Source organism: Ambystoma mexicanum, chromosome 2q, assembly GCF_040938575.1.
Source record: "Ambystoma mexicanum isolate Mex_15411 chromosome 2q, UKY_AmexF1_1, whole genome shotgun sequence".
In the NCBI taxonomy this organism is placed as follows: Eukaryota; Metazoa; Chordata; class Amphibia; order Caudata; family Ambystomatidae; genus Ambystoma; species Ambystoma mexicanum.
The window spans coordinates 1,077,615,525-1,077,903,882 of NC_090924.1; positions in this window are offsets into that span (position 1 = coordinate 1,077,615,525).

Below are 288,358 nucleotides of genomic sequence, written 5' to 3' on the forward strand. Positions count from 1 at the left end.
TATTTGTTTTGCTACTAGCCATCAAAGGTTGTTGTCCATAGCCTATGAGAACACTATTTCCCTTGGCCTAAACCCTATCAGTTACTTTAGTTATATGAAGGGTAGATATGGCTCTAAATATTCATGTAGGAGTACAGCGGTGTTCACTGGAACAAGACCGACATAATTGTTTTTTTGTGCCCAGGTTCAGCGAGTCCTGTTCTGAATTCCCTGAAAAATCACTGAAAAAGTCAGTTATGGGTACTGGTCCAACAGGGTGTTGTTTTCCATCTGAAGGTTGCTGTGGTGGGAGGAGTCATTGAAGATATAAGGTCGGGTAAAGGTAGGTGCAAACTATAGAGACCCCATATGGGATATTGGTGTAGCTAGTTTAGTTGAGAGTCGGAAGGAGGTGATATATTCTGGAGGATTGTATCATGGAACATTTCAGGACTGAGTTCCATGATAGGGAATAAGCACTTGAAAGTCTTTGTGGGGAGAACATACATGTTGCTTCCAGGATATCTTTGATGTATACAACCATGGCTTCTTGCCTTATTCTATCCCTGCTATTAAAGTGTTCAGGCGTGAGCTAAGGAGGCCTTATGATTTGGGAGGCAGTGAAGCTAAAGGTTACAGTGATTGAGGTGTATACTGGAAATATGGCTGTACAGATTGTCAGTGCAACCCTTGCGGATGGGTGGGTCATATTCTTCATATCTGTAATACTGATGAGGGATGGAGTCAGCAATGCTTTGGGTGGTTTCTAAATAATTTGAGCAAAAGTGCATATTGCTCACCAGGAGATGGACTGCATTTGAGGTACCAACCGAAAGGGGGTGCAAATCGTCCTGTGTGATGGACAGTGTCCCAAGAAACACTATCACGAAGGAGAATGAAGGGCATTTTTCTGATGTTATTTGATTTAAAAGGTGCCTTGCATGATGCTGAGCAGGGAGCAGGTGGGGATTTAGCAATTGGGAATTAGCTTCATGGCATCTCCTGTGCTAGGTTTAGAGGTAGCAAGTGTAAACAAGTAGGTAAACATTGGAAGATACTGTACAAGGCTGAGGATGTGTGTGCATTGAATTGGAAAACAAGATCTGATCACCATGCCCAACTAACACTTTTGGCAGGATGGGCATACTCTATACTAGAGTGTTTCTTGATCCGTAATTTGAAGTAGTCTGTGGTTGGTGATTTAGGAATATTAGAATGGTTAGAGAGTGTCCACAGCCCCTTGTGGATTACCCTGGGAGGCTGTCCAGCAAGGGGGATGCATTATCCAAATTGGCAGCCTCTTACTGCTTAAGGAGGAACCCAGAGAGTTCCTCTTACATTGCTGAAGTATTCACCAAGACTAAATAGATTTTTCAGGCATAGTCTTCCACAGAGATTATTCTGATGGAGTACGACCAGTTGGTTTTTAAGCCTACTTATATTTTTAGGGTTACTAGTATGCTTGGTTTGACACTGAGAACCTAGAAAAGTAGTCAACGATCAGAATGTATACCCAGGATTGGCAAGGGCCTTAATACAACATTATAAACTCCTTATAGTGGAATGACAGTGTGCAACTAGGTATATAGCTTCTGGGGGTAATTCATAGAATTCAGCACACAAGTGGCGCACGCGGCTGGCGCACAGAGGGAACGTGCGCCAGTCTGCGCCAGCCGTGTGTGCCAAAACCCATTTTAGGCACAGCGTCTTCATGGATACTTACATCCAAAACCAGTCGTGGCGCAGCGTCCCTGCAGCAGCACCAGTTACGCCTCCAACCCCGCCCCGTGCGCCAAAAACATCGCACAAATCCCCTACATGGCGCAAATGCCAGTGGACCAACATACAGCCCCCAACCACAAAAAACGTGTGTAAAACTCCCCGCGCACCCCTCGGAATACGCGTACCCCACTCACGCTAGTGAAAACACATGTAAAAGTCCCCGTGCACCACCTTGGAATACGCGTACCCCGCTCATGCTAGCAAAAATGCATGGGAAAGTCCACGCGCAGCCCCAGAATACACATACACCGGCAAAATCGCATGTGAAAGTCCACGCACACCCCTTGGAATACGTGTACCCCGCTCACGCCAGCGAAAACGTGTGTGAAAGTCCACGCGCACCTCTGTAATACACGTACGCCAGCAAAATCGCATGTGAAGTACACGCACACCCCCGGATTATACGTACCCCGCTCGTGCCAGCGAAAACGCGACCCCACCCATCCCCATTGATGGGCACCTGCCAGCAGGCCCCAACTCATGTCCCCCCACACCCCCACCCACCCCCATTGACGTGCACCTGCCAGCAGGCCCGACTCATGTCCCCCTCACACCCCCACCCATCCCCATTGATGTGCACCTGCCAGCAGGCCCCGACTCATGACCCCCACACCCCCCACCCATCCCATTGACGAGCACCTGCCAGCAGGCCCTGACTCATGTCCCCCCACACCCCCACCCACCCCCATTGACGGGCACCTGCAGGCAGGCCCCAACTCATGTCCCCCAGACCCCCCACCCACCCCCATTGACGGGCACATGCAGCAGACCCCGACACATGGCCCACCAAACAACATGTCCTAACAAAACAGACCCATGGCCCTAATGCCAACCCAAATCCCCCTTGCCCCCCAGTACAAGCGTGCAACCATCCACTTCACCCACTCCCAAATTACCCATGCCATGACAGTCTTAAAAGAACCACCATGCCCATGCATAAATGCACAACAGAGCCACACAGTGGCAGCACATGACTGAGGCACTGTTCATTGAGACATGCACAAAACCAGTGATAGTACACAACAGCAATCATGAAGTTAGAATAAATGTATTAAAAATATAATGAAATAACATAAAGAAAATCAAACTTAAAAATCAATAAACAATGACAGATAATACCAAAAAAAAAAGAAAATCCAATGAAAAACAAAAATCCACGGCATGAAAAAAGAAAAGTTGTCCATCGCCAATGTAAATATGAAAAAAATAATCCTGAAAAAATAAAACCATTGATCCATGAAAAATGTCAAAAAAGAGTCTTCAACTACATACAATCCAAGTCCAAAGGGTCCATGATCCACAAAACAAATGAAACCTACCAAAAAGTCCTATGAATAAAAAACTATATACATGAAGTGGAGCAAAGTCCATTAACTCCAAAAAAAACAAAAAAACAAAGGAAACTTAACACTAAAGAACTATGTAAAAAGGCGGCGGGCAAGTCCAACGGCTCACTTGATGTTCCGGGGCAGGGCATCATCGAACTCCACGTCGACGTCCCAGAGGCGGGCCTCTTCCCTGGCTCAGCCCGCCTCAATGCCCTGCGCATGGAGTTCTCCGCCCTGACCATAGTGAGCCGTGCCTCCTCCGCCCACTGCCACTCCGCATCTATCCGCTGGCCCAAACGCTGCCACACGGAAGACACTACCAATCCAGGGACCTCCTGCCCTACGGCAGATTCCTGCCCCTGTGATGTTGAAGCCCCTGAGCCATCATCGCTCCCACTCTGAGCCTGCGGTTGCCGTGCATGTGCCCTGCTTGTCGATGCCTGCACATCCTCCTCTTGCTGGGGTCCAGTTGTTGGGGTGGCCACCCCTGCTCGACCTCTGACTCCCGACTGTAGCAGGGATGTGTCCTCCACCAGCCTGGCCGCTGGGTCAGGGGCAGCTCCACAGGGTGCCCAGGTGATACTTGGGCAGGAAGATGGCACGGAGGATGACTGGTGCATAGGGGGTTCAGTTGAGAAGGGGGTCACTAGAAGATCCAGCATACGGACGAACCCAGCGCCGGTAACCCATCCCAGTAGGTTGACGTGGTCACTGAGGTATTCAAAATGACCTGCATTGTCCACACGAGAACTCTGCACGTCATCCCGAATACCACGTTGACGCATCGCCACCCCAGCTAGGACAGGCTGAATCCGGTCACAGATTGCCACGCCCGCAGGGAGAGGAAGGTCAGTTGTTCGCGCATCCCCTCCCTGAAAATGGGTCTGGACGAAGGCATCCCTGCTGGTGTGGGATGATGCAGTCACAGGATCGGGGACAGGATTACACACAGGCACCTCTGCGGCGACCTGTGCTGCCTCCTGTCCCTGCCCCTGGACTGCACCACTAGCACCAGTGGAATGCCACCCTCCAGGCCCCATGCATGGGCCTTCCACAGCCTCCTCCTCAACCAAACTCCCCACCAACCTGGATGACTCTGTGCCATCTTCCTCCATAGGCCCATGTGGTCGATCAGCTGCCCCTACTGCTGCCGAGCAGTCCACCTCCAACCTCTGCCTCCTGGACCTTCCCTCGACAGCTGAGGCCATGGACGCGGCACCAGACTCCTCACTCCCGGAAGAGATGACAACGTGGGAGGAGAGCTGGGCCTTGTGTCTCCGGCTGGCGGTGGGATCCCTGCCTCTGTGCTCCACAGCACCGTCTCCGTCCTCTTCATCAGTCGACTCTGCAGACAGGGAGAGACAGAACACAGGCATCAGGGCACTGTACAATGGTCAGATACACACGTGACAGTTGCACATGAGTGGCAGTGTCAAACTTCACAGATGCCATCACACTCCCCAACACTCATATCATTTGAACCTACACACATGCAGAAATTGACAGGAATCATGCAGCAGGCAGCAGCCGCCATACACACACACCAGCATGAACATCCGAAGGTTGGCATGACATCACAAGCAACATGGGGAGTGCCAAAAACATGCACACATGCCAACAGACAGACATGCATCTGTACATCTCAACTACCTGACTCCCACGATGATTTCCATCTTGTCCGGAGGTTGGGGTCATGTGTGTCCACTGTAGCTGTGACTGTGGCACACGTATCTGGGGCAGTTATGACATCTGCTGCCCCAAGTAGCTGGGTGGTGGTAACTGCATGTGCAGATGCAGGCAACACCACCCCGGCAGTGAGTCAGACCCAAGCCAGACCTTCTGTCGTTATACCAACACCCACTGCCTTGGTCCAGTCCACCAGCGCCACTGCCCCCACTGATCAGGGCCACATTGCCCACTCAGGGTCAGTACCACCGCCCAAAAGGAGGAAGCGTGCTCCTGCACGAGAGGCTGTGACCCCAAACATGGTTCCGGCCTCCGGCATGTCAAGGAAGAAGCCTTTCTGCAAGCAGGAACTGGACTTCCTTGTGGACTACGTGTTGGAACACCAACGCGATATGCTTGTGGGCCGACAATGCCATACAATGCATCACCAGCATTGGGTCAACTGGCAGCATGTTGCGGAATGTCTGACATCCATGGGATTCCAGGTGCGCACAGCTCAGGACTGCTACAAGCGCTGGAATGACCTCAGACGAAGTGCTAATCAAAAGCATGCCTCCAATTACTCCATGTCTCTGGTGACTGGTGTGTGGCCACCACCAGAGGCGGATGAACTCACTCAGCATAAGGAGATCACTTCAGAGTTCATCCCGGAAGAACACATCCATGGAGTGGGAGAGAGGATGGATTATGATGCATCATCTGGTGAGTATTGATGCGTGTAACTCAATGACATGTGTGTTTGGCATGTGTGACCCGCCCAGCTACAAGTTGGCTCTTTCCTTTCTTCAATCTCCCTCTCCACCTGTGTTGTTCACCAGGGGCCTGTCCTCTCGGCCTCAATTTACAAAGAGCACCTGGCAGCTCTTGACTACTGCATTATCAGTTTCTTGTACGACTTCCAGTGCTATGCTGATGACAGCCAACTCATTTCCTGGCTGCCCTAGGGCACCTCTTATCCCTCCCTTATTTCTGATAGCCTCATTGCCATTTGCTTTTGGTGTACTACCAACGATCTCTGTCTGAATGCCAGCAAGGTGAACACCCTCCTCATTGATACACCTTCGCCATCCTTTCCCCTCAATCTCTGGCCAGCCCTTGGCCCTCCTCCTTCCTCCACCTGCAAGGCCAACAACCTCATGGTCACCTTTGACTCAACACATTCCTTTTTCACACACATTTCTGACATATCTTGAGATGGATTAACTTCTTGTGTCACCTCCTCAAGGGTACTGTGCCTTTCCTATCATTCACCTACATGCTCACAGTCTCTCAAGCTCTGGTTTACTCAAGGTTGGAGTACTGTGACAGTCTCTTTCAATATTTGACCTACCTGCACACTCTGCCCTCTACCACTAATCCAGTACAGGACTGCAAGACTTGTCCTTGGCCTCAAGCCCTGGGGTCTTTCCAGCTCTGTCATCCCTTCATTGGCTACCAGTGGATGCAAGGATGATACTTCAGACCCTCTGCAAATGTGCACAAGGATTATTTGGGACTGGGTACAAAATACCTTCAACAATCCCTCTACCAATTCTTCCCCTCTTGAGTCCTTTGCTCCTGTACCTCACACTCCCTCCAGGTCAGTCGTTAATTGAATAAATAAGCTAGGAGCAGATCTGTGTGTACGGCTGTGTGCTCCCTTGGAACAGCTGACTGGCCACGTTGAAACTTGAGGAGAAACATCTCTGCTCCCAGAAGCACCTCAACACCTTCCTACTTGCTCCTGCATTAGCCCCTCTTCTCCCCAGCTAAACAGTTTCCTCTGTTGACACTGTGCCCCTGCACACACTCTGTCCATCGTGCCAGGTACCTGCTCACCCTGCCTCCATGCTGCACTGCCTACAGGCCTCCCATATCAATGGGTCAAGTGCGTGTACCCATACAGTCCCCCACTCTTCGTCTGCACTCATCAGATTTGCCCTATCCAAATCATCTTGCACTTGCCACTTACTGGCTGCACTACCACTTTTTGAATGGCTATTCTATCATTGGACTTGATTTTCTTTCTTTGGTCTCCTCTGTATGGCACGTTCCCCTTGTCCCCATTCCTGGGTCTTCAACCCTTTATCCCTTCTCCATGCACTTGAGTGTTCTCAATGTCACTGTGCCCAGTATGATAGTTGTTTTGAATTCCTTTTCTCCCTTGTTCTCCTCCCTTTGCTTGTTTGCGCTCTGAGCCACTTGTGTACAAGTGCAATCTTGATGAGATGTCATATCCTGTCATATACATCCTTTGTCCTTGATGCAGTGTGTCCCACTCTGACTGTGCTAATGGCAGTGACTCCCCATGCACATACGTGCACGAACATGTTCCATGTGCTTTCCATGTATGCCCCTAGGTGTCCTTGACCACCTGCTCATTGTAGTATTTGTCCACGAGGATCCAAGTGTCATCTCATTTGGACAGCCATGTCATGCTCACTGTAGGTCTGTGTGTCATCACGCACGACTTTAGGCTGTGCACATCTGTATCATGCACATGGCTCCCCCTGTTACAGGCCCACTGCCTCTTTTCAACTGGTGTTGTCTTCTACATGCATGGATGTACTATGGATGGTTTCTCACCTCTCCTCCATCATGTCCACTTCTCATCAGCTGTAGTGACATTTGAATGACGAAATGCAATAGACACACGCCTACACTGCCTGGCAATGCACAGTTCTGTGTGGAACATGTCATTGCCATGCAGTGCCTCCCTGCTATTGGCCAGAGGGTGGGTGTTTCACGGAAACCATGCTACATGGTGCATGCCATTTGCACATGATGGCTGCTATTGCCGTTACACTGAATAACAAAAGGGACTGCTCAAGGAGTGCGGAAGGACTTCAGAGCTGCAAACTATTGGAACATTGGTGTGGCGCCCTGCCACACAAATTCACAAATTCTTATGGATATTATTCTGCATTCACATTTACTGCAAAGATTGTACCATTAAACATGCCAAGTATCAACTAAACTGTATACTTATGTTTGATGGAAGTGTGAACAAGAAAACATATATATAGTGACTATTAGCTTGTTTATTTAGCTGATGTCAAATGAACATGGGTTGGGTTTCCCATAGTATTTTATACTTTTTTTGAACACCTGCCGAATATTTGGCAAACATATTGAAAAAAACAAGAGAACAGACAAAGCAAATATAGAAATCAATCAAAATTACTCATAAAACAACACAGGTATGCTGATATATTTACATAAATGCAGGGCAGTTACTCAGCAATGAATGCTAACGGGGTTAACCTCTGTACAAGTCACATCTATATCATGTTTCTATAGAGTAACCCCCGTAGGTGGTACCATGCACCCTTTGGCTGTGTACGACACACTGATGGTGGGAGGGGTCCATCTGCTGAAAATGGTGAATTGGGACAGTTTCCGCACAGTGATTTTGATATGCCACATGAAGGCTGCGTGCTGAGTTACCCATGTCAGCACGCATTTCAACAACCACCCATTGCTTGCTAGCACCACTTTGGCCATCTTGCAGCCCTGGCTGGTGTTTTGATGGTCCATTTGAGGTATGACCGCATTGCTCTTGATATGATTGTCATGTTTATGCCCTGGACCTGCTCCCCCCTCCCATTGGTTGCACTTGGCCCTTGTGACAATACGGCCAACCAGGATGCTTCAGCCTGCCACCACTACCAAAAGCCCAAAAAGGAGGCCCTGTCTAGACCTGTCCACCAGCCTTCTGAGTCACTTGATTGCCCCCCTTCCCCTGCCAGTGTCCCCCTGTCTCCCCCCCTTCATCAACACATCCCCTACTCTTCTGCACCGTCTGGTTTCCCTCTGCCCCCTGTGTGTGCTTTCTTTCCCCATGTTCCCCATTATGCATTTTGACCTTGGCCCCCTACTCCCTTCTCTCCTCCCTCTGCCTCTCCACCACCCTTTACCCTCCTCCTTGTACTCTGTCATTTTCCACCACTACCCCAATTGCCATCAGCCAAGGTGATACGTAGGCGCTTGTTCTTTGCAAACATTTGCCCTTCTGCCTCCGTCCTTCCGCACCTCACCTTCTACTTTTTCAGTATTATTTTGCCAATTACTTTTATCATTAGTCCCTCCACCACTGATTACAGGTCGGCTGTTCCCCCATTCCCTTCTGTGTTTCTCCTCCCCCTCCCCAGCACTATCTAGATTCTTTGTCGACCTACCACAGTTTGTCACTTGTTTTGTTACTCCCCTCACCTCTTCTCTCCTCTTCCCTCATTCACCTCCTTATGTGACTCCTGCACTGCGACTATTGCCGTCAGGCATAGGAATGTTGATGCTAGTTTTGTCATCCAACATTCCCTCCCTACACTCTCCCTTATTGTTCCAGGCACTTGTAATATGTACTTTGATTTTACAGTTCATTATCACATTGTAGACTGTTTGAAGGACATGTAGGAATGTACTGTTCTTTTTCCTTGTTACCTCCCTCATTGATGCGCTATTATGAACTTTGTGTGTAGGTCGTATTATGAATTTCTATGATTCAGTGATGGGTCACTGTCTGCCATTGTCGATATGGGGTACTCTATACATGATATGTTCTGCTGGTCAATGGCTGATGCAATGTTGTGCTTTATGTTTAGGTGTCAGGGGATGGGTGTGGTTTAACACACAGGGGGCTCCTTGAGTGCAATGTTCACATGTGCTGTGTACGGGACATTGGCACTCACTTCATTTCACATGCATGTATTCGATGCATGTCCCTACTGACAAATACACTTAGGCAATGCCCCCCAATTACATTGACACCCTGCACACACGTGCACCCAGATTGCCTTCTCAGGCATGCTGTGTCATGACAATCCATGTTCACTTCTGAGTCATTGATCATGTACATGCATGACAGGGTACTATTTGGTTGAATGCCATTTTTTCAGATGATGCTGAAGGGTTTTCCCTAATGCAATGCACACTCACTGTGCTGTTCAGTGAGCGGTGTTTGAAATGCCAATTTGCAATTGTCCAATGTGCATGGCAACAGGTATTCTGACTTTTGTTGGTTGCACCACTGGTGGCATGCATTTGTGCCACCGTTTTCATGTTGTGAGGTTTTGGTCAGTCATTTCTTCAGATTCCATGTCAGGTGTAATTGTCTGGTGCATATTTACATTTCTCAAATTGCACTTCATGACTATTGTGTAATGTGTTGTGCATATGGTTTCATGTTTTGCCGTTGCATACCATGGTATGGTGTGGCAGATGGGTTCAGGGGTGTTGGGAGGTTTTGGGTGGCATACTAGTACTTTCATGCCCTGTTTAGCAAGGGGGGGGGAGCACCTTGCATGTGTTCACTTTGGTCACATGGGATTGATTGTGTGTAATTAGCCAGGGATGCACACAATGTGGCACATTCTCAGAGTGGTAAAGTAGTGACAGTTAACTGTCTCTTTCTCATCATCGATTGTGACCTGGTATGTGCCAGGCCTGTGTGCACTCTGCAGGGGTTGGAGTTTAGGTGAAAAATGTGGCCACAAGCTGGGTACTGGCTGCCTCGCCACATGTCCTTTCCCCTCCCATGCGCAGCGGCTGTGTGTGTGGTTGGGGATGTAGGGGCAACACCATGTCCACCGGTATGCCATGCCGTGTTGCAACGTTATGCAGGACACATGCTGCCACAATGATCCTGCATACTACAGGGGGTACATATAGTAGCTGCCCGCTCGATTGGTCAAGGGAGCGGAAGCGTGACTTGAGCACTCCGAATGTGCGCTCCACTATGGCCCTGGTTGCAATATGGGCTGCATTGTATCTTACCTGGGGTGGTGTGGTGGGGTTCTGTATGGGCGTCATCATGTAGGTGCTCAGAGGGTAGGCACTGTCCCCTGGTAAGGTGATAATGGTTGTCATTAGTTGGGCCAGTGTATTTGTCTGTGTGTGACATGCATGCATGTGCATCATTTGTACTCACCTAGGGGCCATGTGTCGCCATGCTTCCCAGATTCCAGGGCCCGGCTCAGGGCGGACATTCTGAATATGAAACTGTCATGGGTGGACCCAGGATAGTTTGCATAGACAGAGGTGATGATTCCCTTGGCATTGCATACCACCTGCACGTTGATGGGATGCCAGTGCTTCCGGTTTGGATAGATGTGCTCAGTGGCCCTAGGTGGACATGGGTGCAATCTATGGCACTGAGCACTTTGGGGAAGTGTGCCACCCTGTAAAAGTCCAGGACAACAGCCTGTCTTTCTGCAGGTGTTCTGGGCATGTATATGTGCCTGTGGACTGAGGGATGTACAGTGTTGATTGCCAACACCTGGTTTAGGCAGCGTGACTGTGTGGGCTATAAGACACCCCCCACTATGGCAGTTGTCTGCTGAAATGACCCAGTGGCCAAAAAATGCAGTACATTGAGCACCTTATCCAAGGGGCTCAATGCTTGGGAGCACAGGGTGGGTGATGTGAGTTCATCCTCCCACTCCCTGAGCAGCTCTGGGATGATATGAGGTGGAAACCTATACCTGCCATTGACCTGGTCATCAGGCATCCCAAAAAGGCTGGTCCCGGACAAGAAAATGCGGGGCCTGGCTATTCTCCTCCTCCTACGGTGTCCCACGATCACTGCTGCGAGGAACGGGACATTCATTGTAGCTGTATATGCTTCTTTGTTGTTTGAGTGCACATTTATGCTGCTCAGGGGTGCTTCTGCCTGCTTTCGCAATTGTGCGTGTGTGTGTGTTTTGACGTACGCGTGTTTTCCCTATTCAAATCCATGAATACGTGTAGTTTGCATGTGTGTGGGTGTTCCGTGTACTTCCCAGCAGTATTTCCCCAGTTACGCCCTTATTTTCATGCGTTGTTCCCCATTCCGCGTGTTCCGCCCCGTGTTCTGCCCCCTTTTTGATGTGTGCGCTGACGTTGTGCGCTTTCGCTGTGCACATCGCGCATGGCGTTCAGGATGTGGAAGTGACGAGTGTGCCGGTGTGCACCATGCACTGATTGGGCGCACATCCCAGGAAATACACGCGCAGGGTCTTCCATGAATCGCACGCATGTCATTCGCACGCGTGCACCGGCTTTTTCACGCTTGCGCCACAAATTTCGGCGCACATTTGTTCCATGAATTACCCCCTCTGAGTCCTTAAGGACAGACATTGTTATGTGAGAACTTGTTGATCCCTAGTTGTGTGATGCATTGGGGCATATCTCCCTTAAGCAGACTAATCGATTCTAAGGAACTTTTTGCTAATGATAACAAGTAGAAGATAGGCCCAGTGCAGGGCAACCTTCGACTGTACAAGAGTGTTGCAGTAGATGTCAATGGCCTGTAAACCCCTGTAAGTAGTTGACTAACTCCTTCAGTCTCAGCAGAAAAGAAAGACTTCGAGGCCAGACTCAATCCTGATAGACATCTATAAGCACAATTTGAGGCTTTGGGATCCAGTACTCCCCAAAGCTTTAAATATGATCATCAGTCAATAAAAGATAATATTTTTCTTAAAAGAGGCTGAAGTGGCCCCCTCTTTAATAAGTGTTATCTTAATTATTAATTTAGTTTTATATGGGACTTTAACCAAAGCGCTGAGCAGAAAATTCACAGTACAATATGAATGAATGAATAAGTCAAAAAAACACCATGAAGTTAAATTTACCTTCAAGAATTAGGGAGAAGATTCACTTTTAGAAAAAAGCAAAAACATGAAAGAGGCAGAAAATATAGAGAAAGGGGAGATATTCCAGAATTTAGGAGCAAGCAGCAGAAATGAACAGAAATAAGATTACACACAAGGAGGAGTATGAATAGCAAGAAGGGAAATGGAGTAAGATTCAGGAGTACGAGTGGCAGGATAGACAGATGGCCACAAATCAAATAAACATGAGGCAGCACGACCAGGGAAACACTTGAAGACAGTACATAAAAGATGAAAATGGAACCAGGCAGGTTAAAAAGCCATCAAAGTTCAGCAAGACAGGACGAGATGTGGGAAAAGGGATTAAAAAGTAAAACTAGATGCATTGTAGAATCAGAAATTGATTGATGAGGAGCGAGAGTACAGACAAGAAGTCCCACAAGAAGGGAAGAACAGTAATGAAGTTGGTAAAGAAGCAAAGCAAGGATAAGGGTTTTAATTGCAGAACCATTAAACATAAATGTATCTAGTGAATAAACACTGATACTCACACGGTAGAGAACAGATCTGATTAGTAAAAGGCGAATGTGTAATATAAAAAATAATGCAAAGATAAGAAAAAGAGTTGGAATAGACAGATAAGAAACAAGAGGGCAGTCACAAGAATATAAAACAGGAAAGAAGGGAATCTCAGTTTTGGAAGGATTAAGATGAAGGGAACGACAAAGCATTTATAGCTGCCAGCACAGGGACAATTGGACAGAGAAGAATGAAATTGAAAATAACAGAAAGTAAAGGCGAAAAGATTTGTGAGTCATCCGCATAAAAATGGCAATGCATCCAAAAGACTGACTTATGTCAGACAAAGAATAGTGTACAGAAAATCCTAACATTGCAAATATAAAGAACGAACAGTTAACTGCCCAAGAAACTGAATACATGCCATCAGATAGATAGGATGGTAGTGCAGATCCAGAACAGCCAAGAAAGATAATAGAAGAGAAAATAATAAAATGCTCCACTATGGTGAAAGGTGCAGAAAGGTCAAGATGAATTAGAAGAAAAGATTGGTTTAGATGATGAGATACTGTGACATGCAAGCAACCGGTTTCTGGAGAGTGAGCAGGAGGAAGAGAGAGAGATGCCATTTATGTAGATAGCTGGGAGTAGAGATCATGTTCCAAAACTTTAGAATGAAAAGGAATAAGAGAGATAGTATGAAAATTAGAAAGTAGAAATGAAAGGGTTTTTTAAGAATTAGAAGAATTATAACATGCTTGAAGGAATGAGATGAAAGGGAAGTCAAATACGAACAAAAAAGAGGCTCAATGCCAGGAATGAGAGTAGAATAAAGGGGATGGATCAGATGGAGTGGCAGTGGGATAAGCCTGTTGCAACGAAAGAAAAACAAAACTTTCAGAGAAAGTAATAAAACAAGAAAAGAAAAAGAAACTGATGAACTAGGAGAAGAGGGAGATGGAAGGGTTAAGGAAAAAATAAGCAAAGGAAATCCATTTCAGAGGTGAGGAATGAAGCTAAATCAGAATAGAAAAAGAAGAGTTAATCAAAAGAAGCGGCAGGTCAGAAGACGGAAGCCTGTTAAATTGACATAATTAACAATGGGGATTAGGCAAAAAAGTAGAAATAAGAGCTTGCTTATAAATGCATTTAGTACGAAATGGGTCAAGATCATAAGAAGCATAAAGAGAGGAAAGAGCAGCAATATCAGAGGGAGAATTAGATTATTTTAACACTTTTATGACATGCGTAAGTCTCTGAGAAGGTTCCCAAGAGAGCCGTGCTTTAGGAGTGAGCCATGGAAGAGGATAACGATAATCCAACATAGGGAACATGGCTAAGGAATCATAAGAAGAGGAATAATCAGGCTTGATGGATGTAAAATCATCATGGGGATGGAAGAAAAGAACTCTAGTGCAACATTATAGACGGTCTGAATGCAGATAAGACACTGAAGTCTCAGTCATATCTCGTTGCAGGGAAAGGTTTGCCATCTCAGAGGGATTCCACCCACCTTAGTATTAATCAAGAGATGCAGAATCTGGCAGAGGTGGTGGAGAATCTGCCGGGCCCCAGCTGATCCAAAACATAAGGTGTTACTGGTGGCACTCGGTTAGTGAAACTGCAGCCTTCAAGCCTTTATTATCCGTGCTCTGGTTGTGGAGAAACCCTCATCCCAGCTTTTCCTGGTCCATAAACTGGCAGTAAGAATGCTAGTTTTTCCAGGGCCATACTTGATTTGTGAATATGCAAATCCGGGTTGGAACACTACATTTAGAGCATACATGGTCCTCTCCAGAAGGTATAGAATGTAGAAAGTAGAAATGTTCCAAAATGATTTTTTGGAACAAATAAACATACCCAAATTGGACAATATGAGGAGCACCACACATAGGGCATTCTACCTAAATTCTAAATTCATTTCCCAATGGTCTGAAGCTACTTTCATAGGATGTTCCTGTTAAAATGCAAAGATTGTTATTGCAGCTTCACATTGGATTGTCTCCATTTTACGTCTACAACAATCATTAGAGTAAGCTGCCTGGTTAGCTGTTCTCTCTCATTGTTCATGCGACAAACTATCTCAGCGTTTTCTTTCTCTGCCCTATTTATGCCAATCTTAGAAGAGCAAGCTTGATTCCGGCACTTTGTCTGACCAGATCAGTCATGATCAGTCAAGATTGCTTACCTAGCAAGCCAAGTATTGGAAGATGTGGTATTGTAAGACAAGGTTGCCTTAAAGCTGATGTAGTCTTTGAAGTACTAGATGAGACTAGACCATGGAGGTTGTCCAACAGACACAAATTGCCAGACCCTGTCACCCTAGAAACTGATTGTGGCAGATTTGAGTATCTGGTGCAGGAACAAGAGAAGGGTTAAAAGAGAAAACAGAAGATGATGGGAGAATAAACACTTCCCCACAAAGAACAAGGACAGCTGAACTTGATAGACAATACGAGAGGGAGACAAATAGATCTGTAAAGAATCTCTGAGGACAACCCACACATGTTATGTTATATTATGTTGAAAAACAAGTCCCCTGAGTCTTGGAGACAACAGAGAGCAACAACGCTTATGAAAATTGGAGGAGAAATCACTTGTGCTAGAATGACACTCAAGACAATACCAAAGGTTTACAAATGTCACCTCCCTACTCCTTCCATGCATGCATTGCTAAAGCCTTAGGTGGAGTTTTTACAAAGTGTTAAATGGTTTAGTCCATCCAGTCTGTGACACTTCCTTGAGTCTCTTGTCACATGTCTTAACAAAGTATTTACTGCACTGCTAAGGAAATACACTGAGAAATTATGATGGTCCGTAGAGGAAAGGTATTTCTGATCCCAACCATATTAGGTATGTGCTTCCCTGCACAGAGTGCACAAATAATGAAGAGCTCTAGAGTTGCTGGCATGCAAAAAAAGAAACTACAAGGAGAAAAGCCACAAGGAAAAATCTATATGGGAGATGTGTGGTATATTACGTTATGTTAATCACAAAATAGATAAGCGGTGCTTTCACTACAGTACAATCTTAGCTATAAAATATAATATATTGTTCATTAATTTCTTGTTGCAGGAGGGAGCAATCATCTTAACTTTGAACCTAAAATTCCAAATTAAAATACAAAAAGTCTAGGTATACCCTGCTGGTGGCCTCCTGCTCTCTTATAGGGGAATTACCTCTTCCCAAAAATCTATTCAATCACAAATTGGTACTGTGACAAATCTGAGGATGTTATCCGTTCTTCTCTAGGGGTGGAACTTTGCCATGGGGTCTGGGCGGTGCAACTACAGTACAATAGTCCCCCTGTGGTTAGTGTACTGGGTGAGGATCGCATAGGGGAGGCAAACCCTTATGGGATTAGGGGTGACCATTCCCAGAGAACATGGTATCCCTGCCAATCACCTGGCCCTGGACCCGCTTCCTACAACCATAAAAACAACCACTTCCATAATAGGCTCATGAGTTGTTGTTACCATACCCTTCTCCTAGAAATTACTGGGATGAGGAAGAATAGGACTTACCTAAATGAAGATCCCTTCCCCAGTACTGTGATGAAGAAGAACCTCAATGACTCAAAAGGGAGTCATAGGATCAGTACTGTGACTAGACAGAAGTGTGGAGACATGAGGATTACCTGTAAGAACTGCATTCAGCAGTGTAGTGTTTCCAAATGTCCTATTGTCCAGAACCAGTATAAAATGGAAGACAAACTGAGGAAGTTGTCAAGCCTTCCCTAGAAGAACAGGGAGCATTCACTTGGTGGCAAGCCGGGTAGTCCTCTCCTGGTGGACCACCTTCAAGTTCTCCCTCTCCTCTCTCTCCGGGTTCCCTTGCGGCTTGCGTCACTGCCTTCCTGCACTACCCTTGTTGTTTCACTTCAGAATGCTGATCTCTCTCATCCTCTGCACACTGCTAGCTCTCAAGGGTTTCCCCCCTAACTGGGAGACAGACTGGTCTTCTTGGTTTCTATGGTACCGGTAAGCTTGCCAGTACCGTAGTTCCCGGACCGGCAAATTACGAGTTGTGCTCGCAGGCAGAGTGGCACCCACGAGCACAGCATGTTGTTTATAACGGTGCTGGTGCATCCAACTTCCCTATTCCCATTGAGCCCTATGGGGCTCAATGGGAATGGGGAAGAATATTTTCCGGCGCCCAGAAATGGACAATAACCGGGTCATTACGGCATTGTTGGAAAAAAAAATATTGGCGGCAACCGTGCCAGTATTACAGGCACGGCTACCGCCAGCCTCCTAATGAGGCAAAATATCTCCTTCCATTCTGCTGTAAGGATTCAATGCCCTCTTTGGTAATACTTCCTGGGACCAGGCTATCGTCCTCCTCTTCACTTTGGACACCAGCAGGCATAAAGGGCATTTTGCCTTTGGGCTTTTTCCCTTTGGTTTGATCATCTCGAGCTGGGCCCTATTGCCTTGGCTGTGGGCTCTCCAGGCATAGTGGCTTCCTCTTGAGGTCGTCCTCATCTCTTCAAGGATCGACAATCTACATGCAACAAGGGAAGCACCCCATCACCAGACGACAGCCCTTTCAAGCAAGAAGGATTCAAGTAAGGACATTCAGCCTATTGGTGACAGATACTCGTAACCCCCAAAATCCAGCTCATTGCTTCTTATGCCAATCGCTCCTTTGTGTTGACAATAGTTTGGGGGTGCTTCCTTCTTAGTTCTGCCCCACCCCTAATTATGGGACTCCCTTTTCTATCCATTCTCTGTCTGGTCTTATCTATTTTCGACAAGCCATTAAAACCTTACTCTTTTATGTTTTCAACAGATTTCCCTTTTTTGCCTTTTTTTCCTTTGGGGTATGTGCACTCAAGAAAGCCCTAAACGCAACATAACATCACATAACATATGACATCGCACAAAAGAACATAATAAAATGGATCTCATTAGGCATGACAAAAATAGGCCAATTAGAATTGTTTTACATTAGAGGATATGAGATACGCATTGTTCAGTCTGTCAGTCTGGAAACGTTGCACTGCTGCTGCCCTTCGCGTGTCCATACTATGTGTGAAGTGATCTTACAGTGCTACAGTCACTGTTGCATCTGATCTGTGTGTGCGTGTGTGTTTGAGTGTTTGGTGGAAGGCTGAATTGTTGTTTTTCATGTTGGTTTTGCTTTTCAGGTGAGGGAAGAATGAGGAGGAAGCTCATTTGTGATTGTCTGGCTCTGTGCTCTTGAACTTCATAATGCCACGGTGGGATTATCCAGTTCCCACTGTTGCAAAAGGGGAGCATGTTTCTCTTGCTTGGTCTCCCAGAGGGCCGAGCCCAAGACATCTCTATTGCTCCGAGCTTTACTTTCTTACACCTCCAGGTCTACTTCTACTTGCTCCAGAGAGGCCATCACAGTGGTTTTGATGACCTTCTCCCTGCGCTTGTAACTTTTATTCCGAAACTGTCACTGGTATGCATGGCTGTCCCTCATCAAGTGGAGGTGTCACGTGTGTGCAATTCATGTTGTAACATTTGCAAACCACATGCAGCAGGGTTGAACAATGCCTCGTTTTCCAATGTTTGATAAATCTGGGATTCCAATTAGCAATGTGCAAAATGGTGGAATATTTTTCGAGAGTCTATTACTCAGATGCTCAGGGAATAAGGAACTGTTATATCCAGTGTACAATATGTATTCACTCTGCAAATAGTGTTTGTCAATTCTCTCTGGGATATTGAGTTGGTATCCCAGCACGGAGTGGTTTCACTCAAGAAATAGGTTTTCTAACTTCACTGTGGGAGTTCACCTTACTCTCCTAGCACAAATCAGTGTTTTATCAATTTGATAGGGGAGTTAGGACTTAATTGTCCAGCCTAAAACGAATTAATGGTACTAAGCCTCAGTTTGCAGGCATTCAGCATTGTCACACAATTAACATTTTCTCTTTTCACATTAGGATTTAGCCCAACATCCAAAGCTGACACAGAATGAATGCTTTCTCATTTTGCTCTGGGAGTTAGAACTATGTTTCCCAGCATTTATGTTTTCTCAGTTCCATCTGGGAGGTAGGACTCAATTTCCTGGCATGCATTATTGTCGCACATTTCATGTTTCCTCCGTTTGCTCTGGTAGAAGGAGTGCAGTTTACCACCATGCAGCATTGTCACACAGTGCAGCATTCTTTCAAACATGTCCTAGCCAAGGTGTGTCTGGTCCCTTAGTACAGATCATAATTTGCCACTTTTACTTCTTGGACTCTGCTTGCTCCTATATGACTTCTTGGCTTTGCTTCCTCCTCTCACCTTGGCTTAGGGTGCATACTCGTGGGCAACGCCCTTTTTTAAAATTATTGAAGGGTACTTCTTTCTTGTTGCACTCTAGCTCCTTGCTCTATATGGCTGTTCGGTTTTCTCTGGAGTACTTTGCTTGGCTTCCAAGGTTCATCTTTCCCTCTGAATGAAAATGTACCAGCTGTCAATATCTCTTCTCATCCAACTGTGATTCTCTCTGCATCCTCTTCAGTGCATATGTTTCAAGAATCAGACATATCTCTTTGCTCCTTGGATTTTCATTTGTAGGTTAGACAGCAAAACAACATTCGTCAGCGTGCCCACCTGTCAATAATACTGCAACTGGGGTCTCCCGCGTACAGTGCACACCTTCTCCACAGCAGGTTTATGACCGCTCCAATTCCTCCTTTTGTATTTATTTATCTGGCTGCATGCACTTCATGGTCCATGTTATGTGACCCTGAAATGGAATACAATGCTCATAATTCACGTTTTTCCTTCTCTGACATAACAGTCACTTCATGACAGCGAATAACTATGTGTTTACATTTTTGCCTTCAGATCCCAGAAATCTAAACATAGAATCTTCCACTTGATCCCTAAAACTTCTCAGGGTTCAGGTAATAACACCTTGTTAACACATTTAAGCGTTCAAATGCCTTCTCATTCTTCCTGCCCCTCAAGACATAAGTTGTTTCAGCTTTAAATGCCTCTTTGGGTTAAAGTGTTTTTGTGCTTTAATAACCTTTCTTCTTCTCAGTTCAAGGTACTTAGCACCTTCCACGGTCATGTGTACTCATGTTCCGGGCACCTTTCAGGTGCATGTGCTCACAGGCTCTCAGCAGCTCTACGGGTAAAGTTCTCTCAGGTGATCAGCATCTCTGTTCCACATGCTCTCAGGTTCTCGGTAACTGAATAGTTGAAGCAGCCACAACAATTCTTCAAACCTCATGCTCCCCAGTCCAGACAATGACTGTGGGCTTGCTAAGACCATTTGTTATGTATTTGCCACCCATCCTGTTCTTTGGGCAAGGTTGTATATTTGTCTTTATATTTGCAGGGATTGGTTAGTTTTAAATCTAGTCTGTGCTCCTGCAATCTTGACTGGTGCATTGCTCCCGGACAAAAAAAGGTGCAACTATAGCCTGCTGGAGGCCTCTTTTACTCTGATCGAGGAAGTGCCTCTTCCCACAAAACAATTCAATGAGTATTGTAAGGGTATTGTAAGGGTGCAGAAGTAAGCCTCAGACACAATGGTGGCATGTTTTTGGGTATTACCTTTTATTTGATAATAAAAGGCTGGAAAATGCCTCTCTATCCCTAAAGCCTCTTTGAAAACTAAATCCAAATCTAAAAGGTCGGTCACTGTCGTGTCTCAAGCCTACCTCGTTCCCTACCAACAACAATTTAAGATAGCTGTGCAAGGATGATCTCTTCTCAAAATAGAAAGTGTCCTTTGTGCTTTCAACCAACAGAAAATGTCCCAGTCTCTCTGGTATAAAAAAGTGACACAAAATAAAGTTCCAAAAATACAAGATTCCAATGCTAGGGTTGTGCTCCTTTCCCCTAGATTTCTTATTTTATGTTCATTCCGTTAAGGCACCTGAACCCCTTTCCTCTGAAAAATAATGTCACTGTTTAATTCACACGGTAAGGTGCCTTATGTTGCTGTTTCTTTATCATAGCAACTTGGCACAGTTCACTATCAACCATAGGATTCCTTTTTGTCAGTTCCAGTGCTCTTTACCCTCTTCCTTTCAATCACTCATATGGCTGTGAGTCCCAGACTCACAATACTTTACACAGCTCGGTTTACTCTCCTGCCAAGCCAGTGTTTTCTCATATTTTGTTTGTGTTCTTCTCACAAGGACCAGACCATCTTTCTCTCATATAAGTGTGTGGTTCCTGACTTGCACTCCTGTGTTGCATCCACTTGTTTCACTCTTCAGCCAAGTACACAACTCCTTCTGGATCCCAGTCTATCTTATTCTGTTATTTTGGTGTGGGTCCAAGACACGCACAGGTGCATTATATTCACTTGGTTCACTCTCCTGCCATGTATACAACTCACTCAGGGTCCCAGACCCTCTTCCCTTTGTACTCTCTTACTTGGGTGCAAGTGCAAGACCCGCACAGCTTTGTTGTATGTGCTTGGTCCACTCTCCTGCCAAGTATACAACTCATTCAGTGTCCCAGACTCTCTACTTCCAGCTTTCTGTGGCCTCCCCATACCTCCTGCAGCTCAAGGACACACGGCATACTTGTTTCCTTCCTTCTTACCGGTATCTGTGGTTCCCGGGCATCTGCATCCCTCTGGTAGGCTCCGGTAATGTTCAGGCTTCCAGTGGGGTCTGCAGCAGCTCAGCATTCTTCTGACGCTTCCCAGCTGTGTGTTCTCCTTCTTGTGCACTTTAACAGGCCCTGGGGCAACTAGAGGATTCACTTGGTGGCAAGCCGAGCAGTCCTCTCCTGGTGGACCACCTTCTGGTTCTCCCTCTCCTCTCTATCTGGATTCCCTTGAGGCTTGCGTCGGCTGCCTTCCTGCACTACCCTGTTGTTCCTCCTCAGAGGGCTGATCTCTCTCATCCCCTGCACACTGCTAGCTCTCAAGGGTTTCCCCCTATCAGGGAGGCAGAGTGGTCTTCTTGGTTCCACCAGTGAGAGAGACTCCAGCTCTCCTAAATTCCCCACAAGCTGCTGGAGTTTAAGGGCTCCTCTTCTGTCTGGGTAGTACAATGGTCCACAGCCCCTTTGTTTGCAGCACATAATTCCTGCTCCATGTTCTTCCAGGGAAGGCTTGACAACTTCCTGAGTCTGTCTTCCATTTTTATAATGAGGCCCATTGTTTACCAAGTTGATGTATGGCAGTCCCAAAATGCAGTGTCTCAGCAGGTATGCAGGGAAAACAGATACAGTTTACAGAACACGTAGACTGCATGCAGGGAGGCGGAAGAGCAGTGGCTCCCAGCAGTGCAAGTGAGGCAAGAGGCAGAAAAAATTAGGGACAGGAACGCTGTAGCATAGATGACATTACCATCTGCACAATCCCATGGCAACCTGGAGAAACAATCAGCCACCAGATTTAGTTTGCCCGGAGTATAACATATGCAGAAGGACCTATGTGGCTTCACTTGTAAAATTCCACAGCCGCAGCAGGGCCTTCCTTCTCAGTGTCATTGTGCTTGTACCAGCACATTTTTGACATTGACTTTGACTCTGGCTACTGTATCCCGTATCTCTACCTCTCCTCGAGTTAGCTCTACAATTGTTGGTTGACATTCTCCTTACCATTGCCACCAAAGATTCATCAGTGTCTTCTCTTCCTTCTTCCTGAACCATCCTGATTTCTTTATCCTCAGTCTTGTCAAACCTTTCTCTCATGCAGCGATCACCAAGTTCCATAGTTCTCGCAATCTCTACTGCCTGCTCTACTGATGGATCTTTGGCCTGCCACAATCTCTGTTGTATGCGTGGATCGGCCACATTCAGCACTAATTGATCCCTTAAATATTGTTCACCAACCCCAGTAAACTTGCATGTGGACATGAGTCCTCTCAGGGCTGCAATATAAGCATCTATTGATTCTCCCTTCAGTTGGCGTCTTGAAAAAAATGTGTACCTTTCTAGTACAACATTGGTTTTGTTTCCAAAGTGTTTAGCAAGTTTCCCTAATGCACACTCAAACTTGCGATTGTTATCACCGGCCCCACTCTCTGCCCCTTCTAGGTCAGGAAGTGCCATAAAAATTCTTAAGGCTTCTGCTCCAATGCAGTTTAGTAGCGTAGCTTCTTTGAGTCATCGTTATATTTGCTGCCCCCACAGCCCTCAAGTATACTTGGAATCTGTCCACCCATTGTTCCCATGGGCATGTGGGGTTGCCAGGCAATGGTAAAAACTGTAATGGTGCTGTAATATGCTGCATAATGATGGCAGATAAGTTTATTTAACCAATAAATTCTCAGTGACTTTGTTACTGCTTAACTGTAGTGTTAGTATTCGTTTATTGGGCCTCATTCCGAGTACGGCGCTAACCAATGGCGCTATTAACGCCTTGGTTGACGCCGTACCCGGACCGGCAGCGCCTTGGTGGATGGCGGAATTACCGCCCCATTCCAAGGTTGGCGGGGCGGTAATTCCCCATTCACCAAGGCTCTTCCCCATTCCCAAATGAGCCCCCATAGGGCTCAATGGGAATGGGGAAGATGCAAATAACGGTGACCGTTCATTATGGTCACCGTTATTGGCTTGGAGGCCCCTTTGCGCCCTCGACTTTAACACCTGCTCAAAGCAGGCGTTAAGGGCGAGGGCGCAAAGGGAACTCGGAGTATGGCGGTAAGGGATCACCGCCACCGGTCTCGTTACCAGTGGGCGCTATCCCTTACCGCCATACTCGGAATGAGGCCCATTGTCTTTTTGAACAGTCAAATGCAACAACGACTGTTGGCATAAGTTCCATTTATTAGTGTCCCTTGGTGAGGTTAACTCCTTTGGCAGGCTGCCTAACTCACAAAATTTCTGTATGTGGTGAATGTGTACATTCAGTTTATGCACTTGGCTGATCAGTGTACTTTCAATGTTTACAGTTCCCCACTTTCATTGTAAGGCATGGGTATTTGTTTTATACATGTTTTCCACCACTTGTCTTGCTCTGTAGTACGGTTGGTATGGTTACCTTGTATTGAAATTACTTTGTGTGGGAAAATGGCTCTCACGTTATGACACGCCTTTAGGTCCTTTCCTTGAATGTAATGTCCGTTGCCAGAGTGTGCAGAAGTTCAAAAGATGCTGTTGCAATAGCGGAGCATTTGGGCTGATTATCACGACCTTTCTCTAATTTTCCTCACTGACAAGCGAAGGCCCTATGGGGGCTCAAATGGGAATGGGGACGTACCGGGTCTGGGTCCCGCGAATGGGAATTACCAGGCCCTCCAAGGTCTGAATGGCCCAGTAAGTCCCCCTTTGCGGGACCCGGACCTGAGTTTGGAAGTACCCATGCCCTTATTAAGGGCATGGCTACCTCCAAACTCGTAATGAGGCCCATAGTGTTATGTGGCGGAAATATAATACTGCATCCAGTACAGAGTGGAAACACAAACTCTCACTCCACCAAGAGCCCAGCACAGTAGCAAGTGCTTGAGAGCATCATACACGGTAGTTAAGTTTAAAGGCTCAAAGCTGCCCTGCTGCTGCCATAAGCCACCAGTCACTGATTAAATAGAACAGAGACAAGAAATGACTATGTTCCCCTCCATGTATCGTACTTATTATGCCTTCAACATTAAAAGATTAATTCCTAGTTCTGAGGGTTGTTATCTGAGGAGTAACACACTTTGCTCCAACTAGACGATTTTTACTAGAGTTACTTCTCTTAGAAATAATCAGATCAATGGCAGTTGATGTCCAGGTGGTAATTTGTCTTTTGAACGGGAAGGGATAATCAACTTGAATGGGCTTGGTGCATTGCAGGGCTTCAATAAACAAAGATCTATCAAGTGGGGTGAGGAATAACTCAGTCTGGAATATTTGGGAATAATCAGTCCAAGAAAGGGTACATGAGAAGGATTTTAGTAAGATAAGTGGAAGAAAAAGGTAAGGTAAGGTATGACTCTGGATGAGTGAGATCAATGTTTGTGAAGACCCATACGTGCTCAGAATATTATAAGTGGGCAGAATAGGAGAATCATCAGCACAGACAGATACGTTTCGCAATATAAAAAAAGCGCCTAGAGAAGGGCGAGATGTGAGCAATGAAACTGAAAGGCAACCTCTGGATCTGAGCCAGGAGGGTGATAAACTAAGAAAGTAACTGGGGGTCAAACTAATCTTTGGTAAAGGACATTCAGCCTTAAAGATACAAATCTAAGAGATTTTAAGACAGAAAAAAGTGTATTTCATAATAATCGACAGGTAATTCATAACCGTTGAGGGGCAGCCTTCAGCACCTCAAAGAAGGGTAAATAGAGTCTGACTTGAGTTTTCTGAATCATCTCATCCTTCCTATTTTGGGCAATTAGTTGCAATAATTTGAATTTCAATTACGGTTTTGATATATTATTCAGATTTTCTGGTTGGTGTAGTTGTGAGCTAATATCTGCAATCTAGCCTATTTAGGTGCAGCTTGTTAAAAACATAATGTCTAACTAGGACACTCGTCAGTTCTCCTTCATGATCTGTCAATAACGCAGGCCAAAAGAGAATGCGCCTGGAGAAATAAAAAACAAATGAGACAGATAGAAGCCGTTTCCAGATTTGTCAAAAACAATACAGTGGACGAAAGGACAGCCAATAAATGGGTAAGAAAGACATTTGTTGCCTTTTGTGTAGGGCGGAAGCTCATGTAAAACCAGATCTCACTTGCACACGACACAGCAGAAATTGCCTTGCCCCTGTAAATTGATAACAAACAAGCTTCTGGCTAATGATGCAGAGTATTGGCAAATCTAAACATGCCATCTGTTTCCGGCCTTATTTTGATAGCAGTGATATGAATATGACTATTCCACGTCGGATAATGGTTAAATTTGACTCCCAAATAATCAAAATATTCACAAGATGCAAAACAATGGCCATCCAATACAATTGGTGGGAAACTCCTTTTGGTGCCAGAAGCACACACATAACTTAGCACTTATTCGGGTTGATGAATAGACCCCTAAATGTCACATAGGCTGAGTGCTTGTCAAACAATAATTGTAATGATTTTGACGTTTTGGCTAGGCGCCCTGCATCATCAGCATAACTGATTGTCTGGCACTCTCCTATTCCTGGCAGACTTCTATGCCCATTAATAGCTTCTTAACCTCTTGCAACAAAATTAACATACCGGTTGGAAAGGAGTGGGCAAGCATTGTAAGTGGTTTCAACCCAGCACTCCAGCTAAGTCAATGCCCGGCGTGAGATGCCCAGCTGGAACCCTTAATTATATATTTTTATGTCTAAAGTTCTTTTATTTCTGAATGATGTGCCCTTATATCACGCCCCTCTCTTTGAATCGCCCCGGTCTCACTGAACCAAGAAGTAGGTTGTTTTGCAAAGTTAAAATATTTATTTGATGGATTTGAACAAAATATATATCACACTTTTATTAATTATGAACAATATCTGGATATCACACTATTAATATGTATACATTGAGCAGCGTTGGGTGATATTACAGTCAACAATCTTCTTAATCAATAGGAGTATGGATGAAAAGAATAATGTAGCATAGAATAAACAGGGTGTGGGTTCAATGAAATGCAATGATAGGAAATTAATGCAGCACAGAAATAAAACTTGATATGAATTCAATCAAATGCAATGTAATCAATCTTTCACCCTGATACTACTCAATCCCCCCTAATATGGAATATAGAGATGGAAGGAGAGAAAACAGATTTCAGGAATACACACGCTTAAATGCAGTTTCAATCCCAGTTCCCCCAGCAAGCTTAGAGAGAAACCGGAATGATTTTAAAACAGGTCAGGTGCTTTTGAATGCGGCTTGTAATGGATGGGAAAAACACTGAAAATTACTTTAATTAGCTAAATAGGATTCAGAACTAGAGGGAGCTGCTTTGGATAGCTTCAGGTAGACACCAGCAATGATGGTGGGATAACTGGCAAATAGAAGATGAATTCAGAGGTTAAATGCAAAGAAATAGCTGTTTTAAATGTGTTGAAATTTAGCCAAATGCAGATTTGCAGCAACTTTTACTGTGCGCGTTAAGCGCGATTGTGACAAAACTTTAAGGAGTTATGCAGTTCTGGATTCTTTTGAAAGCCGAGGATGTTAGCTTCAATCTGACACTTACATTTAGTTTCTAGCATGTATGGTTCAAAAGTTACAGAGGTTTTACTAAAGGTCGATTTTTCTCAAAAAGTGTCAAGATTTCAAATGAGAGATGCGCTGTTGAAGATTACAAACAAGGATTTCTTAACACTAAGGGAGGCTATGAAGATGCGAGATACCAATGGTACAGCCACCAGTCCAGAGGCGCCTCTGGCTGATCTTTGCCCGCTGCAACACTTGCCTTTCTTCAGCAAATATATATTAGTGCAAAGATGATTTATCACTACAATAGATTTGACTCTTAAACAACTGGAAAGCTCATAGTTCATGAGCATTATTGGCTATGTTGTGATTACAATGAAGTGGTGGGGCTACATTAGAAGTTCAGAGATTCTCTCTATTAGGAACATATACTCTAAATGGGAAAGGTTATGATTATCCACCATTTGCATGGACAAAAAGAAAACATTGCTTGGTGGTCTAAATACCCCTTGACTGGGAACATAAGGCTGCAATGGAATGACTACAAAGAGGACTTCTTAAAAAGGGGATGGAGATTTCAAACCACAACTGGAAAGACCTGTGTTTAGCAGCAGAGATGAAGGATGCTAGATCCTTATGGAGTATTGTGGCCAGGAATAATAATGAGTACAATCCATGGTTTTTTAAAGTCTTGACTTGACTAAAAGCATGACTTGATTAACCACTTTGAGGTTCTCTTTGCAGTAAATTATAAAGGCCCATTCAGAGGAAATGAAGCATCTTGTTCGGGGTAGGGTGATTTTGCCCAATTATACAGAAGGGAGTGATATACCTCATAGGCAGGTAAATACCTTGTGAATCACCTGGAAATTATAGGGTCCTCAATGTCATCTTTTACTTTCAGACAGAGTTGTGGATTTCATGTTTTGTAAGTACTTAATGCAATTATTTTAACAAATTATATTCTGTAGAGTTGGAAAATAGGGACCACACCGTCAATGTACAAGAAGGGTATCAAATACAACCGATCTTCATATCGCCTGGTTACCTTATTGGACCATTCCTCCCATTTACAGCCTTAAACCCTGTTTCCATCAAAATGTGCCATTGGTGTATAGCGTTATCCGAAGTTGCAGGGCCTACCAGGTGAGACATTGGTATATCTAAGACCAACTCCTCCTCATTTTCCACAAGCAAGTAATGCCGATGCCTGATCTGAGATTGAAGTCTCCCCACAAAATCAATGGATATTCACACAGGTCAGAATTATGGTGATTTGCCATACTATCCTTCAACGTATATGCCGCACGGCCAGAGATCCTTTGAGCGTGGGGAAGAGCAAATTGATATTAAAGATGAGAAATGCAGTGGGGTGAGACCATGTATGCATTTGAATGTGAAAGAAAGTGAAAAACAATATGCTTGTCAATGGGAAGAAATGATATAGATGGAAAAGAAGACATGATAGAGGAACGATAGGGGAGTGAGAATATAAGACAGATGAGTTGAAGATGGAACGCAGAGGCTCAATATAGGGTGAAGCAAGTCTGAGATAAATGGCAGAACAGTAGTTGATATGGGAAACAACAAGAGAGGCAATATGCAGTTTCATAGCAAGGAAGGATAAATAAGGACGATAAACAAGGACAAGCACAGCAAATGTTGAATAAGTAGAACCGGCAAGATCTGGCAGTGTTTGAAATATGGAGAGAGAAAGAAAGAGAGGAATCAAATATAACACCAAGATTCAAGCACAGTTACAGATGTTAAGTGAGAAAGAAGGGAAAGATAGAGAGGGAGGAGAGATGTGGGGTAGGGTGGTGGTGGGCAAAAAGTGGACTTAGTCTTAATGGTGTTTAGGTGAAGAATGTGAAAAGACAGCCAGAGCTATATATCAGAAAGGCAGTTGGAGACTGTAGAGTTGTGTGAGTCAGTGAATGAAGAGACAGAGAATATTTGCTTGTTGTCAACGCAGAAGTGATAGGATAGGTTGTAAGAGGATATATGAGTGGAGAGAGGAATAGTGTAGAAAGATAAATGGTGAGGCCCAAACGCAGAGCCTTGTGGGACACTGCACAGAGGGGGATAAGGTGGTGAAGAGTGGCCTAAGTGGCAGAAGCAGAGTGGTTAGAAAGATAAGTGTTTAACCCTTTATGAGCATAATCAGAGAATCCAAGTGAGGAGAGAGAGGACAGGAACATAGAGTGGTCAACAGTATCAAAAGCAATGAAAAAGGTCCGGAAGAATGATAACAGAAGATAACTTAGGGTGGCAAGCATAGAGAAGAGTGCTTGACACATGAACGCAGGCACTCTCAGTATAATGAGAAGAACAGAAACCAGACTGTAGAGGAGGAAAAAGAGAATGGAGATTTAGATAGGATGACACCTGAGAATAATCAGCGCCCTCCAGAAGCTTAGAAATAAATGGGAGAAGAGAAATAGGGTGAAAGTTAGTGTGGATGGAAGGGTAATGGGAAGGATTTTTTAGAATGAGTATGATTAAGGCAAGTTTGAAGGTGGATAGAACGCAGGAGTCGGAAAAATAGTTATTTATAAGAAAAGTGAGATGGGGTTGACTGCAGAAATATTCTTTAGGCCAAGAGAACGTCAGTTGCTAAATAATGTCTGTTATGTTCTAGTGCCTTTTGCGGCCACCTAGTTTGTTATCCAGCAAAGTGCATCACACACTGGGGTATTGACACTGATTTACCTGTTAGAGTGGGTTTGGCTGGCAAGGTGGATTGAGAAGTAGGTGAGGGATGTGTGCTGAACCTTGTGTGTGGATCCAACCATAACCTCAATGTGAAATAATGAAGACTGCCTCCTGGCCCACAATGTTTTGATCCACAATTCAAGATAGCAAGTTGCTTTACAGCTGCATGAAAACTCTGGGAACACAGAACAATGAGTCACAGTTCAGACGTGCAAAGATGCACTGACTCTGTGGGTTGAAATGAAAGTGAGCACACAAACCAATTCAGAAAAAATGTAACGACCACTGTATTCAGCACATCTCCACCATAGATGTCAAGCCATTGCCTTTTCCATCATCAGGAAGCATATACACTACGCCATCACCATTTTCAAAAGCGGGGATTGCAGAGTTCTCTTGTATTGCAGTGAATAAAATGTGTTTACACACCATTAGGTAACAAGAAAGAGACATTTGTATAGTGTAAGAATGTTATGCAGAGCTTTCTGTAGTATCGGGTCTTGAAACACAGAGAGAGCCAGAGGTATAGCTTATGCTCCTTTATTCATCTAGCCAACGACCCTGCACTCCCTCTACCATCTACCATCAATCGTCTTTGTCACAAGCCCACTCTACACTCATTCCATCACGTCACACACCAACATTCCTTATCACACGCACTCTACATTCAAACACAAACACTCACACCGGAGCGGAGCACAGGTAATTGTTAAAGAACACTACACACCGCTCCCCTCTCAACCTAACAATAACAAACAACAAAACTTGTAAGACAAAATGAATAAACAATTCAATAAAACTTGTAAATAACTCTTAACCTATTGAGAGTCAATTTGTCACCATTACTTCATGAAATAGTCTCTTGACCAAACCGGGGATCTCCTGATTCTTTTCTCCCAAGACACCTAGCTCACTGGTAGTGTTATTTCCTTCTTGTTCACTGGAACTATTACAATTATCCCCTCTCCTACAGCACTCTTCTATAACATCCCCATAAAACAACTCATTACCATTGTGCTCTCTTTCCTCACCATTCTCAACACCCATACTCACTCCTTGCCATCTCCATCTACTCACTCCATCTAAATTCCATATGGATCCATCTTGAATCCTATCAGCATTTATGAAAACCTCTGTAACTCTAACAGGTTTGGTGTACTTCCATTCCCCCTTTCTCACCACTTTTCCCTTCTTTATGCTAACAAAATCACCAGGTGCCACCCGTACTTGCAACGGATGAGTATACCTCATATGCTCTAACTTCCTACCACACTCATCCCTTGGTTTCCTCTTATTCACCCATACAAGATTTAACACTGTTTTGGGCTCTCTGTCTCTCATCAACTCAAACAGATACATGCCCAAATCAGCTCTAACAGATGTCCTGCAACTCCACAAATTTTCCTCTAAAGCTTTTTCAACAGACATATCGTTACTAATGGCATGTTCAACAGATTCTACAACTACCCTCTTACACCTTTTCACAAACCCATTGGTTTGTGGATGATAATTATCTGAAAATCTCCACTCAATACCAACCGACCTGACATACTTCATCATCTCATTACTCCTAAACTTCACCCCATTGTCACTAATGATCAACTTGGGATAACCTTCCTTTCTAAAAACCTTTCGTATAAACCTGATGACCTCATTACTCCCTACATTATGCACCATTTTAATCCAAGTCACCTCGAACAATAATCCACCATAACAATCAAAAACCGATTTCCATCGCACAAACTACCATATGGACCCAAAATGTCAATTCCAATTTGTTCCCATGGTTGTTCTGGTTTCTGCATAACAATGGGTTCAGATCCATCCACCATAAAACTTCTGTCCGAATTCTGAAAAGGCCAACACCATCTCAAAAATCTTTCCACCTTAAGATCCACACCAGGCCACCAATATTTAGTTTGGTGCCGATGGATCCTGGATGCCCCTGATGTGCCCTCTCAATCAACCGTTCCCTAAGACTCTGGGGCGGTATCAACTTGTTTCCCCTCAGCAACAACTCATCCTCAATAGAACACTCATCCTTAACCTCCCAAAACAGAAGACATATTTCATCTACCAATTTCTTGCTAGGCCAACCTTTCACTGTATAGTCTATGATTTGCACAAAACCTCATCTTCCTGCAACTCCTGAATCAATATTTCCCTAGGAATCACCTCCAAAACGACTGCAACAGCCTCCATTTCTTCAACCTGCCCAACTTCCTCAACACTAAGAGGCAATCTTGAAATAAGATCAGCCACTAGATATCTTCTTCTCAGGCACACTCTAAACTTCAAAATGATAATCTTGTAAATTTAGACTCAACCTAGCAAGTTTGGGTGTTGCTATGCACATACCTCGCATAGACAAAACCTCTACCAGGGTTTTATGATTGGTACAGACCGTAAACTTATTTCCTCACACATATTTCCTGAAATAGATTATTGCTCAAACACAAACCAACAATTCCCTCTCAATTACAGAGTATCTACTCTCTACTTCCGTCACTACCGTAGACGCATGGCAGAAGCTTCTTTCACTCCCATTCTCCACTACCTGGGAAAACACTGCTCCCAATCCAACCACACTTGCATCAACAGTGAGTTTGGTTTGGTTTCCAAAAACAAATCCTCCCAGATTCATTTGCTCACACAAACTATTCCTTATGCATTCTGCTGACTTTATGCAATCTCAATCAAATCTAACCTCCCGTTTGAGTAACTTCCTCATGGGTTCTGCTAGGCTTGCAAAATTCTGCACGCATTTGTTATAAAATTCACAAAGTCACAAACATGATCTAAGCTCCTTTTTACTCGTGGGATCTGGTGCATTTTTGATGGCTTTCATGGCATTAACCTTGGGTCCATAACCCTTCCCACTGACCACATGGCCTAAGTACTCCACTTCAAGCTCCCTAACCTTACACTTACTCTTTTCCACCTTCAAGCCCTTCTCGTTCAATCTAAACAACACTTTCTGCAACCTTTCATCATGCTCACACTTCCCTTTTCCAAACACAATCATATCATCCTGATAAACTAATGTACCCTTTAGTCCTTTCAGCACTTGAGTCATGACCCTCTGGAATACCTCAGCAGCAGAAGCTAAACTGAACAGCATTCTCTTATAGCGGTAAAAAAATCAAATGTCGTAATGAAGGCAGTTAAATCTCTGCAATCTTCAGTGAGACTGATTGACAAATCTAGCATGGTTAATACGTCCGCTCCCTCAATAAAGTTCAACATCTCTGATATTATAGGTAACAGATATTTGTCCACCAGTATATTCTTATTTAAATCGATGAGAGCTACACACATTCTCAGCTTCCCGTTCATCTTTACAGCAACAACAATGGGGCTCACCCATTCAGATGATTCTATCCTTTCTATGACTACTTCTTTCTCAAGTCTATTCAGTTCTTGTTCTACTTTTTCCACCAAGGTGAACCGAATTGGTCTGGCCTTGGTATGCACAACTGAATTTGCTCCAGCTTTCAAAACTATCTTATGAGCATAATTCTTCAACAACCCAAACTCTTGCTGAAACACATCACCGGGTTCCTTTTCTAAACTCTTTTCCATACATGGACTATTGATCCTCACATGGACTATTGATCCAGCAGCACCGGCTCTTCTTCGTACAGATCCAATCTAATCTTCAATGCAGCTTGATCTCTCCAGCCAAGAACTTTCACACCCTTTCTTGTGACGTAAATTTTGATTTCTGCTTGACGACCCTTGAACTGTACAATACTTTTGAACCAGCCAGTGATGTGAATCCTGGAACCCTCGAATCCTCCAGGGTTCCTAATATCTGGTGGATGAACCTTTGCTGTCTTAATTTCTCCCATGTCTTGGTTGTAATTATGGTGTATGAGGAGCAACTATCCATCATGACTGATAGCTTCCAATTCTCTATTAAAATGTCACATCTGGGGAATTTTAATTCTCCACCAGCTGGTTCACGAACCACTACTAAGCGTTCCTCTTCTGAATCCTTGTCTTCCTGGACAACCAACACTTTTTTCTTAATCCTACAGGCCACTGCATAATTCTCTCTCATCCTACAAATTGCATACATCTGATTGATGGCCAGACAATTCCTTGAATTGGCATAATGTCCTGCTTTGCCACACTTAAAGCACTTATCTTTATCTCTACTCTCATTCTTGAACTAAGTTTTCTTCATGCCCCTCTTGTTTTCTCTATGATCCAGATCTTTCAACTTATAAAGTCTTCCACTCGCTTCATCAGCCTCTTGTTTATTTCTTTTATTCCTCACAACATTCATGGTAGAATGTTCTCCAGACTCTTGTGCTGGCTTGGTTTGACTCTGACTAACAGTTTGGGCTTGTTTAACTTCCATCTTCTTTTTCTTAATCTTCTTCAAACAAAGGTACATGTGTTCAACCCTTTTGGCAATTGTCACCGCCTCTGACAATGAGGAGTTAACCACCATCTACAACCTGTCCTGAACCAAAGGGTCTTTGGTGTGGATGATAATCTTATCTCTAATCAGTTCATCCAGCATGATGCCTGCACCAAAATGGTGAGCTAGCTTCTTTAGGGCTGATACATACTCCTTTACCATTTCATTCTCTTTTTGCAACCTAGAGAAGAAGTTTTATCTATTAATTTCAGCGTTCACCTCTGTGGCATATTTTTATCCAATTGCCTTAAAGCCCGCTCATATTCATCTATGTCACCAGCTATATCCCCTGTCAATTCAGAACATTTCCCCATATTTGCGCTGGCCTTTAAGCCGTAATGCATGCAATAACAGTAGCTTCTTCTTCTGTGGAGACAATCCATTCTGTTCAACAGTCTTTATATAGTTTTTCCAATAGTCCCTCTATTCTGGCCACAAAACACTAGGCTGACCAGGATTCAGAAAAAACTTTCTGGAGGATGCAGGTATTCCTTGCATTTTTTGTACTATATGTTCCTTAAGAAAATTGCCTCATGAAATTTGAAACAGAAAAGAAAAAAATGTTGGTGACACTTTCCTCTAGCACTGTGTTTTTTGTAATAAAACATGAATGTCTTCTTTTTTCTACCCAACACAAAGTTTTTTTTTCATGTACTGTAAAGAAGAAGAACTTTAGGATGAATGCTGATCCCTGCCTGGCCTCTGCCTTTAATATATTCAAAATGGCAACACGATTTCTGATGTTTTTAGGTCTTTAGGCTGTGCTTCAATAATAGGACACTTTGCCTGCACCCCGGCGATAATTCATAAACTAATAATAGCTGCTGCTCTAAGTCGCATAACGCTGCACCTTAATTGTGCTCCACTTTGCTACAGCCTGATCAGCCGGGATAGAGCTACATAGAACACCTGTCTGGTGAGCCTGTTCTGCGGTTCCAGTGACGTCATTGGCTTCCCCGCCAAAATATAGTATCGGGTCCTGAAGCACACTCAGAGCCAGAGGTATAGTTTATGCTCCTTGAGTCATCTATCCAACGACCCTGTGATCCCTCCGCCATCCACCATCAAACATCCTTCTCACAAGCCCACTCTACACTCATTCCATCACGTCACACAGCAACATTCCTTAACACATGCACTCTACATTCTAACACAAACACTCACACCGGAGCGGAGCACAGGTAATTGTTGAAGGACACTACACAAACTATGGCTGTTCTTAATTTACTTCACTGCAAAAATACACCCTGGGCCTCATTACGAGGTGGGCGGTAAGGGTTAACGGGCACGGAAAGGAGACCGGTGCCGGTAAACCCTTACCACCCTATTCTGAGGTCCCTTAGTGGGTCCCGCTATGGGCACCTTATTAGCTCCATCCCCATTCCCATTGAGCCCTATGGGGGCTCGAATGGGAATGGGGAATGGTTCTCAGAATGGGGACTTACCGGGTCCTCCAAGGTTGGAATGACCCAGTAAATACCTATTTCAAGAACCTGGACCCGGAATGCGGTAAGAGGGTAGCCATGGTGCTAATAGAACCATTGCTACCTCCTACCTCGTAATGAGGCCCACTGTCTTTACTTACTAGTGCCTGTTTTCCATTTACTTCACACCAAATATGGACACATTTACGGTTTATCCTGTGCCTTGATGAATGACAGTATTAGGTGCTGACAATCCTGATGTGGTTGGGGCATAAAGCAATGTCCCACTTGCCAAAACATGTCAGTCTAATTGTCATGGGGCCTCATTACACGGATGGCGGTAAGAGTTTACCGGTACCGGTATTTTACCGGTACCGGTAAATCCTTACCGCCTTACTACGAGGTCCCTTTGCGGGTTGGGGAATTTAATGCCTGCTTTTTGCAGGCATTAAAAACCAACCCGCAAAGGGACCAGGGAGCTAATTACGGTACCGCAATTTGCGGTACCGTAATTAGCGCCTTCCCTATTCCCATAGAGCCCTATGGTGCAAAAATGGGAATGGAGAAGGGCAATGGTGGAAGGGGGAATTACCGCCCCGCCAACCTTGGAATAGGGCGGTAATTCCCCTTTCCACCAAGGCGGTGCCGGTATTTTACCGCCATGAACCATGGCGCTAATAGCACCATGGTTCACCGCCATCCGTGTAATGAGGCCCATGATGTATAGACTTGCAAGAAAACTTTGTCCCAAAAACTGTTTCAGCGATTACTGTTTCAGTAATGGGAAACTAAGAACCCATTCACGTTTGTGTTGAAATGTAAAACGAATGCATTGTTAGAGTTATATGTCTGTTTTATATTATGTGTACAGTTTTCAGTATGCTAAAACGTTCCTAGTGTGAATGAGATATGAATGTCATAGCTTAAATGGTGTTCCCCATAGCACTATCAATGGCGAGTGTACTATTATGAATATGCATATGTTTACTGGAATGCTTCACTATATGGAGTTTTCATTCGTGTTACATTATAGATTGCAATGCTATGAATTTCACTGCAATACATAAAGACACTGCATTTCATTTTCGTTTTGTTTTTGGTGCATTTGGTGGTACAAAGTTCCATCCTAAGGACAAAACCGTTGTTAAAGATAAGAGAGAGAGGGGAAACAGAACACAGAATACGTGGTTGGCATAGCAACTGGCAATGCATAATGCAAACTGTTCCCTAGGCACTGTTATTTTTTTTGTTGTCTCCACCAATATGAACAAATTGGCGGCTTCTTTAATACTGTTTGCTCCAATCGGTAGCTTTGTCCGATGAATTCCAGGAGATTCATTTCCCAGACGTGGACTGACTTGCTTTCTTCCTCGTCAAGCCATCATTCTCGCCGTGCGCCCTATCTGGCATTGTTTCTGCTCACTCTCATCCTACTGCTTCTCACTAAGGTTCACCTAATAACCCCAAGCCCCACCTTTGAAGCTCATGCGCTTCATGGGTAGGGAAAGCTTGTAAAGTGGCTCAGTTTACTGAACTCTTCCCGGGTATACCTGAGATCTGCATTTCAAATGCTAGCAGCGCTGACCCACTTTCTGCTGGAATTTTACCATGAACGTTTGTGGTGGTGAGTCTGTGACTGGCATGGCAGGCAGTGGTGTAGATAGACTGTGACCTGAGGGCCATACTTAATTACCCAGTGCCCAAAATGCCACCAGGAGGCCGGCAGAGTTGTGGAGAGCATCCCGTAACTATACATTAGTGGGCGTACAGTATATTTCCAAAACTGCCAACAGAAATGAAATGTGACTTTCTTTGCCTTCCATTGTTTTGTTTTCCTGGCTCTGGAGCTGATGTCGTCTACTGGATAGAAAGACTGATGCGAAAACTAATCACAAGGAAGGCACCTCAAACCAGGGATCGTAAGCCACGGCAACATCTCAAGTGCATGTTTTGGATAGGGGCGTCTTCCATCGCTTTAGCTGTGAGCCTGCCAGAGAACGCAGTGCAGCAGGGGCCAGATTACAGAAAGTTGCACGGTATTAGCACTAGGACAAAGTGTGCCCTATTTGTAAAAACACTGGGACATATAAGCGCATTATTTCACTATTAGAAGTGCAGTTTGGCATGGTATAAGCACCAGGGCAAAAATTGCCATAGTGCAAAAAATAAAAAAACATTCCAAATTGTTTTTTCCCAAGGGAAAAGTTTGCTCTAGTGCTATTAGCACCATGGGCAAACGTCCTGTTGAAATAATGCAGTATAAATGTATATTTTATGCACGAGGGCAATTTGTGCCCTGGTGCTTATTCCATGCCGAACTGCACTTGTCATTTTGTAATCGTTTTCTATTAAGTGCCAGTGTTTTTAAAAATAGGGTAAACTTTGCCCTAGTGCTAATACCGCGCAACTTTACACCTGCGCCGGTGCAACGTTTCTGTAATGGCCCCAGATCGATTGCTTGTACCTTGCAGTCAGGTAATGATGTGCTCTTTGGGATGCTGTTTTGGCATAGGGGGTCCAGAACACGTGACTATATATGCTTTCAGTTTATAGTGAAGCAGGCACAGCACTCTCCCAATGCACCGCTTCAATGGAGCTCGCACTTAGGTCCACTGTACTCCATTGCAGATTGGGAATGCAGGTTACAAGTTAAACAATTTAAATGCCGTTCTCTTAAATGTGTGGACTCTGCACAGTGAACCTTCGAATAACGGCAGGCCCGACTCACACATGCAACGTTCGGGAATTGCCCGATTCATTATTGTTAAATTGGGTAATAGTGACGCCTATTGTTACTGCACGCAGAAGTGGGAAGAATCCAGAGAGCTATGAGTGCATGTGCAATCGTTAAGCCCCTGTTGAGAAATTCAGCCTGTGCTCCTTTAGCTTAATGCACCTCAACGGTGTGTTGAACCTGAGGTGTTCAAGCACGTCCATCTTTTTGGTAAGATAGCCCAGGAGGCGAAAGCACCTGCTACTTAACTCTGTTTTACCTGCAGGATGACGTTTGAGTCTTGTATGGACCTATTAGTCACTTCATCCTTTTCAGTCAAAGGCTTGAGAAGGCCTCAGAGGGATTAGTTCAAGAGGGTTTGAGAGAAGGGAGTTTGGCAGATGAGTCTGAGAGAAGGGAATTTGGTAGGGAGAGGGATCAGAGAGAAAGTTGCGTTGAGGGTGTCTGAGAATGAAAATTGGGTTAATTGGTTGTTTGACAAAAGCCAAGACTATATGGTGGGGTTTGGAGTAAAAGGAGCTTGCAGAAGATTTGAAGGAATAGAGTTTAGAGAGGCTCTGCCAGTGGAGGATTTTGAAAAGGTTTGTGTAGCTGTGGGTGGCCGCAATGTAGGTGCAGCAGGGAGCAGAGGTACAGCTTGTGCTCCTATACTTCCCCTAACAAAAGAGTTACGCATTACATCCCAATGTCCAAAGCAAACAAAAGAAAACATAGTTTTGGTGTTTACTGCTGTTCTTTGCATTTTGCATTTAAAGGCACCAGGGTGCAAGGAGGAGAGTGTAACGTTTCAAAAGAGGATGCGATAAGGAGTGCAGTTGTGCAATAAAATGAGAGGGGAATAGAGCAAGGGAGAAAGCTATTGATTGAGGGCACCATTGATGATGAGCAATAGGATGAGAGAGGAATAGAGCAAAAGAGGAAGCCATTGATAGAGGGACCCATCAATGATGAGCAAGATAATCAGAAGGGGGATAATGCAAGGGAGGAAGCTATTGATCGAGGGCGCCATTGATGATGAGCAAGAGAATAAGAAGGGGAATAACGCAAGCGAGGAAGCTATTCATAGACGGCCCATTGATAATGAGCAACAGAATGAGATGGGAATAGAGCAAGGGAGGAAGCCATTGATAGAGGGAGCCATTGATAATGAGCAAGAGAATGAGAAGGGGAATAACGCAAGGGAGAAAGCTATTGATGGAGGGCGCACTCGATGATGAGCAAGAGAATGAGAAGGACAATAGAGCAAGGGAGGAAGCTATTGATAGAGGGTCCTATCAATGAGCAAGGGAGGAAACCATTGATAGAGGGTGCACTCGATGGTGAGGAAGAGAATGAGAAAGGGAAAATAGCAAGGTATGAAATGATTGAGAGAGGGTGCCATTGATGATGAGCAAGAGAATGAGAAGGGGAATAGAGTAAGTTGGGAAGCCATTGAGGGTATAGGGAGAGAGGGTAAGATGGGTGGGGGATGTAGGGGGCAAGGTGGGTTGGGGAATAAAGGGTGTTCGGTGGGTGAGGCTAGAGAGAGGGGAGTAAAGTGCGTGATTGGGTAAAACGAGAGGGGGTAGGGTTGAGTAGAGAAAGAGGGGGTAGAATGTGTTGTGGTAGACAGTGGGGCTGGGTAGGTGGTGATAGGGAGAGGTGGAAGGGTGGGTGGGCTTAGAGAGAGAGTGGGAAGGGCAGGTGGATGGAGGAAGAGACGGCATGGGGAGGAAGGGAGGGCATAGGACGATGGGGTTATAGAGGGGTGTGGCATTGGTGGAGTTAGAGAGGGTGAGAAAAGGGTAGGAGTAGAGTGGGTGAGGGTAGGTAAAAAGGGTGAGGTGGGGGTAGGTCGGGTGGTTATAGAGAGAGTTGGGTGGATGGGGTAGAAGCAGTTCTTAAAATGGGAGTGGTTAGAGAATTGGGGTATGGTGCATGGGTGTGGAGAGTGGTTGTTGGTAGAGAGAGTGGATGTACGGCATTGGGTGGGTGTAGAGAGAGTGGATGTATTGTAGAGAGAGTGGATGTAGGGTGGATGGGTGGTGGTAGAGAGAGAGGATGTAGGGTGGGTGGGGGTAGAGAGAGGGGATGTAGGGTGGGTGGGGGTAGAGAGAGAGGATGTGGGATGGGTGGGTGGGGGTAGTGAGAGTGGATGTAGGGTGTGTGGGGGTAGTGTGAGTGGATGTAGGGTGGGTGGATGTGGACAGAGAGAGTGGATTTAGGATGGTTGGCTTTGTGTACAGTGGGTGGGTTTGTGTAGGGACAGTGGATGTAGAGTGAATAGGTGGATGTTGGGGGTAGAGAGAGTGAATGTAGGGTGAGTGGGTTGTGGTAGAGAGAGTGGATGTAGGGTGGGTGGGGGTGAGTTGGTGTAGGATGCGGGGAGGCAGACAAAGTCTGCATAGCTGAACCCACAATGGAGAAGATCTCTGGCTCAAATCATTTCAAAACGAGCTGGGGGGGAGGAGGGGGCTGAAACCTGCATTAATTGGAACTGAGGCAGAATGTAAAACTAAAAGTAAAGGCCGAGCTCAGCCCCACCTTCACAGAACTCCGGGGGGGGGGTACAAAATCCAACACATATGCATGTTCTCCTGGCCTTGCTCTGGTTGCCCCAGGTGACCGGCTACATTAAAATGGTGAGAAAAATAGGGGCTGACACTGGGTCAGGAGTGTCCAGGCAGCTGTGCCAACATCCTTTTGGGGAGGAGGGGTAACTACTGTAGTTCGGTTTATTTTGCAAACAGCCAACAACCCTTTCAGAGGCGGAAATAGAGCTCTCGCGCTGCGTAAACTGGAACAGCAGTGGATTTTTCATCTAGATTCGGTAAAACAAGGCCTCAATGTGTCCATCGAGAGGAATCTCTTCTTTAGATAATATCATCTTCCGGTGACTTAGATTTCAATAATCACTGTAACCTATATGACCATAGGAGACACAGAGCAGTATGATACCATGCATACCATAATTGTATAGGGCCACCATAAAAGGTTTTTTAAAGTCTTTTTTAAAGTCCTTGATCATGCGGAAGTATGAAATTAAGATCATCATCTTTCATAAAAACATTTTACAAAAAGGTGTAAAGGAGACATAACATAACTAAGTGTACCATTTGGCTGTTTAATTGTGATGAAATACTGTTTCTCGTAATGTATGAGTCTGTACAACACTCTATTATGTGATGTATAACAATTCTGCCATTATGTACACCAACGATGAAAACTTTCTCAAAGATATTTTGCTAATTAGGCTTGTTTTGGTATGATGGATGCCACCAATGTATATGGCAATCAAAAAGTTTTTGATCATGCAGAAGCATGAAATTGAGATCATCATATTTGATAAAAACATTTTATAAAAATGTGTAAAGGACACACAACATAATTAAGTACACTATTTGGTTGTTTAATTGTGATGGAATACTGGTTTTTTTTGTAATTTATGAGTTCGTACAACACTCTAATATGTGACGTATAACAATTCTGCCATTATGTGTACCAACAATGAAAACTGTCACAAAGTTATTTTATAATAATTCAATACAATATGCAATATGCCATTATAATGAAACATTAGGCTTCAAGCCAAATGGAGGCTGCATCATTCCTTTTCCATGCCTCGGTTGTCTGGCCACGGTCACACACGGAGACTAATAAAGCACCACACATTCAAATGCCCTTCTTAGACAAGACAACGCAATACGCATCCGCGAAAGTGATACACTAGCGAGAAAGCCGACACAGCTACAGCTCTGCGGTCTCCTGTAGCAGGTAAGCTGCACCAAGCACATTTTCACTCGCGGTGCTCACACCCTCATTGCCAGCACCTTGATCAGCATGCTTCACTTATAGACGTTTGTGCACGTAGCTCTAGGAGACAATCAACATGCCCTTTAGATTTCGTATTGAACGCTGCACTACGTATTACTCAATCTTTCGTCGCGGTCATTTCATTTTTAACTACGCCCACGAAACACTTAATGCATGCAGCCTTATCATGTTAAGTCTCTCGTTATAAACCCATCCACGGCCCGAATATCCTGACCATTCACTAGATTTCGGTAGAATTCCACTAGTATCTTCAGCTAAACCAAAGTAATGATACTTTAGCTTAATTCTACCATAGCTAGACCCAGGATCTTCACTAAGCAACACCATTTGCTTCACTCCACAGGAGTTCCTGCCAATCTGCACTGCATCCAATGCGGAATCTTCATCCAGCTCTTTTTTCGCCTGGTTTCACCTACTTTACCAGGTACTTTTATTTTATACCAACACGCTCCATTGCTATTTGATATATACTACAGACAGCAGAGGTAATCACTTCCCCCCTTTTTTCCTAGACAATAAGGATCCATGCTAATGTTGCCAGTACAAAGCATGGCAGCCGCCCATTCATTTTGAGTCTAAAAGACGACAGATCAAGGTAGGTCCTTGGTTCGCAGCCCCACTTTTAATTATTAACCTCTTGGTCACTCACCACTGACACACAACATGTCATCCATTTTCATAGGTACTCTTCAGTACCGAGTCCTTCAATATCCTCGTCCTGATGACAGTTCGGTCCCTTCAGATAAATTGACGAGATACAGCACCCGCTGAGGGTCATTGATATTCCGAACCAGAAACACCAAATACATAATGTGTCGACAATAATGGCGTACTACTATCATTAAGTAGTACAGAAATCTGCACAATTTTTGTTACTAACTCTCACAACAATGTTTTGCTCAACATATCATTGTGTGTTTTTGCCTTCTTGGGCTCATGTATATTTATTTTAAGGCTTTTTTCAAGCTACAGGCCTACTAACTTTTAGATGTTTGTCCAAAAAATAAATGTTGAATACACTTTGCTCTTTGTTTGACCATGTTTACTGGCTACTAGTTGTTTAACCTAGCTTTCTGCTGCAACTCGGACGCACCCGTAACTGCGTCTAGGCAGGGGTAGCTTCTGACTCCTTTTGTTCTCTTTTATGTAGTGGACAGGAGCAATAGTGCCAGGAAGGGAAGGGTAAAGTTAGACACTGTCTAGGGTCTGTGCGCTATGAGTGAGGGTTTGGGCTGAATGGGTGGAACCAGTGTTCTTTCTGCCCGTCCCCCTCTGCATTCACTAATCTGTCATTCATTCATGGGCCTGCATGGACCAGCTAATGTGGGAAAAGGAGGTGGATACACGTTTGGCCCGTTATGAACAACAGCTTGTTGTTGTACGGTGCTTCAAGCTGTACAGCGATGTAAATGTCAGACGTGGCCGAGAAGTCATTATGGCCTGCTGGGATTTGAAGGTGGGAATGGCTCATACTTGGCTATAAAAAAGGCAACAAGTCACTGGTACATTCAGGCTTACTCATCGGCCACTGTGTCTAGTATAATGCACAGGATGAATCAGGCACCTTGCTCGGATAAAAGTGCAAGCCCAGTGGCCACATCCTTCCCCACCCTGTGCCCATACTTCGGGGGAAATGACGTCTATGGGTGCTCCTCTGTGTGTCACATAAAAGTTAAGAGCCTTCACAGCATGCATGTGTACTAGAATGCTGGCAACACTGCATGTTAATGGGCTTGTCTGTTTCAGAAGGAAAACTGAGGTCTATCCTGAACTTTCCTGGCTTCGCCCCTAACAATGTGAGCGGGCTGGCGGAAGGGTCACTCACCAACTCCTCCAGCACAAGCGTTCCAACAGATAGTGGTCCGCGTTGGGCCAGCATCAGTTATTGAACAAGAGTGATCAAATGCTGAAATAAAATGGCTGCCCTCCGTACAGAAACACAGACTGCAGAACCAATGGCATCCTCCTGACATCATTATATGCACAGCCAATCAGGTCGTGTTTACATCAGAAGACACTAGAAACACCACCCACAAATCAGTTTATTGAGAATGTGAAAGCCATTTTACAAAACATGTATCTTTAACAAAACTTCTTTATTTTGAAAACCCAGTACATCAAAATATGTAACATAGCTTAAACGATGCTGTAAATATTTTGAAAAGCATCAATCAAGTGAAATAACTTTTTTATAACATTAAAACCTGTCGGCTGCCATTTTGGGAGTAAAAATGCATGACAAATTCATCACACAGTAGAAATTCAGCGAAAGAGTGCAAAAAGAGTTGTGCTGTTAAATGGGTGGGACACATAGTCAAACTACCATGTATCCATCCTCATATGCCAACCTGCATTGAAAAGCATTACGACAAACCTGCATCCAAAGCCCCTGTTTCAAGCTCTCATGTTAAAGCTCTTATTATAAGAACAATAGTTTCTGCTTTATAGGTAGCGCTTTCAGCGCCACCTAATAGCCAAATCTAAAAAGGCAATTTCCAGGGCAGTGTGAGGTCAATGTCCTCTTACAGGTTTGTTGCAGCTGCTGCCGACTTGCCTAAATTGTCTAATTATCCCAGCATTCCCCCTTTAGTTTATGGTATCAAAGGGAGAGATGAGAGGTGTGGCCTAATTTGGATGCCAATGAGTACAGCTTTAAGTATTTTAATATTTTATTTTATTGCAGAAAGAAGCAGGCTTCTATTGCAGAATTTGCATTGAGGACTGACTGAATGTGGCCCAGCTCATGAACCATTGTTACTGGGAGAGGATGACTGCTTTAGACTTCCATGTGTTTATGTCATCTCGGTGGCCTTGGTGGTGCATGGTGGTGCTCGGCTTGATTATCCATCTCTCACCAGCTGTCCATAAGAATTATCCACCCTACCAAAGCCACCAGCAGCATGTGGGGAGTTGCACCAGTGCCCAGATATATGAGTGTTTGTCTGTGTGTGTGTGTGCGTGTGTGTGTGTGTGTATGTGTGCGCGTGCGTGCGTGCGTGCGTGCGTGTGTGTGTGTTTATCTCCTACACCTGAACAACTGGTTTGCTATCCTCCCATCAATTCCCTCAGGAACCCCCAATTCAATGATGCCAGTCACTGAGACAGGAGTATGAACATGACTTGCATTCTATTACTAGTAATAGGACATAAACAAAATAGGAGTCTGTGCTCAAGTCTCAGCTACAGGCTCCCCAGGTCACAAAGCAGGAAGAAGGCAAAGGCTGACCGAGTAAAAATCACTGGCCCCCGAACCAAGCTCTCGTCTCAATAATATGGCAATGCACACCTCCTACTGCACCCTCATGCTCCGACTCATAAAACGCCCAAATAAGAAATGAAAACAATTATGTTTAATATTTTTTGTGTGGAAACTTTGACATCTGTAGCACATGTAAGCCACCAAATGTAAATGTCCACTCCCACGACCTAATGTGGAAAGTCCAGGTCCCCCTGTAGTTGAATTCAGCAGTGTAGAAGAAACCAGTGGGAAGAAAAAGAATAATTGGGGGCTGAGCTAAGAGCATAGATAAAGGGGACCATCAAAAGGAGTGGAGGGCACTGTGGGGCCACAGTGTACAGTTAAGGTCTGGAAGCAGCTGAATGCCAAAGCTGGAAAATGGAATGATGAGTGGAACAATGAGGAGATAAATGAAATAATGAGTGGGACAAAGAGAAGACACAAAGATGATCTCACAATATGAAGAAACACTGAGACCATTTGTAGAGCATAGAGGTTGCACAATCTAGGACAATTGGTTTGGGAGTGATGAGAGGGATTACAGGGTGAAGCAGACAGGGAAATAAACAAGATTCAGGGATCTTCCGAAGGATGCAACAAATCAAGGTATATGCAGGTGACTGAAGTAAAACAAGGTGTCGGACGGTGCGGGTGAGTTGGTTTCACAAAACCACTTTAAAGGTGCAGTCAGTATACATGGCACATGAACAAGAGTGCAGAATAAATCGAATACTAAATGGAAACCCATAATTCCCCCCCTCAATGTGTGTGTTTACGTCTATATTGGTCAGAAACTAATGTCATACATCTTCCGAATAACGGGATGGCAGACATCATCTATGTTCTGGGCCCTCTGCGGAGTGTCTTCATGTACTGCAGCCTTGATTTCATTCTTACCATGATAGTTTGTCTGAAACTTGAGACATGCACCTGATCCATTGTCATATAGTGTACAATGATTGTTGATGGTGTTAGGGTATGCCTATGTGACTGCTCTGCAGATCTCCTGCAAAAAAGGCACTGATCTGCACTTGCTCAAGATCTTGAGATGATTCTGGTTGAGAGCCATTGGACGTTAACTGGAAGACACATATCTTCTTTTGCCTAGCCCATTGCAATTAAAAACCTAATCCAGTGACTAATTGTTGTTATTGAAGCCTTCTGCCCTGCCCGTGTAGCCCTAAAGGTGATTAAAAGATTGTATTCCTAAACAATTCCGTCCTCCTCAGAATCTCCAGTACTGAACTCTTTACATGAAGACAATGACATGGCTCCTCCTCAGAGGTGGAAGGATCCTGATAGAAGACTGGTAGCACTATATCCTGAGACCTATGAAACATCAACTCTACCTTGGACAGAAATCCCAGGTCACATTGCAAACTGAGTCCATCAGGTGTTAGATTAAGATAGCTGCACCTATCCCCAACCTCAGAGCTGATTTAATTGCAATGAGGAAGGTTGCATACAGCGTAACATATGTATTGTCAATGAAAGGGTAAGCTTCAACAGAAGGACCTTAAGAGATGCCAATACGAGAGGAAACTCCATGGATGGGTGCCTTCACGAGACAATGGTTTAGAGAAAACAATGCTTCCAAGTAATCTTCCCTTCAGCTCGTCTCTTTCCCTGTTCACCTACAAAAACTCCTATCCACTGCTGCCCACTGGGTTGTAACTGAACAGAATTCCACATTCTAAAGCTGAAAGGTGTGAGGGTTGATAGGTTCTTGCATTTCTGAAAGGACACAGCCAGCTGTTCTGAAAGACCAAGGTTCTTTAGCCTCCTCCTCCCATCTTCCGAGCCACCCAATACCTTTCATTTACAACCAATCCCCCAATGTGACCTTAGGAAAAGAGGCCAGGATAGAATGATCCTCACTGGAGCAATTTCCTATTCCAACCTAAAGGTCTGGAAACCTACTTCACTTGTGCCAGTTGGGAATATCTAGGATGACTTCTGAATGGCCGTCCTTGCTCTTCCTTGGGAACCTGAGGTTTAAGGGAATGAGAGAAAAGTCTTTCTGGAGCTCCTCTGGCCATTCCAAAGCCAGGGCATCCACTCCCGAGATCCCCTGGTATTGAAAGCTGGTTAAGAGGTTTGACAACTGAGCTGTCTCCTAAGACATCGAAAACAGGATTCCCAAACCTGACACATAGCCTCTGAAAGCTGTTTGGGTGGAGAAACAGCTCCAGAGGGCATGGAAAACCCTGCATGAGATGGTTTTCCATGGAGTGTCCAGTCCCCTGGTGTGAGTTTCTTTCAGGGAGGGCAAGTTTTCCCCTGCTCATTTACCAATCTCCTTTGCAATATTTTCTAGTGTCTGAGATCTTGTCAGCCCCAGCTGATTGACATATGCTATTGCAAGGAGTTGTCCGTCCTGACCTCCAGCGCCTAGAAACACTTGTGTACAGGTGTTTTGTGAATGACTTATCATATCATACCAATTGGAAACTAAAGAGAATGGCCACCAATATATGCCAACTGCCTCCAGTTAGATGAGTAATCCATTTAACTTGGATCCCATTTCTCCTAATCAACTAGGTGCCGGGAGGTGTCCCCGGCCCTAGTTGCTTGCATTAGTGGTAATTATGGTCCTCAATGGAGGGTCCACATTCACCCTCTTCAGCAGATTGCTGTTCTGAAACCACAACTATAGTTTCCATATCAAGAGCCCTGACACTGGAATCTGAGCTTCAAAGGTCTAAGATGTCGCGATTCAGGGCCTGTGAATGTGAGAGATGCATGACCTTAGATGAAGCCTAGACCAAGAGACTAGAAATACCTATCATCCTACACATGAGGCCATCTGACCCAGAGCATACAGCAATGTGCAGGCTAAGGCTGAATCTCCCTGGAGAACTGATTCCCAGAGTCTTCTTAAAGGTGAATTGGGACCCTTTAAAGGTCAAGGATTGTGTGGGCTACTGATAGGCCTTCTCCCCATTACCAAGAACCCCATTTACTCAAGGCCTGACAGGTCCTCTGTACCTGAACCTGCGTGTTGGACCTGAAGGCAGACGTTACCAACCAGTCATCCAGGAGAGGGGGCAACCAGATGTCTTTCAGGTGAAGAACTGCTGCTAGGGCAGCCAAGCATTTGGTAAATATATGGTGCTGTGCAGAGGCCAAAGCGGAGGGCCCTGAACTATAAATGGCCATCCCTCTGTGCAAATCTGAGTAATCTTTGCTGTGAGGCCCTGATTGGCACATGGTAGTATGTATCCTGCAAATCTAAGAATGTCAGACAATCATCCCAGGTGATGAAGGATAGGATTGTTTGCAATGTCTCCATCTTGAATGGGACCCTGCCAATGTGTTGGTTCAGGCCCTTCAGATCCATACCCAATCTGAATATGTTCCTGTCCTTTGGAAACATAAGTATGGTAGAGACCTGCCCCCTTTCAGCCACACACTCGTTTATCACTGCTTCCTTGCCTAGTAATTCCTGGATTCCCAGCTACATGTCCTTCCTCCTGGCTTTGCTCATTTGCACTGGTGTGGTTACGGTGCCTGGTGGGAATAGGGGGTCCATAAACTCCATCCTGTATCTCACTTCACTGTGTGGATTGCCCAAGCATTGAAGGTACATTCCTCCCATACAATGGAAAAATATAAATGCCAGTCCACCGTAGGACGCTGGGGGGATTTGCCTTTCTTCTTTTTGAACCTGGTTCTGTCCCTTGTTCCTTGGTTCATTATGCTTCTCGGCATATCACTACCATTAGGCTGCCTCCAAGAGCCCACTGTTTCCAAGCAGTCTGGAACTCTATCCTTTTTTCTGTGCCTATCTGCGTGTTTGTCTGCTTTTAACACCTTCTTCAGCATGACCTCCAAGGTATCTCCAAAGAGTGTACATCCCTCAAAGGGAAGTCTCAGAGAAACACCTTCTGAAACTCATCTATATGTAGGTCCCTGATATGCACATGTCTTCTTACTAAAATGGATGATCCCACACCAGACCCTATCACATAAGAGATTAGAGTACACCTCCACCCGCTTCTGCATCGCTTCTGCATCCCCATGTCCATAGGGGCATATCTGCATCCTCCTCAATGGCTTTATTGAGCTTCCTAAATCCTTTCAGGTACTGGATGGGCCATTTAGGAGCCATAAGAATGAGCTCTTAAGAGCCATATGTATTAGCTCTTTAGTATAACACAGACATTGACCACCACATCTTCTGCTAAAATCGAGGACCATCCGACAGGGCTGAATAGGATAAAATCCATCCCTGCTGACTATGGGAACCTATTCCCCCCCTCCCTGTAATGGAGGTCGTTTAGCCATGCACCTTAAAAGCTGGATGTATTTAGGGCCTTTCAATTAATCAAGGATTGTGTGCCTGATATCCAATATCACAAGACTTCCAATTTTGGAAACGTGCTTTTATTGGTGACTTACAGGTTGCAGGGAGTGGCCTGGCATAGCTGTATCCACAAATCCCTTGGAGTCAGACCCATGTTGGAGCAGCTTTGCCATCTCCTCCCCAGCCAAGTCTTTCACCTTATAAGGATTTTAATCTTCCACTGTGGAGTCGAAGGAAGAGGAGCAAGAGGATGTGACAGAGACACTTGCAGAAGATGATGATGAGGAGGAGGTTGATGGTGGACCCCTCCTACTTCTCCTGTGCCTTGTTACAATATACTTCACTTCTTTCTGAGGCCTCACCCTGTTATTCTAATCCCCTTTACATCTTTATCACTCCCATAACCCCTCATTCTCATATGAGGATGCAGACCCTTTCAGTATCTTCGCCGTACTTCTGTTTCTCTTTCCTTTTGAAGGACCTCATTTTTACTGCTCCTTGTTTCCCTACGCTGTTGAGTACAATGACTCTCAGAGGGATGTCTGACATTTTATATTGCTGGTAAACCTGTGGATGCTCTTTTCCTCACCTCCTCCCCACACGTTGAATGACATTAGATTAATCTATAAGAAGAAGGACAGTTTGGTAGTTTGAGTTTTTTTTGTCCTCGGTGTAGTGTGTTGGAGTGGTAACAAAAAATGAACACAGAATAGTCCCCTTCTTAATTGTCTTGGGGGGATCACTTGAATGTGGGAAGATACAATGTGAGGTTACGTTTACCTCAGAATGGACACATTACAATGAGGTCCTTTAGATAGTTGCTCTATATTGATGTTTTGCTTTTATCTTCCCACCCTACCCCGCATCCCTCCTCTTTCCATCTCTAGGTGGGGTCCCTGTACCAAGCTAGAAGCAGCACTTTGAAATTGTGTAGTAGTAGGCCCATTTCGGCAAAAGAAAATTGAATTTACCAGGAATCTGGCAGAGCTGCGGAAGACTTTATACATACACACGCAAAAAAGAACCCCCCCCAAGACAATTAAGATGGTATCTCGCACCAAATGCTAGAAGCCCAGCAACAATTTTAAGAAGTTTTAAGGTCTGCTTAGTCATAGGAGACAAATAAAGTTATTACTCCACTTGATAAGCAAGACACACATGCTTCATGTCGTATGACATGTGCTTTTAAAGTGTTTTTGCACCCACCTCAATAGCCTAAATCCCTGGGCAAGCCTCACTCTTCATACCCTCACTCTCGAAAGGAAATACCCCAGTGTCGTAAAGAGGAAATAAGACACGAAGTCTAGTCTGAAACTGGGAAGGGAAGATGAGGTATGGGAAGGATGATGAGAGAGTGATCAAAGTATGAAGTATCACATCCATTTGGTGGGGCATGGAGATATTAAGAAGTTTCAAGTCACCTAATACTGCCCTGGGGACCTTTTGTGGAGTATGTCCAGGTGAAAGTTGAGGTCAAACAGAAATTAGTTGAGAGGGTTGGGACATTTGTACATAAGGATGATAGAGAGGGGATGTTGTTGAAAGTTGAATAGTAGTGTAGTTAAATGAGGGTGAGTGAACACAAGATTTAGAAAGTATGGTAGAACGGCTATGTTTGTTAATTGAGATGCTGACACCCCGGCTGCATCTTTTTCTCTGGTTAGATTGGGAGAAATTGGTATCATTTATGTGGAGGGCTACACCTATGGCTGTTACAAAGTGAATGATCCATGTGAGATTCAGAGCAAGTAGAAAGCAGAGTGAGGTAGATTGGGCAGGTGCAGAAAATACTTGATTAAAGTACATTGAGGGCCAGAGAAATAGAGCTAGAGTTGAGCTGTGCATAGTGAGACTGTGAGTTAGGGGTCCTGAAAATCCACATGATTTTAAAATGTTTATAAACCATCTCAAGCCATAGTGACCTCTGTCACAGTTTATTATGCGGTCACACTCAACTCAGGGAGTAACTTTGCCCCAATGAATGTGCCACACAACACATCACTATGATTTATTTCAGGTTCTTTTTGGTAAGGCCTCCCACCCGTCTCGCACACAACCCCAACAAATACCCAGTGCCACAGTGGACTGGGAACCAGGCGAGTGTGTATTAATAATATATGTATTAATTAAATTTGACAAACAGATTATCTTTGCCACCAATACTGTGGCAACACAAGCACAAAATGACTTCTGTATAGCAGACACCACAGAGATATGCAGTCACACTTAATTCCTTTTAAATCACCCACCAATACAGAAAAGAACAATTCAAGACACACAGTGATTTCAAAAAGGGTTATGCATTTCTCCCAGCAACCCTCAACCTCCAAACATCAATTAGACTAGACTCCTTTTGAATGGAAGGCAGTGGCAGTGGAGGGAACACAATGGGAAAATCGGATTTGGGGTCTTACAGAAACAATATGAAAGAAAGAAAAGACATGGCATTTTTTTGCCACACCTAAAAAGAGCAGGCAGGACTTTGGGCTTTTAGTCAGCACACAATAGGAACATCAGTTTTAGGGATATTTGATCACAGAACCAATATGGGAGACAGAAAAGCAATGGGAAAAATATGCAAAGGCACTGCAGGGTTCCCCTTCTGATTTAAAATGAAGGGGATCAATGGGGAATTGTGTTTTGCACCCTGTGTACTCACGTGGAAATAGGGCTTTGGGATTAATTAATTTGGCAAGTCTTTAGCTCTATATCGGTTCACAACACTTTGGGGAAAGTGTGTTGGTTTTGAATGCCAACAATACAGATCCTGTGAATTCAATAGGGTAATTAATTGATTTACAACTATGCTAGAGATCTACACGGACAAACAGGATATTTCCAATGGGGAAATAACTAAAACAATGCTGGAAGAATATAGGGCCTACACAACCTATGGCTTTGGGTTGTCTTACCTACAGGAGAGGTCTGGACTGGGCATCAGAGAACATCAGAGCACAACTGGGACAGCAAGGGGTCAGTCAAGTATCTCCTCTGAGTCCTCCAAGGGGCCCTAAACAGCCTCTCAGCATTATTGGAAGAAGTCCAGCTCTGATGCAAACTGCCTTATTTATAAGGCAAATGGCATAATTAACTTGTCATGATTCCTGTGAAAGGGATTGGTTAAAGTTCACTGCCCACCTCCCACCTGTGTGCTAATAGGACCAGGGGATGGGGGAGTGATTTGGAATAGCTGTGGGAGGAGAAAGCTTCATCATTCCACTTTGACAGATGGGCTCGGTCTGCATTGAGCTCACAAAATATCTCAACATGGCAAGTACCCTGAATTTTCAAATCTTTACATGTTTGAAAACATTTTTGAGAACTATATTTTAAGGTGAATCAGATAAGACTAGTCTGGACTCTGCACGTGCTTCCTGTGCACAGATACAGTTTTTCTTCATTTACTCAGGAACCATATCCATGAAAAATATGCCATTTTACAGTGGTCATATTAATTATTACCGGCCTGCTTTTACCAACTTCTGCATTTCTTGGAGTCCACGGAAGGCCCAAGTCACATTTTCATGAATAACTTTAGTTGTGTTTATCCCACCAACATCGTCTTAGCATGGTTAGAAGGGGTGACTATCACCTTTAATACAAGTCAAGAGTGACCATTGTGACATGTACACTGCCCATGTTATGTGATAAAGTTTATTTCTCCAATTTTAATCAAGCTGGAGTTTCACAAGTTTCACTCAGTGGGCCCCCACTTTTTTAAGTTGAATTTCTCATTAGACATGTGACTAAGCAGAGCCTGGTCTGTGATTAGGTTCCGCCTCCCCTTTCAAAGCCCAAGAGCCACTAATGGATTTTGTTGTGGGACTACAAGTGCTGCAGAACAGACCAGACTTTGGGCCTCATCACGACTTTGGCGGTAACCCTCAAATCCGGCGGTCGCGCATTTACCGCCGGATTTAAGGGTCTGCCAAATCAGGACTTTGGCGAATTAGCGCTGGGGAATTTGGCGGTAGGGCTAATACCACCGGCGGTAATACCACCGGCGTTACCGCCAAAGTTGTGATCAGGCCCTTTATCTGGTCTCCACCGCATTTCTGATCTAAAAAGCATTCCTGCTTGTATTTCTAAGGAAGAGCAATGGTGGATGAAGATAGCCAGGCCTGAGTCTCCAGGGCAACAGAGGGAGATCCTTGAGGTTAGTTTCAAGTTTGGAGAAATGACCGTCCATGTACCCTGCAGCAAACAGCCTGTAAACTCGCACATTAATGCATTTTAAATGACACCTTATAATGCACACAGTTTCAAAAATACATGCATATTACTTTGAAATTGTCCTTATGTTTTATGAGCACACCATGCCCAAACTAGAAAGTGTAGTGGGCATTTTGCTTTGCATACTGTCACTTTTGAGGGAAATATGAAAAAAATGAACTTCTTTTATTTAATTTACATGCAATGCTCTGTTTCACTTCAGCTGCTTGGAGCACAATTCTGTTATCCAGTTGAAGATACTCTGCACTCCGGTTTCTTGATGTGTAAGTGAAGCTCTCCCGGTATTGAAAGAAACATCATTGCAACGTGTCTTTCTTTTCCTTCCCACAAGGCATTGCGCACATCTTTGCATTTTTTAGAGTCAGGCCCACTTTCTCTCCTTAGAATTTAGGCCTGTTTTTTGATTCCTTAGGCCTCAGGTCTGGCATCATTTCTGTGCTGGCCTTATGTTTCGGTGAGCATGCACAAATGACTCTGGCCTCTTTATTTCTGGCATCCAGGGGATATATTTCTCCCCACACCTATGACTAAAATTTAGTGGAACCAATTTCAGCTGAATTGGACATTTATCAACTCAGCTCAATTCAAGCCATCTCTATTAAGGCTCAAATGTCTCAAGCCGGGTTCGAACCTTGTATTAAAAGGATTGAACCGGCATTCGAACCAGTATTTGAGGCAAGCACTTTAAGGCTCTACTAAACCTAAACAAAACTAATTGCAGAGGAAAAGTATGAGACTTCGTTGAGGTAGGATTAGATTATATTCAGTGAGAATAATTTTGTGGCATTTTACAACAGTTGTTAATTGATAAAAATAATTTAGCATCCTTTGGAGGCAGGGAAGTGTATTGCGCTGATGTAACTGAGGGTGCCAGATTTTTGAGGGAAGATAAAAGACTAGTTAACAAGAAAACATCAACATTCTTTGAAGAGGAGTTTATATTCAGTGGCAGTAACTCAGCATGCTATCTTTTAGTAGATGTTTGTGAAGACACATTCTTAAAATTAGTTGGAGGTAGTGAACCCAAAGATCAGGCTGCACTCAGTTAGCACTGTGCATGGATTAAGTTTAGTTATCAGCGGGGTGCTGCTAGGGATGCCGTACCAGGCTAGCCTGAAGTTTGGATAAATTAACAGTAAGTAAAACAATTACACCATATACCATGCACATCTCCCTCTTAATTAAACACTATCAAGAGTGATAAATGAACTTATGTTGATTCCGCAGAGTCTAATGAGACCAGACCAAAAGTGTAATGATTCTACTGAACTCTTATTTATTCATAAGGTTTGTATTGAAAATCACCCTTTCATTAAATCATAGGTTGTATGTCAAATGTTAGCATATACATGCATAACTCTTATTACAGAGTTATTAATACGGTAAATGACACTACTTAGAATTCTTGCCACACCCTTGATACCTAAAATTGATATCACATGATTTGGTACAAAGGTTCCCCTTATTACACTCTTACGTTCTAATACACACATTCCCATGTTCCTCTCACATGAAAAGTGACACAAAATGAGAATCATAAGTCTAACCCTTGGTCAATGAATCTCATTACAACACATTGGTAATAACTTCGCACCATGAGGGGTTGCCCCTATGCCAACACGTGTTTCGACCTCAATTCCGGTCTAGGAAGTGTCATTACTGTATTATTAACTCTGAGTTGAACAAGAGTTATACATGTACATGTTAACATTTGACATAAACCTATGATTTAACAAGAGGGTAATTGTTGATACAAAACTTATGAATAAATAAGAGTTCAATAGAAATATTTGGAGGTAGGACAGTGCATTCATTGGCTGTAACTGAGAATGCCATCTAACTGTGATCTACTGTACGGAGGCTGCATCTGAGTGATCCATCATTTTGTGATAAGAGAATATCAGAGCAGCTTGTGAATTCTACAAATTCTTAGAATACTTTGGGAGCAGTAGATGACATTCAGTGCTGTATCTGTGTGCAACACTGTGTTGTTCCAAGAGAAAATAGTAGTTGAGGAAAAGAAAACACATTAGAATTCTATGGAGGTTACAAGAGATTGTATTTGTAGGCTGTAACACAGTGTGTCATATTTGCATGTCAAGACAAAATAGCATCTGCTTTTCAAATAAAACATGTTATACTACTTGTTATATGACTTTGGAGTGCATTCAGTGTCGGTAATTGAGTGTGGCAAATTTTGTGAAAGAAAACCAATATCGTTTTGGTTATAATTTCTTAGAAACCTTTGGAAATTATATTCAGTGGCTCTAATGAAATGTACAAACCATATGCCCCCTTCATGTGGTTATGTAGAAGTGACACTTTTGAGCAACACCTTGTCTTATATGTGACGACATGGTACTTTACCTCAGTCATAGCCGTTGCTGTGTGCATCAGAGAGGTTTGGAATGTGTGTGATAAATTGCAGTTAGGAACTTCACAGCACCTTTGACAACACATCACAGTGCTGCCGGAGTTGTGTTTTTTTCCGGTAACTCTCCATTCCCATTCGAGTTGACTCAATGGGAATGGGGGAGGATGGTAGCCGGTGCTACCGTCAAAGTCTGCGAGCGGGTGCCATTCCAAGGGCATCCGACCCGCAAACATGTACTCTGCCGGTCTGGTAAAAATGGTGCCGGTACGCATACCGGCACCATTGTTAACGGACCGGCAGGTTCGTAATGAGGCCCACTGTCTCTGTGGCAGAAGGGTGAGAGGTGTTGCAGAGTACATCTACTGTCAAGCTGGTAGAAACTACATTCAGGATAAAGGTGTAGGATATGGGATTCCAGGTCTCACGCTCCGCTACCATTAACACCCATAGCCACTGATGCCAAATTTGAGAATAATTATGATGATAAAAAGAAACCAAAATGTGACACAGGAGACAACACATGGTTTTGGAAACTATAATAAAGTTCAGAACAGGAAGAAGGACAATGCCACAGTTTCAGAGACAGGCACAAAATACTAAGCTATTCTACCTTTTTACCAAGTTGATCGAAAGCAAATTGTTTGATGTGAAATTGCAGAACATCTGCATGCAGAAGCCACACAACCAACTTATTCACATCACCCTTCGTGGCCAGATGAGTATAGGAGGACATGTCTTCTTAGTTTGACAAGAAAGTTCAAAATATGAAAGGTCTTCATACTAAAGAATCACACTGTCTCACCAGGTACATAAACGCTGTGTGTTGTGGAAATTCAGGAACCATGCAGGGTTCCACATCTTTGCAGTGCCATACTATGCAAAACCAGACACAGTGGGAGGAACCCTGCTACTCACGTATCAATTCAGTCAGTCAGTTTGGTCAGTAACCATACCACCCACTCCATAATCTCATCACAGAAAATGTTGCTTCTGTGACACAGCTCTAATGAATGGCTGCGGTCATAACGGACCACAATAGCAGAATATGTCATTAGCATGTATGCTACTACTGTTTTGTTCTTGAGTCATACTCTTGCTATTTAACAACCACAGCAAAGCACAGAGAACCACCTTCCAAAGGGACTGTCTGTACCTCTTGAAATGTGCATTTTCCTGTGAATCCAGAGCAGCAAACATACACAATTTCATGGCTTCTCGATTCCCTGCTACAAAAGCATGCACATGGAAACACGTAAGATTGAGCACCTGGCAAAGATCACCTTCTACTGAAACCCGCACAATGTTTGGGTGGATTCTCTTTCAAGCTTCAGCAAAGAACATGAGTTAGTAATGCATGGGGCCTCATTCCGAGTAGGGCGGTAAGGGATACCGGGCACCGGTAAGGAGACCGGTTTTGGTAATCCCTTACCGCCCTAGAACGAGGTCCCTTAGCGGGTCCCTCCTTTAACGCCTGGTCTGACCAGGCGTTATGGACGGGACCCGTTAAGGGACTTCAGAGCTAATAAGGGTACCGCAATTTGCACTACCGTTATTAGCGTCTTCCCCATTCCCATTGAGCCCTATCGGGGCTAAAATGGGAATGAGGAATGGCTTTTTCAATGGGGATTTACCGGTCCCACAAAGATCGGACTATACCGGTAAGTCCCCATTGAACCATACCGGTGCCGGTACCGTTATTGGAGGCAGTCATGGCGCAAATAGCGCCATGACTACTTCCAATCTCGGAATGAGGCCCATGGTCATTTAATTTTATATGCCAGGTAGTTCCAACTGCAATTATTTAATGTGGTGCATTTTCATGGTCTACTGCATTAACTGCTTTCTTGTCCTTTTCCAGAATTGCAAACATCTAAAGAGTTGCTGCAGAAAACACAGCATAAGCCCCAGGCCATCAATGACAAGATGCACAATTTGCAGAACTACGCAAGTATGATATTCTAGCAGTGTATCTAGACTACCTGGTGTTGTAAACTTTCACCTTACATCCATCTCAAAGTGTTACAGTTTGTTCTTTTTTATTCACAATATGTAATACTGTCATTCGATTCAATGGTGGCATGATGCTATTTCCATAGGCCTCAACCATTTCAAATGCACATTGCACATTCTGCAAGCCATGACAGAAGATTCAGTGTTTCCAGGGGGCATTCCTAGATGGCACAATTGAACATGCCGGTAATAGAAGCAGGTGGAATATAATATATATTCTATTTCTGCCTTCATGTGATAGATATCATAGCAGTATCACAAGTCATAGTTTCACAGTAAGGTGCTATTGCATCCCAACTTTTGGGCCAACAAATTGGTTCTAGATTTTCTCCTTCATCTCACACCATCGCTTTAACTCCTCAACTGCTATGCGGTTTAGTTCCCCAACCGAGGGTCATCTGGCAATACCAGCAGTGCAAGCCAGCATTATGAGTCAGTTCCTCCATGCCTGCCAAATTGTTCCATATAACAAGGTCACCACTAATGACAAAGAGATGTTGTTTTGGCAACCTGGCATTGCTGGTATAGAGTGCCACTGGCACAGTATTTAATGCAAGGCAAATGTGCCAAGGCAGGCTCAGAGGGCCAGATGATGGGGTATGTGTGTGTTAGTCTGCCGGGTCACATGCTGGTGTGTCATCGTATGAGTAACCCTCAGGCACTCCCTCATTGCCACCCCCACTCCTTCAGGGTGCTGTGGAGGAGGAGTCACTGGAAGCTGAAATGCATCCACTGGGTCTACTGAGACAATGCTTCCACTGATTGTGCTTGTGCATAGCTGGGGTGCCCCATGTTGCATTAATGATTGTTATACCTCAATTTACTGGGTTTTTGCATAGGTTGCATATCACAATGGCATTGTCTTCCGTAAGAGACTTTTCCTATGGCAGAGTAGGTCCAGAGCATGATTCCACCCCGGGGAATCGTGTTGGGCTTAACAGAGTTGTGCCCAGCCTCAGACAGCACATAGCTATCCAAGGGGCTAAAGGCGTGAAAAAAAATGCTGTGAAGTATTAGTCCCTCAATCCACATTGATTAACTGTTGAAGGAAAAACAAACAAAGATGTTTTCCTGTTGAAAGGTTTTCAGTGTTTGACTTACATAAATGATGGGGCGACTTGTATTCCTTTGCCAGGCCGTGTTCGGTGGGCTGTGTCTTTTTTCCCAGTGCTATAGGTTTGGAAAGAAAACTGCCACACCTTCAAAGCACACTTGTGCACTATTGAACATTTATTTTATTATGGTTATTAGGAAAAGGGATGTCCATAAACCGGAACAATTGGCATTGAAAGTGAAGATGGACGAGCAGTGAATTTGAGGAAAGACACAGCCTGTGGGTGTTGTTTGGCTTTTCACCCACCCATTGACTGCCCAATGCCCTATTCGACTCTATGGCTATTAAATAGGCCATTGCCAGTGTGATAAATTGACTTCTGCCATACACGAGTACAAGGACGAGTAGAAGCTAAAGCGCCTACTCAGCCCTCAGACTTCTACAAAACAAGAATTAACCCAATCATAAAAGTAAAACATGCACAGTTAAGAGATATACCACCTTCCCTTTTTGTGGTAATGTGGCCTGAGGGAAGCTTCGCTCTCAAAAGTGGGTTGAATGTGAAACAGTAGGAGCCTAGCCAGCAATTTACAACAGTCTAAAATAAGGGAATTTCCAATCTAGATTTCGTAAGAATATATATACTTTTAATTAAACACACCATATAAAATAATAACTAAATAGAAAATGCTACAACCCACCCCTGTAGAATCAACACAGAATATGCAAGATAGCAAGATGCAGCACTCACTGTTTGAGACGGGGAGAAAATGCAATAAAAAGTAATTTTGTTTAAAATAGATATTTTCTTGAATGCAAAAGGGATTAAAGTGACCTAGCCAGTCTGGACAGTCCGCATTTAGACCAATGGGGCAATTATCTTGCAATGCCTTTGCAGTAGTGGTTTGACAACGGCGAACACGGCTTCTCACAGATGCCTGGCAGTTCAGTTCGAGCTTGAATGTGGCAGATGGGCAGTTTGTGGTAGTCCAGGCGGAAAGAGGGTGTAGAGCTGGGGGTCAAACTGAAGGTCACTGCAGTTCGAAGCAATGCTTGAGCGATACGGATCATGGAGATCACCAGGTTCAGTTTGACGATCGAGGTTCATTGGAGGACGGGCTGATGTTAGGATGCGCTGTCACTGCCCCTGTCAGATGGGCACCTGTGACCTCTGAACCTGCACCGTGCCACTGAAGAAAAGGCACTGCAGATTAGGCTAGTGATGCAGCAGGGCACAGTTGTACCCTATGCTTTTGGCTTCAGGCTTATGGAAAGGGAATCTGATTAGTAGAGCTGCAAAAAGCCAGGGCTTTTAGGCCGTTGTCAAATGGAAATTCCTCACAGGCAGACACTTCCATGCACTTCCATAGTATGTCAATTTGGTAAAACTATTTAAGAGCTGTTTCCGTCCTATTGCCAAGTAGTAACATTATGGTAGTGCCGGGAAAATCCCTATCCTATTCCTACACCAAATCCAATATGGTTGGTTTTGCCGAGGCCTGTTTTTCTGGAGTGAATGTGAGGCATGTGTATTGCAGTGTGAAATGACCAGCTACGAGATGACACAGGTAAACCTTGTGTTTGCTATTGGCAGGTGCCTGATCCTGTTTCAATTTGGTGTCACATTCCTCCTGCTTCTGAAGCAGAAGCCTACATAGTTTGGAGAATGAGCACAACAGGAGTATTAATCATGTGTAGACTTGAGTGCCACCTGAAACCATGCTGGCTGGTATCAAGCCTCTCAATCTTCATCTGTAGTCTGAACAAAACAGCTTGCTCCCAAGGAAATGATCTGCACCTGATATTGACTGTCCCCATGAATTTGGAAGACGGTCAGTTACGTTAATTATCAAAGTCGCAAGACTTAATTGTTTGTATAGAAGGTCAGCTGTGAGAAAGTGTGCATTGTTTAGAAGAAGTTGCAACACACTGTTGAGAGACTGTGGTTTCCGCAACAATTAGGACCGGGGGTGGGTACCAGAGTCATCTTGCTCGGATCATATGTTGAATCCCAGGATCTAAGCCCATTTTCCAAGCAATCTGGAACCTGCAGCACTTGTCCCTGCTATCTTCCCCACACCTCCCCTTTCCTCTGGTCTCCGCTCCTTCAGCCTCAACCCCATTTAACTGATTTCTGGTAGCTGCACTGTTGTCTCCTCTCCCGCATTTCGGCGCGCCATGGAAAAGGAAGATATGATATGATATGATATGATAGCTTATTTTTATAGCGCCTATACACAATGTGTTTCAAAGCGCTTCAAGGCAAGAGAGGGAACAAGGGAAAATACAACGACATTCTTACAGGCCATGAACAGTAAGGATGTGAAATTAACTATCGTACTTGGCTTGACGACATTTCATATAGTGCAAGAGCTACGACATAGATAAGGGAGGGCGAGAGTGGGAAGGAAATGGAAACAGACAGGCGACTACCATACTAGCCCTGATGAGATTTTTGGGTAAGGGCCGGAGAAAAACAAAAGGTGAGGGAGAGGGGTGCAGAAAGGGAGATGAGGAACAAAACAAGCGACTATCGTACTTGGCCTGACAACGTTTCAGATAGTGCTGGAGGGAGGGGCGGGGGGCAATAAGGGGTTGGTGGAGCGACAGACGAGGTTGCTATCATACTAGGTCCAGGGACAATTCTGATAGAGTAAGCATTCAAGAAAGTAAGGAGAGGAGATAGGAAAAGGGACAGGGGATGGGGGGAGAGAACAGAGCGTAAGCAGTTAAAAAGAGTGGAGAAGCAAGAGGGGAGGGCGAATACAATTGCAGAAGTCAGTAGTAACACATTATGTTGCAAGCCAGGATACAAGATGAAGATGGGAACAGCATGATTCAGGGCCACCATGAGTACAAGATGTAAAGGAAGTCAAGCATGCGAGTTGAGAAAAGGTGACGCACTGTGAATCAATTAAGTCCATAAAAGTAAAATCCAGCATTGGCCACAAGACGGTGATGGTGAAACCAGAATGTATCAGGAAAGACTCCAGGTGGGCGGGGCTTAGGCCAGGTGACCTAGATCCACTTACAACTGCTCCCCAGCTGCAAAGGAAAAGAGGCTGGAGGACTCCTTAAGTAGGAAAAAGAGCGGCAAGCAGGAAGGCACTAGGTGGGCGGGTCTTGCTAAGTGGTGAAAAAGAGTGGCAACCATGAAGGCACCAGGTGGGCGGAGCTTAGGTCAGGTGACCAAGTTCCACTTACACCTGCTCCCCAGCTGCAAAAGGAAAAGAGGCTGGAGGACTCCTTAAGTAGGGAAAAGAGCGGCAAGCAGGAAGGTACCAGGTGGGCGGGGCTTCCTAAGTGGTGAAAAAGAGCGGCAACCAGGAAGGCACCAGGTGGGTGGGGCTTAGGTCAGGTGACCTAGATCCACTTACACCTGCTCCCAGCTGCCTTCCACTTCCATGATGGCCTTCCATGGCGGCCATCTGAGTTGAGTATTTGTTTGAATGAATGAGACGCCGAGAGTGTGTGGCACATTCATTCAAACAAATATACTGCTGTCAGCACCTCAGGGTGCTAATAGCAATAATACCTGATCTGGCAGGCTGGATGGAGCTGTATCGGCACTGGGGCCCATCGTTACCACCTTATCTAGCCTGTCGGCTCAGGTCTTATTGCTATATTCAAAGAAGCCCATACAAGAACGCTCTATTGAAGGGTAGGTGACTACCGCCTGGGTTAGTGGGCTTGGGCTGAAAGCAAGGGCCCATAATGAGGGTGAAGTTCGCCTAGCACACTGTGGAGTTTGATGGTAAGGCCTTATGCTCTTAGAGCTTGTGCAGGAAGAAAAAGGGATTCATCATCTGGGACTTCCAATGATACAGCTTTGACATCTCTCCTTTCCTATGTGCACATCACAAATGGAAACTTGGAATGCAGCTTTAACAGAGGTTACAGCCTCCATTCCAAGCTTCCTAATTGTTAAGAGGGCAGAAAAGATTACAAAGAATAAAGCAGAAACATGGGATTCAGGATTCTGTTGGTGATTGTATTCTGCTTTCCACACTTTCTAATTGTCTAAAGATAAGATAACATGGTCAATGTTATATAGGGGGCTTATGTCTGCTGCAGAGAAAGATGCTGTGATTGAGTTAGGCCCTGAGTATGGTGATAACAGTAAAAATAGGCCTTATTTGGAAATACTTCCTGTTTTTACACCTGTCTGATTATGGGACCCTGCAATTCCTTATACAGTATTCAATGGGTAAGCCATATGCATTAACTATCACCATCTTATGAGGTCACATACTTCACTTTCTAACTCACATGTTCAGCTCCACCCAGGAGAAGAGTATACAAAATGTCTGGTACTCAAGGGAAGTGAGAAAAAAAGTGTTTTCATCAGAACAATCAGAGAGGCTGACAAAGTGGCCTGATCCAGTACCCATCATGTCCTCACCTTCCAATGCATCCCACAAAGGAGTTACAAATAATAGGTTTGAGTCTTTAATATATAACAATTAAGGGAGTACATTGGATTAAAACCATAAGCATAAATATATATTCACTGAAGGAATTTTGTTAAAGGGACGTTATGGTTACAACTGAAAACCCCCAGAAATTCGCCAGTTATGGAAAGCTAAGCAACAATAACTCGTGCCACCACCATGCACTGTAAGCGATATTCAATCAACACTACAGCTAAGTCAATGCCTAGTCTGGGATGCTGAGGAAAACCCTTATTGATGTATTTGTATATCCAGTTCAGTACTCTGGATGACAATCCTTGTATAACACCCCCCTCTTAGAATCCCCCTGACCCCACTGAGCCAAGAAGTAGGTTTGTTTTGCAAATTAAAAGGTTTATTTGAAAATTTAAACAATATATATATATATCACCCATCACCCTTCTATAAATAAATTGATAATGGATATTACACTTGTGAATATGAGCAGTAGTCCGCAAGAGGTAACTTATGAATAGGAACAGAAGAATAAGGTGGGAAAGAATGCTTTATATGGTTCAAGGAAATGCAAGGTGGAATAAAATGCAGTACAGAAATAACTTGTTATGATTTTAGCAAAAGGTAATATGATCACTTTTTCTTTTGACAATTCACTCCCCCCCTATGCAATACAAGAAATGGAAGGAGAGCACACAGTCTTCAAGAATCCCCACAAATCACACTTTATAATGCAATAAACAATACCAGTTCTCCCAGCAAGCTTAGGGAAAACAGGGATGAGTTTAAACACAGGCAAATTACTTTAATGTGGTTTTGAAGGAAGTGAAAAGGTGCTAAAATTGCTTTTAATTCCCTCTAGAGGTTCAGGGTAGGTGATGGCTACTTTATATTAGTTCAGGCTTTAACAATACTCTATGAATGATTAGCAGATTGCAAACGAATTTTAGCAAAGAGAAGCAAAAAGCTGCCGATTTCTACAGATGAAGAAAAATCGCAAATCGCAAATCGTTCTAGGTTTGTTGGAAAGCCTAGATTATAAGCTTTCAGATGAAAGTTAAATCTCGTTCCTAGCACAAACGGTTCCGGAGATACGGATGATTTAATAAAGGTAGATTTTTGGATTTAAAGTAAAACTCAAAATGACAGGTGACAGCTTGCAGCTGCAGAATTGACAGGTGACAGTTGTGCAGCTTTAAAAATGACAGATGACACGATTTCTAGGAGGCTGTTCTAATTAGGTTAAAATAGTTTGGATTAGATTATTTTAACTAAGAGATTGGGTTCTGCACCGTTCTGGCGGTACTCACAATATATTTTGGGCAGGAATGGACCTCGCCACGGATCTGGTCAGGTTTTGGACTGGACTCCGGTTCTGGTCTTGGCACTTCACAGCGATCTGGGTCAGCTCTCTGGATACAGCGGCCTGTGGTTCTCTGGATCTCTGGTCTGCTTCCGGTCCGGATCAAGTGGATTCTGGATGTAACACTGCTTTCTGGGTACTGGCAAAAGTTCTTGGCACAGAATTCAGACAGCTCACCCGGCTGTGGAATAGTTTGCAAATGATTTTAAGGATGCTGAGGCCTGCTGAGAAGAGTTCTCAGTTTGTGGGTTTAGGCCCTTGCTTTAAGTTCTGAAGTAAAGTTTTGGTCTTTGGAGATTGATGGATGTGAAGTCTGGAGTCTCCCGGCAGAGCGTCCCGCAGAAAATGGAATTGAATCTCCCTACCTGTCCCAGCAGTCTATTTTTATGTGTTTTAAAAAGTGGGTGGAGAGGCTAGCATCCCTAAGCCTGCCCCTCTCTTGATTTGATAGGTCAATAGATTCTTTGGTCCCTGATTTGGGAAGGGATAGTGTGTCAGAGTGATGTCATTTTTATGACCTGCAGAAATGACACTCCCCTGGTCAATGTGCCCACAAATCTATACCTGATCCAAATACATATTTCCCAGGTACACAGTTGTTTGACATCACATACACACATCATATATTACTAAAGATAGTCCCTGTCCTGACTCTGGTGTTTCTAGGAGCTTGCATTCAAAAATGGCAACTTATTTTCGATTTTAGTGGGTTTTGCAAGATGGGTTTTTCATCAAAAATTATACAAAGGTACATTTCCCTTCCACATATATCCCAGTAACTTTCCATGTCTCTAGCTTAAACACATTGTCTACAATAATCATAATTAGCAGGGTTTGGCCCCAGAAAATGGTACAAATTGGAGTTTGGACTCAAATCGTGAGGGCATTTTTCAAACTAAGACTCTCAAAGTTGTACATTCCTGTCATTTGGTTACAATAAATTATCACTGTTTCTATAAAATATATATTTGTTGCAATTCAACTCCCCCAAGTGTTTGGGTCCGCCTCCAGGAGTCTGGGTGGGTCAGTGATCACATGTCTCTCCTTGCTGGCAGAGGGCTGTTGACAGGAAACACTCAAAATTAACATACCCCATTCAACAGAAAGAGCCTTTTGTGTGGGCTCCAGCAGGCTGCCTGGAAGTCTCTCCTCAATCAATCAACAGGGTCATGTGATATCCTGCCTCCTGGTGTGGAATCTCTGAGGTGTTAAGGTTTCCCAGCCTCTTGGCCTCGGGGAACAGCGGGTGGCTAAGATTTCCAATTAACTAACAAGCTTTGAAGTCCCTGCCCCTCTTGCAACTCCTAAATACAGTTTCCCTGTCAGAGTTTAGACCGCTAGCGGCACCTTGGGGAATTTGTCGGTACTGCATCCATTTTTGAGTTGTCTTGAATTACTGCATTTCAATAGAGTGGTCTTTTGCTTGATAGTATAGGACCCTTGCTTAACATTGTTTTGATGGCATCCTTACAGTAGAGTGGTGATGTGGAACCCCCCACAAGAAGGTTGTATCTTTAGAGTGGTCTTGTGCCAACTGCGCAATTCTCCTATTCTGGCGTGAATGTGGGCGCAAATAGCTCATCCCCACATCCACCCAGTCTATTGATTTAGTTTGTTCTGGGATGGAATAATGGGCGGCGACAGCTCATCCCCACATCTACCCAGTCTATTGATTCAACATGGGTCAAAACCCTTGACAGCACTGCTAAGACTAACACCCAGGACATGAAAGATGACATTACAAATGTCATTAATGTTTGACGTCATTGCAGACTATCCGGTCAGTGGCCTGTGACCAGGCGCTTGCATGCAGCATAACAACGTGTTCACAAACGTGTCTGCGCTTCACGAACAGTTCAAAACTGCATTTTCTTCTGATCTAAGAACTTCCTAGCTCAAAATGTACCCTTATTCTTACTCATTATCCATTAACAATAGAGCACAGAGCACATACTTGGAAGAATATTAGCAAAACTGCTATTTATCTTAAAAATTGCATCAGCTATTGCCATACCTTCTCCGCAAGAGCCACCACTACCACCATCTGGAGGACCTACACAACAGGAAAAGCCCAGTACAGACAATGAAGAGGACATAGAAGGTGAGGTAGAGGAAGTGCCTACCTCTAGCACCCAGAGAGAATCCTGGGTGTAGCAGTTCTTTACCACTGTTGGGAATATACTAAAGGCTAAAGCTACCTAAGTGAAATGCACTGAGTCGTGGACTACCTGGACAGTACTGCTACGGGACCACCTCCATGCACCGTCACACCAAATCCAACCACCACAATGCTCTCAGGACAGTTGTTCCTTTCTTAACAAGCCATAAACTGTCTTCATCCACCTCATCTTCCTCAACCAATACTGTAACCACACAGCCTACTTCTTTGAGACACAAAATCCCACCAGCTACCTTGCAAGCGATAAAATAGGCTGTTGATCCATATCTTTCGAAGACAATAGTACTCTGTATATACTGCAACACACCACTATGCAGGGGGGAGCAATTTCGAAGTGCCTTTGAAGCTGTAATCAAGGAGCATGAGAAACACTGCCCCCTACCTTAGATGTAACACACGCGCAACATCTTCCTGTGTCCACCTGCCACACCATATTTTGGGTTGGTGCCTCTTCTCTCATTTCGCTCCCCACCTTACTTTTTGACCTCTCCTGCAAAAAAAAATGTAAACATTTAAAAAAGGTTCCTTTAGAAACTACCTTTCACAGTTAGCAAATAGAACTAAAAGAAATAATTGTATAGACTCCATCGACTTTACATTTCTCAATAAAGAAGAGAAACTCAATAATATTTGTCAACATTTTCATTAGCATTTTGTGTTATGCTAATGGGGATAATATGGCATTCATCCCCCATTCCAAAGGCTGGAGCGAGGGATAACAGCCCATCAGCCCAAGTTATTGGCCCAAGTGAAGTGAGGGTGGATAACAAGGGCTCCGGGCCGTTATCCCTGTTCCAGCTCCTACAATGGGGGATGAAGGCCATTAGCATCCCTGACCACCAAAGTGGTAACCTGGGGTGCTGAAAAAAAAGGATTTTCCTTCCTACGGCATGACACACGTAGCATCCTGCTGTAGGAAGGAAAATCCTTTTCCAAGATGGCCACCATGTAAAAGGAAGGTGAGGCTGTATTTTCATGGCGGACTGCAGGAGGCCAAGTGAAAGAGCAAATGCAAATAAGGTAAGTAGTGGGGTGGAAGGTGGAGAAAAAAATGGGACACAGGGTGCAGGAGAAGATGGCAGCGGGGAGAGCCGGCTGTCAGGCAGCTTGGAACATGGGCTTGCACCGGCAGTTCAAGCACACAGTCCTCGCCACCTTATTTGCTGACTCCCCCACCAAGGGTTCTAATGGACAATTGTATAATGCACAAAATATAAAAGGACAGAAACAATCTTGTGTCCCAAATATTTTTTCTGTAGCATACAATGATGACCATAATCAATGAACTTTTATAACTATCCACAATCTCCACAGTCCCCTTTCCAGGCCGTTGATCATTAAAACACCCGGATGGCACGTGCACACCATCACACTGGGCAGCCCTTCTACCCTTTTAAATTTTGTATTTGTAAAACTCCCTCAGTACCTGCCTTCAAACAGTCACACAACCATCCACCAATCACTTCCAAAAACTGTACATGTAACCCTATGACCATAGTCAGTTTCCACACACCACTTAACAATCTTCTACAAATCTTTTGCATCTGCATTTTGGATGCCAAGATGGGACGCCACCGTCTAACTATTGGCAGAGAGGAGTCCCAAGAGTGGGATGCATCTTAATCGTAACATCCCTTTAACAAAGTTTTTTCAGTCAATTTAATAGGTTTTTATAAGTGAACTTGTTTCATGGTGTTACATCACTGTATATACGTTATTAATAATTCCTCTTTTCACATACATGAAAGAATTATAAACCTCCTTTAAGAAACATATTTTTTGCAACACATACTTATGCCTGTCGTTACCAGCAGCGCATGCTGGAGATGGAAATCATTCTTCAATTGCCTACGGCATAAGGCTCAACCATGACCCCAGCCAAACCAATCCAACCCTATCATTCACTGCAACTACCCTGCATCCCAGCTCAGGGTCCACTCTACTCTAATAATGGAAGCAATGGCCAGTGCTCACGGCTTGCAGCCATGGCCAGTCTCAAATCCATGGGGCATAGGCTTTGGCCATGCCACATTCCCCAATAAGCAAATCAGAGTACACATTTGCGTTTGCCTAGGGCCAGGCCCAATACCCAGACACCAAATACATATCACTAGTTTTTCTACTTACATGCTTACACTTTCGCAAAATAAAACACAAGACTTATTTCCAAAAACATGCATTCAGGTCCTTGCTAACGCTTGTTGTTGTATTCTAGTCCACCACTTCAGGCTGTAACCGCAAGCAGAATATTTGTTCCCATTCATGGCGCAATTGCAGTCAAGAAGAACCATCCGAAAGAGAGTGTCAAGTCCTCACAGAGAGATTTAGAGAAAGGGGTTACCAACCAATGACACTTAAGAAATCACTTGAGAGAATACAAAGGGCTTCATCACGAGTTTGGCAGTAACCCTTAAATGCGCATTTAAAGGTCCACCAAATCACGGCTTTGGTGGATTTCCCCCCAGCTCTGAGCTGGGGGCAAATCCCCCTGCAAATTTTGCAGATTTTCATATGGCATTTCTTATGCTTGGATCCTGATTTGAAACAATACATCACACACAAACTAAGATTAATCTATACTTGAACACCAAAAATCAGGAACAAACTGGGCCCCTCTATTCTTGATGTTAGCACTCAGGATACTAAGAGTGGCAGGACTGGCAGAGAACTCGGACTGGCTATTACAAATGCGGTACTTGCAACATGTGCCAATACACACCCACAGACTGCAATACCTATACATATCCAGATGGCTCCAAGATTGATATGATATGATATGATAGTTTATTTATATAGCACCTATACAAAATGGGCCTCATTACAAGGTTCCCGGTCCGGGAACAATGGTACTGGTAAGCTTGCTGGTACCGTTGTTACTAGACCAGCAAACTACGAGGTCTGCTTGCGGGTGCCTTTTTTCACCCGCCTGGTCTGAACTCCAGACTCCAGCAGAAGTAAGCTGGAGGGCAGAGGGAGAGCAGGGTAGAAGAATCAAGCAAAACAGGCAACACCTGTGTGCGTGAAGGGGGGACACAAGGGAACATCACAGAAGGACCAGAGGGATGGGGATGGCCTGTGGGGACAGAGGGAGTAAACACATGTTGGTGCAATCTTACCTCATGTCTGAGCAGGGGTTCCGGCCCTAGATCCTACTGGTCCGAACAGGTCCAAACAGGAATTGCCCTTTTCTTTGTCTGACCTTCGCTTTGGGCGCCCAGGTGAGGGACGCCCATGATCTAAGAGTTAAGAGCAGGAAGGAATAGCAGGGCTAAGAAGGTGGGTGGTGTTTAGGTCAGGTAACCAAGGTCGACTTTCACCTGCTCCCTATTTCCCTGTCATCAAAGATTATACATAGGCAGTACTATACGCCAAGTGAGAATCAGAATAAGAGAGCATTTTGACAGTTTGAGTAGTCAAGATCCTAAATTACCTATGGCCATACTTTGGCAAGTGTATCATCAGATGCAAGATAGAAAAGACCTATGGTACATAGGACTAATGAAGGCTAAACAAGGCAAAAGAGGGGGAGACCTCAAACTCAGACTCTGGAGCATGGAAGCGAAATGCATTTGTAATTCACAGAGTACTATCATGGGCCTTAATAGAGACCACAGAATGCATGTGTTCCAATGAAGCTATAACATCTTTACTTTAAATAATGTCCTTTTCTTTGCTTTTCCTTTGATTTCTCCATGTCAAGCTCAATGTGTATGTATTATTTCAGATGATGAGCCAGATGTTACACTTTATGATTTGTGCTTGTATGACCTGCATTTCTTTTACCATATTAAGACAGTGCTATATATAAATTGTGTGTATAGATGGAATAGGTGGATCGTTAGAAAATATATATGATGTCAGGACAACAACCCATCCCCGGCATTTGACATGTGCTTATATGTCAAGTATCCTTCTATTTAGTTCCAACTAAATTTTCTTTTCTCTAACAATTACCTTTCAATTATATACTAAATATGCAGCAAACTATTTGCTGGCAATCATGATCAGTAATGTCATAATGCCATCTTTACCAAGGAACTCTATTTCTAACAACATAGGGGATTACAAGTACTTTTTCAGACACTTCTGCATTTGTCAGGTCCTCACGTCCATCGCCATGGTTCCGACGCAGGATAAAATGGCAGCCAGGGATATAAGTACACGCGGACATGGTGCCCACGTGCTAATTTAGTGACAAGTCACCGGGGAACCACTGATGATACTAAAATCCATACCCAATGAAGTAAGATGCTACTGCAATTGACCCTTTTCCCATGAATTCCCTTATCCATCGGCTCCTGAGCAACCACTTTACTGGCATTCGGATTAGCCTTAATTGGGTAATCCAGAACTACAATTTGTACTCATTCAGTACTTTAATCCCTGCGCTCAATGCTTATCGATTGCTAATTCATTTTAAGCAGATATTAAAACATTTGTGACGGAAGGTCAGATATTACATCCAAGTATATTTAGATGATTTGAGGAACAACTCGCACTGATCATTGTGAGTCTTTAATTTTACCACTGATGGAGCCAATGCTAATATGTCTGATATCAGATGCTTGTACTCTGCTTTCGCCCTATATTCCTTAAGAATTTCCAAATTCTCCATTAATGGTGCTAAATGTAATAAACTGTACTCTCTCTGATCCCTATATACATTAAGAATTTCTGAATCCTATATTAGTGCTGCTAACAGTAACACATTTTGCAACCATATTTGATCACACCCTCTCTTCGAGCAATCGTGACTTTGATATTTATATATTTTCCTGCACAGATTTCCGAAACATACCAAGTCTAGGTGAGCTAGCATTTTCCAATATTTTTTCTGACGTAAACAAAACTCACGAATATATCACAGAGATTTCGTATTCTAATGAGGACAACAACACTTTGCAGAGTCTGGTTTTCTTCTTTTTTCATTTCACCCAAACACTTAAATCTCTTATTATCCTGTCAACCGAGCCACATTTTGGGACAGCACCTACCAAGATTCTTTATTGAACGAGATTATGATTGGAGGGATGGTGATGTTTGTAAGGACTACCATGGTGCAACAGCTAGAACAATACTATATAACTTAGAGTATGATAACTCTTTAAACTAGAATGTTACAGGACTTTCATTTGGATTATGCACAACACGATAGTATTATGATCAATATCATGTTATCCACCAGTCTGAAAACGTTTTTTTGTTCCGTGTCTTCTGTTCTACTTGTTTCGCCCACCCGGCTGACCAACATTCCAATGGGTATGTAATGCTTATGCATTTTGGCACCTTCTTTTCTTCTTTTTTGTTGATATATTGTTCTGTTACATTTTTCCCACAAATTCGTGTCAATGCAATATTTATCTCATTTTACTTTACTCTATGTGATTCTGTATTCTGTATCTTGTTTATATTGAGAATGGCAGCCTTGAGTTTGACCGTTGGTCGAAAAATGTGTCAGTCGCAATTGAAAACATATCACAAGACTGGAATAAACTAATCTGTAGGATAGTACAAGTGTTGAATTGTGGATAATTTCTTACTAAAGCATAAGAGATCTAATTACATGTCCTGCGCGACTCACCAACTCTTGATATACTACATACAAAGTTTGACACCCTGCCTCTAATTTTGCCCCCTCTTTACAACATCCCACCAAACATTGCATGCAAACTCATATCTAGGTCTACAATCTTTCTGCAAACCCTTGGGAAGATTCTTCGAATGGTACCAAATGTATAAGCCTTTCAAATATATTAGTACCCCTCCTCTAATTTTGTTCCCTTTTGGCAAAACAGCACCACACTCTGTACAATCATTCAAGGTCATCTCTCAAATGATATCACAAATATTCATACAGGTTCATTGAGTGGCACCAAAGTTATACACCATCCAAAAACCTCTTTCCCCCAACCCTGTAACTCAAAAATATGTATGGATGTCCCCGAACTTCTAGGTTGTTCGCGCACACCTGAGGTCTGTCCCCCGAACTGTTTGCGGACATCAGGGATGAAAAAAAGCCTGTTTTTTGGCTTTTTATGGCCATATCCCACCCCATCCTCATCACCCCGTACCTGCCCATAGATTGATTTACTTGTTTGATAAGTGCAATTTTGTGTTTTTTAATATGTTTTAACCTCGATGTTCGTGGACAACAGGCGCTGTCCACGAATCCAACATGGTGGGCGTTTCCCAAAAATAAAACGCACCTCTCGCTTTTCACCATCCAATCAGTGGCCATATCCAATGTCAGCGGACATCACGCTGCTCTATGGGCCAATTGGAGGCCTGTCTGCGGACCGAACAATGAAGTGAGTCTGCGGACCAAACCCAGATATCACTCATTTGTTTTACCTACTTTTTGGCACTTGAACAAAAAACTACTCTACAGACTTACACCAAATTTACAAAAGCACGCTTTTGGGACCAAGCGGCCACTCCTGGGGGAAATTTGGTGAAAAACCGTCCAGCAGTTTGGGCTGTAGGCATGAGAGAGAGAGAGAGAGAGAGAGAGGGAGAGAGAGAGAGAGAGAGAGAGAGAGAGAGAGAGAGAGAGAGAGAGAACTGTAATTGGCTCAACGTTGTATTCGTACTCTGAGAGCTGCATGAGGGCAGCGGCACATGAATGCCCGACCATAAAGAAATGGTGTCAGGAAGAAGAGACACATCTAACCACTTGTTTTAATGGTTCATTTCCCTTAGAATCCCGCTGGAGAGCTCACAAGTTCAGTGTTTTGCTTTCATATGGGACCAGTCTAGACTTCACAAGATCAAATCCCATGGCAGGGCTGGCTCAGACTTTCACCTTTCCAAGGTTCATTAATGAGTACCATACTACCACTCAGAAGTGGTAGGAATCTTGCATTAAGACTGTAACCAGTGCTCGGAACTGTAGGATTTCTTTTCATCAGTCCTTATAGTAAAATGCATCTAGTTGCCATCAACCTTGGAAGGATGGATGTCTGAATCGATTCTCCCGGGATTCTAACTTACGGCCCATCTCAGAAACAAACCCAGACATAGCATTAGTTCAAACTAGTACACCGACGAATCAGCATTTCAACACATCCAAGTACATGTATTAAAATTCAGATTCACGGTTCATTGCTAAACAGCGCAGACAAAACCAGGTATCAACATATAGAAGCAGAAATGTATCACAATTCAATCAAATTATCTCAGTTATGACTCTTCAAGAACTGATATGTACCTAACTCCTTGGGGAAAATGCAGGAATAAGTCTTCTTTACACAGCAGATGGCACTGCCAGTGCAGCAAGCTCATGGATTGTAAAGGACGAATGAAAAAAAGGAACTTGCATTCTGTTTCTACAAAAACACAAACATTGGCAGAAAGATGTCATAAAACACAAACTGACTTCCCCTATAACCTGAAGAGACCCAACTCCCCCAATCTTAGACTAATCCAAAATAAAACTACAATATCCACCTTATCAGGAGCCCTCATCAATGCAAGGTCCCTCATAGCACACAGCACTGAGATTGCCGACACACTCGCTGTGGACAACTTAGACCTCCTTGCAATCACCGAGACCTGGCTCCATGAAGCCGCAGGTCCTGCACTCATGATTGCCGTACCTGACAATTACAACATTCTAAGAGTCGACCAACCCAACTCTAGGGGAGGAGGCCTAGCCATCATTGCCAAAACTAAACTAGATTTAAGACTTACCCCACACCTAGAAATAACATCTTGCGAACGCCTCTCGGCCAAAATTCCTATCTCTAATAACAGCCCACTAACTGTCCTCCTGGTGTATAGACCACCAGGCCCACTAGGCAACTTCGAAGAAGACTTATCCAGCCTCCTTTCCAACAACATCAAAGATTCCACCCAGCTCCTCCTATTAGGTGACTTTAATCTGGGTTTCAATGATAATGAGGATAAGCAAGCCCACTCTATTCAATAAATCCTAGTTGATCATGGCCTCACCCAGAAAGTTCTTGCCCCTACACACACAAAAGGACGGACATTAGATTGGATAGCCAACCATAATTGTACCACTACCATCTCCAACATTTCTCCACAAATGTGGACTGACCACCACCTCATCTGCTTCTCACTAACTATAGAGCCGCCCAAACCAAACAATCAGGTAATAGCGCCATCTATGCCTACTAGAAGTAAAAAAGAGATCACCTCTGATAAATTGCTCCCACTCCTCCTACCGGCCCTTACAGTTAGCGACATGGACCCTGACCCTAACACGCTAGTGGAGACATTTAACAACGCCATGTTTAAAGCCTTAGATATAATTGCCTCCATCAACCTCCGTAAAAGTAAACAAGAATCTCATCTTAATACATGGTTCACTCCGCACCTCAAAGAGCTACGAATCCAAAAACGCAAACTCCAAGCTATTTGGAGGCACAGACCCTCGGTGGAGAACAAAACCTGTCTTGACAACCTTGCTAAAAATACAAGAAGGAAATTATCCAAACTAAAAAAGACACATTCAAAGAGAGAATTAGCAAAGCCAACTCTAATTCTAAAGAACTCTTCTCCATCCTTCGGGAAATGGAAAACCCTATCGCCCCCATAGACAACATCCCCAAGGATAAACACTGGTGCACCAGCATCCAAAATGCCTTAGTTAACAAAATTGCCACCTTACAGACTAAAATCGCAAAAAAGAAAGCATCCCTAAGCTCTAATAGAACCCACATCACCCACTTGACTAACACACCCAGAACAATACCCCAAAGCAACTGCAAACCTTTCAGTTTTACCAACTTATCCATTTTGGAAACTGAAAAGGTGATCTTATCACTGAAGCCCACTAACTGCCAAGGTGATAGCTGCCCTGCACAGGTCATTAAGGACGCAGCAAGAGATTTAGCACCCTTTATCTCGAAACTAATTAATGCTTCCTTTAGATCCAGTACTGTACCCAGTAACCTCAAAGATTCCTGGGTACTGCCCCTCCCTAAAAAACAGTCCCTTGATACAGCTATCCCCACTATCTATAGGCCTATCACCACAGTCCCATTTCTCCTCAAAATCATCGATAGAGTAGCCTACCTCCAGATCCAAAACTTTCTGGAGATGAACCAATTACTAGGAACTTGCAAATCCGGATTCAGACCACTACATGGCACTGAAATTGCCCTCATCGATCTTAAGACACAAATCGACGAGTTGAAGGATAAAGGTAAAACAGCTATGCTCCTCCTCCTTGACTTATCGGCGGCCTTTGACCTGGTGGACCACGCAGTGTTATGCAACCACCTAGCGTCTGCCGCCCATTTCTCAGGTGAAGCTATAGCCTGGGTACAATCCTTCCTAGCTAACCGTACAATGAGAGTGTTCTCCCCCCTAGCCTCAGCGGACCCAATACATATCACCTGTGGCGTCCCACAAGGTTCATGTGTCTCTCCTACCATGTACAACATCTTCACTAAGCCACTCTTCGACAAACTGGACAGACTGGGGATAACTTATACCAATTACGCGGACGATACGCAGATCCTCATACCACTATCTGGCAACTTTGTCGAAGACACAGCCTTGGTAAACAAGATCTACCTCCTCATTCAGGCATGGATGGCCTCCCACGGCCTCTGCCTGAATGATGACAAAACTGAGATACTGATCCTGGGCTCCGACTCCAACCTCAAAAAACTCAGCCCAGATTACTGTGCCTTCAACATAGACGGCAACATAATTAAAGTGGCAGCCGATGTAAAAACTTTAGGTTTCTACCTCGACTCCACATTATCTCTCAAAAAACAAGTCAATTCCCTAGCGTCCTCTACAGCTTACACCTGCAAATTAATCAGGACCTGTAGACTCTACCTTTCCAAAAATAACTGCATTACACTAGCAAATGCCTTAGTAATGTCTAAACTGGACTATTGTAATGCCCTCTATGCAGGCGCCAGCAAAACTGTCATTAACAAAATGCAAATAATGCAGAACAATGCTCTTAGAGCAGCGTTGGACATACCCCGCAGAGCACACATTTCTAATATCAGGAAAGACCATCACTGGTTAAAAATTAGTGACAGAGTTCTTCTCAAGACGCTATCCCTCACCCATAAAGGCCTGAACAACACTGCGCCCCCCTACATCTCTGCTAGACTGATTAGAAAATCCCCAACTCACCACACTAGAGCCTCTAACCACCTCCTTCTTGAAACGCCCAGATTCAGACTATCCAAAACCAGTGGGGCAAGCTTCCCTGTCAGAGCTGCCCGGGCCTGGAATGCACTCCCCACAGCACTGAGAGCTAACCTACCCTACACCAGATTTAGACGTAACGTGAAAATGTGGCTCTGGACCAATGATGACCTACAACTGCGCTAGGCCCGGATTGTTTATCATACTTAACTACCTGATGCCTCTGATACCCAACATCAGACCATCTCATGTAAGGGACCCGCACTGCTTGGACCGTGCAGCCATAGTCTGCACTCTCTGTATACCAGTCTTTGTCAATGTATCAATAATATACGCACTGTACTTTCCGTATGTATCCTATGTATGTATACCTGTTTTTTTTGCAAACTCATCAATAACACATGTACTGCATTTTATCCTATGTATGTAACCTAAGCTTAAGTATTCTTATAACTGCTGCGCCCGGCTACCCCTGGGTTTTGTGCGCATTATCAAACAATACACTAAACTAAACTAAACATAAAAGGAACTCGTTTTATTTGTCTAGCAGCTGTGCCCAAAAACATCTCGCAAATTGCTGGATTTAATGAGATATGTGTGCCTGTCACTCCAAACTTCCACATGCAGATCAGTAATGGACTTATGTAAATAACATGGCTTTTCTTAATGCGGTAGCAATTATGTTTCTCCGCAGCTGTCTGTATCTGTTTATGGTAGGTGATTAACTACAACAATGCTAATATAATTGTTTTATGGAGCATTCGCCAGATGAATTGTTAAACTGTAGAACGTTAGGGAAAATCATTAGCTTTTATTGAATGGTAAGCGTTGCTGCCAATGCTATTGTGAGTCATTTAACAAAAGGAAATGAACAGCTTATTAATTAAAGAGTTTATGGCAGTGTGAGAGGATACGATTGCATGTTCTGTTCATTATATTTATGTTTTCTGCATAATTGCATTTTAATCAATGAATGGCAGGCTTGAATAGGGTTTAAGACACTCCAGGGTTATTTCATAAAAACGTGGTAATTGCCTGCAGGAGAGCGGTAATGTTAGCACTTATGTGCCATTGGGCTCCTTGCTTGCAATTTTCTACATTCGCAAAACTGATGTAAAATGAAAGAGGAGAAAACATGCCAAATTGCCCTTCAATTCTGCTCTCTGTTTTGGGAAAGATGTCACTTCTGCTTGCAAATTACTCTTTGCCTTCGGTATGTACAATGAATTCCTATGTACGGTCTTATTTTAGATGAGGTGGCACGTTAAGGAGGATGCACAGGCGAGATGCAATTCTTTTACGCATCCATTGAACGTGCCGCTTCATTTTGCAGCACTGATGAGACGGAGTACGGGCAGATAGTAGAGAGTGTGCTTCATTGTCCTTCTCAATGCGATTTCCATGCATACATACAACGAATGGATTCCTATGCGATATTTGCAGGCAGAAAGGTGTCCTTGCTTTTACTCTTTCCTTGTCCACTCTGCCTCGTGGATATCGTACGAGTCGATCAACAGCCTCTGCCCACTTAGCGCTTTACTGGGTTTGGAGGATTGTGAGGGAGCAGCTGCAGGTGAAGGCTTGAGGCCAAATAACCATAAATTAAGTCTACTTAGGCCATGGGTAGTAGGGAACATTGGAAGCTGAACTCGGAAATGTACGTTGTACATGAGTGATGATTGAACTGATCTGCTTACCCATGTCATGATAAAACGCACCAAGCACTTTGATACTTGACGTTTGTAAAATGGGTCATGCCCGACAACAATGTAGATTGTTTTTAATCAATGAAGCTGCTGGATGTCATAGATTCATACTCCGGGTAATATGTTGTGCTGTACTGCACTGTTTTGTTTTGCTTAAACATAATTGGAAATACAGTTTTATATTGTATGTTGTTTGTTTGAAGTAATGTCTATTTATTGTTTGTATTTGTGTAAAGCTCATTTAGCTAAATCACAATAAAGATGATGATCATTATCATTATTATTATTATTATTATTATTATTATTATTACTATATTCAGTCGTAACCCCATCCAGGTACTTCATTTACCTCTTTGATTTGACAACAGTGGAAACTAAGGGCATCACAGGTGTATTTTCACCACAAAAACAGGCTAATTCATGTTACCTCTTCCTGCAGGAACTTTGGCTTCCAGCAGCCATCATGGATAGAAATGTGGCATTTCAACCCATCCTGTGCCACTACAGAGCTGAGGCACACGTGTGCACTATCATTTTTGCACAGAGCATTTAAGAAGGGGGGTCTGATCAGCTGAACTCCCTTTCAGCAACAGAATTATCCTGATCATTTTATGTTAACAATAATCAAAAAAACTCAGGCTATCCTGCCCTCACCAGATGTCCATTCTGTCACAGTAATATTCTGTACAGTTTAGAGCATTGCCTGAGTGTGCAGTGATTGCACAGCTCAGGGCTTCTGTAAAGGAGGCTGTGTGCTACATGACAGCCTCTGCATAGGTTTATGACATACTTTAGCATATGCTGCAATAAGGTCACAACACAGCACTAAGAAAGTGGAGTGAGGGGGGAGTCTTTGGGGTTGCAGGTTATCAAAGTAATCACCAGTGCACTCGGGGGTCTGCATTGAAGAGAGCTGAATTGAAATGAATGTCCAATTCTATAGTGGGAAAAGTGAGTGACTTTGTCTTGCTAGGGTCTGCTCTCCACTGAGAATACAGGCTTCTGCCCAAGCAGTCATCAAGCCCTGCCAGAAAATATAAGAGAATCCCTGGGGCACTGTTGAAACTGGGTGTCTCAAAGTTGGCTGCTCGACTTCTATGGGAATAATCTATACACATCCTCCCTTTTCCAACCACTTCTCTGAGCCTCAGTTGTCTCGGCAGGTAACTAGGTGGCAGTTGGCTGAACCCACATAACTTTGGGGAAGCTGCTCTGTTTACTGGACAATTTTTTCTTTGTACAGCACTGAACTGGACCAAGACAATTACGGAAGGGTGAGAGTGGAAGAGAGAATGAAATGCACTGGTAGATGAAGGAGGCCCAGAATCCACGTGCCCTACTTATTTATCCCCTGCCAGAAAATAGGCAGATCCCCCGGTGTGGTTTTGGTTGATTCCACTGAACCACTTGTAAGTGAATGCTCTGTGTGTGGTGGGATTTCCAAGTAATGTGGTTAGGCATGAGAAACAGGACAGTCTACAGGTCAAACTGGAGAACATTTGTTTGAAACGCAATTGATGTTGCTCCATAAATGCTCACTAACACTTCCCCTTTCCTGCAGGCAAACCATACAGTGATATAGAAAACTGATACACTTAGAGACACTTCATAAACTCTTTAAAAGTACAAGCTGGATTTAATTAAACCAGTGGAAGCACAAACTAGTTTGCTCCAAAAGAATCACACACTAGGCGCTTTTAAAGTACAATATAACAACTTGGAACAATTCACTTTAAAGACAATGGGCCTCATTACACGGAAGGCGGTGATCCAGGGTGCTATTAGCACCCTGGACCATGCCGGTAAATTACCGGCACCGCCTTGGCGGTAAGGGGATTTACCGCCCCATCCCAAGGTCGGTGGGGCGGTAAATCCCCCTTCCGCCATTGCCCTTCCCCATTCCCATTTCTGCCCCATAGGGCTCTATGGGAATGGGGAAGGCGCTAATTACGGCACCGCAATTTTGCGGTGCCGTAATTAGCTCCGAGGTCCCTTAGCGGGTTGGTTTTTAACGCCTGCAAAAAGCAGGCGTTAGAGCACCAACCCGCTAAGGGACCTCGTAGTACGGCGGTAAGGGTTAACGGTCACCGTTGCCATTAACGGTGACCGTTAACCCTTACCGCCGTCCGTGTAATGAGGCCCAATGTCTAACCATGGCCCCGTAGTGGGTCGGGAAACCTGTGAAGAAAAGATAAGCTAAATACTCTACAGAATGTACACTGCTATGTGCTTGTCTGGCAAGAAAAACAAAGTTACTGCCCAGCAGAAGGACATGCTTTACATGCATAGTCTTTTACAAGCTGCATGCCTATTTCAAAAACAGGCAAGGTTGTGGACCCTTTCGGATACTACTCACAAGAGAGTATACTGACATCTCAAGTTTTTCCATGTCAGCACAAATAGCACATCCAGCCCTATCCACTTTCCTTGCATTCTGTAACTGGCATCCATGCATTTACTTTATAAAAGCAACACTGTAAGTAACAAAATGAAGAGATAATATAGTACCGGATGCACCACTAACAACTGAAATGGGGCATAGTTAGAGCTCCTGCGTTATCAAACTGTGTCATGCATGATCATTTTATTGCAAATGTACCAAAATGTCGACCACGTAACTGCGACTAATCAGTTACTGTGACTTTGGTACATTTCCTTTTGCCGACTCCCATTACTGCGCCCAAGCAAAGCAGAGTTGTGGGAGTGTCCCCCGCTCTCCCTGGGCACAGTAATGGGATTCTGGGGTTGCAAGGGTGTCCCCCGCTTACCATTGTGGTAAGCGGGGGACATGAAAGTTTAAAAAAAGAAAAAGCACCATGCAGCGACAGCTCTGACTCATGTGGGAGGAACTGATGCCGCAGGCACAGCAGGGAGTCGACTGCACACACAGAAGTGTGCCACTGTAAAGGTAAGTGAGGGGGGGTTAGTGGGTAGAGGAATGCAGGACGGGGGATGCGGGCAAAGTGATCAATTCATCACTGAGCTGCGGTGTATTTGGCATCAACATTTTCATTGGCGCAGTTACGGGTGGCGCAGTATTGACATAGGGCCTCATTCCGAGTACGGCGCTAACCAATGGCGCTATTAACGCTTTGGTTGACGCCGTACCCGGACCGGCAGCGCCTTGGTGGATGGCGGAATTACCGCCCCATTCCAAGGTTGGCGGGGCGGTAATTCCCCATTCACCAAGGCTCTTCCCCATTCCCAAATGAGCCCCCATAGGGCTCAATGGGAATGGGGAAGATGCAAATAACGGTGACCGTTCATTACGGTCACCGTTATTGGCTTGGAGGCCCCTTTGCGCCCTCGACTTTCACACCTGCTCAAAGCAGGCGTTAAGGGCGAGGGCGCAAAGGGAACTCGGAGTATGGCGGTAAGGGATCACCGCCACCGGTCTCGTTACCGGTGGCCGCTATCTCAAACCGCCATACTCGGAATGAGGCCTATAGATTAATTTTATTTATGCTTGCTCTTCTTAAGAAACCCTCTGCCGACCCTTCCTGCCCGGCTAACTATTGTCCAATCTCCATCATTCCTTTCCTGGGAAAACTCCTGGAAAAACTGGCTATCTCTCAGCTTAATCTTCACTCTGAATCTGTTGGTTGTCTCCATGACCATCAGTCTGGCTTCAGAGCTGCCAGAAGCATGGAAACTGCTGGAAACTGCTCTCCTGAACATCCGTGAAGACCTCTGAAGAGAGGAATGACCCAAGTTGGAGCTGGGAGGGTCGATCGCAGAGGAAAGAGGTCAGCCAAGCCATGGTCTGATCGGCGATACCCAGGTTATCACGGAGACGGTTGAGCAGGATGGCATGGTTGACCGTGTCAAAGGCAGAAGAGAGATCACGTAAGATGAGGACATGGGGGTATTGGAGTCAAGGTTAGAGAGCAGGTCTTTACGGATGTTCAGGAGAGCAGTTTGTGTGACAGATGGTCATGGAGACAACCAACCGATTCAGTGCGAAGATTAAGCTGGTAGATGGGCAGCTTTTCCAGGAGTTTGCCCAGGAAAGGAGTGATGGAGATTGGGCGGTAGTTAGCCAGGCATGGGGGGTCGGCTGAGGGTTTCTTAATAAGACGTGGTGTTCAATGGAGAGCTTCGGGGGGGTGGAAAGACTCCAGTGGTGATGAGTGGTTGCAGAACTCAGCCAGCGCAGGAGTGAGGGTGTCAATGTGGTCCTTGAGGGTTTTAGAGAAATAGGGGAGAACCTGTTTTGCCAAAGTTTCATAGATCGGAATTGTCTAGAAAACTCATCTGGGGAGAACATGGGAAAGGCAGAGATGGAGGGAGGAGAAGTGGCCACAGAAGGGCCAAAAAAAGAGTGTGGAATGGAGGGAAGCAGAGGAAAGGAAGAGAGAGAGGACAGTATGTCCTGAGTTTTAAAGAGGCAATGAGAAGCCAAGGCCATGCAGAGGGGGCCTGGGAGGTGACAGGGGAGGTAGAGACTGCAGCAGGATTGACCAGCTCCCTGAAAATTTTGAAAAGTTCAGCCGAGTTGTTGGAAGCCACAGAGACGCGGGCTTGGATGAGGGCTCTCTTCTTGGTGCGGACAGAGAGCCGGTATTGCCTTTGGAGCAGGCAGCAGGCCAGTTTGTCAGAGAATGTACAGGAAGCACGCCATTTCCTCTCAGCCACCCTGCACTTGCAGGTTCAGATCACCGTGCACAACCACTTCTTGTAGTCCTGCAATTATAGAGGGAAATGTAAACGCCAGTATGATGGTGGGGGCAAAATGACATGAGACTATCAAGCAGGACCAGCAAAACATGTTGAATCTAAAATGGGTCAGCACAGGAGCTCTGATTCTGCATGGCAATTACATGCAAGTCAAGAAGTGATGTTAAATGGCAAAAGAGGAGAGCTTTTTGTCAACATTTCTACTTGTATAGATTTAAATGATTTTACACACTCCAGCTGTTATTGTGCAGCTAAATGGTCCAATACCGCTGCCCCAAATTTCTAGCTTCAAAATCTCATCATAATTACACCCAAGGTTTCTGACTAAGATATGTCCCTGGCAGCAGTTTATGACGCACCGTATGGGGATCTCCATTTCTTTGATTTCCCATGTGGATGGTGCATTGGCTACTAGATGCTAACTTGTGGAAAGTGAACATTTTCCAGTGGTACATTACCAGATGTTGCTCCTAGAATAAAAGAGCCCATTCACTTTCTTGTCTCTGCATGGCATTAATAGATGTTCATACTTGACATAATGGCACAATAGTCGCTTTATTGACACCAAACTAATGTGAACTATGCATAGCATGTATCTCTCCAGCAGTCTGTACTAGCATCATTGCCATGCATGTAAAGGTATAGGTTGTTGCAAATATCTGAATGCAACACATTAATCAATTTCTAAATTCAATATGTAACAGGTTACTCATGCAAAATCATTGGTGATCACTGATTTTCACATATTCATATTTCCCTTCATTGCATTGAACAAATACTAAGGGGCAAGACATGCATGCTTTTTTAATCCAAATACCTTGCAGATTGATGTCCAATAACTTTGCAGATACGCACGCTATGCTGTGCTCTTTTTTTTCAGAGAGTATCATTTGTATGTAGCATAATATATGTCTATGAAGATTTCATATTTTTTGTCAGGTTGACTTGCAATGTGATTTGGTGCATTTCAAGTACGTTTTATTGAACAAAAAGAACTGATTTACATTTTGACAGACAACTATGAACAAATCCTTATACATTGTAAAACCAAAAACAGCAAGCTATGTAGTATACTGCCCACATTGCAAATGGTAGAATCAGGAACCTAGCCTAAAATCCCAGCTTCCCCATTTGGCCAAACTATGTGATCCTGAGCAAATCACTTTGTATTACTCTTCCATATTTTCTTTAGCTGTCAAATCTGGCATTAAGTACACTTGGTTCTTTCAATTGCAAAATGCTAAAAATGTCATACTCATGCATGGCAAAATAGCCTACAGTGATGCTCTGTGTATAATATGTTTTGTTTCCATTTACACAGTGCACATTAGAGGCAGAATTGTCTCTCACTCATGACAATGGCAACTGTGAGCCATTGTTCTCTCCTTGTTGATGAGTGAAAGAAATGCTCCAGCATTTGTGAGCTGGGTATTGGGTGGTCGAGGTGAGCTGGGAAAATGCTATGGAGGATTATAGATAGGAATCGTGTAAGCATGTGATTATGACTGAGAGAAATGGGACAAGCGTAGGTTAAAAACACAATTTAAAGTATGACGTCACACCAGTTTTAGGGATGTTCATTGGAAGCCAGTAAGTGAGCTGTTAAAATAGCTCAGTGGGCTATGTGATTTCTGCTGAGATCTTTCATTCTTCCGAGGTTGATATGTGAGTAGAGCACTTTAGAGAACCTGCCATATAAATAGTAAATTATTAATAAAACTAAACCATGAAGTGACGGTTTCCTGCTCGTCGGGTTATCCCTTTGTGTTTTCAGTCGAGTACACTGCATTATTCTTGGGAATATTCTCAGTAGAAGTCCCCAATATTGCTGACTAAGCTACACTGCTGGTGAACTGCAGCTCTTTGTTAGCGCCTGCCTTCATGCTCATAGGCTCCTGGACAGCAAGTGTGTTCTATTTCTTTGCTTTTCATTGTCACTGACCTTTTGCCTGTATTCGTGTTGCTGCTTTGCTCCAGCCATTGATGTGCCACATCACTATTCACTCTGGCGAGCTGACCTTTTGACTGCGCCATTTATACTGGTGCCCTTTGTATTCGAAGAGTCAGCACCTATGCGCTTTGTATTTAGGGGGGTTAGAACCCATTGTTTTGTTTCTATAAGCGCTTTGAGGTGAAGATGGAGAGCTTGGGGAACACTAACATAGTGGATCTCAACAAGGTGACTCGGGAAATCGCATCTACAGATGTTATAATAAATTATAACAAGTGAAACAAATTAAACGAAATCACTGACATTTTGCAAGTGACATAAATGCAAAATTGCTTCCTGTCTCGATGCAGTTTTACTTTATATTTCTGCCCATTGACAACTGTTGTGTGGCACCATTCACAGTTCTATGTGGCTGCTTTTTGTGTGTAACATACGTATTGTTTGTGCTTTGTTATGTTATGTTATGTTAACTTAATTTATTGAAGCGCACGTCCGCCCAAAGGCATCATGGCGCTGGAGCAGTGACGAGTAGTTAAAGGTATTGCTGTTTCTGGAAGAGCATTGTTTTCAGTTTCCGATGGAAAGCGAAGTGGTCTGTAGTCCCCTGCAGGGCAAGAGGAAGGTTATTCCATGATTTGGCGGCTGCCACCGAAAAGGTGTGCTTTAGATGTTCTTTGGCTTCAGTTTATCAGAATTCTGCCTTAGCTGTTAAATGTGTACGGTCGGGGGCACGTTACTTAATTTTATCTGCAGTCAGATAATTGTACACTGGTGCTGGACACTTGGGTCCTGATTCACGGAAGCGTTTCATAATGGCACAATCCTATTCAAAAACGCTCTTTGAATCAGGCCCTTACATTCTAAAATCTGTACCAATGTTGTGGTGTAACATGACACCCCCATGACCCAAAACGAACATACTCATGATTAGCTTAAAGATGTTGAACATGCAAACTACATAGTGGAACAAATCAAGACAAATGGTGGACAAATACCTGGTGCTGGACACATATTCTGCTCATTATAGCAGCATATGTTTTACATAATATTAGGTCTGCTTTGGACTGTGAAAACAAAGAGAAAATATCAAGGCTGAGTACCCCAAAAGGAAATACAGTGAACACGGGTTACAAAGGAACATACAAAGATCTTTATTTTATACTGAACAGTTTCAAAGGACAAAGCAACAGATAGCTATCGGCCCTCAGTACAACACAGCAAACTCCAGCATGGTTCGGTGTGCTCAGTGTGTTGGACTGTACATTAGAATAGTCACGCCTTATATACCTTTGAAAACATGATGTCCAACCCATTTCCCAGTTAATATTTGTTAATTCATTACGGATCTAGGCTTCGTGCCGAGTTCACACATCTGTACGTTGAGGGTTTACTTTTACTTTTAATGTATTCACCAACAAGCCTCAATAGTGACAGTGTGCTTTAGGATTTCTTAGAGACCTTCTCAAACATCTATACAATGTAGTTTAAAAAGGTGTTCTTAGTTCAGTATTTGGATACATTGTTCTTAACATATGCTCGCGGATTAGCTTCATTGGCACAAGTAATCCTTTACACACAGGTCAACGAAGGTCAACAAAGGACAAGGTCTCAGTTCATGAACCTAACAAGTGGCCTGCAGGAAAGTTACACATTAGTTTATACATAGAGATCAAGGCGGCCATGTTTCATTTTCGCAATGACACTGTCCACCATTTTAACTCACAGGGGGACTTTGCAGAGAGAACCTAAAATGGCGAATTGACCTAAAATGGCAGTTACATTGATTCTAAGGTCTGGACCTTGCAACACGGATTTCTTCGCAAATGGCTTATAAGCAGCTTGGCGTAGGCCAATATACATAAATTCATCAAAATAGGAGGCACAATATAATTTACCGGCCGTTTGACAAACCCTCCTTTTGGCCTATGCCAAGTGTTAAACTACTTCTGATCTTCTTGCAAACAATTCCATGTATCATCATCCATACACCCTGAATCACTGTCAGAAATATCTATTGCCATTAGATCAATTGCTAAAATTTCATTTAACACATATTCTTTGGAGTTTTTATCTGGGGCATGTACCTTATGTCCTATTGTACCTATCGCCTGTGCGCAACATCCCCCTAGCATCGAACATATACTAGGTAAACACTGGATACAACAGCAAAGAAACAACAGAATTCCCAAAATGATCAGTAAGATCGAAAGCACCTTCCAACCCCAAGATCGCAAGAAGTCCCAGAACCAAGCGCTAAGATCCAAGTTTCCTCAGGAACATGCACTTCTGAACTAAGGACGTACAGATTCTGTATTGCCTTGAAGATAGTTGGGGAGGAATCTGGCACGAAAACACAGTAAGCGGACCCCACTAATTTACACACTCCACCACATTCAGCCAGAATGACATCTAATCATCCGGTTCTGAAGTGCTACTAACCTTATTGCTTTCTGTTCTAATGTCATATTATAGAGTATGTCCGTGGTCCGGTTGATGGTTCTCTCCAGTACTCTCGCTAGTCTTCTGATGTCCTCGGAATTCACCCCCAAAATGGCACAAATGATTTTGCTACATCTCCCAATACCTGTGCTGGTGTGTCACCATTCTCGTCCCGCCGTGGACGAGCCTTTGAAACCTCTATAGTACTTGCTATGAATACCCCGGGTAACAGGATCCCTAAATAACAAGTTCCCTGCCAATACCTGGGTAACCATGGAAATGATACATTACCGCAAACAAAGTAGACAGGTTCGCCTACATACAAAAGTCTGTCTTCCCCAGTCAAATTCGCAACGTTGGCACAACCTTTAAAATTTCCCACTGACTGAGTACCATTCCTCTGTATGCAGAAAGAAACTGAATCGGGGCTATGGTTAACAGTGTAGGAAGGAGGCGTGGCATCCTTATTGTCTATCGGAGCCATCTTGAAGGAAATCAAAGATTGAAAGGGACGAGACAGTCTATCAGAGGGCCTAATAGAAGCAAAATTAAGCTTGCTATTATTCGCGAAAAGCGAGCATCCCAGGGGTGTCAGAACACGTTTCTCAAAACTATTCAAATTAGTGCCATCAAAGTTCCCCGACATGCTATCATTCCAAACGGCCAAAGAACAGTGCTCTAAGAGAAGCATAACAAGCAGTTTTTGGAGGTAAAGGATGAATATACCAACCTAGCCCTTTATCCCCATGTTGCGGTAAATGCGAGCAGACCCAACAGTTGGACCTATTAAAAATAGCATGTGTAGCATTCATGATAAGTAACAATGTAATGTTATGATTTCTTTGTCTATGCTGGGAGTCTCTAGGAGACAAAGTATGCAAATGCACAAAAGGAGTAGGGACAGTGGGTACATTTTCAGTAGGTAACAAGGTTTCGAATGGATGCACTTCTTCCAGGTACCAGAGACTTAGCACAGTTACTATTAAAAAACCAATCAACATTATAAAAAGACAGCAATACGTTTTCGGGGCCCAAGAGATTTGTCAATTTTCCCGGCCGGTCACACGATCACTTATCAGTCCAGTACGAGCGGTAGAGGTTGCAGGCATTGCAGTCTTCAAACGAAAAGCCCCAGGGTTATTTACCTGGCAACCTCCCGGCCGCGCGACTTCTTAGTCCTTCCACATCCCTAGCCAACAGAATCCCCTTTTTTCAAACAATTACTTGGGCAAAAAGCAAGCCCTTGATGAATTTCCTTTCCTCTTTGAATGCACAGCCGAACCGTGCCGTAAGTCTATTTCCTTGGACGTAAATTGTATCTTGCTGTTCCCGGTACTGATTGATCCGAGAACAATGTGTCGTCACTTCCCGTTGAAAGCAGCGTATCAAGAGCAAGTGAAGATGCAGGATCCTGAACGACAGTTTCCGGAAACAAAACTTTTGGAGAGTGTGGAGACAAAATGGCAGGTTCCCTAAGCCTCACAGGCTCAGAGAGATTCTCTGATGCACTCTCAATGCTATTTACTGCTTCGGGATCGTTGGTTGCAGCGTTAGTGAGGGGTTCTGTTTCTTCTGTATCGTGTGGCACTGGGTGAGGACATTTCTTGAGATGCGTCGCATGGATCCCGTTTTTTCGGCCTGTGACACGCACCACCATCTGTGTGACCAGCAGGACCTGGAATGGGCCCCGCCAATGGGATGCAAGGCAAGAAGAACGCTCAAATGCCTTGGTGAGCACCCAATCTCCGGGCCAAATACTGTGCCCGGGCACTTGTATCGCACAGGTAAAGCCTCTCGCACCTGGTGACACGCACCACCAACTGTGTGACCAGCAGGACCTGGAATGGGCCCCGCCAATGGGATGCAAGGCAAGAAGAACGCTCAAATGCCTTGGTGAGCACCCAATATCCGGGCCAAATACTGTGCCCGGGCACTTGTATCGCACAGGTAAAGCCTCTCGCACCTGGTGATAAATCAAATACAGGTTTTTAGTCAACTGGTTACAGTAATTTGAAAGAAGTACATTTTCGACATTATTTAAAGATCGACATTTCGGAAGGTTCCAATTATTGGCAGGTCTCCCCATTACCACCCAGCCCAGTCTTAGTTTGAGGGGTTGTACGCATGGCTAGTAACACAATTGGTAAGGCGTCCAGCCATTTTAGTTTGGTGCCAACACACGTCTTAGCGAGCTTGTTCTTGATGATACCATTGTGTCTTTCTACTAGTCCGGCGCTCTGAGCGTGTCTGGCCAAATGGAACCATTTGTCGATCTGTAATGCCGCACATATCTGTAGAATTACAGCAGCGACAAAATGTGGACCATTGTCCGACCAGATGACTCTTGGTAGCCCGAACCTAGGAAAATATTCCTTTAACATAGTTTTTGCAGTAGTCATGGCTGTAGCGTCCTTAACAGGGAAAGCCTCGACCCATTTGCTGAAAGCACAGATGACAACTAACACATATTTCAAATTATTACAATGTTCCATTTCAATAAAATCAAAGTGGATGACCTCAAAGGGGACAGAAGGTGGCCCGAAACTTCCCCTTGGAGGTGATGTTCCCTTTCCCACATTGTGCTGTAAGCAAATCATGCAGCTCTGAACATAACCCTCAGCTAGCTATTTTAGAGATTTTGTCATTTGGCCAAACTTTTCCCAATGTTTTCGTAAACTTCTGGGCACATATATGTGTAGGGCCATGGGCCATGACGACCATCATCATTACATAGGCGTCAGGAAGTAGCCATTTTCCTTCAACCACATCCACCCAACACCCATCATCATCAAGTTTCCCCAAGCCTTCAGCCCATCTCTTGGATTCTTCTAACGTGGCCTTGGCTTGGATATCCCTTACGGACCCAACACCCTGGTCCATTGCATAGGCATTTACAGTCTCCCTTGAAACATACACCTCCATAATGAGATTGGTGGCAGTCTGTTTAGCTATCTGATCAGCGAAAGCATTCCCTCTTCCTATATCATCTATAATCTTTCGATGTGCTGCACATTTCACGACAGCTAACTGAGTAGGGAGCGTAAGCACTGAGAGCAGTTGTACTATTAGGGAGCCATGCTGGATCTTGGTACCATGTGAAGTTAAGAACCCTCTCTCTGACCAAAGTCTCCCAAAGTTGTGAACCACCCCAAAGGCCTACTGACTATCAGTATATTTGTTTACTGTAAGCCCTTTTGAAAGTTCACAAGCTCGGGTCACTGCTATGATCTCTGCGGCCTGCGCAGAGTTATGCGTGATTCTCTTGGTTTCCACGACCGTGCTCAATGTATTGATTGCATAAGCAGCTGTGGATGTACTATCCGGAAGTTTGAAGCAGGAGCCATCACAAAACAGCTCCCCTTGTGGATTGTTCAAAGGAGTGTCTTTCAGATCAATTCTACCCGTTGTCTCTTGTTCGGTAGTATACAGACAGTCATGTGACTCTTCGTCACTGCAAGCAGTACCTTGCGGGAAAGGTAAGAGTTCAGCCGGATTAAGAACACAACGGGCCTCATTCCGAGTATGGCGGTAAGGGATAGCGAGAGCGGTGGCGGTAATCCCTTACCGCCATACTCCGAGTTCCCTTTGCGCCATGGTGGTTTTAACACCTGCTTTTAGCAGGTGTTAAAAACCATGGCGCTAAGGGACCTTGATGTTAATTACGCCACCGTAATTTACGGTGGCGTAATTGACGCCTTCCCCACTCCCATTATGCCCTATGGGGCAAGAATGGGAATGGGGAAGGGTAAATGGGGATTGGGGAATTACCGCCCCGCCAACCTTGGAATGGGGCGGTAATTCCGCCATCCACCAAGGCGCTGCCGGTCCGGGTACGGCGTCAACCAAGGCGTTAATAGCGCCATTGGTTAGCGCCGTACTCGGAATGAGGCCCAACACCTCTTAATTTGTATGTGAGGAGAAAACAAGATCAATTCATATCTTGTCAACCATAGGGAAGTGGGGAGTTGCGTTTGGGTTCTGTTGAGTAGAACATCTGCAGAGTGAGGTACCATCAGGGTTAGATCATGCTTAGGACCATTCCCTCACTCTGTTTTACGGATGCAGCAGCAGCAGCGACAGCTCGCAAACATCTTGGCAAAGCGCATGCTACAGGGTCAAGGGCGGAAGAAAAGTAACCGCATGGCCTATTCTTCCCTCCATGTTCCTGCATTAATACAGCCAAAGCACATCCATCACATTCATGCACAAACAACACAAAGGCCTTTTCATAATTTGGTGTGCCCAAAACCGGTGCCGAGCACAATGCAGTCTTGAGCAGATCAAATGATTGCTGGTGTTCCGCATTCCATGGCAATGGCGAAGAAATGCCCTTCTTCGTCCAAGCCAACATCAGTTTAATCACTAGTGAGAAGTTTGGGATCCAGAACCTACAGTAAGAAGCCATACCTATCAAGGCTCTAACTTCCTTCTGCGTATTTGGGACAGACATGCCAGAAATGTGTTTTATTCGTTCAGGTGTCAATCTTCTTCCCTCCTTTGACATGGGATAGCCTAAATAGGCGACCTCCTGACAACAATATTGAAACTTTTTAAGCGAAGCTTTGTGACCATGTTTAGCCAGATGAATAAGCACAGTGCCCTCCTTACAAGCGCTCTCAGAGTCTGTAGCTAAAGGCAAGTCATCAACATACTGAAGCAATGTACAAGTAGAAGGCAATTCAAGGGTATCAAGCTATTCTTTCAAAGCCCTACTATAAATGCTAGGACTTTCCGTGTAACCTTGTGGTGCACGAGTAAAGGTGAACGAGCATCCCCCTAAGGTAAACACGAACAAGTATCTACTGTCCTTGTGTATAGGAATACTAGAGAAAGCATTCTTCAGATCCACAACACTAAAGTAAGTAGCTGAAGCCAGGATCATGTTTAATATTGTCGTCACATCAGGCACAATTGGAAATTGCGGAGCGACGACCTTATTAATAGCACGCAAATCAATTATGAAACGGAATGGAATTGCATTATCGCCTTTTTCGTACACGGGTAAAATCGGACTATTGCACAAACTACCTGCGATTTCCTCAATCACCCCTCGATGCACAAAATCGGAAACAATGCACTTCAAAGCATGCTCGCCCTTAACTGAAATCTTATATTGTGGAATACGTGGCAGCTTTATTCCATGTTTCAAGACTATTTTAACAGGCTCGATTTATAAAAAACCGACATCATTGTCGTCAATTGCCCATAAACACTCTGATACATCAATGAATTGTGGCGGCAAAGGTCTGGTTAAGAATTGAGAGACAGAAAGTTGCTGTGGTGAAATCGTCAAACGCACTCCATCAGAAGAACAATGAATTACTGCATTTAATTCCTTCAACAGATTCAACCCCAGCAAATTCTCTCCACAATTCAAAGTCAAAAGCAATGGACAGTAGTCCGTAAAGGGACCCAAAGAAATAGCTACTGGTGAAGAAACTGGGCAAACAACTGGTGTGCAAGAAAACCCTACGGAAACATTGCTTTGTCCTGACAGTGGAATGTTTGGAACCCGAGAATGATCAATGGAACACTTCTGTGCCCCTGTATCTACCAAGAATAAATGTTTCCTATTTCCGACTACCGTTTCAACATAGGGACCTTTCTGATTAACGGGAATAGGCGTAGGTTCCAAACCCTGCTTCGGGCAATCCTAACGAAACAGAAGATCGTCAAAAGGAAGCTCTTCAGAGAGGTAAGCAGCAGAAGGATGATCAAATATGTTTCTAGTATCCACACCTGGTACCTGATTATCCTACGAAAAAGGTTACTGTGGATCAATGTGTAAACTGACCTCTATCAGGGCCCCCTGTACCAGGGTGACCTCTGGATCATCTACCCATATTTCCGAAAGTGTTATTCGACCTTTGTCGAAGGACGGGGCATTGTGCATGCAAATGACCCTCTCACCGACAATAGGCACACTGGTTAATGTTCACAGGACCCAAGGGCACATTCCCTTGTGGAACAAACTGACCTCTAATCTGCGAACTACCCCCTCTAGGGCCTCTAACAATTTACTGTAATAATACTTTAGTCTTCAAATCACCTTTGCTCTTCTCTACTCTTTCCTTTTCATTATTGACACGATTCTCGTAGTACTGAGCCATGTGCAGTACTTCTGATTGGGACTTCACCTGCCAAGCGCTCTCAGAAGACATAATTTGTGACTGGATGTCAGGCAGCAATCCACGCACAAATTTGTCCACAAATAATCATTTCCCAGACTCTGTGCCTAAGTCTTGTCCACTGAAATCCGAGAATACCTGTTCGAACCGATTAAAGAACTCGGTAGCACCCTCAGATTTCCCTTGGACACAGGCCGTAAGCTTGTCCCAAATAATTCTGTTTTCGGGAATTATGATTTTTGATTTTGCAATGATTCTATCAGGCAAGGTTAATATCACCTAGGGCGGTCTCTCACCAGCTGGCCTTTCTCCATCGACTCTAATCATGTTAGCCCATGTATCGCCCAACCCTGGTACATCATCTATAGTCCTAACCTGTTTGCACAAATCTACGGGCAGGAGTACAGGAAATAACAGATCAATATCACCCAAGGTGAATACTGAGAACTGCAAGACAGACTCTATTTCTTTATAGAATCCTGTCGGATTTTTCCTAATGTCAGGAATAGATTGTCTATTGGTATTCACTTCCTGTCTCGAGAACGTGACGTGAACAAACTGCGATACATAATGTGCAGGAATGTTCACAGCAACCATATTCATTGCAGGATCAGCCGCAATCTCGACCTTTGGGACAAATGTCGGAGGAACCTCTCTCATAGGCAACTGAGAAGTAGGCAACTCCGAATACTTACTAAGCAACATAGCCAAGTCGAGCGCTAAAGCAGTCGAAGAAGTGTCAAGTGAATAAGCTCTCTTATAAATACTCAATAATTCTGTGGGACAACTAATCTTTCTTTTCACACAATCATCCTCCAGGTACTCTATCATCACCTGTATCACTTTCCTCTGCATTTCTGGCGTATACTGACTATATGTGTCATATACTTCAACTGGAGTTATCGACATATCTGAAATCCATCTAATCGCATCTTCCGTACAAATTCGTGTTTCTTCGGATATCGATTTACGACAAGGAAGGAACTGTTTCTGTACATACATACTACACTCATCGTCATCCTCATTCTGTAACATTCCCAACTCCTTCCTATACTCAAATAACCTCTCGACATGCTTATGTACTTTCTCCACAATATCTCTTGAAAACGCTAAAGTATTTAGATCCCTCAACTCTTGTGGGAGATCTGCATTATTTAATTTGCCCCACATTACACATAAATGAATCCCTAAACCTTCAATAAAAACATTTTTCTCAGGGAAATTGTCCATATTAGAAAGTGTGGCGAAAACATTAGCTCGATCATGTCTCTCTATACAATGCTTAGCCCATGCAATCAAATCACGTTTCTTCTCTGGAGGTACAGTATTGCGAGTAACAACCCTTGACCTCGCACCCTGATCGACTACAAGCTGTACAGGACCACTTGGAAGAGGGGGAGCAGGCAAATTCAATGGAGGTACTGTTACTGGTGCAACAGGTAGAGGCAGAGGAACAGGCGGAGGAACAACGACTGGAGGAAGAGGAACATTAGGAGGAGCAGGAACAACAGGAACAACAGCAGGAAGAGCAGGAATAACAGCAGGAAGAGGCAAAGAGGCAGGAAGAGGAACATACGGAGGTGGCGCAGAGGCACCAGGCCTTCGTTCCTTTAACAATTTATCAATAAATTCATCAGAAACACGAAGGTCTTTAGAAGGATATATTTTTTGAATGCCAAGTGAGAAAGCCCTATCCATATTCCTAGCTGACTCAGAATGTTTATCTTGGTCATATAACAACGCTTTTTCGGCGTTTGTTTTATGTGCATGTTTTTCTCTCCCCTTGAGCTGCTGTAAGGCTTCTTTTTTCCAATTCTGCAAAACATCAAATGCTGCAGGTCTAGCCTTTTTCTTTAACAAAATTGACTCTAAATACTCAATAAGAGGGGTTTCAAAACTACCATTGATTGGCCACTGAAGTTCGGAGGCATGTCTGGTTTGTCTGTGCCAAATATCATTAAACACTATACTTCCAATGCCATGGTTACAGTACGTAGTACAAGCCGGCGACCCCTCCTGTGGTGCCAGATGGCTAAATTCCAAAGATTACCTATCGCTGCGGAATAATGCCCTGAAGCAGGTAGACAATTTCCCAGGCATATCAAAATATTGGTGTTACCTGGTCAATAATTGTATTTGCAGATACAATGCGCCAAATCAAATTATCAGGATACTTAAGAATCGGGTCACGACTCACCTGATCAATCCTAAGGAGGTCTGATCGGATTACAAAGAATCTTACCTAACTAGTCTTGCCTCGTGTTTGGTGATTTCGGCAAATCTGTCTGCCTCGATAAGTGGACCCTCGTCAAGATGCCGTCTCGGACCACAAGCTAATCGTCCAGGGATCGGGTCGTGCAGCGCTGCTGATTTGTTGCGTCTCTTTCAGAAGGGGCCCCTTATTTTGTCACACCGTCCGATCCCAGCCCGATAGCGTGTGTCAACCTTCGACAATCCGGCATCAATCTTGCGGGTCCCTATTCGGGCGCCAACTGTGAAAACAAAGAGGAAATATCGAGGCTGTGTACCCCAAAAGGAAATACACTGAACACGGGTTACAAAGGAACGTACAAATATCTTTATTTTATACTGAACAGTTTCAAAGGACAAAGCAACAGATAGCTATCGGCCCTCAGTACAACACAGCGAACTTGAGCATGGTTCGTGCGCTCAGTGAGTGGGACTGTACATTAGAATATTCACGCCTTATATACCTTTGAAAATATGATGTCCAACCCATTTCCCATTTAATATTTGTTAATTCATTATGGATTTAGGGTTCGTGCCGAGTTCACACATCTGTACGTTCAGGGTTTACTTGTAATGTATTCTCCAACAAGCCTCAATAGTGACAGTGTGCTCTAGGATTTCTTATAGAGACCTTCGCAAACATCTATACAATGTAGTTTAAACAAGTGATCTTAGTTCAGTATTTGGATACATTGTTCTTAACATATGCTCGCGGATTAGCTTCATTGGCACAAGTAATCCTTTACACACAGGTCAACAAAGGACAAGGTCTCAGTTCATGATCCTAACAAGTGGCCTGCAGGCAAGTTACACATTAGTTTATACATAGAGATGAAGACGGCCATGTTACATTTTTGCAATGACACTGTCCACCAGGGTGACTTTGCAGAGAGAACATAAAATGGCGGATTGACCTAAAATGGCGGCTTACATTGATTCTAAGGTCGGGAGCTTGCAACACGGATTTCTTCGCAAGTGGCTTATAAGCAGCTTGGCGTAGGCCAATATACATATATTCATCACAATAGGAGGCACAATATAATTTCCCGTTTGACAGGACAAGCCCTCCCTAGTGGTGGAAGACCTCGAGAAAAAACAATGTTGAACTTAAGGGATAACAATGTCATCTGCCCTGTACAAAAAATACCGAAACAGGTCAACACAAGTTAAATAATGATGAATCAATCTTGTTCTTCCTCTCTATCAATCTGATTTCTGTCCACCTCACTCTACAGCGACTGCCCCAAAGCACTGTAGATCACTGCCAATCTTTATAAGGTGTTCTTCATTTTCTCTTTTCCGATGTTGTCTTAAACAATACTTTCTTTCTTCTTCATTCATATAACTCCCCAAGTTACCGTTGTACCTGATATGTATCATTGCTCATGTGTCAGTGTTTTGGTGAAATCATTTTATAGATCCATTAATTATGAATACAAACAAGCACTAAAGTTCTGTTGTTCACTGGGATATCACAATTAATCTATATGCATACTCCCTTTTAAAAGCAATCAACCAGTTTCTACTGCTGCAATGTAAGCAGTAGTATTCATCAGGCTAAACAAAAAACTATGGCACCGCAGTCCCTGTTTTCATGGGGCCCAGGCTCAGACTGGCATATAGCGCAATAGGCCCATGGCTGAACCAAAAACATAAAATGCTGGTGGGGCCCGTTTTTTGGGTCAAAGTGGGCCACCTTTTTGGCCAATGGGGGCCAGTTTGATGAGTTAATTCACTCTGCGGCTAGGAGGTTTGACCAGTGTTGCTGAATAAATAGTCTTCAAAATGCACAATTTGCATCACACGTTATCACAAATCTCCCCCTTGGTTACATTCCAACAGTGTCACACAAGGAAAGAATAATAATTTTTACAACTTGGTAGTCATCATCTGCAAAAAAAGAGTAATAATGATTACTACTAAAATTCCCTTTCTGGGCATGGCATAATAAATACAACAATTTAACCACTCTTAACTTATACAAAGCCTGGAGCCAAATCCTCGCCTTAGTAGTGGTTAGATTGTGAGTTTATTGCCGTCGTTAGGCACCCTGAAATAGCATGGCTATTATGGACACCTAATCATCCCGAATCACTGCTAGCAAAGGGTCTCGCCTAATAACACTCTTGCTTCACAAGTGGTGCGGCGGGGCCGCACTTTTGCTTGGTTCCAGGTCTGGAACATTAGAGCGGTAATGGAACACCTAATAGGATTGTTCCATCTTTGATGGATCGGCACATCCATGTGCTCACAGGAAGTGCACGCCAATGCATTTTTTGCACTGCTCAGTTCATGAAATGGTGCAACATTGTATGCTACTAGTGAGCTGTATGTGATCCTGACGCAGACTTTCAGGCTGTTACACTTATCGTTGACTCGTGTCGATAGTACTTCTTTTTCAACTTTGCAGTCCTGCCTCATTGCAATAAGATGCCGTAGTCCTGCCACTACATTTGAATTTGTCAATTTAATTTCAGTTGTCGTTCTAAGATTCACTAACCAATTAAACTGCAACATACATGTACACATAAAGCAACAGTGGACTGGTAACAGTGCAAAGAATGTGTAATTATTCTTTTTTTAATGTTTTGTAACACACCAAATTGCAGCAAAGTAGAAGCATAGAAACTGCGTATTGCTGCCGATCTTGCAGTAAGGTAAATAACTTGTTGAAAAACAAGTCCCGGCCTCAGATTACTAAGAGAATGATTCAGTCCCAGCAGCATCTAACATTATAGCCTACGGAAACACAGATATTTCAATAGCATAAAGCTGATCTTCTGAGTAATATTGCAAGCAACTATAATACTACGTGAAATATATATTAGGTAGCTCTACCTGGCATTTCACGCTCTATCTCGCTTTCTATCACTCTAACTCTCGCTCGCTCTGCCTCTCACTGTCCTGATATATCGCTCTTTCTATCTCTTTCTCTGTGGGCGAGATCACATTGCCAGGTGCATGTTTGCTAGAGCTACAACAAGCAGAGAATAACATAGACATCTTCAAGGGGGAAGAGGTGCTCTTTTTTAAGGTTAAAAGTAGAAAAATAATATGAGAGAACAGCAAAGGAGGCATCCCTCAAGCTGGGATCTGACCTGGTATTTGGAGACATACATTTCAATTGATCATATATCCTGCAGTAATAGAAGGATGCCATGTGTGCTCTGTTTAACAGCTGCTGTGACAGCAAAGTCACTGCAATGCAGAAGCTGAATTCAAGTCTACACCTCTGTTACAAAACCACACGAATTATGATAAACCATTGCCTGATGGTAGGATAATTTGGAATTATAAAATATTCCTAGAGTTTGGTATGGTTGCTGATGGTTCACATGATCATTAATATGTCATTTGTAGCATATCAGTGTCAACCCTGTGAGCTCAGATGAGGCAAATGAGATGTGGATACAAGTCGCCACCGTGCATGTCAGTGAATGCCTGACGCTATCTAAACTCTGGGTGATGCACCCTGGCCTGGCCCAAAGACTCCCATCTGGATATCTCCTGTGAACGTGCCTTCAAAAAGGCAATTCCATAGCAAAGTCCTGCCACACAATAGTGGGCTGCACACCAAAGGGCCTTTGAAGTGCAGGGATAGAGAAGGGGACGGGTTTAGGCAGTCAGGCAGAGCAGAGCACATGAGAAGAAGGATTCCTCCATCTTGGTTTTCTGTAGGCCTCTCTTTCCTTTCTGTCTCCTACACTCCCTGCACAGCAAAGCATTTTAGTCAGGATGCAAAAAGGCACAAGTCACTTATAACCTTGACAGGCGATGTACCCCTTAAAACAGACTTTTAAGCAATCCCCTGTGACCTAGTTGCCTTTATAATGAATTGATATTCCCTTCTTTCTTTTATCCATGCCTAGATTCCAAGAACAATTCATTTGGACCTCTTTTGGCAGAGAAGACCTTTCCAAAGTCTTCCACCAGTGAGATCAAGGAGTGTTCCAAGGCAGAGGCAAGTCCCCTCCCTACCCATCCACAGTGAGCATTGGGGGAAAACTGCTGCTGGAGCAATGTCTGCCTCTCTACTAGAACCTCATTGGAATTGAAGGGCTCCTTCAGGTGTTTACTAGCCTCCCCTAGGTCGGGTATGAAGAGAACAAGGACTGATCTTGTTCTCAAGCCTCTGGTTTGGGATTCATAGTGCTAGAAGAAGCAAAGCATCTTTTTTCCTGAATTTTACCGCATCGAACCATGGTCAAACCATCATCAACCACAATCTAATGCATTTGAAGCAGCATGACACATGGTGCTGCCTTTGGCACCTCTTTAAACCTCTCTGAACTGCTGTTGATGCTCCTTGAACCAGTTTGCCGCTGCACCACACCAGATGAGCATATAGCTTGCTCCGGAACAAATAAGCTTGCCACTGTGGAAGTCTTTGAACTGTTACATATCAACCACCAGTCCCAAAGCTCAACCACCGAGCTGACCCTGGTGGGCTAATTGAGTAGCATCCTTTTTAACACAGCATCGAACCGCTGAAACGTTACCTCGAACCCGATTCAACGTCTTCACACCATCTCGATCACTAAAAGTCTCTCCATACTTACCTGGTTTGAACTTTGCACAAAACTTTAAGAAGCCTGGTTCAATGTTGTTGAACCACCAAGAACTGATCAAGGTACTGTGTTAAGGCCACATGCATCTTGGTCCATTTGTTGGGACCTTAAAGACTGTTTACTCCCACTTTTGCACCTTTTTCCCAAATAGATATCCTTTTTGATGACATAACAGTGATGCATTACCTTTTCCTCCCTTCCTAAGTATCCAGAGAGCTTGTAAGATCACATTCTGCATGTTTCTATTTTCCCTTACAAGGAAGGATACACGTTCTATAGCAAAATTTCTATTGTTTATTTAAAGTCTAAATCATTTTATAATAAATTTTGATTGGACATTCCTTTACGTTGGAGTGTTATACTTCGAAATTTGGGTTGCTTTGTCTCACCTCTTAAGAGTATAGCACGACCATGAGCCCGCGTTAACCCAAAAGGCAAAGGTGTATTTTTTATCTGGGACTGTTTTGCCTTTATGATCAAGATCATTGTTGCTTTGTAGAATTGTGAGGGCTGATTTGGTGGTTTAGCTACTACTCTTCCTCCTTGTACTCCTGCAGAGCAGTAGTCATTTCATCACACTCACGCTATCACCCTTCTCTCTCATCCCTTTCCCTTTGGCCACTCTTTCATTCTTTGCGCATCACTTTCAGGCAAATGCTCACTTTATTAATTGCAGCACTCTTTGATGGTTTGTCTTTTTCTGCCTTTTGAATCACTTTTCCCATCATTAGTATATTAGCTTTTTTCATGCACACTGGTCCTCAACCTTCTCTTCCACTCACTCTTCCCTTATGTCTCTTATTCTCTCCTGCCTCCTTGCAGCATCATTCCCTCTATCTCTCTCAACCTCTTTCTATCTGACTCCGTTGTTCTATCTCTACCACGTGTCCCCTCTTTTAGTTTCTTCATCTTTCAATCCACCTCTTCTATCTACCAGTAAGGCTGACTCTATCCCCTATCTTATGATATTATATGATATGGTATGGCATTTATAACGCACCTATGAACAAGTGTTTCAAAGCACGATGAGGCAAGGGAGGGGGAACAGAGGGAAGACAGGGACAGCGATCTTACTAGGCCAGGTGACAATGAGATCGCTTAAGTGCAGGGGTTGGGGGAAGGGGAAAGTGCAATACATAGGATCAACAGTACGAGAAATACATAGAATAAATAAAAACAGTAGGTAAAAGTACGGCCAGCTAGTGGCAAAAGCAGGGGTAAGTGCAGACATCAAGTGTCAAGAGATGGTGGGGACTGTAGGGATACAGCAAACAGCCCTCAAGGGCAGGGGTTGCCTGAGAGGCAAGTGCAGGTGTGCAGCTGGTGTGGGAAGAGACCTGGGCCCGGGAACAGAGGGTAGCCAGGTGACCAGTGCAGTTTCAGTCTGGAGTTGAGCAGGGGAGAGGAGGAGAGAAAGCAGAAGCAACGAGATAGGTCTTGAGGTGCTTCCGGAACTGGAGATGGTTCTCTTAAAATTTCAGGGAGGCTGTTCCAGAGGGAGGCCCCAGCCGAAGAAAGAGATCTACCACCAACTTGTTGCTTGGAGAAGTGGCTGACCCAGAGGGAGTTAGAGGCGGATGGGCAAATAGCTTGAGAAGGAAGATATTTAGAAAGAGAGAGTTGGAGGTATTTGGGCCACAGAATCCCAGAAGGCCTTGTGGACAATGCAGGGTGTGTTGAACTTAATCCTTGCAGGCAGTGGGAGTCAGTGCAGAGATTTCAGTCCTGGAGAAATATGATCCCTGGGCTTGAGAACAAGGACCAGTTTTGCAGTCCTGTTCTGGATGAGTTGCAGAGGGTGCAGAGTAGAAGCAGGTAGATTTAGAAAGAGGCTGTTGCAGTAGTCCAGCCTAGAGATAACCAGAGTCCAGAGACAGTGAGCTTCTGGGGGAAGGAGTGGAAAGAGAGAATACCTCTGAGGAGGTGCAGCTGGTAGTGTGACTTCTTAGAGACATCATAGATGTGAGGAGGGAAGGAGAGAGTGGAGTCGAAGATGACATCGAGGCTTTTAGACTGAGAGGTGTGAGATGGAAGAGGGCCAAGATAGGCCGACCAGAGAGTGACAGGAAAGGAGGGAGCAGATGTGCCGATGAGGAGAATCTCAGTCTTACAGGTATTAAGGCAGAGATCATTGGCGGCACACCACTCCTGGATAGCAGACAGACAGTCAAAGATGAGAGAAGGAGAAGAGTTGGTGGAAGGGAGCCTGAAAATGAGCTTAGTGTCATCTGCATAACGCTGAAAGTTGGGGCAGAGAGCAGCAATGGGGTGGGCAAGAAGTGCCAGGTATTGGTTGAACAGCCAGGGATAGAGGTAAGACCCCTGGGGAACACCACAGGTAGAGATAGAGATGGAGGAGAGGAAGGACCCAAGTTGGACCTGGGATGGTCGATCGGAGAGGAAAGAGGTAAGCCAAGCCCGGGCCTTATCCGTGATACCCAGGTTATGAAGGAGATGGTTGAGCGGGATGGCATAGTTGTGCGTGTCAAAGGCAGAAGAGAGATCAAGTAAGATGAGGACACACGGGGTATTGGAGTGAAGGTTGGAGAGCAGGTCTTCACTGATGTGCAGTAGAGCTGTTTCCGTGCTTCTGGCAGCTCTGAAGCCAGACTGATGGTCATGAAGACAACCAACCACTTCAGTGTGAAGATTGAGCTGGGAGATGGCCAGCTTTTCAAGGAGTTTGCCCAAGAAAGGAGTGTTGGAGATTAGGTGGTAGTTAGCAGGGCAGGAGGGGTCGGCTGAGGGTTTCTTAAGGAGAGGGTGCACAACGGAGTGCTTCAGGGGGGAAGGGAAGACTCCAGTGGCAAAGGAGTGGTTGCAGAAGTCAGCCAAAGCAGGAGCCAGGGTGTCAATGTGGTCCTTGATGGTTTTAGAGGAACAGGGGAGAACCTGTTTTGATGAGACTTTCATGGATCTGACTTGTCTAGAAACCTTGTCTGGGGAGAACAGGGGAAAGGCAGAGAAGGAGGGAGGAGAGGCGGCTACAGAAGGGCCAGAGGAAGAGAGGGGAGTAGAGGTAGGAAGGGGAGAGGAGGAGAGAGAGGACATGATGTCCTGAGTTTTAGAGATGAAATGAGAAGCCAGGGCCATGCAGAGGGCCTGGGAGGGGCCAGGCGAGGTAGAGACTGCAGCAGGATTGGCCATATCCTTGCAGATTTTAAAGAATTCGGTCGAGTTGTTGGATGCCACAGAGACGCAGGCTTGGATGAGGGCTCTCTTCTTGCTGTGGACAGAGAGCCGGTATTGCCTTTGGAGCAGGCGGCAGGCCATCTTGTCAAAAGATGTACAGGAAGCATGTCATCTCCTCTCAGCCACCGTTTAAGGGTGACGAGGTCAGAGTCGTTCCAGGAATTGCACTTGGCTTTGGGCTTCAAGCGGATCCTCATGACCCGGGCAAGAACATCAAGAGTATCAGATATAGCAGAGTGGAGCATAGAAAGGGCTATGTCAGGGTGTAAATCAGCTGAACGGGGAGGAGGGGGTGTAAAAGTGGCAGCGAAAGCCTCAACTGGCACACGCTTCATGGGTCAGATAACCGAGAAAGTTGGCAGTGCTGGAGTTGGCCTGGCCTGAGGGGTGGAGAGAGAGAGCTGGGAGGAAACGAGAACGTGATCACTCCAGGAGAGAGGAGTGGTGAGAGGGATAGAAAGGGGAAGGTCACTAGAGATCAGAACATCCAGAGTGTGCCCTGCAGAGTGAGTCGGGCCAGAGGGGAGGATAGAGATTGAGAGAGAGGCGCAAAAGTCGTGAAAGAATCCAGACGAAGGACATGAAGCATCCAGGTGGATGTTAAAGTCTCCAAGAAGGAGGAGCTGAGTGGTTGAGGTCAGGAGGGAAGAGGAGAGGTCTGCCCACTCAGAGACAAAGGAGGAGATCTGACCAGGTGGCCAATAGATGGTAGCCTAAGTGAGGGAATGGCTAGGAGAGAGAGAGAGAGCCTGCAGACGAGGCATTCGAAAGAGGAGTAGGCCTGCGTAGGAATAACAGAGGCAGGAATCCACTCAGGAAAGATCAGGGCTACACCCCCTCCAGAACGATTGGATCTGGGGACGCAGAAGATCTTGTAGCCATCTGGGAGGAGAGTGTCAAAGCTTGTGACAGAGCTTTCCGTGAACCATGTCTCAGTGAGACCAAGGATATCGAGGTCAAGTTCTTCGAGGAGGCGGCAGATGTCAGAGGAGTGTTTGACAGCTGAGCGAGTTTTGAGAATGGCAATATGGATGAAGGTTGCCGTCCTTAAGAAGCCCGAGGGGGGGGTCAGCAGAGGAAGGAGGAGAGGGTAAGGTAGCCAAGGAGGAGAGAGAGGGGACAGCTGGAGAGGAAAGGAAATTGATGAGGCACAGGAAGCATCTATCAAAGAAGAGAAGGCTGGCCTGAGGGCCTTGGACCAAGATGGTGCCATTCAGGTAAACATTAATGATGACCTTAGAGGAGTAAAAGGAGGCCAGGAGGGCCTCCCACCAGTGCCACCATTAATGGGAGAAGAAGAGAAGGGATAGAGCACAGAGACCATATGAAGAGTCCATAGGTCTGGCGATGAAGCGACAACGAGGATGTCGGTGAAGGTTTGCCTGGAGTATCTTGATTTGCCTTCCCTTCTCCCTCATGCTCCCAGCATCAACCATTGAATATACTTTTTATACAACTCCCTCTTTATTTTCTGTGTTTCTCTTTCTATGTTTGCCCCTCTCAATTTGTGCCACTCTCTACTCGTTTCCCTTTTAATTGCTTCGTTGTCAGTTTCTCTCATGTTTCTCTATATTGTATGCCTTTATTTGTGACCCTCCCTATTATGTGGCAGTCTCTATTTGTCTCCCTCCTAGGTTGGGATGTCCCTCTATGCATGTCCATCTCTATGTTTATCCCTATTGTCTCACAATCTATCTGCATCACTAACAACCTCTATTTGCGTCCCTCCCTATTTGCTGTTTTTCTCCCTCTCTCGCTCTTTTATTCTCTCTTTCTCCGTTTTCTGTTTCAAGCTCTTTCTTTTAGTTTGTCACTTTCTCTGTCACAGTTCCACCCTTTGCTCTCTTTGAGTACGCCTGTCTTTGCACGAGGAGCGAACACTGAAACAATCAGTATCAGTCAGGTACATGAGATGGCGGTGGTGGGGGGCTGAAAACATGCTCACCCTAACTAGCTACATTACAGATTGCCCATCGCAATTATTTTACAAATTCAATTTAAAATTGAAAGTGAATCATCTGAACGGGTCCAGTCCCCTCGTTTAACACAGACAGGACAAAGCTCATGAGCCAGTTTGAAGGGTTCGGGAGTTTGCACACAGGCTTTACATGCAAGAGGATGCGAGCTCCCTTTTTCCATTGCTGGGTGCTTTATTGGGAGTATCAGAAAGTGAGGACTGGAACACTTAGGCTGTGGCGAGGGAAGTTGGAGCATTCCCACATGGAGGTTGCAATAGCTTTATCTGACGTCTTAGTTCACTGGTTTGTTCATTTTTCGCTGCTGACCAAATATTTGAGCATTGGTGGTAGGGTTCTTCAGCTTGGAGAAGTAGCAGGGCGGGATGTTTCCAAAACTGAGAAGTACTGCCACCACATTTAAAGCATGTACTTTAATGCCGAGGTGTTTATCACGTCAATGATAATCTTTCCATTTTGATTGTTCTCTTGTTCACCTTATAATAATTACAACACAGTTCACGAAGTAATCGATTTAAAATCCAGAACCACAAACCACCTTTTACATCTGTTGTACCCTGATGTAAACAATGATAACGTCCCTAATGAGCGTTTTGCGTGTGTGTCAAGGCTCGTCTCTCAGATGTCACTAGGCAGACGCATGAGTGGTTTAGCTTTGAGGCTGAGGCCACTTATAAAGTACGTTTGTGGATACTAGAAACGAGAAAGACCCACATGTCTTTTTGCCTCTTAAACCACAGCCTCTGGCCCTCCCCTCTAGAAATCCCCATGGAACTCTTTATCTGGTACCACAGGAAAGGCGCAATAATATATGCGTTCCCTCTGGAAATAATGTCACTGTTAGAGAGGTTGAGGAAAACAACCACCTAGAATAAGTTAATGATACTTTTATTGTGCATCAATTAATCCTGGAATCACCCTGCTTCTAAGCACTGTAATGAAATGCATTATTTCTCAAGGTAATGACACTTTTTTAATCGAACTCTGAAGAAGGAAGAGAGCGTACAACTTGCTCAGCTATCTGAACTAACAGGTCTAAAATAAGGTTAGACCAGGACAGACTTCGCCTGCTTCTTGTTTAGGTCAAATGTTAGCTATCAAGCAGGGATTTGTGCTGAAACAGTATTATCCTTTTTGAGGGAATGTTCATCCTTAAACGGTATGTTAATAACCAGTGGTACATTCTACCATCAACACGTTCCTACCCAACCTCCATCTCCTCTATTACACAGGCAATAGGTTTATTAGCTCATCAAAATTAAATCAGGGTATATAAACATTGTATTCCACTTCTGGTATTATTACCACCTGCAGTAATGGTCAACTCATCCATTTAACATTCGTATTATTACCAAAACCCAGCAGTAATATGTAATTGCGATTTTGCGGAGTCTACAACCAGTGGTGCAGTATTTTCAGCAGAGTGGGGTTATATATCACTGATATATTTTTTGTGACGTAGCCTGTCATAATACTCACCTCACTCACACTGTGATGAAAGGACCACTGTTCTGCAGAAGCACATGGATGAGTAGTTAACCAGCAGTGATCTCTATCATAAAGGTCAAACAGACACATATGACAGGTATATCTTTCGCCTTTTGTGGTAACTTGAGCCAAGGGCAGGCAATGCTGCCAGGAGGGATGTGAAGTGATAACAATAACAACCCAAACAGCAGCAGTACAAAGACCCCAAAATAAAATAATGCCCATTCAAGGTTCTATAAAAATATAGACATTTAATTAAACAACCCAAGTAACTAACTATAAATGCAAGCACAACCCCACCACTACTGATAGAAAATAGAACATTCAGACCTGGCATAGAATAGCACTATGGGTACTTTAGCCGTGGTGTTCAGGCAAGGAATTACAGCACTGTCAATGTTCAAAAAGGATATCTCTCGCAAGAAAAGGATTGAAAAAGGGGGGTACGAGCCAATATGGTCACAAAAGCGCAGCAGGAGGACAAGGTCTCTTGGCAGTACCGTATTCTTGATCTCAGGTGGTCTGACATCAAGGAACTGGGCTTCTGTGTGCTTTCATTATGTAGGAACCACGTTGAAGATGCAGTGAGTCGCATTGATCCTGTGGTGAGTCGACATTGATTCAGATTTGAGATGGTGCTCCACGTTATTTAAGTTGCTGTACAAGGTGATGCAGTTCAAAGGGTCCAACAGGTGCACGCCAGCAGTCGAGTTGGTTTGCGACAATGTTACCATTGGCCAGAGACAGGATGTCGGTTTGAGTCGATGTTCAAGTCGGGTCAAAACGAGGATCTGTTGACTCAATATAATGTTTAAATATGCTGTGAGTTAAAGGCTTCTGTAGCAACGATCCAGTGTTCCAATTGGTGCAGAAATGTGTGCTACTGGTCTGAAGAAGCCTCACGCCATTTCAATAATGCAGGTGAACAGTTTGAAGGTGCAAAGACTGCCCTGAGCCTCCTTTTGGCTCAAAGGTCATCAAATTCCATTTGAATGCAATTCGAAGCAGTGGGGCCATGATTCCAGCTGCTCTTGGGCTTTCTGGTTTATGGTAGTCCCAATCCAGGGGCTCGATGACAAGGTAAGTCATTTTGTTCTGCATTCCTACTCCAGGTACCTTGGATGGCACCTACAGGGAATCCTGCACCTCCAGTGAGGAGTCTGGTTCCAGTCCAACTGGCAGAGGGGCAGGCTCTGGTTCAAACAGCAGTCCCCTTCACTGCTCCCTAGGGATAGATAAGAGACAGAGCTGAACTCTGCCTTGGATGCATTTTAGCTTCACGTCACTGCTGGAGGACTTTGGACTGGATTGAACTCCCAACAGAGGTTCAATTAATTATTTTAGTCTTCTCAAAATTCCAAAATGAATCAAGGAAAGAGTGGGAGAAATATTTTTTATAAAGGCAAATTGCCTCTGGGGATTTGACAAAAGCACATCCGCTGTAAGGGGTCTGATCCCTTTTGCTGTAACAAGTGACCCTTGCCTTAGTACATCATACCCAGAGTGCAAGGAATAGGACCCCAACAGGAAAGGAAGATGGTGGAACCCTATCTCAGGTAAGCCTTTCCCTCTCTTGCTACTCTAACTTTGACACTTTTCCATGCCTATTGATTTCAAAGGCCCTGTGCAGGGAACCCTGGTGTAAGGCTGGCCTTTGCTAGGTGAGTTCGGTTATTGTGCATTTATTAGGCACTTATTCCACAAGTAAATTGTGTTTCAAAGTGTTGTGTTTCAGCACCCACATGGTATCAGGGAGGGAACATGGGATTGAAAAACAATATATATACCGGAGGATAAAGACAGATCTACTATGCCTTCGACTATTCAGAACGTGCAAATACAGAGAGAGAAGAAGGGGAAGAGGGAGTGGGGGTCGGTGCTGGTGCTGGAGTGTCCGTGCCCGTGGGTGAGCAGCAGATGTAAGTGCCAAGTATAGTAAGTGCTAAGGAGAGTTTGAGCTTCAATTAGCAGGTAAGTGCAGGTCTACAATGGTGTAGGCCAGTGGGTGCTGAGGCAAGTGGTGTGTGTAAGCAGAAGCTGAGGCGATTGGGTGTGGTAGGCAAGGGCCACGAGCACACATAAGGGACCTGGTCATCAATCACAGTGACTGTGAGGTTAGCAGAGGAGGGAAGAAGGAAAGGAGGACATGAAAAGGAAAGTCTTGAGGAGCTTCTGGAATTTGAGGAGGTCTTGCTCAAGAAGAGGAAGGGAGTGCGGTTGTTTCAAAAGAGGAAGCCAGCAGAAGCTTTCCTTGATAATGGAGAGAATGAAGCTAGAATCATTCCAGTTAGCGAGAATTTTCATTTATGTGCTAAAATCCTCCCACCTTAGAGACCCTCAGCTCTTTTGCTGGACTTAGGACGTTTAACTCCTGGGTGAGTGGATCCCTTTTCTCACTCTCTCATGTGTCTTTCCCTGATTTGGATTTTATGTTTTCAATGTTTTGGGAGTCTGACACACTCCGTAGGCTTCTGCTGTTTGTATAGTGACACACAGCACCTTCAGTGCAGTGTCACTGAGAAATCCTTTTCTATTAAGGTTTAAATACCTTTTCTTGGGTGAACTAAAGTTCCCAAGAATAGTAAGATGAAATTAATCTTACGTTTTCTCTTTGTAGGTCCAGCACACACCATCTTATGTGGAGTGTTGGGGGCTTACTTAGTAGCCCCTTAGCCTACTTTCTCATGTAACATATTTTATTACCCTCACTACTTTAAATGGCTGGTGGCAGTGGTTTACTAACATTGTGCTTTTCTACCACAGGCTGAACCCTCAGCTGCAGTACAGCACTCATGGGTGTCCATTTTGTCAAAACGGTCCCTGTCTTCTTTTTTCACAATTTTCTGTTTGTTAGGTCTTTCTCAGCTTTTACTCTGTGTGTTGAGACAGATCTGAGCCCTTTGTGTGTTTTGCCTTTGGCAGGCTTCAGCCCTGAATCCTGCCCCTGGCTCCAGTGTGTCTGGAAGGGATTGGAAGCGAGGGAGGTTCCCGAAACTCCCCTGTCCTTTGTCTCTAGGAGCACCTGAATGAAACCAGTCCTGGCTGGCCGGCTGGCTGTCCTGAAAGTACAGCCACCTAGGCTGTGAATGAATGGGAAAACTTGCTTAAAAAGCAAGGGTTTTGGGACAACAGACAGAGTCGAATGCTCGAAGAGCGATCCAAAGCAGAATTTGTGAAGAGAAGCCTGCTGCAACCTTCTAAACCTCGAAGTACCGGTGAAGCCCTGCTGCTGTCCTGACCTCTATTTTTGAATCGACTGAGAAGCTCTGGAATGGATAAATTCTTCCCTTGTGTTAGTGGGACCCATTAACCCAGAGACAAACTCCACTTTGGCGCAATCCCCGACTTGCTGTGCCTCTCCGTTGTTGCAATACCAGGGGTCGAGTGTCCATAGTCGAGTGCAACGTTTGCCGCAGAACAAATCTGGCCAAAAGCACCAGTGGCCTCCCAAGGGTACTCCAGAAGCAGGAATTCCAAGACCGAGGGAGCAAGGAAAGTCCAACCGGAGATTTGTTCTGCATCAATGTTATTTATGAAGCGCTGAAACCGCAAAGTGCCGCTGAATTGAAAAGACCCTGTAGCTGCCAACGACCTTCGTCAGTACTGACGCAGGAGCCCTCTAGACGTCCTCCCTCTAATCCCCATGACTGAGGCTCAGGAACCAGGGTCTGCATAGCTGTAGCAAGACATAATCCAGCTCGACCACTCTTCTTCTAACCAGAGTTACTGTTTGGGCTTGGGGGTACTTACCTTCTTGCCTTAAGTCATGCTGTCTCACTTGATATTTGGACTTGCTTAACTTTCTGAGTTGAGTTCAACTCCCCTTTGCGCAGGCCTAACAGCTTGTGTGTGTTCAGTGATTTCCTTTTGAACAATCTGACTTTGTTAAAGACTTTGATCCAAGAAGTGCATCAGAACAATTGATTGTCATCCAAATAACTTTGGCTGTCTTGGCTCCCTAGAGGCACTCTTCTTAATCCATTGACTTTGGCATTGCTTGTCCCTCCATAGGCAGTAGCTTGTTGAATATTGTTACTGCTGGGAAAGGCTTACTTAGACTTCATTGGAGGATTCAGATGTCCTTACTTTTTTAAAGAATCTTTTCTAACCTTTTTATTTTTGTTAACCCTTTCTTTCTGTAACCCCGAGTCTACAAAGTATATTGGTGTGATATGTCAATGCAAATACTATCCTTGTAATTCAAGTCACTTCATGGTGCAGGAGAAATGCATTGAGCATATCCAAAGAATATTCACCAGCTTTGTTGATTCTGTAAAGTATTTCCAAAGTTTACTTGAACCCTTACAAATAAATGCCTTTTTAAAGAATGCTTATTTAAAATTGATGTTAAATAAATAAATTATTATTTATAACTGAAACCTTGAGTGTAAGTGTTACATGGCTACTTGTATTGACAGATTCCATCTGTACAGCTCTGCAGTTCACATTTACCCCTCTTCAGATAGGCCTGGCTGCTCAGTCACACTACCAACTTGTGTAGTACAGACCTATAACTTAAAGGTGGGTTACCTAACCAAGCAGATAAGTCTTATGTAGTCTCACACAGTGTGACTGCACCAATTCATACCTAACAATTCCGATTTTGCTTAACACGCTTCTATAATATTTTGCATGAAAAAATGCTCACGTTTTGTAATGTGATTTGTGTACTTTCCAAGTCTGTTTTATAAAATGATATTATTTTAGTTCAGGGTAAGAACTGTAAAAGAAAGTGCTCAAATGCAGGGATTGGCACAATTCCAAGATTCACCCCTTAACCAATAGGTGATCTTGGGCATCTCCTTTAATGTTATATTCCCTAACCTCTGAACATTGCCAGTCCCTAAACCTTTCAAAATTGTCAGCCCTTCAGAGTGATTTCCTTCTCAGGGTATGATCTTCAAAAAGCCTCACTCATGTTTTCACTGGCTGTAGGGTTGCTACCACTATAAAAGTGAACGTCGATACATACTGCACACCACAGGAACTTGTTCCTTTGATCTCTAATGGCAACACTATTTGAAAACCATGTCCCATTTCTAATCTTAGTCTGTCTGGATACAGACACCTTCCTGGTAGCTTCTAATCTACATCCACTAAGCATGCTATGGTATGTGCAGCTTTCTCTTTACTTCCAATTGGTCTCCTCTATTCATGCTTGAACATTTTTGCATTCTGTGATGTAGATAATGTGAGTTCCCTTTCTATACCCGACCTTACCCACAAAGGGACCTTGGTGCTAATTACGCTGCCGCAATTTGCGGCACCGTACTTAGCGCCTTCCCCATTCCCATTGAGCCCTATGGGGCAAAAATGGGAATGGGGAAGGGCCATGGAGGAAGGGGGAATTACCACCCCGCCTACCTTGTAATGGGGTGGTAATTCCCCCTTTCTCCATGGCGGAGTCGGTAACTTCCCGGCATGGACCATGGTGCTAGTAGCACCATGGTCTTCCGCCAGGGTCGTAATGAGGCCCACAGTCCTGCATTAATACTACAGGCTGCATGCCTTCCTGGATGCTATTGATAAAAGGTATCCTGTATCTATACTAGAACAGAAGTAACCTCTTCGTAGACTGCTAATGTTGGCCTTCAACTGTTACTGGTTTATCATTCTGATCTGAGCAAGACAGAGGAGAGTAGGGGGACTTAAAGGGAGGTAACATGCTTTTTTGAATGCTGCAAGGCAGCACATCAACCTATAGGTTGTGATCGTGACAAGGGGGCATGTGACCAGATATGCTTGATCACTTAATTCCTTTGGTTTGGTGGAGGAGGGCCCCAAAGATGTCCATATCCAGGGTCCCAAAAGTGCTTAAGATGGCCCTGGTTAGTACCATTCACCAGTGAGAAAATAGTCCACTCTTCCAAAAGATTCCTTATCATACCCTTGGATGTGTGGTGGATTGTACTTTCACCATTAGTCCATGCCGAGGGTCACACAGATAGATCTAATGTGTTTAAGCCATGGTAGAGATCTATCATTAAGATGGTTTAATATGTCTAATATGGCCTGTGTCAATTTAGTAAGTTCGAGAGAGGACCAAAGTTGCATCCATTAGAAAAGTGGTTGCTGGTATCCGTTCAGAGTTACTTTAACTAATCTCTTTGCATGAGTTTGGTGCTTATTTATTTGCTCATATTAAAAGCATTAATTATTGTTGACATAGCCAAGGCACTTCCCAGAGTTCTATACCACTAAAGATGCAATCATTTCAGGTGCCACTGCTACCTCTTAGGTAGTCAATGGCCAAGGAACTGGCCATGGATTCAGCAACTGCATTAAAATTTGGTATAACGCAGTAGAGCATTCAACGGGTGTTAGCTGCTAACAACGAATTGTGTCCTGAGAAAGTAAATGCTCAACCACTGATCATTATCTTCATACAGTTCTCTGTTGCTTAAACAGGTCTCTGCAACAATAGGGTAAAACAAAACTATTACATTTCACACCTCAACACCTATCCACACAACCATTCCCTTTTAACTAAATTGCCAAAATCTGCACCTCCGGTGAGCTCACTGCGGCAGAAGACTTTGGATGTGTTTTATTTTGGGGACACCTCTACTGCCATCTCACCTGGATTTGATGTTGGCATTGTCTTGAGTATTTTTTTCTGTTGAGAAAACTCAAACTTTAATAAAACAAAACTCAAACATTTCATCATTAAATGTATTTATAAAAAAGGAGAGAAAAGTATTAAACATAAAAAGAGTAATGAATTGGAAAAAGTCAATAATTTACAAAATTCTATACATCTGCCAGTTAATAAAATATGACAATTATAAATGAATTTTCTTTTTAGGGTACAACCTATTACATCCTACAGAACAATCAATTAAAATGTGAACATTACATTTCATATTTTAATTTCTATGTTAATTTATTTTATAGAAATGTTCAAAAGTAGCATACATTTGCCTTCAAATCCCAGGTGTCTCATCAAAACTAAGCACAAGATTAAAGCCAGATATACCTATTACAACAGCTGTAGTTTGACCCGCTAAACATCTGTTCCATAATTAATCTGTGTCTGCTAGTGTAGATGCGCAGATCACTTTATTTAGATAGAGTTCCCGAATAGATCTCAGCTCAGGACAATCCAACACCCAATGTTTAGTGGTTTCACTGATGTCTTCATATTTACAAAACTTGCAGGATCTATCAGTTGGTTAAGCCTTGCCATATCTAATTAGGATTTGTTTGGACTTTAACAGATTCCTTCGAAAGAGAATAAAGTTATTTCGGATCACCTTATCAGGATAAACACAAAGAAATGGAACTAAGACTCCTTTCTTTTTTTAATCTGCTCTCAAATGTACAAAAGAAGGGTAAGCATGAAGTGAATCAATAGTCATGGCCCATTCATAATGATAAAACAGCTTTTTCACCCCCTCAAGGAGAGTTGGTAAGATCTTGGGCTGTACAACTTCTATTTTCTAGTATCATAGAACATACAGTTCTTATCGCTCTCATATGGGAACCAAACTGCAATGTGTAAAAAGGGTTAAAGAATTCAAAAAGAGAATTCTTAGTTGGAATCAAAATTTTCCGCAAGAGAGAAAGAATTTTCTAATAGGCACGCAATTGGAGAAAGGAGATACTCAGTTCATATCGCACAACCACTCCTGGCAGACTAATAGGAAATCTCAATGCAGTTTTCCAAATTCTTACCTCCACAAAAAATCATGGGTCTCAATACCATACAGTAATTTGGGCACAATGTTTGCTTCATAGTACTGAATGAAAGGTTTGAGTGAGAATTTACAAAATTTTGCTTCAATAATTTTCATTTGGGTGATTGACTTTGAGATTAAATTGTTCAACCTCACCAGACTATTACGCAAGGTTGGTCTTGCAAACACTGGGAATCCCAAATAAACTAATGATTCTGTGCAGTGGATCAGTGTTATACCTATGTATCATTTAAAATTACTTTGCTTCCTATTGTTGGAAAATCTGATTATTTTAGACTTAGTAGGATTAGCAGAAAGCCCATGAATGTTCATATAGGCTACAATGATGAAATCAGACGCTGGAAACCTATTGTAGTAACATCAAATAAAAAAAAGTCATCAGCATAGAAGAGCCATTGAAGGCTGTGATTCATATCTTTTGGTGAATCATCATTTAGAGCTTACATAATATCCACCAAGTACAGATTGAATAGACACGGAGCAACCATGCAGCCTTGCCTGACTCCTCTTGCAGTGGGGAACTCTCTTGATAGCATTCCATGGTTATTCAATCAAACTTGAATGGTGGTTTTATGATGAAGAGCAATTAATAGGTTGAGAATCCCTGCTGGGATTCTCCAGTTTGACAATTTCTTCCAGAGTTGCTCTTGATCAAGCGCGTCAAAAGCTGCCGTTAAGTCGAGAAGGTGCCATGGACAGCCGTATACTTTCTGTTCAGTGCAAGATCCTGAATCGTGTTGATCATTATTTCATTGAGTGAAGTCCCCATATTTCGCCTATAGCCAATTTGCCATTTAGAGAATCTCACCTTCTCAACTAGCCATGATTCCAGATGGTAAAGCACAATTGAAGCAAATACTTCACTGTCTGCATCATGCAATGCAATTGGGCGATAATTTGCCGGGTTTGGCTCTATCCCCTCTTTTATATATTGGACCAATTTTGATGTTGACCACGTAGATGGAAATGTTCCTGTAGCAAGTATGTTTCCAAATAAGACAGACAGTACACTGGCCCGTGATTTGCTGTCTGACTTGAGCACAAGATTAGCCAGGCCATTTGTCCTGGGGCCCTTGAGGAACTGATCGAATTAATAACTCTTAGGCTCATGTCTTCACCAAAGTCTAATTTCGAGACCGAATTAGAATCCCACAACGGAAAGTCCTTTTCCTCACTTGAGTTCCCCGACCAAAATAGGAGACCCAATCTGATTCAGAAACTCCATTTATTTGGAGCAGGGATTGTGGAGTTTCACTGGAGTTAATTACTTGCCAAAATCCATGAGCGTTCTTGTCCTTTAGACAGAGGAGCCTAGCTTCTCTGTCCCATTGCTCACAAGAGGCTTTGGATTGCATCATCAATTTCGATACCTTTGACAAATTCTTCTTCTTTCTTCCATAAGTAGGGCAGGACTTTTTGTTTTAAGTTTTTTCAGTTGGTTGAGGTTCTTCCGCATCTCCCTTTTAGGCTCAATCACTTCTCGATTATGGGCATGCGTATGGCTGGTTTTATTTCCCTGTGGGGCCCTCAACAGTGTGGCAGCACTAAATATTTGCAGGAATTTCGCAAAATCCCCAAATCATTGAAGGTTTTAAATTTCCAAGTGAAAACTGTTGACTGGAGATATTCGTCCAGAAGAGAATTAACCCTATCCACTTTACCATTGTTGCAACAAACCTGGGAGCCTGCAATATTGACAGTCAGGTCCGAGGCACATTGAGGTTTTATAGCATTATCCTCCAAATTGTGATGGAAAATTCCTGGGATCGTAAAGATGGCTTCAGTGATAGAATGGTCACTAGAATTGCTGAAAGTGACAAAAAGGTTAGTACAATGGGTGCCAAGGCCATCATCCACAAAGATATAATCCAGTGTTGAGCTGGAAGTGCTGTTACTTCATGTATGGCTAATTGGGGATTTAGAACACAAGGGGGTCATTACAAGGTTGGAGGTAACCATGGCGCTATTAGCGCCATGGCTGCCTCCAAATCCTTACTGACTCCGCCTTGGTGAATGGAGCTATTACCGCCCCATTCCAAGGTTGGCGGGGTGGTAATTCCCCATTCACCAGGGCCCTTCCCCATTCCCATTTGAGCCCCCATAGGGCTCAATGGGAATGGGGAAGGTGCTAATAAGGGTACCGCAAATTGCGGTACCGTTATTAGCACCAAAGTCCCTTTGCGGGTCCCATCCTTAATGACTGCTAAAAGCAGGCGTTAAGGAAGGACACGCAAATGGAACCCGTAGTAGGGCGGTAAGGGATTACTGGTACCGGTGCCCTTACCGGTACCGGTAATCCCTTACCGCCCGGGTCATAATGAGGCCCAAGGCCTCCTTCAGAGTCCATAAACCCAACCCTCTAGGGCCACTAGCCATCGATAACCATTCCTCTTCTTGTTATCATTGATATTTATGGGACACGCCATATCAAGTTCGTTAGAAGTAGATAGGCATTCACAGTTTAAATCCCTTAGTACCACAACATGTCTACTTGGGGCACAAACCTGACAGTTCAACACATAGGCCTGTATCTCATCAAGGACTGTGGTCCTCATTACACGGTAGGCGGAGAACCATGGCGCTATTAGCGCCATGGTTCATGCCGGTAAAATACCGGCACCGCCTTGGTGGAAAGGGGAATTACCGCCCCATTCCAAGGTTGGCGGGGCGGTAATTCCCCCTTCCACCATTGCCCTTCCCCATTCCCATTTTTGCCCCATAGGGCATAATGGGAATGGGGAAGGCGCTAATTACGGTACCGCAAATTGCGGTACCGTAATTAGCTCCCTGGGTCCCTTTGCGGGTTGGTTTTTAACGCCTGCAAAAAGCAGGCATTAAATACCCCAACCCGCAAAGGGACCACGTAGTAAGGCGGTAAGGATTTACCAGTACCGGTAAAATACCGGTACCGGTAAACCCTTACCGCCTACCGTGTAATGAGGCCCTGTGTCCATGATCACCAGCCCTTTGTGCCAATAGGCATTGACAACAAGTAATGTGAGGGGAAGTTATCTCCCTACATTAATATGGGCCGCTAACACATCCCTGGAAATGTCAAAGGAGTCTATTACTGTTATCTCCGAACAGGATAGCAGTCCCCCTGAGGGGCAGCCTCTGAGGCCTGGCACAGCTGGCTGGCAGTCAGTTACACAGCTGTCAAACTGCATCAGCCAGGTTTCTTGGAGAGTAATATGTGTGCAGTAGCAAGTTATTCCCAGAGAGCTGGGTCTGAGAATAAATGCTTATTTCCCTGAGTGTTACAGGTTATGATGCAAAGGTTGGAACCCTCTTCACATCCCAAAGTAAGAGCAGTGAAGGTACTAATATGAGGCTTTAATGAGCCACGCCCAGTTGTCAGTATTTACTGACTGGCGCATTCCTTTCTTCAATTGCTCAATCTCTGCAAGGTATTTTTCCTCTTCAATATTGGGTTGCAGATGGAAACATCAAATCCCAGAATTCTCAAGGTGTCTTGTTCCTTAAGAATTTAATCTAAGACAAATCGTGAATTAAGGGTCACAATTGATCTGTCAGTTTGCCCATGGTGTAGAAGGTCAACCCTATTCATATCAGTAGAGGTAATACCCTTTAATTTAGACACCTCAGAGAATAATTGTAGGTTTGTGATATGCCTCATAATCACCTCCCTTATTCTCAGCAAAGATACTCTCTAATACGATCATGCCTGCTGAATTAATTCCCTTAGATGGTGACATTGCTAGCATCCCCTCTGTAAGATTCATTCCCTTCTGGGCCCGGATTACAGGATCATTCTTAAATATAGGACCTCTTGGGAATCTCTCCCGCTTTTCACATACTGACACGGCATCACCCACCGTGGCTTGATTTTCCGGCGCCTTACTTTTCCTTTGGGGGTTCCCATTACCATTTTCAGTCTGTTCATCTATCAGAGACTTTATAGAAGAGACCATTACCTCGGAGGCGTTTTTCAACAGATCAGCTTCCTGAGTTAGCAATCGCACCCATTACCCAGGCTGCTACCCATCCTGGAGGTATATGATGCTCTAGTCAAGCTTCCTCGATAACACAGCAACCTCCGCTCACTATTCTTGAATGCGGGTTCTATATCGAAGTGTGTAATCGGCTTGCCAGGGATTTGCCTAGCCTTATTCAGATCAGCACCACTTTCATCCATGGGACTTTTGCAATTTAGATGTTTACTGACTCTAGTATTTTTACTGCAGATCTTAGATTCATATGACCTTTTAGTCCCCTTTGTACGTGTTTCCTGAATGGATACATGCTTCAAAGGTCCCTTTTACTCATCGTATTGCAGTAAGTTACCAAAGGGTACTTCTCTCCCTACGGGCTGCTTGAAGAAGTTAGTTAAAAACTGTTTATACTGGTCCAATGTATATTTTACCGAGGGCATCATTTTTTCCCTAGTCATAGTTTTTTTTTATCCTGAACCTGCATACTAATTTTCCTCTTATTAGCTTTACAATGTAGTTACAATCATGGGGAGAACATTGGAATTCATTTGGCTAATTGTTTTTCCCGTTATCTGATTCTCCAGATCAGGAATGTCATGATTCCAATCCTTAATAAAAATGATGTCATCATCACCCTCTTGTACAAGTACCTCTTCTACCTTGATCCCTTACTGCAATAGGGAGGTCCTGTGCATTTGATACAGACATCTCGGGAGGGCAGGGGGGTGGAGGGGGGGGTGTCGGGCAACCACATTTCTGTCCTTTATTTGGGCCGGAGGGGTATTAGGGACACTTTCTGCCAAACGGTTTTTTTACACAATTCATGGTGTGTTTTTCAAGCCCTCTAGTAGTCCTGTAATATTTCAAGTTCTTGTTTTCATTCTCTCTCCAGACATTAAGTGAAATTCATTACAGTACTGCCCTTGGCTGTGAATCAATTGGGCAATTGAATTTACAATCAAGTTTTAAGATCCCTTTCTCCTTTAAAAAAATACATCTTGAAAGTCGTTGTGTTGGGAAGTTGGTGATAGGCACTGTTTGTATGTGTTGCCGTGCACTGTCTCTAAGCTATTTTCACTTTATTCTATTATGTTAGCATGCTCCCCTTATTAAGTGTGGGTCTTTTCCAAACCTAAGTACAATATCATTATTTCTTTTTTTTTTTTAAAGTATTTTATTGGCATTTATATAAATACAACACAACCATCAAACGGTAACATAACAAACAAACTAAATCTAATTAACTAATTAACTACCACATTCTTCGTAGCTCAATGTGTTGTTTGTAATTGTAGTGGGGGGGGGGTTGGTATGCGGCGCACCCAAGGTCACTAGGGCTGAGTTTTCAGGTTGACCATTCTTGGGGGTAAGTCACAGGCAAGTCTCTGGTAAGGGTGAAAGCTCAGGGGGGTTTGTGGTCCGAGGCATATTGGATGTCGCGCACCAGGGCCTTTCATGAGTCTAGGGTGTCGTTGGAGTCGTCATCGTTTGAGTGGATTCCATCCTGCCAGGCCCTGGGCTCTGCCTCCGTCCACTTTTCCAGGTCCTTAAACCAACGTCCGTGCCTTGGGCCCCTTGGTGATTTCCATGCCATTGCTATGGACCTTTTTGCGAGGATGCAGGCTAGGTCCATTAGTTTGACCAGGTGTTTGTATTTGCTGAGTCTGGGATGGGCTCCCAGTAGGCATTTCTTTGGGTTCCACTCATATCTCGTGAGTCCCGCTTCGGTGCAGGTGCGTTCCACCATGGACCAGAATTTCGCTGTTTTGGCGCAGGTCCAAAACATGTGGATCATGTCCGCTTTGTCATTTCCGCACCAGGGGCAGTTCGGCGGTGCACGTTTGTTAAAGGTAGCAACTCTTAGTGGGGTCATGTATGTTCTGTATAGCACGTTCAATTGAACTTGTTTGAATCTAATGTTCCTCGACACCTCTTTGGGGTATAGTAGTATTCGCTCCCATTCACTGTCAGTTAGTGTGGTCCCTAATTCGGATTCCCATTTTTGTCTCAGGGACGCGCTTTTTGGATTGGGTCTATCATTTAGTTTGGTGTACAAGCGGGAGACCGGTTTCCAACCGTCTGCTAAATCGTACATCTCCTGAAGAAGGGGGTCCGGTGGGGGTTCTTCTGGCCAGACAGGCCACTGTGCCCTGGCTGTCCGCTTGAGGCGGTGGTAGCACAGGAACTGGGTGTTCGGGATGCCTTCATTGGTTTGTAGCGATTTGAGTTCTCTGAACGTGCCGTCTTCAAACAGATCTCCCCATGTATAGATTCCGGCTCTCTCCCATTTCCTAGCCGTCGATAAGTCTGCCTGTGTTTTGCATACATCCGCCAGGATGGGAGTATTGGGATTGTAAGGGTGTTTCAGTTGTCGAAGGAAGCCGATTCTGGCCCATATCTGCCTGCCCAGGGTAACAATCATGGGGACTCCAGAAGTTTGTTTCGTCGGGTTCCAAAGCATTTCTTTAGGGAACAGCTTAGGGGTCGGATGTCGCAGGAGCCCCACTTCAGCTGACAGGTCATCAGAGAGCCATTTCGTTGTGTGGCTGAGCTGCGCGGCTAGGTAGTACCTTTGCAGGTCGGGTAGTTGTATCCCACCTTCTTTGTACGGGAGCGTGAGTGTGGGCAAAGAGATCTTGTGTCTGGACGACCCCCATATGAAGTCCTTGATTAGAGAGTCTAGTTTTTTGAAGAAGGGAGGTCTGATGTAGAAGCATACATTCGTGAAGTGGTATAAGAAACGGGGGAGAACTATCATCTTGACTATTGCCGCTCTGCCCATTACTGCCAGTGGTAAGTTCGACCAGAAGTTCATAGATTTGCGGAGGGCTCTTACTGCTTTTTCCGTGTTGTGTTCGTGCGTGAGCGCTGGGGTATGACACACTTCGATTCCCAGGTATTTAAACTGCTCTGGTTGCCATTGTATCCCGACATCTGGGAGTCTGGCCAGTGGGAATGCACACGACTTTAGTTTTGCACACGACTCTGTTATCCCAGAGTATAGGGCATAGTTGTCGAGGATGTCCAACGCGACTTGTGCATTGAGCTTGGGGTTATTCAGATACAGGAGGACGTCATCCGCATACATGGATATTATGGCGTGATCACTGCCCAGCCCAATGCCCGCGTCGAAGTGTTGTTTCCTGAAATAGGCAGCTACTGGCTCCAGGCCCAGTATGTATAACATTGGGGATAGCGGGCATCCTTGCCGCGTGCCCCGCTGTATCGGCCAGGCTTCGGACACCGTCTTACCAGTCTTCACTCTCGCTGTCGGTGTGTTATACAATACCTCGACCCACTTTACAAAGCTCTCGCCAAAGCCGAATTCTTTTAGCGCTTCGATCAGCCACTCCCAGTAGATGGAATCAAAGGCTTTTATAGCATCCAAGGAGAGTACTGCTAGGTCCTCGTCTCGATCATAGGTCTCTGCCATGATGTGTTGGAGCCTCCTCAGGTTCGCGGTGGTGTTGCGTCCTGGCACAAAACCATTGTGGTCCTCATGAATCAGGGTTCCAATCACCCTCGCCAGCCTCTTAGCCAGGATTGTGGTCAGGATCTTGCAGTCATAGTTTAGCATGGCGATTGGGCAGTATGATTCACAGTCGGCGGGTTTGTTGGGTTTGAGTATAGGGATGATAATTGTCTCTTTCATGGAGTTGGGTAAGTTTCCGTTTTCGTATGCCTCCATATACACCTTGTGGAGTGTCGGGGCAAGGGTCGCTTCATACGCTTTGTAGAATTCTGGCGGGAGCCCATCGCTCCCGGGGGTTTTGCAGGTGGTCAGCGATTTAATTGCATCCATCAAGTCCTCTGTAGTGATTTCCGCGTCCAGTAACTCTCTTTGTGCCTCCGTCAGTCTTGGGAGCTCAATCTCGGCTAGTGTGGCCTTTATGTCGTCCACTGGTATTTTGGTGTCGTGTGCGTACAATCTGGAGTAGAAGGCCGCAAAAGCTGAGTTAATGTCTTGCTGCGTCCTGTGAGTTATCCCCCTTTCATTGGTTATTTCAGTTGGGAGGTGTCTTGGGAACTCGCGCTTGCATAGCCAGGCCAACATTCTACCAGGTTTATCTGCTTCTTTGTGCGCTCTGGCTATGTAGGTCGTATAGTCAAATTTGGACAGTCTATTCCAGGCCAAAAGGCACTCCTCCCGGGTGCCCTTCAGTTCTGTTTCAGCGTCCGGCATGATGTTGATTTCGGATTCCAGTTGCGTGATCTTGTTCTCCAGTTCCTCCAGTTCCAGTCTCAGGTGCTTACGGATACCACCAGCACCTGATATAACTTCACCCCTTGTTACAACCTTCATGGCTTCCCATAGTGTGCTCCAGCTTGACACTGAGCCTGTGTTAATGTCTAGGTATTCCTCAAGTTTGGTACCAAGTTCCTCCTTAAATGCGTGGTCTGTGAGTGCTGCGGGTGGCATTCTCCATAGCGGGATTGGCGGTCTGGGTCCTCTAGGAGCCCATTGCATGATCAGCGGTGAGTGATCGGATATGGTTCTGCCTAGGTACAATGTGTCGTCTACTTGTTGAGCCAGCTCACGATCTATGAACAGATAGTCTATTCTCGTGTGGACCTTGTGCGGGGCAGAATAATAGGAATGGCACCTCTCGGTGCGGTGTTGTTCCCTCCATATGTCCACTAGGTCGAGCTGTTCTATTGCAGTGTTTAGCGCGTTAGATGCACGGCTATTTGAGAGACGGGGGGTCTAATCTGTCCACAGCTCTGTTCCTGATGGAGTTGAAGTCACCACCCCATATGAAGGCACTCTCTCTCCGAGGAATCATTTTGGCACTGAGCATTGCGAGGTGTGAGGGTATTCCGTGTTGCGGAAAGTATGAGTTCACCAGGCAGATTGGCGTGGATTCAATGGTACCCCATAATATTAGGTATCTGCCCTCTTTGTCGGTTTCATAGCCCAGTAGGTGGAAGGGCACAGTCGGGCTCACCCACGTAAACACTCCTCTGGCGAATTTGGAGTATGGCGCCCCTTTCCCTATCCCTCCCCATCTTTCGGATAATTTGGCTGTGGTTTCTTCCGTGAGGTGGGTTTCTTGAAGCATCGCTACTGACACCTTTTTCCTGCGCAGGTAGGAATGGATCCGGTTCCTTCTCAGGTACGTGCCCATGCCCCTCACATTCCACGTCATCACCTTAAGTTGGGGTGCCATTGGGCTTGTGTCTTGGTTTCATCTTTCCTGTCGCCCCTGCTTTCACGGGGAGGCCCTTCTCCAGGTGGTGTGGCTTTCCCTCTGGGTTCTGGTGTTTTCTCTTCCGCCGCTCCCAAGGGCCTCCGGTCCCATGTTTCCGCTCCGCTGATAATCTGAGGACTGTGGTGTGAACAAAAACAATTAACAAAACTGTAACTGGTGCGCCCAGCAACGGCAGGGTCCTGCTGGTGCTCAGGCGCTCTCGTACCGTCAGGATCCATCCGGGTGTCGGGCACGAGGGAGGTCGGTCAGGCAACTGGCCTGTCCTGTACTGTTCGTGGGGGATGGGGCTCTGTGCTTGGCGTGGGCCGAGCGAGTGCCGCATCATCATTGCTAACTGTTGGGTGATTTTACCTTCTTTTAGGTCATTTGCCTTACGTCCGAGTTGGGTTTATGAGTCATGGCTTTATCCATGTCTCAGGCGCGGGGGATTCTTCAATTTTCAGTGGGTTGAGGATCCTTATCTGCAGCTAGATTGTTGTCTTCTAGCCACATGTTTGCAGCTGCCAGGGATTCCAAGAAGATCGCCCTCCCCTTGTGGATCACTTTCAGTCTGGAGGGGTATAGCAACATATACTTCAGGTCCAGTTGCCTGAGTCGGGCTTTAATCGGCACAAATGAGTTCCTCTCCCGTTGGACTTTCGGGGTGTAATCAGGGTAGATCGTGATCCTCGAGCTCCCGCGTTCAATGGGACCCTCCTCTTTGGAGTGCCGGAGGATGGTCTCTCTATCCTGGAAGTTGAGAACTCTAGCAATTATAGGGTGAGGGTGTGAGCCCGGCGGGGGTCTCTTCTGTAGTGATCTGTGCGCCCTTTCAATCGAAAATCCTTGCGTCAGCTTTCCAGTGCCCACCTCCTGTTGTATCAGGGATTCTATATAGGCCGTCGGGTTCGGAGCCTCACTTCCCTCCGGTACCTCCAGTATTCTGATGTTGGCGCGTCTGGCCCGGCCCTCGGCCTCCTCAGCCCTGGCCTCGAGTGTGAGCACCTTCCGTTCTAGGTCCGGCACCTTAGCTTTCAGCTCCGCTGTATCTCCCGACGTCTCCTTTATGGTTGATTCGGCGGTGGTTACTCTTTCTGTCAGGTTGCGGGCATCCTGGCACATGAGTTGTAGCTCGGATTTGAACTCCCCGATTCTGGAATCTATAAATGCGCGCAGTGATGCAATTGCCTCCAGCACTTGAGCTTGATTTTCGGGAGAGTCTGCCGGTTTTGCACGGGGAGGTTCGGGGGTGGTAGGGCATGGCTGCGGAGGAGTTTTAACTTTAGCAGACACATACGTGTGCATGGTGCTTGCCTTCGTCTTGTTCCTAGCCGCCATGGTGAGGGACGCCACTCGGTCGTGTGGAGGTGGATGACGGTGGGCGAGGTTGGGGAGCTTATGATTCCGGGAGCAGGGTGGTCCGGTTTACGCAGAGTCAGTGTTCAAGTTCTCGGAGGGATATACAACGGCACATGTTCAATTGGTTTATGCCCTCGCCCAATGCTCTCCTCACCTCCACCTTCTTCTGCTGTCGATGGCAGGGCTCCCCACACCGGGGGTAGGCGCAGCCTCTCTCGGTGCCGTAGTCCAGGGCACGGGCCTGGTCTCCCCGGTCGGGAGCTCCCGGTTAGCTCCCCGGTCGGTAGCTGTCACAGCTGAGTTTCGGACCCGGGTGGAGGGGGAGGCTCCTCTCCCTCGATTCGGTCGCAGCAGCAGTTTATGGCTCGGTTTCGCTGGAAAGGCGGCTAGCGTTCTCCTGCGACATCAGCTTCGAAAGATGGCCGCCATCTTGGGTCCCGCCAGGAGGGGGGGACCTTTATCGGGAAGAATCCGTGGGTTTGGAGGTCCGAATCCAGGGGAAGACCACAGTATCGTGTCTGGGGTCGGCCCCCCTTCCCTCGGAACCGGTTCTTTCCGTCTCAGGTGCAATTTTAGGCAGGCAAAAGGATCAAGATACGGCGTCTCGGCCGGAGCACGGCGACTCAGCTTCCACTCGCCATGAGTTCCAGGCCACGCCCCCCATATCATTATTTCTATATACCTGCTGGGTGCTTCCCCTATGTACATCTCTCTGTTATTTTCCAGCGAGATTTGCACTTTATATATTCATGCATAGAAAAAGGTTAGTTCTTTGGTTCTTTTTTCCCAGTAAATGTGCAGATTGTGTGTCATCAAAAAGGGTAATCAGAGTGTTAAGTGAGTTTAGATAGCATGAAATGATGTCAAAGCATATTTCTTCACTCTGCTTCTCCTGGCTAATCATGTTAATGAGTTCAGTGTGTTCCGTAACAGGACCTGAGGTTAGGTTTGATCCACCCACTGTGCGTACAGGAATTGCTTTGTCTTTAGGAACAAGACACAATTCTAAGGTCTTGATGCATTTGGCACCCATGAATTGTATGGTTTTCCCAGAGTCTATAATTATTATCTCCACATTCTCATAGTTATTGTGGGCTGAGTTTAGTGTCACCAAAGGTTGTCAACACAGAACCGTCAACTAAAGCGTCTTATTAGGTATACTGAACAGGGTGACACATCTCGATACACTCAGCGGAGTGGCCACTCCATCCCTCAAGCCTTCTAGATGTCACTGGGCAATGCAGTGCATTTCTATCCACAGTGCCCTAATTTATGGCAGAAGAGGTAGGTTATTTCGCCTTATTGATTTCCTTATCTTCTTTGCTGAGTGCACCTGTTTGCCCCCTATTTTCGGGAGGACATTTCGTCCACACAAATCAAAACCATGTGGATTGTACTGCAGTTCCACACAAAAAATTCTAAATTTGGTGGTGCGGTAAAACCCAGTTACTACCACCTTTTCACTGCACAACCAATCTCTTACTGTCTAATCCTGATTACCCTGCTGTAAATTAGGGAACTCAGTTTCCAAAGCTAACGAAAATCTCAATCTAAAATGCTTTGCATGACCTTCTTAAAGGAGGCAAAGTCATTTAACAAATGAGCATCCCTCTGTAGAAATGAAATGGACTGTTTCGCTGTGTGGCTAAGTCAGATCATTCAAAAGACACTTTCATTGGGGAATACAGAGGCTAAATATGAAATGTAATGGCTACTATATTCAAATGGCTTGAAACTGCTGAGGATCACCAAAACATTGTTCAGGAGTTGTGTGAAATGAACTGGTTTATGCACAGTCTGAGGTCCTATTTACTGTGTCCTTGTTGGACTCGCTCTCAGTCGACTACTACCCTCAGTAGTGCAGATATGAGGATGGAAACAATGGACTGGTTTGACTTCTTTTTTTTATTTTAATAATTTTTATTGTTCAAGATACAGATATTATTACATGTGTTAGCACATTACAGACTTTGAGTAGATCTGGTAAACATAAAGAATGAACAGAGATAGCAATTTTTAACAAGGAAGGGTTTAACCGTATTGAAGATATATAAAATTTGATGTATTAAATTGAAAATGAATGGGGTAGAAATTGTAGATAGTGCTGATTAAACCTGGATTAACATAATACATATCTGTAATGAGTAACTGATATGGAGATATGAGTAGAGAGATGGGGATACAGCTGGTGGTGCTTTTTCAGTGAGAATAATGCTTGACTAATTGTTTCAGTTTGCCCTGCCAATTCTGCCTTTTCTTGCCAAGATAAAACTAGCTACTGCCTAAACAGGGAATTATTAGTCCGCAGTTCGTTTAGGGCCTTGGTCATTTTGACCAGGACATTTGCAATAGAATCTGGCAGACACATATCGCTCTAGAAGCAGATACTCATGGGATTGGCAACTCTATGTAAGGAAATGACAGAGTGAACAGACACAAAAGTGAAACCGCTGTCTGGTGGTATACCGAGTCAAAGCTCCAGAATGAATTAAGAGAACTCTTTCACTAAGTGAAAATATATTGACTACTGGATATATGTAATCCTTTGCTTTTTAAAATGGGCACTGTGTCCTTAGCGTTTTATAGGGTCAGACGCCACCTCTATGTGGAGAGGCAGGAGATGGGATGCACTCTCTGATGTTGTACTTGGAATCTTTACTTGGATCAGGAGCTGAGCCTAAACTCATCTGTACCACCCATGCATTCCTGTTCAAAACTAGTGACTCCCTCAGGAGTACAAATGAGGGTTGTAGTGACAGACCGCCTCCCCTCCTTGCTGGAATGGACAGATTAAACAAGCATACAAGTGTATCTTCAAAACAAATTCAGCTGGCAGTCAGTGAGAAATCAAATGCTGCAGTTCCACACAAAAGAGTACTGAAAGCCCCTCCCAGGGAGAACCTTTGTATAGATAAATCATGACATAATGCCCCTTACTATTGGCTAGTACACATATAAAACATAACAGGCCAATAATGATTAGCAGAATATTTCTTCTATCCTATCTAAGCAGCCCCAGCCCAATGGCACTTATTTTGCATCACAAATAGTTTGAAATGTTTCTGTTCACAACCCATCCTACAAAGTCACTTACAACTAATAGTAGGTGCATAGTACGAAAATAAAAAAACAAAAATACAAAACATAAAATTGGAAAAACAAAATAAACCCTAGGATGCCCAAACATAAAAAGAATATAGTAAACAAAAAAACAGGGTTATGTGTGTTAACCACCACAACTGATACCGGATGAACAGCTGCACAGACCTGTATAATTCTTCAGCTGTAGACAGAAGTCTGGGAGGGCTGGGGAGCACTGCTCATTTCTTCTGGTCTTGAGACTCTTGTTGACTTCTTCTGCAGTAGACCTCTTAATGCTGTGCTGGAACTTACTTCTAATAGAGGCCAGACTGACTTCCTTCAGTATCAAGATGCAAAGCAAGATAAGACTCTATTTTATGTTGGTTTTCTTTTTCTGTATGGACACGCATAGGGCAGAGGAACTTGGGATGCTGTTTGACTAACGTTCCACTGTACAGACAGCATCTCTCAATGCCCTGTCCCTCGCTAGGAGGCAAGTAGGTGCTGGCTAGATGTAGGTGGAGTACACACATAAACTAACCAGCTCTAGAGGATCTGAGAAGAGAACTGACAACTCTACAAGGGAGCCCCGACCCCCCTTTTTGGGAGAGAGATGATGCCAGCAAAGAACCTAGTTTTCTCAGAGATTACTTACAAACTGTGATATGAGTTCTCCTCTGTTTTCCTCTTGTAGTGGGGAGGTATGGGTGGGAGGCCACACATCTCTTCAGTTATTGAGAGCTCCCCAGGGGGAGTAACACAGGGGTATCTTGCTCTACACCCAGGACTGTGATGAATCATTCTGGGCATTCTATTTGTATTTTTCCCTCGATTTGTTGGGAGTTTTTTTTATCTTTTTTCTTTTTAACTTTCTCCAGCCTGCAAGTGCTCTGAACGATTTAGAGGACTGTGGCACTGCAGAGCAGCAAACAGGTGGAGCGGCTAGACTCAGGAGTGGTGGAGCAGCAAGGCTCACTTACTACCATGAGCTACCATCCTGTGGATCTCTGGGAGCACCTGAGCCCGGGGCACAATGCGGGTTGCACAATTGGCTCCCCTTTCTGGAATATTTACCTCGGTGACAGTGATACCCAACAGCCTAGGAATTAGGCAGGACGGAACTCTGTTCTATTGCAGCACCTGAGTCATTCACTCTCTCTCTCTTTCTCTCTCTCTCTGTTTCTCTCTCTCACTCTACCCATGGAGGTGTGAGTGTGCCGTGGAGGGACAGCGGAGTGCACTACATATCTCATCGGGCACAGTGGAGGTTTCAGAGTTTTCCCCCCATTTCTCCCTATGCCGCCTTGTCGTCTCTTACACATGGCCATTAGATGTAGGCAGAAGACAGGCCCTCCCAGATTTTATAAACCCTACTAAATGTGAACAAGATGTGTGGACCAGGCCTAAAGGGAGCTTAAAGGAATACCAGCGACATCCCGCAGCGCTTCCCTAACATAAACACAGGCTACAACAGAAGGCTGCAACAAACAACACCGTTCCAAGAGGATAGCTTGTAGTCACATATGTACCTCTGGATCCAAGAAAGTGTCCTCCTGCTGGGACACACGAGTACACCATTAGGTGGGTGTCCAAATAGAAGCTTTATACAGACCAATAAAACAGAACAGCATACATTGGAAATGAGGTCATGCATGAAGAGTTACAAGCATCATTGTACAAGGGACGCTTCACACTGTGAAACATTTCAAATGTAGAGCAGCATAAGCAGATGCATTCCATTTACATTATCTACATTTTGCATACAATAAAATGTTGTTATATCGAAAACCTATGTTTGTGTAATTATTCACGTGGGTGGACAAAGGAATGTTGGCGGCCTGAAATAATATATATTAATAATATATGCATTCATGTTTTAATGCTCCCTGATTCCAGGAGAGGTTATGTATGGCAGTGCCCTACTCCTCAACCATCTGAGAGAGAGAAAATTGGCATACTGCATATTGATGTAGGAGTACCACACTCATCAAGCATCTGAGAAAGGACTACTAGAGAAACTGACTACAGGAATGACAAAGTGGTCCCCTAGGCTTAAGGTGTCTGGGTAAAAAAAAACATTTGAATAAATCATTGTAAACTGGTAATTGGTGTCTACAACACATCAAACATTGAATACAAAATGACATTTTGCAAATATGCATGTTGAGTCCAAGTGTCTAAATAACATGTATGTACACAGGGCAACTTCACCGCGAAGGTCAGAGCCAGCTTTGACAGGCAAACACATTTCAAAAACAGTGTTTCTAAAGATGGTCGTTGGAGTCTATGTTTCATGCCTTCAAGCCTCGGAACGCCACTTGGTGATATCAAAAGAACCGCAGCCGAAAAACCAAAAAGACAACATGTGTTCCTCTTCTATAAAAAATGAAAGATTTCTGTCATTTTCCTAAATGTGATCTTGTTCTTAATTTGGACTAAGAGGATTAGCCTATTACAAAGTGGCCCTCATTCCGAGTTTGGAGGTAGCCATGGTGCTATTAGCGCCAAAATCGGTCCGACTCCGGTCTGGTGAAGGGAGCAATTACCGGTCCAGTCTGAGGTTGGCGGGACCAGTAATTCCCCATTCACCAGAGCCATTCCCCATTCCCATGTGAGCCCCCATAGGGCTAAATAGGAAGGGGGAAGGCGGCAATAATGGAACCGCAAATTGCGGTACCGTTATTGACCCCGGTATCCCTTTGCGGGTCCCGTCCTTAACGCCTGGTAAAACCAGATGTTAAGGGAGGGACCCGCTAAGGGACCTCGGAATAGGGCACAAAAGGATTACCAGCACCGGTGTCACAAAAAATATAATTTTCTCAATGAGAACTGGATGACGTCCATTACAGATCGCATTGGTCTGTTGCGGCAATCTATGAAAAACATTATTTTCATCATATTTTGCATTACATAAACATATATTAGCAATTTCAAATACAACACGTATAATTAACCAAACAATATTTATTTATGCATGACGCAACCCCATTGAGTTCCTATCCTGATGTGAGTTGTGCGACCTGTACTAAATGATATTCACTAGAAGATTGATGTATTGAACATGTTTTAAAGAACATTACTAATTGGAGAACAATGCAATACAATGTAAAAAAAGGACAGGGCCACGGTGCCTAGTTTGCAGGTATTCTGCTTTAAGTGACGTGTACTGGGTACATCATTCAGTCTGCGGCTTGTCCTCAAGTAATGCCTATGAAGCCTGGATGTATGGGTGAAGTGGTACGCGGTTCAATGTGCCCTATCTAACCCATGTATTTAGCATGTTCCTTTCAAATGCCCCTGAAACCCTTGATTATGCCCCACAATATTCTCTGATAATCACTGATAATACATCTCGCCCATAAACCATGTTCCTCCACTATATGTCATGCATATAACTTGCAAGGCATTTAAGAACACACCAGAGTCGCTGCTGCCTTCTGGCACCAGTGGTTCTTGTTTTATTAAAGTAATATGCCATAATGTTCCCCAGGCATGATATTACAAACAGAACTCTCATAATGTGATGAGCTGACACTTTCTGTTTTGGTTTAACTTTTTACATTTTGTTCTTTTGTTTTTTGAAGCAATCCCTTATGTGTGCTTGATACACCGTGAAGCTGAGAGCAATTTCCACAATAAAGCTTCTTTCCTTTCCTTGCTCAGGGCCAATGTTGCACCATTTATGAGCCTTCCGCTGAAACATATTCTTTTACTTAGTGCTTTGAAATGAATTCAAATATAGTGCGTCATCAATATTCAATTCATAAAATATCATGTTCGGATTTAGAGTGTGAAAAGCTCCACTAAATCTCAAGTCAAAGACCTACTATTCGCTCACGCAATAAAAAGATTGAAACTAGGAGACAATGTTAGAAACATATACAATATAATTTTCTATATAAAAAAAATCCGTGTGATTGCTGCATTCAGATTAAAATACCAATTTAAGGGTCTGATTTACAAAAGCATTTTACAATGCTGCGGTACCATTGGAAAACGCTTTGTAAATCAGGCCCCAACTCTTTACCCTTGCAAAGATAAAATTGAGCGAAAAGCAGCAAAGCGAAACACAAAGGGCCTCATTACGACCCTGGCGGATGGACCATGGTGCTAATAACTTTCCGACTCCGCCATGGCAGAATGGGGAATTACCACCCCATTCCGAGGTTGGCGCAGTGGTAATTCCCCCTTCCGCCATGGCCCTTCCCCATTCCCATTTTTGCCCCATAGGGCATAATGGGAATGGAGAAGGCGCTAAGTACGGTGCCGCAAATTGCGGCACCGTACTTAGCATCAAGGTCCATTTGCGGCATGGTTTTTAACGCCTGCAAAAAGCAGGCGTTAAAATCACCATCCCGCAAAGGGACCTTGTAATCAGGCGTTAAGGGTCGGCGCCATTTACGACGCCGTAAAACCCTTAACGCCTGACTCATAATGAGGCCCAAAGACGTTGTTTGCAACTGCTGAAATGCACTGCCCTTCACGCCCGTCAAAGAAAGGTGGTTCACAGAGTAAAATAACAATGAGTGGGTCTGTGCCAGTTCTCTTGCTCAGATCCACTGTGGTTACATTGCAGTTGCTGGTTCAGGTACAGCGGTTACGTTGCACTGTTATTGAAGCCTTTGTCTGGCAATCATTTAAGCTTTGCTCCCACTTCCGATATCAGTGCGGGTAGGCCCAAGCTTCCCACACTAACCCATGCAGCGCCACTGTGAGTCGCTTCAATTAACATTGGTTCCTTGTGTATTCAGAGGGAGTGGTTCACAAAAAGGAAAATAAAACAATATATTAACATGATTTATTGTTTTATTTTTCAGTTTACACACCAGCTTAATATCCCCATACAGATCAAATGGTTTCATAGTCTCAGTTAACAGCCTTACATTTTTTTGCAGGATGATTCACCCTCACCATCCTTCTATTGCCATGTTTACATCTTCAGCTGGTGTTGCCCACATAACACTTGCCTGTTCTTGTTTCACCCTCCAAAATAATAACTCTCTACTTACTGTACCTTTGGTTGGTCTTGGTACTTGTTCTTCTTACAGTACTGTTTTTCTGTGCTGGCCTACATCTAGAGTATGCAGTCCCTGGGGTGTAGTCCTTTGTTTGTGTCTGGTCTTTTCCCACTTCCGCCCTTCCCTCTTGCAATTGGTTGGAATAGTCAGGTGTGTCTCTGAATTGCTTCCTGCAGCCAATTTCCACTTGCTTTGTGGACCGCAATATCGAAGGATCTGGTAGGGAAACCACTTTGGAAGCAGCTTTAGGGGTTGGTTGATGCTCAGTGGGTAGTTTTATATTGATTGTAATCCATTTTTGGCCTGTTTCATGTATTCTAGTGGAGGGGTTTGAGTGTTTTTTCAATCATTTTTGTTGATCAGTGTGTGATATTCTGGTGGGGTTCTCTAGTGTTTTTGTGGCTTCTGACCCTGTTGTTCTGTGCTGCCCTACTTATAGAGTGTGCACTCCTTGGGGTATGATATGATATGATATGGCATTTATAATGCTCCTATACACAAGTGGTTCAAGGCATGACGAGGCAAGGGAAGGAGAACAGAGGGAAGACAGACAACAATCTTACTAGGCCAGGTATCATTCAGATCGTCCAAGTGCAGAGGAAGGGGGAAGGGGATAAATGCTGGGGTAAGGGGGAGGGGACAGTGCAGTACATGGGATAGATAGAATAAATAAAAGCAATACATCAATCGTACAGCCAGCTGATGGCAAGTGCAAGGGTAAGTGCAGACATCAGGTCTAAGTGCTGGTGGGGCACTGTAGGGATACAGAAAATAGTCCCCAAGTGCGGGGGTATCCCAGGATGTAGTGCAGGTGTGCATGAGGGTGTCAGAGGGTGGCCAGGTAACCAGTGCAGTTTCAGTTATAGTCAGGAGTTCAGTAGGGGAGAGGCGGAGAGAAAGCAGAAGCAAAGAGGACGGTTTTGAGGTGCTTCCAGACCCGGGGATGGTTCTCCTCAAGTTTTAGGGAGGCAGGGAGACAGGGAGGCTGTTCCAGAGGGAGGCCCCAGCCGAAGAAAGATCTACCACCAACTCGTTGCTTGGAGAAGCGACTGACCCTGATGGAGTTGGAGGCGGATGAGCGAAGAGCTTGAGAAGAAAGATATTTAGGAAGAGAGATTTGAAGGTATTGAGGACCCAGGCCCCAGAAGGTCTAGTGGACAATGCAGAGGGTGTAGTCCTTTGTTTGTGTCTGGCCTTTTCCCAGTCTCGCCCTTCCCTCTTGCAATTGGTTGGAATAGTCAGGTGTGTCTCTGGCTTGATTCCTGCAGCCAATTTCCACTTGCTTTGTGGACTGCATCTTGAAGGATCTGGTAGGGAAACCACTTTGGAAGCCACTTTAGGGGCTGGTTGATGCTCAGAGGGTAGTTGTCCATTGACTGTAATCCGTTTTTGGCCTGTTTCATGTACTGTAGTGGAGGAGTTTGAGTGTTTTTTCAATCATTTTTGTTGATCAGTGTGTGCTATTCTGGTGGGTTTCTCTAGTGTTTTTGTGGCTTCTGACCCTGTTTTACTGTGCTGGCCGACATCTAGAGTGTGCAGTCCCTGGGGTGTAGTCCTTTGTTTGTGTGTGGACTTTTTCCAGTCCCACCCTCCCCCTCCCACCTCCCAGCCCGCTCACCTCCCCTGATTGGTACGTCCACCTGGTCATAACTGACCTTCCAAGGGCAGCCTTCTGCCCGTGCAGCCCCTGTGACTAAGGGCCCCAAGACAAAGAGCGGCTCCCATAGAGGCAACTCCAGATTGTGTCTGCAGGTGTCAGCAGGGGAGGCCAGTGGCCAGCCATCAACCAGCAGCAACCATCAAGGTAGGTGTGACCTGGGTGGGGAGTAGAGCAATCACTCTACTCCAGAAGCCCTGCCACTCTACCTGCCCTCAGACCGTAGCAGACCAGGATATCGCATCTAGATAGGATTGTGAATGTTAGACAGTGCCACACTTAGATAGAATTGTGAATGTTAGCAAGTGCCCCTCTTAGATAGCATTGTGAATGTTAGCAAGTTCCACACTTAGATAGAATTTTGAAGGTTAACAAAAGCTAGAGACCGAGTAGGAATACCAGGTCACACAGCCGCTCTCAAAGGGGCCCAGACAAGGGCTGGTATTCTTTCAAGGTTCAAAAATGTAGTTCTTTTTCAGGTATCAAAAGTACAAAGTAAAAAATAAAAAATTAAAAATAAAAAGGAAGTCTGTTGATTTTTAAATAGTAATTTATCCGAAGAAAAACAAAGCTGTCACTAATATCTTCTTAGTGAGGGAGCAGTTGCCGCAACTCATATGTAATACAGACTAAAGCCAATGCATTTCGGAAATAATTCCTTCTTCAGGGCAACTCTAATGAATTGCACATAAACAACATAATGCACGAATATCAGCATAACAATTTCACATATTTGTGAAAATAATAACGATGTCAACATACCAATCAGTAGAGTTTCCAAAAGGATTCAACGAGAAATAAAATAGAAAGAAACAATAAGTAAATTGTATTGTAGATGACAAAAACGGAAAGATATGTGAGAAGCTGTGGTGACCTTGATAGCGTTGCACAGATGAGAACGTCCGTTGTCAATGCCCACAGCAGCATGGGTCGCAACGATGAGCCGTGAGAACAGCGGCTATGTTGTTAAACACAATCATATTTGTGAATGGAATCTAATGGAGGGAAAGGTCCAGTGTGAGTGAGACAGCGTAACAGAAAGGGATTTCCAAAACAGTAGTTTGCAAATATTGCGATCGCGTCTCGTACCTCTAAGTACATGGAGCGTGTGAGAGCTTCTGCGTGCAGTTGCCAGGCTGAATCTCAGACTGCTATGTTAGGCGGTTGTCAAGACTACGGCTCTTTTATATTGCACGTGACCAACTCGCGTCATTGAGTGACCGATGGTCACGTAACAGGGTGTAAGGCAGGTGCCAGCCTGCATAGTTAAGAGAAGTGTGTCATTTACGGGCATATCAGTATAATGTTCTGTATGAGAAATGTATTTAGCCCAAACTAAAGAAAATCACTGTAAATAATACATGGAAATGGAAAAAATACTCGGGTGTTAAAGGGACTACAATGGGGTCCGTTTTGAACAGAAAGAAAAACAACAGAACATATCAAGTTGCATAAAAGGCAAAAAACAATTAGTGTAGCACAAGACATGTAGATTAACCTGAAACTCGTTTGTGGCACTCCTCTTTATGGATAATTTAGCTCTAGCTAGTGCATTAATTCATATTAGAAAAGAAGATAGTACATGGAATCACATAAAATCAGCAATGGTTGAAAGTACGACACAACCTCGTCACGGGTGTTGTCGCCCATTACAGGCGGCACCTTGGGTCCCAGACCAGGGTCCGGGACTTGCAGTGAGGTTGTTGTCGAGGTAACACAGGATCCAAGGTGGTACAGGATATGGAAAACATGTTGGTCAATTGCAATGGAAACAGAACAGAGTCAACAACAAACTTCACGCTTGAAGTGCATTTACAGGACAATGGGATGAACAAAGATGTTTCAAATCAGACTCAAATGTAACAGTGGTAATTAATCTCTTCATTCAAACCATTCGGGACCAGACTACAAAGTTTATCGATCGAAAATTTTTCCCTTCGGTTTAGGCGCAAGCCTAGATCTTCGTGAGGGTTATTTCTGGTTAAGACCTCCAACACCAGAAACTTAATCTGTGAAAGGTTGTGGTTATTTGAGGCCCAATGTCGGGCCACGGCTGAGTTCGGGTTAGAGTTCCGGATGCAGGACCGATGTTCATTCCACCGTATCTCAGCAGCTCTGGTGGATTGGCCCATGTAGTATTTTCCACAGGGGCATTTAATGCCATATATGATGTTGGTGCTGTCGCAGGTACCAAATGTCTTAAGAAAAATCTTCTTGCCTGTTCGTGGATGGAAAATAACATTCCCTTTTACTATGGAGTTGCAATTGATGCAGTGTAAACAGGGGAATGTGCCAGTACGGTGTGTGATCAATTTTTTGGGGGGTAATCTTGTCTGTGCTAGTTCATCCCTGAGGTTCTTACTTCTCTGGAAAGCAAACACCGGTGGTTCGTTGAACAGATCTTGTACTCTCGTGTCATTTTTTAAAATACTCCAATGTTTTCTGATTGTCTTCTTGATTGTGTTCCTTTGGATGGAGAATTTCAACACGTACACAGGTGATTTCAACTCTCTGACTGGTTTCTTTGAAGCGGATAGTAAAGTATCCCGATCTAGGCTGTTGACTCTTTGAACTGCCGAGTCCAATTCTTCTTGGTGGTAGCCTCGTTGAAGGAATTTTTCATTCATTACAAGTGGTTGTGCTATGCAGTCTTCAGGATCACTAACGATCCTCTTTACCCGTAGAAGTTGGATAAACGGAAGTGAAGTGGGAGAATGGAAGACCAGGCTCCCGCCCTTCCCCTCTCGTGCTTGGCCTAGAGGATCACGGCCCAGACACCCGCCACGAGAGGAGTTTGCCTATCTACCGGACGACCAAATACCCTGGTACAGGAACATACGGATGTGTCCATCTACCTGCCCAGCAGCCCGCCCTGTCCATGCCGACACCTGCGGCACGGATCAACTCGACTAAACCTACACGTCGTTAGAGATGCCATGACGACCTAGCCAACGGTCAGCACACCTGTGCAAATATACACACCGGACACTCCCGCACCAATCTACAGGAAGAATATACTCAGTGCTATGACGTAGGCGACAGACATACTCACGGACGTACATCTTTATTATTTTCCACATAGGCTCTCAAAATGCAGAAACGCAAGACGCATCATGAACTTATATAAAAAGGCTTGCTCACGCTTCTTCTAAGAGCCATGTACCATAATGAAGAATATAACGGGGACACGATACTGAGGATAAAGCAATATGATACCGTAACCTAAAGCGCCCTGCATCAAACGGTTCCACCTATGCACCAGGCCCAAGTAGGCCGCAGGCAAAAGCTTCCATGAACATTGAATGAGCAAGAACTGGGTTGCTGACCCTGCAAAATGAGCCCGGCGAAAGCACACCGCCAAGGGCACGATGTTGCAATCTCGCACGCTGCAAGCCAACGCCAAGGTCGCACCTGCAAGATAAACCAGGCACACAGTAGGAAAAAACAATATTAATTGTGTTGAATTTTGCCTCAAACACGGTCCCACCTCACGTGACAAAGCCAAACCTGACAAGATGCCAAGCACAGGAGGAAGGAGACGCCTGAATCCCACGTTTCAAGACACAGGCAGATACAATTAAAAGACTCATTGGATATCTGCAGCAGTGGGAGTATTCGACCTCCCAACATATGAATAAATCCTCACATTGTTTACAACTACCCATATTAAAACATTGTTGCAAATGACAGGTGCACCGCGAGCTGGGAACAGCGATAGTCCCAGACTGGGAGGCTCGCGAGCGGACCAATTAGAACATGGGGTTCTTATCACTGACGCCATTCACATTGACCAATCCTCAGAGGTCTTCATGTAACAATTTTCATGTATCAAATTGAAGGGACAGCCCAGGTATACCACCTGACTAACCCTCAGCCACTAACACCGTTCTCTATATGTGCGCTATACTAACCCTACCACTCGAGTAACCAATCCAGAGTGGAGATAGGTTTTTTGCTAAACTTTCCAAGTGATGCAAATAGCGCGTCATACTAAGGTAAAAAGGGCCTGCGAGCCCCACGATTGTGTGTGTGTCAGGACGGACGCGTACGCTCCTTGACCCATCCCTGCCGTTTTGTCTAATAAACAGCAGAGTCACCTTGCTCCTTGCGTGTGTCTCATACTCTATCTCTTTTGGGATATACGGGAGGAGTTGGGGCCTCCCTGCCCGGAGGTCTGCGGACGGCCCGGCCGACCCCGGCAGAATTTCCCCCCGACAAGTTGGAGGCACTGCTGAGATCTGTTTAAGATCTGCTTTTTTATTTTTACTTTTTCCAGGTAATCGCGTTGCGAGGAGGCCCAGCGGCGCGGCCCCCTCTGCCGTTGCCCCCTTCTGAGGACTACAGGACCATCGCGGAGCTGCGAGAAGACCGGACAGCGCAATCCGGATATTGGCCCTCGGGAGCCGGTTGAGAAGTATCCTGCCCGCGGTTGGCGAGTGTCCAGACGTGGTCCAGATGAGTGGAGGTGGCGAGCCGCTTGGAGGGGTGCACGCAGTCGAGCGGCCCCGCATCAAGAGAACTTGGTGAGCATGCCACGCACAATAAGCAATGTGAAATTGTGAGGGAGGGGGGAGGAATTAAATACGGGAGGTGGGAGGTGTTGCACTGGTGCGCGGCGAAGGTTTGACAATTTTGTGTTGGCAATGGAATGAATGGTAGCCGAACGAGTGCGAGAGCAATCGGCTACGTTGCGCGAGAGAGGGGGGGTGGAGCACGAAAACATCACATGCGGCCGCTCGTAGACACTGATTGGCCTAGGTCGCGACTACGTGTAAGGGTGTGTGTGTGTGTGGTTTCCTACGATTTGGCATTTATTGATCAATGAGTAGATGAGGATCCCTATTGTTCGAGCAAGAAACTCGATAGGTAGATGACGTTTCCCTGTAGGCGGTAGCTAGTTAGTTGCCCAATACGGAAGATAATTGGCTGGTTAAGCCCTCCTGTCGAGGGGCGTATCACACGCGAGGCGACGCAGCGTGCGCAGTCCGATTATATTATTGACTACCTTGTTCCAAGAGTGACAGGAAGACAGCTGTGAGGTTAACGGGGGTAGATTGCAAGTGTATTTTTAACTTAAAAGAATATATGAAGAACTTACCAGTAGCTCGAAGAGATCGGTGACGTCACCAGTAGGGCTTTCATAGGATATCCCGAGCACAAGGCATCTTTCTTTCTGAGAGTGGTGGGGAAGAGAACAGTGGTAAGGGAGTGGAAACGGAGATAAACGGTAATGAGTTAATCGGGGAAAGGTGAAACGGGGGACGTGGCTGCGCACGGAGAACGCCGGCCACGGCAAGTGTAGAAGAAGGAGGAGGAGCAAGTGAAAATAGGACGACTGTATAAGAACGTCATAAGGGGTACGCAGCCGCAGGGGGCTACGTGCGCCTCGGCCGCAGGGGGCCGTAAGGGCGTCGTGTAAAGGAAGAAAGACAGAAGAAAATATACAAATGTAAATACTATATTCTTATAATTTTCCTTAAGCGGACTATCGCAAGTCCCCAAACTTACGGGGGCAGGTAACGATATAAGGCTGTATATTGTAAACTGCTAGTGAGATAACCGCTACCAGATAGGGGAAGGGTAACAAGTGGAGCGCTACTATGTCATACGGGACAGGATCGGGAGGGTGGGGGAACACCCTCACTACCCCACTACAACACATATGTACCACACTGTCACCCCATAGGGAGAAACTGATTAAGTATAGCATAGAATGGACCCAGGGGACGGACAACAAAATGATAACACCGTGGCTGCCTAATGGTAGCTTCGATCCATATGCCCAACATTCACTATTAAACCATCTGCATAATACATACAAAGGGAAGAAGTTGGCAAACCACGTGGAGGTGTTTAACTTATGGAGGATGTTCCAAGGGTCCCGACCAGGACCAAATGGAATGTTCACTGTGGGGGAAATACCGGAAGAAAAAGAGATTAAGGAGGAAGGAGAAGATGGGAAAAAGGGGAGTGAAGACCCAAAGAACACGGGGAACGGACAAGAGGGAGGAGAAAAGAATAATACATCAAATGAAATAAAAAAGGAACCGAGCAACGATATACCCCTAGCAAAGGGAGTGAAAACAGAGGGAGGGGGGTTGTACCCTTTAAGGGAGTTAGGAGAAATAGGAAGAGGTCAGTTAAGGGCAGCTGAGGGGTACTCGAACCCGGCATACAGCCCTCCACCATATGTGGCTCATAGGAAGATGCCAGCAGGGGAGGGGAGGACTGGAGAAGAACAAACTGTGGAAATAGGAAATGATGAGTGGGTAGCTGCGCAGATACTATTAAAATTACGAGGTTCATTAACAGGAGAAGAGAAGGAGGTAGTAAGGAAAACAGACGAGGATAATACCAGGGAGAGTGAAATGAGGGGGGAGGAGCTGTTACGACAAAAGGAAGAGATTTTGGAGGAACGACTAGCAGAGTTAAGGGATGAGCAGAATGAATTGATCAAACAGCTCGAGAGGGAGGAAAGAGAGAGAGCGAGGAAAAGGAAAGAAGGTAAGAACGAATTGGAAAAAATAAGGGAACGAACTGAGGAGCAAAGGAGAGAAGCTGAAAGGGTAAAAGCAGCAGCAAAAGGGTATCAAGAGCATTGCTGCGAGAAAAGAAAAGGGAAGAAGAAGAGAAAGAAAGAGAAATGGCAATGTGGAAGAGGAGATTACTATCAGAAACGACTAAGAAATACAAAGAAGGGAGGGTGATAGAGAGTATATTAGAAAGGGAAAGGGTGAAATGGGAAAGGAAGAAAGAGGATGAAAGGATACTGGAACAGATGAGTAGTGAAGTAATGGAGGAATTAAAAAGGAAAAGGGAGGAAAATGGTAGGGAGATGGGGGAGAGAAATGAAGGAGAAAGAGAAGATAGGAGAAGGGAGAGTGAAGTATGGGGGGATGTATATAGAAACACAGAAGTAGCAACAACATCAGCGCAAAGGGGAGCGGTTGATAAAGGAGAAAAAGGAGAACTGGACCTAATAGACTTACAAACAGTAACAATCAAGGGGAAAAAGACTGAGTGGGGGGTGCCGTTTATGACTGACTTTTGTAGTGAGGAAGAAGAAGGAGTGGAGAAGGAAGGAAGAAACAGTGAAAGGGAAAGCCTAGATAAACTATACATCACCCGGACCAACACAGACTCACCATGGATCCGTAGGAGAAAGGATGAGCTGGAGAAAAGTGAGGAGGGAGAGCAAGGAATAGCGGAAAGACAGACACATGAGGCCGCACTTTCCCCATCACGCCCTCTCCCATCGCACTCTACATGCTCAACCACCTCACGCTCGTTACGCACAATAAAACTTGCGCCCTTCACAGACGAACTGACACCCTATGCATGTCGGCTTAGGGACCTCCCTAGACGCAGGCAGGAAAGACGAATACACATGCCCACATTAAATACAGGAAATGATGGAAGAAGGGGAAAAGATGGAGAAGAAAGAGTTACGAGCAGGGGAAATACGGATGAAATTGACGATGTAGAAGAAAGGGAAGAAGAGGAAGGGTGTGAGGACTCAATTTTATGGAACACAAAGGGTAAAACGAGACATAACTTAATGCCACTTCTGGAGAGGGGAGGGGTTAGACCACAGTATGTCCCTTGGAAGCATACAGACAAAGAAAATATAAAATGCAGGCTCCCATCATTAAGTGGAGGTGCGGGTAAGTGGATATATGAAATGGAAAAACACACCGCAGGACAGAAACTGGCAGTAGGAGATGTAAAGGGCCTTCTAATATCGATATTAGGGGATCCAGCGGATGAGATTTGGAAGAGAGCGGGATTCCCTGGGGTAACAATAACAAACACATCGCATGATGGGGCACCATTCGCAAACTGCAGACATGCACTATGGCAGGCACTGAGGGTACAGTACCCAGACACATCAGACATAGGAGCAATTACCTCCCGCAAGATGCGTGAGAACGAAGATCCTGTTGATTATATCCAGGAAATCCAAGAGAAGTGGCACATGGAAACTAGAGAACAATGGGACAAAACTCCAGCAATATTTTATCATATACTAGTACAAGGGCTCCCAGAAGGAGTTCAGAAACAACTAAAGAAAGTAGTGGGAATGGAAGCAAAAGCATGGCCAGAAATACAACGGACTATAGTGCATCATTGCAGGACATGGCAAGGAAAAATGAAACAAAAGGAAGAGGACAGGAAAACAGAAGAGGCTAAACTAGTACAGAAAAAGCTTACTAAATACACAATGGAAGGGGCATTAATAACTACGCCTACAACAATGACCCAAAACCCCACACAAGTAGTGGCTGCACAAGATTCCTCCCAAATACCACCTTCACAGACTATAACACAACAGGTGCCGCCACTCCAACCATACACGACCAACATGGGAGGAGGATACCCAATGCCAGGAGCTGGGTATTATAATTATAACAGGGGGAGAGGAGGAATTATGAGAGGGAGAGGATACGGATATAACACCCAACAGCAGGTGGGAGGACTTAGAAATTCCTACCCCACAGGACAACCAGTATACCAGGACAACACAGGGAGCTTTCCATGGCAGAGTAGGGAACCACTGGTGTGTTGGAGTTGTGGATTATTAGGGCACATGTCACGCACGTGTAGAGTTAGACCAGGAACACCATCATGGAGTGAACAGGGACAACCAAGGCCCTCACAGGAACAGCAGGGCATACAGCAACAGCAGACGTTGCAACAGGGAAATGAACAGCAACAACTAATAACACAACAACAGCCACAGACATATTCACTGCCACAACAACAGGTAGCGATAACACAACAACCCCAAGTACAACAAACACAACTGGGTAGACTGACGGTCCTGGGACACAACCCTTACACAGGAAATGGCCAATCGTTGTACCCTCAATAGGACAGCCCACAGACGGCCTTGGTGTGTCCCATCCTGTCAGTAACACCTAATAGTGCGGAGGAACCACGCATAGAGCTAACGATAGGTGACAAAAAATTATCATTCCTTTTTGACACCGGGGCGACCCGGTCTTGCATAAGGGAAGATAAAATTAAGATGTCAGGCGAAGCCATGAACACCCAAGGATTCTCTGGGGCTAGAGGGTTGGTTCCGTTTACTGATAACATTCCCTTATCTATAGGAGATTATGACCTGTCAGTTCCACTTCTATATTATAGTGCCTCACCAGTAAATATACTGGGGAGAGACATAATGAACAGGTTGAATATGACGATCTCCTTTACTGAGGACGGCATAATTTGCTCTACTCCAGGGATTAACATGCTCACAGCACGACAGATTATGCAAGCATACTGCGGACAGACAGCGATTAGGGCGGAGCCAGTAGATGGCGAACTCTTCCAGTACGGGACAGACATGGCATTTGCATGGATGCCAGGGATAGAAGGAAAAATCTGGAGGAGGCCAGCAGCCTATCTGTTCAGACCAGAAACACCAGTTAATGAACCAGAAGGAAAGGTGGTTCCAGTGGACATTGAGAGCATTATAGCAACAGCTGATTACATTGCTGTACATGCCCAAGACAGAGAAGGAAGAGCATGGAGGGCAGTGATAGCACTAGCAGAAGGATCTAGGCTCACCCAGGTGTCAGATGAGGAGCTGTTCTCAGAAGAAAAGGAGGAAGGTGAAATGGTGTTTATGATGAGTGTGGAAATATGGCTAAGAGTGGCGTACAAACAAGTAGCACAGAAAATTGCAATGGCACTTGAGGCACCCGCATGCACCCCAGTCCCTTTCTTTAAGGAGGATATGACAAAGGTACCCACATCATTGTGGACTACTAGCCCCTATGACGTGGGGTGCATAAAAAGTATAGGGGGAGTAAGGATAAAATTGAAAAAAGGTGCAATACTCCCCAGAGTGAAACAGTACCCACTATCAAAAGAGGCAGATGAGGGCATATATGAAACCATAACGGCCCTTATAAATAATGGCATATTGGTCCCCTCAGAATCACCATGTAACACGGCTGTATACCCAGTGCGCAAGGCTAAAGGGGGGTCTTGGCACATCATACAGGATCTCAGGCCCTTGAACAACATAGTAGAAGCAGAATATCCCATAGCAGCAAACCCGGCCACAATCTTGTATGGCATTCCAGCAGAAGCATCACGATTTACAGTGATCGACCTTAAAAATGCTTTTTTCTCAATACCATTGCACCCAGACTCACAAGATCTGACAAGCTTCACTTACAGAAACACAAAGTGGAAACACACCAGATTGCCACAAGGGTATTGCGAATCACCCTCAATTTTCAAAAGAGTAATACAGATGGATTTGGGTAACATTGAAGTGGAAAGCACAGTGTTGCAGTATGTGGATGACATAATAATTTGCAGTACAAACGAAAGAACATGCAGAGAGGACTCATTAAAGATGTTGACAATATTGGCTGAGAAAGGTTACAAGGTAGACATGGAAAAGCTACAGTACTGTCAGGAACAGGTACTTTACATTGGTCAGCTCATATCCCAACATGGAAGAAAGATTGCACCACAAAGAGCACAGGCCATTTCAAACACTCCAGTACCACAAACAGTGAGGGAACTGCAGCAGTTCCTGGGGCTGTGCAACTACTGTATAGCATGGGTATTTGATTACAGTTCATACATAGGACCCCTGCTTGAGGCGTTAAAGGAAGCTAATAAAGGGGAGAAAAAGCTGGGGTGGACGATGGAAATGAAAGAGGCTTTTGATGAATTGAAAGATGCGATATCAACTGCTCCGGTACTGGCATCCCCAGACTATGAGCGACAATTTTTTATATTTTCACATTGCGACTCAGCAGTAATGAAAGCAGTGTTGGCTCAAAAAACAAGCATGGGCTACAAACCAGTAGCATTTTACAGTGGCCACTTAGATCCTGTGATGTTAGGTCATTTCCCTTGCGAACAAGGTCTCGCCGCAGCTGCTTTTGCGGTAGAAAAAGCATCAGCAATAACCATGGGGTGCCCAACTACTCTATTTGTGGAACATGCACTATTTGCAATATTGAATAAACCTAAGTCCACCCTAACCACGCAGAGGGCGTCAGGTTATGAGATCATCCTATCTAGAGCTGAACTATCAATTGTTAGATGTAGCACGGTCAACCCTGCAAGGTTCCTAGCAGAAGTACTTGAGGAAGGAGATTATGCCCACGATTGTACGCAAATAACTGAAATGTACTCATGTACTAGAAAGGTTGAAGAAAACGCACTAGAGGGAGGTGAGCTCCTGTTCATTGATGGGTCATCAACTATCGACCAAAGGGATGGTATAAGGAGGACTGGGGCAGCAGTGGTAAAAATGATGGAGGTACCGGTGTGTGTGGCAATGAAATGTGTACATTTACCACAGCATTATTCTGCTCAAGCAGCAGAATTGATTGCACTGATCTTGGCGCTGAGGGAAAGCTTTGACAAACGAGTGACCATATACTCCGACAGCGCGTATGTTACATCCACTGTCCACTCAGGGCTGTCGAAATGGAGAAGAAGAGGGTTTAGGAGAGCTGATGGCACTCCAGTGCAACATGCCCTCCTAATGGCTGAACTAATTGAAGCAATAAATGACCCCCAAGAATTAGCTTTGGTCAAATGCACCGCACACACCAATGGTGAAGACCACATCTCAAAAGGGAATGCAGCAGCAGACCCACATGCGAAGTATGCTGCATACTTTGGTGAGATATGGAACCCCCCAGATTCACAGAGAGGGAGAGGGAGGGGAATGGCTAAGGAGATGTTGATAAGAGAAGGGTACACCCATCTCCCAGCCACACAGATTATGGAGCTACAAGCGGCTGCACCAATGGCCGAAAAAGAAATATGGGTAAAAAGAGGATGCACAATGTCACCAACCGACGCACTATGGCGCCAGGGTGACACTGGAAAGGTTGTAATACCATTGGCACTTTTGAACACCGCCCTGAGCCAACTACATTACCCAGCCCACACAGGCAAGGAAGTAATTGCAGCACGAATTAGGGAAGACTGGTTCTGCCCCGAGTTAAATTCTCATGTGTCAAATTTTATCAGCAATTGTCTAACATGTCAACAGTTTACGGCCGGCCACACTCTGAAGGTGATAAGAGGTACTATACCCCGGCCAGAGGGACCGTTCCGGCATCTCCATATTGACTATGTTGATATGATCACCGTATGTCAAGGAAATAGGTATATGATTGTAGTAGTATGCCCATTTTCAAGATGGATTGAAGCAGGGCCCTGTTCACACCCAGATGCATTTAGAGCAGCTAAATTCCTAGTGAGGAAGGTCTTCCCCAGGTGGGGAGTGTGTGAGGTATTAAGGTCAGACAATGGCCCACATTTCGCAAACGAAATGTTCCAGCACATTACATCCTTGCTGAACATCAAGCACAAATTTGCATGCGCATACCACCCACAGGCCAACGGTGTATGTGAACGCCTGAATGGCCTCCTAAAGGAGGCAATTGCAAAGATACAGCAAACAACAAAGAAGAGTTGGTTGTATTGCCTTCCATTAGCCCTATTTGAGCTAAGGAATAGACCAGGGTCCGACCACCACCTCACCCCTCACGAGGTGGTTACCGGACGTCAAATGTGCCTTCCCCTAACGCCAACATCAAGAGCATTTACTGACCACGAGAGTACTGCGAGTGTTCTTGGTGATGAAATGTACCAATATGTGTCTTCTTTGATTACTAGTGTAGTGTCTGTGTCTCAACAGCTCGAGCACACGCGGGGCGGGTCTAACAGCAATCAACAAGAAGACGTGGATAAAGAATTGGAAAAGGAAAGACTGTGTAAAGTTGCTAAAGGTGACCACGTACTACTTCGCAATTTCAACAGAAAGTGGAACAGTCCACGATTCACTGGCCCCCATCTGGTAGAGGAGGTATCAACGAGAGCAGTAAAGCTACAGGACAAACGTGCCTGGAACCACCTACACGACGTAAAGATCTACAAACTCCAGACCCGCCCCAGCGCCACCGACAGAGCCACTGGAAGAACAACGACAGCGTCACCAACGGAGGAAGAGACTTCTACCACAACTAACGGCCTAAGTGTCCCTATACCCTGCCACCCCCCAGATTCCCCAGAGACAACTATTAGAGAAAAAAGGGGTGATCCCCATACCGCCCACCCCATGGTTACACGATCAAAGGGTAAAGAGACTTCCGCCAGCTGAACCCCAAACCCTCTGCCCATTGACCCCCTGCCCACTGTAGTAACAATTGAACTGAAGGACACCGTTTTTGGCACATATACACATGTAAACACCTGAATGTTCTCTTTCTTTTCTCTAGCACATGCAGGTAAAGCGTATTATTGTACTGTTAAGAAAGTAGATAACTAACTAATTCACTGCCCAGGAGTAGATGGTACCCTCAGACGATAATTACCTGGAAGAATTGTCACACCAATTTGTATATGAAATAAAACGGCCAACGTACCTGAAAGGAAGGAGGGTACGTGTCTACTACACAGCATTCCTCTTGGCCATAGAACATTCAATGCCCCACCTCCAACCATACTTGCCTGCCCTAAGAGATAGATTGCTTAGATTGTCGTGGGAACAGCTCTTCGCTTGGGCACTGAATGACTATTTGATAGGGAGAGCTTAATAACAATAACTAACCTTAATAACGAGCATATTAAGAATTTTCAGGCGGGCAACTGTAACGTCGCAAGAATAAGCTACCGGACTGCAGCAAGGTAAGAGCAAAATGCCGGTGAAATTAGCATTTGTAATAAAATTGATAGGGATTTTAATGATCACCGGGTTCTTGGCTGCCTCCGTATGGCAGTACAGCTATGCTATTGATATTATTGCTGTACCCAAACCTAATATACCCCCACCCCCAGCTGCAACAGGTGTTATGTCAGGTGGTACTAGCAAAACCCCACACCAGGAAAATAGAGTTAAACGCAGCACATACTCAGATAATAAAGGCATTGACAACTATGTACAAGATTCAGCACACGTCTCTAACAACATGTGGTACCAACACATGACCAAAATAGGCAAGCAGACAACAGAAGACAGCTGCTACGTTTGCTCATTGATCCCATACGCCATGAGCGCTTCTCGAACATTTGTTGCTACAGAGATAGATGGAAAAATAGCACGATGTATAATATACCTGGCACTGTTCCAGACGAAAGGAAGATTTCAAGGGACAGTGGTGCATCTGGTGTGGAAAACACGAGATACATATCCATATGAAAACAACTTCCTCAAGACTTATTTGAGTTACCACAAGAGCAGTTTACATGCTGAAGGATTCAAATACATAACAAGTGGTCCTGAAAAAGGAGAAACAAAGAAGATAACACTGCAGTACCTACCATGTGATTGGTACGCCACTGAAGTCCCTGGTATAAACGGATGTTGGGAAAGACCACTGATGATAATAACAGGGAAGGTGTACATGGACAACAAATGGGACATAGGAGTGGTTGGCAGCAACATGGTAACAAGAGAAAATATTTCAACTATTGATGGACATAACCATAGATGCTGGATGACTTGGATCAAGTACGTACCCATGCTCACGAGGATGGAGAAGGATGAAGACCCAATAACAATACTGCCTTTAACTGCGCCTAAGGTATGCTACCAACATAAAGGAGAGGTGGATGTAGGATACAATACCAACTGTGAAAGCGTGATGGAGTTACCTGAGGGGGGAGCAGGAACAGCAGTAGTAATGGACCATTACTGGGCCTGTGGAGACAAGGCGTATCACACACTGCCCCCTTTGTGGAATGGTGTATGCACTATAGTACACGTTAATGTACCATCACTAGTGGTACCCCAGAAGCATGTGAATATGGCGAATTTCCCCAAGATGGATGAAGGAAACAAAAGGAAGAAGAGATCCGCACAGCCTCGGAAAGGGCCAGAGAACAGACGCAACGGCAATAACATTGTCCTCAACAGAAGGAAAAGACAAGGAGAACCTCTGACAGGAAATTACTTGTGGGGAAGGTCGGAAACAGCACTGACCTCAATACCGCCGGAACACAGACTATTCAGCAGAGCAGCTATGTTCTTCTCCTCAATAATATATCCTGGACTGCAGGCTTACGCAAACGCAAAATGGCTCCAGATAACTAGGTGGGAACTAATGATAACAATTAACTCTACAGTAAATGGATTCAACGCAATAAAAGAGGAATTGCGAGCAGTAAGAATGGTTGCACTACAGAACAGATATGTACTGGACCTCCTCACAGCAATGGAAGGAGGCGTTTGCGCAAAGATAGGACAATCATGCTGCACATTCATTCCTGCTAACGATGCTGACAATGGTACACTCACGGAAGCTGTATCACAATTGGCCCAGATGCACTCAAAAATGATGGATGAAAGTAAAGGTGTAAAAAAGGATGAGAGCTGGTTTTCAATATTATGGTCATGGATGCCATCTTGGTTGTCAGATGGACTGAAGATTGTAGTTGGATGCACTATTCTGGCTGGAGCTGCACTGATCATAATAAGATTTTGGAAAGCCCGGAAGGCACGCACCACAGACGAGATGATTGAAATGGTTGGTATACACCTCTTGATGCCAACAGATGACGGCCAACACACAGGCATAATCATAAAAGAGAGAGAGAAGTTGCGCCACCAGATCATCACCAACCACCTGGACCCACCATCTGTGAAGCTCGAGAACCCAAGAAACCCCTGGAGCTACATAGGGAAATGGGTATACTGCACTCCTGGAGGAACCTGTGAATATATGTATTGGTCATTTGAAGACCATGTTAACCACTATGGACATTTGGGAGGAATAACTAAGATATGGAGAGTAAGAGGAGATAAAGAAAAGGATATGTTTGTGGTCGACAAGTCGACCAGAGGGGGGACTGAAGTGGGAGAATGGAAGACCAGGCTCCCGCCCTTCCCCTCTCGCGCTTGGCCTAGAGGATCACGGCCCAGACACCCGCCACGAGAGGAGTTTGCCTATCTACCGGATGACCAAATACCCTGGTACAGGAACATACGGATGTGTCCATCTACCTGCCCAGCAGCCCGCCCTGTCCATGCCGACACCTGCGGCACGGATCAACTCGACTAAACCTACACGTCGTTAGAGATGCCATGACGACCTAGCCAACGGTCAGCACACCTGTGCAAATATACACACCGGACACTCCCGCACCAATCTACACAAAGAATATACTCAGTGCTATGACGTAGGCGACAGACATACTCACGGACGTACATCTTTATTATTTTCCACATAGGCTCTCAAAATGCAGAAACGCAAGACGCATCATGAACTTATATAAAAAGGCTTGCTCACGCTTCTTCTAAGAGCCATGTACCATAATGAAGAATATAACGGGGACACGATACTGAGGATAAAGCAATATGATACCGTAACCTAAAGCGCCCTGCATCAAACGGTTCCACCTATGCACCAGGCCCAAGTAGGCCGCAGGCAAAAGCTTCCATGAACATTGAATGAGCAAGAACTGGGTTGCTGACCCTGCAAAATGAGCCTGGCGAAAGCACACCGCCAAGGGCACGATGTTGCAATCTCGCACGCTGCAAGCCAACGCCAAGGTCGCACCTGCAAGATAAACCAGGCACACAGTAGGAAAAAACAATATTAATTGTGTTGAATTTTGCCTCAAACACGGTCCCACCTCACGTGACAAAGCCAAACCTAACAAGATGACAAGCCCAGGAGGAAGGAGACGCCTGAATCCCACGTTTCAAGACACAGGCAGATACAATTAAAAGACTCATTGGACATCTGCAGCAGTGGGAGTATTCGACCTCCCAACATATGAATAAATCCTCACATTGTTTACACCTACCCATATTAAAACATTGTTGCAAATGACAGGTGCACCGCGAGCTGGGAACAGCGATAGTCCCAGACTGGGAGGCTCGCGAGCGGACCAATTAGAAAATGGGGTTCTTATCACTGACGCCATTCACATTGACCAATCCTCAGAGGTCTTCATGTAACAATTTTCATGTATCAAATTGAAGGGACAGCCCAGGTATACCACCTGACTAACCCTCAGCCACTAACACTGTTCTCTATATGTGCGCTATACTAACCCTACCACTCGAGTAACCAATCCAGAGTGGAGATAGGTTTTTTGCTAAACTTTCCAAGTGACGCAAGTAGCGCGTCATACTAAGGTAAAAAGGGCCTGCGAGCCCCACGATTGTGTGTGTGTCAGGACGGACGCGTACGCTCCTTGACCCATCCCTGCCGTTTTGTCTAATAAACAGCAGAGTCACCTTGCTTCTTGCGTGTGTCTCATACTCTATCTCTTTTGGGATATACGGGAGGAGTTGGGGCCTCCCTGCCCGGAGGTCTGCGGACGGCCCGGCCGACCCCGGCAGAATTTCCCCCCGACAGAAGATTCCTGAGTAAACTCGGTTGATGGAAGCTCAGGCGGTGCAACAGGTTGTTGCGATCCGTAGGTTTCCGGAATAGGGTGGTACTGTAGCTGTTGTCTTCCATTACTATCTGTACATCGAGAAAAGTGATTTTGTCACGTGATGACTCTGGTAAACTGCACTCGTGGGTCAATGCTGTTGATGTACTCGAAAAAGTCATCAAATTGTTGCTCTGTGCCCGTCCAAACACCGAAAATATCGTCTATATATCGAGTCCACATGTGGATGTCTTTCTTCCATTCTTGTTTGGTCAATATATAGTCCATCTCGAATTTGAACATAAAACAATTGGCGTATGTAGGTGCCATGGTGGCGCCCATAGAGGTACCTGAGGTTTGTAAGTAGAACTGGTTGCAATATCGGAAATAAGAGTTTTCAGAAATAAACTGTAACAGAGTCAGAATGAATTTGTTTTGGGCACGCACATCTGGTGATTGGAGTAACAACCTTTCAACAGCTTCAATTCCGAGGTTGTGTGGTATGGAGGTGTATAGACTCTTAACATCTATGGTAAACATCAGTTGGTTTTGTTGAGGAGTGGTAGAGTTACGTTTCTGAAGAAAATGAGTTGTGTCTCTGGTGTAAGTTGGAGTTTTCTGTATAACTGGTTGAAGAAAGAAATCAATGTAAATGCCCAATGGCTGGTTAATACTGTCCATCCCTGCGACCATGGGTCTGCCAGGGGGTTTTGTGGAATCCTTGTGGATCTTAGGAAGTGTATAGAAATTAGGAATTCTTGGTGATCATTTAACAGAAACTTACGTGTGTGTTCATTTATCCATTCAAGTTCTAACGCCTTATCAAGCAAGATGACCAAGTTGTTTTTGATGGAGATGGTTGGATCCTGGTCTAATATGGCATATGTGGTATTATCTTGAAGTTGTCTCCTACATTCTGAATCGTAGTCCACAGTATTGAGAATCATAAGGGCACAACCTTTATCAGCAGGTCGAATTGTTATTTTCGTATCACTATACAGGTCTTTAATAAGCCTCATTTCATGCGGTTTAAGGTTCTTGTGAGGTGGAGTTCTGTAACTGATCTGTTCCAGATCGCGGGTGACCGATCTCTGAAAGATGTCGATAGAGGGTATGTTGATGGGTGGTACAAATCCACTCTTAGCTCTAAATTCCTGGAAATCAGACATTTGAGTTGGTTTATCAAAGGTTTCCAGTTCCTCAAAAAACACTTTCAATTTCAACTTCCTTACAAACTTATATAGTTCAATCTTGCTGTTGAATAGTGTGGTACCATAAGTCGGAACAAAACTTAGTCCTTTTTGCAATGTATCTTCTTCAAGCTTCTTGAGGATTCTGTCTGAAATGTTAATGACTAGATTTTCCTTAGTTGTAGACGTGTCTGTGGTTTGGGTCTTGGGTTTCCTCCTCCCCCTGCGGGATCTTTTGGGCGGGTGCCCAAAAAAGCCGAGGTGGATGGTGCTTGTGCTAAAGGACTAGCTATATGATCTGAATTATTAATTGCTTGTTCCGTAGGTGTCTCTGAATCCCTCAGTGCTTCTGAATCTGAGCTGGAAGTGTTTTCAGACGGATACTTATGGAGCTTTTTAGGTGCTATCGGGCCGTATCTCTCCATCCATGTATATACTTCGTCATTGATGTAATCGTACGTGTCTCGCTTAAAAATCAACAGACTTCCTTTTTATTTTTTATTTTTTACTTTGTACTTTTGATACCTGAAAAAGAACTACATTTTCGAACCTTGAAAGAATACCAGCCCTTGTCTGGGCCCCATTAAGAGCGGCTGTGTGACCTGGTATTCCTACTCGGTCTCTAGCTTTTGTTGTATTTTTAAGTCAGGGTGTCTCCAGACTTGTCACAGCCAGCCCCTTCTGAACTATAATTTGCATACTTCTACTTCCACATTGATTGTAAGATTGGAAAAGACTCCTAATTGGTGGTGCCCACTCTCTTCTCTGTTAGAATTTTGAAGGTTAGCCTGTGCTGGACCCAGTCAGAATTGTGAATGATAGCAAGTACCACATTTAGATAGAATTGTGAATATTAGCCTACGTCACATTGAGATAGGTTTGTGAATGTAAGCAAGTGCCACACTTAGATAGAATTGTGAACGTTAGCCTGCGTCGCATCAAGATAGGATCGTGAATATTAGCAGGTGCCACACTTAGATAGAATTGTGAATGTAAGCAAGTGCCACACTTAGATAGAATTGCGAACATTAGCCTGCGTCACATCCAGACATTATTGTGAATGTCGGCCAGTGCCACATCTAGATAGAATGGTGAATATTAGCCATTGCCACATCTAGACTGCATTGGGAATATTACCAATGCCACACTTAGATAGCATTGTGAATGTTAGCAAGTGCCACACTTAGATCAAATTTTGAAGGTTAGCCTGTGCCGGACCCAGACAGAATTGTTAATGATAGCAAGTACCACATTTAGATAGAATTGTGAACATTAGCCTGCGTCACATCCAGACATGATTGTGAATGTCGGCCAGTGCCACATCTAGATAGAATGGTGAATATTAGCCATTGCCACATCTAGACTGCATTGGGAATATTACCAATGCCACATTTAGATAGAATTGTGAATGCTTGCTTGATTCGCATTTAGACAGGATTTCGAAGTTGGGCCAGTGTCACATTTGAATATAATTCTGAATATTGGTGTGCATCATATATAGACAGAATTGTGAATATTAGCCAGTGCCGGATCCAGATAGAAATGCAGAGATATTCATGCACCACATCTAGAAAGAATGTGGAAATTTAGCACATATCACTTCTAGATAGCAAGGCCAATAACCAACCCACTAACAATTTCACTCCTCTGCATACACCTCTGAAACTCTAACCAAACACAACCACAACACTAAAGCACAAATAAACGCGCAAACTTCACTGCACTGCAACAACAAAACAAATCACACATAGCTTCGCACAACGGCACATGATGGATACCGACCAGAAAGCACCCCCAAGCTCAACAAACAGTGTTAAACAAACTGAAGCTGCCAACAGCACATCACTGCTCTCTTGCACTTATCTCAATCAATCCCACTAACTGACCCTCCCTCCCCGTTCCTTTTCAGATCCGCCAGAGTGCCAGGGGACCACTCCGGTAGTGATAGTGTGCAGTACAAATATCCTTTAACATTAACATCAACATAAATCTTTCTGTCTCATAGCTAGCTCTTGCACAGCTTACATTACACTTCAGGCTAGGTAATGGGGCCTAGTCCATGTACAAGTTTGACTTAAATAACTCAATCACTTCTTACTTGTCTAACACTTCATAGATTTGAAAGCACCTCAGGTTCTGCCTTCTCTGTTCCATATCTCTCAGGACTCCTTTGTTTCAAAGGCAATATTACTTCTCAGCACCTCTCAGATTTCAGTGTTTTTTAATTGCCTTGGTTCTTCCTTGTATCATGTACTCTTCTAGGTAATCAACATATATCAACATTTAGTGCTATTCAGGATAGAATACACTTTTATTATTGAGAATTTCCCAAGACCACATCACCTCAGAGGGGGAGGGATTTTCAAGTCTCCTCTCCATCTCGGGTTGAAGAGCTTTTCAAGGATTCTTAGCGCCTTGTGAGTCAAATGCTTTTGAAGGAGTCTCCACAACTCATTGACCGAGAGCTCGTTTGAGCTCCAAAGTATGCAGGGATCAAGCAATGTTCAAGAGTACACAGCCCCATATCCTCCAAATGCTGATTTTGGCTTCTCAACCTCTCTCAAGTCAGATGCTCTTCAAGATTTTTCTGCACATCAGAATGCAAATACTTGCATCAGTTTTACAACTCATAGATCAAGTGCTCATCTCAGCTTCAAAGTACTCAGGAATCAAGCAATGTTCAAGAGAACACTGCACCTCATCTTTCAAGTACTGATTTCAGCTTCTTGGCTTCTCTCAAGTCAAGTGCTGTTTACAAATATTCTGCAAATCAGTGTTAAAAAACTTGCATCAGCTTTTCAAGACATAATGGGCCTCATTACGACTTCGGCGGTAGCCATGCCGCTATTAGCTAATAGCGGCATGGCTTCTGCCGAAATTGGGTCTGGGTTCCCAGAATGGGGAATTACCGAGCCATTCTGAGTTCGGAGGGCTCGGTAATTCCTCCCTCCAGGAACCTGGGCCCGGACCTTCCCCATTCCCACCTGAGCCCCAATAGGGCTCAATGGGAAAGGGAGAGGGTGCAAACAACGGGCCGATTACGAGCGGCCCGTTGTTTGCTCCATCTTCCCCTCTCGGGACCCGGTAAGGACGCCTGGTTTGACAAGGCGTTACTTACCGGGTCCCACAAGGGGAGCTTGTAATGTGGCAGAACGGGTTTAACGGGTCCGCTTCCTTTAGTGGAGCCCGTTAACCCGTTCCGCCTCAGTCGTAATGAGGCCCAATGAGTCAAGTGGTTTTCAATGGTTCTATGTGATCTGGTTGAATGTTTTTCATCATACTAGATTTTGACAAATTCTTTTTTCACAGGACTTTGCCACAAATGCATGCAGGGGGAGACCCCTACAGCCCCCCCTTAATCCCACTACATTGATTATTCTCCTAAATCCCCCCACATATATTTGTTGCAAAATTTGATGAAAACAATTTGAGGAAATCTACTTCGATTAATTCTACTGCGGAAAAAACTCCCTATCCCAGCTTCAATTCTTCGCTGCCCATCAATTTTCAGGTACACATCTCAGCTTCTAAGCCTTTGTGAGTCCAGTGCTCTTCAAGACTTATCTGCCTCTAATCATTTCAAGTGCTCATTTCAGCACCTCATGACTCATTTTATATTATTTAAAGTGCAAACCTAGCTTTAGAGCAGCAGAGCACTATACAGAGTGTGGGTTGCCAATGTTTGGGCTGGCATCTTTTAACAGTAGCACAATATTGTGAGTTGTCTGTCGGTATATGTTTACATTGGGATTAGTCCTTGGTCAGGTGTTGTTGAAAAAGCCCTGTTTTGAGATATTTGTGAACTTGTAGAATAGTGGTTGCATTATGATTGAGTTCCAGAGGGTGGGTGTGTGAGTGACAAGAAAAGGATTATTTGTGGGTCCTCCTTTTGCAGACCAGTTGTGATTCAAGCCAGTTGGTTGATTTGCTGCTCATGGAGTGTGTGCTTCCAGATATGTGGAGCTTATCCGCTAGGTCTGCTGGTGTGATTTCTCGTGACTGCTTTGTAGATGATACATACAGTCTTGAACCATATATTGGCCGGGAGAGGTTGCCAGTGTAGTTTTCGTAGGACAGAGTCCTTTGGCCACATTTCCATGCACCTGTAATAAGACATGCTGCAGCATGGTGGTTTTAGGATAGACAAGTGAGCAGCTGGGATCCCCACCAGGAAGGCATTTCCCCCATCGATGTGCGAGACTACAAGGAATTGAACTATGATCCAGAAGTTCTGTGGCAGGATGAAGGGTTTGATTTTGTGTAGGGTGGATGTTTTGAGCGAGGCCATTTGGGCCTTCTTAGCTATGTGTTTCTGGAAAGATAGGTGAAGCCTAAGGATTTTGCTGAATCTGAGAGTTGTGTATGACATCCTTCTAGGCGCACAGACGTTTTTGGACAAGTTGTTGTTTAACTGGGGGACCAATGGGTTAATTTTGAGGTAGGCAGTTGACATCCAGGACTGGATGATGGCTAGGTAATCGTGGAGACAACTGATTTCTCTCACATGCAACTGATGTTTTCTGTGCCATGTACACTACCATTCTTGACTTCAGTCACCAGCAATGATTGCATGGGGCTCTTCCCCACACTGCGTTAGCATTCTCCCTCATCCCCACTAAATAACCCTTCATCACCATGGGCTTCTTTTTCAATCCCTCTGGCACACCACAATATATTCATTCCTTATCACATAATAAGCTCTCTGTCTCCACCTTTCAAAGTGATTGGCTGATCTCAATTATTCCTTCATCCTCCTTAGAGTTATTATATGGCTTTCTGAGAGTTATTAAATACTCAGTTGACCATTTTATTTGATTTATCTGAGTATTGTGTGCAGGTACACTGCTGCTTTGTCCTTCTCGTATTCTCCATGATGTACTTGTGAGAGGGTTTCTTTGGACATCTGTTCGCAAATGCCAATGACTCCAGGATCACAATAATTTGGTTTTATTTCACCGATGTGTTTTGACCCCCCAGATATACGCAGGTGGGGTTGCTTAATACCCCAGTATGGTCAGTGGTTTCTGGCAGACACATGTTTGTCTCCCTCACTTATCCTTGCTTCTCAAGACATCCTATCCCACGTAATCAACATTGCCTTAAAAAAAGAATAATGGCAAAGATATACAATGGGTTCTTCAGCTTGATTTATTAAATGACCTGATCTTAATGAATTGCCTGTTAATGAAATACCACATGATAAAGACATTTTACTCCAAATAGGGCCATTCCTTGCGCCATTTACAATTTCTTTGTGATTCTCCCATTTTCCATCATCCTTGGATTGAGGCTCCAACTTTACCTTTTGATAAATATTTGTCTCGTCGTCCATTGTTATTCATGCATGGACTTCTTCACGTGGGTTCTCCCTTTATTGCCCCTCGACTCATTTTATGAATTTGGGGAATAAGTGTCCAGATTGAGAAGAATGAGGTAATTTGGGCATCACTGGAACATTCATGGGTCTTCTACCTTCCGAATTTCCAACACTACCTCATCTTTAGGTATACTTTTTGGTATCCATTGATACAAATGATTCCAAATCAGCACTTTCTGACTGTAGGAGTAGTGTAATAACAGCTGTTTATCAGCCTCCAGAGTCCTGTGTTTGGCACAAGCCTTCTTTAATATTTTGTATTTAGAAGATAGATGTGTTACTACTCTGTTTGCGACTTCCCTGGTTTTTAGCTTTCCATCTCTTTACGTTCTCCATAATTTGTCTTCCCACAAAACAGACAAGGAATAGTATGACAGTCTTTCTTTTCACCAGTACCTTAGTCTTCATGAGGTACACCCACGTCATCCATTTCCAGCAGTTCTGACTGTTGTTTATGTGGACACATTATGATCCATTTAAACAATCTCATAGCATCTCAGCATTTGACTATTGGTGAAGGTCAGGGCAGATCTCTCTTCCTTAGTTGTAGTTCTTGCAATTTGCTCAGCTGTGATTTTTACTTTTAATGGGGGTATTTCAGTACTTTCTTTCCTCTGGGATGTTCCAACTGGAGTAGAGATTGCATTAGAGGTAAAAGTGCTGTGATATGGTCCCACATTCGGAGTTAGTAGATGAGCTGGGAAGACCATGGAGTCTGGGTGGCACAACCTTCTGCATGAGGTATGGCCTAGAGTGGGGAACGGGAGGGTCTGCCAGTGTTTCCACCCCACCTCTAACCTGTGGTATCAACCCCATTTCTCTGACACAAACTCTCACCTTGTCTCCCCACAAAGGAATTCCTTGTTAAAAGATGCTATTTGGCCATAAAACCTACAGCATTAAAGTCCAACAGGATTGCTGCAGCCTTTTGAGGAAAAGTTGTGGAAAACACAGCAAACTTTCACCGAGACTGTTGGACCAAGCAGAACTGTCCATTTGCACTGTTTGCATGACAAGCCATTAGACATAATAGGACCTAAGATGGAGTCTGTAACCGCTGAGTCCTGCTGTCTTCAACCAACTAGAATGCATTATTGGTATAACACACGGATGTACTTTCCTCTGATAGAGGTTCACTCACAGGGCACAGCAGGCATTGGAGTGTTCATGCAGTGACCATGGCGACGGAGACTGGATACTGAAAGCACTGTACTGAACTGGACTCCAAAATGGTGGAGACACGTCCTGTGGATTGGATCTGCACAGCTGCCTGAGGAGGCACATATTAACCAACCAGCTATGGAAAACGTGTTGAAATCTAAACCCATTTCCCTTCCTTATGCTCAGCCTGCGCAGCACCACAACTAAGCACAGTTCAGAATGTGCAACCAAGCGATACAAGCACCTATCAGTAATGACTGCTGTGGGAGCTGGAAGTCCAGCAGGAGAGATCTGTAGTACAGAGTCAGGGCGAGCAAAGCCAGGAAAGCCATCAGGAGAGAAATGGTGGAGGAGTTACAGAAGTGGTGGGAGAAAGAAGGCAGTGAAGAAGGGCAGTAGAGAGTGGAAATACTTGGCCTGTGGAGCAGAGAGTGAGAGTGTGGACAGTGGAAAGACATAAGGAGGCTGGAGGAGCAGGAAGACAGGAATGGGGAGGCAAGTGAAGTGCATGACGGTACATGCAGAAAACGAGAAAGAGAGGGGCATTAAGGCTGAAAGAACAGAATGATCCAAGAGAGAAGAGAAATTGAGAGGGGGCCGCTGACAGTTTACAGTATGGTTATAGGCTGATGATGCAGTCTTACTTGGTTGTGCTCATAAAACTCTTCAAAAATTGATAGATTAATTGGACACATTTTTGGACAAGAGGGCTCTGTCAATAAAGAAGACACAATCAAAGCTCATGACACTGGGAACTTCCAGGAAGCCAACACAAACACCATTTCTAGGAAAACGGGGAAAGATTGAATTGGGTTGATAACTATGTAAACGTGGGCGTTGATACCCAGCAATGTCTAGTGGAGTAATCAGGTGCCCACAATTGCCACACATATGTGGCAGGCAAATAAACACAGGTCTTTCCCATTTTGACAACTCACAGAGTAGCGTGGCTGCTGAACCACTAATCAAGGCTTATCAAGGCAAGACGTGGGGCTAGCAGCCACGGGGCCAGCATCCGGGCCATCTCAGATGTGTGACTGCCAGCGATAGTGAAGACTACATTCCTGAGGAACGGCTTTAGACACTGCTGCTCTGCCACACCCTTCTTGCTCTCACTGAATGAGCCATGCTGGGCTCTGCAGTCGAGAATGTGTTTACTGCAGGCCATGATGATACGCTCCTCCAGGTGGCTACCCCCTATCTGAACTTCTACATGTTCCTCCTGAATTTATTTTAACTTACTATTTTACTTTATATATTATTTAAATTCCTAACTGTTGGAATAAGACTAAAGACAGGATGACGATTCTTTTTTAGGAGGAACAATTAGGCTGTTGGTTTCTATTTGGGTTTGAACCCACTCTACGACCACCCACTGTAATGCACATTTCCAGCATTGGTAAACGCACCAATCAGGGATAGGGGACGAGCAGGGCGGCGGGAGGGCTGTGGATCGGGAAGTGCGAGCGGGGAGAGGGTGGATGGACAGAGGAGGCAACACAGGTCTGGGGGGCTCAAAAATGGCAGCAAGGAAGGCTGAGTAGGGTTTGGGCCACAAACACTCAACTGCTTCCTAAAAATCAAAGGGATGGTACTTGTTTAATTGCAGGTGTAAATCTACTCTGGGTGCAGGGACATCATTTCACCAAAATGCCAGGGGTACCGGAAGTGCCATCACACGACCCTTGACCCCTGATGACATCACAGGAAGTGGTGTCATTTGACCCCACCCCGAAATGATATCGCGTGAAGCGATGGAATACGACCTTTCACCCGTTGACAAAACAGGAAGTGGCATCACATAGCATTGTACACGACAAAAAATATGCTCACGATATCACTATAATGTGATGTACATTTCATACAAGAATGGATCGCCATATGTATCGTTGAGATCAGTGTGTATAGGCCCATATCACCAAATTACTGTGAATGCAAGCAGACTTCCATGACCATATGGTAATGATATGTTACTATATAGCACTTATGCTTAAGCGCTTTATATAGAAAAAATATACACCCAATATCACCCAACCGGTGTTGGTACTCATTTATTGACCTCAGAAGGATAAAAGGCTGAGTTGAGGGGTTTAAGAACAGACTAAATCAGTGACTCACCCCCTGAAGTGTGCCTGAAATAAACCTTTAATGAGTCTAACAATTATTGTATAGAATTCCAGAAAGACAATTTATTTGGTCTTCCTATTCTTTCTTATTTAGGGTCAGTGCTGAAAGTGTTAGACTTGTGGCACTCCTGTTCTTATTTTTCTTCTTTTTTTTTTAAAGTGGCCTGAACAAGAAAGCCAGCCACTCCAGAAGTAAAGAGCCACATGGTGCTGGCCACAGGCCAGAGCTTGCATTACCAAAAAGTTTTTTTTTTTAAGAGGTCTCAAGGGAGACCACAGAGGTCGCAAGGGAGACCTCAGAAGTCACAGTTTCGACCTCTGGAGACCCCTAAATGACGTCCCTGTCTGGGTGAAGCAAAAATGTTTTGCCAAGTGTGTCTTTAGTCGTTTGTTTTATTTTAAAAAAGTGTGTGTATCCTCACATCTGTTCTTTGCACTTAATTCCCGTTAAGAACAAGCAGTGGCAAAGCCAACAGTTGTGGCTCTTTCATGGGTATTAGATAGTTATTTGAAGTCACTGCATTCTTGTTCCCAGGTACTTACCTGTGTGGCCAGTTTATGGCCAGGGATTAGTATTATGGTAGTGTCTGGCAAATGCCTATCCCATGCCTGCACAAAGTCCAAATTGTAACTTTGCCAATGCTTGTTTTCATTTGTAGCACAGATGGGCGTTGTAAGCGATATTCAATCAACACTACAGCTAAGTCAATGCCTAGTCTGGGATGCTGAGGAAAACCCTTATTGATGTATTTTTATATCCAGTTCAGTACTCTGGATGACAACCCTTGTATAACACCCCCCTCTTAGAATCCCCCTGACCCCACTAAGCCAAGAAGTTGGTTTGTTTTGCAAATTAAAAAGGTTTATTTGGACAATTCAACAATATATATCTATCACACTTTATAAATAAATTGATAACTGATATCACACTTCAGAATATGACCGTGATCAACAATGGTTTATGTTACAGGGGTACACTGATTTGGTTACTTAGGAGTAGTGTAGCGGATGAGGTAGCTGAAAATGCTTGATGGTTTCAAGGAAATGCAAGGTGGAATAAAATGCACTACAGAAATAACTTGTTATGATTTTAGAAAAAGGTAATATGATCACTTTTTCTTTTGACAATTCACTCCCCCCCTATGCAATACAAGAAATGGAAGGAGAGCACACAGTCTTCAAGAATCCCAACAAATCACACTTTATAATGCAATACACAGTTCCAGTTCTCCCAGCAAGCTTAGGGAAAACAGGGATGAGTTTTAAACACAGGCGAATTACTTTAATGTGGTTTGCAAGGAAGTGAAAAGGTGCTAAAATTGCTTTAATTCCCTCTAGAGGTTCAGGGTAGGTGATGGCTACTTTATATTAGTTCAGGCTCCCTTTAAGAATACTCTATGAATGATTAGCAGATTGCAAACGAATTTTAGCAAAGAGAAGCAAAAAGCTGCTGATTTCTACAGATGAAGAAATCGGGCCAAATCGCAAATCGCGGTAAATTTCGTGAGTGTGTGTCTCGCGATTCCGGGAAAAGTATAGGTTCTAGGTTCGTTGGAAAGGCGAGATTCATTCCTAGCCCAAACGGTTCCAGAGATACGGACGATTTAATAAAGGTAGTTTTTCGGATTTAAAGTAAACTCAAAATGACAGGTGACAGCTTGCAGCTGCAGAATTGACAGGTGACAGTTGTGCAGCTTTAAAAATGACAGATGACACGATTTCTAGGAGGCTGTTCTACTTAGGTTAAAATAGTTTGGATTAGATTATTTTAACTAAGAGATTGGTTCTGCACAGTTCTGCTAGGTACTCACAATATCAATTTGAAATAGGCCTCGTCACGGTCTGGTCAGGTTGGACGGGACTTCCGGCGGGTGGTTCTGAAGTCCTGGCTATCTGGGTCAGCTCTTCTCTCTGGGTCTGTCAAGCACCGGATCTGCTCAGAACGGCCTGGTTTGTGGTTCTCTCGGGTTCCGGATACAGCACTGCTTTCTGGATACTGCTACAGGTTCTTGCAGAAATTCTTGGCAAAATTCAAACAGCTCGCCCGGCTGTTGAATAGTTTGGTTGGTTTTGAGGCCTGCTGAAGAGGATTCAGCTGGTGGATTCAGGCCTCTCTGCTACAAATTCTGGAGTTAATTTCGGCTACAGGTTCTGGAGATTGATGGATTTGAAGTCTGGATCTCTGGATGTGAAGTCGTCGGTCAGCATGCTCCGCAGCAAATGGAATTGAATCCTCTACCTGTCCCAGCAGTCTCTTTTTATGTGTTTTGGAAGTGGGTGTGTGCGTGGCATAACTGAGCCTGCCCCTCTCTACTTGTCATTGGCCCAATTCTCCCCTCTCCCATGATTGGGGGAAGGAAATGGCTTGCCATCATGATGAGGTCTGTTTATGGGTCAGAGGATCCTCCCTTGGTCAATTTGCCCACAAATCTATATTTGATTCAAATACATATTTCCCCGATACACAATTTGTTGAAATTACATGTACACATTGTATATTCCTTATGGTCCATGCTTGTCCGCCTCTGATCTTCCTGGGGGCTTGCATTCAGAAATGACAACATTTTGCGCTTTTTGACTGGTTTACCAATATCGGACATTTACCAAAAAATACACACGTGTGCGCAAGGAGTATGGACATTAATTGATGAAGTATCCGATTTTTAACATGCAGACATTTGGAGTAAGACCCTATTTTCCGCTAGCAACCCCCCAGAATACACCACATGGTCCTAACACCTCTTAAAACGTGCACAGAAAAATCACAAAAATAATGATATTACTTATATAATTCTGACAAGTCCGCACTATGAGTTATCTATCTTTTTAAAATTATGCCCTGGTCAAACAGGGGTGTGGCTTCCCACATCACAGGGTGGAATAACTGGTTTATCCACTTCCCCCAAGTTCAGCTGCTAGCAGAGGCACTGCCCCTCCCAGTTCTCCCAAGAGGAAGCCACTTTATGGCCCCCCCAATGTAACATTTGCCTGAGTCCAGGACAGGCCTTTGTTCAACTTTCTGCAGTCCCCAGGTCCCCTCCCTTAATTCAATCAGAGAGGTGTCAACTCCTTTTGGTAAGGGGCAGCAGGATGCAGCTAGGCCTGGGAAGAGTGGCTGAGCAGGTTTAAACTCCAGTCGGGGGTAGTTGTCAGGCAGAATCCAGTTTCATTAAGCCAGGTTTCAGTTAAATGTCACTTTTTGTTCCCAGTTTAAATCAAACTTACAATTTTTACATATACATTAAATAATTACTTCCTTCAAGTCATTTCAGAATATAGTTTTACATTGTATCCACCTCTTAGCAAGTCTTTCCTTGGCCTGGTTTTGTTTCATTTGTTCAGTTTTACACAAAAGTCTGGTGGTTTTAAAACGCCGGCTTTCTGATAGTGGTGAGTACCGGTATTGCAACCATTTTTGGGATTAAGAAAATTAATTCCCCACAGTTCTGAGTTGCTTTTTGGCAATCAGCATTGCCATTCCCAATGGTTTCAGGCTACTGTGTGTGTAGCCCAATGGTGGTTTTAGGCAGTGCCCTCCTGTGCTCACAACATAGGCAAAAATGGGTGGCAGCCTATTCTTCATGTTTTCCCTGTGCACTCTCTGGGGAGTTCTGGCCATCATGATGTTTTCCATGCCAGTACTGCACAGTTTTATGGTAGGTAGGGCTTGGATGCATGGGTAAAACGTTGCACTAGAAATATTATTTTTGATAGTTCTAGCATGGCCACAAATGTTAGAAATAGCTGTTTTCACATTTTTTGCAGCGCGGAGTAGCCTAAAAAAAGACATTTTTTGTTATTTCTGGTGTGTTGACCACTGAACCTGGAAATAGTAAAAGACTATTTCTAAATCGGAAGGGCTTTCTGAAAAAAAACATCCTTTCTAACATAACAGGATAACGTGACAAGCATATTTAAAGGGTACGTATTCACTACTGGAGCGCTATCAGCGCGTTAATGAATAGCCCCCCAAGTCGATGGTATTCCCCTTAGTACGCGTGGGAAGGACAAAGACGTGAGGGGATCAGCCGGGTCTCCATCCTGTCACCATGAGTTCCAAAATAGACCCTGCAGTGAAGGCAATAGTCCACTAAGTCATAGAGGTGCTGGAGATGTTTAGTTATACGACTGTCCACTAAAGCTGGAAATAAAATACTATGATTTCCAACTTGAAAGATTTCGAGATTAAACCCTGTCCATTCTACCATACACGAGAACTAGCACTTTTTTATATTTCTAGCACAAAGGGCTGCTGGCTTTAGAAATATACCTTTTAAAATATGTTTTAATGAGTGGGTGGGGGGATTCATGCAAGAAAGGGAATTCGTGATACGATTGCCAGGAGTCCCATTGTTTATTGAAATGTAAAACATATTTCTTGGTTTGATGGGCTTTGTGACAGAAATCGTATAAGGTACATGTTTTAAAATGTGCTTTTTTTAACACTGGCAATAGAAATGAAATTGCATCAAAACCCGACCATGATAAAATCGTGTTCTGCAATTCCAGCAACGGACCTGATAGTCATAATCTTATTTTTGATATTTCTCGATTGTCAGCACTAAAAACATATTTTTGAAAATATTTTTCAGTGTGCAGAACCTCGAGCAAGATTGTGTATATATATATATATTTTAATTGAGCATTTGTAAGGCTCTTTATACAACAGAATTGTGTTTCATAGCCCCACAAGGCTAAATGGGAAGGAGCCAGGAAATAATGACAATGGCAAAAAACAGTAATATACAGTTGTGGTGCTACTAGACCTTGTGCCATTGGGGTGTGCAAGTTCATGGAGTTGGGAGGATAGCTCAGGAAACATGCTGGAAGTGGAGCAACACAGGTTCGATCCCTGGGTCCGTGCTTAGAAACCTCTGGGTATTAAGCACTTTATAAAAAACAATTGCAATTAAAATTGAGGAGAAGTGCAGGGGATGGAAGGAGGAGTGGAGAAGTGGACAAGTCCTGAAGGAGGGGCCGGGAGGGAAGTGGTAAGTGGAGCCACGGAGGAGAACCTCAGGCTAAGTGCTAATACCGGCGGCTCTCAAGAGTGGGATGTGGAGCCATGAAGCAGGGACCTGCAGTGCAGCGGGGGAAGAAGGCAATGGCCGAAGTGGGCAGGAGCGGTGCTCCTCTACATTTTCTAATTAGGTTTTACTGTTCCTATACTTTTATTTTAAAAATAAACCGTTCCGGAATGGTTTAGTTTTAAAATAAAAGTTTAGGAAGCAGTTGGAAAAAGCACTTCAGTGTACTGCACTGAACGTTCCCTCAAACAGCAGGCAAATTTGCTTAGGGGCCTATAGGTAGCGTGGGAACGAGCGTGGTGATGGAGTTTGTGGGGAGCAGGGATAGGCCAGCAGGGAACATAGTTCCACTACTTGTTTTCGTACACTTCGACCACTGGAAGAAGGGGTGCTGGTATTGTCTGTGAGGAAGGGCCTGGGATCCTGTGAGATTCACGAGAATCAGGCCACCAGTCACAGCAACAGTGGGGTGATTAGCAGGTAAGGGAAAGAAGGAAAGAGGTACAGAAGAGCAGCGTTTTGAGCTGTTTCCGGGAATTTAAGGAGGTCCAGCTGAAGTCTGAGGGACAGGGAGGCTGTTCCAAAGGGAGGCACCAGCTGAGGAGAGAGACCTGCTCCCCACTCTCTGCTTGGAGAATCGTTTGACAGCCAGAGAGCTGAAATTAGAGGAGTGTAGGGCTCTAGCAGGGGAATATTTAGCAAGGGAAAGTTGGAGATAGCATGGTCCCAGGGCCTAGACGGCCTTGTAGATGATGCAAAGGGTCTTAGATTTGATCCTTGCAGTCACTGGGAGCCAGTGGAGAAATTTTAGGGCTGGGGAGATATGGTCACTGGGGCCAAGGATAAGTCTTGCAGCCAAATTCTGGATTAGCTGGAGGGGGTCGAAGGAAGGAATGATGTAGATTGAGAAAGAGGTTGTTGCAGTTGTCCAGCCGTTGTCCAGCCTGGAGAGGACCAGACCTCTGGAGACACTGGGCTTCTGGGTGAAGGTGTGAAAATGAATAATGCGTCTGAGGAGGTGGAGCTGGAAGTGGGACTTCTTAGTAAGGTCCATGATGTGATGGGTGAAGAAGAGAGCAGAGTGGAAGATGACCCCAAGGTTGTTGGCCTCATAAAATGGTGGGGGTAGGGAGCCCCAAAAAAGGTCACCAGAGGGAAGGGGGAAAAGAGGACACAGGTGTCCCAATGAGGAGGATCTCCGTTTTACTGGCATTGAGACAGAGATCATTTGCTGCACACCATTCCTGAATGGCAGACCGAGAGTCAGGGATCAGAGAGGAGGAGGGCAGAAGTAAAGGAAAGTTTGAAGGGAAACTGTGTGTCATCGACATAACACTGGAAATGTGAAGATAATGTTGAAATCAGGTGAGCAAGGGGGGCGAGATAGATATTGAAGAGCCATGGCGATAGGAGAGAGCCCTGGGGGACGCCAAAGGTAGAGAGGGTGGTGGTGGAGAAGAAAAAGGCACAGTTGCAGCAGGGGAGTGTGGTTAGTGAGGAAAGAGGTCAGCCAATACAGTGCCCAGTCAGTGATGCTGAGGGTGTCACAGAGTCGTTTTATGAGAATGGAATGGTTGACCATGTCAAAGGCAGAGGAAAGATCGAGGAGAATGAGAACAGGAGAGTTGGAGTCGAGATTTTCGAGCATGGTTTCACAGGTGTTCATGACAGCACTTTCCGTGTCTGATCATGGAGGCAACCATCAAGATCAGTGTGGAGGGTCAGTTGGGAAAGGGCCAACTTTTCCAAGAGTTTACCCAGGAAGGGGATAGTAGAGATAGGGTGATTGTAAGCTGGGCATTAGGGGTCAGCAGACAGATTTTAAAAGAGAGGGTGCACAAGGGAGTTCTTGAGGCATAGCGTGTAAGAGCCAGTGGCAAAGGAGTGGTTACAGAAGTCAGCAAGAGCCGGGGCGAGAGAGGAGATGTTATCCCTTATGGTTCTGGAGGAGCAGGGGAGCATCTGTTTGCAGGAGACCGTCATAGAGCAGACCACTTTAGAGAACTCATCCGGTGCTATGGGCAGGAGGGAGGAGAGTGAGAGGGTGTGGGGGGGGCCAAAGGAGGCAGAGGTGGGAGAGGAGATGTTGGTGGGGAGTGTGAGGACAGGATGGCCTGAGTTTGGGATGTGAAGTGGGAGGCCAAGGCAGTGCAGAAGGACAGGGAAGGAAGGAGAGAGGTGGAGACTGCAAGTGGATTGGAGAGTTTCTTGCAGATATTGAAAAGTTAGGCTGTGTGGTTAGTGGCTTTAGAGATGTGGGCTTGGATGTGGGCCGGCTTCTTGGAGCGGATAGAGACGCGATATTGCCTTTGGAGCATGCCGCAGGCCAGTTTGTCTGAAGATGAGACCAGGGTCTGCCACTTCCATTTAGCAACTCTGCACTTGCATTTCAGAGATGCTAGATCAGAGTGATACCAGCTGTTGTTCTTGGTGGAAGGTGAAGTGGGAGAATGGAAGAACAGGCTCCCGCCCTTCCCCTCTCGCGCTTGGCCTAGAGGATCACGGCCTAGACACCCGCCACGAGAGGAGTTTGCCTATCTACCAGACGACCAAATACCCTGGTACAGGAACATACGGATGTGCCCACCTACCTGCTCAGCAGCTCGCCCTGCCCATGCCGACACCTGCGGCATGGATCAACTCGACTAAACCTACACGTCGTTAGAGATGCCATGACGACCTAGTCAACGGTCAGCACACCTGTGCAAACATGCACACCGGACACTCCCACACCAATCCACATGAAGAACATACTCAGTGCTATGACGTAGGCGACAGACATACCCACGGACGTGCATCTTTATTATTTTCCACATAGGCTCTCAAAATGCAGAAACGCAAGACGCATAATGAACTTATCTAAAAAGGCTTGCTCACGCTTCTTCTAAGAACCATGTACCATAATGAAGAATATAACGGAGACACGATACTGAGGATAGAGCAATATGATACCGTAACCTAAAGCGCCCTGCATCAAACGGTTCCACCTATGCACCAGGCCCAAGTAGGCCGCAAGCAAAAGCTTCCATGAACATTGAATGAGCAAGAGCTCGGTTGCTGACCCTGCAGAATGAGCCCGGCGAAAGCACACAGCCAAGGGCACGATGTTGCAATCTCGCACGCCGCAAGCCAACGCCAAGGTCGCACCTGCAAGATAAACCAGGCACACAGTGGGAAAAACAATATTAATTGTGCTGAATTCTGCCTCAAACACGGTCCCACCTCACGTGACAAAGCCAAACCTGACAGGATGCCAAGCCCAGGAGGAAGGAGACGCCTGAATCCCACGTTTCAAGACACAGGCAGATACAATTAAAAGACTCATTGGACATCTGCAGCAGTGGGAGTAGTCGACCTCCCAACATATGAATAAATCCTCACATTGTTTACACCTACCCATAGTAAAACATTGTTGCAAATGACAGGTGCACCGCGAGCTGGGAACAGCGATAGTCCCAGACTGGGAGGATCGCGAGCGGACCAATCAGAACATGGGGCTCTTATCACTGAAGCCATTAACATTGACCAATCCTCAGAGGTCTTCATGTAACAATTTTCATGTATCAAATTGAAGGGACAGCCCAAGTATATCACCTGACTAACCCTCAACCACTAACACCGTTCTCTATATGTATGCTATACTAACCCTACCACTCGAGTAACCAATCCAGAGTGGAAATAGGTTTTTTGCTAAACTTTCTAAGGTGACGCAAGTAGCGCGTCATACTAAGGTAAAAAGGGCCTGCGAGCCCCACGATTGTGTGTGTGTCAGGACGGATGCGTACGATCCTTGACCCATCCCTGCCGTTTTGTCTAATAAACAGCAGAGTCACCTTGCTTCTTGCGTGTGTCTCATACTCTATCTTTTTTGGGATATACGGGAGGAGTTGGGGCCTCCCTGCCCGGAGGTCTACGGACGGCCCGGCCGACCCCGGCAGAATTTCCCCCCGACAAGTTGGAGGCACTGCTGAGATCTGTTTAAGATCTGCTTTTTATTTTTATTTTTCCAGGTACTCCCGTTGCGAGGAGGCCCGGCGGCGCGGCCCCCTCTGCCGTTGCCCCCTTCTGAGGACTACAGGACCATCGCGGAACTGCGAGAAGACCGGACAGCGCAATCCGGATATTGGCCTTCGGGAGCCGGTTGAGAAGTATCCCGCCCGCGGTTGGCGAGTGTCCAGACGTGGTCCAGACGAGGGGAGGTGGCGAGCCGCTCGGAGGGGTGCACGCAGTCGAGCGGCCCCGCATAAAGAGAACTAGGTGAGCATGCCACGCACAACAAGCAATGTGAAATTGTGAGGGAGGGGGAAGGAATTAAATACGGGAGGTGGGAGGTGTTGCACAGGTGCGCGGCGAAGGTTTGACAATTTAGTGTTGGCAATGAAATGAATGGTAGCCGAACGAGTGCGAGAGCAGTCGGCTACGTTACGCGAGAGAGGGAGGTGGAGCACGAAAACATCACGTGCGGCGGCTCGTAGACACTGATTGGCCTAGGTCGCGACTACGTGTCAGGGTGTGTGTGTGGTTTCCTACAATTTGGCATTTATTGATCAATGAGTAGATGAGGATCCCTATTGTTCGAGCAAGAAACTCGATAGGTAGATGACGTTTCCCTGTAGGCAGTAGCTAGTTAGTTGCCCAATACGGAAGATAATTGGCTGGTTAAGCCCTCCTGTCGAGGGGCGTATCACACGCGAGGCGACGCAGTGTGCGCAGTCCGATTATATTATTGATTACCTTGTTCCAGGAGTGACAGGAAGACAGCTGTGAGGTTAACGGGGGTAGATTGCAAGTGTATTTTGGACTTAAAGAATATATGAAGAACTTACCAGTAGTTCGAAGAGATCGGTGACGTCACCAGTAGGGCTTTCATAGGATATCCCGAGCACAAGGCATCTTTCTTTCTGAGAGTGGTGGGGAAGAGGACTGCGGTAAGGGAGTGGAAACGGAGATAAACGGTAATGAGTTGATCGGGGAAAGGCGAAACGGGGGACGTGGCTGCGCACGGAGAACGCCGGCCACGGCAAGTGCAGGAGAAGGAGGAAGAGCAAATGAAAATAGGACGACTGTATAAGAACGTCACAAGGGGTACGCAGCCGCAGGGGGCTACGTGCGCCTCGGCCGCAGGGGGCCGTAAGGGTGTTGTGTAAAGGAAGAAAGAAAGAAGAAAATATACAAATGTAAATACTATATTTTAATAATTTTCCTTAGCGGACTATCGCAAGTCCCCAAATTTGCGTGGCCAGGTAAAGGTATAAGGCTGTGTATTGTAAGTGTTAGTAAGATAATAGCTACCAAATAGGGGAAGGATAACAAGTGAAGCGCTACTATGTCATACGGGACAGGATCGGGAGGTTGGGGGAACACCCTCACTACCCCACTACAACACATATGTACAACACTTGTACCCCATAGGGAGAAACTGATCAAGTATAGCATAGAATGGACACAGGGGACGGACAACAAAATGATAACACCATGGCCGCCTATTGGTAGCTTCGATCCATATACCCAACATTCACTATTAAACCATCTGCATAATACATACAAAGGGAAGAAGTTGACACACCACGTGGAGGTGTTTAACTTACGGAGGATGTTCCAAGGGTCCCGACCAGGACCAAATGGAATGTTCACTGTGGGGGAAATACCGGAAGAAAAAGAGATTAAGGAGGAAGGAGAGAATGGGGAAAAGGGGAGTGAGGACCCAAAGAACACGGGGAACGGACAAGAGGGAGGAGAAAAGAATAATAACTTAAAAGAAAATGAAATAAAAAAGGAACAGAGCAACGATATACCCCTAGCAAAGGTAGTGAAAACAGAGGGAGGGGGGTTGTACCCTTTAATAGAATTAGGAGAAATAGAAAGAGGACAGTTAAGGGCGGCTGAGGGGTACTCGAACCCGCCATACAGCCCGCCACCATATGTGGCTCATAGGAAGATGCCAGCAGGTGAGGGGAGGACTGGAGAAGAACAAACTGTGGAAATAGGACATGATGAGTGGGTAGCTGCGCAGATACTATTAAAATTATGAGGTTCATTAACAGGAGACGAGAAGGAGGTAGTGAGGAAAATAGACGAGGATAATACCAGGGAGAGTGGAATGAGAGGGGAAGAGCTGTTACGACAAAAGGAAGAGATTTTGGAGGAACGACTAGCAGAGTTAAGGGATGAGCAGAATGAACTGATCAAACAGCTCGAGAAGGAGGAAAGAGAGAGAGCGAGGGGAAGGAAAGAAGGTAAGAACGAATTGGAAAAAATAAGGGAACGAACTGAGGAGCAAAGGAGAGAAGCTGAAAGGGTAAAAGCAGCAGCAGAAAGGGTATCAAGAGCAGTATTACGAGAAAGGAAAAAGGAAGAGGAAGAGAAAGAAAAAGAAATGGCAATGTGGAAGAAGAGATTACTATCAGAAACGACTAAGAAATACGAAGAAGGGAGGGTGATAGAGAGTATATTAGAAAGGGAGAGGGTGAGATGGGAAAGGAAGAAAGAGGATGAAAGGATATTGGAAAAGATGAGTAGTGAAGTAATGGAGGAATAAAAAAGGAAAAGGGAGGAAATTGGTAGAGAGATGGAGGAGAGAAATGAAGGGGAAAGAGAAGATAGGAGAGGGGAGAGTGAAGTAAGGGGGTATGTGTATAGAGACACAGAAGTAGCAACAACATCAGCGCAAAGGGGAGCGGTTGGTAAAGGAGAAAAGGGAGAACCGGACCTAATAGACTTAAAAACAGTAACAATCAAGGGGAAAAAGACAGAGTGGGGGCTGCCGTTTGTGAATGACTTTTGTAGTGAGGAAGAAGAAGGAATGGAGAAGGAAGGAAGAAACAGTGAAAGGGAAAGCCTAGATAAATTATACACCACCCGGACCAATACAGACTCACCATGGATCTGTAGGAGAAAGGATGAACTGGAGAGAAGTGAGGAGGAAGAGCAAGGAATAGCGGAAAGACAGACACATGAAGTCACACCGTCACCATTACACCCTCTCCCATCCCACCCTACATGCTCAACCACCTCACGCTCATTACGTACAATCAAACTCGCGCCCTTCACAAACGAACTGACACCCTATGCAGGTAGGCTTAGAGACCTCCCTAGCCGCAGGCAGGAAGGACGAATACACTCGCCCACATTAAATACAGGAAATGATGGAAGAAGGGGAAAAGATGGAGAAGAAAGAGTTACGAGCAGGGGAAATACGGACGAAATTGACGATGAAGGAGAGAGGGAAGAAGAGGAGGGGTGTGAGGACTCAATTTTATGGAACCCAAGGGGTAAAACGAGACACAACTTAATGCCACTTCTGGAGAGGGGAGGGGTTAGACCACAATACGTCCCTTGGAAGCATACAGACAAAGAAAATATAAAGTGCAGGCTCCCATCATTAAGTGGAGGTGCGGGTAAATGGATATATGAAATGGAAAAACACACTGCAGGACAGAAACTGGCAGTAGGAGATGTAAAGGGCCTTCTAATATCAATATTAGGGGATGCAGCGGATGACATTTGGAAGAGAGCGGGATTCACTGGGGTAACAATAGCAAACACATCGCACGATGGGGCACCATTCGCAAACTGCAGACATGCACTATGGCAGGCACTGAGGGTACAGTACCCAGACACATCAGACATAGGAGCAATCACCTCACGCAAGATGCGTGAGGACGAAGATCCTGTTGATTATATCCAGGAAATCCAAGAGAAGTGGCGCATGGAAACTAGAGAACAATGGGACAAAACACCAGCAATATTTTATCATATACTAGTACAAGGGCTCCCAGAAGGAGTTCAGAAACAACTAAAGAAAGTAGTGGGAATGGAAGCAAAAGCATGGCCAGAAATACAACTGACAATAGTGCATCATTGCAGGACATGGCAAGGAAAAATGAAACAAAAGGAAGAGGACAGGAAAACGGAAGAGGCTAAATTAGTACAGAAAAAACTTACTAAATACACAATGGAAGGGGCACTAATAACTACACCTACAACAATGACCCAAAGCCCCACACAAGTAGTGGCTGCACAAGATCCCTCCCAAATACCACCCTCACAGACTATAACACAACAGGTGCCGCCACTCCAACCATACACGACCAACATGGGAGGAGGATACTCAATGCCAGGAGCTGGGTATTATAATTATAACAGGGGAAGAGGAGGAATTATGAGAGGGAGAGGATACGGATATAACACACAACAGCAGGTGGGAGGACTTAGAAATTCCTACCCCACCGGGCAACCAGTATACCAGGACAACACAGGAAGCTTTCCATGGCAGAGTAGGGAACCACCGGTGTGTTGGAGTTGTGGATTAGTAGGGCACATGTCATGCACGTGTAGAGTAAGACCAGGAACACCATCATGGAGCGAACAGGGACAACTATGGCCCACACAGGGACAGCAGGGCATACAGCAACAGCAGACGCTGCAACAGGGAAATGAACAGCAACAACTAATAACACAACAACAGCCACAGACATATTCACTGCCACAACAACAGGTAGCGATAACACAACAACCCCAAGCACAACAAACACAACTGGGTAGGGTGAAGGTCCTGGGACACAACCCTTACACAGGAAATGGTCAATCGTTGTACCCTCAATAGGACAGCCCACAGACGGCCTTGGTGTGTCCCATCCTGTCAGTAACACCTAATAGTGCGGAGGAACCACGCATAGAGGTAACGATAGGTGACAAAAAATTATCATTCCTTGTTGACACCGGGGCGACCCGGTCTTGCATAATGTAAGGTAAATTTAAGATGTCGGGCGAAGCCATGAACACCCAAAGATTCTCTGGGGCTAGAGGGTTGGTTCCCTTTACTGATAACATTCCCTTATCTATAGGAGATTATGACATGTCAGTCCCACTTTTATATTATAGTGCCTCACCAGTAAATATACTGGGGAGAGACATCATGAACAGGTTGAATATGACGATCTCCTTTACGGAGGACGGCATAATTTGCTCTACTCCAGGAATTAACATGCTCACAGCACGACAGATTATGCAAGCATACTGCGGACAGACAGCGATTAGGGCTGAGCCAGTAGATGGCGAACTATTCCAGTACGGGACAGACATGGCATTTGCATGGATGCCGGGGATAGAGGGAAAGATATGGAGGAGGCCAGCAGCCTATTTGTTCAGACCAGAAACACCAGCCAATGAACCAGAAGGAAAGGTGGTTCCAGTGGACATTGAGAGCATTATAGCAACAGCTGATTACATTGCGGTACATGCCCAAGACAGAGAAGGAAGAGCATGGAGGGCAGTGATAGCACTAGCAGAAGGATGTAGACTCACCCAGGTGTCAGATGAGGAGCTGTTCTCAGAAGAAAAGGAGGAAGGTGAAATGGTGTTTATGATGAGTGTGGAAATATGGCTAAGAGTGGCGTACAAACAAGTGGCACAGAAAATTGCAATGGCACTTGAGGCACCCACATCCACCCCAGTTCCCTTCTTTGAGGAGGATATGACAAAAGTACCCACATCATTATGGACTACTAGCCCCTATGACGTGGGGTGCATAAAAAGTATAGGGGGAGTAAGGATAAAATTGAAAAAAGGTGCAATACTCCCCAGAGTGAAACAGTACCCACTATCAAAAGGGGCAGATGAGGGCATATATGAAACCATAACGGCCCTTATAGATAATGGCATATTGGTCCCCTCAGAATCACCATGTAACACGGCTGTATACCCAGTGCGCAAGGCTAGAGGGGGGTCTTGGCGCTTCATACAGGATCTCAGGCCCTTGAACAACATAGTAGAAGCAGAATACCCCATAGCCGCAAACCCGGCCACAATATTGTGTGGCATTCCAGCAGAAGCATCACGATTTACAGTGATCGACCTTAACAACGCTTATTTCTCAATACCATTGCACCCAGACTCACAAGATCTGACAAGCTTCACTTACAGAAACACAAAGTGGAAACACACCAGATTGCCACAAGGGTACTGCGAATCACCCTCAATCTTCAACAGAATAATACAGATGGATTTGGGTAACATTGAAGTGGAAAGCACAGTGTTGCAGTATGTCGACGACATAATAATTTGCAGTACAAACGAAAGAACATGCAGACAGGACTCATTAAAGATGCTGACAATATTGGCTGAAAAAGGTTACAAGGTAGACATGGAAAAGTTACAGTACTGTCAAGAACAGGTACTTTACATTGGTCAGCTCATATCCCAACATGGAAGAAAGATTGCACCACAAAGAGCACAGGCCATTTCAAAAACGCCAGTACCACAAACAGTGAGGGAACTGCAGCAGTTCCTGGGTCTGTGCAACTACTGTAGAGCATGGGTATTTGATTACAGCTCATACATAGGACCCCTGCTTGAGGGGTTAAAGGAAGCTAATAAAGGGGAGAAAAAGTTGGGGTGGACAATGGAAATGAAAGAGGCTTTTGATGAACTGAAAGATGCGATATCAACTGCTCCGGTAATGGCAACCCCAGACTATGAGCGACAATTCTTTATATTTTCACATTGTGACTCAGCAGTAATGAAAGCAGTGTTGGCTCAAAAAACATTCATGGGCTACAAACCAGTAGCATTTTACAGCGGCCACTTAGATCCTGTGATGTTAGGTCATTTCCCTTGCGAACAAGGTCTCGCCGCAGCTGCTTTTGCGGTAGAGAAAGCATCAGCAATCACCATGGGGTGCCCAACTACACTGTTTGTGGAACATGCACTATTTGCAATATTGAATAAACCTAAGTCCACCCTAACCACGCAAAGGGCATCAGGTTATGAGATCATCTTATCCAGAGCTGAACTATCAATTGTTAGATGTAGCACGGTCAACCCTGCAAGGTTCCTAGCAGAAGTAATTGAGGAAGGAGATTATGCCCACGATTGTACGCAAATAACTGAAATGTACTCATGTACTAGAAAGATTGAAGAGAACGCACTAGAGGGAGGTGAGCTCCTGTTCATTGATGGGTCATCAACTATCGACCAAAGGGATGGTATAAGGAGGACTGGGGCAGCAATGGTAAAAATGATGGAGGTACCGGTGTGTGTGGCAATGAAATGTGTACAACTACCACAGCATTATTTCGCTCAAGCAGCAGAATTGATTGCACTAATCTTGGCTTTAAAGGAAAGCTTTGACAAACGAGTGACCATATATTCCGACAGCGCATATGTTACGTCCACTGTCCATTCAGGGCTGTCGAAATGGAGAAGAAGAGGGTTTAGGAGAGCTGATGGCACTCCAGTGCAACATGCCCTCCTATTGGCGGAACTAATTGAAGCAATAAATGACCCCCAAGAATTAGCTTTGGTCAAATGCACCGCACACACCAATGGTGAAGACCACATTTCAAAAGGGAATGCAGCAGCAGACGCACATGCGAAGTATGCTGCATATTTTGGTGAGATATGGAACCCCCCAGAGTCAAAGAGAGGGAGAGGGAGGGGAATGGCTAAGGAGATGTTGATAAGAGAAGGGTACACCCATCTCCCAGCCACACAGATAATGGAGCTACAAGCGGCTGCACCAATGGCAGAAAAAGAAATATGGGTAAAAAGAGGATGCACAATGTCACCAACTGACGCACTATGGCGCCAGGGTGACACTGGAAAGATTGTAATACCACTGGCACTATTGAACACCGCCCTGAGCCAACTACACCACCCAGCCCACACAGGCAAGGAGGTAATTGCAGCACAAATTAGGGAAGACTGGTTCTGCCCCGAGTTAAATTCTCATGTGTCAAATTTTATCAGCAATTGTCTCACATGTCAACAGTTTACGGCCGGTCACACTCTGAAGGTGATAAGAGGTACTATACCCCGGCCAGAGGGACTCTTCCGACACCTCCATATTGACTATGTTGATATGATCAACGTATGTCAAGGAAATAGGTATATGATTGTAGTAGTATGCCCATTCTTGAGGTGGATTGAAGCAGGACCCTGTTCACACCCAGATGCATTCAGAGCAGCTAAATTCCTAGTGAGGGAGGTCTTCCCCAGGTGGGGAGTGTGCGAGGTACTGCGGTCAGATAATGGCCCACATTTCGCAAACGAAATGTTCCAGCACATCACATCCTTACTGAACATCAAGCATAAATTTGCATGTGCATACCACCCACAGGCCAACGGTTTATGTGAACGCCTGAATGGCCTATTAAAGGAGGCAATTTCAAAAATACAGCAAACAACAAAGAAGAGTTGGTTGTATTGCCTTCCACTAGCCCTATTTGAGCTAAGGAATAGACCAGGTTCCGACCACCACCTCACCCCTCACGAGGTGGTTACCGGACGTCAAATGCGCCTTCCCCTAACGCCAACATCAAGAGCATTCACCGACCACGAGAGTACTGCAAATGTCCTTGGTGATGAAATGTACCAATATGTGTCTTCTTTGATTACTAGTGTAGTGTTTGTGTCTCAACAGCTCGAACGCACACGGGGCGGGTCTAACAGCGATCAACAAGAAGACGCGGATAAAGAATTGGAAAAGGAAAGACTGTGCAAAGTTGCTAAAGGTGACCACGTACTACTTCGCAATTTCAACAGAAAGTGGAACAGCCCACGCTTCACTGGCCCCCATCTGGTAGAGGAGGTATCAACGAGAGCAGTAAAGCTACAGGACAAACGTGCCTGGAACCACCTACACGACGTAAAGATCTACAAACTCCAGACCCGCCCCAGCGCCACCGACAGGGTCACTGGAAAAACAACAACAGCGTCACCAACGGAGGAAGAGACTTCTACCACAACTAACGGCCTAAGTGTCCCCATACCCTGCCACCCCTCAGATTCCCCAGAGACAACTACTAGAAAAGAAAGGGGTGATCCCCATACCGCCCACCCCATGGTTACACGATTAAAGAGTAAAGAGACTTCCGCCAGTTGAGCCCCAAACCCTCTGCCCATTGACCCCCTACCCACTGCAGTAATAACTGAACTGAAGGACATTGTCTTGCACATATACACATGTAAACACCTGAATGTTCTCTTTCTTTTCTCTCGCACATGCAGGTACAGCGTATTATTGTACTACTAAGAAAGTAGATAACTAACAAATTCACTGCCCAGGAGTAGATGGTACCCTCAGACTATAATTACCCGGAAGAATTGTCACACCAATTTGTATATGAAATAAAAAGGCCAACGTACCTGAAAAGAAGGAGGGTACTTGTCTACTACATAGCATTCCTCTTGGCCATAGAACATTCAATGCCCCACCTCCAACCATACTTGCCTGCCCTAAGAGATAGATCGCTTAGATTGGCATGGGAACAGCTCTTCGCCTGGGCACTGAATGACTACTTGATAGGGAGAGCTTAAAAACGACAACTAACACTAATAACAAGCATATTAAGAATTTTCAGGCGGGCAACTGTAACGTCGCAAGAATAAGCTGCCGGACTGCAGCAAGGTAAGAGCAAAATGCCGGTGAAATTAGCATCTGCAATAAAATTGATAGGGATTTTAATGATCACCGGATTCTTGGCTGCCTCTGTATGGCAGTACAGCTATGCTATCAATAATATTGCTGTTCCCAAACCTAATACACCCCCACCCCCAGCTGCAACAGGTGTTACGTCAGGGGATACTAGTAAAATTCCACACAAGGAAAATAGAGTTAAACGCAGCACATACTCCGATAATAAAGGTATTGACAACTACATACAAGATTCAGCACACATCTCAAACAAAATATGGTACCAACACATGACCCACATAGGTAAGCAGACAACAGAAGACAGCTGCTACGTTTGCTCATTAATCCCATACGCCATGAGTGCTTCTCGAACATTTGTTGCCACGGAGATAGATGAAAAAATAGCACGATGTATAATATACCTGGCACTGTTCCAGATGAAAGGAAGATTTCAAGGGACAGTGGTGCAACTGGTGTGGAAAACACGAGATACATATCCATATGAAAACAACTTCCTCAAGACTTATTTGAGTTACCACAAGAGCAGTTTACATGCTGAAGGATTCAGATACATAACAAGTGGTCCTGAAAAAGGAGAAACAAAGAAAGTAACACTACAGTACCTACCATGTGATTGGTACGCCACTGAAGTCCCTGGTAAAAACGGATGTTGGGAAAGACCACTGGTGATAATAACAGGGAAGGTGTACATGAACAACAAATGGGACATAGGAGTGGTTGGCCCTGTTAAACCCCTTACCGGCCTATTATGAAGTCTGCTCGCTCGACCCGCTAAGGATGCCTGGTTTTACTTAGGGCAGATTAGTGCAGGTTGGATTCTACTTCTGATGGACAGAGCAAGCAGAATTTTGAGGAATCCAGGGGACCAGGGCACCGTCTGCTTCTATACCCTGCTACTGGCAAGACCTGCATCCTAAATGTTATATATAGGACCGATTATGAGGTGGAAACATATGATTGAGATAGGGTGCTGGGGTTGGGTTGATTTTAAATAGTTGATAACCTGGAAAACTTGCATGGTTAATAGAATCACGGATCAGAGGTTCCACTTATAAAATACTAAGCTTATTCTTAACCACTTTAATTATCTCAGTGTTGACTAATGTAACTTCTTTCAAAAGAGAAGCCACCCCTGTACTACGCATTAAGGTGGCTATGTGTTTATACCACTTCCAGGCTTTCCTATCTGGAGTCATTAGTAAATCTCTGTACATCTCATTATACTGTTATAGATTACCCGATTTGGCTTTATTGGCTTTGATGAAACTTCCAATTTAATTGATTTACATAAGCAATGGCGTAGTCTGAATACTTACTAGTAAACCCAAAGTTTCTTTAATACATTTGTTTTCAGATATAGTTAAAGCAGACAAACCTGTGTAGCCGCATAGTTCACTACCGTATAGTGCAGTTCATAGACCCTGAGATTTGTATACCTCCATAGCCGTTAAAGGAAGCTGGTTACCAAGCTGAGTGCTCAAGTTCCATCCTATGCCCTAGCATATTTTCTTTTTAACTAATTCCCTTTTATTTAACTAGAAGGCCCATTTTTCCTTATCTTGGAACCTAACATCTAAATAGTCATAGTAGAACACAATAATTGCCTTAGCTTGCATGTTTGATGAAACACCATTAACATAATTTGTTAACGATTTATTGAAAGACATCTTTCTTAGCGGAATTCTACAAGAACACCCAATTGCTTGTTAATACACAAATTAAATAATAAGGACTGTTCATCAGCGTATATAGGTATGCTGACCTTCTGTTTAGCAGCAGAGGGTGCACCTGCATTTTTATAATTATCACAATTAAGTTGTTAATATAGATTAAAAGAAGTAAGGGCGCACCCCTGCCTTACGCCATTGGTAACAGGGAAGAAACCAGTTCTGTCTTCATCCTGTTAATACCTAATGGCCACTGTGTTATTCTCATAAAGCCATTGGCTTGAAATGAGAATTTCCAAAAGGATTTTAAGATCTACTCCAAATTTTCCATAAAATACCCTGGTTAACAGAGTATAATGCAAATATAAAATCTACAAAAATTAAAAAGAGTGATTCCTTCTAAAGTGACACAAATTTACTTTGGATCAGAAAAAAAGAGATGGCCTGGTCTATCATGTCAACTCCCCTTTTGAAGCCTGCCTGGAGGTCAGAGATAATGTATTCCTCTTCAACCCATTTCTCTTGGTGACTTAAAAGTATTTTCCCATACACCATGGAGAGGCTATTTGGTCTCTAATTAGCTGGGTAGATACCGGCACAAACGTCTGCCCTCTCTGTAGCATTGGCGAAGAAATTGCCACACAGTTTATGTTTGTCTGGATGACGTCTGAGTGATGAGAGCTCATTATCTGAGACCTTTACTCAGGATGGCCGGTATTTGCTCCACAGTTGAAGCTCTGCATTTTTGCAAAGGGAGTGGATTTGATTGTTGAACATTCGGTGAACCGCTTTATCCATCAGGTATGGCTTTGCAGAACTAAACTATTAAAACTTGCAGGCTGCAAAGTATTGACTGATGGCTTATTGTATACACTGACAGTTAAATATGCATGCCACAAGCAGCTCCCTTTCTTAGGACTTTAGGTGCTGCGAGGTTACCCAACCCTTCCATTCCATTTAGTATTGATGATTTTAATGATCTTAAAGTTGTGTTAGTTGAAACACGTCTATTTTTAAACCTTGTCTTATTATGTTTTAATACTTTATCTATGTAACTGTATTTATGAGTTTTATGGTTTTACCGGAACGGCTACCGCCGAACTTGTAACGAGTCCCAGTATTTGGGAAATGGGAGTAAAGTTAACCAAATCTCCAAGGTCCGAGTATGGTTACTTAAGCAGTGGATATATCACTACTTTTTCCATGGCTCTGGCACCTTGAGAACATCAGGATTAAGTGAAGAGTTAAACAGGCCTAGAATTTCCTTGCTAAATATAGGACATCTCTTTTTTGCAAACATCAGTAGCATAGACTCATGGGAGGAACCAGAAACCTTTCTGAATTAATTAGTGCATCCATCCTCTCAAGTATCTGATTAAAAATGCTCATAATCGTCGGAATAGTATTTGAGAGTTCACAATTAGAGGCACATTGGGTTTGTTTTTGGCACATTGGATTGTGCATATAAACTGAAGCAGCTCTGATTGTCTGTGAGGAATATCTGAATAGATTGCCTGCCAGGGTTTGTGAGGATTTATGGTTACATCCAGGGCATTTACGTTACTAAAATCCTTTACAAAAGAGACAAAGCTCTTTGTTCATATTTGAAAAATTGCCCAGTCTATCTTTTAAAATATTAATTCTTTTCCTTTAGCACTTCAGTCTTTGACAATTATATTTTATCTCGAAATTAAGCACATTTCCATAAACCACATAACAGTATTCATAACAAAACAAGAATAGTACAAAACCCAAAAATACTACAATTGATGCATGCATAAAGTAATCAATATTGTGTACATAAACAATTTTCCAAAATCTCAAAGAGGCATTAACCTCACACAGCCAAGACCAATTGTATTAATATTTTTCAAATATTGCATTACATGTTATGTGGTCCTTATGCCCTCATTTCAGAATAATTGTAACATCCATCTCTTTCTGACACAGGCGTAAAAGGGGCACAGGAGAACGAAAATTGAACTAGATACTTAACTATGTTTTTCTATTTTTGACATTAAAATATGCAGTTCATCACATTCCTCATTCATCAGTCCCTGCAGCTAGGTGGCGAGGGCAAGAGACCCCACCCATTCCCAGCACCTGAGGATCTGCATATGATCAGTTCGTTAACCACACGCTACGAACAACATCTTCATCTGATGCACATCGTCTGCAATCTACAAGAGGTACCCTGCTGTTGCCCCTTTGATGCCTGATCAACATACCCAGTGAGACCTAACCTTGCCCAGCAATCCTTTTTTTCACCCAGAGGCAGCACGGGTCTCGTGCCTGCATCCATGCCGACTTTAAGGCAAACCCAAATGTCAGGCGCGATACGGCACCATAGCGAGGCTTGGCATCTCGTTTGCTAAGCAACCGTGCTCACATAGCCCCCCATATCCGCCGGCAGGCGGAAGAGCCGGCCATCTAACAGGCCATTCCTTGGCCCTGTTTGCCCCTGTTAGCCACGGATCAGCAAGGGTCCAGTCGTCTATTCCAAACCACCTGAGTTAATATACGCCGTGGCACCAGTCCTTCTGAACCAACCATCACATCCACTTGCAGCTATCCCAATACAAACGTGATAAGTATTCTTTACCATTTCATCATGTTTTTCACTGTTGGCCTTTGGCGCATCTGCCCTTTCTGCCTATATGCCTTCAAGTATAACGATAGTGGCAACCTCATTGCGGCCTGTTATTAGCTCTCCTTACCTATGGCCTCCTAGGTGCACTTTGTATTTGTCTGTCACCTATGCATTGCCGCATTATCAACTGTTGCATGCTGAACCAGTCAATCTTTATGCCTATACCATTGAACTAGTCTAGACTGTTGATCTGTATATTCACTGATTGCACATATATATGCTTATACTGAACCAGCCGATTTGTCCAGAAGCACTAAACCTGCCCTAATAGACTAGGCCTGCACCTGACTTAACCATTCACGTGCCAACCATCCTCTTAGGGAATAGCCTATTCTACTATGCCAATGTCGGACTAGCCTACTAAGCTAAATGTATTAGCCTTCTACTGTTTACTTAGGCTTGCCTAGTTTACTGATTTTAACCATCTATGCCAATGTTGAACTAGCCTACTACACTAAATGTAGCCTCTACTGTTTGCTTAGGCTTGCCTAGTCCACTGATTTTTCCTATCCATGCTAATGTTGGACTAGCCTATTCTGCTAAAGGTATTAGCCGTCCACTGACCTGATAGGTTTGCCTATATTACCAACTGTACCTATTTATGCAAATGCTGGACTAGTATATTTGGGGAACTTCATTATATTAGCTTTGCTCAGCCTACTGACCATACTTGCCTCCCCATTGTAGCAAAAACTGAATTCTTTATCCCAGTATGTTCACCACAGTTCACAACTTCAGCGCTTTAGGCTCACTTTTCATACTTTACTTCCTAGTGTGCATTGCTAGGCTCTCACCCCCCCCACCCTCAAGTCCCTTTAAGTTTGACCAATATGACAATAGACAACCTATCCAATACTGCACAATCCAGCACCTCCACATCAAGCTCACATCCAACTAATCCGTGCAACACAGGTTCTAGGAATACCAGACTCCGATCTAAATTAACCAAACTTTTTGAACCCCTTGCCAGAAGAAAACTAACTGCCCCATTAGCCATTACACCACAAGTGCTAACCCCACTCTCATTAGGGCATTTAACCATGTCATCTCCAAGTACAATACGGCCGACCTACTAAAGAAAGTAGATTCTACTACCACCCTATCCTCTGCCACAGCTCCCCGTTCACACCCTCTCAAAGGAGCTTTAATGAACGCTAGGTCCCTGGTCACGCATGCCACAGAGATTGCCGACCTGGTTTTGGCAGACAACCTTGACTTTCTCACCATTACAGAGTCATGGTTGCACGATGCAGCAGGACCTATGCTCTTGTTAGCAGTCCCTGATGGCTACACAATACTTAGACAGGAGAGAGATAAGGCACGAGGTGGAGGCATCACCATTATCTCCAAATCCAGCCTCTCCATGAGACTTGCTCCTTCTCAAGCTACCCAATCTTGCGAAGTCCTCACAGCTAAACTTCCATTAGTCAACTCCCAGACCCTCACTATTCATCTAATCTATAGACCCCCGGGCCCCATCGGGACTTTGGAGGAGGACATCTATACCATACTCTCCAATAATCTTAACACCATCTCACAATTACTACTATTAGGTGATTTCAACTTGGGTTTCAATGACCCACTGCATAAACATGCCACAGCCACCGCCAACATCCTGTACGAACTCGGTCTTACCCAAATAAATGAGTGCACCAACTAATAATAAAGGGAGAACTCTTGACTGGATGGCCGACTATAACTGCACTGTTAACATTACCTCAATCTCCCCACAACTCTAGACGGACCACTCCCTTCTGTCCTTTGAACTCAGCACTAGCAGACCACTCCCCCTAGTTGCCCCCACTGCCCCACAATGCCTAACGAGGAACAAAAAGAATATTACGGTGGACAAAAGTATTCCCGCTATTCTCTCCACCCTCAGTTCAATTGCCAACAATTTAGATCCAGGATCGCTTGTCAGCGAGTACAATAAAATAATGATAACCTCGCTTGATGTCATTGCCCCAGTCAAACCTAGACCAAGTAAGTCCAAAACCTACCTGAACAAGTGGTTTTCCCCAAAGCTAAAGAATTTACGACCAAACAAATAGAACTACAAAACGTCCTGGAGATCAACCCCTTCAGAAGCCAATAGAATCAAATTGACTGCAATCTCATCCCAATGCAAAAAGGAAATTTGCCTAGTCAAGCGTAACTCCTACAACAATCATATCTTGCATGCGAACTCCAGTATGAAGGAATTGTTCACAATCCTAAAAGAATTAGAGTCTCCTAACGCCACACCCAATATTTGTACCAAAGACAAAACCTGGTGCTCAGACATCCAACAGGCACTCTCCAATCAAGTAACTAATCTCCAAGACAAAATAGCAAAAAAAGGCTTCCCTAAACTCTCTATTACTGCCCAATAATACGACTACTGACCCCCTCCAAGGAAATGATATCTGACACCTCTCCTGCCCATTTCAACTTCACTAAAACCTCCATGCTTGAAGTAGAAAAAGTTATTCTCTCACTTAAGCCATCTAATTGTCAGGGTGACCCTTGCCCAGCCCAGCTTATAAAGGATGCAGCGAGTGAACTTGCCCCTTTCATCTCCAAACTTATCAATGCCTCATTTGCATCCAGCATCATCCCCACCAACCTCAAACAATCATGGATCTTCCCACTGTTAAAAAAGCAAACCCTACACCCACTTATAGCAACCAACTACCGTCCCATTACGACAGTACCCCTTCTGTTAAAAATACTTGACAAGGTTGCCTACCTTCAAATCCAAAAATATTTGAAGCTTCACAAACTCTTAGGAGCTCGACAATCTGGCTTCCGCCCCCAACATGGAATTGAGACTGAAGACCCAAGTCGATGAGCTAAGGGACAAGGGGAAAACAGGCCTCCTTCTCCTCCTTGACCTCTCGGCTGCATTTGACCTCATGGAACACAAGGTCTTATGCAGCCATCCAGACTCAGCCACCCACTTCTCCAAAGAGGCCATAATTTGGATTGAGTCTTTCTTAAGTGACAGGACTATGAGGGTCTTCTCCCCCTAAGCAGTGGCAGACCCCATCCCTATCATGTGTGGGGTGCCCCAGGGATCTTGTGTCTCCCCTACATTGTACAACATATTCACCAAGCCCCTTTTCGACAATCTGGACCATCTTGGTATCACCTACACAAACTATGCAGATGATAATCAGATTCTCCTCCCTCTTTCTGGGGATTACGTTAATGATTTGGCTTTGGTGAACAGGGTGTACCTCATCATCCAGGCATGGATAGCAACCCACGGTCTATGCCTGAATGATGATAAAACTGAGCTCATCATCCTAGGAACTCTCACTAACATCAATAAACTAGGCCAGAATTACTCATCTTTCATAATTGATGGTAACCTCATCAAAGTTGCCAAGGAGGTAAAGAACCTTGGCTTCTACCTGGAGTTCATGCTCTCCTTCACCAAACAAGTGAACTCCATGGCCTCTGCCACCGCCTACACTTGTAAGCTTTTTTCAAACTAGCAAACCCTTTCTCTCTGACGACAGCTGCATTATCCTGGCTAGAGCCCTCAACCTCTCTAGGCTAGACTATTGTAATGCCCTCTACATTGGTGCCAATAAATCGATTATCCAGAGGATCCAAATCCTGCAAAACAATGCCCTCAGAGTGGCCCTCGGTGTGGCTAGAAGAACCCATATATCTGAGATTAGGCGTCAAAACAACTGGCTTTCGACCTAAAACAAAATCCAGCTCAAAATCACGTCTCTCACCCATAAAGCCTTAAACAATGCTGCCCCCAGTTATCTCACAGACAGATTCTGCAGAAGAACCTCCATCAGACCTATGAGACTAGCCAACACCACTGCCTCGCCATCCCCAGATTTAAGCTTTCGAAGGTTGGTGCCTGCAAAAGCAGCCCAACTTTCGAACTCCTTGCCACTGTCAATTAGAGAAGATGAACCGTACCTGAACTTTAGACTCAACTATACCAACTGGCTCAAGTTTATCGATCATTAAGGCCCGCTCGCCCACCACCTGTTATACTGACCAGCCTATCCAAGCATGGCTAACACATAGTTTGCCGGTTTTCACTTGCTCTTCTGTGTATTTTACTCATTTATACTTGTTTACGGTATCTGTATATGCTCCTTAGTGTATTTATTGACTTATATTTCTTCTGTACCTGTACCATTAATGATCTTTATGCGCAACCCCTTGTATTCTAAGCCATGTATATCCTTGTAACCTCTGCGCCCCGATACCTCTGGGTCTGGCACACACTACAAATGAATAAACAAACAAACAAACAGTTTCTATTGGGATCATTATGTTAGGCTGTTAACTATATGTCAACCGGAAATATGTACGGCCGGGGCCTTACTGGGATAACATGGCTTTCTCAACCTCAGACCCCATGAAAAACAAGAGGGCAGCCAGGTTGCACTTGTAAAACTGCAAAATAATGGCCCGACTCGTTAGTATCTTTAGTTTTCAATTCCTTAAAATGGGATAACCAGTTATTAGAAGAAATAAGAGTTGTGACATCACTATTTCTGGGTGGTCTCATGCCCCTTGTAATTGTTTGCCAAAAGAGATCACTATCTTCTAAAGACTTCTAAGGAAAGAGTCCATGCATCATAAACCGTAGCTGATTTCTTTTTCTTAATGGTATTCTTATTTATGAGTTTAAGGTCTATGTTGTCCATATAAGTCATTAAGACATCTTGACATTATACAAGTACGAGGATACGGTTAGCATAGATCTTTGGAATTTGGCCATCTTTATCTATTGTTTCCCACTTTATTGACCTTCTAGGTGGAACTATGCTTATGTCAGTGATACTTCCTTCATTCTTTGAAATCGTTTTTCTAAATGGGGTAACGATTGTCATAGGCACTGGTTCATGATCCCATTCTAAATATCTGGCCACTTATATGGTTGTTTTAAGTACCAGCGGGCCACTTATACCAAAACATAATCTATATGCGAGCATACCAACCTTCTCCGAAAGGTTGGTAAGGCCGGATGGTCACCTAACAACAGGCTATTGCTACTCTCTGATTGAGTTCTTCTAATAGATTTGCCGACCTTTGGGCATCTGGGTGCCCTCAAGTGGGTGGTCCTGCCTGAAGAGATGAAATATGCATAAATATATCTTCATCTTATACTAAATCTTCAAAGCACTTCAAGGTGGGAAGGGAGCAAGGGAATACAGTAGTCATTCTTAGGACTTGAGGATCTGAATGATCCAACACAAAGTAATTAGCGTACTAGGCCTGGTGGCATTTCTCCTAGTGCAAGTACATTGTATCAGACACAACCAGATTAGGGAGGGCAGATAAGGGGGGGACAAGACAGTGTTGGGGATGAACTCCCAGGTAGGTCTGAGGGCCACTAGGAGTTTGCGGACTCAGAACTCATGGAAGGCTCAACACCTTCCCTTCTCAAAAGGAACGCAGTCCCAGATGGACAGCAAGTTCAAACTGCAGTTTATTACAGTCAAAACCAACAGGGAACAGCACAAGGATAGACGAGAATCCTGGAACATCTCAGTGAGCTCTGCATCGCAGGCCAGTTTTGATGAGACATTGCGTCATGAGAACGTCACAACCTGGGCCCCTCTCCTTTCGTCCTCATTGTATATGTTGGCCTATGCCCAGTCGCTTTGCGAGGAAATCCGTATTGCCAGGTCGTGACCTTAAGTGAATCAAGCCTCCATTTTAGGTTAAAGCCGCCATTTTAGTTTATCGTGCAAAGTCACCCTGTGGCCTAAAATGGCCGACCTGTGTTCTCTTGTTCTTGCTTTAACCTCTTCAACCTCTGTAGGAGAGTTAATGTCCAACCTGCCTGCAGGCTACATGTTAGGGTCATGTAGACCTTGTCCTTTGTTGACCTCGGGATCAGGGGATTACTTGAATTGGCGATGTTAACCTACAAGTATACAAGAACAATAACGCTAACTAAACACGACATGCGAAACATCTGTTTGACCTGTATTAAAGCAATGTGTAAAGAGTGTAAAGTTAAACCTAGAGAATAGTAGTGTTTGTTAGTAAATGTATTAAAAAGTAAACCGCATGCACAAGATATGTAAATTAGGAACGAACCTGGCGTGACCCTTGCCCAGTACATGATTAACTTGTAAGAGGCTGGACATCGTTATAACGAAACTGTATAAATACGCTGATGTCCAGCTAGCAATTCCTGTTCACTGCTCACATTGAACCCTGCTGGTGGTCTCTGTGATGTATTGATGGCCAAATAGCTATTTGTGTACTTTGTTTTGTAAACTGTACAGAATTGCAATAAAGATTCTGGGAATCTTTACAAGCCTGTGTCGGTGTATTTCTCTTTGCATGGTGTAAAAGCCTTAATATTGTATTTTCTGATTTCACAGATGGTGCCCGAATAGGGACCCTCAAGATCGACTTCGTCTCGTTGAAGGTTGGCTCGGCTATCGGACCGGGATAGGACGGTTCCAACAGAAATGGCCCCTCTGGACGAGAAGTGAATTCCTCGACAGAACAGCACGATCCGATCCCGGAACGGTGAGCTGTAGCCCGAGACGACGTCTTGACGTGGGTCCATATATCGAGGTCGGTAAATTTGCCGAATTCACCATACACGTGGGTCCTTAGAATTGTCCTTAGTAACCCGATCGGGCCTCCCAGTCCTTTGGTCAGGTGAATCGTGACCCGATTCTTAATTTAACCCTGACAATTTGAATTTGGCGCATTGTACTCGCGAGCACAATTATTTGACCAGGTAACACCAGAACTCTGATATGCCTGGGAAATTGTCTGCTTGCTTTAGGGCATTATTCCGCAGCGACAGACAATCTTTGGAAGATAGCCATCCCGCACCACAGGAGGGGTCGCCGGCATTTACTATGTACAGTAAGAAAGGCTTTGGTAGTATAGCATTTAATGACATTTGGCACAGACAGACCAGACATAACTCTAATCTTCGGTGGCCAGCCAATGGTAGCTTTGAAATCCCTCGTATAGAATATCTAGAGTCTGTATTGGTAAAGAAAAATGCTAGACCTGCAGCATTTGACGCATTGCACAGTTGGAAAACAGAAGCTTTACATCAACAAAAGAGTAGAGAGAAACATATGCGTCGACATATGATCAAAATAAACAATTGGAGTCAGTTAGGAACACAGACAGAGCGTTTCAATTAGGCATTCAAAAAATGGACTCTTGAAAAGATTTTCATACGTCAGATGATTTGATTAATAAACTTTTGCATGAACGAAGGCCCGATGCCTCCGCGCCACCCCCGTACGTCCCTCCTCCTGGCACTTTGCCCCTTCCTGTTGTTATTCCTCCTCCTATAGTTCCTCCGGTCCTCCCTGTTGTTCTTCATGTTGTTCTTCCAGCCGTCGCTCCTTTGCCTGCCCCCTTGACTCCACCTGTTGATATCTAGAATGTGCCTACTCTTCCTCTTCCAAGTGATTCCGCACCGCTTGTAGTAGACCAGGGAGCGGGATCAAGGGTTGTGACTCGTAATACTGTGTCCCCAGATAAAAAGAATGAATTGATTGCTTGGGCTAAATATTGTATGGAGAAGGGTGAACAAGCTGATGTTTTTTCCACACTCGAAAATTTAAAAGGTATTCCTGAGAAAAATGTTTTTATTGAAGGATTAGGGATTCATTTGAGTATAATGTGGAATAGATTAAACGATGTAGCTCTCCCACAAGGGTTATGGGATTTCAACGCCTTTGCATTGTCCAGAGATACTGCGGAGACAGTATATGAGCATGTCGAGAGGATTTTTGTGTATAGGAAGGAGTTGGAAGAGTTACAGAACGAGGAAGCAGATGGTGATAGTTTAGGTATTATGTTCTCACAGAAACGGTTTTCTCCTCACCGTGAATTTAAGGTGAGGAAGCGCGAATTTGTATAAAGGATGCGATAAGATGGATTTCGGATATGTCGATAACTCCAGATGAAGTATATGACACATATGGTCAGTATAAGTTAGAAATGAAAAAGAAAGTGATACAGATTATGGTAGAATACCTGCAGAATGAGTGTGTAAAAAGAAAGATTTGTTGTCCCGCAGAATGGTTGAGTGTTTATAAGAGAGCCTTTTCGATTGATACTTCTTCGACTGCCTTAGCGCTTGATTTGGCTCTGTTGCTTAGTAAGCGTTCGGAGCTACCTACTTCTCAGTTGCCTATGAGAGAAGTCCCTCCGACATTTGTCCCAAAAGTTGAGATTGTGGCCGATGATGCACGAGGAATACTCGCGGTGGACATTCCTGCACATTACGTATCACAGTTTGTTCACGTCCCGTTTTCAAGACAGGAAGTGAACACCATAAAGCAATCTATTCCCGATATAAGAAAGAATCCAACGGGGTTCTATAAAGAAATAGAGTCAGTCTTACAATCATCGGTATTCACCTTAAGTGATATTGATTTATTATTTCCCGTACTCCTGCCAGTTGATTTGTGGAAACAGATTAGGACTGTAGATGATGTACCTGGGTTAGGAGATACATGGGATGACATGGTTAGGCTCGACAGAGAAAGACCAGCTGGCGAGCGCCCACCTCAAGTGATATTAACTTTGCCTGATAGGATTATTGTAAAATTAAAAACTATGAAAAAAGAATCATTTGGGACAAGCTTACAGCCTGTGTCCAAGGAAAGTCTGAGGGTGCTACCAACTTCTTCAATCGGTTTGAACAGGTATTTTCAGATTTCAGTGGACAAGACTTAGGCACAGAGTCAGGGAAAAGGCTGTTTGTCAACAAATTTGTACGTGGATTGCTGCCTGACATCAGTTACAGATTGTGTTATCCGAAAGCGCTTGCCAGGCAAAGTCTCAATCAGAAGTACTGCACATGGCTCAGTACTATGAAAATTGTGTGAATAATGAAAAGGAAAAACTTGAAAAAAAAAGGGTGACCTGAAAACAAAAGTCCTATTACAACAGATTGTTAGAAACCCTAGAGGGGGGTAATCAATTTAGAGGTCAGTACGTTCCACAGGGAAGTACGCCCCTGGCTCCGGTTACCATTAACCAGTGTTCCTATTGTCGACAGGAAGGTCACTGGTGCGCACAATGTCCGACCTTGCAGCAAAGGTAATTTGGGAACATGGGTAGATGATCTAGAGGTGCAGGGGGCCCTGGCAGAGGTCAGTTTGCACCAGAATCACAGCAACCTCCTTTACAGGATAAGCAAGTTCGAATGTGGATAACAGAAACATTTTTGATCACCCTTCTGCCGCGTACCTCTCTGACGAGCTTCCTTTTGACGATATTCTGTTTCGCTAGGATTGCCCGAAGCAGGATTTGGAACTGACGCCTATTCCCGTTCATCAGAAAGGCCCCTACGTTGAGATGGTGGTGGGAAATAGGAAGCATCTATTTTTAGTAGATACGGGAGCACAGAAATGTTCCATTGACCATTCACGGGTTCCAAATATTCCCCTGTCAGGGCAGTCCAACGTTTCTGTAGGGTTTTCAGGCACACCTGTAGTTTGTCCGGTCTCTTTGCCGGTACCGATAACACTGGGTCCCTTCACGGAGCAGTGGCCATTTCTACTTACCACAAACTGTGGGGAGAATTTACAGGGGTTAAATTTGTTGAAGGAATTGCATGCAGTAATACATTGTTCTCCGGACGGAGTTCGGTTAACAATTTCACCTCAGCAATCACTCGCCTCTCAGTTTTGGACTCAACCTTTACTGCCAGAATTCAGTAATATTCCTGAATCCTTATGGGCAATTAATGATAATGATGTGGGCATTCTTCAAATTGAACCTGTTAGAATTATTCTGAAACATGTAGTTAAATTGCCTCGCATCATACAATATAAGATCTCAGTTGAAGGCGAACAGGCTTTGAAATGTATAGGGCCTCATTACGACCCTGGCGGTAAGGGGTTTACGCCAGCGTTAGCTGCGCCGACCCCTTACCGCCAATTACGAGGTCCCTTAGCGCCATGGCGCTTTTAACACCTGCTTTTAGCAGGTGTTAAAATCCATGGCGCTAAGGGACCATGGAGTTAATTACGCCACCGTAATTTACGGTGGCGTAATTAACGCCTTCCCCACTCCCATTATGCCCTATGGGGCAAAAATGGGAATGGGGAAGGGTAAATGGGGATTGGGGACTTACCGCCCCCGCCAACCTCGGAATGGGGCGGTAAGTCCGCCAACCACCATGGCGTAAACGTAGTTTACGCCATGGTGGTAAAGTCACGGCCCAGGCGGTAACTTACCGCCTGGGTCGTAATGAGGCCCACAGTCTCTGATCTTTTACATTGTGGAGTAATTGAGGAAATTACGGGTAGTTTGTGTAACAGCCCGATTTTGCCAGTATATAAGAAAGGTGATTATGCGATTCCCTTTCGGTTTATAATTGATTTACGTGCTATTAACAAAATTGTGGCTCCTCAATTCCCTATTGTACCTGATGTTACAACGATACTAACCATGATTCTGGCTTCTGCCACTCACTTTAGCGTTGCTGACCTTAAAAACGCGTTTTTCAGTATTCCCATACACAAGGATAGTAGGTATTTGTTCGCGTTTACCCTAGGTGGACGCTCGTTCACATTCACTCATGCACCACAAGGGTACACTGAGAGTCCAAGTATTTATAGTAGGGCATTAAAATAGCAGCTCGATACTCTCGAGTTGCCTACTACTTGCAAGTTTCTACAGTATGTAGATTATATCCTCTTGGCTGCTGATTCTGAGAGTGCCTGTAAAGAAGGCACCATGTTGTTGCTTTGTCATCTCGCAAAACATGGCTACAAAGCTTCACTGAAAAAATTCCAATATTGTTGTCAGGAGGTCGCTTATTTAGGCTATCTCCTGTCAAAGGAGGGAAGACGGTTGACACCTGAACGAATAAAAACTATTTCTGGCATGTCTGTCCCAAATACGCAGAAGGAAGTTAGAGCCCTGATAGGTATGGCTTCTTACTGTCGATTGTGGATCCCTAACTTTTCGTTAACGATTAAACCAATGCTGGCTTTGACAAAGAAGGGCATTTCTTTGCCATTACCATGGACTTTGGAACACCAGACAGCATTTGACTTGCTCAAAACCGCGCTGTGTTCAGCGCCGGTTTTAGGAACTCCAAATTATGAAAAGGCCTTCGTGTTGTATGTGCATGAACGTGATGGATGTGCTTTGGCTGTGTTAACGCAGGAACATGGAGGGACGAATAGGCCGTGCGGCTATTTCTCATCCACCCTTGATCCTGTTGCATGCGCTTTGCTGAGATGTTTGAGAGCTGTCGCTGCTGCTTCTGCGTCTGTAAAACAGAATGAGGGAATGGTCCTGGGTCATGCGTTAACCCTAATGGTACCTCACTCTGTAGATATTTTATTGAATAGAACTCAAACGCAACACCTCACTTCTGCACGATTGACAAGATACGAATTGATCTTGTTTGCTCCCCACATTCAAATTCAGAGTTGTTGTGTATTAAATCCGGCTGAACTTTTACCTGTCCTGCAAGATACTGTTGATGGTGACTGAACGTCACACGATTGCCTTTATGCGACAGAACAAGAGACTAAAGGTAGAATCGATCTGAAAGACACGCCTTTGAATAGCCCACAAGGAGAGCTATTTTGTGATGGCTCTTGTTTTAAACTTCCGAATGGTACATCCACGGCTGCGTATGCCGTCACTACTTTAAACTCGATTGTGGAAATCAAAAGAATTATGCATAATTCCACGCGGGCCGCAGAAATGATAGCGTTAACTCGAGCTTGTGAAATTTCTTAAGGGCTTACAGTAAATATATATACCGACAGTCAGTATGCTTTTGGGGTGGTTCACAACTTCGGTAGACTTTGGAAAGAACAAGGTTTCTTGACCTCACATGGCACGAAAATACAGCATGGCACTTTAATAGTGCAATTACTTTCAGCGCTCGCACTCCCTGTTCAGTTAGCTATTATAAAATAAGCAGCACATCAAAATGTTACAGATGATATAGGAAAAGGGAATGCTTTCGCTAATCAGATAGCTAAGCAAACTGCCACTGATTTTAGTTCAGAAATGTATGCTGTAAGAGAAACTGTAAATATTTGCACGTTTGGTGAAAGTATCGATTCTGTAAAAGACATTCAAGCAGATGCTACTATAGAGGAAACCAAGAAATGGGTTGAGGGTGCAGGAAGATTGGATGATGATGGGTGTTGGGTGGACAATGTTGAAGGAAAATGGTTACTCCCTGACGGCCACATCACAATGATGGTCATTATGGCTCATGGTCCGACACTTGTCTGCGCGCGTAAATTGACTAAAATGCTACACAGTGTATGGGCCAATGATAACATTTTCAAAATTGCGGAGCGCTTTGTCCAAGGGTGCATGGTCTGCTTGCAGCACAATGTAGGAAAAGGTACCTCGACTCCTAGAGGAAGTTTCGATCCACCTTCTGTTCCGTTTGAGTTTATCCACTTTGATTTTATTGAAATAGAATGTTGCAACAATCTTAAATATGTGTTGGTTGTCATTGTTGTCATTTGTGCTTTTTGTAAGTGGGTTGAGGCCTTCCCTGTTAGAGATGCAACGGCCATAACCACGGCAAAAACTCTGTTGAAAGAGTTTTTTCCTAGGTTCGGGCTGCCGAGAGTCATCTGGTCGGATAATGGGCCACACTTTATCGCTGCTGTAATCCTACAAATATGCGAAGGATTACAGATTGACAAACGGTTCCATTCGGCCAGACATGCCCAAAGTGCCGGATTAGTGGAGAAGCATAACAGCATTATAAAGAACAAGCTCGCTAAGACGTGTGCTGGCACCAAGTTAAAATGGCCGGACGCCTTACTGATCGTGTTGCTGTCGATGAGAACAACCCCTCAAACTAAGACTGGGCTCTCTCCCTTTGAGGTGGTAATGGGGAGGCCTGCTAATATTTGGGGCATGTCAAAAAGTCGCTCGTTGCGGGATATAGAGAATGTGCTTCTTTCAGATTACTGTAACCAGTTGACTAAAAATCTGTTTTCAATTTATCACCAGGTTCGAGAGGCATTACCTGTACGTTACGAGGGTCCTGGTCACAGTCTACGACTGGGGGACTGGATCCTCACGAACGTTTTCGAGAGGTCATCTTGCCTTGCACCTCGGTGGAAGGGTCCCTACCAGGTCCTGCTAGTCACCCAGACTGCAGTGTGGGTAGCGGGGCGAAAGAACTGGATCCACGCGACACACACCAAACAGATCCCGCAGCCCGTGCCATATGATACAGAAGACACAGAATCCCTTTCCACTGCTCTAACCACTGCCTGAAACAGAAACAACCGACAAGAGAGTACCGGAGACCGTTCCAGAATTCATAAGGCCAGATAAAATCGCCATCTTGTCTCTGCACTCTCCAACATTGATACTTCCGGATCAATCATTTTCTGATCCCATTTCCGTTCACTCGCCACCTCCAGTCGGAAGTGATGACATATTGTTATCCGATCCTTCAGCATCAAAAATTGTGAAATATAATTTACGTCCAAGTAAATAGACGTACAGCATGGTCTGACTGTGTGATTGAGGAAATCATTTGAGGGCTTGCTTTTTGGCCTGACTGTACGAAAGGATTCTGTTGGCTAAGACATTAAGAAGACGCGCAACTGGAGTCGCAAGCACACAAACAATTGGTGTTTTTTCGATTGAAGAATACGATGCCTGCACCCGCTAACGCTCGTACCGAACTTTTAGATAAATATGTGACTAGCAGAGACAATGATCAAGCATGTAATGGGACCCCAAAAGTGTATTGTTGCATTTTTTTAATAATAACTGTTTTAGTAACTATTGGTTTGGGTTATAGTATCTGGAGGAAGCATATCCGCTAGAGAACTTTTTACCTGTTGAAGATATATCTGTTTTCCCCACTCCTTCCGTGCAATTGCATACCTTATCGCCTAGAGATTCTTCGCATAGACGGAACTATCAGAATAATACTTTTTTATTAATAATGAATGCCACTCATGCAATTTTAAATAGGACCAATTGCTGGATCTGCTCACATCTACCTCAACATGGGGATAAGGGGCTAGGTTGGTATATTCATCCTTTACCGTTGACAACTGCTTGTTATGCTTCTCTTAGAGCACTATTCTTTGGACGATGGAATGACACCATCTCAGGGAACTTTGATGGTACAAATTTGAATAGTTTTGAAAAACGTGTTTTGATGCCCCTGGGATGCTTGCTTTTTGCAAATAGGAGTAAGCCAAATGTTGCTTCTGTTAGGCCCTCTGATAGATTGTCTCGCCCTTTTCAGTCTTTGACCTCTTTCAAAATGGCTCCAATAAGGATGCCACGCCTCCATCTTATTCTGTTAGCCATAGCCCCGATTCAGTATCCTTCTGCATACAGAGGAATGGAACATGGTCAATGGGTAATTTTAGAAAATGCGCCAATGTTGCGAATTTGACTAGTGAGAACAGACCTCTGTACGTAGGTGAACCTGTCTATTTTGTTTGCGGTAATGTGGCATTTCCATGGTTGCCCAGCGATTGGCAAGGAACCTGCTATTTAGGGATTCTATTACCTGGGGTATTTATTGCCAGTACTGCAGAAATTTCAAAGACTCGTCCACGACGAGGTGTGAAAGGTGATACTCCAGCGCAAACTCTAGGAGACATCATGAAATCCTTTGTGCCATTTTGTGGGCAAATTACGAATTCAGAAGATATCAGGGGACTAGCGAGAGTATTGGAGAGAACCATCAACCGGACCACTGACATACTCTATAATATGACGTTAGAACAGAAAGCAATAAGATTAGTAGCTCTTCAGAACCGGATGGCATTAGATGTCATTCTGGCTGAGCGTGGAGGAGTATGTAAATTAGTGGGGTCCACTTGCTGCGTTTACGTACCAGACTCCTATCCAACGATCTTTAGGGCTATCCTGATGGAAACTGGGAACTTAGTGCATGGTTTTGGGACCTCCTAAGGTCGTGGGGATGGAAGTTGTTTTCGGCCCTGCTGATTATCTTGGGTAGTTTTCTGTTTCTTTGTTGTTGTATACAGTGTCTCCCTGGTATATGTTCAGTATTAGGGGGGTGTTGCGCGCAAGCAACAAGTGTAGTAGGGCATAAAATATACGCCCCAGATAAGGTTTCCAAGGAGTATGTGTTGAAAGAAACTCTGGTGTCTGATCTAATGGCAATAGATATGTCTGACAATGATTCAGGGTGTATAGACATTGGAATGTGGAGTTAGTCGCAAAGTGATTGAAGGTAGTTTAGCGCTTGGCATAGGCCAAAAGAAGGGTTTGTTAAAACTGATATAATATTGTTTCGTCCTCATTGTATATGTTGGCCTATGCCCAGTCGCTTTGCGAGGAAATCCGTATTGCAAGGTCATGACCTTAAGTGAATCAAACCTCCATTTTAGGTTAAAGCCGCCATTTTAGTTCATCGTGCAAAGTCACCCTGTGGCCTAAAATGGCCGACCTGTGTTCTCTTGTTCTTGCTTTAACCTCTTCAACCTCTGTAGGAGAGTTAATGTCCAACCTGCCTGCAAGCTACATGTTAGGGTCATGTAGACCTTGTCCTTTGTTGACCTTGGGATCACGGGATTACTTGAATCAGCGATGTTAACCTACAAGTATACAAGAACAATAACGCTATCTAAACACGACATGCAAAACATCTGTTTGACCTGTATTAAAGCAATGTGTAAAGAGCGTAAAGTTAAACCTAGAGAATAATAGTGTTTGTTAGTAAATGTATTAAAAAGTAAACCGGATGCACGAGATATGTAAATTAGGAACGAACCTGGCGCGACCCTAGCCCAGTACATGATTAACTTGTAAGAGGCTGGACATCGTTATAACGAAACTGTATAAATACGCTGATGTCCAGCTAGCAATTCCTGTCCACTGCTCACATTGAACCCTGCTGGTGGTCTCTGTGATGTATTGATGGCCAAATAGCTATTTGTGTACTTTATTTTGTAAACTGTACAGAATTGCAATAAAGATTCTGGGAATCTTTACAAGCCCGTGCCGGTGTATTTCTCTTTGCATGGTGTAAAAGCCTTAATATTGTATTTTCTGATTCCACAACTCCAGATTGGGTGTTGAGTGGTAGTCCACCTATAGTGGACCCTATATGTGTTAATTTACTGGCTCTCCCTTGTCAGATGTCAGGCCTGGCCCATCCCAACATTACTGTTACTAAACAATGTTTCAGTATGAGGGTCCGATCATTGGTTCTTGCCTGTTGCTACCCACCCCTAGGGTCCTGAAATGTGATTGGCTAGAGCTGACGTCCCCAGGCCTGGGATCCGAAACAATTTTCAGCTTGAGGTGTACCTTTTGAAGGTAATAAGTATAACTCTGTGTCTGCATTGTAACTCGTGTGTATCACCAAAGTCTATGGAAGTGCTTGTTCACAAAATGCAACCCTCGTCTCTCGCTGTAACAACGTTGTTGCAAGCTTCTGTCTGGCGGCTTGAGACCGATGCTCTTTCCCGGCCGGTTTCATTTCATCATCCAAGCTGCCGAGTCACGTGTTCACAGACCGTGTTTTGGGCTTCTGGACCTCCAAATTACTCCAATTTATGTGGATTTATTTGTATTTATTGCAGCTTGTGTTACTGCCGTTCAGCGAATGGAATGTTACTCGTATATCTTGGTGGCCTTGGCAGCTGGCCCTCGTCCCACATGGTTGCTCCTGTTCTGTCTGAATTCAGCTCAGCTCAGCCCTTGCTAAGGCATTTGGGACCTACTGTGATTTTCCTAAGCCATGGCATGACTGCTACATGTTTGTGTTATTCTTTAGTTCTCCATATGTTAGTAATACGTTGGATCTGTCAGGTCCCATAGATGCTCCTGCAGTTCCATTAGGTTAGTTGCATGTAAGCATCTACAAACTGGCTCTGGATTTTTTGCTTCTTGCGGTTTTTGCCTTGCTGTGATTAAGCTAATGACAAAATAATAAAGCAAAGGCAGTATGTATATATATATATATCCGTCCTCTAACTTATATAACTGTTCTGCATGTGTTCTTCATGTATTCAGGTGTGTGAGTGTGTCCCGATGTGAGGATGGTACATGTGCTTTGTGTCTAACGCTGCTATGTCGTGGTGTCTCTAACGACGTCAGTGGAGTAGTTTCATGGCGCTTTAGTTGATAGTGTCAATTGAAGTCTCCTTAGTTGCACCCTAAGGCTCCTCGTCCACTCTGAGTAACATTTGCACTGCTCCTGGGCTGTATGGTTGACGGAGTGGGTTCTTCTCAGTTTACTTGTGTGCCATAGGAACACTAGGAATCAGTCCGAAATGGTATGGGCGATTGTGGTATCTTCGGTTCTTTTTCCAGGCCATGTGTCTTGTGGGAGAGGGGAGCAGGGGTACGATTCGACCACCCCTCTTCAACAAAACTTACTAGGCTTAGTAAATTCAGGCCATACACGTGTACAGATGGAAGTGCAAGGGAGGGTAACCAATGGGCCCAGTCCAGCAGGACCCTGGGTTAAATGTAGAGAGGTTACCCTCTCAGCGAATGTATGCAGAAAGTGGAATAGTGCTGAGCATAGTGCAGAGGCCCGGAGGCAAGTGCAAAGACTGGTGAGAGAGTTTTGGACCTGTGATGCTCTGGAGGTGAGCCAGGCGACCAGTCAGCAAAAGCTAGACATAGTAACGGGAAAGATGGAGGAGTGAGGCTGGAGAGAAAGAGAGAGGAGGTTAGCGAGGGAGAGGGAAAGAGGAAGATAAGAAGAAGGTCTTGAGGAGTTTCCAGAACTTAAGGCACTCCGGCTCAAGGTGGAGAGAGGCAGGGAGGCTGTCCCAGAGGGAGGCACCTGCAGAGGATAAAGATCTACCCACACATCTCTGCTTGGAAAAACAGTTCTCCCGCAAGCAGTTGGAGAAGGCCGAGCAAGGGATCTAAGAGAATATTTAGGAAGAACATTGTAGATAGTGCAGGCCCTGGCCCCCGAAAGTCTTCTGGACTATGCAGATGGTTTTGAATTTGACCCTAGCAGCCACAGGGAGCAGGTGGAGCGATTTCAATGCTACAGAGATGCGATTCCTGGGCTTGACGCCAAGGAGAAGTCTTGCGGTTCTGTTCTGGATGAGTTGTAGCGGATGGGGAGTAGAAGTAGGAAGATTGAGAAAGTGGTATTGCAGTTGTCCATTCTAGAGAGAACCAGAGCTCTGGAAATGTTGGGCCTTTTGGGGAATCTGAGAAAAGGTAGAATACCTCTGAGGAAGTACAGCTGGTAGTGGGACTTTTTATAGATGTCCGAGATGTGAGTAGGGAAGGAGAGAGTTGAGTTAAAAATGACCACCATATTTTTTGCCTCACTAGCAGGTGAGGGAGCAGGGCCAAGGCTGGCCGGCCAGTGGGAAATTGGAAAAGCGGGCGCAGGGGTCCCTATGAGGATGATCTCTGTCTTACTGGCATTGAGGCAGAGATCGTTAGCAGGACACCAAAACTGAATTGCGAACAAACAATCAGGAATGAGCGAGAAGGAGAAAGAGGCTGAGGGTAGCCTGAAGGAGAGCTCCGTGTCAGCTGCATAACAATGAAAGTTAGAAGTGAAGGTAGAGATCCTGTGGGCCAGAGGGGCCAAATAGAAATTGAAGCACCAAGGGGATAGGTTAGATCCCTGGGGGATGCCACAAGTAGAGAGAGTGACCGAGGAGAGAAATGACCCAAGTTCCACCTGGCCGGGACAGTCAGAGAGAAAGGAGGGATGCCAGGGTATCCTGGAGCCGGGAGATCAGGATGTTGTGGTTTACCCTGGTTTAATCTGTAGAAAGCAGAAGTGAGATTGAGAAGAATGAGGACTATAGGAGAGTTACAGTCAAGATTTGAGAGCTGGTCTTCACAGGTTTTCAGAAGAGCAGTTTCCATGCCTCTGGATGCTCTAAAGCCAGCCTGATTGTCATGGAGACAACCAGCAGATTCAGTGTAGAGGGTAAGCTGAGAGATAGCTAATTTCTCAAGGAGTTTGCCCAGGAAAGGAGTGATAGAGATCAGGCGATAGTTTGCTGGGATAGAAGGGTCAGCAGAGGGTTCTTTGAGGAGAGGGTACACAAGAGAGAGCTTGAGAGAAGTGGGGAAAACTCCAGTGGTGAAAGAGAGGTTGCAGAGGTCGGCCAAGTCTGGATAAAAAAAATCAATTTTATCCTTGATGGTTTTAGGAGGGCATGGGTCAACCTGTTTAGAGGAGGCTTTCATGAATCAGACTTATCTAGATACCTCCTCAGGTGTGACAGGGGAGAGGGAGGAGAAAAGGGAGAAGTGCCCAAGGGGCGCCCAAGTCATGTGGGTGCAGGCGAAGGTGCTGGAGAGAGAGAGGACAGGATGATGTGTGTTTTGGCATCGAAATGAACAGCCAAGGCCGAGCGAAGGGCCTGGGTGGGTGCAGTAGAGGAAGAGGCTGCAGTAGGATTGGCCAGTTCCTTGTAGACTTTGAAGAATTCAGCCATGTTGTTAGATGCCACTGAGATGTGGGCTTGACTATAGACTCTTTTCTTGGAGTGGATGCAGAGTCTATATTGCCTTTGAAGGAGGCGGCAGGCCAGTTTGTCAGATGGTGCATCCAACGATCCCCATTTCCTTTCCCTGCTCTGTACTTTTGTTTAAGGGCAGCCAGCCGTTCCAAGAGTTGCACTTTTTGGAAGGCCTCAGATGGACCCTCAGGACAGGAATGTCAAGAGTGTTGCAGGTGGAAAGCTGAAAGTTTGAGAGGGCTGTGTCAGCATGAGAGTCAGCCACAGGAGTAGACAGAGGGGGGTAGGTAGAGGCAAAGGCAGCCACTTTCACTCTTTTCATGGGTCGGATGACGCTTGAAGGCAGGAAGCAGAAGAGGGTGTGCCAGTGGTGCTCGAGGAGAAGAAAGCTTCATGTGGGAAGAGATAAGAGAATGATCAGTCCAGAAGAGTGAGGTAGTGAGAGGGATAGAGAGAGGGATTTCTGTGGAGATAAAAGCATCTAAGGTGTGACCATTGGTGTGTGTCAGGCAAGAAGGAGAATGGAGAGAGAAAGAAAGTCACATAGGTTGCGGAAAGGACCTGAGGAGTCAGGAGAATCAAGAGGTATAAGATCCCCCAGCAGGAAGAGTTGGGAGGAGGAGAAAATTAGAGAAGAGGCCAGGTCAGCCCATTCAGAGAGGAAGAGAGTGGGCTGGCCCGGCGGCCGATAGAAGGTGGCCAGAGTAAGAGAGGAGACATTAGAGAGAGCCTGTAGACCAGACATTCAAAGGAAGAGTAGACCTGAGTGCGAATGATCGAAACAGGGATCCACTCAGGAAAAATCATGACTACTCCCCCTCCTGGCCTTATAGGCCTGGAACAGAGAGGATTGTGTAGCCTTCAGGGATTAGTGTTTCAACACTTGTGACAGAGCTGTCCTTCAACCATGTCTCAGTAATGGCTATGACATCGAGATCCAGGAGTTTAAGGAGGTGGGAGATATTGTGGAGCAGATTGCTGTTTTTGAAAGACTTATGAGGGGGGCACTAGGACAGTGGTGCCCCAGTGAGCGGCGAAAGTGCCTGAGAGATAAAGGTAGGAAGGGGCAGAGGAGCCAAGGCTGACAAGTATGTTGGTGAGGGGAGTGTATGCAAGGGTGTCAGGACAGAAGTAGATGGCAAGGAAGCCAGTGTAGGAGGGGCCATTGGTGGCAAGGGAGCTCCAGATGCAGCAGCAGTGGGTGGAAAGGGCACCAGAGAGGTAGAGGCTGATGAGGTTGTCAGAGCAGTGTGAGTAGGCAAGTGGTGCTGTGCAGTTGCAAGCGACGAGGGAACAGTTTTGAGAGAGGCAGTGAGGTAAGTAGGAGGCATGGTAGCCAAGGTGGGCATAGCTGGCAAGGGAGCCCGGGTGGCCATAGAAACAGATGTCAAGGGAGCCTGTGAGGAAGAAAGTGGAAGTTGATAAGGTGAGGAAGAAGCCTATCAAATGCTAAGAGGTTGAGGTGAGGCCCTTGTACCGGGATGGTACCATTTAGATAGACATTTACGATGACCCTAGAGGTGGAGATTAAGGCAAGAAGGACCCCCCAGCACGTGCCTCCATTAATGTAAGAGTAATGGAAGAGTAAGGAGAGAGCAGCGCAACCATATGAAGAGCCCATAGGTCAGGAGAAGGAACAACAAAGAGTATATTGGTGAGAGTCTCTCAGGTGAAAGCACTGACATAGGTGCCTGCGATAGGCACGCCTGGGTTGGAGCCCAGTGTGTCCTTCTTGAGATTCTTCCTGCCAGACCTAGGGAGAGGAAAAGGATAGGAAATAGAGAAGCAGTAGGGAAGATATGACAGAGAGAGAGCACCTTAGTGAAGGGCACAGAATGTGGTGTACTTAAACCAGGCAGAGTAGCTGAGGTACTTGGAAGGAAATAGGCAAGGAGGGAGCATGTGCAAAAGGAGACACAACAGGACTGGGAAGAAAAAGTGGAAAATGAAGAGGGCCACGGAATAGAAAACACACCAGAATAGTGGACAAAGGGAGTAACCCAGTCAGCGAGTCTCAAGAAAATGAAGGATGAACACAAACCTAAATTAGATTTTTAACTAGCAGCAACACAATGGAAGATGAGCACACACCTAAATTTGATTTTTTAACTAGGAGCAAAACAATGCAAGAAGAGCACACATCTAAATTCGATAAAAATACTGCTACATCTTATTTTTTAAAATGGAGGGCAACCCAATGAAATGTAGGAGGTTCACAGATGGAATAAAACACACCTAAATTCGATTTTTGAAAATGGAGGCACAACACAGTGAAATGCTGGAGGTTCACAGATGGAATAAAACACACCAATATCTGCCCTAGTGACTCAGGTATTACCAGATGTGGGTCCCCAAGCCTGCTGGAACTATAGACCCAAGTTACACCTCACCGATGAGGATCAATAAGGCTGAAACATGCTGGGGTTACTTGTGTTCTCATGCAGAAGGAATGTAAATACTCAGTTTGGGGTGGACTTGTACCTTTTGGGATGGGACCAAGCCTGATTTACATATGGTCTTTCCCCTTTCTTAATGGCTTGGCATGATGACAAATGGTGGTCTTTGTAGGCAAGACTAGTGTCAGCAAGAGGATATTGAAATTCTGGAAAGGATATGGTCTTCTCTTTTGGGTGACCTTCAGAAGGTGCTTGAGAACAACGACAACCAGTTTAACCAGAAAATAATGTTATTCATAAACTTTATTGGTCGCCAGAAAAAACGAATGCATTTTATCTTCTACCGTTTGATGTGTGTTTGAAGCTGCAGTCATATGGCACCAAGCTGCAACTCCCTGATGAGGCCCAACAAGGCAGACACATGTCTGGGGTTGCTTGTGTTTCCATGCAGAGGGGACCTGGCCTAGCAATTTGGACTGGGATGCTCCCATTGGCGGCAGGACCTTACTGATTTGCATATGGCTGGACCATTTTTGCAATGACACAAGGGCTAAAAAACTGTGGTGTGGGAGGTTGCCCAGAGCAGTGCCAGTGGTTCAGATTAATTCAAAACCATCACTTTTTCGGTACAGTGAAGTACAGTAAAACCACTGGATCCAGTCAATATTCAGAACTTATTGTGACACAAACCTGGAGGCAACTAATCTTCCAAGGTACGAACGCCAACCCTTGCATTCATTTTAAAGTTAGTCCCTTTTTAATTCTCTGGGCTGAAGTTCTAAATTATGGGCTGGTTAGATGTGCAAGGCAGTGGAATTGTAAATTCACATGTGTTGACATATAACTGGAAGTCCTCTAGATGTTGAAGAACAACAATGGCCAGCTAGTCACATGTGTAATGATTGTGACTCAATCTTTTGTAAGGTTACTGTGTAAAGCATATGCTATACGTGAACCACTATGTCAGTGTTTTGGAGAAACTTCCTTCTATTATCTATTTGAGAAAGCTTACAAAAGATCCTTTTAAATGGGGCAGAGTTATAAACTTGGACGTAAAGCAAGGTGCAATGCATTTACAATTTGGTTTACCTACCTGCCTCATTTTGATGCAGTGGTATGGTGGAGGAGGTGCACGGAGCAAAAATAAGGTCTCCTTCGTGCATCCCTCCTCTGTCTTGTCAGTGCATTTTGTTTTGCATCTGTCTGCATGGCATTTTCATTCAGGCATACAGCGAAATGATGCCTATGGAATCTGCCTCTGTGTTTCACCTGGTCCAGACAAGGCAAATTGCTTAGGAATCATAAGTAAACCCCATCTGTAAAGCATTTTTGGGGGCAGCATTAACATTTCCAAATGACAGAGTGGAAAATGAAAGACTAAAAGCGAGTTTGCCTCACGTTTACACTTTCCATTTCCACGCCGCCTCGTGGAACTGCAAAATTGCAAGCAGGGGTCCCCATGTCGTATAAATGCTAACATTGGTGGTCCCCTGCATGAAATGCACGAGGGAGAAGGGACGACATCCACAGATTTGTCACAGTACCCTACATGCAAGTATGAATTCCCTCAAGTCAGAGAGGAAAGGAAAAGAGTAAAAAATGTGTCACTATTTAATTTATTGTTTCATTTCCATCTCTGTCTCGTGGACAAGTAAACACAACCTGCATTATACTTAGTAGGGGGGATTTCATGAAAAAATTCTTATGGAACATGACTGGCTTTGAACAGGTGATTAACCACGATGGATTCCATATGAATACCTTTGTTTTAAGCCTGCATGAAAATCTCATTATGGTATCAATATCAAAGTCTCCAAGGAAACCAAAACCTTAGGATTCTACCTGGACAAGTTAATGCCACGGCCTCAGCAACAGCCTATACATGTAGGCTAATACATGCATGAAAACCTTTTCTATCCACCAATAGTTGTATCACCTTAGCAAAAGCTCTAAACCTACAAAACTGGATTATTGTAATGCCCTCCATGCAGGAGCCAATAAAAATATTCTGAATAAACTCCAGACATTACAAAATAATGCACTGAGAACTGCATTAAGCATCGCAAGGAAACAACATATCTCTGAGATTAGAAGAAACAGCCAATGGCTCTACATCAAGTATAGGATTCAGCTTAAAATAGTCTCTATCACTGATAAATGCCTAAACAATGCTGCCCCACAATACCTAAGAGAATAAATCACAAAAGAACATCCTTACATCTTACAAGGTCAGAAAACTCGCACTGCATAACAATGCCTAGATACAATCTGAAAAAGGCTGATGGTCTTAGCTTTCCTGTTCATGCTGCCCACTACTGGAATTTTCTCCCTATTCTTTTGCGAATTGACTAGACCTTCCAATGCTTTAGGAAACATACAAAAAATTGGTTAGTGTCTAACGGCATCTGACTACCAAAGTCTACCTAAACTGATTGTAAATATCTTGCTATGTGCATATATTAAGTGTATATTGATAGATGCATGTTATACTGTCTGTAAAGTTGTGTATATGAAGAAATGCATTTATACTGTCTGTAAATATGTTTGCGCAAATGCCTATCTGTGCATATGTAACCTTCAGTAAGTCCTCAACGCGCCCAGATACCTGAAGGCTTGGTGCACTTAAAAAATCAATAAAACAAACAAACAAACAATATACATTAACTTGTTTTGACCTTCATAAACAGTACATTATATGTACTATGTTTGGTACAAAATTGGTGTATGCTACGCTGTTGTTGTATTGACATGAAATCATTGGGTCGTTGGGAAAATAATCTATAGAAGATAAAAATAAACTGTTACAATTATGTGAGTGTAAGTGTGATAGTATGTTTGAAGTGTGTTGTTATTAAGGGAATGTTTATAGTAGTTAGATATCTGTTGGCGTATTCTAACTGTATTATACTTTGCAAGAAGTTTTGCAGTAACACAAACTGTGCTGGCATATTTGAGGTGTACTGCAATGAAGGGTATTTTTGAAGTAATTAGCCACTCGTTAGCATATTCTGACTGTTTTTTGGGCTACAGTTTAGTGTGTGAATTTGGGTTGAAGGAATATTAAGTAGGCACATGTTAGATTTGCTGGTAACCTATGTTTTGGAGTAACAGGTGTTGCTACATTCAACCAACCAATTATTTTTTTGACCTATGCAGTACAGTGGCCTGAAGTGGTTGTTGCACCATTGTGGTAGATTATGACCACTGTTGTGAAGGGTTTCTTGCCAAGTGATACTTGGCCTTGTGTGAAGCCTGTAATCTTACAGTTGTTTTTTGTACCATCTGCATTGTTTTTTAGAAGCATTTATTTATCACATATCACCCATGAGTTTATTTGTATGTTGTAACGATTGTATGAATTACAAAAAGGGCATAATATGCTATGATTTGCATTGTGAAGAAGCTGGTGAAATGAAACAGATTCAGAATTTGGTATGGATATATACACAAATCGTTCATTAGGGATGTGCTCTTGTGAGACATGGTTTGCAGAGAGTGCTTGTATGTTTCCATGTGTATGAAATCTGGAAGATGTCATTTATAGGGATGTTTTTGATTTAAAGTACTTGTAGTGAGTACATTAGGAATTATTGCGGATCTTCCTGTGTGTTTATGGTAAATGTTATCATTCCTATACAGTAGTCCAGTTCTAATACCTGAGACACTTTAAGAGCTGCCAGGATTATTTGTGGCATTTCAATGAAAGACGGCCATTTGCAAACACAACTGGTCTGAGCCGTTTAAGTAAATCTTTTGAACAATTTGTGACAATTGGAAGAGAAGATTGATTGCCACATTTCCATAGCAATTTATTCCAGTTGAGTTGCTGAATTTAAATGGACCAGTGAGTTGTGCCTCTGTATTCTTTGATGGACCTGCAGTTGTTTGGGGTTGCTGTTGTTACTAGCATTCCAGTGCTGGACTGCCCCAGGGGAGGATAAAGACTGATATCTTTTGGATATTTCTGCTCTGTGAAAGATAGTGAGCCAAAGAATCTGGGTGAGGCTCTCATAACTAGGCCTGCTATCCAGCAGTTGAACTCCCAGGACCCCCCTTATTTTTCGAGAAGAGACATTTTTCTCTTTGTTTTCTGATGGACGCGGAGTTGTTTTTGGATTAGACAGTTTTGTGGTTGTATTATTTGATGGAACAGCAGTTGCTCTTTGTTTTTTTAGCAGTATTATTGGTTGATCCATTATAGGTTCTGTTTGTATTTGTTTTCTTTTTAAAGGTTTTCTTTTTTTGAGGTACAGGGTACATATGTAGATGGGGGTGTACAGTACACATAATCTGTTGTGTTCTAGGATGCAAGGAATGTCAGCATTGACTTTGCTTGCATTAAAGTTAACTAGGAATAGACCATTGAGTGTGCGCAAATGTGAAAGTGCTACCTAACTCATACCTTCCTTAATGACTGTGCTACCAATTTCAATCAATGCATGATCTAGGGTTACACCTTGCTATTTGTGAATATTGTCAGCTTATGCAAGAGATAGAGAGAATTGTTCTCTGCGTATGTACATGTCTTTGAAAAGAAGGCAACATGCTATTGTGCAGCCTATTTTGTTAACTTCTGCGTCAAGGTTATGTTTTAGAATTACTCTGCAGTTTAGACACAGGGCCTCATCACAAGTCTGGCGGTAACCCTTAAATGCGGCGGTAGCGCTATTACTGCTGCATTTAAGGGTTCGCCAGATCATGGCCTTGGCGGATTTCCCCACAGCTCTGAGCTAGGGGAAAATCCGCTGCAAATTTGCCAATTTTCAGCGCGATTACCGCCGGCGGGAAATCCGCCACCGGTAATAGCGTGAATTTTCCCTATTGGGCCCAATGGGGAATTAGGAATTCCCGAATGGGCCCAATGGGGAATGGGCACTAACCGTTCCACCAAGCCTGTGATCTGGCGCTAATAGTGCCGGGAGGTTTGGCGGTAGGGCTATTAGCGCCGGTGCTAATAGTGCCGGCATTACCCCCAACTCGTGATGAGGTCCCCAGAGTTAATACTTTTTCTAATCCATCTGTGTTAGAGATACATTTTTCTTAGCTATTTAGTTGTGCTGTTGCTTGTTGACAAATAGGGAGTGTCATGCTGTGCACTTCTAGTTTGTCTGTGGAGCTGATATGCAGTATGGTTTGCATATCGTTTTTCAACACTGTATCGTTGAATTGACTACAGCTTGCAAGGTTTGGCATTAAGAGCATGCATTTTGTATTTAGTTGTTAATTGTTCCACGACATCAAGAGCAGATGTGTTTTGCCCATATAGCTGTTGGATTAGTGTAGTATTTAAGAGGGATTTTGCATTTCTAGTAAGCAGACCAGTTCTAATGCTTTTTAAAATGTTAGCATATGTCAGATCTGTAGACTGATGCATGTTTTGAGTTATTTGTCTGTAGCGAAAATGTTGCCAGAGATTTAGATTTCCAATCCTGCTGAATGTGCTACTGCATTGACCTTTTACTGGTGTTAACTGTAGGAGGTCTCCAAAACAATACCATGTGTTACTCTAAACAGTTCTTCCTAGTCGGTTTTTAGAACTTCTTGCATTCTGAGCCAACATGAGGTAGGAAAACATGCTTATTCCATCTATCAGGAGCACTTTCATTTGTTTTATAATTCTGCATACTTCAGTAGCAGCTGCTGTTGTTAATTTATAGTATTCTAATTTGTTTTGGTGTTCTAATGGGAGGAGCAATAGTCGGTTTAAAGTTACACCTCCTATGTTTTAAGCATTTTACAACAGATGAAAGTTTGTCGTTTGTCAAGTCTTGTAAAAATGTGCTGATTATTTTAATCAAAAATAATTTACCAGAACCAGCTGCACCACTTACATTCAGGAGGATAGGTTTATAATTTTAACAGCTACAAGTTTAGGTTTCATGTCTAAAACAATGTTCAATTTCTTCTGTGACTTTGAGATAAATGGTTTGTTGTTCATGATTTAGCTGTCTTTTCAACACTGGCAAGCTTTCTTCTGATTGTTTAGATTGATATGTGGTATTTTCTACCAGAGTCATGGCTATTTCTGCTTCATTTAAAATTAGTGGTTTTCCAAGTGGTTCATGGCATTCATTCTCCAACATGCCTTCGTATTGTTTGAAATTGACATTTGTTATACTGCTTTCATTTGCTTTGAATGCAGCTTCAAATGAGTCATGGTCACCTATTAATTCTACTTCTTTTCTCCAAGGTTTAAAAAAAAAAGTTACAGTAGGGCCATGTAATACAGTTTTCTATGTTGCAGAGATGTAAATGATAACTTTATATGATTCATTAGGCTGGGTTTGATAGGTTTCACCAGGCTTCGATGAGAAGTTGAGACTGAATATTTGCCACTGGTCTCATCTGGTGTGACATTGTTTTTGTAGGAGTAGTTTTGGGCAGTGACGTAAAAGCAAATGTTTTCCAAAGCAGAACTCATGTTTGGGTAGTATGTGTCAGTTACAATGTTTTTTAAAATGGCCTGGCTTTTGGGATCATGTGTGGCTATTGTTTCTATCTCTTGGTAGGATTTTAGTACTCTTTATCAGGATGAAGCTGGACTAGGTTTTAACCAGACAATGTGTTCACATTTGCCATATAAGGCTGTACCTGTTAAATGGTCTGCAGCTTCGTATCACCTGTATTGTCTATGGGAGAGCATTTTTATACAAAAGCTGTACAATTTTTGTGACAGTGTTTTGTCAGATGATATGTCATCTCACAGGTCTTTTAGTTCTTTTTTCTCCGCTTTGGTGAGAGGCTGTGACATATCTTGCAATTGCAGTGGAATTGTCGGCAATGTATTGTATGTTTATATTTGCATTCCACAAGAGGGCAATAATTGCATTTTAATCATTGTTGTACTTCGATGCTTTGTCCCTTTTAATGATGCATGTGTTTTTATATATAACAGAAGACATCACGCTGTTTACATGCCCTTTTTTAAAAACTGGGCTAGGGAAGACAACGCGACATTTGGTATAGTATTTACCTTTGTGTTTATATGTACATCAGCAGTATTTGTAACAATTATGTTTTTGGAAGTGTAAAATGGGTGTACGTAGGTCACTATGTGTGGTTTCTACTGGAATGTCAAAGGTAATGTATTTCAATAAACTGTGAACAAATAATGTCACTGTCATGGACAAATTTGGGAGCATCTTTTATCCACAAAAGCATGTGGATGTGTGGTGCTTGTCTGGATTAATATTCTTTTGGGCTTGCACAGTAATTGCCGCGGGGAATGAAAGCTACACCTTGGAACGAAGACTGGACAACAGTGGTCTGGATTTTTGGCCCTGTACCGAGAAGAGACAACATTTGATGCAGTCTCCCTAGCCGTACCACCGTGGATCGGGCGTGCAGACTCGGTAGAGGTTTCGTGGGAACTGCCCTCTTGAACAAGCAGGTCCCATGCTGTCTGTTTTTTGATCAAGACAGCTTGATATCACCATTCAAGTGTTTAAGCTTTACCATCCTCTCTGAAGAATTAACGTGCTATTAAAGACCGGAATACGTGAGAAACCGCAAGCCTTTGATGTTTTCTACATGTCTATACTCCTACTCATATTCCCTTGACAATGCTGGACCTACGTGCCCCTGAAGAATTTCCGTTGAAAGAGTTTTAGCACAGAAAGAAACATGTCGGGCTGGGGAATCTGATGCTGTTATTGACAGCACTGACAAACACTAGATTGAGCATTTATTGTATTATACCGCACAATTCACGGTTGCTCAGTTGTGAAGATCTTACTGTTCGTATTTGTAATGAACAGAGGTTGTATTTTAGTATGTTGTTTTATATTTGTGATTTAGATGTTATAATTGAATGAAATAACGAATGATGTTTGGTTGTTTGATTGAGTAGGAATGAGGTATGTCTGGCGTGTGGTTTGTTGTGGGACAAGTTGAGAATGTTGTGCCATATCAGTTGAGTCATTGACTCTCCGAATTGGTTTAAAAGTGCACTGATATTGACACAATTGATGATTTTTAGAATAATGAGATCAGTTTTTTATGATGTTTTTTCTATATGTGAATAAAAATGTTTAATTATTTCAAAGTGTCCATTGATGTTTTCATCTCATTGACTGGTTATACACAGGACACTTTTTTCTTAATCAGATATTTTTTGTGATGAGATAATGACTGTCTAGATGTATGTATTATGTTAGAGCTCTCCACCCAAAAAACACTAGTTCTATGATCTTCGATGTTGAAAACAAATATATTGGTTCTATCCAGGCCAGATCATGGAACTGAGATAATCCTGGTATCCCCTGTTACTCCTGTGTGTTGGTGTTGATATTCTTTTCTCCAAAAGAAGTCTTACACTTCTGTGAGCGCAGGGGTAATTGTATTGCAGATGAAGTGTAGCATGGCAATGAAGCAATGGTGAAAGTACCTTGATACATTGACAGGATCAAGAGAACAGAGTTCTCCTGGTGTTTTTATATCTATTGCCTCTTAATTCTGGTTTGCAGTGCATAAGAAGTCATGCAATTCATCCCATGTATACGCTGCACACCTTAAAGTACCAAACTATGAGGGGGAATCTACATTCCTTAGCATACCACATACATCAGCATGACGTCGGAACCAGTATTCTTTTGTACCACGCATGTTTGTCAAGAGATTTGTGATACTTGACTGCAAACCTTCATCTTTGTCTTTTACATTTTGAAGCTGGGTAGCTGGCATGTTTAAAAAATTAGAGCCTGCCTTTAATGTGTGTGCAATTCCATAACATAGAGTTGTTAGTTCACTTTCGAACAGGAGGTGGTAAATGTATTCTACATTTTGACTGAATCTGGAGTCTTCAGAATACATCCGTAAAGAGCAATATTCTGATGCACTAATTTGTGTGGATCTTTCATCCTATCTTCCTCCTTTTCCTTTAGGAAGTATATGGTAAAAGAACATGCTTCTACACTTTTTTATTAATATGCTCATTGGGGATCCTTTGGCTTGACGCATTTGATATGTTTCTAATGCACCTTCAATTGTGTCTTTGGAGTGTACTGGGTGAATTGTAGACTGATCTACAATGTTGGGTGCGGTAACAGGATCTGCACATTCAAATTGTCCAGTTTCTGGTGAATCTTGAATTATTTGGGTGGTTTCTCCTAATTTTTCCTCTATGTTTATATCTTTGTAGTATTCATTGTTTTCTTTCAGATATTGTAGGGCTTGTCTAATTTGTTTGGGTCGACTAGTTGTTGCCATTTTCTTTCTCTTTTGTTGGTACCCCATTAACTAGTACAATCAAAGAGTGATCTATTGGCCATTGTACTCCTAGAGTTTCTATGTTTTCTTTAAGATCTAATTGCAAATACACTACTTTGCCACAGGTGCCTTTTAGTAACTCAGATGGAGGCAATTTGGCTGTTTTCGGTTGAAGGCGCATTGTAACTTGAAATGGGTGTATTGTTTGTATTATAATGCTCTCACACAAGTTAAGTTGCTGGAGAGCCATTGGAAGTTTGAATATTTCTAATTTATTAGTGATAGCATGTGATGAAATGTGGGTATTGTCAAGCTTTGTATTGCAGTACATGCAAACTATTGGGGGGGTCAGTCATGTTGAATTTATTTTCTGCTGTTAAATATAACGCTAATTGGAACCATTGGGATTCCTCATTGTCCTCTATGTTGTAGGCCATATCTACTATTTGTGTGCTCTTTTTATAAAAGGTTCTGTGGCAACAGACACATACTTGGTTTGGTATTTCACCAGGTTTGTTTTGAAACTTAGCTATTTCTTTTTTGTATGTGTTTGTTAGGAGGTTGGTGTTCGTGAGCTTTTTGCTAATGTTTTCTGAAGTTACTAAATTTTCTAAGTGAACTTCAGGTCCATAGTATTTACTTTGGATGTGCTCTATTTCTCGAATAAGTTCTTTGGCTGTTCCTTGTTGAAGAATGTTATTTAAATGTTGCAGTTCTAGAGCAGGACTTTTTGCATAGTATAGTCTTTGCACAAGATCCTGTACAATGGATTGGTATGTTGCTAACATTTTCTATGTGTTGGAAGTTGCTTTTGCAAGCAGTTCCTTGAAATGCAGGTTAATGACTTTCCTCGAAGTCCAGTGTGGCTGCACACTGGACAAGAGTTCATGGTTTGTGAAGTTTTCATTTTAAGTTTGTCTTTTAGTTTCACATAGTGATTGAGGAATTGTTGTAAAGATTTTAAGGATTGTTGGTGTACATTACACACTGATCTGCATGTCCATTTGTACACTGAATGGTTTGTTTGGGCAAAAGTAACATTTGGTTGAACATTTGTAGGGGACATTTTTTTTCTATAAGGGTCTCTTTTGCCATAATGGGGACTCCTACCATTTCATACCCTCGGCCATTACTGTCTATGGCAATTGTTTTTTTGTGTTCTTGTTTACACGCCTCTTCATTGAAATATAGTTTGGTGCTGTTTGTGTGAATATATTCACCTTCACAGAAGGTTGAAAAGGTATCTATATTGACATTATGCATGTTTAGAAGCACTTTTTGTAATGTATTGATTCATTTATTCAGTGGTTTCATTCTGTTTGAAATCAATATAAACAACTTTCTATTTAGTAGAAATGCGCTTCGAGGATTAATCTTCTGCAGTAGTTTCTAAGTGGCGATAGTGACTTTTCAACTGTTTTATAAGATTGTGAAGAACTCTGCGGTGGAACATTTTTTGTAAAATGTATTTTATGGAATGCTAACTGTGGCTGTGTTAACATTGGTAGATATTGTCTTAGATTCCTTGGTAGGTGTGCTTTGTTTGTACATTTTTTTTTTACTTTTAGTTTTTGCAAGAGGTTGCTTACTTATTTTAGTGGTGGCTGGTATTGTTTTGCTAAGGGAGGTTTAGAGCTGTTTTATTTTAATGTTTTCTATAAATAGTTTTAGAGGTGTATGACTATATGGCTTGGTTTTATTTTATTCTGCTCTATGTTTTCTCTTTTTTATACAGAGTTGCTTTTTAGTAGGCATTTTGTTATGTTTTCTGGGAAAAAAGAAAGTTTGGCTTTGAAAGTTGTGGAATGTATGTGCATGTATTTTGCATGGGTGTGTAGGTGTGGTTGTAGAGATGAATAGAGTAATGTGTGATTGTGTAGTGGCATGGTAGGTGTGGTTAGGAAGGTTGTAAGAGTCAGAGTCTGTACAGGTGTGATGGCTTGAGTTAGTGAGTAAGCCAGTGGTGCTGCGATTGAATAAGTACGGACTTTATGATGTTTTGAGGAAAACAGTGGATGTTATAATGGTGGTGTTTAGATGGGAATAGAAAAAATGTGAATGTTGCAATATAATGAGTACGAGTAAACTTAATGTTGTTCATTTGAAAAGAAAAATCTAGGCAAATATATAGTGAAAGTACATTGTTACAATTAGTCCTGGGAGGATGGCTAAGGGGCAACATGCTCGCCTTGCAAACAAGAGGACATGGAGCAACACAGGTTTGATCCCCAGCTACGTGCTTAGAAACCTCTGGGTATTAAGCGCAATATAAACAACCTATCATATCATTACAATTCGAGATACCTATATGCTACATTAATGTACTTACTCCGTAGGATGTGAAGAGTTTTCTATTTTTGGTAGCTGTCTTTGGGAATCCTCTTCTTTCCGGTAATTGTAAAAGAAGGTTAGTAGTTATAAGTGGCAATGGTGCAGTAAGAGAGGTTGTTATTTATGAAGGTAGGAGGAGTTGTTGGGAGAAAGAGTTAATAAAGTTGTGTTATGGGTGGTGTATTTAAGTATGTTAACTATGTTGTTAAAACAATTGGAGTATGCATGCTGCTGTTTGGGACATTAGAATGAGCAGGGCAACAATGGGTGTGAGAAGAACGTGCATGTCTAGGCTATTTTTGTGCTGCTGATTCTAATGAAAGAAGTGTTGTGTTTGTGTTGCAATGTGTTTGTAATGTGTTGCAGTGTTTTTCAAGAATAGGGAAACTGTGGCTTAGTGGTAATGCCATGGTGGACGGTTGTTGCAGCAGTGTTTGGTGTCTCGGAGTATAGGTTGAGAAAGAAGAGTACTTTATATGCAGGGTGAAGTGTTTGCCAGTATACAAATATGTGTGAGCAGGTGGAGAATGGTGGCCATGTAATGAGTGAGGTGTGAGAGTGCAGAATGTATATGTAATGAAAAATGGAAAATGCTGAGCGTTCACAAATGTTTGTTTTTAGGAGAATTTTCATGAAAGGTAAAACATGCATATGTGCATTTATAGCAGCATTGTGTGTTCATTCTTGTGTGTTCATTCTTTGTAAAAGAAAAGAAAAGCAGATGGAAAAGATGTGTAGAACATTTTTAAGTGGCACTTGGTGAGTGGAGGTTTAATATGTTGGCACCATATCCATACTTGCCACATGATCCATTGTAATATGTAGATGCTTATCAAGTGTTGCTTTTTCCTTGCATTTTGGAAGTTGTTGTTGCACTTTTTCTATTAGGAGACGTGGACTACAAGTGCCAGAATACAGAAACAAACTATGGGGGTTATTCATGGATTATTTGCGCCGAAAAAAACGGGATTTGTGCGCCATTCTGCCCGCAAATCCCTGTTTAACAAATGGAGTTTTGTGGGCAGAATGGCGCACACATCCCGTTTTTTTCGGTGCAAATAATCCATGAATTAATGTGTAAGAGTGAATAAGCACCTATAGATTGAACACGAGTCATGTTAGCATATGCATGTACTTCTAAGATATTAAACTTCCACACACTAAGTGGCACTTACAAATGTTGTACAAATCATTTGCATCTGCTTTTTGTTTCTTTTACAAAGACGTTACACACATTGCTCCTATAAATGGATAAATGCATAAATGCTCCTAAAAAGAAATATTTTTAAAAGCACAGCATTTTCCATTTTTCATTCCATATAAATGTAACTCTTTCAAATCTTCAGTCACGTCCTATTTTCATTTTACATTCAGGGACTTGTAGTTGGAGAAGTGGAATTACAAGTCACAGAATGCAAAGAAGAAAACAAGACTTGATAAGCACCTATAGATTGGAATGGGTCATGTTAGCAAGTATGCATGTACTGTCAATGTATTAAACTTCCACACACAAAGTGCCATTTAAACATGTTTTACACATCTTTTCGGTCTTCTTTTCCATTCATTTAGAAAAAAGCTAGGCGGAGTGCTACTATAAATGCATATATGCATTTTTTTACTTTCATGAAAATGCTTCTAAAAACAAACATTGTAAGTAATGGCCACTTGCTATTGGCAGTTGCTGATTGCTGCAATACATGGCTTTTGATAGAGTGGTTAAAAAAGAGAATATGCTTATTGAGAAGCGTATTACAATGAAGGATACATTTGGAAAGCTGATGGATTTGTTTCCACATTCTAACATCATTTTTTCTCGGATAGCTCAGAGGCAAATGTGGAGGCATTCAAATTTATTTTGTACATAGCAGAGAAAGCAAGGTGCAATGTGATCAAAGTTGTATGTGCTATTTTGCAGATGTTGGCATGACATCTTTTCACAATGAAAATATTAAATTTGATATTGTTAAAAATGTTCAAACAGATGGAGTGCATCTGACTGTGGCCAATCAGATCTTTCTTGAAAACATTTAAAATGCATTAAGGCAGTTTCTATGTACACATATAATATGGATTAAAGTATTCTTTAGTAGTTGAAGTAAACAAAAAGGAGAAACAGAAAAAGAAATTAGAAGCACTTTTTGTGAAAGTTAGATAAAATAATTAAGTTCCGTAGAATATTTGTTAGTTTAGTACATAAAACAAAACAATCACAACAAATATATTAAAACCAAAAGGAGAAAAAAAAGTTCTTTTAAGAGCCACTATTTTGATTTTCATCCCCCCACCCCACGCCTGGAATTTTCTTGGTGTCCGCACACTACCGCACTGTCCGTGGACTATGCAGGCTGCAAAGGGTCCTGTGATTTCTATTTTTGTTTTATTTTATACCTGTGAACGGGGCTCCTAAAGGAAACATTTTTTTTGTATTTTGTGATTTTGTGTTTTTTGTGCTTTTTTGTTTTTTACAGGAGTGGCAAGGTACGGTGGGTGAAAGAAGGGAGGTAAGGGAGGGAAAGGCCACCAACCACAGAGATGGAGGAGCAAGTGTACAGGGGAAGATGTTGGATAGGCCTTAAATTTAACGTAGGTGGCAGTGTTTCTCCTGCTCCTTGACGCAGCCTCAAAAGCACTTTGAAATGTCTCCCCCCTGCTGTTCGGTTCTTTGGTGTACAGATATAGCACTGTGACCCTCGAAAGGTCAGGGTCAACAGTGTTCTGAATGGCCTGTGAGGCGGCCCCGGGATCCTCTGTTTCAGAGTAGTATATGTTGTGCTGACAGGAGCGGTCGAGGAAGATGGGGTAGAGGCTATCAACCTGCTTCTCCCTAAGAAAGGAACAGCCTTTCTCAGAGCACCTAGCGGTTGAATCTGGTGTGGCAGTGGATGGAGGTGATCCTGTAGGAGTACAGACCATGTTTTCAGTGACTGAGTACATCCCCACACTCATTGCATCTCACCTTGGCTTCCCAAGCCTTTGGTACACAGTGGTGAAAAACCGCCACATAAATGACTCACTCCGGGTGCTGGAGGTAGGCACTTCCTCTACCTCATCTTGCTCTTCCTCTTCATTCTCATCTGCATCTCTACCCTTGTTCCCCTCTCCAGGCCCTTTAGGCTGTTGTGGTGGTGGCTGTGGCCCCTGAGGATGAGGGATAGCCATGACAGATGACATTGTGCATACATTTCTTCAGCTGCTCCTTCCTGATGCTCTCTTCTGAATAGCAAGATTGAGAATGACTAAAGTGTCATAATGTAGGTACAAAAATAGTCATATACCTTTGGTGACTGAGGTATAGCCTGTGGCCATGGGCAGTAGCCAGATTGTCAGGGTCATGGCATAAGGTCATGATGCAGACAATCTGGCTACTGGCCATGACCACTAGGGACGAAAAATTGTGTTAAAGTGGCTATGTCTACCTGGGGCCGGCTATGTGGTAAAGGTATTCGAAGGTAGCATAGGTTTGAAGGGAAAAAAAGTGCTTGTGGTAATATGTTCATAGGGTTTTGCAGGCTGTCATGGCAAGGGAAGAGGGGCTGTTTACGGAGCCCTGCCTTCTCTTTCAATGTTGGCTGTCTTGGAAAAGGATTTTCCTTCCTACAGTGGGAAATGGCACTAAGGTTAATGGGTGGGTCCCTTCAGGGTAACCATCCGCAGACCATGCAACTGTCCGCCAAAATTAACGTCCCTGTAACAATGTTTTTCAATTAAATTTCATAGGTTTTTATTGGTGCAACTTAACCATAACGTCCCCTTAACTAAGTTTTTTCATTGAATTTCATAGGTTTTTATTAGTGCAACTTAACCATAACGTCCCTTTAACAATGTTTTTTCATTGAATATATATATATATATATATATATATATATATATATATATATATATATATATTCAGTGAAAAAACTTTGTAACGTCCCTTTAACAATGTTTTTTCATTCAGTGAAAAAACTTTGTTAAAGGGACGTTATGGTTAAAGTTGTGCTGCTAAAAACCTATGAAATTCAGTGAAAAAACGTTGTCAAAGGGACGTTATGGTTCCAAGTAAAACCGAAAAAACCCTTGAAATTCGCCAGTTATGGTAAGCTAAGCAACCATAACTCGCGCCACCACCGTGCACTGCTAAGACTAACACCCAGGACATCAAAGATGACATCACAAATGTCATTGATGAAGTCACTGATGACATCACATGTGTATGTACCTTTCATGAAATATGTGTACAAGGGATTCTTATTATAATGTTGCGAAACAAGTGTCAAGGATCATTGCAATAAATATCATACCCTAATTAGTGCATTGCACGATGCATTGATATAAATAACATTCTATTATGGGGTTCTATCTACTCATACAAAAACATAACATTGTGTGCAGTGTACAAGATGAAGGTATAATATTCGTAATGTTAATATGTTGAATAATGAAATGATAATTGTTTTCTTAATAGATTTTTGTGTACTGTGAAATATGTAATAAGTAGCTAATAAAACACATGTATTACATAATTGCATTACTATAGACAAAACACAAAGACATAAGAACACATACCAATATGGGAATATACAGGGAAAGTGAAGTTAGCAAAAAAGCACAAGTAGTAGCAGAAACAATTCATAATTTAACTTATTATTTTCATGCAAATAAATGATTGCTCTGTTTCAAAGCTGCTATTTACCCTAGGTATATGTATCACTTGATGTGATTGGACCCTAAGGAAAGTAGTGTGAGTACAATCTATTCAAATATGACCATATACAGGGAAAGTACAGCCATAAAAAAAAAACAGAACTATCAGAAAGTGCTCATAAGTCTATTGATTATCTTTATGCACAAAAAGGATAGCTGTCTTTCAAGCTTGTGTCTTCCCGTATGTATATGTTTCATATGATGTGACTGGACTGGGAATTACTGTAAGAACCTACTTGAAGGATACGTCTACAAATAAAATAAAATTTTTAGTTTCTGACTGTTACTGAAGAAAAGCATGTGGCCTAGATATGTCAGCAAAAGAAAAAAGAGTGAGCCAGACATGTGATGTTATCAGTGATGTCATCAATGACATTTGTGATGTCATCTTTGATGTCCTGGGTGTTAGTCTTAGCAGTGCACGGTGGTGGTGCGAGTTATGGTTGCTCAGCTTACCATAACTGGCGAATTTCAAGGGTTTTTCGGTTTTACTTGGAACCATAACGTCCCTTTGACAAAGTTTTTTCACTGAATTTCATAGGTTTTTTAGCAGCGCAACAACCATAACGTCCATTTAACAACGTTTTTTCACTGAATTTGAAAGGTTTTTAGCAGTGCAACTTAACCATAACGTCCTTTTAACAAAGTTTTTTCACTGAATTTCATTGGTTTTTAGCAGCGCAACTTAACCATAACGTCCCCTTAACAAAGTTTTTTCACTGAATTTATTAGGTTTTTAGTAGTGCAACTTAACCATAAAGTCCATTTAAAATGTTTTTTCACTGAATTTCATAGGTTTATAATAGTGCAACTTAACAATAATGACTTTGACTTTATATATATGTCATATGGAACTGACTGAATCTCTTCTACTGTACTTGGTGTCCGCGAATTCATTTAATGTTCGCGGACATGTTCGAAGAACAGTACCACTACCTAAAAACTCTGGGTGGGTATGTTTGATTGTTATATCATAACATAGGAACATTTAACAAATTCAAAAAGGAGCACACAAACACATTATATGTACTAATACATAAGAAATGTAACCCATATATACAACACACTAACCATTCATTTAAATGCACTATGTTCTAAAATGGAATATACCACAAGAAGATAAATTGGCTTCCAACATAATTACCTCACAAACACGACAGAACTGAGAACAAGAGCAAACCCACTGAGTACATAGGACATATCTTACCTGAAATAGTCAGTGTACTTAATTTTATTCATATATTTATAAACTTTCTGTATTAGATAAAAAAATATATTATCTTTTTTTTTTCTCTCACAGAAATGTCTAGTACTTTGGAATGGCTAGAGGAGCATTTCCCACATGAAGAAATGTCACAAGATAGTGAAACTAATGGTAAACACTTTATAATATAAACCATTTAATTATTATTATTTTGTATACATTTAACATATATATATATATTTTTGTACAGAGCATACCAAAATAGAAAATACCTCAGAAAAACCTGTTATGGACAACACTTTTCACAGTATAAAAGAAAACATGGATTTATTGTTGACTAATTTTAATAATTTGAAAACTTTTGTGGAAGATCATTTTAAACCAAAAACCTTGTACCATTGCCCCACATGTACTTGTCCCTCCTCACCATATCCCAGTCAATTATCCCCAAACCCTCTCAATAACCCAAAACGTTTTGATGAGACTTCCATCCCTTCTTCACCTAATAACAATCATGTTGAAATCCCCAATTCTCCTGTTTTTGTTTCTGTTTCTGCCTCCCCTTCTCTTTCATAAATTATTAATATATGTTAAATAAAGTTAAATTTTTACATTGTGTTGTAAATAGTTTTGTTTAAAAAAAAAAAAAACAATGTAGGTGTCCGCGGAGAGTGCAGGTGTTCTGAAATGTTCGTAAATAAACGAAAATGGAGGTGTCCTGAAGAACACTATAGCTGTTTGTACTGTTCGCTAGCAAGATCAAACTATTCTAAGAACACACGCGGTGTCCTGAAATGTTCATAAAAAAAAAAATTAAAGTGTCCTAAAGAACACTATATCTGTCCGTAGTGTTCGCTATCAAGTTTAAACTGTTCTAAGAACACAATTGGTGTCCTGAAATGTTAGTACGTAAACAAAAATGGAGGTGTCTTGAAGAACACTATGCCTGTTCATAGTGTTCGCTAGCAAGTTCAAACTGTTCTAAGAACACACGCGGTGTCCTGAATTGTTCGTAATTAAACGAAAATGGAGGTGTTTTAAAGAACACTATACCTGTCCGTACTGTTCGCTAGCAAGTTGAAACTGTTCTAAGAACACAATTGGTGTCCTGAAATGTTCGTACATAAATGAAATTGGACGTGTCCTGAAGAACACTATATCTGTCCTTACTGTTCGCTAGCAAGTTTAAACTGTTCTGAGAACACACGCAGTGTCCTGAAATGTTTGTTTCACGTGTGACTCATTTTTAATTAGTTCAGGACCCGAACAGTGTGCATAGAACATCAACGCGCATGCGCTAGCCAATCTCCGTGCATTTGGTGTCCTGCGGACATGCGCTTCCTTCGCGGACTTGTTCGCGAATGGATCATATAACCGCGCCCACGCTGATCGCGTGTTCTGAATGCGGACACTGTTCGTGTCCCCAAACAAATTAAAAGTACATTTTCAATTAATCCATAATATTTTTCAATAAAATCTCACCATGGCACAAGTCCCACATAGTAATCCTGAGTTTCTTGATAACTTTTGAAAGTTTTCGAACTTTTTTTTGTGTTCGATCTGTCCGCGGACAGCGCGCATGTCCGTGGACCGCGCACAAGCACCCCTATAAAAGACCACGCCCTAGAGCTTATTCTCATTCTGTTTCTGGCTATTCTTCAGAACGCAGCGATTTTTGCTGCCACCTGCAGATTACACCATCATCGAGATGGCATCCCTGGCTGCTGAACTGCCACCTGGAGCTGCACCTGCTTCAGCACCACCCCCACCCCCTCCACCACCACCACCTCCCCAAGGGACTGAAGAGGGTAACAGGAGTGAGGATGCAGAAGGGGAAGAAGAGGATGATGAGAATGAGGTAGAAGAAATCCCCACTACCCGCACTAGGTGTGAGTCTTGGGTGTGGCGGTTATTTACCATTCATGGGAATGTTCCTAAGTCTTGTGCGAACCGTGTTACCTGCAATGAGTGTAAAATGATACTCAGTCACGGGAAGCACGGTAAGTACAGCTTTGGGACCACTACTATGAAGCGACACCTGAGGTAATTTCTCTCTGGGGCTATTCGCAGGGTTGTACCTTGCGAAGAACGTAGCAGGTTGATTTCCTCTACTTCATCCTCTGTTTCTGATCCTGTCACCACAAGGACCACCTCTGTGGGACACCGTCTTCCTCAAGCTGCCTCACAGGCCATACAGAATGCTGATGACCCTTACCTTTCAAGGGTCACAGTTGTATGTATGTACTGTGACACAGTACTCTGCAGGGAGGAGCAACTTCGTAGTGCTTTTGAGACTATCGTCTCAGAGCACGAGAAGATCTGCTCACTACCCAAATAAAACCCACCCTACATCTTCCTCTCTCAGCACGCCCTTTCATATCCCTGTGGTTGTTGTCCCCCCCTTTACCTTCCTTGCCCCTCCTCTCCTAGTGTGTCGTGTATAAAAAAACCAAAAAAAATACAAAATATCAAAAATCCCCCAAAAAATAAGGCTCTTTTCAGAGCCGCCTTTCACAGTTAAAAAATAGAAGTGAAAATAAATGAAGCAGGGCCCTTTGTATTTTTTAGAAGTCCGCAGACAGTTCGCGAACATTTAAAAAATTGGGTTGCTACCCTTTCACAAACATTGCAATTTTCTCTGGGAGGAAGTGGTGGCTCTGAAAAGAGCCTTTGGGAGGTGTTTGTAAGTCAAAAATTATAAATGCTTAACACCTACTTCAAAATGGATGTTGTAATTCCAAAAAAGGTTGCAATGCATTTTGTACATTTCTCAGAAAAATCTGATTGCCACCATAAGTAAGATGGACTCCATCTTTGCGAAAAATGTTTGTACTACGAAGCAGAATATTTTCATTGTGAAAAGAAGACATGCCAAAATCTTTTAGAAAGGCACACACAGCTTTATTAACATTGCGCCTTGCTTTTTCCATTTGTGGACCAAATGAAGAAGAACGAAGCCACATTTGTCTCTGCGCAATCCGTGAAAATATCACTTGAGAATTAGGAAACATGTCCATAACCTTCCCAAGTCCTTCTTTCATAGCAAATTGCAAAAAAATTCCAGTCACATGTCCTAAACTGTTCCCTCCACAATGAATTACAATTATGTCTGGATTTTGCTCTGTCTCCAAAGTAGCACAGAGAGATAGCAAGACCAACCACTTCATTCCACGTACTCCATGCCAGTGTACTTCCACATGTGGGAATCCAAGATCTACAGCTACTCCACAGCTTTCTGCATGCACCTTCAACCAATATATCCATGAATCTCCCAAAATCCATACAATCATTTTCCTAAAACACACAGACATAGCTATCTGTTGTTCTCTCAGCAAAAACAGTATATGAGAAACTCTCTTCTGGCACAACACACCCACTAAACTTTCCTGACCAATCCCTTTCAGTACTCATTCTCATTTGCATGACTTCTGAACCCAAAAATCCCCGGATGTAACTCCCGATGTCTGCGAACTACCGTCATGTCCGCGGACATATCGCAACATGAACAGCCCTTCTGCCATTTCCATTTCACTCTCTCTGCCATTCCCTCATTGGATGTAGCTAAGAAGTCACATGACCATGCACCAATCACATTCAAGACCTCTACATCTAACTGCATCATCATAGATCAGCACTGCAAATGTACTGTGAATCTCTCTGAGTACAAGTGTCATATCATTGGCAAGCACCATCTACCAGAAATACTGTACAAGTCTCCAAGATTTCTACTTGCAGCTCCATGCATATCCATATGCATGAACACAAACTTCAGGTATGCATATTTTCTGTACAGTAGATGAACACATTTTCAAACAGACTTTTAGCTTGTGTAATCTGTAAAATGAATTTACTGTATTTTGTTCAATTTTCTAAAATCAACTATCACTTATAAACCTTTATACTATTTACTTTCTTTATACACACACACTCAAATCATGTTAAACTAACATTTTTTAAATGAAATATATAGACTACATATATTCAAACAAAATTACATGCAAGCACAATCTATGTTTAAATCTTTAAAAAAAATACTTATACAATTTCATATTTTTTTGTTTTTATTTATTTATTTACTTAATTACTTTAATTTGGACATGACATTGAGGCGCTATTACCTAGAACAACTTAGTTACAGAAATAGTGGTATTCACTGGTATAGTATAAATTTCACAAGACATAGTAAAGATATTTTTTTTGCTACAGTTAGTCATTCAATACAATTTGTTCATTAAGAACATATCATATGTACTGAACTGATGCAATGTATCTTATGTAAATAAATTAGTTTAATGGTTTTAAAGAAGGCGCTGAGGATTTCAATTAAAAAAATCAATATCTAAATTAAAAACAGCGCTATATACAAAGTTACTAATTTGAAGCTTTTACAATTGCAGTGAAGACCAGTCTCCTGAAAAGAAACAGCCGAATTCGAAGAACAAAGAAGAACTAAGAAGTTACATGTTAATTTAAGAAAAAAAGTAAGTAGAATATCACCATAATATTTGTATTATTACTCATTCATACTGTACAGTTAATACAAGCTATTTCTGTGCCTAAAAATAGAGATTGTGTACCATTTTGTCCAAAAATCTCCATGTCTTAAACAGCGATTTACAGCCAGAATGGCCCACAAATTCCTATTTTTGGACACACAAATTACCCAACTGAACGGCTACAATTTTCATATTATAGAACAAACAACTGTTTTAATTGTATACATTAGATTTACTATTTGCACTTTTCCACACCACTAGCTTACTTTTTTTTGGTCATCTGAACCCCAGTTTAGTAACACATGAATGCAAGAATACCTATCCCTACCAGTTGTAGTTCCCAATGCACAATCACACACCATTACATACATCTTTATCATCTTACTCAAACACTCATGCACACAGCACACATACATTGCAGAGCCCCCCAACCCATACCTTCTTTAATTTTTTCAACAGACCCTAAAGAATGCCTATGAAAAGTCAAGTCCGTAGAAAGCAACGCAAAAGTAGAGCAAATGAAAATAAAAGTGTCCAACATAAGCATCCATCTCTAGCAGAATTTGTAAAAAAAGTTGAAACAAAACAGCTAATAAAGTCATTTAGTGAAACACAAGAAGTTTCAAGTACAAAAACTTTGCCTCCTCTATAAAAATGTAAAACAAACCAAAAAACAATTAACAGAAAATCAGCTATAACTACAGCTAAAACTACTTCTTTAAATTTTAATATAGTGCAAAGTAAGCATACCAAGAAAAGTATTTTAGCCAAAATGTACCGTTACAAGGTCCTTCAAAATCTTATAAAAACAGAAGAGAAATCAGGTTCAATGCTTAAAACCTATCGTAGGAAATTAATCTTAGAAGTGTTGATGGACAGTGCAATTCTTCTCAAAAGAAAGTTATTTATTTTACTGTTAAACAAAATGAAACCACTAACAAAACTAATAACTAAATTACAAAAAAGACTTCTCAATAAACGAAATGTCAACAGAAAGAACTTCTTAAGTATCTGCGGAGGTGAATGGAATCATACTACGAGCACAGAACCATATTTTAATGAAGAAGCGTACAAACAAAAGCAAACAAATACAATTGCCATACATAGCAGTGGTCGAGGTTATGAAAAAGTGAATAATACCATAATGGAACAAGAAGTACTCCTTACAAAAATATGCCCTGAAAACTTAGAATTACCCCTCCATTCAACTGAATCAGAACGTCTAGTGTACAAATGGCCATGCGCGTCAATGTGTAATATTCCCAAACAATGTTTCAAATCTTTACGCCAATTCCTCAATAAATATGTAAAAAGCAAAGACAAAATCAAAATGAAATTACTGCAAAATATGGATACCTGTCCAGTGCGCAAGTACACAGGACTACAAGGACATTCATTGGCCTGCATTACAGGACCTACTTGTAAAACCACTTTCCATGATATCAAAAGGATATCAACACATCATTCAACTATAAGAAATCTAGTCTATAAACTGTACTATGCTAAAAGTCCTGCTTTAGCACTAGCAAAGTTAAATAACATTTTTCTACATGGTACAGCGAAAGACCTACTTGAAGAAATTGACTATATCCAGAAAAATTATTTTGGAAGTGAAAGCCATTTACAGAATGAAATAGCTTTAAACCAATTAAGCAACAATTCTACACATGGCAACCTTTTGCTAAACACATACAAAAAAGAAATACCAAAATTTTAAAGTACATCAGCTGAAGTCCCAAACCATGTATGTGTATGTTGCCGTAGAACTTTTTATAAAAGTAACACAAAAACTGTAGACCTATCATACAAAATAGAAGACAATGGAAGATTCAAAATGCTTTGAATTAGCTCTCTACCTTGTAGCAGAAAACAAATACGAAAGAACTGAGCCCTTAATACTTTGCAGTTACTGCACTACAAAACGTGTCAACAACCAAACTCCTTCATGTGCTATCACAAATAATTTGGAATTATACCCAGTAACAAAACCCCTACAACAACTTAATTTATATGAGAGCATCATATTTCAAACAGTACACCCATTTCAAGCAATAATACGCCTTCAACCAAAAACAGCAAAATTACCTCCCTCTGAATTGGTAAAAGGCATTTGTGGAAAAGTAGTTTATTTACCATTACATCTAAAAGAAAATGTGCATACTCTAGGAGTGCAATGTCCAATGCAGCAATCTTTAATTATCTTAGTAAATGGAGTACCTACAAAAGACAAAAAAATATGGCAACAGCTGGTAGATTTACATAAAGTTTGACAAGCCTTCCAATATCTTAAAGAGAATAATGAATATTACAAAGAAATTTATATTATAGAAAACTTGAAAGATACAACTGAAATCATTCAAGAAACAAAAGAAGCTGGTCAATTTGAGCTACTAGATCCTGCTACAATATCAAATACTTTAGACCATTATAAAATTCATCCTTTGCACTCTAATGACACCGTAGAAGATGTACTGGAAACGTACCAAATGCGTCAAACAAAAGGATCGCCAATCAGCATATGGGAAAAAAGTATAAAAGCATGTGCTTTTCCTCTACTCTTTCCTACTGGCAAAGGAGGAAGGTATGATGATAGACCTATTCAAATATCAGCTTCAGAATACCGCTCATTACGGATGTATTCTGAAGATCCCAGATTTAGACAAAATGTGGATTACATATTCCACCTACTCTTTGAAAGTGAACTAGCAACTTTATGTTACGGAGTTGCACACATATTAAAATCAGGATCACACTTTCAAAATATGACAGCTACACAATTATTAGAAAAAGTGCAACAAAAGGATGAGGTTTTACAATCAAATATTACAAATCTATTAGCAAATATGCGTGGTACTAAAGAGTACTGATTTCGACGTCATGGAGATGTACGTTGTATGATCAGAAACCTTGGCCCACCCACTTGGTTTGTTACATTAAGTTGTGCAGAATATGCATGGGAAGATTTACATGGTTTCCTACGCATATCAAATAAAAACAAAACAAACATAGATATACAAACACCTGGAGAACTTTGTTCTTTGATCCTGTTAATGTTTCAAGATATTTTCACCATCGCTTCATTGCTATGCTACATTTTATTTGTAATAAAACTGTTCCTCCCCTTGGAGAAGTGCAACACTTCTTTTGGAGACAAGAATACCAAGCCAGAGGAGCACCACATATCCACTTGCTTTTATGGATTAAAGATGCTCCTAAATTTGGTCAAGACAGTGATGCCACTGTTTTACAGTTTAATGAAAAATATGTCACTTGTGAAATTCCATCCAAAGCCACAAATAGTGATCTTCATGCACAAATTGTACAATTTCAAAGACACAAATGTGGAAGATATTGTCGTCGCAAATACAAAAATAAAGGGAAATACTACACCAAATGCTGATTTGCTTTCCCTAGACCAGTTACAAATACAGGTCAAGTGAACAACCACATGTCTTCAGTTAGACATAGTGTTAAAGGTAAGTCACCTAAAAATACATATTACATAAAAAGAAAAGAAGAAGAAAAATATATCAATGATTATAATGCAATCATTGCCCACTTATGGAATGCAAACATAGATGTGCAGTACATTGCAGACAATTCTACTGCAGTTGCACGATATGTCACAGCATACTTAACTAAAACAGAAAAGACAGAGCTCCAAGACCTCTGGAATGACCTGTCATCAGATAAAGCAGTGTCTCAGAAATTATACAGCTTGGGCATAAAAATGCTCACCCATAGAGAATGTGGATCATATGAAGCAGCTGATCTTTTAACTGGTACTGCATTGTATGGTAAATCTGAAAATTTAGTATGGCTAAGTCTTGGTTCAGCTAAATCTAGAAAAAGAGTTCTAAAATCATATGAAGATATAGAAACAATAGCCAAACGTGATCCCAACAGCCAAGACATTTTAAAAAACAATTTATTGCACACATACTACCCAAACAGAAGGAATACTTTGGAAAACATGTGTCTATACCACATAGCCCAAAACTACACATACAAAAATAATATGAAACCTGATGAAAAAAAATGTAAATATAGAGTGACAAACTGTGAAGGCAGCTTAGTTAAATGCACTAAACCAAATTTAATAAATCATATCAAATTGTCATTAAAGACTCCTCAACATAAATGGAGAAAAGAAGAACAAATACTAGATAGCTATGACTCATATGAGGATGCCTTCAAAGCAAATGAAAGCACTATAACTGATGTACACTTTACACAATACAAAACAATGTTGCACAATGAACAGCAACACGAAGAAGAACTCCAAGCCCAACTAGATAAGGACACTCCTGACAGTAGTCAACCTTCTGTAACAGGAAGCCAAGAACCACTGGAAGAACCACTAATAATAAATGAGGCAGAATTAGCTATGATAGAAGTAGAAAACACCATGTGTCAGTATGAAGATAAAGAAGACTTAACTATACTACAATCAAAACTAAACAATGAGCAACGTAGCATTTTTCAAGAAGTAATAAAACAAATTGCACATGGTGTAAAATATGAAAATAAAGAATGTTCCTGCCATAATTATAAACCTATACTACTGTACGTCAGTGGTGAAGCTGGTTCTGGCAAAACATTCCTAATCAAAATCATTAGTAAGTTCCTTCAACAATTGACAAACAACAAACTGTCAGCTGTTGTCACTGCCCCCACAGGTTTAGCTGCCTACAACATAAGTGGTGTTACATTACACCGATTACTACTATTACCAGTAGAACACCAGAACAAATTAGACTATTACAAACTTTTTGCAGAAGCTGCAATGGAATTATGCAGAGTATTGAAACAAATAAAAATGCTACTAATAGATGAAGTGAGCATGCCTCCAACCTGATGTTAGCTTAGATTGACCTCAAATTACAAGAAGTACTCAAAACAGACTATGAAGAGCTCTTTGCAGGAAAAAACATTGTTGTTTTTGGAGATCTGCTTCAATTAACACCAGTAAAAGGTGAACCTATTTTGAAAACATTAGGACACAAACTCTGCCGTAAAACTGTTGGCAGCATTGGAAATGTCAACCTTTGGCAACATTTCCAATACAGAGAATTAACAGAAAACATGCAGCAATCTGCAGATCTCACTTATGCCAACATTTTAAAAAGTGTCAGAGTTGGTATACTTTCTAAAGAAGCAGAAGCAATATTGAAAACCCGGCACATTAACGCACTTTATGGTGATAATGCATGTGCTACAGATTTTATGGAACAATTAGCCCACAAAAATATCAATTGTATGGCCTTAATGCCAACTCTTGCAAGCTGTTTCAAATTCAATGAAATCATGCTAAGTAAAGAAATGCAACAATCATGGAAATTAGCGCCAGAGACAAACTATATGTACATGGTATGACACTACCCATGTGTGACCAAGCCACAACAAGACTAAATAGTTTAGAAAAATCAATCTCAAACACAGCAGGCTTAGAAAAGATATTAAAATTATCCTTAAATTGCAGAGTAATGCTTAAACGTAACCTTGACGTGGACCAAGGAATAGTTAATGGAGCACTGGGTACAGTTGTTGGCTTTCAAACATACCCACGTGACAACAAAATTCAGTTTGTCAATATACTCTTTGACAAACTTTCAGAAGTAAAAAGGATATGACGCTCAACAGCTAGATTCCTTCTCTTCAAAGATATGTATGTACGCAGAGAACAATTTTCTCTAACTCTTGCATACGCAGTCACGATTCATAAATCACAAGGTCTTACCCTAGACAAAGCAATGATAGATATTGGTAACACAGTCTTTAAAGAAGGCATGAGCTACGTAGCACTATCACGCTTCTGTACACTTGACAGTCTATTTCTAATCAACATTGATGCAAGTAAAATAAACGCTGATATTCCTTGCATTTTAGAATACAATAGACTTTGCTCACTATACACCACCCACCTAAACACATATTCTGTTCCACAAAAAGTAAAATGTTATAAAAGAAAAATAAATCAAACAGAAATGCAACAGGATGTCACTGCAAATCCTCCAAAGAGAGTAAAAGAAACTAATACTTCATCAAGTAACACAAGCAAAAAAGAATCAATTAGGGAAAGTAAACCAGGTACTTCTTTAAAGAAGGAAGACAAACTCCAAAAAAAGCAGTTAGATACAGAACTACCTGGACCATTTAAATTCTCAAATATAGTTGGTGTAAGTTGCTACGCAAATGTCGCAATTCATATTCTATTTCAATTACCACCAATTGTTGGCAACATATACTTACACAGTACAGACCCATTGTGTTTGCAAATGTTAGTACTTCACAGAAATGCAGCAAACAATCCTGACAACACGTATAGTGTTTATGGAATAAGACAACAATTGGACTACTGTGCTGGAATGGTGAAATTCACCATAAACTCACAGGAAGATCCACAAGAATTTCTAATGTACTTACTACAAGTACTAGAAAACAAAAACATACCTATAAATGAAATCTTTCAGATTTCATACATGTGGAAACATACATGCACTCTCTGCAACAATGTGACACAAGAAGAAATCCCCAATGAACGCTTCATATATATATCAATACCAAATTGTGGATCCATTCCATTTCAGCGACTTGTACAAAATGCAAACCATGGTAGATTATACTCTACCTTCAATTCAGATAATCTCTCCACGTTAGTAATACAAACACATAGTAAATACAAAATACTAATGCTTCTACGTTACAATACAGATGGTTCAAAAAACAACTGCAAGCTGACTGGATTCATACATGGTCAAATATCACTTGGTAAGAAAACCTTCACAACAATAGGTATAATCTACCACGCAGGAGCCACAACCAATTCAGGGCACTACACTGCATATAACAAAAAGAAATGTGGGTGATTTGAATGTAATGATAGTACCATTACTCTAAAGCAGAGATTACCAGCAAATCGTACAAACGCTTATTTGATGTTCTTAAAACCAAAATTTGATAACTAAACTGTATTTAAACCCTAAGTAAACTTGTGTTAAAAAATATAAACTGTTAGAATACTCCAAAAGCTATCTTACTGCTCAAAGATTCTACAACAACTAATCAGATAAGAGAATACCACTAAATTAGACCAAAAAATACACAGTTAGAATATGACAATTGGTATCTAACTGTCCCAAAATGTAACCATATACAAATAGATAAATCAATACCACTAAAATATATCAAAAAAATACACAGTTAGAATACGCCAATTGGTATCTAACTGCTCCAAAATTTTATAATATCCAAACAAATAAATATGTTACTGCTCCAAAAAAACGCAACAAGCCAAAGTATAAAGCATTAGCCAGAAACAACAAGTGAACACTGAAAACAAACAAACAAATAAACTGTAGCATAACAGAAAAAGGTTTTTTTTTTAATCCAACATGGATTTTTTTACTCCCACAGACTCAATGATTTTAGCAACAAATACAGAAACTGAGCAAATTGCACGGTACTCTGATTTGTAATCTACTAAATATGAGGGTCCAAAAAAAAAAGAAGTATGTTGATTATACAATGTAATAAGTCATTACAAAATACTAATACTAACATGCTATTTTCTTTTATCACAAAAATTAACAAGAAATACATGTACTCCGGTTACTAGACCAAACAGTAAGTATACAATAATAAGGAGAACCATAGCAGCATATCACATCCATAGTATGTAATACCTTTGTTCCTTATACATTTGTTTTTCACACAAAGTTATAAGCAAATATGAATGTGATATGCTGCGGTGGTTGTTGCCAGGGCATAGAGTCTTGGGTGCATGACCAAATGGCCAAATGGCCATGCACCCAAGACTCTATGCCCTGGCAACAACCACCGCAGCATATCACATCCATAGAGTCAAACATTTCAACTATGGTCTATGGAAACTTTTAATGTCCACGGACATTATGAGTGTTCTTAGAACACTTTCAACTTGCCAGCGAACAATACGGACAGTGTTTTCAGGACACCCCCTACGAACATTTCAGAACAACGCGATAGTTCTTAGAACACTTTCAACTTGACAACGAACAATACGGACAGTGTCCTCAGAACACCCCCATTTGGTTTATTTGCGAACATTTCAGGACACCATGAGTGTTCTAAGAACACATTCAACTTGACAGAGAACAATATGAACAGCATCTTCAGGACACCCCCTACGAACATTTCAGAACACCGCGAGAGTTCTTAGAACACATTCAACTTAACAGAGAACAATACGGACAGCGTCCTCAGGACACCCCCATTTTGAATTTTGTTTATTTGCGAACATTTCAGGACACCGCAAGTGTTCTTAGAACACATTCAACTTGCCAGCGAACAATACAGACTACGCCTTCAGGACACCCCCTACGAACATTCCAGGACACCGCAAGTGTTCTTAGAAACGTCTTCAGAACACCCCCATTTTGTTTATTTGCGAACATTTCAGGACACCGCGAGTGTTCTTAGAACACATTCAACTTGACAAAGAACAATACCGACAGCGTCCTCAGGACACACCCATTTTGTTTATTTGCGAACATTTCAGGACACCGCGAGAGTTCTTAGAACACATTCAACTTGCCAACCACAACCCCCCTTTCATATTTGCGAACATTTCAGGACACAGCGAGTGTTCGACAACGTCTTCAGAACACCCCCATTTTGTGTATTTGCGAACATTTCAGGACACCGCGAGTGTCCTGACCAATCCCTTTCAGTACTCATTCTCATTTGCATGACTTCTGAACCCAAAAATCACTGGATGTTACTCCCAATGTCTGCAAACTACCGCCATGTCCGCGGACATATCGTAACATGAACAGCCCTTCTGCCATTTCCACTTCACTCTCTCTGCCATTCCCTCATTGGATGTAGCTAAGAAGTCACATGACGATGCACCAATCACATTCAAGACCTCTACATCTAAATGCATCATCATAGATCAGCACTGCAAATGTACTGTGAATCTCTCTGAGTACAAGTGTCATATCATTGGCAAGCACCATCTACCAGAAATACTGTACAAGTCTCCAAGATTTCTACTTGGAGCTCCATGCATATCCATATGCATGAACAGAAACTTCAGGTATGCATATTTTCTGTACAGTAGATGAACACATTTTCAAACAGACTTTTAGCTTGTGTAATCTGTAAAATGAATTTACTGTATTTTTTCAATTTTCTAAAATCAACTATCACTTATAAACCTTTATACTATTTACTTTCTTTATACACACACACTCAAATCATGTTAAACTAACATTTTTTAAATGAAATATATAGACTACATATATTCAAACAAAATTACATGCAAGCACAATCTATGTTTAAATCTTTAAAAAAAATACTTAGACAATTTCAAATTTTTTGGTTTTTATTTATTTATTTACTTAATTACTTTAATTTAGACATGACATTGAGGCGCTATTACCTAGAACAGCTTAGTTACAGAAATAGTGGTATTCACTTGTATAGTATAAATTTCACAAGACATAGTAAAGATATTTTTTTTGCTACAGTTAGTCATTCAATACAATTAGTTCATTAAGAACATATCATATGTACTGAACTGATGCAATGTATCTTATGTAAATAAATTAGTTTAATGGTTTTAAAGAAGGCGCTGAGGATTTCAATTAAAAAAATCAATATCTAAATTAAAATCAGCGCTATATACAAAGTTACTAATTTGAAGCTTTTACAATTGCAGTGAAGACCAGTCTCCTGAAAAGAAACAGCCGAATTCGAAGAACAAAGAAGAACTAAGAAGTTACGTGTTAATTTAAGAAAAAAAGTAAGTAGAATATCACCACAATATTTGTATTATTACTCATTCATACTGTACAGTTAATACAAGCTATTTCTGTGCCTAAAAATAGAGATTGTGTACCATTTTGTCCAAAAATCTCCATGTCTTAAACAGCGATTTACAGCCAGAATGGCCCACAAATTCCTATTTTTGGACACACAAATTACCCAACTGAACGGCTACAATTTTCATATTATAGAACAAACAACTGTTTTAATTGTATACATTAGATTTACTATTTGTACTTTTCCACACCACTAGCTTACTTTTTCTTGGTCATCTGAACCCCAGTTTAGTAACACATAAATGCAAGAATACTTATCCCTACCAGTTGTAGTTCCCAATGCACAATCACACACCATTACATACATCTTTATCATCTTACTCAAACACTCATGCACATAGCACACATACATTGCAGAGCCCCCCAACCCATACCTTCTTTATTTTTTTCAACAGACCCTAAAGAATGCCTACGAAAAGTCAAGTCCGTATAATGCAACGCAAAAGTAGAGCAAATGAAAATAAAAGTGTCCAACATAAGAATCCATCTCTAGCAGAATTTGTAAAGAAAAGTTGAAACAAAACAGCTAATACAGTCATTTAGTGAAACACAAGATGTTTCAAGTACAAAAACTTTGCCTCCTCTATCAAAATGTAAAACAAACCAAAAAACAACAGAAAATCAGCTATCACTACAGATAAAACTATTTCTTTAAATTTTAATATAGTGCAAAGTAAGCATACCAAGAAAAGTATTTTAGCCAAAATGTACCGTCACAAGGTCCTTCAAAATCTTATAAAAACAGAAGAGAAATCAGGTTCAATGCTTAAAACCTATCGTAGGAAATTAATCTTAGAAGCGTTGATGGACAGTGCAATTCTTCTCAAAAGAAAGTTATTTATTTTACTGTTAAACAAAATGAAACCACTAACAAAACTAATAACTAAATTACAAAAAAGACTTCTCAATAAACGAAATGTCAACAGAAAGAACTTCTTAAGTATCTGCGGAGGTGAATGGAATCATACTACGAGCACAGAACCATATTTTAATGAAGAAGCGTACAAACAAAAGCAAACAAATACAATCGCCATACATAGCAGTGGTCGAGGTTATGAAAAAGTGAATAATACCATAATGGAACAAGAAGTACTCCTTACAAAAATATGCCCTGAAAACTTAGAATTACTCCTTCCATTCAACTGAATCAGAACGTCTAGTATACAAATGGCCATGCACGTCAATGTGTAACATTCCCAAACAATGTTTTAATTCTTTACACCAATTCCTCAATAAATATGTAAAAAGCAAAGACAAAATCAAAATTTAATTACTGCAAAATATGGATACCTGTCCAGTGCGCAAGTACACAGGACTACAAGGACATTCATTGGCCTGCATTACAGGACCTACTTGTAAAACCACTTTCCATGATATCAAAAGGATATCAACACATCATTCAACTATAAGAAATCTAGTCTATAAACTGTACTATGCTAAAAGTCCTGCTTTAGCACTAGCAAAGTTAAATAACATCCTTCTACATGGTACAGCGAAAGACCTACTTGAAGAAATGGACTATATCCAGAAAACATATTTTGGAAGTGAAAGCCATTTACAGAATGAAATAGCTTTAAACCAATTAAGCAACAATTCTACACATGGCAACCTTTTGCTAAACACATACAAAAAAGAAATACTAAAATTTAAAAGTACAACAGCTGAAGTCCCAAACCATGTATGTGCATGTTTCCGTACAACTTTTTATAAAAGTAACACAAAAACTGTAGACCTATCATACAAAATAGAAGACAATGAAGATTCTAAATGGTTTGAATTAGCTCTCTACCTTGTAGCAGAAAACAAATATGAAAGAACTAAGCCCTTAATACTTTGCAGTTACTGCACTACAAAACTTGACAACAACCAAACTCCTTCATGTGCTATCACAAATAATTTGGAATTATACCCAGTACCAAAACCCCTACAACAACTTAATTTATATGAGAGCATCATAATTCAAACAGTACACCCATTTCAAGCAATAATACGCCTTCAAACAAAAACAGCAAAATTACCTCCCTCTGAATTGGTAAAAGGCATTTGTGGAAAAGTAGTTTATTTACCATTAGATCTAAAAGAAAATGTGCATACTCTAGGAGTGCAATGTCCAATGCAGCAATCTTTAATTATCTTAGTAAATGGAGTACCTACAAAAGACAAAAAAATATGGCAACAGCTGGTAGATTTACATAAAGTTAGGCACGCCTTCCAATATCTTAAAGAGAATAATGAATATTACAAAGAAATTAATATTGAAGAAAACTTGAAAGATACAACTGAAATCATTCAAGAAACACAAGAAGCTGGTCAATTTGAGCTACTAGATCCTGCTACAATATCAAATACTTTAGACTATTATACAATTTATCCTTTGCATTCTAATGACACCGTAGAAGATGTACTGGAAACGTACCAAATGCGTCAAACAAAAGGATCGCCAATCAGCATATGGGAAAAAAGTATAAAAGCACGTGCTTTTCCTTTACTCTTTCCTACTGGCAAAGGAGGAAGGTATGACGATAGACCTATTCAAATATCAGCTTCAGAATACCGCTCATTACGGATGTATTCTTAAGATCCCAGATTTAGACAAAATGTGGAATACATATTCCACCTACTCTTTGAAAGTGAACTAGCAACTTTATGTTACGGAGTTGCACACATATTAAAATCAGGATCACACTTTCAAAATATGACAGCTACACAATTATTAGAAAACGTGCAACAAAAGGATGAGGTTTTACAATCAAATATTACAAATCTATTAGCAAATATGCATGGTACTAAAGAGTACTGATTTCGACGTCATGGAGATGTACGTTGTATGATCAGAAACCTTGGCCCACCCACTTGGTTTGTTACATTAAGTTGTGCAGAATATGCATGGGAAGATTTACATGATTTCCTACGCATATCAAATAAAAACAAAACAAACATAGATATACAAACACCTGGAGAACTTTGTTCTTTGGATCCTGTTAATGTTTCAAGATATTTTCACCATCGCTTCATTGCTATGCTACATTTTATTTGTAATAAAACTGTTCCTCCCCTTGGAGAAGTGCAACACTTCTTTTGGAGACAAGAATACCAAGCCAGAGGCGCACCACATATCCACATGCTTTTATGGATTAAAGATGCTACTAAATTTGGTCAAGACAGTGATGCCACTGTTTTACAGTTTATTGAAAAATATGTCACTTGTGAAATTCCATCAGAAGCCACAAATAGTGATCTTCATGCACACATTTTACAATTTCAAAGACCCAAATGTGCAAGATATTGTCGTCGCAAATACAAAAACAAAGGGAAATACTACACCAAATGCCGATTTGATTTCCCTAGACCAGTTACAAATACAGGTCAAGTGAACAACCTCATGTCTTCAGTTAGACATAGTGTTAAAGGTAAGTCACCTAAAAATACATATTACATAAAAAGAAAAGAAGAAGAAAAATATATCAATGATTATAATGCAATCATTGCCCACTTATGGAATGCAAACATAGATGTGCAGTACATTGCAGAAAATTCTACTGCAGTTGCACGATATGTCACAGCATACTTAACGAAAGCAGAAAAGACAGAGCTCCAAGACCTCTGGAATGACCTGTGATCAGATAAAGCAGTGTCTCTGAAATTATACAGTTTGGGCATAAAAATGCTCACCCGTAGAGAATGTGGATCATATGAAGCAGCTGATCGTTTAACTGGTACTGCATTGTATGGTAAATCTGAAAATTTAGTATGGCTAAGTCTTGGTTCAGCTAAATCTAGATAAAAGAGTTCTAAAATCATATGAAGATATAGAAACAATAGCCAAACGTGATCCCAACAGCCAAGACATTTTAAAAAACAATTTATTGGACACATACTACCCAAACAGAAGGAATACTTGGGAAAACATGTGTCTATACACATATACAAAAATAATATGAAACCTGATGAAAAAAAAGGTAAATATAGAGTGACAAACTGTGAAGGCAGCTTAGTTAAATTCACTAAACTAAATTTAATTAATCATATCAAATTGTCATTAAAGACTCCTCAACATAAATAGGTATATTACATGTCCCTGCTACAACTCTTCAAACCATGGAGAAAAGAAGAACAAATACTAGATAACTATGACTCATATGAGGATGCTTTCAAAGCAAATGAATGCACTATAACTGATGTACACTTTACACAGTACAAAACAATGTTGCACAATGAACAGCAACACGAAGAAGAACTCCAAGCCCAACTAGATAAGGACACTCCTGACAGTAGTCAACCTTCTGTAACAGGAAGCCAAGAACCACTGGGAGAACCACTAATAATAAATGAGGCAGAATTAGCTATGATAGAAGTAGAAAACACCATGTGTCAGTATGAAGATAAAGAAGACTTAACTATACTACAATCAAAACTAAACAATGAGCAACGTAGCATTTTTCAAGAAGTAACAAAACAAATTGCACATGGTGTAAAACATGAAAATAAAGAATGTTCCTGCTATAATTATAAACCTTTACTACTGTACGTCAGTGGTGAAGCTGGTTCTGGCAAAACATTCCTAATCAAAATCATTAGTAAGTTCCTTCAACAATTGACAAACAACAAACTGTCAGCTGTTGTCACTGCCCCCACAGGTTTAGCTGCCTACAACATAAGTGGTGTTACATTACACCGATTATTACTATTACCAGTAGAACACCAGAACAAATTAGACTATTACAAACTTTCTGCAGAAGCTGCAATGGAATTACGCAGAGTATTGAAACAAATAAAAATGCTACTAATAGATGAAGTGAGCATGGTCTCCAACCTGATGTTAGCTTAGATTCACCTCAGATTACAAGAAGTACTCAAAACAGACTATGAAGAGCTCTTTGCAGGAAAACACATTATTGTTTTTGGAGATCTGCTTCAATTAACACCAGTAAAAGGTGAGCCTATTTTTAAAACATTAGGACACAAACTCTGCAGTAAAACTGTTGGCAGCATTGGAAATGTCAACCTTTGGCAACATTTCCAATACAGAGAATTAACAGAAAACATGCGGCAATCTGCAGATCTCACTTATGCCAACATTTTAAAAAGTATCAGAGTTGGTATACTTTCTAAAAAAGCAGAAGCAATATTGAAAACCCGGCACATTAATGCACTTTATGGCGATAATGCATGTGCTACAGATGTTATGGAATAATTAGCCCACAAAAATATCAATTGTATGGCCTTAATGCCAACTCTTGCAAGCTGTTTCAAATTCAATGAAATCATGCTAAGTAAAGAAATGCAACCAATCATGGAAATTAGCGCCACAGACAAACTAGATGTATATGGTATGACACTACCCATGAGTGACCAAGCCACAACAAGACTAAATAGTTTAGAAAAATCAATCTCAAACACAGCAGGCTTAGAAAAGATATTAAAATTATCCTTAAATTGCAGAGTAATGCTTAAACGTAACCTTGACGTGGACCAAGGACTAGTTAATGGAGCACTGGGTACAGTTGTTGGCTTTCAAACATACCCACGCGACAACAAAATTCAGTTTGTCAATATACTCTTTGACAAACTTTCAGAAGTAAAAAACGATAGGACGCTCAACAGCTAGATTCCTTCTCTTCAAAGATATGTATGTATGCAGCGAACAATTTTCTCTAACTCTTGCATACGCAGTCACGATTCATAAATCACACGGTCTTACCCTAGACAAAGCAATGATAGATATTGGTAACACAGTCTTTAAAGAAGGCATGAGCTACGTAGCACTATCACGCTTCCGTACACTTGATGGTCTATTTTTAATCAACTTTGATGCAAGTAAAATAAACGCTGATATTCCTTGCATTTTAGAATACAATAGACTTTGCTCACTATACACCACCCACCTAAACACATATTCTGTTCCACAAAAAGTAAAACGTTATAAAAGAAAAATAAATGAAACAGAAATGCAACAGGATGTCACTGCAAATCCTCCAAAGAGAGTAAAAGAAACTAATACTTCATCAAGTACCACAAGCAAAAAAGAATCAATTAGGGAAAGTAAACCAGGTACTTCTTTAAAGAAGGAAGACAAACTCCAAAAAAAGCAGTTAGATACAGAACTACCTGGACCATTTAAATTCTCAAATATAGTTGGTGTAAATTGCTACGCAAATGTAGCAATGAATATTCTATTTCAATTACCACCAATTGTTGACAACATTTACTTGCACAGTACAGACCCATTGTGTTTGCAAATGTTAGTACTTCACAGAAATGCAGCAAACAATCCTGACAACACGTATAGTGTTTATGGAATAAGACAACAATTGGACTACTGTGCTGGAATGGTGAAATTCACCATAAACTCACAGGAAGATCCACAAGAATTTCTAATGTACTTACTACAAGTACTGGAAAACAAAAACATACCTATAAATGAAATCTTTCAGATTTCATACATGTGGAAACATACATGCACTCTCTGCAACAATGTGACACAAGAAGAAATCCCCAATGAACGCTTCATATATATATCAATACCAAATTTCGAATCCATTCCATTTCAGCGACTTGTACAAAATGCAAACCATGGTAGATTATGCTCTACCTGCAATTCAGATAATCGCTCCACGTTAGTAACACAAACACATAGTAAATACAAAATACTAATGCTTCTATGTTACAATGCAGATGGTTCAAAAAACAACTGCAAGCTGACTGGATTCACACATGGTCAAATATCACTTGGTAAGAAAACCTTCACAACAATAGGTATAATCTATCACGCAGGAGCCACAACCAATTCAGGGCACTACAGTGCATATATAAAAAAGAAATGTGGATGGTTTGAATGTAATGATAGTACCATTACTCTAAAGCAGAGATTACCAGCAAATCTTACAAACGCTTATTTGATGTTCTTAAAACCAAAATTTGATAACTAAACTGTATTTAAACCCTAAGTAAACTTGTGTTAAAAAAATATAAACTGTTAAAATACTCCAAAAGCTATCTTACTGCTCAAAGATTCTACAACAACTAATCAGATAAATGAATACCACTAAATTAGACCAAAAAATACACAGTTAGAATACGCCAATTGGTATCTAACTGTCCCAAAATTTAACAATTTCCAAATAGATAAATCAATACCACTAAAATATATCAAAAAAATACACAGTTAGAATACGCCAATTGGTATCTAACTGCTCCAAAATTTTATAATATTCAAACAAATAAATAATATGTTACTGCTCCAAAAAAACGCAACAAGCCAAAGTATAAAGCATTAGCCAGAAACAACAAGTGAACACTGAAAACAAACAAACAAATAAACTGTAGCATAACAGAAAAAGTTTTTTTTTTAATCCAACATGGATTTTTTTACTCCCACAGACCCAATGATTTTATCAACAAATACAGAAACTGAGCAAATTGCACAGTACTCTGATTGGTAATCTACTAAATATGAGGGTCCAAAAAAAAAAGAAGTATGTTGATTATACAATGTAATAAGTCATTACAAAATACTAATACTAACATGCTATTTTCTTTTATCACAGAAATTAACAAGAAATACATGTACTCCGGTTACTAGACCAAACAGTAAGTATACAATAATGAGAACCATAGCAGCATATCACATCTATAGTATGTAATACCTTTGTTCCTTATACATTTGTTTTTCACACAAAGTTATAAGCAAATATGAATGTGATATGCTGCGGTGGTTGATGCCAGGGCATAGAGTCTTGGGTGCATGGCCAAATGGCCATGCACCCAAGACTCTATGCCCTGGCAACAACCACCGCAGCATATCACATCCATAGAGTCAAACATTTCAACTAAGGTCTATGGAAACTTTTAATGTCCGCGGACATTATGAGTGTTCTTAGAACACTTTCAACTTGCCAGCGAACAATACGGACAGTGTTTTCAGGACACCCCCTACGAACATTTCAGAACAACGGGATAGTTCTTAGAACACTTTCAACTTGACAACGAACAATATGGACAGTGTCCTCAGAACACCCCCATTTCGTTTATTTGTGAACATTTCAGGACACCATGAGTGTTCTAAGAACACATTCAACTTGACAGAGAACAATATGAACAGCATCTTCAGGACACCCCCTACGAACATTTTAGAACACCGCGAGAGTTCTTAGAACACATTCAACTTGACAGAGAACAATACGGACGGCGTCCTCAGGACACCCCCATTTTGTTTATTTGCAAACATTTCAGGACACCGCAAGTGTTCTTAGAACACATTTAACTTGCCAGCGAACAATACAGACTACGCCTTCAGGACACCCCCTACGAACATTCCAGGACACAGCGAGTGTTCTTAGAAATGTCTTCAGAACACCCCCATTTTGTTTATTTGCGAACATTTCAGGATGCTGCGAGTGTTCTTAGAACACATTCAACTTGACAGAGAACAATACGGACAGCGTCCTCAGGACACCCTCATTTTGTTTATTTGCGAACATTTCAGGACACCGCGAGTGTTCTTAGAAGGGTCTTCAGAACACCACCATCTTGTTTATTTGCGAACATTTCAGGACACCGCGAGTGTTCTTAGAACACATTCAACTTGACAAAGAACAATACGGACAGCGTCCTCAGGACACACCCATTTTGTTTATTTGCGAACATTTCAGGACACCGCGAGAGTTCTTAGAACACATTCAACTTACCAACCACAACCCCCCATTCATATTTGCGAACATTTCAGGACACAGCGAGTGTTCGACAACGTCTTCAGAACACCCCCATTTTGTGTATTTGCAAACATTTCAGGACACCGCGAGTGTTCTTAGAACACATTCAACTTGACAGAGAACAATACGGACAGCGTCCTCAGGACACCCCCTACGAACATTCCCCGGACACCGCGAGTGTTCTTAGAAACGTCTTCAGAACACCCCCATTTTGTTTATTTGCGAACATTTCAGGACACCGCGAGTGTTCTTAGAACACATTCAACTTGCCAGCCACAACCCCCATTCATATTTGCAAACATTTCAGGACACAGGGAGTGTTCGACAACGTCTTCAGAACACCCCCATTTTGTGTATTTGCAAACATTTCAGGACACCGCGAGTGTTCTTAGAATACATTCAACTTGACAGAGAACAATACAGTCAGCGTCCTCAGGACACCTCCTATGAACATTCCTCGAACACCGCGAGTGTTCTTAGAAGTGTCTTCAGAACACCCCCATTTTGTTTATTTGCGAACATTTCAGGACACCGCAAGTGTTCTTAGAACACATTCAACTTGCCAGCCACAACCCCCATTCATATTTGCGAACATTTCAGGACACAGCGAGTGTTCGACAACGTCTTCAGAACACCCCCATTTTGTGTATTTGCAAACATTTCAGGACACCGCGAGTGTTCTTAGAACACATTCAACTTGACAACGAACAATACGGAAAGCGTCCTCAGGACACCCCTATGAACATTCCCCGGACACCGCGAGTGTTCTTAGAAGCGTCTTCAGAACACCCCCATTTTGTTTATTTGCGAACATTTCAGGACACCGTGAGTGTTCTTAGAACACATTCAACGTGACAGAGAACAATACGGACAGCGTCCTCAGAACACCCCCATTTTGTTTATTTGCGAACATTTCAGGACACCGCGAGTGTTCTTAGAACACATTCAACATGACAACGAACAATACGGACAGCGTCCTCAGGACACCCCCATTTTGTTTATTTGCAAACATTTCAGGACACCGCAAGTGTTCTTAGAACAGTTTCAGCTTGCTTGCCAACAAAACGGACACATATTGAGTCCTCAGAACACCCCCATTCAGTTTATTTAGAACATTTCAGAACACCCGTGATGTCCGCTGACAAATCGAACACAAAAAGAACGTCTAACACATAAAAAACACAACTTTCATCCTATCTCATACACTCCCACCCTCCCCAAACACTCCTACACACCAACACACTCTACTAAATACACATCTTGAAAAAAGTTTCACCGCGCTGTCCACGGACGTCTGCGAATCCAAGATGGTGGGCGCTACTGAAAATCTGACGCGCTTCACGCTCCACACCGTCCAATCAACGAACACGTTGCATGTCCGAACACAGATATGACTAATTTTTTTTTTAACTTCTTTTTGGTAATTTTTAAAAAAACTACTGGACGGATTTTCACCAAATTTGCAAAAGCATGCTTTCGGGACCAAGCCACTGCTCCTGGTCCAAATTTGGTGAAAATCCGTCCAGCGGTTTGGTCCGTAGACGTGAGCAAAAAATGTTTCCCTTTCAGTCTATGGGAAAAAACAAAAGTTTTGGGACCCCCCTATAACTTTGCCCCCCCTGGACGAATCCTCACAAAACTTTGCAAAAAAATTCAGAGTGACCCAAATACTTTTTTTTCAAAGTTGGGTGAGGATTCGTCCAGGGAGAGCGAAGTTATAAGCCGCCCAAAAAGTGCTCTTCCTATGGAAACACCAACTTAACCATAACTACATGGCCACTAACATGGCCATGTAATATTACATGGACGCGGTAGCGTCTATGTAGTTATGGTTAAGTTGGTGTTTCCTTCGCGGACGGACTTCCCTGTTCGCTCCGCGGACAGCACCCCTATTGGCCCATAGGCTTGCGTCATGTCCGTGGACATGCGACGTGTTCGCGCGGTGAAACTTGGATTAAAAATTGTATTTAGTGGACAGTGTATACTGGGAGTCGTGGGCCTCTCCGGGCCGCGAGAAAAAAATTGAAGCAGCTGACCTTCACTGTGAACGAGCATAAATGCTTACTTTGCAACATTCTGTGTAAAGCCATCTGTGAGAATTTGCTGTTTACACTACATCTTTGTATATTGTTTGCATGCTAATAAAAAAAGTTTGTTTAAGGGACGTTATGGTTCCAAGTAAAGCCGAAAAACCCCTGAAATTCGCCAGTTATGGTAAGCTCAGCAACCATAACTCGCGCCACCACCGTGCACTGCTAAGACTAACACCCAAGACATCAAAGATGACATCGCAAATGTCATTGATGACATCACTGATGACATCACATGTGCATTTACTTTTCATGAAATTTGTGTACTAGGGATTTTTGTTATAATGTTGCGAAAAAAGTGTCAAGGATCATTGCAATAAATATAACGTAATTAGTGCTTGGAACGATGCATTGATATAAATAGCATTGTATTATGGGCTTCTATCTAGTATACTGATCTACTAATGGATAAACATAGCATTGTGTGCAGCGTACAAGATGAAAGTATAATATTTGTAATGTTAGTATGTTGAATAATGAAATGATAATTGTCCTGAAATGTTCGAAAATAAACAAAATGGGGGTGTTCTGAGGACGTTCTTCATATTGTGTGACTGCTTAGCAGTATGCAATGAGGGAATGGCACAGAGAGTAAAGTGGAAATGGTAGAAGGGGTGTCGAAGAGTTACGCGGTCCGCGGACACCGCGGCTGTCCGTGGACAGGGCGTGCTACATCTGGGGTTTTCCAGCAAATCCAACATGGAAAGAAGACTGTACGGATTAGCCAATCAGATGTTGAGGTTGTGGATTTGTGTTGAAAGAGACTGTGTGTGGTGGAGATGGCAGAAGTAGAGAAAGTCAGGGTATTGGTGCTTGGAGATATGTTTGTGCATGGTTTACAACAGTACGCTCGATGCAGGCATGTTGAAAAGAACTTTGATGTGAAAGGAGTGGAGGTGGGGTGGAGCACTGTGCCTGATTGCAATGTACAGGGAATTGTACAAGTTTGTGAGGATATGGCCACGATGAACAGTCCGCATGTGGTAGTTTTACACTATGGTGCTTTCCATTTGGGCAACGTCAGTGCCCCCTCTTTGCTGGCTGATTTGGAACGCTTGGTTCAAGCCGTAATGAAGATCCTTCCAAATGCGAAAGTAATTTTTTCTGGATTACTACCTAGGGCAATATGGGACAATAGTTCAGTTTTTTGTCCTCAGCAAAACATTGCTAGGTGTGTCATCAACCGAGGCATGTGTGCCTTCATGCTTAGAGCTGGTATGTTCTTCTGTAATAATGAGAATATTGATGCCAGTAATTCTGTTAATTTTAAAGAAGATGGCATCTCTTTATCTTTTACGGGAAATGCCTTTCTATTTTGGAATGTAAGGGTTGCTTTGGAGAAGGTTATGTGAAGATTTTAGGAGTAAAGTAAGAAAAAAAACAAGAAAAAAATACAAAATAACAGGTGTCTGTCAAGCATCTGTAAAAAACGGCTCTTTTCAGAGCCAACTTCAAAGGGGAAATGGGGCACACTATTTAAATTTACATTCACCACGCTCAGAAACTCGATATGTCCGCGGACATGGCGGTAGTCCGCGGACATCAAAATCACTACGTGGGGGTTCAGTATGTTCTATGTTACATGTATATGAAGTCAGGGATATTATGGTTAAGTTGTGCTACTAAAACCTATGAAATTCAGTGAAAAAACTTTGTTAAAGGGACGTTATGGTTAAGTTGCACTACTAAAAACCTATGAAATTCAGTGAACAAACTTTGTTAAAGGGACGCTATGGTTCAAATCCGAAAAACCCCTGAAATTCGGCAGTTATGGTAAGATAAGCAACCATAACTCCCGCCACCGTGCACTGCTAACACTAACACCCAGGACATCAAAGATGACATCACAAATGTCATTGATGACATCACTGATGACATCACATGTGCATTTACTTTTCATGAAAACTCTGTACAAGGGATTCTTATAATGCTGACCAAAAACTGTCAGGGATCATTGGGATGAATATCATGAGCTAATTAGTGCATTAAGCAATGCATTGATATAAATAGCACTCTATTATGAAGTTCTATCCAGTATACTAAGCTACTTATGCAGAAACATAGGCAGTGTGTGCAGCATACATGATGAAGGTGTAATATTCATAATCTTGCCATGTTGAATAGTGAAATGATAACTGCTTTCTTATTAGAGTTTGCGTACTGTGAAGGTACCGTAATTAGCACCAAGGTCCCTTTGCGGGTCCAATCCTTAACGGCTGGTAAAACCAGCCGTTAAGGTGGAAACCCGCAAAGGGACCTTGTAATCAGGCGCTAAGGGATTACCGGTACCGGTAATCTCTTAGCGCCAGGGTCGTAATGAGGCCCCTTGACTGTTACTGAGCAAAACCATGTGGCCTAGATATGTCAGTAAAGGAAAAAAAGGGGGAGCCAGACATGTGATGTCATCAGTGCTGTCATCAATGACATTTGTGATATCATCTTTGATGTCCTGGGTGTTAGTGTTAGCAGTGCACGGTGGCGCGAGTTATGGCTGCTTATCTTACCATAACTGCCGAATTTCAGGGGTTTTTCGGTTTTACTTTGAACCATAACGTCCCTTTAACAAAGTTTTTTCACTGAATTTGATAGGTTTTTTGTAGCGCAACTTAACCATAACGTCCCTTTAACAAAGTTTTTTCACTGAATATATATATATATATATATATATATATATATATATATACTTTTTACTAAATGGAGCATAAAATTAACATGTAAAGGTGATTATGTCTGTTTTTACTCTTTATGTTGCACTCCGTTTTGCAAACATTGAACATGCAGGAGACTCATCAGAACACAGATGCAAATATTGCTGGGTCCATGCACACAATTTGCTCTTTTAATACTATCAACCCCATGGAGTCGAGAGCAATCCATGTAAGCGCACACATTTGTGGCTCCTTTCACATGCAATTAGCATTTTGTGAAAAATTGCCCGTAGTAGTAGCTTCACGCATCTGGGAGGCCTTCTTCGAGTCTTTCTAACGTTGAGCCCTCTTGTCAGCTTGGCTCACCAATCTGCCCGTTGCTTTGCTTTTGCTTTTAACTTGACTACATTTCAATTGCTGAAGTAAATATTATTTTGGCGAGTTTTTAATCAGTGTTCTTCACTGCAAAACTTAAATCGTTTAGTGTGCATTTGTTGTGTTGATTTGTTTGCCATGTATTTCACAGTGCGCATTTCTGGGGTGGAGACTCGACAGAGTAAGAGCACGTGACTGCTGCATTGGGTCCCCAGGATCGTTTTTCTCACAAGTCAAGGTTACATTGACAGTTCGCCCAATATCACTGACTGCTGAGGCCGATCGCCGGAAGCTACTAACTAATAGTCCTCGACGGAATTTACTAGCATCGTTAAACAATAGCTGAACTGAACACGAGGGATTGCTGATCCACATACAAATCAATCCGATTTAATAAATCAGGTGGCTGCCATTGCACCGCACTGAATCGATGTAGATGTATTTGCAACGTTTTACAGAGTTTGCAAGTAAAGCAAAATAGGTGAAATATATCAATAGGAAGCGGTTATACTCTCATGAAGGCATTGTGAGTAATCATTTAAAGGAAAGTAACACCAACAGCCGTAAACACATCATTCTTCATAGAAAAAGAAATCTGATGTTACAAATTGTTGGATATAACAAACATGTAATTATGTTTTCTGATACCTTGAACATGGATGTCTAAAATACAGTTTTTATTTGTGGTAAAATGACCAACATATTTAAAATGTGCAGTAAATACATATACCAGTAATTATAATTATAATAATGATATGAAACGCTCAGCAAAACACCAGCATTGAAAGTGGGTAGCCATCCCTGCACGCAGTGTATGCTGCAGCAGGTGGTACAGTGGCACTAGTCCACAACTAGAGGCTCCTCAACCAGGAAAATGTACAGTGTAGACATGCTGTAGCACAACACACAGATAGTCCACAGGCAAAGACCCCATTACAGCACTATTATCACCATTATTACCAGTAGTACGATCCACACAGTTGCAAGATTATCTACGTACCAGTAGTAATGGCAGCAGGTTTCCTGAAATACCTCCAGCTCCCTTTAAAACAAGCATTGCCAAAGCCAATAGTTTTGGCGTTTGCAATTTTTTTACTGCATTTTCCAAGGCAATAAAAATGTAAAACTTGGGCTCTACTACCTGGTAATTCCGAACATGTCTGAAAGATATTGTTTGCAGATGAATAACATTAATAGAGTAAAAAGATTTTCACTACAGTGTATGAGACTCTTTTTACTGTTTTGCATTCTTAGTTTTACTTGCCAGTAAGCACTAACCTACAGACATGTGTGGAACATTTAAGGTTAGCATGATGATTTTAAGCGTGAGCTACAATGGCAGGAGTAGGGGTGAGTTAAGGTGGAGTGGAGAAGGTGAGCGGCAGTAGTCATGGGTGAGCATGATAGGCATGGGTGTGCTAGGGTGAGTGGGAGTAGAAAGAGGTGTGATAGGGTGGGTAGGTTGGTGGTTTTAACAGGAATGAGTGAGGTAGGGTGGGTTGGTCTGCGTGAATCAGGGACGGTGGAGGTAGACTGGAGGCTGGATGGCAGGTGTTTGAGGGGTTGGTGGGGGTAGAGAAGGGTATGGTATAAAGGGGTGAGGTAAAGTGATAGAGAGAGGTGAGGTATGATGGAATGTTTAGAGCGGTAGATCGGGTGAGCTAGAGTGAGCAGTGTAGGGTGAATGGTGTGTAGTGGTAGGGAGGTGGGTTAGAGTACAGGGGTGGGGCACGTTGTGGTGGGTTAGGTTAGCCTGGTGCATGTAACATGCTTGGGTAGAGTGGCCAGGTAGGGAGCAGGGCTAAAGAGTCAGGAATAGAGTGGGGTAAGTTAGGGTAGATGGGTTTGGTAAAGTAGTGTGGTAGAGTAATGCAGTGGGGAGAATGGTGAGCTTGGAAGAGAGGGTGAGGTTATAGTAAGGTGATGTGGAGTAGAGTGGGGTAAGGTGGGGTGAGGTAGAGTTGGTCGGTAGAAGTAGAGCAAGTGGGCTATGAGAGGTGGGGGAGGCAGATACAGAGTGGAATAGTGAGGGTGGGCTACATGGGTGTGGTAAAGTAGTGGGGTGGGTGGACTGGTAGAATGGTGGGGCAGGGGAATGTGGTGGGGTGGGGATGGAATGGGTGAGAGAAGAGTTGGGTGAGATGGGGTAGAGTGGGTTTGGGGTAGAGTGTGGGGGTATATAAAGATTAGTGGGGTAGAGTGGGGTGCAGCAGAGGGAAGGGTAGAGTCAGGTGATGTAGGGTGTGTTGGGTAAGAGTGGGTGGCAGTAGAGTGTGTGAGATGTAGTTAGAGGGGTGTGGGTGGTGTAGAGGAGTGATGTGAGGCATTGGGGTAGACTAGTATGGTAGAGTGGTGGGGTAGAGTGAGTGGGAAATTAGATGGTTAGAGTAGAGTAGGGCAAATGGTAGAGTGGGGTGGGTGGTGGTAGAGTGGATTGAAGTATGGGTGGGAAGGGTATAGTCATGTGTATTACGGTGTGTTTTCGTTAAGTGGGGTTAGAGTGGATGGCAGTAGAGTTATGGAGTGGATAGAGTGGGGGTGGGATGGGACAGGCTAGTGATGTGGTGAAATTGTGGTGGGGTAAAGTGGCATGCTTAGCATATGATAGTGTGGGGATGTGAGGGAGATGGGTGTGTTAAAGTAGTGGTGAGGGGTAGAGTAGTGGAGAGGAGTGACATTGGATGCTGAGGCAGGGGCAGTGGGGATGAAGTTAAAGTGTGGGGACATTTAGCTGAGGTCATGTAGGGTGGGTGGGGTAGAGTACTGTGGTGGGTGGTGGTAGAGTGAGGTGAAGTAGAGGGCAATGGTAGTGTCAGTCAAGTATGGTGTGGGGAGAGTGAGTGACAGTACTGTGTATGAGGTGGGGTAGAGGAGTTGGGTAGGGTGGTGAGGGTAGTCTAAAGTAGTGGTGTGAAGTATTGGGGCAGAGTGGTGTAGTGTGCAATGAGGTAGTGTGGGGGTGAGATAGCATGTACGGTAGATTGGGGTGGGAGTGATGGTAGAGTTGGTTGGGGTGGTGGTAAATTGGGTGGGATAGGGTGGGGTAGATTATAGGGTGGTGTTATAAAGGGGTGGATGGTTGAGGGTGTTAAATAGTGGGGCTGAGGTAGAGTCAGGTGATATAGGCTATGTGGGGTAGAGTGGGTAGCAGCACAGTTTGTGAGGTGGGTGTTGAATAGAGGGGTAAGGTATACTACTGTGGTGGGATAGGGAGATTGGTTGGGAAAGAGTAGTGGGTTGGGGGAGTGGGTCTGGTTGGGGTGGTGTAGAGTAGAGTAGTGTGGAATTTTTAGTGGTGAGGTAGTGTAGAGTGGGTGGGTAATGAATGGGTGGGGTAGTGGCTAGAGCAGTGGGTTGTGGAAGAGGGGTGGGGCTAGTGTATGTGAGGTTTGGTGGGAGTACAGTATATGGGGTAGAGTGGTTGAGTATACTAAATGTAAACATTAGGGGTTGTGTGCAAACTCTGGATACAACCAGGCCAAATGCAATTTGGACGAAATGATAGGCTTTGTAGATTGGGTAAAACCCGAAATTGTAAAATACTGAACATGTAACGGCATCTCTCATGTATACTTTCCATTTAGTCACCTTCTGAAACAGATCTGCTGTCAAAAGCAGCCCAAAAACCCAATTGACTGTGGTAAATAGCCCAAAATAGCCTAATGTGAAATCTCTGCACAATTGGGAAATGGAAAGGCAGGCAGGAAACGTGCTTCTTACAAAACTGCTGATTGGAGCAAATATTGTTAGGGAACTTATTATTGGGTAGTAGGGCTTTGGAAAAAGATTTTAGTGATTTGGCAGTTTCATGCCATGACATTGCCCATTGCTATGCCAACCTGATATTCTCAGTTCAGAACTCCATTCCCTCTATTTCTCTTCTGTAACAATGTTTTCAGGAATTTTGTGGCACAAGGGCCACACAAACTTACCAAAACCACAAATCATATAAGATTTCATGAATACAATCGACTTCTAAAATCATTCAATATGTATTAATGTATATTGCACGTATCTTCTTGATTTGTTGCTGAGAGTAATACCCAGGAGAGACCATTAATAATTATTCAATATAGACCTGAACATGGTGCAAGGGGAAAAACACAGATCATTTTGCCTAATACAGACTGTGGGTCAATCTGATTACACCTGATCAAGCAGTGATCAACATAGAAGCATTATAGATCCTAGCACCGTGTAACTATTTTCAGCCCAATCTTATCATTCTGGGGAAAGCTCCTACAGAGCCCATAGGACGGATACTTATCCTTCTCCTGCTTCCACCCCTCTATCCTATAATGCTACTTCCTATGCCTCTCAGCCATGAGAGAATGATGTGGCAGCTACAGGATTTGGAATATATGTCCTAAGGAGATTGTCAACCCTCCCACGGTGAATCTAGGTTCCTAAGAAATGTAAATCTACCCTGGGAGGCTGCTAATGAAAATTGATTTCTTAGCAAAACCAGATCACTTATTAGCAAGCCTCCTACAACTACTACGTGTGTACACCCATCAGATACTCTTATGAAGAATATCCTTGCTTTTGACCTACATGAATTAGAGCTGGAGGACCAAGAGTGCATTTTTGAGTTCCTAATTATGAGGTAGTTCATGGTGGGAGTGCACCTCTTAATGTGATTGCACAGCTGCTAGGTAAAATTGCCTGCACTTAAGTCAAGCCTGGAAACATACCCACCTTGATGCAACAGATCACTGTGAAGATGGGATTATTAAAATAATTCCTGGGCTCGAATTCAATCTTTCACTCTGCACCGTGTATCACAAACACAATCTTTGTATCAAGGGCAGAAACGGCTCCAAAGTGGTTTATGTCATTATATTATTAATGAAGTCGAGCTTTCCTTCAACAATGTCAGTCAAGTCATTTGCAGCTGAAACAATGCTCCATGGGTGTCAGAGGACTTCTATATTCCATGAAAAGCCAAAGTCTGCTTCCTCCTGTCTACACCACCTGTTTACAGAGGTGACATTAAATCTACACCAAGAAAGTGCCTCTACTTTCCGCCAACAGGACAACTGTTATTGGTGTAGCTGTCTATTGGGCTCACTCCTGACTATACACCGGTGGCAGAGAAGTTGGCTCTTCTAGGGGTCCAAATCCATTCCGATGTTTGGTTTAAGCCCATTGCAGTGGCACACAAGGGATCCAAAATGCAATGATGTCCACTCTTCCAGTTTCAAGTAATCTGGAGCCTCCTCTTAGAGGAGAAATTGCTATCCCGAGGAAAGGAATGTAAGTCATAGCGGAAGATACAGCAGATCTAGATGGATTCTTATTCTTTTATTCACTTATGCCCTGATTTGAAAAAGGCTGGTTGATACAGCCGAAACACGTGTCATTATAAAGGGCAATTTCAATTTAATTGAATAAATCCTTTTGAAAAACTGGATTTGGCGCTGTCTTCTATCTGAGTATTTTGGAAGATTTAATTTGTTAGTGGTTTAATTGGCTTTTTTAACCACAACTCAGACAAGCCGCAACACACACTATGTTTGGTTACAATACATTTGCGTCTACAATCTATATATGTCGCCTTGACAGACCGGGCCTACGAAGCCATAATTAATTACAACACTGTGGGACTTCTCTTAGACTTTCATGCAATCAAAATGGCTTTCCTTCCCATTGCTAAATTCTCATTGAGCCACAGTTTCCAGGGCCTAGACTGAACACGCAAAGTCAGAAGGATGTTAAATACGACTGTAAGGGGACTTGGTTTGAAATCCGAATCCATGACAAAATGAATCCCCATCACTGCTGGCCTTTTGAACGAATATAAACAAGCAGGACACACAGACACCAGTGTCCTCGCGAGTCTGGTGCCCTGCTAAATTAAACTCTGCCAGAAGTAGGTAAGAATCTCCCTAATGGGAGGTGAAACTTTGATGTTAAAATTATGAATCTTAGTTCAGTTAAAAATCAGAACTGGGGTCACCCATCTAAAAATGCTATACATTTTGATATACAAGTTGCCTAAAATTACAAGACCAGAGATAAGTCGCTTCACTACTGTAAAAAAGGTATGAAGTATTTTTTAAATGTATACCATTTCTAGTTACCATAATGTAAGAAATGTGATAGTGGAAGCATTGAAATGAAAAAAGTAGACAAATGTATTTATCACATTATTGCACAGATACAGAGAGCATCAGACTGAATGTGAGATCAAAATTGGGGTTAGCTAACAAAGAGAAAATAGGAAGCTGGGCACAATGCAAAGGTAAATTATTGCTAAATACGAAATTACGTAAAGAAATTACATTCTGTTGAAGATACAATATATTGATATGGCTTGAACATATGGTTTATTTCTCTATAGAAGTCCCTGAAGAAAGTCAAGTGTGACCGAAATGCATTGGATGCAATATAGAGGTTGCCACAGGCCTACTTCATAATGGTCTTTTGAATAAAGAAAACAATTTTGTGACAACGTATACAACATTTTGGAGTATCATTCAAAAATATAAATGAAAGACTGAAATTGAATGAAAAGGAAAATACAGTCGATCACCACTCAGGTCCTTCCAGTTGTCTGGGATACCCAACCCAGACACATTCTTGACAAACTTAATCACCAAGAACATTTCTTTTTGAATAGTGCAAAGGGCGTGCAAGTAACATTTGACTGTGTAAACATATGCTCCCTGGCACTTCCAGCAGCTAGTAGAGTCTGCTAGTTTTAGTTGTTGCATCCTGAAGAATGTCCAGTGTAGTCTTACGCGGTGCTTCTATTACAGTGGTCTGCTTTTCAATTCAACTTTAACCCCACACAGGTCTGCAAGTACCTTTTTGCAAGGTGCCCCAGTGCCATAAAACATTACAGTATCTTTTTGAAACAATTGTAATCCACCATCCTCATCAGTCTGCAGACACATTGGATCTGTGTTCTGCTCAGATCACCTCCGAAGACTGATGGAGTCAGGTTCATTATATGCTCCTTTGCTGGTTGATGATCGTGAAGCCTCGCCAGCAAGATTTTTAGCTTCAGGTATTTCCAAATAGCTTCCTTATCTAGGCCAACTTCCCGTTTCAGTGAAGTGTAAGAGCTCACACATCCTCACTTCAGGTCATCACGAAGGGTGATACAACCGTTTGACATCCACTTTCTCCAACATAACGGTTTTACAAGTGGAGTAATGTCCATACATATCATTATCACACACAATGTTGCACATTTATTTTGAAATGAATGTAAGCACACCTTTAATACTTAAATTGATAAATGCATTATTTTATTTTTCAAAGAATGAATTGCAAAAACGCGTTCTTATCCCAAAATACATGTGCAACATTTTGTGTTATATTTATATGTATGGACATTACTCCACTTGTAAAACGCATTCATCGTAGGCAGTAGGATATTTTAAAGGGCCTGTTTCAATATGGCCATGTTAAATATATTTGGGATTCCTAGGGAGGTTTTGATTGCTTTACTGATAAGATCAGCAGGGAGCCTGTCACAGATCCGTGCCAGATTGTAGTCCATTCTGATTGCTTTTCACATCTCTTGAATACATAGATGCTCTTATAGTTTTCACGGTTGGTATCATCAAAGCCTGCGCTATCAGTTGAATGTTGTAGTTTCTGAAGAAACAACCTTAGTTTTTAAGATGTCATACATTTGTCTAAATCGTGTGTTGTTTCTATGCACAGTCTCATTTGAGAGACTGTTGAGCACTTTTGTTAGGGCATTCACTGTTATAGTGCTAATTGTTCCCAAAATACTCAGACCTAAGACTCTCCATTCGTCACAGTCCTTAATAATATTTTAAATTACGGGTCCATTCTCCCTACATGCAGCTAGGTAAAGGTTCTGCAACTTGCGGATCTCCTAATGTTGTGGACTAGACTCCTATGATCCTTTGCCATTGACTATTTTGGCTACAGCTGATGGGATTTGTAGTTCAAATCATATGGACAGTAAACGGTTGCAGACCTCTGAGAAGGTAAATATGATGCCAAAATATTTGATGTCAGTGTCAACTCACTGTCTATACCATTGTAATGGCCCCTTGGAAATATGTTCCCTCTTTCATGACTCAGATATTGGCAACGCCCAGTTTTGTGCCATTTCACCTTATATCCACATGATGCTCCAAATATTTCAGAGATCCAGAAGATCCCTCCTGCTTGGGGCGTAGGAACAATGCTGAACAACAAGGGTGAAGGAGGGCAACCCTATTTCATGTCTTTATCGATTGGGAGCAAATCCGGTATAAAGAAGTTCATTTACACACAGGCTTCAGATTTTCAGTAGATATATCATATCCAATCCACACATCTTCTTCAAAAGCCTTTCTTTGAGCCGTTGACAACTTGACACCCCAGCATGCATCCCCAAATTCCTTTTCAGCATTGACACAAAGGACAATTCTAGCCATTCAATCTTTTTCCACAATCTGGATTAGATCCAGTAAGAACTGGTAATCTTAACATTTTATATTTTATATAGTGCTGCATTACCGACATTCCAGTTTCAGAGCTCTTGGTATCAAGTGTTACTTATTACCATCATTATTACATTGTGATGCTCAATTGCCATTAGTGCAGTTGTACCGGCCATATTGCCTATTGATATATCCAGTATGCTTTTCGCTCATCAATTTGCTAATGCGTGTTGCAACCAGTTAGGATCATAATGTCCACAGGAATCAGAAACATGGGCTGGTAGCTTTTGCAAACATGAGGGTCCAAATCAGGCTTTGGGATTACTGAGAACTTAGATACCTTGATCTGATCGCTACCACATTATTACTGAATAGATAAATCAGTATGGGTCCCAGCTGATCTTGAAATGTAGTCCATCAGGACCTCGGAACAAAGAAAATGGACAGAGATATTGGAAATGGCAAGAAAAATCGGAAATATTTACATGAAACAATTTCAATTTATTTCAAATACAAAACCATAAATGTATAGTATCAAATGAAAACAAAATTAAACATATTCATTTTTCTAATAAAATACATCTCCTATTCAATTCTCTCCATCACACACATGCACTCAATCATTCATACTCAATTCATATTTCTCAAATTCAACAATGGTTTCCACAAATGGAGCACAATAATGCATATTGTTCACAATATATTTAAACACCCCTTTCATGTAATGGTGTGTCAATCTGTAATAGAACAGATCAGATTTTAGTCGAAAGGTGTTTCAGTAGACTGTGTGGGCTACAAACCTGGGCCCTTTCTTATCCCAACCTTCATCAGGACGGAAGCTGAATACAGGTTTTGTCTCACTTCGAGATACAAGGAGTAGGAGACATCATCTCTAAAATCAATAAAAAACAATAGCAGCCTGTTACCACCATGTAATGTTCTTGCCATCCTTATTTATACAACATTAGCACGATCAATTAGCGTATATAACTTTTTAAATTGTCATATAATTTGTACTCACCCCCACTTTTTGTCATGGAGGGAGTCCAAAATTCTTTACCACGGAGCATCCTCTTGCACTGCAGTGCAATCCTGCCAAGGGCAGCTCGCGATCTGCCCTTCTGACATAGTGATGTATTCTCACACCATAGTCATAGGAATGGGACTAGAGTCTCTTCTATGTAACTCAATCCTCCTCGCTCCCACGGAAAAAACATATTGTGTCCCAGTATCTCACAATGATACCTTGACCAGCTCTGCATCTGGGGAGCTATATTCCACTGACATTAATGGGAAAAATAATCCATTGGTTTTGTCAGAATTGTAAGTAAGCATCAGCCTCAAGTGCTGATGGGACATATAGTCCCTCATCATGTCTCCACATCAGGTAAGCAATGACTCGATGCGGTAACCCATCTCTAGAGCCATATTCTAATGCCATCACTGGGGAAAAAAATAATAATCCATTGTTTTTACAAAACAACATCAGAATTGCAACAAAGTGCCAGTCTCAGGTGCTGATGGGACATGTAGTCCCTCATTATCTCTCCATATCAAACAAGAAATGACTCAATACAGTCACCCATCTCTAGAGGCAAATGGGTAAATAGATGTCATGAATCCATCAAGTTAATAGAAGGGGTCCAATATAGTCAGCGGGGTGCTCACCTCCTGTAGGGCTTTCATGAGCGGAGTGACCACCATGTAATTGGTGACTGGCTTAACATGTGAATGTCGCCCGCATGGGGATCCTAATGCCGGGTCTCTGTTACTCATATGGGACCACCACATATATCTTTACTGGATTCTCCTGTGGCATCTAAACAAGCCCACAAATATAGGGAACCCATAACATCTGACTCTACTATATCCACACTACTTGCTGTTAATCAGATTGTTCCACTCAATTGCAACGTTGAATTCATGTTGTACTGTGTCAAATTAACAGATCCATTGCTGTTCAATTCTGTGCAGAATCAGAGCCATGTCACCTCCCCAAGCCTGTGGTCTCACAGTCAGTCTGTAGTACGAACCACCTCACATCTTTGTCTGTGTGTCCTAACTTCATGAAATGTTTATCTGCTATTTTATTTATGATACATGATCTATGTTCAGCTATCCTATGCAGTATTTGCCTAGTGGTCTTGCCTACATAGATAAGATTACATGGACACTGTATCACATAGATGACATTTGTGGTAAGGCAAGTCGAATGTTGTTTCAATTTCCACTTGATGTGTCCATGTTTGAACTGGTGTCTGGTTTTTGTATAAGGGCACGTAGCACAGTTGCTGCTTTTTATAGTGCCCTGTCACTGGGGGCTAACCCCATTGGCTAAGGACTGTTTGATCTCTATTGATATCCCTATACGTATGTACAAGTCTGTTTTTGGGATAGACTCCCTGGTTGGCTCACAAGGTGCCAGAACTTGTTGATAATCTTTTTTATCTGATTACTAATAGGATTAAACTTGGTAACGGAAATCAGTCTGTCATTGGTAGATTTCTCACACGGGGTAAAACAGACATCCCTGTGAGTGTTGGCAGCTCTTTTAAGGTGGTCCTTCACCATCAAAAAAAAAGGACCACATTTTTTGATGGTAGCCCCTCTCTGTCAATCTATCTTTCAATTCGTCGCCATGTAGATCAAAGTCTTGTTTTTCCGTGCAGTTGCGTCTAATCCTTAAGAATTGGCCATATTGGAGGTTCTGTTTTAGAGCCGCCGGATGGAAACTTGAAAAATGGAGCAGGGAATTTCTGTCTGTTGGTTTCCTATATAAAGTTGTAGTCAATTTGTCTCCAGATTTTCCGATGATAAGGTCTAGGAAACTCCCTAGTTCCATACTTCACTTAATGGTGGACCTGATGTTCGTGTCACATGTATTCACTGATTTGATCATGGATCAGAGATGTAACCGCCCCCCTCCAGATCATAAACACATCATCAATGTATTGTTTCCATGTTATTAGATGCATATTGAATTCTGGTCGATCGTTTAGGGAATTGGTGTGGACTGAGATGAATTTATCCTCAAAATATGTCATGTAGAGGTTTGCTACATCTGGGGCAAATGTTGCATTCCCATTTGTCGCTTCCATCATAGCCAAAAAGGCACATTCCAGGATAAATCCTGTGGTGGCTGTTGTGGCAATTCCCGTTGGTCAAGGCAATGGCCAAAATTCCTAGACACTCCATTTGTGTTATGGAGGTGTATAGCCACTCTACATCCATGGTTACCAGAATGTCATTATCTTGGATGCTCACGTCCTGTATGGTTTTGATCATGTAATTCGTATCTTTGACATACAATGTAATCTTCAGGACAAATGGCTTCAGAAAATGAAAATGGCCAGCACAATTGGTCTTCCCTCCCAGCAGATTCATTTTCTTATTGTGCACTTTGGGTAATATATAGAAAGCTGCTATTCTGGGATGCATTTTACACAGGAACCGTCCTTCCGCGCTACTCAGCCATTCTTCATTCTGTGCATGAGCGATGAGACTACCAATCTCATCTTGCAATCGTGAGGTAGGAGTCCTTGTCCAGTTTCTTATATGATTGTTCATCAGCAAGTAACCACATGCATTCTTTCTCATATAGGTTTGTCTCCATCACAACAATACCCCTGCCTTTATCCGTGGTTTGATCGTGATATTGCGGTTAGTGCATGGTTCTTTCAAACTGGGTCACCTTAAGTAACTGATTACTTCTACAGTATACAGAATCGAAGAGCACTTCAAATGTGCATTACAGTGAGTAGTGCATTTACATATATCTACAGGCGGGGAGTATCTGGCTACAGCGGATAAGAGAGGAATAAATAGGATTGTAGACATTCTGTCCTCATTCTCCTGTTTCTCCCTACAGGCTCAGCTGGGAAGTTTTCCATACGCCCGAACATTTGGGATTTAGTCCAACATTTTGGACTCCCTCCATGACAAAAAGTGGAGGTGAGTACAATTTATCTGACAATTTAAAAGGTTATATGCACTACTTGATTGTGCTAATGTTAAAGAAATAAGGATGGTAAGAGCCTAACATGGTGGTAAAAGGCTGCTATTGTTTTTTATTGATTTTAGAGATGATGTCTCCTGCTCCGTGGATCTCAAAGTGAGACATAACCTGTACTCATCTTCCATCCTGATGAAGTTTGGGATATGGGCCCAAGTTGGGAGCCCACACAGCCAACTGAAACACCTTTCGACTAAAATCTGATCTGTTGCATTACAGACTGACACACCTTTACAAGAAAGGGGTGTATAACTATATTGTGAACAATATGCATTATTGGGCTCCATGTGTGGAAACCATTGCTGAATTTGAGGAATATGAATTGCGTATGAATGATTCAGTGCATGTGTGCGATGGAGAGAATTGAAAAGGTGATGTATTTTAACAGAAAACTGAATATTTTTAATTTTGTGTTAATTTGATAGTATAAATTGATGGTTTTGTATTTGAAATAAATTGAAATTGTTTCATGTAAATATTTTTGATTTTTCTTGCCCTTCCCAATCTCTCGGCCCATTTTCTTTGTTCTGATTGTAATTTACTTGGAGGGCAGGTACTATAGTAGGTACCCTTTCAATGTATAACTTTATCAGGCCCTGCCAAATTGAAAGATGTGTGGTTTTTGATTGAAGACTCAACTTCTTTCAAGTCTATTACATTTGAGTTTAGTTCTGGATGTTACATGGAGCTTTGCACCACCTAAAAGCTGAAATTATTGCATTAGAGTCCAGATATGCAAATTGCATATGAGGATGGACACAAAACTTGCAGATGCTGTTTGGTTATTTGCTCCCCCCCCCCAACTGACTGTCCATGGCCATGCTATCCCTATGGCCATTCCCACCCAGTTCCTGCCCCTCCCCACCCAAAATACCTCATCTTCAGAATTATTTGAGCTCACTTTTAATCAAGCCTTACCATCAAACTTTGCACTCGAAGTACCTGCCAGTGCTTTTCAAAGGTCTTCTCAGAGCGAAAGCCTTAATTGGAGCTGTATACAAGCAACTGGTGTCTCACCCAGGTCTTCCTTCAGCCACTCAATTAATGAACACTTTGCAGGTCCTTTAATGTAGTCCTGTTAAAAACAAGCATTTGCAAAGCCAACAGTTTTGTCTTGTACATAAGTATTAGGCATCTGCCAGACGCTGCTATTAGATATCCAGGTACTCCCATCACTTTCACCTGCTACCATCAATGACCAGTTAATACCATTATGACAGTGCCTGGCCAGTGCATTTCGCATGCCTACACATATTTCCAAACTGTTGCTGTTGACAATAATATTTTCCTAGATGTGGTTGATCCAGTTTGTTTTTTAAACACTTGTCCTTGTTCCAGTTAAACGTTTGGCCCTTTTGCAGTCTCTTATAGAACTTCACAAATTGGTCTGATATTGTGAAAATGGTTCTGTGATGTACGCCCCCTGATTCGGGGACACTGGACATATTGTTTGGATCCCATCTCTATTTCAGCTGGTATTCTAGCAGCCAGCCTTTCCTTTTGACATTGTCCCCAATATCTTTGTCCCAGTCGGTTAAGGGCATAGATAACTTACCTTAATGGCAATTTGTTAAGTGCATATCCTGTGACCTCACGTTGGTGCTTGAGGTTTGTATCTTTGTTCAAATTGATATAATGTCCTCCTACATCAGAGGATTGTAACTTCTTGTTTTCCAGAGGTTGTGAACTACGATAACCATGATCCCTCACTATTGACTATGCTGGCTAGGGCTGGTGGGAATGGCAGTACAAAACATTTAGAGAGCCAGAAGTTGCAGACCCCTATTCTATGAGTTTGAACTTGTGCTTCACATCCTTAAGATCCTTTTGTGTGCCTTATATTTATATTTGTCATTTGAGATACAGATTTTCCAGTAAGAAATGCTTTCAGGCCAAGCCAAACAGTCTCAAATCTAGGAAATGAGCGGTCAATCGAAATCATGAATCGAATACGTTTGCTTTTGACACTTTCACCCAACATGTTATATTTCAGTATATTTGTGCACATTCTCCAGGGGTGGGGTTCTTCCATTTAGCTGTCCGTAGATATCTGCAAGAGGACCAAGGAGTGATCCAAGATGTATCTACTTCCATGTAAATCTTTGGTGGTTGACTCTTAAAAGTTGGCGAGAGGAGGAAGAAATCAATATATGAGCTGGAATCATGAAGTTAATGGGCCACCAGATGGCTGCCAGTCCCAATTCTCAAGCTCTCTTTCACCACACTGCCTTTACTGCAGTAGGTCCTAGATTCTATTTCTATGTTGCAATGCAAATGTTTTTCGTTGTTAGTTTATTCGTGTGCACTTTGTTCACGCTCTTTTCCTTGATATTTTGTTCACTGAATTTCTGTTTTAAAATATAGGTTATGTGTTTGTGGGCATAGGGGGTTAGGGTTTTGGGGAACAGGGATTTGAGGGGTGTGGTTGTGCAGGCTATAGAAGGTCTTGGAAAAGATTCTCCTGTTTAAAAAAAAATCTGTGGAAATCATATCGAGTAGAAATGCACAAACAAAGTGCACACAAATAAATGAACAACAAAAATAAACATCAGACCATCTCTGTCCAAGTAAAGATCTAAGATAATGTTGAAGTCTCCTCTTAGCAGATCCTTGCTGTGGTCATGTTTGCCAATTCCTCAGCTAATGCATGGCCCACCCCTTTGGTGGAAGATGTTATTCAATTGTCTTGCTTTTTAATCAAATAATTTGATGCATTCCAAACTGATCAATTGTCCTTGTGAGTTTAATCACCACCTCATCCATGCGATGAGTCTCCTGAAGTAACTACACATCTGCCTGGCTGACTTTCAAGTGATCCTTGACCTCGATTCTCTTCACTGGATCTTCACTGAGGTCACCTTCACTGACCAATGAGGCATGGTTTGATCACCATCAAGAGCCATACTCGGTTGCAGGGTAAGGGTAGCGGGAAGAAAGTGTGGCCTCAGGTAACCGTGTAACTTAGACTCCCCCAAGAACCCAAGATGATGATCAGTATAACTCTATCCATTATCAGTCTCCCCTTAACCTGCCTCCTAACTAACCAACCTAAGCTGGAACTAGACGAATGCCAGAGTGTATGGATTACCTAATTAACTAAGGATATAGCAAATAGTAAGGGCCTCATTACACGGATGGCAGTGAACCATGGCGCTATTAGCGCCATGGTTCATGCCGATAAAATACCGCCACCGCCTTGGTGGAAAGGGGAATTACCGCCCTATTCCAAGGTTAGCAGGGCGGTAATTCCCCCTTCCACCATTGCCCTTCCCCATTCCCATTTTTGCCCCATAGGGCTCCATGGGAATGGGGAAGGCGCTAATTACGGTACCGCAAGTTGCGGTACCGTAATTAGCTCCCTGGTCCCTTTGCGGGTTGGTTTTTAACGCCTGCAAAAAGCAGGCGTTAAATTCCCCAACCCTAAAAAGGGACCTCATAGTAAGGCGGTAAGGATTTACCGGTACCGTAAAATACCGGTACCTGTAAACCCTTACCGCCATCCGTGTAATGAGACCCTAAGTCTTTATAGTAAGTAAGGAATGTCACTCTGGGTTAAACCTACTTACAGTATGAGGTTAGGGGACATCCATATCCCCCAGGTGTATCAAGACCATAATCAAAACTCAGTACTTTACGTCACCTGACACCTAACTCCACACTTCCCAAGTACAATATTAATTTGTTCAGCCATATGTCAGATCCAACTTCACCATGGTGCTGAGCGGCTCATTAAACTATATGTCCGATACTGCCTACTGTAATAGATACATTCTGAGTCTGCGCTGCTCATCGCTACTAAGCCGGCCAACCACCTATGAATGAATTCCCTTTTAGTGGGGCTGTATTCATGTATGTATGGGCAGGGCACATTTTTATTTCTGTTTCAGAACCTTCTCCTGTTCAGTCCACTATTGCTGTGTACAGTGGAAGGTAGTAAGGGAGAGACATGCATTTCAATACAACCACTTTGAGAGGATTACCTCTGGACTAAGGGTAGTTAAAGGTATTGTACTGATTGGGCAGTTTTGCACCCCAGATTCACTTGCCCTATACTGCACAGCAGAATGGTTTGCAGCAAGGTTAAGGTATGTCCACTACTCTAGAACTAAATGGCATCACCCATTTACCCACGGGTGACAGCAGTTCAACCCACATGTAAGTCCAGGAGAGCTACTGTGAGGTCAAGCATTGCTGTGAGCTGCCCCAACACGGTTACATTATTATATTGGGAACCTAAACCACTAACCTGCTGAAAGGCCCAGAGCCCACTTGTCACATGCACCATTGTGCCAGAACGTCTCTGGGAGGACTGCTGCCCCACCTGGGTCCTCCGAATCTTGACAGTTCCCAGAGGACCCATGTTTGCACTGTGGATGCTGCTTACCTATGTTCACAAGCTCAATACCTGGTATTGACTTACTCTGTAATAACCAGTAAAACAAAAGAGCTGATGGCTGGAAGGTTTAGAAAAAATCTTAACTTCTGGCATTGCTCTGGGCAACCCTCCAGACCATCGTTCTTCGCCTGCCAAGCCACTACAAAGGCGAAAGACCATATGCAAAGGGGAAGTTCAGCCCGAACTGCTAGGTCATATGCCTTCTGCACCAGACCACAAGCATCCCCAGAGATGTTTCAGCCTTGTTGGGCGTCATCAGTGAGGAGTAGCTTGGGTCATTAGGTCCAGCAGGCACGGGACCCACGTCTGGGCATAACTGTCCCACTCGGGGTGACAGTAGCAAAACGAGGTGATGGCTGGAAGGTTTAGAATAAATCTTAACCTCTGGCATTGCTCTGGGCAACTCTCCAGACCAATTTTAAACGCCTGCCAAGTTATTACAAAAGGGGAAAGACCATATGCAAATCAGGCTTGGCCCCACCCCCAAAGTGGTTGTCCAGCCTGAACTGCTAGAATGACCAGTGGCAAGATGCCTTCTATTGTAGCTCAATCTCTAAACAACCTTGTTGGTTGTGTAGAGCTATTTGAATTTAAAATCATAAAAGACAAAAACACATGAGTATTCAACACATGCCACTATAATCAGTGCCTGCAAGTTGTACTTGGCAAGATTGGTAATACAGACTTGAACACCCCAAGAAGCTACCTTATTACTGAGTAAGAGAAAGTCAGATATCATCAATTGTGTGACCTAAACTATTAAATTAACAACACATATATTGAATTCTTCTACCTTCCATTCCCTGCCAACCATTATTTAGTTTCAGGTTCGAATCATCCTTATGGGCTCTTTTCATCTCATTAGTAGTTAACTGCATTGCCACTGCTGGGAAGTGGATTTTGGGGGATGTGGGAGAAGAGGTTGATGTCCTGAACCATGCATTGGGCCTAATTGGATAGCCTTCTTTCTCCACCTCTTCTTTATCATTGTCCTGGTCTAGTGTAGCCACTCTCCATTTCACAAAGCTCATTGTTATTGATTATTGTAAGTATATATCCTTTTGAGAGAATTGAGAAAGGTCAAGAGATTCTCCTGGGAACACCACCTTCAGTCTTCCAACTTTGACAGCCCATTCCACAGTCATTTCTCTTCCAAGCCTCTCTTAAGGATGTAACCAGTGAGGACAGCTAACTAAATAAGAGACCTCCATGACTTTACTCCCTCCTGCAAAGCCTTGTGATTTCAGATCACTCCTCTGATCTCATTGAAGGGTCCACAACTGCTCTTGATTTCAGATTCACACACATTTACTCTGGACTCTATGTTCTCCTTGCTCCACTGGGGAATTCATTACGTATATTGCTGTAACCTTGGTGATATGGACATCTCCACTTCAGTCATGCCCAGTACCAATGTATCTTGAGGTCCTGCATCACATTCAACTTCCTCTTATCCTGACATCCCCTGCCATCATGGGGCACTGGGTTTTCATTCTATCTTCAGATCCTGGATCAAGTAAGGGGCCATTATATTTCTTTGGTGTTGGAGATTTGGCAGTCTTATTTTGTTCAGATGCAACACTGAGGTAATGTATCCAATTAAATGTAGCAATCACAATGAAGGGGATCCAACACGAATCAGCAGTTCATTACCCTGGGGGATGAGCAGGTCAGTTACACAACCATCACAACTGCAAGCAGGTTCTTCCAAGTGAGTTTATTAAATCTTGTCTGATTCTGTTCCATCCTAATTTTCGATGACAATTGTTTAACCTCTAGAATGTACCACTACAATGGTTCTCGTTCTGAGACAAAACCTATTATAATGTGGGATTGGCAATAAGTTCAGCATGAGAAAAATCTCATGTTTTTTCTAGATCTTTGTTTGCATAGGCCTCACTTATGTTATTTAGGCCCCTTGCTAAACTGCATCCATCTTCCTAATGGACCGTCTGTCCTGTGATCTTGTGAATCATCTTGCATTACAAACTATCATGGATCCCTAACCTTTTTCTACACTTGCTCCTCACTGCTCCTGCCTCTTACGCTTTCCTACATTTCATTCCTCTTTAACGTATGACTTTCCATTGTAATCTTCCCCGTCCTGCTTCAAAAGAGCTAATGTGTTTCTCATCTTACAATCCTGTGATGACCCCAACAAATCTCGACTGAACTCAATTACTGGACTGTTTCCATCTCCCCCACACCTCTAAAGTTCAGGAATGTGCTGTATGCTGTGTGTACTCGGATCACCAACTACCCAAAAGCCCAGGCACTCTGTGATCCACTCCATTACACCACAGAAACAACACTGACCCACATTTCCAAATGTTATCCTTTGTAACTTCCCAACTTTCAAACCCCCACACATCTCCATATCTCTACCACCTCAGCATCCAGTACTATGCCATTGTCTTTGTTGGGAAAAGTCCTCCCTTGCTATGCATTTTCCCTCTTCTGCTGAACTATTCACACAGGTCTGCATTACTGTATACCTTAGCAGACCTTTTGCCAATAAACTTAAGCAGTACAAATTAATTACCATCACCGCCATGAACATTAGGAACACCCACCCCCACCTCACACACCACTCCACCAAAACTCTAATTTCTATTCGTGTGGTCATTATGCCTGACGACACTTCCCTGGTTTACATTTCGTTTCTACATAATAAGACCATGCAAATTGCACTCTTAACTCCCTCATACATCTGCCATCTCTTTAAACAATCGATTCCTTTCACATTTCTCCTCCCTGTCTTCAAATCTATCCATGAGTCTGTGCCCTCATACATGTCTCCATCTACTGGATCATACTCACCATCTCACACCCTTGGTTCTTAGTCTCGGCTGACCCTCTCTGACCCCTCCCCTGCCCTGTGTTCTTTCTCACTTTCGTTCTTTCACCCACCTTGGTTCCTTCCACTGGAACTCGATGCCCTCTGACTTAAAGAGCATTGGGCCTCATTACACGGTAGGCGGTGAGCCATGGCGCTATTAGCGCCATGGCTCATGCCGGTAAAATACCGGCACCGCCTTGGCGGAAAGGGGATTTACCGCCCCATTACAAGGTTGGAGGGGCGGTAAATCCCCTTTCCGCCATTGCCCTTCCCCATTCCCATTTCTGCCTCATAGGGCTCTATGGAAATGGGGAAGGCGCTAATTACGGCACCGCAATTTTGCGGTGCCGTAATTAGCTCTGAGGTCCCTTAGCGGGTTGGATTTTAACGCCTGCAAGAAGCAGGCATTAAATCCTCCAACCCGTGAAAGGGACCTCGTAGTACGGCGGTAAGGGGTAACGGTCACCGTTGCCATTAACGGTGACCGTTAACCCTTACCGCCGTCCATGTAATGAGGCCCATTGTCTTGATTTCAGCATTTAAACCTGCAGTCAAGCAACCTCTCCTATCCCTTTAAGGGTGCCCCGCCTTAATCCTTCACATCATTCCTCCTGTACCCTACCTCTGCATCATCCCTGTCCTACAATCCCTCAAACCAGGCTGATTTGCATTACTGTTATTAGAAATATTGTACATCTGTTGTTTCTTTAATCTTATCATTCATTGGCCCTCATTACGAGGTGGGAGGTAAGGGATTGCCGGAACCGGTAAGGGCACCGGTGACGGTAATTCCTTACCTCCCTACTACGAGTTCCCTTTGAGGGTCCTTCCTTAACGCCTGGTTTTTGCAGGAGTTAAGGACGGGACCCGCAAAGGGACTCTAGACCTAATAACGGTACCACAATTTGCGGTACCGTTATTAGCGCCTTCCCCATTCCCATTGAGCCCTAATGGGGCTCAAATGGGAATGAGGAATGCCCTGGTGAATGGGGAATTACCGGTCCCTCCGTCCTCGGAATGGACCGGTAATTGCTCCATTCACCAGGGCAGAGTCGGAAGGGTTTTTGAGACAGCCATGGAGCTATTAGCTCCATGGCTACCTCCAACCTCGTAATGAGGCCGAGTGTTATGTCCACTTTTTATGTCCCGACCAGTTCTTAATTTGTGGACTTATTTCTGAGCCCGGCACTTATTGGTTCAGAACTCAGTTTCATTATGAAGTGATGATAGTCAGAGCCTCTAACAACGCCAATGAACAGGTGTGAGGTGTAGTTTAACCCCAAATGCGTCAACAATGTGAGGTGCAACTATGGGTGCGCAGCAATGGTGGGGAACTGCCCACCCGCAATGTCACAGGCATGCTAGGAATATTTGGGCCCTGGCACTTATTTTCTTACAAATTAGAAACTGGTCCCGACCTTCCCTCCATTGCCAATAGATTCTGGTTACTTCCCCGATATCCATGCTTGCCTTCCAATAAACTCCCTCCAATGGAAATGCTCTGGCTGCCATCTTATCTTTAAGGAAGTGACTCTTGTCAAATCACTGTGTCTCCTTCAAAAATAAATGCAAATGAAATAAATGTAAATGGCCCTGAACAATGCAATATCTGCTTCGAAGTGTCAGATCCCCCTCTATTGGAGTGACTCAAGTTGGAAAAAAACATAACTACTACACACATTCTATCCAGCAATGTTAGTGCAAACCTAAAAAAGAAAAACTAACAAGGGTAGCAGGGGAAGGAAGTCTTCCATCATATGAGTTGCTTCTTTTTAAACAGCAGCAAAGCCTGATCCATGTGGAGACATTTAAACTTGACTCCTTGAAAGCTACCGAGTATAAAATGTAAACACATTAGTTGTTCGATTGCATTGTGTGGACATTTGGCACAGCACTATCGAGAAATCTGTCAGCAGATGCCAGAGCTGATTTTACTGCCGGATAGAGAGCATTAAACACACATTAGACTTTGTTTCTTAACTGCTGGAAAATCAAAGCAAATGATCAAATGCAATGTTATAAACAAGACGTTCTGGCCAATAAATCATGTTAAATAAAAATTTTAAAAAAGTGATGGAATCCACACCCAATTCAGCTTGCCATGGGAATGATGTGCAGTTATGCGCTCCGAATGCATTGTAGGAGGCACAGAGAGGAGCTTGCATATGAAACCCTCTCTCCACCCTGCGGACCAATAGGCTTTACCATTCTAGATAGGTCAGATACGAAGTAAAAGGGATGCTGATAGGTGCAATCTGCCGAGTACAGAATAGGAGGGGCTTTCTTTAGGCACACATGTAATTACTAATGCACTCCTATTGATCTGCAACGCTCCATCAGGGCCTTGTCCATCTATGCCCAGCAGAATAACCTCTGTATCAATATCGATGAAACCAAAATTGTTACTTTTTGGAATAAAAAGGAGGGGGAAAAACACCCTTTATCTGGAAAGTGGGAGAAGTGGCATTGGAAGTAGTTGTAAGCTATTTATATCTTGATTTTCCAATAAAAGATCATCCTAACAATACATACTATGGAGATTGAACTATGCCAAAGGTATTAAAAAATAGTGGACCCTCAGAAAATGTGTTGGAAGAAAAGGTGGATATAATATTGAGGGCATGATTTCAATCTATTGAAATAGCGTGCTACCAGGGATATTATACGGCACTATTGCGATACATGTGCCCAAAATGAAATGGCTGTAGGCAAACATTCTCTGCTCTATTATGCGGGTCCCCAATTCAGTCCCTTTTGAAGCCCTGCAACTGAAACTTGGCCTTCCTTTGCTAAGAGTGCAATGGTATCTATTGTGCTGCAAATTCCTGCTATCTCTTTTATCCACCAACCTTAATACAGATTCTCTGAAGGGTCTCATTGTGGGTCACTGTAATCAAAACTCCACCAATCCTTCAGGACTTGGGAGCTTCCACTCACCATTATTTTAGAGAAAGCAATATAAATATTACAGACCTGTTTGCCTCCCCTGCAGGTATTGTAAAACTAAAAAGACTACTGCAGTCTGGGCCACCGACCTCAATCTCTGTCGGCTACATACCAAGACCACCCTCTGAATTTTCAGGGCAATGATTTAAATATAACACAGCCCACACCTATTTAGTTAAGCCCTGCCTACATCAACTTAGGAGATTTATCACAAATATGCGCTTTAATATTCTCCCTAATAGAGAGGCTGGGTGACTGGGATCCCGCATGAGGAAAGGATTTGTAACCACACAGCACCTATTTACCAGCTGTCCTATGCTGCTGTACCTGTATATCAAGGGCTATTCTGCCATGATTTCTAATATCGAATCCCTGAATACAGATGATCAATTCTGGAGCCTCTTGTAGAGTGTGGCATCTCTTATAGGCACTGCAGCTGCATTTCATATCTGGAAGGAAATCATAGCCTGAGCTTCTTGCCCTGCTTTCATATTATTATGTTGTAAACAACAGAAAATGTAGACACTGCTTTTAAGGAAAATGGAAACACTTGTAATGATTTCTTGCTTCATTTTTATTCTTCTTTTAAGATGTAAGGCAATAAGTGGAAAGGTTTTAATATGACGGATATTTGTGAGTTTCCTTTTTATCATCTATATTGCTCAATTCATGATTTTATGTATGTGCTTAAAGTTTATAATTTTGTTTAACCAAATGCACAATAAATAAAAAAATGTAATTAAAAAAAAGTAATTACTAACCCCATGAGCCTATCAAAATATGGAAAGAATGGTGGCACATTCATGACAAGGAACAACCCAATTTATATTTTCTCTGCAAGGCCACCTGGAAAAGCTGCTAGGAATATGGCAGGAAGACAATGGGCCTCATTACGAGGTTGATGGTCCGGATACAACGGTACTGGTAAGCATGTCTGTACCATTGTTACCGGTCCGGCAAACTCCTAGTTGTGCTCGCGGGTGCCTTTCATTCCGCCAGGCCTGGCGGAATAAAAGGCACATGCAAGCACAGCAAGCCTGTAGCACCGGCATGGTAATGAACCGTGCCGGTGCTACAGAAATCCCCATTCCCATTGAGCCCTATGGGCTCAATGGGAATGGGGATCTACCGGCACTGGCACCCTCGAAAGGGCAATGACCAGGTCCGGCGGGTGCAGAATACCCCAGTAATTGCCCATTTGCGGGTGCCGGATTTTCTTGCCGGTTTGGAGGTAGACTTGCCTGTTTTAGTGGCAAGGCTACCTCCAACCTCGTAATGAGGTCCAATGTCCGCTGTGCAAGAGGGGACTGGGAAACGTGAAGATAGCTGTATTGTCTTCCACAGATCAATACACAGAAGTTACGTGTATTTGCATGACGAGAGCTTTGGAGGATCACACTGTACTTTGTGCACCAATAAACAAAGGCAACCATAACTTGGAACGACGGTATCATACTCTGCAGGTAAAGAAGAAGTAGCAGAAAAAGAACCCATACACAATTATTTTCCGGACCCCATCGCTAGACGTACACAAAAGCAGTATGACAGTACACTTGCCAACTCTGCATGGCATGTCTGCTGATGTGGAATCGTGCAAAACAGCACCAGAATATAGATTTGATAAGTAGTATCCTCAAACCTGCCAGCACTGTCTTAGAATACAGGCCCCTGCTCGTTTTGCTCTCTTTGGTAAGCTGACTCCACACAACTTTGGGTCCCAAGATCACCCTGCTACCCCCTTTTAACCAGTGAAATTAACTGCATCCCATCTAAAGCAGGGTGCATAACGGCTGTCAGCTATCAGTATCAAGGAAGGTGCTAGATGCAGTACACGTTCTTGATTGCATTGTTGTTGGATTACACATATTACTCCAATGCAGCCATTCGCTCCCCACTCCCCCCTACTTTCTACTGGCAGCATGCTACCCATTGCTTCCTGCAACTGTCCTTCAGACAAAGCGGTGGCACAACTTGCTTTATGGCTACTTTGAGAAATTGGGGTACATGACTCTACAAAGAACCTGAAAGTTTCCCTGGAATGATCTAAGCAACAATTTGACATACTGGGACAACCTAGAAAGAAAGGCCCCCACTTCATCTACAGACTGCCATCCTAAATCTACCCGCAACAAGTAATTTCTCTAAGGTTCTTCAGTGTGCTCTCGTGCACTAAGGGGGGGTGGGGCATTGAGAGACACCCTGGGGAGGTTTGTGTTTTACTCTCCAACTAGATAGGATGCTCCTCTCGGGGACTATATGCACAATGTCGTTGCACAAGGGTAAAATCACAATTGTCTGATACAGCTATTTTGATTTAAAATTATTAAAATTATTTATAACAAGCAGCATTACACTAACACAAACACACCAATGCTCTCTGTAAAAACAAGTATCATCATTTCATAATGCAATTAGACAAAATCCCACAACCACACTGTGCATTTCATATATAAATTCATATATGTGTACATTATATAAATACAGTTAACATTGCCAACTACATTTTCATGATGCCACAAATGTAATCAATAAACGTATATGTGCAATTATTCTACACGCAGCAGTACGTGACGCGCATGATTGTGACTGTTCAGCAATTATGTCACGAGGACAGCTCTTATATTCATAATAAAAGAAGAGTTGGTCCCAAAGCCTTGCTATAAAATCCCCCAGTGTTTTCTTCTGGTCAATTCCTGTTGATTATTTCCTTCTCTCCAACCGGTTTTGACGTACACAGCTTCATCAGGGTACTATGTCCACAAAGAATGTATTTAATGTTAAAATGATCTGCTGCTAAATTCAAAACGCTTATCAAAGCAACTGATTTATAATGTAGCATAGCCCATGTTCTGGATTATCCGATAGGTGTCGCTGTGAGAAGTTACCATACCATTCATGGTAGAAAGCCTGGCGCATCCAGTGCCGTAAAGATGTAAGGCCTATCGCAATGGATTTCTATTTGTAATACCACACAATGACGGTGGGGGAAGATCAAGGTGGAATGCTATAGTGATGTGTTTCCCCAAACATAAACATTAACCTCAGGAACCATTTTCTTCCTTTTTATTATTTAGTTATTTTGCCATTCAGGGCCTGATTTACAAACATGTTTTCATTGGCAATTTCCCATGTTAAAACATCAGGCCCTTAATCTTTACATTTATTTATTTAGGAGTGTTGTAATTCATTAACATTGCAGTGCAGCTGCTTCAAAGTGTCGGGACTTCTCAGATTGAAGCATATAAAATATACAAAATTGCGCCTTTACCAAGGTTCTTTGTAAATGTGATTTTAATCAATTGCATCAGCTGTTAGTCCATTTATACCTCCACATAGTATCCAGCTTAACAGCAGTCAATTAAAAAGAACACTTTCCTGGGCATGTGGCCACGCAGAATGTCCTCGTTAAAAGTTAGCCTAGAGACAGTAGCTGACAATATGGAACAATTGAAATAATCAATATTGACCCTGCTTTCTCCAAGATGATGGGCCTCATTACAAGTCAGCCGGTGCAGAAAAAATGGTGGCGGTAAATCCGCCGCCACCGTTGTTTCCGGACCAGCTGATTCCGAGTCCTGAAGGCGGCAGGTGTCACTCCCGCCAGATCTGATCTGGCGGAAGTAACACCACCCGCCTGCAGGCGGACATGGAGCCCTATTGGTAATGCCCTGGTGTAATGCCCCAGTGATTCTGGCAATCACGGAGGTGGAATGGTATTACCTGTCCAGCGGCAGCCTGCCGGTTTTACCGGCAAATGCTACCGCCAGACTCATAATGAGGCCCAATATCTTGGTAAACATGTGTATTCCCGCTTGGAGATCAGAAGCAGCTTATAGCACATTTCTGCACATTGTTCACCAATTTCAGATCATACCGTGGCAGAGAGCAGGCATCCAGCCACTTTGTCCCAGAATTCAATGTGTTTCTGAGGTATTCTGCTTCACATTATATGCATTGATTTGTACCTGCTAGCATCACAAATGGATGCACACTCGGCATGGTGATGCCATACTCATTAATGTGCCTCTAATGCATTTATCCTGACTGTTGCCTATGAAGTGTTCAAAACTATGAACCTACTTTACACATGCGTTTTATAATGACAAAACCCCATTGGAAAACACTCTGTGAATTAGGTCCACAGTAATTCTTCAAGGAATACTGTCAAGCACACTGGTCTGCCTTCTATAGAAATAAAATATCAATCAATTCTAAAAATCCCTCAATGCCTTCACCAGAGTCAAGCAAGTACAACTACAAGATGAGAACTGGTTTAAACAGTCAAGATGTCAATCCTGCTGACAACCAATAGATAGGGGACCGGAATAGCGGGATACCACATGGTGGAGTCGGAACACATGTCAGTGTGTTGGCTGTCATCATAACATAAGCTCATGGGGCAGTGCTGGACTTTGCTGGCTTTATGTGTGTTACCACAGAAACAGTGTGCAGGTGTCAATGATCCAATAGTGAACAACTATTCTCCAGGAGTTCAATAATGCAACCAGGAACACTTCATGAGCCAAACTCATTAGATAATCAGAACATCTTCTCATGGAAATTAACACATTTTGGGTAATAGAATTTCTCTACTCTGTACCTCACCTCAAGGTACTAAGGACAAATGACATCACCAACATTAATTTTACAAAAAACAAAACAGGCTGCACTAATTTCTCCCAATATGCCGGGCATGACATTGGAATACATCAATGAAATGGGAGTGCCAGGAACAGGTATAGAGGTTTTCTTATCTGGCACATGATTAACCGTACTGATCTATTAAATGGCACCTTTTGTTGCTAGTAAAAGTACTGGTATGGTTCATAAAATGCTGTATAGCTTAGGTTCCAGATAGAAAAGTACTGATAAACTGAGAAAAAGGCGTTATAGCTCAGCCTTTTCGCTCTCTTTTACAGATCCCTTTCATCTGGAACAGTGGCATTTAGTTATCTAACTGTGTTATGGAACCTGTGGACACTCATGCCCCCATAAAAAAACAGCTGTGCTAAGACCAAACCATCTGCACTTGGTATATCCCTGAGCTCCCCTCCAACAAATGCACAGTCAGAGCCCCAGAGAAACAGTGGTACAAAAATCCTAACCATGGAGACCTCATCAGTTGTTATTATAGAGGCCAATGCTGCCTACTACTAACAACATTGTGACAACCTCTAACAGGAGCGAATCCCTCTTTGAAGTAGAAAAGAATTGTCCCATACCCTCACCAGACACTAAGGAACCAGCAGAATAGGAAAAATACAATGAAATCCACAACTTTTTTTATTGAAAAAACAGACAAAAACCGAGAGATCATTAAATTAACCTCTGACAGTGTTAGCGTCCCCTGCACCCCAGCATTCACACTTCCCCTATGGACTGAATTCTCTCCTCTCTCGCCCCCGGAGCTCCTAGACTCTGGCACTGTCCTCCTAGACATGAATGCCTCCCTCATACATACTTCCTACTCTGACAATATCATCCCAGTCTACATCATTAAACAATTGATTTTCCCAGCACTCAACACACTCCTCTGCATCATTAATGCCTCCCTCACAGAAGCGTAATTCCCAGACACCCTCAAGACTGAACTCATATGACCTCATTTAAAAAAACAACCCTAGACCCAGACAACCTGGCCAACTACCGGCCCATTAGAAGCCTCCCATGTATTGGCAAAATCTTGGAAAAAGTAGACGCTACATAACTACTCAACTCCTAAATGACTATCAGTCAGCGATCCGCCCCAAGTGTAGCATCAATACAGCCACCATCCAGGTGGTGCATGATGTCCTTCAAATCATGGATATGGGTGCCTCATGCCTCATCATCCTCCTTGACCTCTCAGCTGCATTCAACACCATTGACCACTCTATCTTCCTCTCTCTCCTCGTCAAGATGATAGGATTCTCTGGCACTGTCATGAATTTGTTTATCTCCTAACTCTTGGCACACCAGGCTGACCAGATAACCGTATTGTATTCTAACCAACGCTCAGTCTCCTGTGGTGTCCCCCAAAGCTCCATCCTCTCACCAATCCTTTTTAAACTTTACATGGAGCTCCTGGATATTCTCCTCAAATATTTCAATATAGCCATCCAACAATATGTGGATGATAGTTGTACAGAGATTTTAAAAGCCCACAGGACACATGCTATTAGTCATCTCTGCGATTACCTAGACATCATCCAGTCCCGGATGTCCACTGCCTGCCTCAAATCTAATCCATCCAAGACTGAATTAGTCCTCTTCTTGTCTAACAATGGCACAATGATATGCGCCTAGAAGGATTTGATCCACAACTCAGCAAAATCCTTAAGATTCACCATTGAAAGCCGCCTGTCTTTCCAGAAACACATAGCCAAGAAGCCACAAACAGCCACACTCTCCATCCTGCTGCAGGACTTCTGGACAGTAGTGCAGGCCCTTGCTGTCTAGGCGATTGGGAAAATGCCCTCATGCTTGGGCTCCAAGTTGCACACTTGGCTCACCTGAATACAGTATACCATGCTTAAGCACATCTTATTATGGGTGCTTGGAAATTTGACTGAATCATCCCCGTCCTACACAAACTACATTGATTTCTCTCCAGGATACAGTCCAAGGCTGCATGTATCATCTACACAGCAGTCATGAGTAGCACACCAGCATACTTGACGGCAAAGCAATACATATCTGATGGCAAACACCCCTTGTGCAACAAATCGACCAACCAGCTTAAATCACAATTTGTTCCCAAAGAGAGAACCCATAAACAATCCTTCTCTTGTCATGGACGACCTTCTTGAACTTTTACCGTCTTGAAATGACCCCACAATTGTCCACTTACTGAAAACTCTGAAAACATGGCTTTTCACAACAGCACCTGACCAAGAATTAATCACAATTGGTGCACATAGCGACGCAAAGACATCAACTCACCGTACTGATTTACTGTTAAAAAATGGCAGCCCTAACTCTGGTTACCCAAACTCCATATAGCACTCTGCTGATCTCGAGCTAGGTCCCTGCTTTAACCAGGTATACAAGAATAAAAATGAAATAAATCCAGCATATCTGATTATCTGGCACCATTTGGTTGCAATTGTACTGGATAATGAAGCTTTTCCTGTATGTAATATCGCTACCAATGGGAAAGCCTTTTTGAAACATTGGAGAGTAAAAACTAGGAGAATCATAAATCTGTGGCCTGAATGTTTCCCTCTATCATCGTAAAGTCTCCTTCTTTGAGTTGAAAAACCATAGCTTCTCTTTTTCCTGTAGTAACATTAAAATGGAGTTGCGGTATGCAGCAGGGTTTATGCTCTAGCAAATACATTTAACCAGACCTGACTTGCATTCACTTTGCAGTCAACAGTAAAAGGAAATTGATTACTGAACACATCCAAGAATCTTTATGATATTACACTGGAATTTAGCCAGTTCATAGAAACATCAGTTGAAATCCAAACAGGAGCCGGATTACAAACCAGCTGCCAGGAGATGAAAAAGTGTTGTTCTCCTAGGATGCTCAGAGCCTCCTTGGCGAAGAACGTTGTTGTTTCAACCTTAATCAGCATCCTGCATTTTTCCCTCTGTCACTTGCACACTTATCTCTTGCACGATCATCTTCAGTTATTTCTCATTTTCAATACATTATTTTGCATTTATAGTCTCCATACAGCTTACTGATCTGCATGCCTCCAAGGACTGTGAAAATTCAATTTCTTGAATCGCCTTCCCCTACTTTAGAGGTACTATGAAGTGGCTGTAACCATAGCTGGCAAAATAGAAATCACTAATAAAAAATAAATGTCCTAAAATACAAGAAAATGGAGATTTTGAAATGGTCTGTAGGTCATTATTGGACAGAAAGTTTGATTCTTAAACATGCCATAAGAATGACAAGGCAACGAGGTTTCTAAATGAAAACAGATGTTGGACGGGCTGACATATGACATATGGCCAATCCATGAGAAAGACATAACCCCTCTCTGTTTTGCATGTCCATGATTTCACTCCACATCTTGCCTCCTTCCTCAATTCATGCTGAATGAGCGAAAATGTGATAGCTACATCGAAAGGCGATCGACACATTTCTGATCACACTTCAGTAAACCTACAGCTCTGAATGCACAGGCTAAGGGAGAACCTACCACTCTGGACACTGAGCACTTACATACTGACATAGAATCCCCTGCTGGAAAACTTTAACAAAGAGGTTGAAGATTTTGTGAACCTCAACAAAGACTCAGTTCAGAGACTGGAGAGCGTATGGCTTGCAATATAGGCAATTCTAAGCAGAAAATCCACATGATGCACAGTGAATGTAAACAGAAATACCAGAAGAAACGCCAGGATTAAGAGGATAAGTTCAAGAGAGAAGCTAACTTGACCAAACATTAAACTCGCAAACACCAACTAGAATTCACAAGAATTGTAACCAACAGGATACATCAAGAACACAGAAAACACATTATTCGGAGTGAAGCAGACACATTGATATAAAGGGGAACATAATGGATGTCTGCTGACGCAAAGGCTCACCATAGATGTCATTCAAGCATTGTAAACAGCATTCAAGACTCAGTGCAGGTAAACCACTGAATAAAGACAGGGATTTTAAAGTATGTTGTTTTACGAGGCATGGGAAGAAGATGCAGCCCTTAGCAGAATAAAACAATCCCCTCCTTCAATAGCTTCAGCTAACCACATCAGCACAAAGGTGGCAAACATTAACTGGAACTGAGAACTCGCCTAAAAGACATGGAAATTACATTTGAAGCGTCAGGGGCCTGATTTACAAAAGCCTTTTCCGATGGGAAAACCCTCATTGGAAAATGATCTGTAAATCAGGAGTCTCCCAGGAGGATTATATAGAACATTACAAGATCAACTATGCTTAACATTGCAATATTACCCCGGCCATCACATTACAATAATCACAGGAACTTACATGTTTGGAAGTTTGGGATACAGAAATACCTATCCAACAAGAAGCAGCATTGTTGGAAAAAAGGGCACTGTGCAATACAGGGCATTTACGTATATTGACGAGCGGGCAAAGCAGAAGCCCGGTTGTAGAATGTTCTGGAAAAGAGGAATGGGATCATACTCAGGGGCATATGTTACAGTTCCCGCCAATGAAAGTGTTTAGGGAGAGCTGTGCTGATAGAACCTGCCAAAGGTAAACTCTCCCGGGTGCAGGATAGGTATGTTAATGACCAGGTCAAATGTTTTACCGGTGCGTACCCGGACCCCATGGTTAAGTGTAGAAATGAAATGTCCATGTGCATGGGAATTCCCAGGAACCTTTTACATTTCTTGCTTGTATGCAAAGCTAATATTGGACCAAGAAGAATATTGTTAAATATTGTGCGCAGGCCATGTTTCTAATAATGACCTTGACAGTTGACAATGTTATGTTTGATATTGAATTGTATGTTAAAGAATCTGTAGGAGAGCTGATGTGAACTTTCTTGATAGCACTGTATTTATAATTGTAATTGTATAGCATGTATTTATTTTTTATAATGGATGTTATTGATACATACGGAACAAATATTGATTTACTGACTGAAACTTGGAGCATGGTAGCTCTTTTATATTGATGTTTGAATACAGGATATATGGCTTCTGTTCTGCCTTATTTGGCATAGGATTGTGCAATTGAGCTAGAACCTGAGTCAGTGGCTATTTTGGGTCAATTAACATTTGACTAGAGAAGTAAAGAAGTAGTTAACAAATTAGCATACAGGAGGGTTTATGCCACAGATGTTTTCCACGGTCTCTTTAATTATATTGTACTCAAGTAGACGTACAAATTACACCACTCTAGTTGGTTAAACAGCATCCAAATCATACCTTCTTAGCCACTAGATCTGACCAGTGATAACCTTGAGAAACGTGGTGTAAACAGTAGTGCTACATTTCCCGACACTTATTACACACCCGAGTCTTTAGAAAATTACCCCTAATGTTATATACCTTTTCTGTAAAATGAAAAAAGCAATTCTGGCATTGATCAATATGTTAGGGCCAAACATAACACTTTAACTTGGGCTGGGGAAGTTGGTTGGTTTAGTTGTAAGGAGATAAGCTGTACAGGTTCCAGTGGAAAATGGGAATCTCTCTTCCCCAACTCTTTTATTTATCAACCCAACATGAAAGACTGAAATGTGTCTCATTTAAACCAACTCCCAATACAAATGTCATTCTTTAGATAGAGAAATGATCTCCTTAGGGGAACTTTTCATTCGAAGTTCAGATATCTTTGTTTCTTAAAACAAATACAAGCAATATTTTTTACAGGAAATTAAAATAAACTGGTGGGATTTTGTAATATATATGGAGGTACATTTCTGCTCAGACCAGCTCTCGGTACTTAGATGTCTGTACCTTAAGAACATGTTGAAGGTCATATTGGGGCAATGTTTAGATAAGTAGGTAATAGCAGTTTTGGTCACTTAATAGTCAAGGGAAATTTGCTGTTTCAAAAACAAAATTATTGAAGATGAAAAAATACCAGAATTCTACAACTTACTTGGAAAAATTTATAAATAAAATATTCTAAACAGGATAGCATAATGTGCATGAACTTTAACTGAAAAAACAATTCATCATGACACTTTCTATTAATCAGTACATTTTCAAGGAAATGAGCAAATATTTGATAGAGAGATGAATAGAGATAGTGGGTAAAGAGGTGTCATTGTTTATATAAATTATTTAGATGACAATTCTAAAACAAATTAATGTATTGTATTATAGCAATTGTATTATTCCCCAGAAAGAGTTAAATCAATGGTAATTAACAGGAACCCTAAATCATTAAGATGGACCTAAGATAAGATTTGATCTATTACATTTAAGTATTTACTATATGTAAAATGCTGTCAAACTCCCTGAATTTAGTGGGTCAAGTACTATCATCATGTTTCTTTCAGCAGTTTGAGGTAACACTGCTGCCTATTTACTTTTAGAATTTTAGGAGAAGGCCACAGCTGCGATGTATGAAAGTATGTTGATTTATCATTTGATCGACTTGGTCAGGTATTCCACAACAGAAGAAAAGATTGTTGCAAACCCTCCAACTATAGCAAGGTAGAATGAAGTAGCGATAGAGGCCAAAAGCATGTATGTTGCCTTTGCAGGGGATGAAATTGACCAAATGCTGGCAATAGGAAATTGGATGAATGGATGTAATGAAACAAAATGATTATTGAGGATGGGTGAATTCAGGCAATTACAAAACATATTTTCTATTTATTTTAGCATTTGTATAGCACACATTCAGCCCAAAGGCATCGCAGTACTGTTACGTGTGGCAGTCTTAGTTACAGAGGGGTTACATACACGTGATGTTAACATAATTCAGTTATACAAAAGTAAGCTTTCAGGGTTAGAGTACATTACGCCATAATTATACCATCATTCAGAAACAGATTTCAGCTTAAGACATATTATGCAGGTGTCTAGGTATGCTCATTCTCGGTGTCTGTTCCTGTCTTGGATGAGTTTTAGTTGAAGATCATAGTTTTCACCGCTTTACGGAATGCCAGGTGGGATACTTCTGCTCGCAAGGGTGGTGGGAGGACATTCCATTGCAGCGCTGCTAGTCATGAGAAACTAACCCCTCCCGCTCTGGCTCTCTTGACTCTGTGAACCGTGAGCATGTTAGCATATGGTGTTCTATTCGGTCTGGTGGATCTAGTGGGGTGAATTTTCTCAGAGAGGTAGGGTGGAGCAGTGAGGTGGATGCACGTGTGAGTAAGGGCAAGGGCTTTAAAGAGGACTCTTTCTCTTACGGGGACCCAGTGTGTCTGTTTCCTAGCTCCCGTGATGTGTTCTTTCTTGGGTATTCCAGTGGCTGCTCTCAGAGCGTGGTTTTGTATTGTTATGAAGTTTGGAAGTTTTTTTGTGGAGGTGCCACAATGTAATACAAGAAAAGGAAAAATCCCTATTAAGTGACCGAAATGTAAGAAAACAAACGTGCCTTGAAATTTTGTTTGGTTAAACTTTATTTTTTCTTCTGTTTTTCTCTATGCACGTTTATCATTTTAAATAGATTTGGAAGAAAACAGAAACAGTGCATGGATTGGAACCACAATCAAATTATTTGTGGCAGATACCCTTTGGCAGGTAACCAAATGTTCACGGCTGGGGTAACATTTTATGTAAAAGGGGAGAAGGAGGAAAGTGCAAGGTACCAGGAGCTACCCAAACCTACTCAAACCCAAGCCAAGCTGCACTCTGCACTATGATGTGAAGAAATTCCAATAAAGAAAAAATATCAAGCCACAGATGTAATTCATTTATGTCAAAACATAATTTCACATAGCTCTTTTTTCACATGGGCCTTTTGCAATGCAACATGTTTCAGTTTAAAAAGAAAAAAAAGAACTTTTCTTTAGGAATCACATACTAAAATAATAAACCTAGAAGTACCTTTACATTTAAAATCTTTAAACTGATAATTATAGCAGCATTTGTTCTGTCCATGTATGTAATCTACAAGCAATGCCCCGTGAGCTCCAGCTTTTCGTTCCCTCCCTGACCCTACTTCTCTTGTTTTTCACTATTTCCTCTTTTCTCTTCTCCTTGAAAGAAATAGTTCCAACTTGCTGCTGCCCCCTTGCTCATACGAAGTGCTCTGTGACACCTTAAACTTACAGAAATGTAAAACAGTAATAGTAAGATCATGAAACATACGCACACAACTCAAGTCTTAG